Here is a 288,358-nt window from a genome sequence, read left to right on the forward strand (position 1 = left end):
AACAGGGGATATCGGTTCCTGTTTCACTTCTGTCTTCACTTCTGTCTTCACTTTCTTTTTCTCTTGTGATGAAGAAGGGGTGGTCATCATCTTTTTAATCCATCCAATTCTGGAGGTAGGTGGTGTTGTTAACTTGCGTACTTTTTCTGGTGGAGTTTGAAACCCTTCTTCTTCTTCTTCTTTTTTTTCTGTCTTGGTCACCGGTAGTGGTGGTGGTGGTACTGGTGATGGTGCTGGACTTTTCATCAAGGTCTTAAAATCTTTCAGAGTGGGTACAGCTGTTTCGTCTAAAGCTTTCTGGTGAAAGAGTTGTAGTCGTTGCAAGAGTTGACCGTACTTTTGCGATTTTTCTGTTTCGGACAAATCTTGGCGATCCATCAAGGACTGCAATTCGTGTTGTAACTGGGACATTTCGCTCAAATGGGAATTGGGAGGTAAATGCGGGGTGTGTTCTTGCCAACGATGGTATTCCATCCATCGTTTGTAAGGCACTAAAGCTAGTTTTCGTCCTTCCATGGGGTTGTCAAGGGTCGATTCCGAGATCTTGGGACTTCAGAGGGCCTTTTTATCTTGCTCCCACCAGTCCTCCCAACATGGTTCCCAAGACTCCTTTCAGCAAGGGGCCTAACAAAAGGGGTAAAATGCCTCCACGTTGGACCAACATCTTCTTCTTTTGACGAAGGGGGATTTTCTTTTGAACCATTTGGCGAAGAACGTGACGATGTTTGCCTAAGCATTGTTTTTGGTGTTTGGACAAAGGGATCGTACCTTTCAAGACGTTCAAACAACATTCGCACACGATATCGATGACCTCTTTGGAGGCTGTTTGAATGAGTTTTTTTCGTAGGGGCGGAGAAGCTTTGGACAGGACAGATAACATGTCCCCATGTTTGACTAAACGTGGAGGCAGTCCTTTCCTTTTCTTTCCTTGGGGTTGTTTAGAAGAGGGATGTTTTCTGGAGGGTGACATCTTCAGGAGCACCAAAAACACTGATACCCCTACTTGGTCACAGACCTTTTTTATACTGGAACGCGTCGCCACTGATTGTCTTTACGTCGTATTAGTTTGAGGACAGGCATGACACGTCGTGCAGGGGTACGCAACGGACTAAATCGAGCCAGTTCTTGCTTTGACAAATCCAGTAAACTTTGTAACATGCCCGATCTTTCATGGACTTTGATTTTGGGAGAAGGTACTTTGTGAGCAGCAGCCACTGCCACTAAATTGGAGGGTCCTGCCACTGGGGAAGTTCTTGGGGTCATCAACGGAGAAGTTCTTGGTGTGATCAACGTCTCCAAGTACTCTTCAGTTCTTGGTGTCATCAACGGAGAAGTGTTTGAACTTGAGGCTGCCGGAGACGTGGTCACCGCCGTGGCAGGTCGTGGTTTGCGAGTGTAAGGTTGCGTCCTGGTCGAAGTGCCTCTCTTGCGACTAGTTTTCTTCTGTGGACTTTTCTTTTTCTGGGGACTTTTTCTCTGTTTCTTTTTCTGGGGGCTTCTTTTCTTTTTCCGGGGTGGTGTCTGGTAAGAGGAGGGTCCCGCCACTGGAGAAGTTCTCCTTGGGGACCTGGTCTTTTTCTTCTTCTTGGAGCTTCGTTTCACTTTTTTCTTGGGGAGAACTTTGGGGGCATTAGGATCCCATCTTAAGAGAGAGCGAATGATGACCCCTCCTAGAGTACCGCTCCCTCCAGGTTTCAAAATGATTTGTTTCTGGTTTGAGTGTCGATGCGGGGATCGGCCAGTTGGGTCAAAGCGACTTTGTTTCGATCAAGAAAGCGTTTGGTTTGATGAGGAATCTGAATGATCCCTTGGAGTAATTGACGTGCAGTCACCGTGAACCGTCGTAAGACTTCTTTGAGACTAGCTTCTAAGACACGAGCTCGTGTTTGTGGATTTTTGTCTCGACTGATGCCATACAAGGCACGAATCAATTTGACGGGAAGATGCGACTGAAGGGACGTCATGTTCAAAATGTGTGTGAGACAGACGAAAAGGGTCTGAGGTTTTTATAGATTTTTTTGTGAATGAAGTTCAGTCGAGGACGGAGACGTGTACAGGACAGGCCCTCCGTCTTGGCACCAGTGGTGAAACAAGTGGGTACGAAATCGCAAATCATCGGGGCTCGTAGGTTTCAAATCGACGAGTAAATAGGCGTGTGGAGTTTGAGTGGCATCGTCGTACGCCTGAGTCAGCCTAGGTGTCCCTAACTGTTTGGCTAAGACTTGCACTTGCGATTTATCTCGAGGGCTTTTAAACAAGACCACGTAATGCGCATTGAGACTAATGGTGCGATGGGCTTTACTTTGTTGAAACAAATTTTGAGTGATGTAAACGACACTGGCATTACGATGATGCCCTTTGCGCGCGAACCACAGTTTAATTTCTTCTTCGTCTTCTCCTTAACATGTCGTCAAAAATGACCAAATGGGTTTGACGGGAGTCAGAGACGATGCCGTCGTCTTCTTTAGGAATGCCTTCCACAAACACGATGGAATCGCCTTGACTTTCTCGCAAGAGGCTGTACGCCGATTGCCACTCTTTGTAACACCACACGATGCGTTGAGGTGGACGATCGATCAAATGATGTTTATGTTTATAGGTCCAGCAATGAGCATGTTAAAGGGATGGCGAAGATACAAAGCCTCCCAACTGGCACGATCTAAGTGTTCGTCGATGACTTTGACAGTAGAGGAAGAGGGAGCAGAGACAGCAGAGGTAGCCATAGTGTGAGGAATGTCACTTGTGACACGAAAACAAACAAGACGAGAGTTTATATACTTTTTTCAGAACACGTTTATTGAATGTTTTAAACATGAATACGAAAGACAAAAATACATAAAAGCCAAAGGCTTAAGTACAACAATAAAAGGCACATGATAACCATCAACGTGGAATAAACACAAGTGTCTGTACAACATGTTTTGGGTAATGTTCTGACCAGTTCTATAGAGGGTAAGGTCGCACAAGTGTCCTCCCGAAAGGGTCTTTCAGGGATGTCCACGACAGTCCTGTCCTGGGTGACGGGTTCTCCTGGTACTGTCACTAACACAGGTTGAAAAGTCGCAAGGCTCACAATCGCATTCCACTTCAGAAGCCCCACACTTGAATTGTGCCTTTCTAAACTTGTTCTGTGTTTCTCTGAAAGTATTCATCTTGTTCACTTGGTCTTGGTAGTCACAATGAACTATCGATCTTGCCTAGGGTTCCTTTTTATATACAGACCAATACCGACGTGTCCATACGGTAAGGTGAAATGATTGGGAAGTCGCACTCGCTTCTGGTACACGATTTGATAGACTTTTTCCAATGGTCGACTGACGATGTGGTGAGTGGGTAAACGTACAATCTTGTTCGGTTGATAGGTGGTCACTTTAAAGTGTTCATCTTCTCCAGATTGCAAGGCTTCTTTCAATACCCCAAAGTTGACCACACGACTGGTACGATAATTCAGAGTCAATCCTTTCACTTTACACTTCGTGTGCACTTCTCCTTGTGGGTCCCGGTATTCGTAGCCGTGATTTTTTGGACCGCCACTGACGAAACTTAGAATCTGGTCGTCGGGATGCTCGTCTGTCCAGGCTCCTAAACGGTCTCCTTCGATGTCAGGGTGCTGTTGACTCGGGTGATGGATGTAAATGCAACTGTCCGTGTCAAAGTACAGGACGCGTTCCCCTAACAGTTCTAAAGCTTCGTACAATTTTAAGCGAGCATGAACTGTCACGTAAGCCGCAATGATGACATTTCCAAAAGGGTCGTCTTGTACAAAGTCCAGATCTTCTTCGTAATTGACCAAGATCAAATCCTCGCGAACGACGTCCACGTGTTTCATGAATTTGGTTTTGTCGTGAATCATCTGAAAGTAGCGGGAAGGTTCTGTCAAATACTCCGTCTTGGGTAAACACGGACGTTGTGCCATTTTACCCCACAAGCAATTTAACATCACTTTGGCACACGATCGCCTGCCGTCGTTTTTCTCGATGTGATCTAAAGTAATGCCTTCTTGTGCCCAGTATTTCTGTTTGAATGTCTTTTGGTCTTCGGAAGTGTGACACCAGGAAGCCACTGGCTTCTTGTTTCAGTTTCAAAAAGGCATCCACGTAGTCTGCGAAAATGCCTTTCTGCGTGGGGTCACCCTTGTGGTATTGTTGTGTGTTGGGAAAGTGACAAATTTCGTACACTTCTAACAGTTGATATCCCATGTCCAGAGCTTTGAATAATTCTACGCTGACCCAGGTTCTCGTCAAGGCGCGTTCTTCCTGGGTGTGCTGGCAAGGTTGATCTTGGTTGCACGTTTCGGCACAAGTACGGCACAAAGGAAACATCAGTTTGCCTTGACAATGGTGAGGTAACACGGGATGGTACAAGTCCGTGGGAGGCAAAACTTTGCACTTGATCAAGCCTTCGTATTGTCGAATGTTTTTCAGGTCGATGTGTTCCGTGAACAATTGTGGATGCCCTGCAGGAAAGCGACAATATTTGCACACGTAGGGATACAGCGAACACACGTCCAAGTATTTGATTTCTTCTCCTTTCTCTTCGTCGGCTTGGTACAGCAAACAGGTGGCATTGGTCCTTCCTCCGTACAAACTATCCCTCGGGTTCAGCGGGTCCATGAACTGATAACTTTCCACGAGGCGTTTAAATTCGGGATCGGTTTTCAAACGGCGATCGTACTCGTGTTCCCACATTTCCACCACTTGGTATCCTTCCTGCTCTAACTTTAGGCGTCGCTGATAAGTGGCCTGGTACAAGTCTTCCATGGTTCGTTGTAAAAACTGATTTTTAGTGCCACGGTCAGGGTAACAGACGGGACATCCGTGAAATAAGCAACCGTTAGACTCGTACACGACCTTGGGGTTTTCTAAGTCCCAGCCATCGACCGAATGCGTTCCGATGGTCTTTTCGCCTCCTCCGTTGCGGGCATGCTGAATCCATTTGTCTTCCTTGTCGCACAAGTAATGTAACCAGCGTAGGGCTTTGACTGAGTATTGACGTTTGACATAGTTGGTCGTTTGAGGACTGATGACAGCTACAGTGTTTCCAGGCATGAATCGTTGGCGGTACACTAAGGAACACGCTTTGGCAATGGTGCAAGCTTCTTTCAAAGGATCGACCCCTCCGTGTTCCATGAACAGTTCTCGAAATTTTCCACAGCAACGTCGTAAAATGTCCACGTCGGAACGACAATACTTTAACATTTCTTCCTGAAAGTCGAAAGGGTCCGAGGCGTGAGCCTGGTACCAAGCGTAGAAAGCTTCTCGTTGTTCGGTACGCATGTTGTCAGGGTCGTAATAGTGAGCCTCAGGTAAATGGCGTAGAACGGCGTGTTGATTGGCTTCCGTATTGAAAAAGTGTGGAAAGTACCCTTTAGCCATTTCTGTCATTCCAAACGTTTTAGGCATTCGGCTCAAAGGCATGGCCAAGTAACTCATCGAATCTTTAAACTGTACTTGTCCCACTTGCATGAAAATGATTTTGGCTCCGTTCAAAGTCACTTTAGGACGCTCGGTGCCTTGTTCCGTATAGTATCTCAAAAGAAACTGTCCATCGTATCCGGAGAAATTGTGAGCCATCACTGTGGCATGACGATGACAATCTCCGTAACGTTCGATGTCCTCTTGGCTCCACGTCTTGTCGATGGGGTCTAGGACCCATTGTGCAAAATCGGCTAACGTGTTCGGTCCTCGAAAGATTTTTTCTCGCCCTCCGGGAATCTTGCTGCAGTGATGGCAATGACTGAAGATAGGTTCCTGAATGCACTTCTCGCACGCTCGATGAGCCACGCAGAAATTAGGAATGTGAATACCGGTCTCTTGCATGCATTCGAAATCGAAAAAGATGAAATTGCCTTTCTTCTTGTGACCGTCCTCTTTCTCTGGTGGGGGTTGGTATTTTTGCACGTAGCATTGGTGTTCCAAGTCCACGATGTGGTGACAAATGTGACATTTTTTCTTTCCTGAACATACGTGTGCCTTGGCACTGTTGGTACATATGCCTTGTCCACACGTAGGGCACAATCTCAACAGTTGACAAGCGCATTTCTGCTGTGAACCTTGCGTCTTGAGATGTTGCTGGCAACAGGTAGGGCTGACAAACGTGCGCAGACAAGCTGGACAATGGACTGGTCCTTCGCTCAGATCGGGTGGAGAGGCCAAACATCCTGAGCATTTCGATCCGCAATGCTTGTGTTGCTCTCGATTGTTATAACCATAGTCACATTTCTCACAGTAATAACCGTATCCCAGGAATGCAGTGATACTGGTAATGGTATCGAAATGGTCATCGTGATAATAGACATGAATGTATTTTCCGTCCTTAAAGTCTTTCCCTCGAAACAACAGAGGTCCGCGCACTTCTTGAGGGTACACTTTCAAGGTATATCGTGGAGCTAGGACATCTTGCAATTTTTGCATTTCAGGAATGCCACAGGGTTTGTCTTTGGGCAAGTCGGCTTGTTGCAACAGGAGTTCTGCTTCACTTCGTTGTTTGGCTTGGTCCGATTTTTGAATAGTTTTCCAGGCTCTTTTCCATTCTACCGTGTCGTTCTTGTTGGCATAGGTTCGTCCCACCACGATAGCCCTGGCTAAACACATCTGGTGTTGAGGGTTGTGAATTCGGACGAGACTGGTTTCGGTGCTGCGAAGCTCGTCCACCAATAACATCTTTTTGCGTCCAGTCCCTTGAGGAGGAGAGACGTGGGTCATGTCCAGTGTGGCTTTTCCATCGGTGATGTCAAACTGGTCATTGGATTGTTGCACGTGTTGAATTTTGTCCATGACTTTGGAAGCGGTCAATTCTGCAGGGGTGCTAAACTCGATCCAAACAGGGGATTTCAAACCGTCGTGTTGTATGGAGAGTCTCAAGCGATCGTCTTCTTTGGGTTGACATTGTCGATTGAGTGTGGTAAGCAAAGAATCCCACACCCCAGTGATGAACCCTTCTGCTTTCTCTAACGGTACTTCAGCCTTGAAATCTTTAAACTTCACCGTGTATTTGTAAGCCGTGGTTCTAAATTTTCTAGAGGAGCGCTTTTCCGTCTCTCGAATGGAATAATACCTTTCAGGATTAACTAAGGGTGGTGAACTTTGTTTAGAGGGTTTGGATTCTGGTTCACTCATGTCCTCTTCAAAATCACTGGCATGAATTTGTGCCATGACTTCAGCTCTGGTACGAGGCGATAGATCACGTTTCTGCCTCTTACTTTCTTCTTCTTTCTTCTCAAATGAATTGGATCGTTTCATCAAATGACTCAAGTTTAAACACCATGGACTAATTTATAGTCATGGCAGACCAGCGTATATAAAAGGGTGTGTGTCTTGTCCTTTCACTATTCATTTCACTCTCAAACCGAGCACAAAGATGGAAGAGACTAGACAGATCGAACGTTTCATCAGAGCTTTGCGAGGGGTCATCCGAAAATGTTCTTCAGACAAGCCGACGGACTACTCTCCTTCCTTTCGAGATAAAAGTGAAGATACTTGCTATATCTGTCAGAAGAAAGGGCATTGGTCTTCAGAGTGTCCAGACCGTCAAAAAAGAAAAACAGGGGTTAAAAGAGACAAAAGTCAAGATACCTGTTATTATTGTCAAGAAAAAGGACATTGGTCTCCAGATTGCCCAAAAAAAGAAACAAGAGGAGTCAGAAGAAAAGAGGGATTCTTCAGAGGAAGAAGAGGAGGAAGATAGCAGACAGGTGAAGAAAAAGAAACAGGAGAAGAAACGAAGAAGGGAAGAAAGTGAGGAGGAAGAGGAGGAAAAGACTGTGACGGTGAAGAAATTTAAAAAACAGTGAGACTAAACAGTGAGACAGAAGAAGTGAATGTACTTTTTAAAGTGCTCTGTTGTGAATTGTGAATTGGATTGTAACTATTGATAAAAGAATACATTAATTATATAAGGTAAGTGTCTTTGAGTTTTGATTTTAAATAAGAAGTTACACTCACGCACTCATATACACATACAATAGGGGTAAAATGTTTTTTTTGTTGTTTTTTTTGAGTTATGGGCAATTGAAAGTCTATCTCTTTTCGAGAGAAGTGCGTGGCCCTGAAAAGGGCCTTTGGTTTTTGGTGTAGGGATGAGTTTAAGCAATCAACTTTAACTGCCTTAAGCCTTTGCCACGATCGAGGCCTACTTCTGATGATGATGATTGGGTTGAAATCACTAAGGGTGGTACGGTAGGCTTAGTCACAGGGTTGGCGTGTTTAGTTCGGGAATGTCGTATTCTCTTCGGTCGTGATAAAGAAGTCTGATACATTTGTTTCAGACTTCTTAACTCCGCTAAAATGTCTAACAGTACCGTGACCGTTTGATTTTCACCCTCTTGTTTCTTTGCTGCTGCTTGTTGTTGTTGTTGTTGTTTTTTTCTTACCTCTTCTTGCTGTTGTTGCTGTAAAAGAAAAGCTTGTTCCGCTTCCTTTTGTCGTTGTATAAATTTCTCCAATTCTTCTTTCTGTCTCTGTCTAAAATTCTCCACGTGTGGTAATGAAGGTGACGAAGGTTCCGAAACAAATTCTTGCGAGGTAAGAAAATCCACAAAATCCCAATGTACCTCTTCTGAAAGTAAGTCCGGGTTCCCTTTTGTAGTGTCCACTGCTGGTGCACCCCAATGGATCGTTTTCTGAGTTTCCGTCATGTTGAATCACTGTCTCGCATCGATTGACAGCACACAGGCGGTAGCGAATCTATATAGACCACGTGACGTCACAGACTGTTCTCTTCGGATCGGATGCGAGCTGACTGAATTTTGTAACGCGTGTTTGGATTGGTCAATGAACTCAATCCGTTTCAATCCTTCCTCTACCTATAAATAAGCGCATTTCACTGCATTGATTTACCTGTTCTCGTCGCCTCAGCATGTGGATTGACGTTGAATCATCCACCCTTGTGTCAACAATGATGTTCAGGACGGACATACCGATGTATGTCCGATCCGAATGGACAATTGTCCATAGGACCGCCAGCAACCTATGGATACGTAGGATTTACGTGGAGAGGCAAGGATGCCTCAAAAGAGTCCTGATTTACGGTCCTACAGTGAGACGAAGCCTAAGGACAAGAAGAAGTCACAGATGCCCTTCATGTTAAGGGCATATATAAACCCAAAGGCCCTTTTCAGGGCCACCCACATCTCTCGAAAAGAGATCGACTTTCAATTGTCTACCCTTTTTTTTATTTAATATGTGTGTGTGTGTGTGTGTGTGTGTGTGTGTGTGTGTGTTCTATCCCTCTCCCCTGTTCCCTTTCCATAGACCCCTCAGGTCGGGACCTTATTAAAATAGGGTCCCGACCCTGTTCCATTTTGTCGCTCAACAGACCCACAATCTATTCCCATGTTAAATTTACATTGTCCCCTGACTGTCCCATGATTTTTCCCATGTGAAATTTCCATTGTTCCCAGATTGTCCCATGATTTTTCCCCATGTTAAATTTCCATTGTCTCCAGATTGTCCCATGATTTTTCCCCATGTTTAATTTCCATTGTCTCCATATAGTCCCAAGGGGTCCTGTAATGGTAATTCCCATTGTCTCCAGGTTATCCCCATTCACTACTCATGCTTTATGTTAGACTGTGGAAACTCCAATGTACGTCTAAACATGACCTTCTGTTCTTTGAACGCTATATTCGTCGTTTTAATTTAACACGACCCTAATATGAAAATTATTTTAATCGGATAGATGAAATGAATACATCAATGAGCCATCTGTTATTTTATGTAAATTTATGTATCCAGGATGTTGAATTGTTATAGTAGTAATTAGAGGCGATTGGGTGACTAATAAGTGACTAATAAGCACATTTCTCTAACAGATGGCGATATGGCTGATCGATTTCTAGGTCAGTACCCAATATTTTTCAGCATCCGCATCAAGCTGAATTAAACTAGATGGAACATAAAAAAAATTCAAGCTTTTCTTCCTGTAGAAATAGTAATGTAATGTTTTGTAACCTCAACGGTTTTTCTGGGGTTTTTGTTTGTTTGTCAGTTTATTGCAAGGGATCACGTGTGTCAAGGATTGATTAAGATAAATGCAATAAACTGACAACGAACATTGCGAAACTAGTATGGGCCAGTGTTTCCCGATGATTGTACCTACTTTGGGGTTGTCTAGCTGGTAGGTCAGGATAAATGGTATCCTATCAGCCTTTTCCTTGTTCCTATATTTTAGTAGGTCATCGCGGTTTGTTTCTTTAGCCCTTTGGGTTACCTCCGTAATTAAGTCTTTGTCGTAGCCACGGTAAGTTAAACGTTTAGATACCTCTTTAGACCTTTTAAAGAATGTTTCATTGTCGGAGCAAATTCTGCGTATTCTCAGTGCCTGGCTATCTGGGATGTTCTTAATGCAGTATTTTGGATGACAGCTACTTGGGAGGAGATACTGGTGTTTGTCGGTTGGTTTGGAGAAGATGTCTGTATGGAGTTTGTTTTCTACCAGTCTGGTTGTTGTGTCCAGGAAGACGTGGTTTGAGTTGGAGACTTCTGCCGTGAATTTTACTGAGAGATGGAAATTGTTTGCCTTTGATATGAAATCATCCAGACTTTCTCTTCTATGTTGCCACTTCATTTCTATATAATCGATAAAGCATACCCACTGGTATGGTGCAAGTTTAACCGATGCTAAAAATTGACCCTCCAGATTTTCCATAAAAATATTAGCTTACGAAGGGGCCATTTTTGTACCCGGAGCGGTTCCATTTTTTGGAGGTAGTTTGCTTCATTAAATTTAAAGTTATTGAGTTTTAGGACAACTGTAGGAGTTGGACTAGGAAGTGTGTGGGTGGATTGTCTATAATTCTGGTTTCCCATGCTTCTCTACGCGCCTGTATCCCTTCATTGTGCGGTATGTTAGTATACAAAGATGTGACGTCTAAGGAAACAAGCAATGTAGCTGACAGTGGTTCGCTTGCTTTGCTTTTATGAGGTAATCTATCGTGTCCTGAAGATATGATGGTAATTTGTGGACATGTGGTCTCATAAAGTTATCCAAATATTCTGATATCTTTTCTGTGGGATGCCCGTTACCGGAGATTATAGGTCTGCCCGGGTTTCCTTGTTTGTGGATTTTAGGTAGATGATACAATGTACCTGCCCTCGGGTTTTCTGGGCTTAAGTAGTTTCTCGTTTGCTGGTCTATGTGCACCATTTGGTACGCCTCGTCAATATTATTAGTGATGATTTTTGCATATTCCAGTGTTGGATCATGGTCTAGTTTTTGTTAGAACCTACTGTCACTTAGTTGTCTACTTGCTTCACTGATGTAGTTTTCCCTTTTCATAACGACTACAGCGGAACCCTTATCTGCAGGCATAATTATGATATCTATTCTGCTTTTCAGTGAGTGTAGAGCATCTGTTTCTTCTTTTGTCAAAGTAGAGCATCTGTTAGTATGGTTAATGTGTCTGAAAGTGTCGTTTTCAACTGAGTAGATAAAGGCTTCTAGATTTGGAATTGAACTTTTTGGTCTAATTACTTTTCTTTCTGATTATGGGTTGGTCGCAGCTTATATTTTCCTCTGATTTACTTATTGGCTGCAAGGCAAAAGTGGCTTTGAGTCTTAATCGGCGGCAAAACTCTTCGGTGTCCTTTTTCAGCTTTCCTCTATCATATGTCTTTGGACGGGGACAGAAACTCGAACCCTTCGATTAAAGTTTCATTTCTGCCTCCATAAGTTCAAACTTAGAGATATTGACGACTGACTTAGTAATAGTTGAATTAGTTTTGCTACAGAGTACTAACTACAGTTTTACGGCGATTTTTCTTCTTACGTTTGTTTTGTTATTATTATTATTATTATTATTAAGACTTGTACGTTATGTTCTCAAAGCTTTTATATTGACATTATCTTTCGCAAGCTGCGGGATATCACAATGAGCAGAAAATTAAATGTTTGACAATACTGGTTTTGAAAACTTGTCCTGTACGTTCAGTCCTGCGCAACGTACACAAAAGGCAGAGGTACATGATCAACACCATCGTACATATTTATACACAAATTTGGTGGATAATTTAGATGATTTTCTGCAACATAATACTATAGAGGTTGTTTATTATCTTAATAGCTGGTGAAAAGGAAGATATTATTAGCAAAGCATTGTATAGAAAGCGATGTATGATTATCGGTTTAAAAAGTGTTTTTCAAATATTGCATTGTTGGTAAGTTTCTGCATTTTTTGGTATCATGTTTACATTTTTAATTGTTGAAAATAAACTAAAATTTCAAAAACAAATAAGACCCCACACGAGAAAGTTAACAAGACTTAAATCATCATCATCATCATCATCATCATCATCATCAATGGTTCCTTCTTTTTAAGAGGATTTATACTATTAGCTGTGACTGGATAGTTTTGATTCAAGTGAATGATATTTACCCTGGTGCGTACTTTCTGTCCTCCCTTATTCTTTCTTGTTGTCTATATTTCATTATGCACGTCTTACCCTTACTACAAGATCTACTTATAATATAACTGACAAATATGTAATGTAATTACACTGGTCAACAGTGAAATCATTACTGACTTGAAAAGGCCCTAATCTGTAGTATTTTGGTGTGCCGAACACGAATATAACCGTGAAAAATTTGTATTGGCTCTCGTTTTGAAGATATTCATATACCTCATTTTCTATGTTTCACTGTGTAAATTTCTCCAGTAGGACTGCAGCAACATCCGGAATAATGATGTAACATTGCATAATACCATCATGCTCACATCATCCACAGTTGATTGCATCATTTTCTGATGCAATGCAATACTAATGCCATGCGGCTGCTGAAGTAAGTTGACGTCAGCAGTGTACTATACATGTGTAGGCCTATTATACTAATGCCAGGCGGCTGCTGAAGCTGACGTAAGCAGTGTACTATATAAAGCCCAATCAGATAGGTTCAGCATTTAAAATATTTTAGACGTTGTGCGAGACAGTTCAAGCTACTGTTACATAAAACTTATTATTTTATCCATTTACGTACAATAAAGAACAGTAATGCCTCGAAAGTGTGTTAATACCGCGGACAATTTTTGCTATATTTGTGGGGAAGTGACATTTGCCAACCAGAAGAAAAGTATCAATTCTCAAGTGAAGAAGGCATATCATCTTTACTTCGGATGCAAGGTTGGTGACCAAGACAAGCCTTGGGCTCCGCATATATGCTGTGCTACATGTACAACACAGCTTTCACAGTGGTTGAATTGCAAAAGGTCATCAATGCCGTTTGCAGTCCCAATGGTGTGGAGAGAGCCAAGCAACCACCTAAATGACTGTTACTTCTGCTTGGTTCCTCCTCTTTCCGGCGGAATAACGAAGCGAAAGAAGTCGAGAATAGTCTACCCAAACATTCCGTCTGCATTGAGACCAGTTCCACATGGTGAGGGACTTCCTATTCCAGAACCTCCAGCAGAATATTCTCTTGATTCATCTGACGAAGACAAAGGTGAGTCGACCTGTTCTTCTCCTGGTCCATCAGCATGCAGTGATCCAGATTTTCACTGTGGTGCATCATCAACCCCACACAGAATAACACAGGAAGAACTAAATGACCTGATTCGTGATTTGGACTTATCAAAGAACAAGGCAGAATTGCTAGGATCAAGACTCCAACAATGGAATCTTCTAGAAGAAGATGTCACAATTACTGCATATCAAAAGCGCCACCAGCAATTGGAGCCTTTCTTCAGAAAGGAAAGTAATCTGATATTCTGTTCCGATATTGAGGGCCTCATGAATGCTTTAAAAATCACTCATGACCCACAAGAATGGAGACTATTTGTGGACTCTTCGAAACTGAGTCTCAAGGCTGTGCTTTTGCACAATGGAAACATTCTTCCATCTATTCCAGTAGCGTATGCTGTCCACATGAAAGAGACATACGATAACTTAAGGCAGCTACTGAATTCCATTGAGTATAACAAGTACAGCTGGCACCTCTGTGGTGATTTGAAGGTAGTTGCCCTTTTAATGGGACTGCAGCAAGGATATACAAAATACATGTGTTTCTTATGCGAGTGGGATAGCCGAGCAAGGGAAATGCACTACATGAGGAAGGAATGGACTCACAGGCAGAATGTAGCCATTGGAGAGAAGAATATCCAACACCCAGCTCTGGTTGAGGCTCAGAAAATCTTGCTACCACCCCTTCACATCAAACTAGGTTTGATGAAGAACTTCGTGAAAGCCATTGACCGGACTTTGCCAGCATTCCGATACCTGCATGAAAAATTCCCTCGACTCAGCGAAGCAAAGATTAAAGAGGGAGTTTTTGTGGGTCCTCAGATTCGAGAGCTTTTCAAAGATGACCGGTTCAACAACTTGCTGGAAGGTGACGCGAAACAAGCATGGAATGCTTTTCGCCTAGTTTCTACAAACTTCCTCGGAAATGTTAGGGCAGAAAACTATAAGGAACTAGTAGAAGACATGTTGATGAAGTATAAGAAACTTGGCTGCAATATGTCTCTAAAGATTCACTTCCTTCATTCCCATTTGGATTTCTTTCCTAGCAACTGTGGTATTGTTAGTGATGAACACGGCGAACGTTTTCATCAAGATATCGCAACAATGGAACAAAGATACCAGGGAAAATGGTCCACTACAATGCTGGCTGACTACTGCTGGACACTCCTCAGAGATGCTCCCGAACAGCTGTACAAGAGACAGGCGAAGAAATCTAAGATGTAGTCAATGACTTGATTTTTTATAGGTAGGCTATTACAGTTGACCTTTTACTATTGGAATGCATTTCGTTATGTAAACATTAATTTCTTGCAGATTACAAAAAAACTAGAGCCAATTTTGCAATTTGACTGTCATATTCGTGTTCAGCACATAAAAATTGATAAGAATTGACTAATTTTATTTCAGTAACATGACTTTTGTAAAAATTTGTTGTCCAGTGTTATTGTCTCTTAGGATAATTATTACATTCGTTAAAATCGTATATACATATATCTTATCAAAGTGTTGATATCATGCTTTATGAGTGATGCTGATAGTACTATGCTTTGATTTTATATACATTTACTTTTTTGCCATAATAATTTAATGGCAAGAATAATGTTATTGTTCTTTCAATAAAGAACAATGAACTCTTATTAAAGTTATGATTTGTAAACTCTTTTATATGGAAAATGGACTTCTTGGTGTGTGTATATGGATTAGAAAGTTGACTAGAAGTTTGTTCACTCAATGCATTATATTTTCAGGGTGGGGGGAGGTACATAAATGTTATAAAGCCTATTTGTAGTCTGTCGAAATATCTTTATAAAACTTATAATCGACCTGTTATTGAATAAACTGCATTTGGATATATTTTTTCAGAAATGAATGTCAGTCGAAAATATGCTGTATAATGGATATGTTTTGTTGTCATTTGTTCTTTAATGACACTTTACTAACATAATTGGCTATATCACGCCGAAGAAATGGGAACTAAGCACTATCGCTGTTATTGGGGCAGTTTAAATAGTGGCGACATTTGCATTCTTGATCTTATGAATATATTCCTACAGAAGCCGGTCATCATCAGGTGAAAATATTCGTTTGCGATTCACAATATGAGCGTGTACCTGGAATGTTCAAACTTGCAACAGTATCATCAGACAGGTAAAAATGTCATGTACATCAGGACAAACCAATATTCCATGTCTATATCATTCTCATTGTTAGGTAATCAAATCGTTTAAAAATAGATTAAATATCAGAGTACTAACAATACCTCATCGGTTGACTAATATATGACAAGGAAAATGTTTACATAACATTGATCATCTAAGACACACGCACAAAGACTATTTTGTACATGAATGCTATCAGACATAAAATATTTCCCTTCTTCACTAAACTTTATGTGAGCAGCAGAGAGGGTGAACAGACCACTTGCTGGAAGGTCCATTTTTAAAAAGAAAAAGACAAAAAAATAAGGTCAATAACGCGAAACCGAAGCCTCTAACTGACCGAGAGTTTCTCTAATTGGGTTAGTTTATTTTGTTACTCTATCTTTGTCGTTTGTGTTTTCTCAATTTGTATGTGTCTTGTGTACCCATCGTGACACTTTTTTGTGGTCGCACCCTCTCTGCTGCTATAAATGTATAAGTAATTAAATCATTATTATATCAGTAATGGAATCTTATACTGGTAGATTAGCTCGAGAAAGATTAGAAGCGATTAGAGGATATATTCCTGTTCGTGATGCTCTCAAACAAAAAACTGCAGGAACGACAAGAAGAACAAGTTGAATATGCAGGAGGTACAGACAAATTATTTAAACCTGTTACAAAGGTTGCTGAAAGAGTTGCAGAAGCTACTGAAGGTCTTCTTCCACCGTTAAAACAAACTGCTGAGCAAACTGAAAAGATAGCAAGAAGAACTAAACAAACAAAAAAGATTTTAAGAGATCTTCCAACTTAAATAACTGCTGCTCCACCTCCATCTGCTTCTCATCTTGAAGAAGAACTTGAAGGTAAAGAAGAACTTGAAGGAGCTGTTGTAAAAGAACCAGAACCAAAACAAGCAGGAATCAGAACTAAATATAATGATACATTTTCAGAGATGAATATTTCCTACATCAAAAATACTGAAGAGGTAAGATTACTTGCACTTGCCGTGCACAGTTATGATAATAGAAAAGTATTTCTGAAACCCGAGTACGCTAATAAATATGTAAGACGTAAAACCTGGTACAAGTGGATTTATAAAGAATACTATCGAACTGATAATGTCAAAAATGACTATCCAAAATATATTGAATTATTAATGAGATAAATAAACATCTTGAAAGCTTACAACGACTAAAAAATCGACAACAACCGCAACAAAAACAAAACCAACAATCAAAGCAACCAGTCCAAATAACAAGTGAGGAAGAACGAGAACCTACAGCAGTTGAAGTAATTGATGAAACTTATGATAAATATTTTGGTCCAAAACAGGAAGCGGCCTTATTGTCATGACAGTGTTCATGCCGATGTTGACCGACTAGAAATTCTGATCGGAGGAAAACGTGCAGGAAATAATTCTCCAGAAATTATTAATGAAATATCTGACATTTGACGAAGATTATTTACAGGAGGTGTTCTGGATTGTAATGTTTATCATTCTTTTATTAATGAAATTGTTGATGATTATTACAGCGACTGAAAACAATTTAATTAATCAACTTGTAATTTAAAAAATGATTATACACAATGCTCAACGTGGACCTGTAACTGTTAGGGTAGTAAATTCACGATTACCAACATACCAAGTGACTTACGGGGACGGACTTGGTGATATCGTTACTGGTTTATTTAGAATGATGGTTCCAAAAGCCGTGCCAATTGCAAAATAATTAGATATGAAAGATATTGATTTTGTTGGAAATAAAGCATTAGGTTCTGCTGGTAAAGCAGTTTCATTTATCAAAGAAAGATTAACTCGATTAGTAAAAACCCTCAACGCCACAGCCAATTACTCTTCCCAGTACTGAAGTTATGTTTAAAAATATCAGTAAAATAATAAATCAAGCTGCAAATAAAAAACTAACAGAGTTGGCTGTCAATGAAGTCGTTCCTGCAGAATTGACTAATAAAATTCTGTTTGTAGCTATACTAAAAGAAAAAGAAAAAAATATAACAGCAAGTTTAATAATAATAATAATAATAATAATGAGGACTTTGTACAGCGCCTAATCTTTAGAAGCTCTAAGCGCTTTACACCTTTAGACAACTACTATAACATAAAAATATATATATATATAATGATATGATTACAAAATAAACAAACACCATGAAATTAGAAAACATAAAAAACACGCTGAAAATATTTAAGGTAGGAAACATTATTAGGTCTTTAAGTTTGTTCTTTCAGTCGAAATAAGTGAGTTTTAAGAGCACTCTTGAATGGGATCACTGTGTCTTTGTGTCTAAGTTCAGTGGGCAATTCATTCCACGCTGCTAGGCCCTGGTATACAACAGAACGTTGTCCATATGACTTCGTTTTCATAGTGGGAATAATGAGTATACGATTGTCAGAAGAGGAGCGTAAGTATCTTGCTGGTGTGTACACATGGGTGAGGTCAGATAGGTATGTTGGACTGGAGTCCGTCAGTGAAACGTAGCACAGAGAACAAATTTTGTTTGATTCTTGATAGCCAGTGTAAGGTACAGAGCAGTGGGGAGGTGTGCTCTTATTGTGGTACTCTAAGTATGATCCGAACAGCTGTGTGAATCATGTCTCGAAAATGTTGATATTGCTACGACGATATTAGTTCTGGCAAGATACAGTGAAGATTACTCGAGGTCAGCTGGTCCGTCAATGATATTTGCAAAGGATACCACTGATCAACCCGAGAATAGCAACATTAGACTAAATACAGCTGGGGACTGTAAAAAAAGCTGGGGACTCGATGAACGAAAATTTCAACTTAGGATTTTCCGCACGTATATCAAGGTTAAATGGAGAAAAAAATTCATGTGTGATTCCATTTTCACATATCTTTGGATTTTGAAGAAATGTTAGAAAAGTTATATTTGGAACTAAACACATCGTGGTACTTGTAAGAAAAGCCACTGACAATGATGCAATCTGGCGACCCATCGCAGCTGATAATGGTAAAGTAATACTAACAAAACTGTCACTGTTTATGCCGGTAATGACTCCATCACTTGCTAAAGAAGAAAAACTACTTGCTTTTATGAATTCAGGTGGTAAATCATTGTTATCATGGTTGACAATGACTACAGACAGCGTTCAAAATAATGCGGCTGGTTTATTTACATGATAAATAGCAACCCAGCAAGGGGATTCTGCACCAAGACGTATATTTATTACTTTCAGGAAAATGCTAGAATATATTTACAGGAACGAAATCGAATGGTATTTGACACACTTGGAGTTTCTGAAGTTGATATGAGGATAAATGAACATCAAGAACCTTCTGAAGATGTTTTGTTAAATTTTGAACAAAATCATGTTGAACGTGCTTATCATCGGTTGATGACATTTATGGGGCGTGATCAAAGTGTTGACACTGGTTTACAAATATCTCAGCGGGATTTCACAACATTATATCCAGTGTATTACTTTTCGTTGGAACATTTAGGTTTTTTTTCAGGCAATCTGTCGTTGATATACATTTTCGAGCCCGTGTAGCTCGACTGCCTGGTGGTGGTTACAGAACAATCGCTGTTATACTCTCAGACAAAGCAATGCTACTTGAAGGTGTTGGCGGACGAATGAGAGTTATTGATGCTCGATTAGAAAACACGTAATTAAATCGATCACGATATTTATAATGTCATATCATTATGTTAGTGTCAGTCTGACTCCTGATCAGATTAAAAAGCTTCAATCAAATTCAGCAAAGAACTGTGGAATAAAAATATCACTAAAAAAGACCAGATTACAGGTGGTCAAAATAAACCATTTTTTGAGAACGTCAACTCAGACATTTCAATAGCGCCAAACAATCAATAACAGGCGTTAAGGTCAATCTTTCTGATAGTGCAGTTAAAGACTCAATTAAAACAGGCAGTATATTTCCACTTCTTGCAGCTATACCAGCGTTAGTAACCGCTGCAGCACCAGCTGTTGCAAAAGCAGTTGCACTTGATGTTGTTAGAACTGCTGCTGGGATGTCATTAAAGAAAGCAGCAGGACAAGGATTTTAAAAAATGGGAAGGGTCTAAGATTACAAGGAACTCCTTATCGATAGAGAAACGGCCTGAGACTTCCAGGAACACTTCGTTAATCTGTCCAAAGTCAAATTTTGATTTATCTGATGCTGTTAAAAATTAAATATTAAAATTTTTAGAGGTATTTTTATGCGTGATCAATTACCAACACAACCGAACAATATTGAAATAGGCATTATTAATCTCGATAATATTTCTGGTCCTGGTACTCATTGGGTGGCATATGCGATTGATCCACGTAGAATTATTTATTTTGATTCCTATGGGTTGGATTCACCAAACGAATTTTTAAATTATGTAAACACAATAAAAACTCCAGTCTGGTATTCAACATTACCAACACAAACAATAACCTATCCGCCAATCTTCGCTATATTTTCATCAACCATACCGCCTCATAAAGTCATGCACGAGCATGCAAGTAGCCGCTAATCGTTTTAAACAGATCTTAAAGTATAATGGTAGATATTTATGGAGGATCTTCTCTGAGTAAGACTAAAAGCAAACCTCAAGGCGACTTATCTAAATATGCAACCCATGACGAGGTCAAGGATGAACTCGTTAATCTTTTGATTCTTGTAAATGTAGACCAAAATGAAGCCGTTGTTTTTCAGGATTAGCAACTAAGATTAAAGACGAGTAATATCCCGTTGGCATATATTATTCTGCGGGTTCCAGATGCAACAGAAGATAACTTAGTGGTGTTTACTAAAAACGGTAAAATGAAAAAATCTGATAAATCAATTCTATCAATCATGGGAGAAATTGCTGGACGTATCAGAAGAATTGGAAATATTATGTACGGCGTAAAAAATACATTTATTAATGTGAGAGAACGAAAATCAGATGATCTGGTAACAAAAAGGTAGATAGACAGCAACAACAGCATGATCAGAACTGAGATCAATGATCGCCTATTAAACACAGGTGATACAATGACTGGCGTAGAAATATGACGATGATAGCAACATTCCGATGATAAACTCGTTAATGAAAATCAACGACGGAATGACAATATTTAGATCTGAATACTCTAATCATGTACAAGCGTTTACAGATTTTCAAAGAAACATAAATAGAGCCATTGACGAATTATTTTTTTCAAATCCACCAGACATTTACATTAAGCTCTCTGATATAAAAAACAATAACTGACCATGTAGTATATACGGTAACATCTGGATCAGCATTATGGTCACCACTCAATAAATCATTAAACATCGACCTGATGTTACTGGTATATATATATATATATATATATATATATATATATATATATATATATATTCAATACTCGGCACTACAACATATACAATATCTATTACTATCTATTACAATTTCACGGCGTTTTCCACTAAACTGGATGCATGTTAATGATGTTAGATCAAAACGACAAGGGAATATTCGTGGTGTAACCTGAAGAAAAGGTAACCCCTTGTTGTATTATTGGTGTCTTGAATTAGTTGCTTAATTACCACCTACTTAAAATATAATGAGCTCCCCAATCAACGTTTTAGATACAGTCAGGCACGTGAATGGCAAACAAAACTAAGATATATCGTTGACAAATATACAGCAAAAGTATTTAAAAAAAAATATCGCAGACGTGTAGGTGCTGTTGACTTAATTGTATATTCTGCGTCTGCTGTTATTGCTGGAACCGGCATATTCTTATCAACAATAACAAGGACATCACCAGCAGGTGTAACAATTTGTGTTTCAGCTGCAGTAACAACTTCTGGCCTCTTCAATATCATCGCAAAAAATATGCACGTGTACCAATGCAAAATTACATGATTATATAATAAAATTACATACAGCGACATTAGCACGCTTCAAATTATCCTCGTTATTATCAACAAGCCGGGGCCCCGAGTGGCCCAGTGGTCTAAAGCGCTCACCGTTCCGGATCACTGCCATCTCACCTCTGTCTGCGAGGGTTCGAGTCCAAGGCTCGGCTAGCGTGGGTACGTGGGAAAGCCTGCCAGTAGCTTCTCGTTGGTCGGTGGTTCTTCCCTGGGTTTTCCAGGGTTCTTCCTCCACCAGTTATACTGGCCACCATGTATAGCCTATCTTGTGCTGAAAAATGGCCTTAAACCCTAGAACAACAACAACATCAACAAGCCTTAGTGATGAAAAAATATCAGATTTTGAGTTCATGGAGATGATTAAAATCTACCCGGAAGTGATGACTTAAATAGAATCCACGCCAGATTTAGAAAATTAGGATTTAAATAAGAATGTCAACTCCGATCGATCTACTTCAGCTAATTGTCGTTAATACAACTCTGTCAAAAACTACGAAGATATCAGTGAGCTCATCTAATCTAGAATTTAGTGTTAACTTTCCAACTGCAAAATATCAGATCAAAGTCATTTGGTGGATTGCCAGCAAGTAATTCACTGGTATTTGCAAATAAAAATACAATAGACGGAACTCCCGATTGTCAAGTTTGTCGGAATTCCCACAGGTAATTATCAGATTGAACAAATCAATGATGAATTCCAGCGCAGAAGCAACTATATAACAGGAAAATAATAAAAAATAGTTATCACCGTTCACGAACCAACTTTATCAGCTGCGATAGAAATAAATTCAGAAGATTATGCTGTAGATATTTATCAGTCATCAATCAGATCAGTGTTAGGGTGGCCTGAAATTCCAATTGAAATTGAATATCAAGGACCGCCAGAATCTCAACGAGATGATTTCTCTATGAACGATTTTTTAAATAAATAAATCCTCCAGAATATCGAGAAGTATCTCCATTACGCCTCATTTTCAATATCTCTATTCTTCTTATAGTCAGAAGTGATGAAAATGATGTGTATGTTGTTCATGAAAGAATACTTAAATCATTATCTAGAAAATTAAAGATGAACATGCAATTATATCTGCAGCATTAGAACGGTTATTTAAAAATTATGTTCTTGAGTATCCTAATGATAATCTAAAAAACAAATTCGTTGAAACAATACAACGTTTAATTCATACTTTTAGTATATCAATCAAGCAACTGTTGATATTTTTGAAAGTAATCCAAGTATTTTATCACCAGAAAATTTATTTAATTATAAAGAAATATTTCTCAATTATTATAAAATAACCGAAGCAGATCTAGCAACATTTATAATACCAGGATTTAATGCGGCGAACTAAAAATATGGGTCAATGACATTATCAATGAACATTTTCTACAAATCGTTGATGCATGGAGAAAAATAATCCTATCATGAATTATTATAAAGATAACAATGATCCACACGGTGGCGGCAGACATATTTCACCAGTATATGTTGATATAACTACAACAATCGCGGTCAATCTTGTATGTGATGCAACTGATGGTAGCTGTCAAATTGATCTTGAAAATCTAGTCAGGCCCAGCAAGGATATATTTTATATACATTTACACCTGAAGTACCTCCTGGATATTTGATCGTATAAGAACCGATTAATCCGGTCTATTTGCGATGTCATAATCCGCTAATATCAAAGATACATTTCAAACTTACTGACGAATCCGGACGGTTACTTGATTTACGAAATGAAAATTAAAATATTAATCTCTACGTAAAATCTTAAAGATTTCATGGGTATATTCAAATTATCAAACAATTTCAATAAGATGGGATCAATCAAAATGATCTCATCGAAAAAATTTTATTATAATAATTTCATAAACAAACATATATTTGTAACATAATGTATTCTTTAAAATGATTTTTCGTTAATTTGATGGGGTAATAAGTACTAAAATAATGAAAATCAGTTACATTTTATAATTTTGATGGGATAAATAGTACTAAAATAATGAAATTCAGTTAGACTTTATAATTTTGGTGGGGTAAATAGTACTAAAATAACGAAAATCTCATATAAAAAAAGATTTTTTGTGCATAATAATAATGACGAGGTAGAATGAAAAAATCTGAATCCCTTAACAAAGTCAATAATAAATATTATAATCTGAATAAATATTGCAGAATAAATATTAACTTTCACTTTCACAATAACCAGCGACAGCAACCACACTTGCCATAACTTTCATTTTCATCAGTAACATTTTCACTACTTTCATTTTTAAACTCCCCTTAACTATTTTCATTAATAACTTTGTCACTGTTATCTGACATACACTTTTTCAACAGCCTCACGCGCGGGTTAATAAGTTGTTTTTCGTTTCACATTCCTGAGCTAATTCTGATCTAATTTTCTCAATCACGCTTGAGAGAGAGATACGAATTTTTTAAACTTCTGAATCTTTCAAGATTGGAACATGGCCTCCAGGATTTGCTTTATAAATCTATATTCCGCTGGTAGTGTATATCTATCTTCAAATTTACTTGTTTGCAATAATTCCAAATCACAGATATTTTTTTCTGGATCAGGCTGAATTTTTATGCGGTCTATTTCTATTGCAGAAATAATATCATTAATATTTTTGTAATTCAATATATATATATATATATATATATATATATATATATATATATATATATATATATATATATATATATATATATATATATATATATATATATATATATATATATATATATATAATTTTTAACAACAAATAAACCGTAACATGATGAGCGGGATCCCTTCATATTAGCCTTTGTGCATTTCCATAGGCTTTTCTTTTTTGGCTGAGATTCTTTCTGAATGTTTTTGTATTTTTGTGTGGTGTACCATTCAGTGAGATTTTGAGCTCACATCACGATACAATTTTTTTTGGAGGGCTCCAAACTGCAAAGCCCCCCCCCTCCCCAGCGAAACCCTAAACGAAAGCAAACTTTAAAAATTCAGAGGGTTCTGTAGGCTTTTCAAATTCATGCACACACCTCAGTATCAAACTACGGGGTGGTGGGGGTGGAAAACGCACATTGTGAGGAGTTGTATATGAATTTTATTTATTGAAAAATCGCGATTATCTCCACCGTCGACAGTATGTCCAGTCACGAGTTTCGAACGCCAACCCTCGAGTATGAGAATTAGTTACAGATATACGTTTCACAAATTATTATAAAGTTACCTATGCTGGATTTCCTACAGATTATTATTATTAGAAATAAATCTGAATGAGAATAAAATACCATTATACTGAGGAAACTACAGCGTGAATTTACTTTCATTTTCCAGAACACACTGAATTAAAATAATCGGCATGTATATTTGTGCCTTTGACTCTGCCAAGGTTAAGATAAATGTAGGTCTGTATACTGCTTACCTACAGATCTTAAAATAACCTGTATTATAATCATGCGTTAAATATTGATTTTCTACCTTGTCTTTGTCAAGGGAGATGACATTAAGATGTAGTTATCCTTTCACTAATTTGAACTATTACAAAATTATATTACTTCACTGATACTAATTATCACTCAACTGGTTAAACTATTGTGCAAGTTAGTAACAAGCGAGGTAACTACTTAATTACTCTACCGGAGAGAACTTAACTAGAGAGAGTTATATCCCTTCAACAATAATGAAAAATTATCTTTCGTTTTTATTTTATAGAGAAAGCAGATCTGGTAATATTTTCTGCAAAATATTTTACCGAACGCCCTGAAATACCAAAATATTTTCCAGCTGCGTTTATTGATTGTAATATTATATCTTCACCAGTTTCTGTATTTAAAGACTTAACAAGTTTTGCAATTTTTTGACGTTTGCCAGTACCACTAAATCTGTTGTTCTGGCTTTGTGTAATGGCTCGCAAATTATCTAAAGTGTTATCGAGTTTTTTGGACATTAATTTGATCGATCACAAGACCGTCCTCGAGTACCCCCACCCATTAAAAAAACACTAGTAGACAAACCTATGGCTGGAATAATGTTTATTCCCATTAGTATGGATCACGAGATAACCAGTATTAGTGAGATTACCAGCTTGTTTTTTTAGCAGAGAGTTCCTGATTACATCATGACGAGATACTTTTACAATTCTTGATGGTAGGATGTTTCACACATTCTTTTTGCTCCATTTATATATAAAATTATTTGTCTAAATGTCTAAATAATCATTTTGAAAATCTGGCTCAGTAATCTTCTGCGCTTTTTATAACTTTGTCATTATTATCAGTGTTGTCTTTTATCATTATATCTTTTCAGCTCTCAGTATTATTTGCCACAACAATGCACACATAACTGAGTTTTTCCTCTAACCCAACACCATATTTCGGTTTAGGTCCTATACTCCCTCTCAGTACACTTTGTAAAGAAAGTCCACATAATTCGTTTACACGACATTTGTTACAGGGAGCTTTAGAGAATATCATATGCCAATTGCATTTATTTTTTGTTTGAATCATTATATATATATATATATATATATATATATATATATATATATATATATATATATATATATATATATATATATATATATATATATATATATAATATTTCAATTTAAATATTTATTTGTATTAGTCATAATATGGCGAAGTTATCATCAGTGATTACAATTAAGCCTTCTTAATATAAATTTGATCTTGACAGAATAACCCTTCACCCACGAAGACGACCTCTGGTTGATCAGAAGAAAACTCTAAATGAAAGTATTCGTAATGCTAGAAAAGAATTTTGCAACGATAATATATCTCATGTTTGGTCAGCATTTAAAATCACACGCAATACCGCTTTTATCGATGCTACAATGAACGACAAACGAACGGCGAAGATTAATAATTATCTCGATAATCTAAGATTTTTTTTCAGAGTAAAGTTTATTAAGGAAGTATAGGATACTTGGATTATCAGTGACAAACTTGACCCTGTCCTTCATAATAAAGAAAAAAAAAATCGCCGTATTAAGTAAAAATTCCAAACCAGGAGTGTTGACTGGTATTCACAAACCGTATTATGAAAGAGCGTATCCTGTAGGTGCGGTTATTTATGAAATTTATCCGATAAATGATAAACCTAGCGCTCATGATCTGAAACCAATTAAATTTTCGTCATTGACTTTGTCAAGGCTAAATTGTGCAGCCGACCGAGTAACGGAACATTTTACAAACGCGATACGTGGAAATAGTTTAAAGGATCAGCGACGTGAAAAAATAAACAAATGGGTTGAATCATTCAAGGTTAAAGGAGCTAAAATAAATGATGTTGCTGAATTAGGAAAGAAAATAAAATTCTCAACGATAACTTGAGAGATTGTATAAAAATCAAAGTATAAATCGAAAGGAGCTTCGATTGAAATTATCGATCATAATGCGCATGCGTGGACTAATGCAGTATAATGGAAGCTATGATTAGTTTGTACGACCTAATGGAGACATTTATCGGACAGAATCTCTCCATGAAGAAAAATAAAGTCTTGCGTTGAAATATATCAATGACTATGCTGAACAATTACTGAGTAACTGTTTTACCGTTCCTTCAGTTGCTGCTCATTTTGCTTGAGAGAAAAATTCGTGGAAACCAAACGATTTGATTTTCTTGAAGAAATACAACGCAGTTGGGTCGAATATGGACACGATGGATTTTGGAATACGAAATACGATTATAGGGATGTTATTTCGGTTGATATGGTTGCATGTTATCCGGGAAGTTTTCTTGGTATGGGAGAGTGTTCTAAGTATTTTGAGCGATTTGGACGCCCAACACATGAGATGCCCATTGTATCGATAAACGGACCATTGCCAGATTTTGATTGGACTGGATTCGCTTGTATCGAGTCATTTAAGTTCGTCGAAAATCTTCATCCGATTTGTTATGTCTGGTTTTGCAAACACCTTTCAGAAAAAATGTGGGTACCAACAGTATTATTATAATATATGCTCGATGTAAAAATATTATTGTTCACAGTAAGTGAAGCAATGATATCATATCGTCCGCAGAAAGAAATTTGGTTTCCACAACAAAAGAAATATTCTGATGATGAAATCCCGGACATAACCGATTTTTAGAATAAAATAACAAAAGATCTTGTCAGAAAAATAACCGGTAAATTCATCCAAGGTATGATCATATGATCATAAACGACATTGTACAGATTGATTATAGTTGATGCTGAACTAGATTTTATAATTGCTGATACAACAAATAGAAATACGTTTTTAAGTGGAACATTACGTTAATTTATCAGACGGAACTAAATTAGGAACAATTGTGAGTAATTTTGATGGTGAGTCACCGCAGTTTACTCATTTAAGTTCTTCAATGCTTGCGCAAGTTTCGATAAATCTATTATCGATGATAATTAGAGCTTCTTAGTTTGCTGTCAGAGTTGCTACGGATTCTTTTTATATAAATAAATACAAAATTGCTTGAACAACTACATATCGGCACTTATGCATCATGGGGTGAATAGAGAATAAAAGAAGAAAATATACATAATTATTCTGAGTCTGCCGACGTTGAAATTCAGGATTTTTGTTACCCCAAAAATCGATTATCAAAATCGTCATCTGCGCCATCGGTATATGATCCTGTAACTAGACATAAATCAGTTTATCTCAATGGACCTGACGGTTCTGGTAAAACAACTCGTGTTATTAAATTATTCTTGAACAGTTGTTCAGAAATAGTTGTATTAACACGTACACACAGACTCGCATGAGAAATGAGAGAAAGAAATATTAAATCATGCACTTATCATAAATTCTTTCAATGGAAGGGAAATAAATGGACTCCTGAACGAATGGGAGAGAACTATATTACAAGTTTTTTTTTTTTTGTTTGGGATGAAATATGCACCGTTTCATTAGAAATGTTAAAAATATTTCTTGGTTGGTTATTGACAAAAAATACTGCTGTAACAATGTGTGGCGATCGTGGTCAACCACCACTGTTTTGTTGGATTGTCTCCACATAAATGGCTGCAATCACGTGTGTATTATTATGAAGGAATAACTGTTGATCATAGAGCATTTGATCCAGAATTAAGAGAGTTAAAAAAATTAATCAGAACACAACTGAATAAAATTCAATGTGAAATAATGTGTGGAATAATTTCAGAAACTTCTATTAACAATTTTTTGGAATTTATGAGACCAAAGGATTTGATAGTTGAAAGTAGGAAGATAGTTCGTGATACACTTCAACAACAATTATTTATGTTGCATAAATTTTATAAAAATTTTCCCGTACCATTGTGTTATCAATCAGCAGATACTCGACGACAGAATATCGACGTTGATATACCAGGATCGTCAGAGAAAGAAAATCTTGTATTAAATGATATTGTTTTAGTTTCTGTCAGTGTTGTTGAGAGCGTGTTAACTATGGACACATTTCCATGGACGCTGGGATACGCAATGGCAATTCATTCATCACAATGATTAACCATCCCTGATACAAATGTTTGGATCGTCGATGATCGTATCGAATGGTCAAACTTAGTTTATCTTGCAGTGTCTCGAGTCAGAAGAATATCTCAGCTACGGAGAATTGTCATTGACTTCACAGAAAATAGTGACCAAATTCAGGAAACCATTGCTGGCAATGGCGATTATATATAGTAAGAAAAAATAGTGTCCAAATAAAATAAAATAAGCGCGACTTTGATCTCGATGCTGAATGAATTTATTGAAACAACAACAGAGTAATCATTGTGCAAGCTGTAACACAGTAATGTTGTGGCAGTATTCAAATAATAATCCAAGACGATTTACCGTTGACAGAATTAATAGTAGTCTTGGTCATACACGCGAAAATGTGATGCTTACCTGTCTTGAATGTAATCGACGTCGAGGTGCTAGTTTACAAAAGTGAATGCGTTGGTAATTGTGTGTCTTCATGAATTGCTTGTAATTGTTCATGTACAAATCCACGTTGAGGAGCAATTGAATCTAGTCTGTAGATTGCATGTCTACCCGTAGATCTTGCCACGCTAGAAATTGTATGTGTCGTAATACTCCAAACAGAATGAGTCTCTCTTTATTTTACCACTGTTTGAAGAGAGTTCTCATCTACGGACCAGAAGCCAGACGAAGTTTGAGGAAGAGAAGAAGACCTGTGCGATGCCCTATATGTTAAAGGAATGATATTAAGATAGATCAAAAAAGGCCCTTTTCAGGGCTACACATATGCATCGAAAATATTTGCTTTCTTGCCTCAAAAATTATTTAGTTGTTTATGTTTGTATAATGTCTATTGTCTGTGTTATACCTGTCTCTGTTCCGCCAGTCCCCATCCCGCCAAGCGTTCTAGTCCCCCCACCTCGCCCCCGCTGTTTGGTGCGATTGAGGTCACCTCCTTGCTACATTGTTGTTCATTGTCAGTACCGTGACGTCACCTTCCCTGTTCCATTCCTATTGTCCCTATATTAATGGTAAGTCCCATTGTCGCTATACAGGCCCACGACCTTTTTGACTGGATTTTCCCTTGTCTCTAAACAAGCCCACGACCTATTTGACTGGAATTTCCTTTGTCGCTGAATCGCCCCACTTCACTACTTATGTGCTTGGATCATGTACCGTCTCCACAAGTACAATACACAGGTGCTCGACGCGAGTTTATTAGTTAAAGAGCAATAATGTGAAGGGAATTAAAATCATACTTAGCGACACAATTTCCTCAGATTAACCCGATGACCCATTCTGACAAAGGACCCTGTCTATCATACAATACCACTCGGTATGATTTTCTTTCCCCTTCAGTTTATTGCTTTTTAAGATTAAGCTTGCGTCGAGTACCTGTGGTCAGTGCCGGATTAAGGCCTTCCAGAGCCCTAAGCATTGAAAATATTATGGTACACTCCCCCCACCCCGGGCCGACAAGAGGGGGTGACAACCGGAGATGCATCCCAGGGGCCCAGGCTGAACAACACTTTTCAATTTTATAAAAGAAATTTTTTGTTTGAACAAGAACTAGGAGACTCTCAGGTGTTTCTTACCCCAGGGCCCGTGATCGCTCTCTACGGTCCGCTACTAAAAAATGTGACCCCCACCCCACCCCACAAAAACAATATTAAGACTGAAAATATTTTTATTATTTGAAATAATCTTTATATTAAATGCTTGATTTCAAATATATTCTTTCTCGACCAAAATGGTAATAGATAATTCATTCAGTTTTATCATCAACAATTCATTTGAATTTTTCTGGTGCCCCTTTTGGGCTGGTGCCTTAAGCACGTGCTTAGTGTGCTGAATGTGTAAATCCGGCACTGCCTGTGGTACAATATCAGCCATAGTACATGAAAGTAACATGGAAGCATACCAGAATTCTCTTCAGTTTGTTGCAGAAATAAACAACTTCACCTTACACCCGCCTCTCTCTCTCTTTCAGAAGTTCATAATATCTATAGAGCGCCCTCTTTGTCTGCATATTTTTCAATGTGAACGAAAGTAGTTCAGAAAATAGTTGTCGCTATAGTCGCCACGACTCCGAGGCTTCATTCACAACTTGACGGAAAAGCCCGAAGTTGTTCTGATTGAGTGTAACGAACCAGTGTACAGGCACTGAACAAAATGGTACGTCATGATCATGTGAGTTTGTTCAAGATGGCGGAGAGTTTGCGGCGTTTCGACAGATTTTGTCCAGTGTGTTGAAGCGTCGATAGAGAGCAATAAAAACAAGAGTATGTAGAACAAGAAGTATGCAAGAAACTGTTTTATTTACACCCAAAATACTGCATTTATTATAGTAGTTTAATGTTTATTATCAGTCGTCTGCTAACAGAAACCAGTACTGGTAATCTATGCTATAATACAGTACTGCGGAATAATGTGGCAAAGCACAAGTACGAATTAAGTAAGAGTAGAGAGATCCGACCACATCACTGCAGTGTTTCGATGCAGATTTCCTCGAATTTCGACCCAGGTGAGTATGTTAAGTATTGTGTAACATATGAATAATACCCCATCTGCGATTCTTAATTTGAACCAAACTTGTTTTCGTTTCTTTATTTTTTGTTCGCAATGGTTAATAGGTATCACTGTCAGTTGCCCATTCTCATTAATCAGCAAGCCAACTTAGGTAATGTGTATCACTGATTGGTGGAAAATACTTTTTTGTACTTGAAGAAAACGACGGGAAAATGTGATCCAAAAACACTTTAAAGGTTTGTCACTGAAAGTTCGTGTAGGCATTAAAAATATCGAATAAACAGTTTTTGCATAAAACTGAATATACAATATAATAAATAGAAACAAGGAAATGAAAGTGATGAATATAAACAATCATACCACATTTCAGTTTAGATAAATTTTTCTTGCCATATAAAATTAACTCGTATGGTTAAAATTGTATAAGTCATGATTGTGCTTTGTGCCAATTTTTGTAGTAATGGGTGTCATTTTTTAAAATTTGATTATAAATGCCTTCAAATGGCAATTATTGGCTTTATTTGGATCCCCCTAGATCTTTTTTCCTTTGAAAGGTCATTATTTGCATGCCATGACAAACATGTATGGCAAAACCCAATGTTAAAGTACATAGTCATTTTAGGATGAGGTTGACCTAAAGGTGCGATCCAGTACAAACTGGATTAAATGATAAAATGTCATGTTATCTGATGTCAAAATGAAATAATAACTTAATGTCAGAAATGAATGGACAGTGCTGTAGTCTGAAATTTGAGAAGTGCTATAAGGTTAAGGTCATTTCTTACATCACACTATGTGTGTGTGTGTGTGTGTGTTAATTTTTTCAAAAGAGAATGACAAGTATGACACATACACTGCTGTCGGGCATTTCTGTGCACCTAAGGTTTTCGTTTCCAATATTGAAGCAAAGCGCATACCGAATTCGAGTGATTGACAAAAATAAAATACAGCAATGCTTACCATTTGAAAAGATGCAATTGTCACAACGAATATTCTTTTCAAAATAATATTAACTTTGGACACAGAGGATACCCACAGTTGCCCATTCTCATTAATCAGCAAGCCAACTTAGGTAATGTGTATCAATGCTGTAATGTAAAATAATTATATTTTGAATTGATATAATGAAATAAAGGGATCATTTTAATTGAAGAAAATGAACCATATCTCTTTTGTATCATTAGAAACTTTAGAAAATATCTACCAGTACCACTCCTCTTTGATGACAGCTCCACATGACTTTTGTATCATTACAAAGTGCTTAAGAAATTTTGTCAGTACCATAGCAACTGATGTTTTTGCTATACTATATCTAATACTATTGTTTGAATCACCTATAATACACAGAAAATTAACCCACAGAGGTAGATGCACAATGGATACTTTTTGTGCATTTAGTGGTACTGTTGTATTACTTTTCTGTGACTCTTAAAGAGAGAAGTACAAAAAAGAACCATGTTTACTTTTCGTGTTAGTTGGTTCTTTTTATGTTGATGTCATTGTTTTAATTTTAAAATATTTATGTGTACAAAGCTTATTAAAGCATTTGTTATCTACACTGAAAAAAACAGTCTTAAATTAAGCAATAGAAAAGAGTGAAAACCAACAGGATTTGGAAAATTACACAAATAATTTATTGCCCTAGAATATAAAGTGAAAAGTTAAAGTGAACTTACACTGTTGTGAATTAAATCCTGAGTGGTCCTTAAAGTTCTATCACAAGTCCAAATGTATAAGGTTCCAGTGGTGTTTTGAATAAATTCCAATATTGGATGTGCTGATGTGCCAGTAGCCTTGAATGTGCTAATGTGCCAACAGTCTTGATGTATCACAATGATATAATCCAAAATGTCTTTGAATGAATTCACAATAACTCGAAAGTAATGATTTAGTCCAAGAAGTATCAATGAGCACTATGAAATTCCACTGAATAATTTAAAAAATAAATCTTGCCAAAGTAAAAACAAAACATAACAATAAGACTGATTCCACTTGGAATGTTAAGGCTAGTAATGAGTAATTCTGAAATAAACAACATCATTATAAAAACTAAGACACAATGGCAGAGCCAGGTTGCAGGTCAATTTCCCATGAATTAATCAACAGCATTCTTTTTAAACACTCTAAGTTGTCAACATGACCAGGAATTTCCATGTGAAAAACTAATGTTCTTAACTCAGATAAGAGTAAATATGTTTACCTCCATTAATAATGATTTATTTAATCTATAATCATAGGAAATATTAGTTATGTAGTATATCGTTTACAAAATAGATATCACTAGTCAGGTAGGCCCTTAATTCATTACTGACCAAGGTCATTCAGGCAATACAAGTATGCATAATATATAATCATGGAGGAAAGCCAACAAACAATACAGATTAAATATGCATAACGATATACATTATTTGAAATGTATCAACCATATTGTTACCATGGCAATCAACAAGTAACTACTGCTGCATTGCATTGCTGCCAAGTATATTATGCTGGTTTCTCCATAAGTCTGATATGTAAGCTTCATGAAGTTAGGACAAAACCAATGTGAAATATCATTTACTGATATCCACATAGCAGTTAGTTTTGTCAATTTGAGTGCCTCTGCTAAAAATCAGGAAATCAGGTGTATTGACCAGGATGACTGAAGAGGAAAGGGTTATGGGTAGTAAAAGGGAATATATAATAGCAACCAAAAGCTGCCCAGTATTCATTCATTTTCAAAGGAAAGATTCCATATTCTGACTTCAGATATTAAATAAGTCAGTATGTTCTTCATATCTGGCCAAATATGTTGAGTGAAAACTCTGCAAATGAGCTTCAAAACAGGGTGGGAAAAATAATGGATATGGGAACTTCATGAAGAAACAGTATGATGACATACAGCCAAAGAAAATCTTTATGGAGGAATGCAATTGATAAATTTTGACCATATTTTTTATAGAGATTTTTCAAGTTTTACCTATATTTTTTTATTTTATATATGAATCTACTATGGAAAATATTATCTTGACCTTTTAGCTTCTGTTATGTATATCTAAATTTTGTTGTAACTCTTGATGCATGGTTGTTTTGGTATTATGTGTAATTTGTGTTGATGACTGTAAACTGTAATGATCATATATAATCAAGATATTAGTTAATTTTTGTACACAGGTATGAAATTCTATTTTAAGATATTAGGAGTATATGATATACAATAGTTGTCGTCGTAGGTGTTACGATCATTACTAATAATATTAATAATAAAACCAGCTGACGACTTTGTGGTAATTTCTCATTGGCTGGTGAGGTCAGGTGGTTCTTAGATGAATTAAGTTATTACCCATTGGATGGATTAGGTCAGGTGGGTTCTTTTACAATGTGGGATATTTGCAAAGTGTCACATAGTGAGTAGTAGCAAAATGTGTTTTCACCTCTTATGCTTGTATATAAGTATGTGGAGCTGGACAATTTGGTCAGTCTATTTCTTGTGTTTAGATGTTGAGAAGAAACATTTATGTTTGGATTGAATTTATTGAAATTGAAATTATAAAGTGCTCATTGGACTAAAATATTATCTGGGACTGTTGTGAATTATTCAAAGGAGTTCTGTGTATTGCCGTTTTGATAAATCATGACTACTCTGATAATGAAATTATTTGTAAAGTTTTGCAGAACTTTTGCTTCTTTCTGTTACTTACATGTAGTTTATGACATTAGAGTAATACTGACATATTTAGGTTATTTTATTTTGAGGGCAATCGTTAGAGGTTTGTTTGCACCTTATAGCCAGTATCGTGCTGGCTTGCCATTAAACCCTACAAGTCCTACATAAAATGAAAAATTGTCAGCACTGATCAGTAGGTGGACATTCATAAGAGAGTAATTGACTTCCCAATGTAGTCTTTTGAACATCAGCATACACACAAATGATAGGAATTTCCTAATGTGTTTTTCCCATTGAAGTTTCTAAAATGATTGATATGTACATTACATTTATAAAAATAGCACCACATTGAATGGGATGCTGACAATATAAAACATGAAAAAGAAGAGAAATTGACTTAAATGTTGATAAAATAAAGTGAAATGTCTTGATTGTATATTGAGTTATTAAACTTTTGCCTCGATTTCTCACATAATCAGATAACTGTATTGTAAAATGTTCTATTTATTATTATAAACATCTTGAACATCTTGAATACTTTATGCATATATATATATGTGTGTGTGTGTGTGTGTGTGTGTGTGTGTGTGTGTGTTACACAGCATTTACTCACCACCTGGTTTAAAATTTAATTTTAAATCTTTGGATATGATCTGGATTATTTAATAGGACCAGAACAATCATAAGGTATCATAAGCTTTTAATTGGAAGAGGGGGAAAGAACAACTGGTAACCTATAAAATGGACTTAGAAATTAAATTACTGAGAAAAATCCACTGTACAATATCATTTCATGACACAAGATTTTATTTCTATCCATTTTGTTTACAATAATGTACTATCCTTCAAATACTTAATCCTCAAGTTAAACTTTTAATACATTCAAATACATGTCTTATTTGTTCCATCTATTAAGCATCTGTTGCCATGTATGACGTATGACCTCATGTTTATGAATACTGTATCTTGTTATTTTGTATGTCATATATTATAAATCTTGTATTGTTGTTCTACTTTCATTTTTTAGTTTGTTTCTGTGTAAACCAATAGAGATATAATGGTATACACAAAAGAGACTATTTCAAAATAGATACTATTAACAATCCAGCTATTGTCCATCATAGGATGGGAGTAATAAAAGACAGTTTCATGTTTTAAAAAAAGTACAAAAAAAACAAAAAAAGTTTGAAAATAAAAATACAAAAAAAAGTTATAAAAAATTAGAATCCTGCCATGGGTTTAGAACCTATGACCTCTTGTTTGGCAGATGCAACACAGAGTATTATAACAAATGTTAGTGTTTATATATAAGATTTTAAATTCTTGTCTTAGTTATGTTGGAATAATGCAACATGTTTTTGCAGAAATTTGGACCCACTGAAAAACATAATCTACAAATATATGATTTTTTGAATGAAAGATTATGTACCTTTGGTGAAACCATGGCCAGATTTTATGATAGTTATCATATCAATGCAGTTAAACCCATATAACAGTCGTAATGTTAAAATTTCCACTTACAAAGAATTATGTTTAGTTATTCATGATTATTCATAGTTTTTTCTGACTGGCAAGTAATTTCCTAAAGTAAATGACCAATACTGGAAGTCCATGAAACTCACTATTCTTTGAAAGATACTTCATATAAATGGAAAATATAAATGATGTTCAGATAAATTTGTGTTTTTGGAGATATCTTAGTTTTAACCTATGAAAATTCTGCAAGTCTGCTGTGCGTTGGTGCAGCCATGTTGCAGAATTAAAATGTATAAATGCTATGAAAGCATCTGAAGATCCCTGAATGGTTTGTTGTGTTGTTTAGTTGGTTTATACTTATTGCTGGGAGTATAGTTGACTACCCCAAGGAATGCTGTTAAAGTTGAATATTTTCATAAGAAAAAAATGTATATTTGTTTTTAATTTAACTTTGCCTTCTTTTACAAAGGAGTACTTAAATTTGTGATGATTTCTAACCAGAGTGTAAGTAAAAAGACAGTCTTGTGATTGCTTGAAATATCATTTGAAAATACTTGAATTATTCTTTATCTGGGTCAAAATTTACAAGTATTGGATTCTATTTTTACTTCAGCATTATGAATGTCTGAAATGTTAGTAAATATGTTTATTATGTTTAGCATGGACATGCTGTAATTATGAGTTTATTATGTTTAGCATGGACAGTCTGTAATTATGAGTTTATTATGTTTAGCATGGACAGTCTGTAATTATGAGTTTATTATGTTAGCATAGACAGTCTGTAATTATGAGTTTATTATGTTAGCATGGACATGCTGTATTTATGAGTTTATTATGTTTAACATGGACAGTCTGTAATTATGAGTTTATAATGTTTAGCATGGACATGGTGTAATTATGAGTTTATTGTGTTTAGCATGGACAGTCTGTAATTATGAGTTTATTATGTTTAGCATGGACAGTCTGGAATTATGAGTTTATTGTGTTTAACATGGACATGCTGTAATTATTAGTTTATTGTGTTTAACATGGACATGGTGTATTTATGAGTTTATTATGTTTTATGTTTAGCATGGACATGCTGTAATTATGAGTTTGTTATGTGTAGCATGGACAGTCTGTAATTATGAGTTTATTATGTTTAGCATGGACAGTCTGTAATTATGAGTTTATTATGTTAGCATGGACAGTTTGTAATTATGAGTTTATTATGTTAGCATGGACCTGCTGTATTTATGAGTTTATTATGTTTAACATGGACAGTCTGTAATTATGAGTTTATTATGTTTAGCATGGACATGGTGTAATTATGAGTTTATTGTGTTTAGCATGGACAGTCTGTAATTAAGAGTTTATTATGTTTAACATGGACATGCTGTAATTATTAGTTTATTATGTTTAACATGGACAGTCTGTAATTATGAGTTTATTATGTTTAGCATGGACAATCTGTAATTATGAGTTTATTGTGTTTAGCATTGACAGTCTGTAGTTATGAGTTTATTATGTTTAACATGGACATGCTGTAATTATTAGTTTATTATGTTTAACATGGACAGTCTGTAATTATGAGTTTATTATGTTTAGCATAGACAGTCTGTAATTATGAGTTTATTGTGTTTAGCATGGACAGTCTGTAATTATGAGTTTACTATGTTTAGCATGGACAGTCTGTAATTATGAGTTTATTATGTTAGCATGGACAGTCTGTAATTATGAGTTTATTGTGTTTAACATGGACATGCTGTAATTATGAATTTATTATGTTTAGCATGGATAGTCTGTAAGTATAAGTTTATTATGTTTAGCATGGACATGCTATAATTATGAGTTTATTATGTTTAGCATGGACATGCTGTATTTATGAGTTTATTATGTTTAACATGGACAGTCTGTAATATTGAGTTTATTATGATTAGCATTGGACATGGTGTATTTATGAGTTTATTATGTTTAACATGGACATGGTGTAATTATGAGTTTATTATGTTTAGCATGGACATGCTGTAATTATGAGTTTATTATGTTTAGCATGGACAGTCTGTAATTATGAGTTTATTATGTTTAGCATGGGCATGCTGTAATTATGAGTTTATTATGGTTACCATGGACATTCTGAAATTACGAGTTTATTATGTTAGCATCGACAGTCTGTAATTATGCGTTTATTATGTTTAGCATGTACATGCTGTATTTAATGAGTTTATTATGTTTAGCATGGACATGCTGTAATTATGAGTTTATTATGTTTAGCATGAACATGCTGTATTTATGAGTTTATTATGTTTAGCATGGACAGTCTGTAATTATGAGTTTATTATGTTTAACATGGACATTGTGTAATTATGAGTTTATTATGTTTAGCATCGACATTCTGTAATTATGCTGTGTATGCAGTGCTTGGAATTGATGCTAGCAAGATAGGATATTACTAGTTACAGTTCTGATATTGCTAGCCGAAACACAATAAACTTGAAGTGCCTTGTTAGTGATATTTGGAAGTGTGTTAGAATTTGTATTTCAAAATATCAAGTATGCTAGTTGATATTGAAAGTATCTGTATTGTTGCTTCTTGAAAGTATTAGCTTTTCCAAATGCTGCTAATAGCAAAAAAAGGTTAATTTTGAGCCCTGGTACTACATGTATTGATTGTAAACATAAACCAACTTTTTTATATCATGGGCAGTCTCTAATGGTGGCTAACATTGATATATGGTGCTTTTAAGCAATTTATTTTATGGAAAATGTTTTCCTTCGTGGTATGGAGATGATGTAAAATATGTCTCCTGTACACTGTATTTAATAAATGAAATGCACAATAAATTATACCTTCAAAAAGCCTAGGGTGGCCAAGTAGTCTAATGGACATGTCTCTGCAGATCATTCACACATCTTGCCTCTATCTGCATAAGTTCAAGTCTCGCCTCAACCAGTCTGGGTACGTGTGAAAGCATGTCAGTAACTTCCTATGGATAAGGTGGTTCTTCTTGGGCTATTCTCTCACCAGATATTCTGGCTGCCACATGTAGCCTATTTATGTGCAGAAAAAGGGCATTAACCCTTACAAAGCTTTCCATTTAAACATGATACCAGTTAGTAATTGATAGTAACAATAGCTGAGCTAAAGGAGCAGAGTTGATAGTCAATTTTCCTGCATACCAGCTGTTAAAGAAGATCCTGTGATTTCGTAAACTATGAATCTGTTTTGAATGATAACATGATTTTATATAAACTAAACACATTTCCTAAATTCTTGTTTTAAATTGCTTTCATTGTCTCTGTAGATATCCATCATGTCAGGATCAGACTCGAGTGAGCAACATTTGTCTCCAGACACAATTCTTCACTACCTGTGTAATGCTGAGGACCAGCTCTGGGTACAAGCACGGATAGGAGAGGCAGGAGATGGAGGGCCTATTCCATCAGCATCAGGAGATGTTGGAAGCCGTCTTTTGGGGTAAAATTTACAAGTCTCAAACAATGAAAGTTGATGTAGCCAGAGACTTTTGTGGTCCTGGACTCTCAGATTTTAAAACTGGGTCTTCAGTTTTCTTTGTAGTCTAAGTACAAGTGAGCTTTTTTAGTTTAAAACTGTGGACCTGAACTTCATGTTACAAAATCTTACATAGAAAAGCACAAGATGAACATAATGTTAGAACAATGGGATACTGTAAAGAACTAAAGAAAATCATACTTCACAGTCTGTGGACATAGTGCTTCAGCCAGAAATTCCAAAAGAGGGCAGTCGGAGAATTAAGGGCATTTTGTATCGAAGGACTCTTTTTTTTGTTTGTTTGAGAAAGTACCTTTTTAAAAGTTGTAAGATCCCAGTCAAAATTACATTGCATGTTTTATTCTCAAATTGTAATCTGTCAAGTTTTTTTTTTAAAGAACATAATCATATTAAAAAAGCAATTTACATTGTGTATAGTGGACTGATTACTTTGAACACATTGTCATTAAGGGATAAAATGTTAGTACAGTGTGACCCTGCTGTAACATGGTAGTTTAAGCCATAGAACCCAACCGTATTATAGACTGAGCTGTGTTATAAGCAACCATGTCAGTTAGCTGAAGAAAATGATGCATGTACCCAAAAAAAATCGTGTGGGTGTGTGTGATAAATGCAGGTGGTAAAATATGTGCTTAATTGGCACAGTTACCCTCTTAAACTGATGCATATTAAATGCGAAATACACCTGTAGTGAAAACAGAAGGCATATATAATAGTTTACTTTATTTAGACCACCATGGATTGGTAAATATATGTGTATACTGTTTATATATATACGTCTAATGTATAGCATGAACAGAGTATCAACACTGTGTACTCACCCGCGAATCTCATCACATACATTGAATCCACAATACAAGTAATTCCATCAAAAATATGCACACACAGATTTAAAGCATTCAGTAATTTTGTCACAGGTCATGTAGGTCTGAATTCAGTGGATAAACATAGCACAATCATGTAATGAATGATGCAACACATTTACTTTTCACTACGTCCCAAGTCGGTAAACATTATTTTGCGTTTTAAGCCACTGTTGGTAGCGTTCGTAAGCATAAACCTTTTCCATGCATAAAGGAAACTTTCACAGCACAGTAAACTTGTTCCAGTCATGTTGAAAAATGGAAAAAATCCATCAGATTCCATTGCTTTTATTTAAGTTTGGTACTGACTTTCTTTGAAGAAAAGTTCTTTGTTTTTATTGAAGATTGTAGTTGGCTTTCTTTGATGAAGGGTGCATGCGTTATTGAAGTCACCGCTAAAGGACAGCTATGGAGAACCAAACAAATGTCTGTTTCTTATTGTGGCAGCAACTTCAAATAATTGTATTGCATGATTCAAACTGATTTGTTTTCTGTTTGCTTAGTATGTTTTCATAACAATTGATGCTTCAAAGGTAATCTGTTTTCTTTGAAATTTCAGCAAACTATTTTATCTGGGTACATTTTTAAAGAGGAATTGGCCGTCATTTTGGTTGATTGTAGTTACTGTTCCTCCCTGCCTACTGAATAGACCAACAGATCAGATGTTTTTTCTGTTTGTTTTTGTGGGTTTTTTTTATACTTTTGTGGTAGCGGAGTGATGCTGCCTTCCATGCATGCGTCAGACATTTAACAAAGGGTCAACAGATAATAGAGATGCAGGTGTTCTGGTCTGATGACCGGGATTACTACAGAGAATGTGAGTATTCTGAAGGATTTAATTCCTAGTGAAACAAAGAGGAATTTTACTTACCATCCACATACAAAATGCCAGTCTAAGTAAATATATTAATTGCTAGCAAGCAGCCGAAAATCTGAGGAAAGATAGATTATGAGATAATGCCTCGGCTGGTTGATCTCTGCTGACAGATATATAAAAAAACGGATATCTCACAACATACGGTACTCCTGCTAGATGTCAACATAAGTGGATTATGATATAACAATGCATATATAAATTGCAATGCGTTTTATATCACGCTGCGGCTTCCTTTCATTGGGCCTCTGAATTTCTCCACTCAAAACAATGGTTGTGTATACAAGTTTAAACAGCCAACAATGTCGCCAATAAAAAAAATATATCGCCAGATGGTATATTTTGCCACCTATAAGGAAAAAAATTGCAGTTTGTGACATTGGCGAAACCCTACATGATCCCAGAATAAACTTTTTACACACTATATTTCATACTTTTAAGAAGAAAAAACTTTTTTCATGTACAAGAAAAATACATATTAAATTTAAGGAGCCACACCTGATTGTCTTGTATTTTTCATGCACGGTCTCCTCCCCAAAATGATAATAAACTTTTGATGTTTTTTTCTTCATTCTTTTAAGAAAGGATATTTTTTTTTGTGTATAAGAATGAGACATGTATATAACATTTTGGGAGCCACACCACGACCATGTTATATCAAATTTTTGTTATAGCGGAGCGTGCTATAGTGGGGTCATACTGTATTATACCTAAGTGTTGGATTCACATGTAAAAATAGCAAGAAAGTTTTGTTGTATTTCAAAATGTTACTGTAAGGCCAATAAAGGTTTCAAGTAAAATTATTTAATAGCAGAGATTCACATGACAGAAATTTTGGTAATTTATAATCAAAGGATTCCAAAAATTGGATACTCAAGTGAGAAGTAAAACTGTAAGCACTTCTAAGCATTTGTAAAATTTATACCTGTAATCAACAAAATCACAAATTATGCATTAGCAGTACACACATATATGTGCCTACAGCCAAGTTGAGACAGAACTGTTTAAAATGTTGAAAAGAATACAGTTAACACAGCTATGGTAAAGGAAGCAGGTAGCTTTATTATTTCTGTGCATTGCAACTTGAGTGGGTTCATGGGAAGTATCAGATCTAGACCAAATATGAAAACTGTTTTCTCCAAGATTATGTGAATCATTGTAAATTCAATGAATCCCCCCTTAAGAATGAGCAAGCATGTGAAAATTATGCATAGCTGAGTTTCCTTGAGCATGATGAAATTAATATTAGCAGAAAACAATGTAATCGTCTAAATGCTCAATTTCTTGATCAGCTGCCATAATCCAACATTTACTGAGTGACTTTTGATTAAAACATTTAGGCAGTTGTGGGTATGGTTGTACAATGCAGACAAATAGTTTTCTGTTTGTGGTTATGTCTTTTTCGTTAGATGCAAATCTATTGCATACAGTTTATTGTCATTGTCACAATACCAAAGCACATGCTTGTTGCTGTTGTGCCAATAAATGAAGATAGCAGGTTAGTTTTATTATTATTAATTAAAAGTTATTTATGACTCACACATTTGTTGAAACAAACTATGAGGGGGCTGTTGATAGTGTTCTTGTATAAAAAGTTTACCCCCCCCCCCCTTAAACAATGTAAAAAAAACCACACAAAAATGCCAGAATGGGAATTTCCCATCGGTGTGCAGATCCTGGAGAAATTGCAGTAGAAACCATCAGCACAATGACTATACAGGTCATTTCTTTTCATAGACTTCTGACCCCTGTTATCAAATGTTTATGATTACTTGAAATTTTGAACCATCTTTGTTAGAATAGTATATATTGGTCCATTATCTTTTCTTGGATTAAAATGACTGGCTTAAGAATTAAAAATCTGTAAACACTGTCGATTCAAACAAATCGGATATGTAATGATGCACTGTTGTTTGCCTAAAAAAGATGTTATGGAATGGTTGTGCTTTGCAATTTCTCTTTTCAGATTTTTCATCTACCAGTGTTTAATCTGATTGGTTGTACCATAGGTATAAATCCCTCAAACAACCATTCTGAAGAGGTTAGGTTCAATTTTGCATTTGTGCTGTTATAAGAATTTGTCTGTGCTTGAAATATTTTGGCTTTAATGGTTTTTTTTATTAGGCAAAGTCATTCTTGGGGTTTGTGAAGTTTAATGAGATGGACTTTTCCATGCTGGGCTGCATATGGTGGACATCCCACTTGGTGTTTAATCTGACTACAGTGTGGTTTGCAGTCAATTAAGCAAGTAATCTTAGTTGCATTTATTTTGTGGAGTCCAGTTTTCATGGTTCAGAAGGAAAAAAAATACATTTCATGGGTACTTAAGTTTGTAGTTTCGTCTGTCAAATTTTGCATGTTATTTAATTGCATGGGGTAACCTCACATATACTCCAAATAAAGAATACAAAAGAACTAAACCTAGAGAGCAACAAATGATGGTCACTTCAATGGTTAAAACAGTACTACCACCTGTATGAGCACAAATCAATCACCTGTCAAGATAAATCACTTAAACTCAACATCAGAGGGTGCCAATAGAGCCAACAACACATGATGTTGATTCAGTGGTTCTGTCTGAAAATAAATGAAGTGTGAGCATCAATCTTCTGTGTTAATTAGTGTATATTTGCAGTGTTTCATTAGTAATCTTACCTCAGGCAATAGTTTTGAGTATTTTAAAGTCATGTGGTCCATTGGGATTAGGCATGCATGGACGTAATGAGATGCTTTCATGAGGTTTTTAAATTTTTACAAGTTTCACTTGCATGAAGAATCAATTTGAGCAAGTATTACATCTAATTTTCATTTACAGGATCCTTTCTTATTCCTTTTCATTTATAGTAATAACTTTGTTTGAATAACTTACGCTCTTAATGCTTCTTTATATCATTACTTACCTCACAGCATATCAGTTAAAAGCACTGAGTGGAAATTGTGCCTGCCATATATGGTATAGATAAGTGTTCATTGAAACAGTATGAAATGCTGTAAAAAAAATTTAAAAGGGTGAAAATAAAGCAAATACACATAAAAGCTACAATATCTAAACTAGATTTTAGAAGTAACATTGATTTATCAAATAGCTTTATTGATCTTCAGGAAAGAAATACAGTAAAATAAGCGAGGAGTGGGGCTTTCTTTATCATTATGTGGCTAACTTTTTGTTGGGTCTTTAAATTTATGGTTCAGGGCAACATCTAAATCCAACAAAATTGGTACCCATGAAAATTAGTGATATGACAGTGTTAAAGTTTGTAAAAAAAATTAAAACAGCCTTTTTAACTAGCAAGGCTTTTAGAAAATGATGTAGTTTTTATAAATTTGTACATGTTTACAATTGAAGAAGGCAGAGGGGCACATTAGTAGGGCAGAGCAGAATGGCAGTGTGCCCCTTGCCCCTCTCTTTCTAACTGGAGCATTAGACATAATTAAAATATTTTGGAGTATCAAATTTCCTAAAAATTTTCTTGTTACATCATGATCACATAAGTTTTGCATCATTTTCATTACTTTTCTGAAGGAGGATTTAATTTATTTATTTTTTGTGGACCTATTGAAACAAAATGGAATACCCAGCTTTTGTGTGATGAATTTATGAGTGAATCTTGTTTATTTTCTTCTTTGTAATATTTTTCTCTTATAAGAAAAGAGATTGCCCATATAATTAAGAGCCATTCATTTTATTGGAAGCTGTGGATAAAGTTGTTGGGGTGCACTCCTTTCCAGGGATGTGCACTATTTAAAAGATTCATATAAAACTAACTCTAATTGCATTTGTCTTGTTTTATGTGATTAATTTTTAATTCTTCTTTTTTTGTCAGATATGGTGGAGTTGTTGGAAGGGTGCACAATTACTTTACTAATCTTGAGTAAGGTGACATTTGTAATTAACAGCCTCATTATTAGACGTGTTGAATATATCATTGCTTATTCAGGTTGAAAAATCGTATTTCACAAATTTGTCATAAGAAATGCTCTTGCTGCCTCATAATAATTGATAACTATTGCTGAAAATTTCATATTAATTAATGAAGTGATTTATGATTTTGACCAAGTAACAATTCTGTTCTGTATTGTTATGTATTTCTATCACATATAGATAAATATTGACTGAGTAAATATATTGGATTCGGTATTTTAATTATGATTCTAAAAATCATTTATGAAGTTTGTTTTCATTTTTAGCTTTACTGGTTATTTACCAGAAGAACTTACGGGATAGCTTGTTGTCTGTCATCAGCTGTACGTCATTTAACATCGGACACCAGTACATCTGTTAACACAAGTTGTTATTGCTTAACCTTGCTACTTTTCCTAAATGGAAAGTCATGTTGTTTTCACTTGAAGACTTGTTGGTCCTGAATGAAAATGATGCCAATCCGACATTCATCTTGAAAATCTTGTTATTGCTACTCCTCCAGAATTGATGGTCATATTGACATAGGGTTTTAAGCAAAAAGATTCTTATAATATCTAATTGGTCCTAAATGAAAGTGGTACCCCACAGACATCCAATGTGACCGTCACAATGAATTTTTTGAAAATCTTGTCACTAATTCTACTGAATGGATGGTAATATTGTCTAGGGGTTTTCATCAAAAGTCTTTTAATGTTGCCTTGTTTATCCTTAATGAAAATGGTGCTAATCTAGCATCCAATTTGGCTGTCACAGTGATTAATTGAAAATCTTACCACTTATGAATATCAGAGCTGGTTTTAAAACTTAGCAATTAAAAAGAAGAAATTGTCTTGAATTCATGGAAATTCATTTTGGGCAGTAGAGTGTCATTCCTTGTGAGGAACTCTTGTTGTTTGAATGTAGTTTGGTTGTCTAAAATAAATTAGAGGGAAATTGTTAAATCTCTAATACTATGCTAATCCCTATCAAATTTAGTTGATTTCATTTAGTATTTTAATTTCATGTATTTAAGAATATAAATAATTTGAATAATAATCAAAAACTTGCATGTTTAATTCATAAAAATGAATAATCGAAATGTGTATTTCAGATGCCAGACATATTTTGATAAGGTTACTAGTAAAGTAGTGTTACACATTTAAGGGATTTAAATTTTTTCAGACAAAGAAAATGCTGTCTACTTCTTGCAGCTTGTAAAACTACATTTAGCAATGTCAGAATAGTAAGTATAATGGCCTTTTACTGTATTGCCCCTCAGTATAATACAGCACCCATTAATATAGCTTTTTTATCATTGCTACTGAACTAATATGAGTTGATTGGTAGCTTAAAGCATTATTATATACGTTAGACTTTTTGGTAGAGTGGCAACATATCCCATTATGATGATTCCTTGCTTGTAATATATGTGTGCATTCCTATAAATTCACAACATACAATTAAAAACAGAAAAGGACAAATGGTTTCATCTTGTTTTATTTTATTAGAGAAAGAGAATGATTGAAGTGTGTCCTATTCGTTTCATTTACTGTTCATTCAGAAGTTTTTTCAATTCATTTTACCAGAAAGCAAATCATAAAAAGATTCTTTTTAATTTTGAAAAACAGTTTAGAAGCAGATTTAGGCAACTGTCCAGTGTATTCAGATATGCTGTTGGGTGGGGGATATAGAGAGAAATATTGAATTTAATTTTTCCTCTTTCATAGGGTAATTGAATTATAATTGAAAGGACATTTTAAAATTTTATTTTTGCTTTGCTGTTAAACAAGGGGGATTGAAAGCATAAGAACATGATGAATGATTAATTTAGCTATTGGTAGCATTTAGTAAGGTGTTTCCCCATGTCATTTAGTAAGGTATTTCCCCATGTCATTTAGTAAGGTATTTTCCCATGTCATTTAGAAAGGTATTTCCCCATGTCATTTAGTAAGGTATTTCCCCATGTCATTTAGTAAGGTGTTTCCCCATGTCATTTAGTAAGGTATTTCCCAGTGTCATTTAGTAAGGTGTTTCCCCATGTTATTTAGTAAGGTGTTTCCCCATGTCATTTAGTAAGGTATTTCCCAGTGTCATTTAGTAAGGTGTTTCTCCATGTCATTTAGTAAGGTATTTCCCCATGTCATTTACTAAGGTGTTTCCTCATGTCATTTAGTAAGGTATTTCCCCATGTCATTTAGTAAGATGTTTCCCCATGTCATTTGGTAAGGTATTTCCCCATGTCATTTAGTAAGGTGTTTCCCCATGTCATTTAGTAAGGTATTTTCCCATGTCATTTAGAAAGGTATTTCCTATTGTCATTTAGTAAGGTATTTCCCCATGTTATTTAGTAAGGTATTTTCCCATGTCATTTAGTAAGGTATTTCCCTATGTCATTTTTAAATAGATACAGTTTATCCTTAAAATAATATTTACTAAACGTGGGTATTTAAAATACATGTACAGTCTAACCTGTCCTAACTGTCACCATTACTCATGGACATTCTGATCTCTCCCAACAAATTTCTTATATATTATATGTTAGCACCATGTGTTTCCTAACCAAACAGTGTTTTCTCCTTGCCTTTAACAGTCACTTGAGCATATATCTTCATTGACTGTTAAGTCTATGCAAACTGAATGTTTGCTTCATGAAAAAAGTATTGTTTAGTTAAATGAATATCATGTTAGTCATACTGAAAACATTTTTTATCTGGCTTTAAGTCTAGTCATGCTGACAGTGTAACTCAGAGGTGTCAATATGTAAAATTCCAAACCAAAGCAGTTTTTATTATTATGGTTGAGGGTCAAAGCAATTTGTTTGCTGGATAGTGGGAAAAGTAGTTGTGTTTGACTGTACTTATATTCTCTTTGTGATGTGTATAATATTAAGATTGAAAAGTACGACTGGTTAATCTCATATAAAAGCAGAGATGCCACTATTTATAATTCATTCCACACAGCATTGCAAATTGTATCCTATCTGTAACTCAGAAAATTTTCAGGTCAGCATTATAAAATGTTGCTAAAAGTACCTAAATCATTTCATACCAAGTATTTACATTATAATTGGTCAATTCTTGTATTTTTCATCAATCATTGGCCACAAGTTTACTGCTCATTTCAAAGCCTATTTTCCAAGTTCTTTGTCCCTGGTCACATTAGTATTAATGGTAATGAAAGTGCACATAAAGCACCATAACTGCACTGCAGTCATGGAAATTTCATTTACAGACTTCAGATATTTAAAGTGGCATGTTCATCATACTTAGCAAAATATTTGCAATGAAAACTCCATAAACAAGCTTAGGGACATTATTAAAGAGATGCCTTCTGACATAGAATAAATTGCAAAGAAGAAGTGTTATTTTGCCAGTTGTGTATGGGACATGCATACCCGACTTGTGCATTCCTGCTGAACGGTGAACATTAGCCAAAGTGCATACCTTGCCAGTATCCACTGACAGAAGAACATGTTCTTATCAAGTGTATAAACTTCCACCCTACAAGAGAAGTTTCTGAACTCATTTGAAGATGTTATGATTATGTACCAGTAGACAAATCATGGACTTTGTGAGATAAAGCATTTTATATTTTTTTACTTTGTCTTTTTTTTTTATTAGAGTCAGACCCACTTATCTCAACCTCGGTTACCTTGAGAACCCATGGATATAGAGTGTTTTGGTCCAGTCTCGAAAAAATCCTTCATTGTTTTGCTAATTTTTCTCCAATTATTTAAACTCTGTTAAGTCAACAACCCCATTATGCTGGACATAAGTTTCAGTCTGATGTAACATGTGGACCCACTTAATTTGAGGAAGTGCAACTTTCAATGTCCATCTTGTAGAAATTTTACAAGAAATATAACGGTTCCACTACTACTGGTACCTCATAAAGTCTTGGATGGAAAAAGTTGGTACAAGACCAAATTTTACTGTTACAAATTGTCTCATCGATGAATGTATTATCACTTGCACAGAGTGGAGAAAATTATGTTATAAACAATACTTTGGAGTAAGAAAATGAAATGAATGTGTTTCTGACCTTTTCACTACCAACCCTTATGATTTTGCCATAAGTCTTATGAAAAATACCCATTGAATATGGAATTATGTGATAAAAGCCAAAACTATGTAAAAATGATTGAAATATGTTTGGTGTTGAAAACTCATGTTAATTGGTTCATCTGTGTTTGATTTGGGTCCAGATTTCACATTAGAATTAGTGGAATTAGTCACGGAACCAGACTAATTTTACAGCAGTATTTCAGAGGCTTTAAACTGACCATATTTTTTCATGCAAAGCGTCTGCATGATCAAACTGAAGATTATATAATTTTTTTAAAATGGTGTCCAGCAAGCAATTCATGTTGACTGGGCGCTTATCAGATATAAACTTCTGAGAAAGTGGTGGATGTAAGGTGAAGTTGTTTACCTTTGCAACATGCACATTGGAGAGAACGTTGGTATACCTCTATGTTAATTTCATGTACTGTGGCTGAAATTTCATTGGATATTGTACTTGTGGAAATTTTAAATGATCTAAGCACACATCTGACTAAAATGACTGCTCCCTTGTGCTAAAAAATCAGCCTGTATTAGTCTAAAGTACACTATCTTTAGCAGTTATTCAAATAGGGAAGATGAATTTTGCCAGACTAGACAATAACAGTTTCTGAAAGTGCATTGAATGAATTACCAAATATATAAAATGTAAAAAAAAGTTATCAGCTCTTTATTTTACTACTTACCTCTGAAGTCCAGGAAGTGAAAATGACCAAGTGGAGCTAGCAGTTTTTTAAGAGGTGCAAATTTGAAGTAAGGCCAAGTTGTATACTCTATAACACATATTACACCCATCAATCATATACCAAAATAAAGGGAATTAAAGGTTCTTTGAATTATACCTAAGATATACAAGGTCTTTTTTAAATAGCCAGTATAACCAGTGAGGACACCCAGGGAAATTTTTTTTGTTTAAAATTCTAACCCTATGCAAAATACAAAACTGGTGAACGCCACCTTAAAACAAATATGAAAATATTTGCATTTTTAAAAAAAAAATTCGTATCGTTATGTATGATGTTCTGAACAAAATAGTACATTAACATTGATTTTATGCATGAAAATAAGCTAATTATGCTTTGTTTGCTCTTGCTTACACAAAATGCCATGAGGTAATATTATGTGTGTAATGACATTAATTATGGGGAAATTAGAAGTCTTAGAGTACAGTAGTGAAGACAAATTAAATTTAAAACTGTTGCACTAAGTGAAATATATTGTATATCCTTTATAACAGTATAATTATATGTATGACTGTCTATTTTATTGTATTATTTTACTGCATTAAGTGAAAGAAATACATAGTTAAAATGTTTCTTATCAGTTATTTGTATTGAAATTAAGAAATAAATGTTGACAAAGCGAATTTGCTTTCTTCCATATTAAATAATAAGCAAATATTCTAACCTTTGACCTTTGACTTCCATCAACCTGCTCTGTTCCATCCCTTTTCAGATTGTAAATTTATTGGTGACATGTGAGGAACAATTATGACAAGTTTTTTGAGAGGTGCACATTTGAAGTTAGGCCAAGCTGTATACTCTATAACCCATATTACACCTATCAATCATATACCAAAATAAAGGGAATCAAATGTTCTTTGAATAATACCTAAGATATACAAGTTCCTTTGTAAATAGCCAGCATAACCAGTGAGGACAGCTGGGGAAATTCTCTTTTTTTAAATTTCTAACCCTTTGCAAAATACGAAACTGGTGAGCACCACCTGAAGACAAAATGTAAAATAGGCCTCTTAAAAAGTGTAAATAATCAGCATAGAAGAATAACAATAAATATTCATATTCTTGTGAATAAAAGCTGGAAGGGACACAGTTACGTTTATTGGACATCGCATGTCAATTTGAGTATGTCTTGTGGCAGGAGATATGATTGCCATCATCATGTGAAATGGAAAAAGAATTTCCAAGAATTATGTCAAGTTGAGAGATAGTAACAAGCCATTGAGCTGCATAGGGTTTGGAAGTGAAGTTTGTTCAAATGTACTAATGGTAAATAAGGTCTATGTGTACTTAACAAACTTTAAAGTTTGACATAATGTTTACCATCACTGCATGCTTTGAATATTGAACTTCTAAATACATTTTCCAGCTTTACAATAGCAGTTTATGATATTTTGTTACATCTTACTGAAAACTGGTGAAACATACAGAAACAAATCAACTGCCTTACTGAGACGGTTTCATCAGGGTTGGCAGGTCTGCTTTACAGGAGTTGCATTCATAATGGACAAAGTGTTTCCATTCTTTGTGAGTGAAAGCCTTAACTTCAGTATGACTAGATCACATAACTTACAGTCATCTATAAATATAAACCAGCAAAATTCCAAACCAAGCTGGCCCCCAGCAAATAAACATATGGTAATTAATTTGCATTGAACAAAAGTAAATAAAAATACTAATGATATTTTTTTAAAAATCCATAGTACCCAGTATTTTACAAAAATGAACTTGTTGATTTCTGGGCCGTGATTACAGATTCTTCATGCAAATGGAATGAATCAGAAAGTGACTACTAGGATTTTAACATCTGTGAAACAGAAAGAAGATTGCTTTCATTTGTATTGTTCTATCTTAAATCAAATATCAAAGCCTTGCAATCTATCAAAGTTATATGCTGACTTTCCTTCTGGTGTTGTGTTGTTGCTGACAATCACTGGTCAAAGTCAGAGTGGGATATGGGCAAATGTAGGTCACAGTTACATACTTTTTACATTCCAGTGATTACATTCAGTTTTTGAATTTAGGTAATTTTTTGGTACTGTTGTATGCAAGTTCATTGAACTTGATGGGTGTATTTATCATGAAGTGGTACCTAATGCTCACCATGTTCAATAGTAAGTCATAGTGGCTTACTTTTTTATGTTTTATGCTCCAGTGATTATATCAAGCTTCTACATACAGCTCTGTTCCTTTGACACTTTAAGAATTTTACCACAACACAGCAGGTGAAACATCATACAGTGGAATTCGTGTCTTTAATTTTTTTTAATGTCTTATAGGTTCGGAATGATGGAAGAGATTCTGGGTTGGAAGAAGGTATTTAAAATCTATATATTTTTCATGTGTGTAAACTTTGGATTAACCCAAGGATTTTTTGGTGTCTGGCAATCAATACTGAACGGATTAATTTTTATCTTGCTCACTAAGCACATATACATAACAAAATATCAGTTTTTTCATGTCATGTTTTTAATATTGTTTTTCAGAATGGCATTGTAGTTTATTTGATTAAACTCCATTTCTCTGAAAGTGTTGCATGTATATTGATGAACTTAGTCATTATGTGCAACCTGATAGGTACTATTACTGTTAGGTAATGCAAGGTCATAGTGATCTACTCTTAAAGTAAGTGTTGTGGTTGTGATTAGGTTTGGGAAACGTGTGGCAGTAGATTTTATAGATTGTTTTTGTTTTGTGTCCAGTTCATTTTTAATATATTATCCTACTCTTTTTAAAAATATGTTGTATCTCATTCCAGGGGCAATGATGAAGAGCTCTGTGGACAAAGCTTCTTTTGTATTCACTTTAGATGCCCAGGTAAATGATATTAACTGGTATTATTGATTTCAGTGCATCTTCTTTGAACATATTTCTTGTTTGCATACATGTATAAATCAGAGATCAGGATTCAGAACTGACTTGTACAATACCTGAAGTACTTATAATGTTTGATCTTTAGGGTCTTTTTAAATTGATTTACATTTTTTTATATATATACTTTCAAACATATGTTAGTTCATTCCACCAGGGCAGGAAAAATTTTAAAAATTTACCGCTTTCCTAGAATGGGTATTTTTGAAATTTTAACAAAAGATTCCTTAATGTTTAAAAATTATTTCATGTAAAATTTTGAGCAAGTAGCATATGACCCAACATAAAGAGCAAATTCATTTACTTTTCCTGGGCTGCCTGACAAAGGATTTTTCTAACTTTTTTTTAAAATGAAGGTCTTGCTAAATCCTTTTCACTCCAGTTATACGTTGCTGAATAAAAGAAAATCATCAAGTGCAGTTGATATCTTAAATATTTTAGGGATATTTGAGGAAGAAAGCATTTGTGCTTTAATATCATGTTTTATGTTAATTCATCCACATCACATGCAGAATCATAATATTTGCATAGTAAAGTCATGTCCGTTGGTAAGGCAATTCATATTGATTGGTAAATACATCAGGATGATTGCATAGTATAGACAAGTCTGTAGTTAAGGCAGTTAATGGCTGATAAATACATGTGGGTAATTGCATAGTATAGACAAGTCTGTAGTTAAGGCAGTTAATGGCTGATAAATACATGTGGGTAATTGCATAGTATAGACAAGTCTGTAGTTAAGGTAGTTAATGGCTGATAAATACATGTGGGTAATTGCATGGTATAGACAAGTCTGTAGTTAAGGCAGTTAATGGCTGATAAATACATGTGGGTAATTGCATAGTATAGACAAGTCTGTAGTTAAGGCAGTTAATGGCTGATAAATACATCAGGATGATTGCATAGTACAGACAAGTCTGTAGTTAAGGTAGTTAATGGCTGATAAATACATGTGGATAATTGCATAGTATAGACAAGTCTGTAGTTAAGGTAGTTAATGGCTGATAAATACATGTGGGTAATTGCATAGTATAGACAAGTCTGTAGTTAAGGCAGTTAATGGCTGATAAATACATCAGGATGATTGCATAGTATAGACAAGTCTGTAGTTAAGGTAGTTAATGGCTGATAAATGCATGTGGATAATTGCATAGTATAGACAAGTCTGTAGTTAAGGTAGTTAATGGCTGATAAATACATGTGGGTAATTGCATAGTATAGACAAGTCTGTAGTTAAGGTAGTTAATGGCTGATAAATACATGTGGGTAATTGCATAGTATAGACAAGTCTGTAGTTAAGGCAGTTAATGGCTGATAAATACATGTGGGTTATTGTATAGTATAGACTGATCTGTCATTAAAGTAATTAATATTGGTTGGTAAATATATGAGGATAATTTTACTGTGTAGACAGGTCCATAGTTAAGGTAATTAATAGTGGTTGGTAAATACATGGAGATAATTGCATAGTTTACACAAGTTGGTGGTTAAGGCAGTTAATAGTGTTTAGTAAATACATGGGGATAATTGCATTGTATTATAAGAGGTTATTTGCCACTGGCATATACATTGAGTTTATACCTGTTTGGTTGACATTTAGAGCATGGAATATTAACAGCATTACTTCATTTCAAATCATCTCTGCATATAACATTTTCATCTTATTTAAAATATTTGCATGAATATATTGGCAATCAGTGGCAATCAGCACGTATTTGATACAAATTTAATATTAGTACAAGCATTTTCTACTATTCCTATAGGAGTTTAGAGTTTTCCAGCAAGCATATGTGTGTGCAGCCTTTCCTGTGCTCGGAGCCCCTGAACCTCCACCTGATCCCTCCCCCTTTTCAACTCCAACAGATCAACAGCCACATAGGCAAGTGCTAGAGCATTTTTTTTTTGACCTGCTAAGACTATCTGTGTATACAATGTGCATGGTGCCATGTTATTACATCTATGAAATATATTTAGATCTTGTCACAGTTCCTGATATCATAGTGTGCACAAATGTTATTACAGCCATTTTTTCAGTTCAAGAATTTTTTTAATGAAATTTAAATTTTATTTCCTATTTTATGTTCAAGTTTGAATAAAGAATTTCCTTCACAAGTTTACTAACTGGTGTTCTCTGATGACATTCATTGTGATTATTAAATTTCAAACTTAGCAGGCTCTCGGTAGATTTCTGGTCAGATTTCCCTTGTGAAATGGTGTGTTCATATGTCTGGTGCTATCACATCTTCACCAGTATACCAAATTCAAATCCACTATGCTTGAAACATTCAATGCAAACTAATAAACTTTGCTACTCAACTGCACTGACATAGACTCTGATTTCCCAGCATTATTGAACTTGCTGATGGTGTAAAATTTTAGCATTGGAAGAAAGTACACAGTTCAACATGTTGATATGAATTGACCCAGCCCAAAAATTAAGAAATTCCTTATACAACATCTTGAAAAAAAAGAACAACAATTAAGCAAGACAAAAAAATAAATGCAGACAAAGGTCTGGATTCGCCAGTGTGTCGGTAAGATGTCAATAATTATATTTTTAACCATGTGCAGGGTCACTGATCAAGTGACTCCACTGTGTTGCTTATATAATTAGGAGAACTGGTTATTGTTCCGATGGGGAATCCAGTCATCATTCCCTCGAAGGATACCAGAGGCATTTGTTGGATACTTGTCATTCCTTCCTCCTATTTACATATTCTCCTAATGTAATGTGATTGGGTAACATATTTGAAGGAGAAAGCAAATTTTTTAGTAAATTTTGTTTCTCCCCGAATAATTATCCAATCACATTACTTAAAAGTCCTCACAACCACCCCACCATGCAAGTATCCTTGTAAGTATATCACTTAGCTAAAAACTAGTGACACCTGGTGGTGGCAAGGGAAGGTAATGGGCAAGAGTTATTGCCCTTTGTCTACATGAGATAGAAAAAGATGTTTTTAATCTTTTAGTAGGCTGGATTCTTGAGGTAGCAGGCTATTATTCATAACATCATGTGATTGGGTAAGCATTCTTGGAGTAACATAATTTACTCTAAAGATTGTTTTCTGCTGAAATAATATTTTGTTGGTCTCATTTAAATCTCACCTCTTTGAAAGGTTGGCAGATTTGTAATGAAAGACTTATAACACCTGAATAAATATCCTGCCTTTGGTCTTAAACTTTTCAAATTGCAATACTAAGGTAATCAATTTATAGCTTGTTGTGTACACATATCATCTGTTGTTTAACAGTTCTTAATCAGATTGTACTGGTTAATAAAATGTAAAACATTTTATAATATTTTTTTTTAATAGATATTTTAAACAATCTTTTAATTTTTAAAAGTGGTAGATTTCAGGTATAAAATTATGTGTGGAGTAGATGGCCTTCAAAGCAGTATTTCTGTCTGCTGATAATATTAAATGTATACACAGTGGCTCAGTGGTTATCATACTCATGACTGAAAACACAAAACCATACCATTGTGTCATTTCCTCATTTCCAAGAATTAGGACTGAGTTTTTATTGCATTGCAAATAAAGACAAAAGAGACCAGATATCCCAAGATAACTTAAGTCAGATGAGCTGTTATTTGAGCATTCTATTCAGGACATTTTTCAATGGTGGCTTGCCATGCTGTCCTTTCACTGCACCAGGTCTTTTTCTCTGCCATGCCATTTAGTTTACATAGTATCATGGCCTTATGTTTTACAACAGCTTATCCATTTTTGGTTGCAAAATGTCCCTTTTTGTTTGTCATGAGTCACTTACGTCCTCAACTTAATTTCAGTATTTGTTATGATCATAAGTGGCAGTATGCTTATGCCCAAAAGTTAGGCTTGCAGGTCATGACCGATTAACAATGGTGCTTAAAGATGGTTTTTGTTTATTGGAACTGAATTGCTTGGGGCAGTGTGTACATTCACTGGATAATATTTAGGGATTATGTTTTTCAACATGTATTGACTTTGCAACAATTGACTGGGTATGATCCATTTTATTTATTGTAAATGGTATGCTGATTATTCTCACTTATGCAAGATGTTAACAAAATTAATGTTGTATAGTAATGGATTAAATCTGAGCTTATTATAAAAAAACGTTTTTTTTCAAATAGTTTCTGGAAGGTTTGGATTTTTGTTGGTAATAATTTAACTACATTCATATTGTTTATTGTTCCAAATTAAAGCAAAAAATCAAATAGAAAATCTATTTGCAGTTAATGCAAGTAGAAAATTGAGTGGTGAGCTAAATGCTACTGACTGATTGTAGAATTCCCTTCAATAAATTAAATCATCGTTTGTCCAAGGAATATGTTACTCATCTGGAACAGGATATCACGCAAGGCAGGAACTGTTTGATACATTACTTGTTTCAGAAATATTTAGCATTGCTTATAAGATTCTGAAAAATAACTTTCCCAGAGATGTTCTAGTTTCTTGCCATCAGCTTTTGGCATGAGTCATTGAAGTAAATTGGAGGAGCATGTTTTTTTACCTGTCTGCTTTAATTATCTGCTTTACTTGCCAAAGGCCTTTGTTACCAAAATATCATAACAATATCTGTATAATTTTCTTGCAGATATGCATACTCTAATCTTCTATCCATGGGGCGACCGTTGACCCCTCCTTCTCTCCATGACAGTGGTGTTGAGGATCCAGAAGATACATCTGTGGTGCCTGCTGAAACATTGTTTGAACTTTTGCAGAGAGCTTTCCGTCTCACACCAGAGAAATTCGTGCTGTATAAGAAAAGCATAACTGCTCAGTATCATGGCAAATCAGTAGAAATGGCAAGTTTTAACTTCATTTGCATTACATAAGCCTATGCTACAGACTTCATCACCAGGAAGTTGTATTTTGATATGGGAAGGGTGTCAGAGGTCAAATATACAAAACTTGCAATGACATGGCATTTTTTAATATTTTATGACCAAACTTCGTACATGCATTCATAGGAGGAGGACCGATTATACAATATGTGGGTCATGGTCCTGATGTGATGTTGGGATAAGGGGAAAGCATAAAATATACCATGCAAATATACCATGGCAAGAAATGGAAATAGCTCTAGTTTAATTTTGTCTTATTTGTTTTCTCAAACAGACGTGTGCGTTAAATTTTACATTAGTGGATGTGACAGTGCCATAGATTTTATATTAAAGTTTTTAGCCATATCACATATATTATGTTTTTTTTTGTAGATGAGACATGGTAGTCTGTACAGTTATAGTTGTTAATGGCCCACTTTGTTAAAGACTTTTTATGGTTTCACTTTTTCAAAAAATGACACGAGACATAGTGTACATGATAACATCCTTAGTCACTTGTGTAGTCAAGTTTTTGTGCAAGCAATTATCAAATTTTTGTTCAAGCCCATAACCTTGAAAAGGGTGAGAAGGGACATTCCAAGACCAAAGGCAGTGGGTGTACTACAATAAAAATTAAAAATTACATGCAGGACAATTACAGCTGACTCTTATGACCAACTTGGTTGTAACCAATTATGATGCTATATCAAATTTGATGTTTCATTGATTAAAGGAATTTGGCATGGTTGAAAGCTTAAATGCAGTGTCATGTAATTGATTTATCACAACTTTCTTAGTAATTTATTTCGGCAGATATTCTCAAAACATCATACTAGGATATGACAGGTGTTAATTTTACTTTTTTTTCATTTTTGTAAAACAATGGATCTGAAAACCTCCAGCTAGCTTGTTATGCATGATTATGTTTTGACAGATTATCAGCACAAGCATCTGATGTGTGGGCGCAACATGATTGCAGCTTTTGTCTAAAATATATACTTTTCTTTTATGAATTTCATAAGAAGAGTCTATGATCTTCAATCTATGCAAATTTGATGATTTTTAAAAACTTATTCAGCAATTTTATTGGGTACTTTTTTCATACTCTTTGATGCAGTTACCTTTTTGGGGGGATAGGTATTGACCTAGGAGTAGCACAAAAACATGCATGCAATCCTGTATATTTTTAAGCTTTTTTCATTAACTCTGTAAAAATATAAACAAAAATTGAAAAGATAAATACTCTAACATTACTTCCCTAGCTATGTAAGATACAACATGGGAGAGTTATAAATAATGTATCTTTTTTATTCCATGAATTACTTATTCATCATGCTGATAAAGGACTGGTTCACTTTTGACTAATGGCAGCTGTATGTCAGATTTTTATGATATTTTTCAAAATATAACTGCTGTATGGGTACTTCATGAAACAGTTTTGTTTTCAGCATGGTATTTGTGTTTTCTGTGGTTTTAGTGCAAAATGAGAAGGATGTAATACACAAAAGAAATCTTCAAACGACATGCATCATCATCATTGTTCTGAGTGAAGCATTCAGTTTGTTTACTACAGTGTATATATAGATGTCACAGAGGAAGAAGTTCATGTTCTCTTTTCCGTTTACAATGCTGTTGTGCATTTCTGCACACTTAAGGTTTCAGTCTCCAGTATTGAAGCAAAATGCATACCGAATTCGACCGATTGATGAAAATAAAATAAAGCAAAGCTTACCATTTGAAAAGTGGCAATTGTCACCAGATTATTCTGTTCAAAATATTATTAATTTTGGACACATGGGATAACACCACCCCTGTTTTCCTGACTCGTGATATGTCGGCCCATTCTGCGCACAACTTTGAAAAGATGTAATGTTTATCCATCAGGCTATAGAAATGAATTGTATTACTTTGGACTATTAATGTCAGCAGTTCAGTCGAGTAATTAGGTTAGGTTTTTACAAAATTCAATGTAAAAATGCCTATAAATGGCAAGATATGTTAAGTAAACTAAACTGATCTTAGTAAAGTTCAACATTTTTTATAAAAAAATAAGCTATTACATGGAAGAGAAACAAAAATGAATAGAATGCAATGTGTTTACAATGTCTTGTTGATGGGGAAAAGTTCCTACAGAATTTAAAAATAGACTATACGCCGGTGAATTTCTTGAGAATTTATGTTCTAGCGGCAAGTTGACACGTTGCATAGCAGACGATTTTGTATGTGTGGGACAACTTCTTGCAAAATTGGAAACTTGGATTAAAATGCAGTATTGTGTTAAGGTATACATTTCCATCTTTTATATAATGTATTTATTTGTATGATTCTAAAATATGCATAGTAAATCAGATTTTTTGTGTTACAGGTTCAAGAAGGTCATAGAGTGGGTCTTCATGTTGACATTTAGAAATCACATTTTCATGTGTATTTTGAGTCGAAATCTAGGAATTTTTTTTTCACTTTATGAATGTCACTTTCCTTAATTAAAGTACGATTGTTCTTTCTTGATACAAAATGGATTTTTGAACAAAAATAACACATGATTCAGTGTTTACAGAAATGATGTATAGTTGTGCAGAATTACCCGACGTGCAGAATTAGCCATCATGGTGGTACAGTGGAACCCCGCTATAATGCGATAATTGGGGTAAAAAGATTGGATCGCGTTAATAAAGGGGTCATGATGTCTAATGTATATGATGAATAGGGTATCAACATCGTTTACTATTGTGTCGTCGTGGCATGCAGTTCATCTATAATGCATGTAATTCCATTGAAAAATTGCACACAGATTTACAATATTCAGTCATTTTTTTCCCCAGATCATTGTCTGAATTCAACGTCTGATATACAGAATGAACAGAGTATCAACACCGTTTACTTGCTGTCTAATATTGTACCATTGGGGCTTGCAATTAATCCATAATATATGTAATTCCATTGCAAAAATTGCATACCTATTTAAACTATTCAATAATTTTGTCACACATCATTATGTGTCTGAATTCAATGGGAAAAATTAACAGCAAAATTGGGTTAAGAAAGACAAAGCACATATACGGTTCATTATGTTCCAGGGTCTATGAATGGTCTGTACAAATTTCATACTGCTAAAATTTTCTCATATGCATTTCCGTGTACATTTATCCATTGTAAATTTCCAATAATTAACGCTTGTACGCCTATTCGTTTGAATGATTACAGCAAGAATAATTAACAATTTACACATACTTTCAGCTTGCATCTAACTTTTACTTCAGATTCTGTGAATATTGAAAGAAACATGCGAAAAATACTATACTGTTAATTGCACGAAGTGCAGAGAATGACTTGCGTTTGTTAACTTGCTTTTCCATAACAGTAAAATATTTTATAAAAAATAGGAAATTAATAACGAGTTCATAAACAAACACCATACCCATGTAAACCAGAGAGCTAAGTGCAGTTGACCTGCAATGGTCATGAGTCACTTTTATAAATTGTTTTAAGCTGAACGCATGTACAATTTCATACCCTTTCAATTTCCAGCTAATAAAGTGGACATTATTTACTGGTCAATTGATTGCATCTAATAACACCACCAAGCCTAGCAAACATTTTGTCGGCTTTCACTTTTTGATGTTTATTAAATTGTGAGAATCTTTTATCAACCACCACATTGTCTGCTGCTTGGTTATGTATGCAGTTAAAGAAGAAACACGTCAGCTATTATTTGAGCAACGATTGTATACAGAATTAATTGAAGACAATCACAAAGATGACTTACTGGCTTTACTGATGGACCAGTAATAAGTATCATTTCCGATAATGTTTTTTTTGGCATAACACTTCAAGACCCTGGTGATATTGTTAAATGTCAGAAGCTATGCCATAATCATATTATATTAAAATTCATATGCAAACTCTTCCCCAAAATGATAATAAATGTTTTCTCGTACTTAAAAAAAAAAATTTTCCGGTAAGAGAAAAATACATATACATGTATTTAAAATTTCAGGAAACATGCCACGAATTAAATTCAAATTCATACATGATCTCTTCCCTATATTGATAATACATTTGTTATACACCATTTCAAGTACTATAAAAAAAAACAAAAAAAATTTTTCATGTGTGAATGAATATACAAAATTTCGTGAACCATGTCATGATCGCATTATATCCAAATTTGTGTTATAGTGGGGGTTTCACTGTATATTTATGAAAAACTGAAATATTTCTTGTTAGGTATACTATTCTAAAGGTTTCTTCAATATGGCAAACATTTTCTCAGTCAGAGATAGATATTAGTCATGTTGTATTGTTATGCTATTTGAAAGTTAGTTAAAGATATTGAAATAGTAACCATGAGGTTTCTTTACCTTCATATCAGACCTGGTCACTTCAAAACACCCTAGTTCATCTTCATTTTTACTGCTGTTGTTAATTGTCTTTATTATTATTATACAATTACAGAATAGTAGTGTGAAGAGGCTGTAAGGTTAGAAGCGTCTTTGGCATCATTTATTTTTTATTACATCCCTTGCTGCTTTGGGAGTTACTGCCCCTTGCTGCAAGGCTAGGGTAGGATGATTAGAATGGGTATATATTTCATGTAAATAAATTATAGGAAATAAACATCAAAGCAGTAGCAATAAATTTCGTAAGAGCAATAAAACATTCTATTTAAGGCAGACACACACACTCTTTGTGGAGCAACTACATGCATTTGTTGTTTCATGAAGATAATATTAATGCACTAAAATAATTGTTTCCTTTGTCTCACCTGTGCTGTATTTCTTAAATCATGTTCATTATTGCTATCTGCCATTTTCTATTTGTGGTGAGCTTGAATGTTAAAGCCAATAGGAAGCAATCTGTGCACATTTAGAAAGTGTTTGAAGTTTTATTTTTTCAAGTGACATATTTAAAGAGCATACAGACAGTAATTTATGTAACTTTTCATACACAAAACAATAATTATTAATTTCAAAGTATGAAAATTATACATAAAATAAGTAATTATCATTTTATGGACAGTGTATGAAAAATAAAGGGATCATACCCAAACAAGGTCTGTGGAACATACAATACTTGACAACCTAACGTTACTAACATACAAAATAAATGTTCAAATTCTGTCTCATTCTGCTTTCAACTCAAGAATCCAATTACAATAAAAATAAAAATACTAAAATGACATTTGTTGTTATTAGTGAAAGAGAGAGATGGAGATGACTGAAACGATAATTTTACAGTGTGCAAGCTCATCTGCATTTTTAGCAAACTTTGTTGCTGTTATCCCTTTATCTCATAGAGTGTATGTCTTTTTAGCCTTTCGATACACATGTAGCAAAGTTACCCAGTACAGTGCATTGTAAATAGAACACCTGTTACCTGTTCGACTCCATACACATAGGCCTGATGTTAACTGTTAAGGAATGTAGTGTATGTTATGTTTAACAGCAATTTTAACCATTTTACATTTTTGGTACACATCTATTATATGTGGGAAAATTTAAGAGTAAAGTCCGATCATTATAGCTGTGTAATTGATTTTCATGGAAGAATTTTTTATGTGCTTTAAAATCTTGAGATAACTCATTCAGCATCAAGTCAGTCAAGCCACATGACCAACCGTAGCTGCCATTTCTCATACTCAAAATTTACAAGTTCTTGGTCTGCATCTACATCACTAAGTCATCTGAATTTGATAATTTATAAAAACTAATTGCTGCCTGCATCAATATCAGAGCCTTTACCTAAGTTATTGAAGCTTTCATAGTTGTGATTCTAATGGTGGAAAATCCTAAGTACTGAATGAAATCTGCAACCTCCATTTTGGAGAGTGGAGAATACAACCCAGTTACTTTAAATATCAGATTTTGACCAGAGCATAAACAGCGACCATGTGATCTGACGTAATGGTCATTCACAGCAATGAATGTAGTATCTAAGAGGGGGTTTTCCCCGAAGGTGGCACTGCGAAAAACTGCTCAAGATGGCTGATGTTTACAAAAAGCATCAAAAGGTGCTTGTATGCTAATTGGGTAGTAGTGTCCAAAGGGGCTTGTGTGCGAATCGAGTAGAGGCGTCCAAAGGCAGTTGTATTCGAATGGAGTAGAGGCATCCAAAGGCACTTGCATCAGGTAAAAGGTTATGGTGTGTTGTGTTGGCAAAATGGTTAAGATGGTCTTAACACATATTAGTTATGGATATTAGTTATCATTAAATTTGTATGCAATGATGTGAGCCCAGGTTGTCCAGAAATTAAGTGCGACTTGTAATCGTACAGGAACAGTGACCTCATTATCAAATTACAACAAGCATTAAAGGAACTAAAAAAATGTTTTTAGTTAATGAGTTTGTGTGTGTACGAGAGAGAAAGAGAGATATGAAACAGTGTTGTGTCAGTGTGGAAAACCATGTTTATTCAAGGTGGTTTGTATTTGTAGCTTTTGGAAAGAGAGAGGAAAGAGAGGTTACAGGTCAATTGTAATCTGTATTTTCAGTTACTTGATGATTGATATCTACCTCACGCACTAGGACACTTCTCATGTCTGTGCGTGATTCTGTCCATTTACCCTCTTGTTTCGACTGTCTGTCCATGTAGGGACCCATCTATTTACCGTATCACCCATCTCTGTAATTCTTTCCATCCTTTTATTCATCTGCAAGTTTTTCTGCCAATGTGTTTTGAAAAACACCTGAACTAATGAAATTTGGTGTCACTTTAAAAGATTTGAAAGTTGTGATTTGATCAGTGACCTACAAGGTCAATAGAACATGACCTCATATTGACCATGAGATCTCCACTCTCAGCATGGTGATCAGATTTTTATCTTATTGGAGGGAGTGACTAAGTCTGAGCCCATTTGTTTGTTTTAAAATAATGGAAACCTGATGATTCCCCAAAAATCATATTTTTTAAACTTTTTTTTTGAGGAACACATTTTGTCAGAAGGACAGTACCAATTTTCTGTTGATGTAATACTCCAACTTTCACTTTTGTGTATAATCCCCCCCCACATCTCATGTTTTAATGCTTATCTGTATTTACTTTAATACAATATATTATTTATCCCATGGTTTGCAAATGGCAAGAAGGTGGGGGAACAATTAATCATTAATTCTACACCTCCGTCACAAATATGGCGTTATTATATTATATTATATATACATGTTTGTTGAGCTGAGGCCTAAAAGAAAAAGTCATGTTTGTTTTCTAAGGTAAGTCTTTTTTGAATAATGACTTCAACTGAGATCGTACTCAGAGTTATTTACTAAAATTTGTAGTCCACTTTATTTAATAGTCATGTGTTCATTGCACTTCAGTCAAGTACATATGATTCATCACTCTTAATAGACTCCTTTAAGTCTGCTCTGTTTCACTGTCTTTAAATTCTCTGAAGGAATTTTGCAATTTATTTCCAACAAGTTGATAGCTGCACATCATTTTGTTAAGAAATATATATATTAAAAGGTGTTATTTGCATGCATATCTCACATCTTTGCACAAGTATACAATGACAACAGGTGCAGAAGACAAAGTTTATCTGATCCATTCTTGAATCCTTTCAAATAAATTAATTAAAATTAGTATTAAAAGTTTGATTTAAACTGTATAAATCTCTGCTGATTTAGTATATGAATGAAATAGTGCTTAAAGACCTAATTTAATAATTTTTCATGACCTAAGTAAGATTTAATACTCATATTTTTCTTTCAAGTATTATTTTTCTTTCAAGTTTGGTTTAGAAATTTAAAATTGTTGTTGTTTTTGTAATCCATGAATGATCTTCTAAACAGCAATGAAGAACAAATATCTTTATTTTCAATACTGAGTGCATTTATGACTCAACTTAGTTCTTTCAGATTATGTCTTGATTAGCCTCGACTGCCACTTAACAAAATATTGCAGTGATGATGCAAGCACTGTATGTTAATATTGTCCAGAAAGGTACATTTCTGGCTTAAATTGCATTCTTCAGCATTCCACTACCATTTTGTCACATGACATGATATTGGCACATGCTAATGACATATCAGAGGTACCAATTTGAACTCTTATTGACATTGTAACATTTCATCGTAGAGATAAGTCTATCCACGAAATTTATTATTTTTTTTATACCAGATTTTAGGGCCATTTAGAGGGTAAAGTGAACCTAGTCCTTTATCTTATCAATCATCTCAAAATATATTTGTGTCTTGTGTTTTTGCCCATTGTCACATTGTTGGTGCAAAGTTATAGATTTTGCTAACCTGGGACAATTGTGCTTTGAGAAAAAACGATGTGTTATTTTATCATTAATTGGTTTTCACATTCACCTAATCACATGACTGCTTTCAGATTTTAGCAGAGGTGCTTGTAACCCAGCTAATAGCCCTAGAAAAGAACAGTAATCCATTCTATTGCCCTAAGAACTTTCTGGTGAGTATTGCATATATTTTTATCATTTGACATCCATCATGGTACCTTATCTTTTGATATATTTAATAAGATAAACATCTGTTAGACCTTTTTTGTAAATTGGTCATTTACAATTTTTTATCATATAATTAGTATGCATGTTCCTGAAATCACAAGTATGTATGAATGTATGATTTGTGTATCAGTACAGTATTGCCAAGACAGATTATATGTAGTTTTTTGGTTTCAATCTCAAAGTGCATTTTTTGAATACTTATGTTTTAGCTTTCTTGTTTAAGCCTTAGCCGAGGATTTTCTAAACACGTTGAATATAACTGTTTTTTTTTTTACATTTAAATTTCGGGGTAATTTGTTTCTGACTTAAAACAGGAAAAGATATTTCTTAATAATTAAGACACATTGATTTTATAGTCAGACTGTGTGGTAAATTTTGCACACCTGAAATGAAGGTGTCCTGTTTCATATCAAACTTGTCAACGTGAGTTAAGAAGGAAAGAGTTAAACTGAGTCCAAAGCACTTATACATAGATACAAAGTAGCAGATATGTTAAATTTTATATTATGTTAATGGTATATATAATTCAGTGGAGTATTTAAATCTCCAGTGTGTAACAGTATGTTTCATCAGTTGTTGTTAGTAGGAATTAGATATCTTTCCAATCTTCGGACAATGAGGGAACCTTGTTGATCATCATTCAATTTATTCTGAGATGATGACTTCCTTTAATGGCCTTTAGAAGTAAATTATTTTAATCGTTAAAAGAATTATCATTGTTTTGTATAAAATCAATATATTTTTGGTAATGCCTTCTTAATTGTTTGTGAAATGTGCTGATGTCATCTATTCCTTTAGTAATTGTTCTTGTTGCTCCACAGACTTGAACAAAATGAACACTGAAATTATATCTTTGTTTGATATCACATTTGATTGAAGGATTGAAGTTTTTATCAGCCAAGTAATTTTTACAAAATACCATTGTTTATCCAATTCTGAAAGAAATTACAATATATGTTGATAGTGTTCAGCTAAATCGCTTGTGTTCATCATGGGCTGTGGGTTTAAATTGATCTGATTTTGCCTATTTTGATTCGGATAAGTGTGTTCTTGATGATTTAATTCATGCACTGTGTTCATGTGATCATGTGTTTCTCACAAATTTTCTTCCTATGTCCCCCAGATTTTGATTTCTGTACCCTCTAGTTGGGCTTTTTGTCAGGGAAAAATAGAAAATTCTGCTTGTCAGTTCATGTTTGTATTGACTTTAGCAATGGTCATAGTTAAAACTTTAAGATGGTAATTAATTGTCATTTTAAAACAACAGTTTTCGCAATCAGAACATTCACAGTTTTGTAGTAGTCTGTAGAACTGCAGTGTAATGTAATTTTGAGGTTGAATTAATGACATAAAAGAATATATTTCTTGGTGAAAAACTTATATAAATACACAAACTTTATAAATTATTACTTTGAAAAAAATGATAATACAGAATAAATTGGAATTATTGTACAAAATGCTGGTAGATGATGTGTATACACTAAAACTTTAATGAAAGCAAGATCCAGAACAGAAAATCCATTGGTGTAGCTCTTTTCAGGTGAACCATATATTAAAACATGTAAATGTTTTTATAGGTTACTTGAGCACTGGATAAAACATTTATAACAATGATATAAGTGAATCAGGAGAACATGATAGCACAGTGCAGATGACAAAATTAAGGTGGGAGATTGTCAAGCATGTAAGATTATCTCCATCTTTTTAACACTACCAGGGCACTGAGTACTGTCTAACATATTTCTTTGCCCCTTTTAAATGTTGTGTGCCCTCCATAGTTTGAGGACATTGGGACGTAGTGCACCCTACCTTTGGCATCCTTGAAGTAACACATTAGAATTTTAAAACAACAAGCAGAATTTGTTTCCTCCAGGACTCTCCAGTTCTTATTAAAATTAAATGTTAAATGTTTGTGGGTTTAGTAATATTTTTATCCAAAATGTTTTTGATGCAATAGTGAAAGTGTAGACATTTGGCATGTTCAAGTCACTTTTTTCAAAAGAATTAATACAGACTAATTTTTTATTTCATCTTTATTACCATTTCTTACAAATGCAAAACACATATAATGTTCCTAAGTATGTATTATGAGGGATCTGGGAGGACAGAGAATGCATGATTGAAAATGGGTCATGACAAGAATTTTATTACTGTTGTTTGTCATTTTTCAGCAACGAGTCATTTAGAAGTTTTTTCCACAGATTTTTTCTTTGTAATGAATTGAATTAACATCAGTGAAATTTTATGCTAAATCAAGAATTTTGAAATTATTAGAACAATTCCACTGCATTTTTGGGGTAATGTTTAGCCCCTTTTCACAGTCTCATTTTAGCACCAGTCCATATTGCCTGTGTTTTGTCATCATTGACTTTCAGTCCTGGACACTCTCCAAAAATGATCTAATAAATATAAAGTTGTGTTGGGTGAATCTTGTTTTGCCCTAATTGTTTGTGAGAGAGATATTATAGGCATGTTGACTTGTAATATATTCGGTTTTATTAGTATTTACTCACCTAATATTTGGATAGAATTTAACTGCTGTGCTTAAAAGATACAACAGAACAGCAAAAAGATATGGAGGTAGAGGATCACCATGTCTTATGCCACTTTGTAACATAAAAAATAAGAGAAGTGGCCATTATTCATTACTCATACCATTGTAAACTATTCTAAAAAAAACTATTATAAAAGGAACCCTGGAATATTATTTTTTCATTGAGATCATAGATAAGTTGGATAATATAATTTGTATGCCTGCCTTTTATGTAACCAATGTGCAGTTTACCAATTTGCTGTCGTAAATATGTCCTGATTTAGTTTGCTGTTTATCTGACTTGTTTTATTAATGATATATTATACACTGGAATGATTGATTTAATGATAGTCCTTTAAAATTGAAAGACTTTAACTATAATTGATCATATATTATATCATCAAGATCTGACATTCAGTAAGCATGTGCTGTTTGTGTTTCCATGGAGCATGACCAAACTAGAACTATTTAATTGTTTTAACTGACATTGACACATCATAATTGTTAGATGCATCAAGTTAGATTTATATTATTCACAATTTGTTTTGAAATCCATTCCCACATTATGACTAATAATACTTGGAAATCATAAATGGGGAGAATTAAAAAACTACATTTGTGATTTGTTGTGTGTCAGGGAAAGAACTCATTTGCTATGGCATGGATATATGTTGAGGCTCTCAGGCTGAGATGTATTCATATACCATTATCAGACAGTTTTTGTATCATTTTTATCTATCTGTAAACAGCATAGACTCAGATTTACTGTTGTCTAACACACAAACTGATCTGTGTCTAAACTGTTCCTTTTGTGATTTAAAGCAAATAGCGTAGACTCAAAACTGCCATTGTATAACACAGGTAAATCTATATCTACACTGTTCTATTTGTGATTCAAAGCATAAGTGTAGACTCAAATCTGCCATTCAGTATCAAGTCAACTATCTCTACACTGTTTTATTTATGATTTAATGGCCAGTTTGGGTATGTGAGAAATCTTGCCAGTATCTTTGCGTATGTTGGTGGTTCTTTCTGGGGTTTTCCGTGATTCTTCCTCCACCATTTATGCTGGCCATCATGTATAGCCTATCTTGTGCTGAAAAATGGCATTAAACCCAAGAACAACAGCATTTGTGATTTAAAGCAAATGACAACAAGTCATGTTTGTGATTCAAAGCAAATATATCAGCTCAAACCTGCCATTGTATAACACAGGTCAATCTGTGTTGGCATTGTTCTATTTGTGATTAAAAGCAAATAATTTGGACTGCAATCCGCCATTGTATAACACTAAGGCTTATCTGTGTCTACAGTGTTATACCTGTGATTTAAAGCAAATAGCATGAATTCAAACCTGCCATTGTATAACAGTTCAAGCTTTATCAACGCTGTTCTCCTTGTGATTTAAAGTGAACAGCTTAGATTCAAGCTGTCATTGTATAGTACAGGCTAGTCTGTGTCTGCAGTGTTATACCTGTGATTTTAAAGGAACAGAATAGATTCAAGCTGTCATTGTATAGTACAGGCTAGTCTGTGTCTGCAGTGTTATACCTGTGATTTTAAAGGAACAGAATAGATTCAAGCTGTCATTGTATAGTACAGGCTAGTCTGTGTCTGCAGTGTTATACCTGTGATTTTAAAGGAACAGAATAGATTCAAGCTGTCATTGTATAGTACAGGCTAGTCTGTGTCTACAGTGTTATACTTGTGATTTTAAAGGAACAGAATAGACTCAAATCTGCTGTTGTATAATATATAAAGACCTCTTTATGACTACACTGTTCTGTGTGAATTAAAGTGAACAACAGAGACTAAATCTGCCATGTATATTACACAAGCTGTTCTGTGTCTACACCTTCTACATGTCATTTTAAAAGATCGACATAGACTCTTCAAGTCTGCCATTTTATAATATACATGCCAGTCTGTCTAAACTGTTCTACTTATTATTTAAATTGAACATCATATGCTCAGATTTACCATTTTATATTGCACAGGTCAATGTGTCTACACTGCTCTGCTTGTGATTTAATATGAACAACCTAGACTCAAATCTGCCATTGTATAACACACAAGTCGATCTGTACCAGATCTGTTCTTCTTGTGATTTAATGAATAGCATTGACTTGAATCTTCCATTGCATTCACTTATGCCAATCTGTGTCTGCTCTGTTCTACTTGTGATTTAAAGTGAACAACACATATTAAAATCTGTCATTCATTAACACACATGTTCATCTGGGCTTTTACTGTTGTACTTTTGATTTACAGTAAATAGCATAGACTCTAATCTGCCAATGCATCATATGTAAGTTGATCTGTGTCTAAAATACTCTGATTGCAGTTTAAAAACACTTATGATTTAAAGTGAACATCAAAGACACAAATCTGCCATCATACAACTTACAGGGCAATCTGTCTCTGTACTAATCTACTTATGGTTCAAAGTGTCATTAGTTAACATACATAGTTGCATTTAAGCTGTGAGTGTGTATGTTACATAGTATAATATCAATTAATTTTTGTGTTTCTGTGGCTACTGTTTGCATGGCTGTTGTAAATGTTTGGAGAGCTGTGCCCATTTTCACAAAATTCACAGTTTGATGCTTCCGATGGTCAATATTATTGTCATGGTTAGAAAGAGGAAAGGATGTAAAATCACGTTTTGGTTTTAAAATTGGACACCTGGCAACCTTGTTATTCTTGAAAATAGACTGGAGGAATTCCTCAAATAATAGGAAATCCTAAAAAATTCCACAAGAATATAATTCTTTACGGAAATTCAAGACTTTATGATGGTATTTTAATGTCTGATGCCTGCTCAATATTCTTTGAAAAATTATTCTTACCAATTAAGCAATAAGAAAGATATGTAAAAAATTTCAAGTTAAGAAAGATGATAAGTTAAACTATGGCCAGATAATTAGAGAAGCGGCATGTAAAGTTACTTGAACTTGGTAGGTGTTTATTTGATTTTGGATAAAGCAATAAATAGATAATTAGGATACAGCAGCAAGAAATATCTTTTACAGTTTAAAGTTAGTGAAATTTGGAATCTTACTTAAAGAATATACATTCAGAAATATTCATAACATCAATGCTACATAATTTGTATCAGGAACAAACATTAACATAATTGCATTTCTTGTTATTTGTATACCAGAGTCGTCAGGGTTATGACCAGTGGCAACATTTAGAACGGCATCATATTACTGAACTGATTACCAAATTCTGGCAATTCTCCCTTCCCCAGCCTAGTGCAGAGCAACATGACCAGATATATACTCATGCCCATGAAGATTACAGATTACTAATGGAAAAACTAATAAGGTCTGTTTCTAAGGAAATATGTTTTTTTTATTTCATCAGAGTACATTGTATTGCTGGTATACCTTTTGTGTTGCTATATTTGTACTAATTTGTACTTATCTGGTTCTTCCATAACAAAATTAACATGTAAATAAGTTACTTCTGTTACTTTACCTTTTACTGAACAATTCATTTGTAAAATATAAACCCATACAAAATTTGATACTTTAAAAAAAAAATGCAGTTTCACAAACATTCCAGGAGTGAAAGTCACCCATTTACACAGTATCTTAAACTATGCTAATTTAATATCTACTTGAAATATGACCTTAAAAAAAACTGTTTACAAACAAAGAAGAAAATTTTGTAAAGAAGAAGCTTGCACAATATTTGAATTCATGGATTAATTAATTCATCTTCAATGTGATATAATAGTGTTTGTTTCTTCTTAGGTCATTTTATATTTTTAAAGTATTTAAATATCATATTTCATCAAATGTGTCTTCATTAAGATTGTTTTTTTTCAAGGGATTTTAATAATAATAATTTTTGATATTTTTAAAGAAATAAAGAATTCCAATAATAATTTTGTTAAACATCAATCCTGCTATTTATTGTATGCTAGTCCTTCACAGAGTGGATTTTCCAAGAGAAATAATTTTATTAATTCACTAGAGGGAATTATCAACATTTTTCACTTCTGTCAGTAGATATTGATAACATATTACCAAAGAATTTATCTGCAGTGAGGTCAATTGCTTGATCAGTTGGTAAGCATGGCAGTATGCCTGTTTTTCTGCAACTGGCATTTCCGCTTCAGGCATTTCTACGACATGCATTTCCTTGTCCAACATTTTTGTTAATTGTGATTTTAGTGACAGGAAGGCAGGTGATAAATAAAACTATCTATTGAAAATCGAAAGGTGAAATTAAATCTTAAGAAGGGTAATAAGAATTATGTAGTGGCAGTATTTTGGTCATTTGTACTGCTCACTTTTTCACAATCTAATTCATACCTCCTTCAGATATTTACAGTGATGACAGCTGTTATCTGGGTTACTTTGATGATAATTCTTGCACATTAAAAGCTTAGTTTAGTTTCCTCAGGTGCCAGAATCTTACTTAATGCAACAATGTTTTCTGCTTACTTGTGCTGCACTTATTTTTACCCCTATCTTCTTTTTTATGTTCAGATCCGATTTCTGTTATGATGACTTTAATAATAATTAATACACATTAAAAGACTTTTCTTACTTTGCTCAATTGCCAAAATCTCATTTTTATGTTTACTTAACCGATTAATTAGCAGTTTGTTTGTTTTGTGCTTGCGCATAGCACTCTTCAGTTCATACCAACAATTTCAGATAATTGCTGATGTGGTGGTCACTGACAAAAATCAATGCAGTCACTGAAGTGACCGGTGCAGAAATGCCTGTAACAGAAAAAACAGTCATGCAGGAATACTAGGTTCCAATCCCACAATGTGTGTCTTTGTTTTTTCTTTTTCTTTTCTTTTCATGTGCTTTTTTTAAAACTTAAAAATAAAATTAGGAAAGAGAATTATGTTATTCCTGGTATTCTTCATGCAGATATACACAAAACAGATATACAAAAAGCACAGCAAAACATAAACAGTAAACATCTGATATTATCTTATATTTTAGACTGGTATACACCTTAGCTAGTCAGTATGTTTGTGCATAAAATAAAAAAGAAAATTTGCTTGTTCTGAATCAGTAATGGATATATTTCATCTCGGCTTAGACACTCATGAAATACTGAACTTTCAACGCATGATGAATTGTATCGGTTATTTACTCGATAAAAGCATTTATCCTCTACAGAGTCAAGAAATGCATGTATATTTGTTAATGGCAAGGTATTGGATAGAGAAAAAAAAATACAACAATAAGACTGAAAAACTGGCACATATTCTTAAACTAAAAAACAGTTTTCTTTTACTCCTGCAGATATGAGTCTCTTTATAGAGAGGAGAGCGAACTTGTATCCACTGCTTCTACCTCACCACTGTCATCTGCTTCTGTGCGTCTGCTTCGGGAGTTTGGGCTCAGATATGGAGTGGTGAGTAAAGATTTCTTTCATGGCAACATGTTATTATCTCTTTCTAATTTGTACATTTTGGATCAAGATTTACTTTATTCCTTATGCTACAGCCCATTCAAGCTACATATGCCAACTTCATTCTATTCCTTATCATGTTACAGCCCATTCTCACTACTTGTCATTTTGTTCATTATTATGTCACAGCCCACTATCACTACATGTCATTTTGTTTATTATTATGTCACAGCCCACTATCACTGCACATAATTTTATTCCTTACCATGTTGCAGCCCATTCTCACTATACATATCATTTTGTTCCTAACTATCTCACAGCCCATTCTCACTACATATCATTTTGTTCCTAACTATCTCACAGCCCATTCTCACTGTACATATCATTTTGTTCCTATCTCACAGCCCATTCTCACTACATGTCATTTTGTTCCTAACTATCTCACAGCCCATTCTCACTGTACATATCATTTTGTTCCTATCTCACAGCCCATTCTCACTACATGTCATTTTGTTCCTAACTATCTCACAGCCCATTCTCACTACATGTCATTTTGTTCCTAACTATCTCACAGCCCATTCTCACTACATGTCATTTTGTTCCTATCTCACAGCCCATTTTCACTACATGTCATTTTGTTCCTAACTATCTCACAGCCCATTCTCACTACATGTCATTTTGTTCCTATCTCACAGCCCATTCTCATTACATGTCATTTTGTTCCTAACTATCTCACAGCCCATTCTCACTACATGTCATTTTGTTCCTAACTATTTCACAGCCCATTCTCACTACATATCATTTTGTTCCTAACTATCTCACAGCCCATTCTCACTATACATATCATTTTGTTCCTATCTCACAGCCCATTCTCACTACATATCATTTTGTTCCTAACTATCTCACAGCCCATTCTCACTACATGTCATTTTGTTCCTTATGAAGTCTTACTATAAGGTTGTATAATGTAACTCCAGTGGAAAGTATTATAATGAGGGAGTACTCTGTGTATAACACACTTCATTGCAAGTGAGTATCATTATAATGTGGTATGCTCCATGACTCCAGTGGACAACATTATAATGAATGGGTGTCTCTGTATAATACACTTTATTGTAACCAAGTGAGACTGTAAGGTGGTATGCTCCATGACTCCAGTGGAAACATTATTATTAATAAGTGCTCTATATATAATACACTTCATTGTAATTGAGTCTCACTGTAAGGTGGTATCCTCCATGGCTCCCACGGACAACATTATTATTAATAAGTGCTCTATATATAATACACTTCATTGTAAGTGAGTCTCACTGTAAGGTGGTATCCTCCATGGCTCCCATGGACAACATTATTATTAATAAGTGCTCTATATATAATACACTTCATTGTAAGTGAGTCTCACTGTAAGGTGGTATCCTTCATGGCTCCCACGGACAACATTATCATTAATAAGTGCTCTATATATAATACACTTCATTGTAAGTGAGTCTCACTGTTAGGTGGTATCCTCCATGGCTCCCACAGACAACAATTTAATGAGGCAGTGCTGTATGTATGATGTACTTTATGATAAGGCAGTAATATTCTACGGCTTAAGTAGACAACATTATAATGTGGGAGTGGCTTCAGTTTAATTTAGATGCATAGCAGTTAATAATAATGGTTACTGTAATTGTTTTGATTATGCACCTGTAGTGGGCAACATAAATTTGCTGCTAGTTTTCAATTGTTTTACCCAAAGGTTTTCTCAAAGGAAGACACAACCTTTACAAATCTGCTGTCTCTAGTGCATTGCAATGCCTTTCATTTGTAGGGATACAAATATCAGTAAATCATACAGAATTGAAGGTAGCTCTTTTGGCTACACTTTTCATTTTAAAAGATTTTTACATTTTCTAATGAAAATATGTAATTACAGTGGTACTCCTCTTATATGGCCACCTCTTCTGCACTAGGAAAGTGGCCTTATAAAATGGTTGGCCTTTCCAGAGGGGGATTATATTTGTGAGATGTGTATGTATATGTGTACATAGCAGGAAAGATACATATAACTTGAAGCAGTTAATATCTTCATTTAAAATCAGCATTAATTATTAAAATGTTCTTCTTGTCTTAAAAACAGAGTTATTTCAAGGTAACATAAATTAATAGTTCTTAATTCTCAGGCGTGGATTGTGATTTGGATATGTTTGGCATCCACGTTACAAAACCATTCAAAAACGTTATTAAATCTTGGTACATACATTGTTTCATATTTAAAATAATTCTCTTTCCATTTACTCAATTTTCCCACTGCTACAAAATATTCTTCTTAGCTTTTACAATCTTGTTTATTTGAATCTTGCCAACATAAAATCTTTTAGCATGTGAACTCTCTCCATTGTTGTCAAGTCGAATAACTTTTGTTTTTCCTTCTAAAGTATTATTTCTTCATTTATGTGATAACATGTTAAAGTTTTATAATGATTTATTCTTATGTTGCTAATTGTATAGTACTGCAATTTAATTTTCCAGATGAAACTTTTGTAAATGAAATGCCTTGTTGTAAAGGAAGTGATACATGTATTGTCACATGATTTCTTTTGTCTTTGTCTGGTACCCTGTTTTGTTCAAGGTTAATTGTTTCTCTGTGTGTGTGTGTTAATTCACAAAATCTGTTTTTTAGCCTATCTGATCATGTTATGATCTTGACATTTATGCCTGGTTGTAATTGGCAATTTAAAGAGAAATAAAACACTGTGTGAAGACCAAAGCTCAATCAAAACATTGCTGACCCCATTTCCTGCAAAGTAGGCATTAATGATATAATAATAACCTTAGTAGTACATGTACTTTAGTCAACACTTCTTTCAGTAACAAAAACCTGACATCCAAAAACAGACATCGGGAAAGATAATTGGATAACTTACCTTACTGTATTTAAATATTGGTTCTGGACACATCAGTTATAAATTGTGGCTGCATGTGACGGGTAAATTTTACATTTGTGTACTAATATGTTGACCGCTGATTGCATTAGAGGGTTAGCCTTTCCTGAGGGGTACTTTTGAACACAAACTCGTCAGTGCCAAGGGATTATGGCTGCAAAGTGTGGGTGGCCCCTGGTCAGGGGGGCCATTCATGAGGGGGACCACTGTATTGGAAATAATTTTTTATGGACCTTGTGTATAATATGTAGAGGATTTTTTCTTTTCATGTGTAAGTACCAGTTATATTTCATTTTGTGGTTTAAAAAAAACTGATCTATAATAATCTAATGAGTGGCAAAGCCATGAATTTAAATGTATTATCCTGTATTTACATGGAATAATTGACAGTAAAGAGCCTTCTGCAGTGAAAGTTTCTTGTATAATTTACCTTTGTTTTCAAGATACCCAAAATTGAAACTCGTTAACAATAAAAAGAGGTTTCAACAACCATCACATGTACGAGAAAAGAAAATTCCTGTTTTCCAAAAGCTAGGGACATTTATTTCATGAAACAATTGTCTATGCCAGATCTGGATTTTTTTGGTTCGGTTAGTAAACTATTGATGCCATGGTTTTGTTGTAAGTAATAGTGAAACTTCTCATTTTGTAAGGTGATCTCTTTCAGGAATTTTAAGTTCACCACAAACTCTGGTAATCTGTTTAATGAACGATATCTGTGAAACAGATTTTTATTTCACTTGGTTGCCTTGCTATCTTTGGTCACATTTGTGAATGAGTAAGCTACATGAAGATAGTTTGATTATGTTACTTACATAATAATATTTATAACAGTGTTCAACTGATCAATTGAAATGAGTTGACCTGACACTATCATGACTTCTTGATGTTATGCAGGTAGGATTTTCATGCCTTGTTAATTTTTCTGTTATTCCACCCCCTTTATTTGATTTGATACAAAGGACATAATTAACAATAATACAAAGCAGGTTTCCCTTTAATTGAGTGTAAAAATACAACAAATACTTCCACAAGTTGGAGATTAAAATATGATCAGCACTTAATTAAGTTCTCACAGAAAGGCTTTTGGACATAGCTGTGACTGTAGATTGACAAGGCATAGCTGTGACTGTAGATTGACAAGGCATAGCTGTGACTGTAGATTGACAAGACATAGCTGTGACTGTAGATTGACAAGGCATAGCTGTGACTGTAGATTGACAAGACATAGCTGTGACTGTAGATTGACAAGACATAGCTGTGACTGTAGATTGACAAGACATAGCTGTGACTGTAGATTGACAAGGCAAATTAAGGCAAATTAAAAGATAGAACTAAAATACAAATTTCACTTGACAAATCTTGTTCAGTTGATATTTATTTATTAAAGAATTGCCATTAGTAGGCATTAGTGACACTGTTGTTGGGACAAATTTCATGAAATGTTGTTATTTACAATGTACTGAAAATGTTTTTTGGAAAGAAAATTGAAAAAAATACATGTATATGACTTCTTTTTGAAAGCTGAGAATTGTATGATGTTGACTTGAGTTTCCATGTGCCAACCACTGTTTCAAGGATAAAACAAGTAATTGATTAAGGTTTCATTTGCCAAGTTTTGGGTCTGATTTTCTTCATGTTTAGCAAATAGCAGCCAATATTTTTGTATTTTCTAGGAAAACTAAAGTGGAATCTATCCTTCATCCTGCAGTATAAGTGGGTTCACAAGTTACCTAGCTGCAAGTTATCTAATTAGTGCTTTAATGTGTTCTGGTGATTGTTTTGGCTTTTGATTGGGTCTCTTTACTCTGATAGACACACTTTGGTTGGACACAAGTCATCTGATATCAGCAATCTTGGACAAAGAAAACACATGCTTAATAAATACTTTGCTTTGTAAAAATTTTGAGATAATTAAGATGGACTGTGTCCCTTTGCTTGGCCACACTGACTTTTTCTAGTTTTATTATGTGTACATGACAAGCAGCATCCTGGAAATCACCTAAGTCATTTCCACGTTATTGTGTCTCCCAGATGGCATGGGTTTCTTTTCAGATTGATCCTTTTTCCTTTCATAGGGTTTACCTTTTTTCTCCAGATTTTGCCATTATTCTTTATTTAGAGACCAACTGAATCATGAATTGCCATTATCTCCCATCACAATTTTTGCAGCTGTAAACAAAAACCAATTGAATTAGACTTTGAAATTTTGTTGGCATGTTTGTATGCATATGTATATTTTTTGGATTAGACATTTTTAGGTTTGCATTGGGGTGAAATGTTGAAACTGGAGGCAACATTTTTTATGATCACAGATATAGTTGAAAATGTTTCTTTTTAAACACTTTATTCCTTTTCAGTCCATTTGCATATAGTAACAATGTTTTACCCAGCCTTTGCAACAAGTATTTAGATTGGTTAAAATTGCATCGTGTGATGTAGAAAACTATAATTGGTTAAAATTGCTTCATGTGATGTAGAAAACTATAAATTATTTTTTAATAGTGCCAGAAAGGAACTACTTGCATATTCATGTTCCCTTTTTGTGTTCTTTGACAGTATTTGTAAACAACGGTTAAAATTTAGTTTGTATATATTTTTTGAGATTTTTATTATTTTTATAACCATTTGTATTGCAAAATCTTATGTAGTGTTTAATTGATTTATAAACCTCATGATTTTTTGAATCCTGTAAGGTATGAACATCAGTTATGAAAAAGTTTATTGAACAAAATGTAAAGCCTAATTCAAACTGACCTTTGCAGGGGGAACAGTACAGGAGAATTGTCTACCTGCATTACCAGGCCTTGAGCTTTGATCCCACAGTTTGGTTCATACAACATGTAACCTTCTGTCTCACTGCTCTTATGGACACCTTCCCCACCAAAAGGTCATTTCTGATCATGGTAAAACAAGAGGTAAGTACCATTATGTTTCTATTTAAACTTTACAGCCCTGGACAAGATCTTCAAGTGTCCATACAGAATTCTCATATGCTGCAATATTGGCTCAGAGTAGGTTTCTGATCAACTGAAGTTCAACTTATTACCGATCTTCACTAGCCAAGGGTCTGATATGTTAACCTGTCTACACCTTGTTGGATCAATCCGATATTTTAATGCTTTGCTGTAGCGATAGCTATTGAACTTCATGAGTTGCCCGTATTAGTATTAATGTCAACCAACCAATAGCATGTAATAGTTGTACATTTTACATACGCTGAAAATGGTGAAGGCCATTGACTTCACAAGGGTACTTTTGTAAGTTTAACATTGATAGTCTGACTACATACTAGAAAGAAACCATTACAGATGTATTTGAGGGAAAGCATGTATCTGTGCACATAGTCTGGCAGTGGAAATTCCAGTTGTATGGTCCCCTTGTCTCAGTCATGGAGGAATAGTGTTGCATCCATTGAAATTCACAGACCCAAAGCACTGAAATATTGGATGAATCAGCCAAGGTGGAGATAGGTTAACATATTGGAACCTTGTCTAGTGAAGATGCTTATTGCCCTAATAAATCTATTGACTCTTGTTAGATAACTGACTTATGTTCAGCACATTTGAAATTTAATGCATGGTGAGTAGCTTATCAATATGGTATCCAGGCATAATTAGATAAAGCCTGAAAAACAACTACATGTCAAGGTAATATGGATTTAACATGAAAAGTATTACTTTGATAAGTATACGATGACAGAATTGGTGTTATTAGTAAAATTTAGTACAGGTCTTGATTTAAAGTACGATAAAAATATATTTTTTGTAAAGTAACAAATGTTCTATTTTATATCTGATTTATCTGATTAGTCAAGGTTTGGAAAATTGATACAATGACTTAGAATTTAATGAGGATTGATAAAGAGATAACAAATTTTAAAGCTTCCCCTTACTATTCCTTGAACTTATAGGAGTCAAAGGTCAAAGTAAACAGTTTTAGTATCAACCGTGATTGTATGTGAGGCAATTGATTTGATGGAATTTGTTTATTCAGTCACGTCAGTTGATGTCTGTCTTATAATTTATTTAGTATTCATCATGTCAACAAAGCTAGAAGGTAGGCTTCACTTGTTTCTGTGTTCATCTCGTTTTACCTCCAGACTGTAAAGTGTTTTTACCATCTTTTGAGGGAGAAATTCACTTTTAACTCTTCTGCTCAATGTATAAGCAAAGGTATGCAGCATGGAAATGGGCAGCCTTACATTGTCTTGGTAAAATGTAAGATTAAAATAATCTCTTTCCAACTGGAGTCATGTTTAAATACATTATCAATCCTATTTTTGACATGCACAAAGGCCAAAGATTTGTTTTTTCTGCATTAACTTTGTGACAAATCATTCTGCTGAAGACTTTGATCTTTTCTAATTAATTGCATATTTTCAACAATCATATTCTTTCAGTTTTCATTGTTAGAAGAGACCTTGTCCACACTTGATGCCAGAGCATCTGATGCTCTTCAAAAGATGAAAAAGTTGTTTTCTGCCAGCATACTCAAGGAAGGTCTTGGTAAGAAGCCATTGAATATTATTTATATATCTTTCTGTTCTTTCTTTTTGCCTCCATTGATTGATCAACTTATTGATTTTCTTGCCTGTGAATGGCAAGACATAGGCATACATTATTGGTGATGACAGTACTGGTGATATCAACATTAGGATTCTGTCTTATTGTGCTTCAAGTCATATATGTTCTATATCATTTGCTATATTCAACTCTAGCTATGATGTAATATTTATAGATTACTGCATTTGTATGGGAAAATATGAATGAGTTTTCAGAACGAATACTGCACGAACTTGTGAGTGCAGTATATCGGACAAAACGAGTTCATATTTTCCCATACAAATGCAGTAACCTTTTTATTATATGTTCATTTTTTTTATTCTACCTAAGGTTTAATTATATAAACAAAATACACTATAAGAAACATTGTAAATGAATGAATGCCGTATTCCAAACTAAATACACAAGCGCAGTTTTGACATTACAAAATGACATCATTATTAATGCGCACATAGCTCCGCCCAGATAAATTTGAACTTAGTCGCGCAGTCGATATAACTTTCGAAAGAAAATGGCGTGTCTAGTTAAAATTGAAATTTGCAGTCATATTGTGAATGAATGCACATTGCAACGACTATTTTGGTATTTTGTTTCGATTCGACGAAGGTTTGTGATTTTGGACTGGATTCATCTGTGCAAATTATACATGAAATACATCAGATTGAAGTGGCGCGGGAGAAGCGTGTTTACGTCTGCAAATGTGTTTCTGTTTCTGTCGTTGAATGTTTGAAATCATCATGTGGGAAAATATGAAGTCTTTCAATTGCAATTTTCAAAAAGACGCTATGGAATTTAATGTGTATTTCATTTTGAGTGCAGTAAGGAGTATGCAATTGCACTTATCATCAAAATTACAACACACTTTCGAAATGTGTAATCCAGATTGAAAACCTATGACATGGCTCATGTAATTCGGATTTGCAGAATTAAGAAAAAACATTTTGAGGAAATTCAGGATGTAAAACTGTAAGTATATTTTATTTTGCCATTCTTATCACCAGATAAAGAATACAGTATATTCGTTGTCACTTGTATGTTGTTTGTAAGGACATAACCGTCCGTCTTTTATATAATGTAGCTAGCCTAAATCCGTAACATTGTATCAACGCGGAATGTGCCAAAACAGCTGGTTTTTTTTTTTTTTTGCAGTCCACGAAACATGTTTTAGTTCATTCAGAAACAAATTTAAATAACCACAATGTAAAGAGCCTCTTATGTGAGTGTATATGATTTGTTTACAAATCAAAAGTGCTGGTGTCTGCGTCATTGTTTGTTTACAATAGAAAGTAGTTCCATTATTCACGTGAATGCTATATGTGCATTGTCGCGCGCGTTCAGTGTCGGGGAATACTGAATGATTCCGACAATGTAAAGTTAACAGGGAAAAAAATGAGCATATAATAATATCATATACCTGATGTTGTGCATCTTGGTATGCTTTTATTTCTTCTCTCACATGCTTAAATTGCAAGTTTCCTCATGAATTTGGTATGCTAGGATTTCCTCTCTCACATGCTTAAATAGCAAGTTTCCTCATGAATATGGTATGATAGGATTTCGTCTCTCACATGCTTAAATTGCAAGTTTCCTCTTGAATTTGGTATGATAGGTTTTCTTCTATCACTTGTGTAAATAGCAAGTTGCATCATGAATAAGGTATGCTAGGGTTTCGTTTCTCACTTAATTAAATAGCAAGTTGCCTGATGAATATGGTATGCTAAGGATTCCTCTCATGCCTACTTAAATAGCAAGTTGTCTCATGATAATTTATGGTATGCTAGGGCTTCCTATGTCACTTGCTTAAATAGCAAGTTGACTCATGAATATGGTATGCTAGGGCTTCCTCTGTCACTTGCTTAAATAGCAAGTTGCCTCATGAATATGGTATGCTAAGGTTTCCTCTCATGCCTACTTAAATAGCAAGTAGCATCATGTATGCTAGGGTTTCATCTCACATGTTTAAATAGCAAGTTGCCTAATGCATATGGTATGCTAAGGTTTCCTCTCTCACATGCTTAAATAGCAAATTTCCTCATGAATATGGTATGCTAGGGTTTCCTGTGGCACTTGCTTAAATAGCAAGTTGCTACATGAATATGGAATGCTAGGGCTTCCTCTCTCATATACTTAAATAGCAAGTTGCATCATGTATGCTATGGTTACATGTTTAAATAACTAATTGCATCATAAATATGGTATGCTAGGGTTTCCTTTCTCACCGGCTTAAATAGCAAGTTGTATCAGCAGTATTGTGTGCTTGGGTCCTCATATCTGCTTAATGTTGTACCATGAATATGGTATGGTAGGGTTACCTATCTTGCCTGATTAAATAGCAAGTTGCATCATCATTAACTCCATTCACTGACAAACACTGCATTTCATGCAACCTTTATGATATTGTTTCCTGTCAGTCTTTCATGATCTTTGCAGGTAATTGCATACCTTAAACTTACTTTAACTAGAAATTACAACATTTGTCCTCCAATTAGAACCTAACAGTCCTGTGCCATCAATTTCACATGAGTCTAGCTTTTTTGGTCAATAGCCACAAAACATGGTGTGTACAAGGTTTTATTAAAATGTTTGATATTTTAATTCTTCCTAAAGGAAAGCTAAGGGCTGAGGCATGGAAAGATTTCCTTTATTATATAATTTAGGGGGATATATCTATCACTTTGTGCATTATCCATCTGTCAGTAAACATTTTAATTTCTGGAGCATAACTGGAGGCTGTGAAGACATTCAAACAAATTGAAACATTTCCTATTTGTCAACCATGTTGTGTAAGCAATGAAAACTTGCATTTACCATGTGCTAATAAGTAAGCTATTAAAGTGGGATATTTTTTGTATGTAATACAGTGAGATACAGACATTGCTATTTTCATCAGTCTGTCGGTCTATAAACATTTTTGTTTCTGGAGCATAACTCAAGATATTGTCAACTAAATTTGGTACACATGTCAAGCATGTTGCATAGAGGTGCCTTTTGATATTTAGAATTTCCATTATTTTTACTATAGAAACTAACTGGTATATAAGTATTATATGAATTTAGAGTCCTGCACCACAGATTTCTAGCATGACTAGTATTAACAAATAAACATTGCTGGACCATAATGTAACTTTAGTTGGAGTCTTTGCAAAAGGAGGGGTCTGGGAGGGATGTTTCATCTCTAAAATGCTCTTTTCTTTCTATTCCAATTCTGTTTATGATTGGGCTAAGAAACATAATGGCTGCATGTGTCTCTAGGAGTGCTACTCCTTTCTACCACAAGAAGGTCACTGGGATGTCTGAGACTGAACCAGTGTTTATTCATTCATTTGGTTTAGTTGGTGTTGCATGTGCCATTCATGAGTAGCAGCTGAAACTAGAGGAATAAATGCTTTTGTTTGGATACTTGTCCATTGCATGAAAAGTAGGTCAGTTATTTTTTAAAATGCTTTTTTTAGACACTGGAATATTAACTATTGATGGAGTTCTTGTACAATCACAGAATTTTGTAAAAAGTTACCTTTGAATGATTGAGCTGTACTTTCTTACAAGAGGCCAGTTGTCGATTTTACAGTCTTTCTTTTTCAGAAGCCTTAATTGATCTCCTGTCGGTGACCCTCCAGGCCAAGACCTACCTATTGATGCGTGCTGAGGAGCCCCTAAAAGTAAAGCTACAAAAAATTGTTCAAGTAAGCTCTGATACCATATCTCTGGAGGAATTATTAATTATTTGCTTCAGCAGTTGCATAGATATATAATTATGTTTCCGTTATTTCTTGACTTTTGTCTAAAATTTTGCCATCACATTTACAAGATAAGTGAAAAATAATATTGGATTTTAATTTATTGCAATATAAACATCAGTAGCATCATTTTGATCGATATTAGCCAATATTTGTTAAAGGCAAAATCACTAGATAGATCTGGCACATAAAAGTTGGTACCGTCCAACTTCTCTCTACTTTCCACTGAATTTCATACATGCAGAGCCATTTAAATCCAGAATATTTTCAGTGATTTGTAATGAAATATGAAGTGAACACAAGCAACTGCATATTGTGGTTCATTGGCTCTCACTTGCCAAGAAATTTTGTTGTTTTAGAAAGACCATGACAAACAATATGTTATATGGCTCTTGGATGCACCATGGTTGGCTACACTGATTTATCTTGCAGACATTGTTTCCAAGGTTAATGACATCAACCCGGGACTTCAGGTCTGTCTCTGACTCTGTTTACTGCTTATGATAAAGTTCAAGGATTCATGAGGAAACTCTCAGACTTTCTTGACTGAAACTGATATTACTTTACCCTCTGATTTCTTTGAACTGTGTTTTGGCCTACTGGACATCACTAAGGAAGCAATTTCAGTTATTTCCCTGAAATGAGTATATTTATGTCCATGATCTGTTTCTGTGTTTTGAGCCTGCCAAAAGTCTAATGCTAAAATCGAAGGAAAATTTGATGAAACTGTCATGTGATGGTAAAATTAAAATGCAATCCAGCAATGCAGATGTGATCCATTTTTCTATGCATTTGAGTGGTTTACAAGGATATGTTTGATGCAGCCTTAGACATCTTTTGCTTCATCTTATTCTTGTGAAAATGATTTGTCTTCACTCATTTCAATTAAAAACAAGTACCGAAACAAGATAGGCAAAGCTATCAAGCTGAATCTCACTAGCATTGAGGAACTTTATGTGGGATGACATGACCACCTGTCTCACTGATTGTAAGTAATAGGAAAAAAATCAGGTTTTTTAATTGTTTTGCTTTTTAATAACATTTCTTTCAAGAATGCCCAGGTTTTCTTAATTACACTGTTATACTGGTGCTTTCACATTTCTTTCAGATGTAGATATTTAAAAGATTATCAAGAAAATCAAGGTGAATTTTGTTTAGTATTCAGTAAAGTTAAACAATTTTTCAGGGGTTTATTCTTTAAAGGTTGGCCATGATAATTTTTAGTCCTCTTAGGTGAGTCTTGTGTGCAAAATCTTTAATGTAAACAACACCAACACATAAAATCTATGACAAGGTTTGCTTGATTGCATATTCAGGCTGAATTCAGTTCATTGTTTACGTCATGAAACCTGTATGGTTTCTAGGAAACAAATGTTATAAACACAGTGATGTCATGGCATGAACCATGGCTACAAATTTATATGCTGACATTAAAAGGTATGCAAAACTAGATCATTAAGATACACATGCCTCTATTGAAAATTGATGGTAGAACATATGTAAAAAGATAGAGACAAACAGTTTTATTTTCCTTTAAAATGTAGAATTGTTTAAATATTACTTATCAATAAATGAATTTTCATACATAACTTTTTACATAATTTTAGAATTTAAACCTTCTGGATAGACATATCCAAACTTTGAATCCAATATGTTTCTGTTAATAGATGTTCAACTTCAGAAGTAATAATGTCATTTGGTATAAATGAAAAATTCTTAACTTCTGCATGCTGTCATTAAAATGTGTGGCAACAATGAGACAGATAAGATGGATTGCTAAATTTATTTTTGCCAAATATGTTTGTTCATGTGTTTAAAAAAACAAAAATATACTTCTTATTAAAAGTTGATAATTTCATAATGTTGATTAAAATTTCCAGGTTCTATCTACCGTTTTCAATGATAAAATGAGCAGTACCGTATTTGCCAGCCTATAAGTGGATGCATAGTATAAGTTGAATCAGTAAATTTGGCAAATTTTCCATCCCTCATCCTTATACAAGTTTATGCTGAGTATAAGACAATGCCAGATCAACACCTCAGATTGTTTTTCACTTCGTTCCACACAGCATTGCACATTTTTTCCTACCTGCAACTCAGTAACCTTTCCAGTCAGGATCATTAAATGTAACTAAAAATACCTAATTTATTTCACAAGAAGTATTTTAAACATGTACTTTTAGCTACATACAATGATGCAGACCCAAAAATTTATTGAGTTACAGATAGGATAAAACTTGCAAAGCTGTGTGGAATTAAACTATAATAACTTCTGGTTTCATAAATATTAAAAATAACACTATACTATTTCAGATTACCAGCAATAGGGAAATTGCATCATAAATACTAAAATGCATTTTCGAGAGGTGGTGGGTGGGGGGAGGGGAAGAGAGATACTGAGAGAGGGATTTATATGTATTCCATTGCATTTTTCATTTTGCATCTCGTGATCAAAATCAAATATGGTCCGATATATGAGAGAGAGAGAGACAGAAAGAGAGAAAGTTCAGCTCTTCGTGGATATTTGTTCTTTTATTTACTAATTGCCCCCATGTTGCTGAAGCTTTTGCCAAAGAGAGAAAACATTATTAAATGAAACAGCAAATGTAAACTATGAAAATACATACCATACTCCTGCAATGTTTAAATATTCACAACAGTTATATCCATATAGTCTCCATTAGGTTAAATCCCAAGAATGACCATTTTGCCTGCTGTCTAATTTTCTTTGCAAGTATCACAACCTTTCCATTCCTAACAAATAAGATTTTGTTTAAAGTGCATATACTCTACCTGTACTTGGGCGGCAATTGTATTTGATCTTTGCTCATGCTAGATGTACTTTAAATTGCTGTTGGTTCCATCGGCAAGTTCAAAAATGTCATTGGCTGAGAAATTTACAATAGTAACCACCTGGCATATCCTTTAACTATATGGCATGGTATTCATAATACCCATGGGTAGCCTCATTTCCCTATTGGTAGCCTTGCTAATCTACTCTGGTCTGCAGAATCTTGACCTCAAACAGGTGTTATCTTGGAATGACTGAATACAGCCATAGCATATTTAATTAGCATGTAAATACCACTACAAAACCATGTGATTCTTTTAATAATATAAGTGGAAACAAAAACTAGAAGGAATTGCTTACCTAGTGGTATTAATTGATAATGGAATATGGTACTGCACTTGTACACAAGTAAAATCAGTTATCTGGTAAGTGAACAACACAGAATTACAGTCATGAATACATCTCTGTTTGTCTGTCTGTCTCTCAGTGGGGCATACATATTATTTGATCATTAGGTGCAAGAAGAAAATTGATGGAATATGTCTTTGTGATGGTTATTTATCTTCTAAATTGTAAATTCTAATGCACATATATGTAATCAAATTTAAACAACATATATTACAATGTACATTACTGGTGCATGCTGCTTTAGTGCAATTACATCTGATGAATGTTAATTTGTAATATTAATGATCATGTAATTGTCTAAAATACTCAGTGTGGGATCCTATATTATTCATCCACGATCTCTTCCCCAAAATGATATATTTTTTGCACATTATTTTTCGTACTCTTGAAGAATTATTTTCCATACGAAATATATGATAAAGCAATTTGGATGGCATAATCCATATATAAGTTGATTCAGAGTATAAGACGAAGCTAAGATTTTTTGGTTAAAAAGTATCGTCCTATAGGCGGGCAAATACGGTATATCAAAGTTTCAGTTACCAAATTTGATCATGATTTTCTTTAAATTTAACAAATAGGGATCAGTTTTGGGGAGGTGGGTTAAAAAAATGGGACCCATGCCTGACCCTGTGTTATAAGCGGGTTTGCTAGTTATCAGGGCTCAAGTTCTGGAGGGAGTGGTGTAATAACCAGTAAAATCACTTATCTATTAGCATTATGTAGTGTTATACAATTGTAATATGCCATTCTGTCACATAATAACCAGCAACATCACTTGGCAACTATTGTTCCAAGGCAAAGTTTTTGCAGCTATCTGTCCTGTGAATCCTAAATGGGTTTTTAATAACCTGCAGTACCCCTTCATTATAACACTGCATGGGAGCTATAAAAGTTACCAGTGTTATAAATTAGAGACCCTTATACTGAGGGATGTTCCAATAAAGATGTGTCATTAACACAGAGACAGAGAGATCATAATTGGTTTTGGAGATCTTAAATACAGTGAAATAAGTTAAATAGTAAAGATAAAATATAATTGCCAATTTAATGGAATCCATGGCCTTAACTTAGTATAAAAGAGACTACAGTTTACTGAGGGGATTTGTGGTTAGGGGCCACTGTGTACAGACTTTGACATTCATTGATTAGAGATAAATTCCACTCCCTGTGAGCAGCTTTATCTTTGTTCATAATTTCAATTTGAAATGGGTACAGTCTTGTAATATGTTAAATGTATCACATGCTTTTTCTTTTTCACTTAATATATACAAGGTTTCCTTTCCCTTTCAGTCAGTGTTCCCTGTTGTCTATGAGACTCACAAAACAGTAGCAATGGATGAGCTGAGACAGAGTCAGTGGGATATGGACCTCAGTCCTAGACTGGTATAACTGAACATAGCCATACATAGTACAATGTTGTTCTTCACACCATTGCTTTAATTAGGGACTATAGGTTTGATTTGGGAAATGAACTGATTTCAGAGGATGCAGTCTCTTGCATCATAAATGAGAATGATCTAACTGGGTATTTATTGGGGAATGGTTTCATTTCAGAAATTGTCTAAGAGAAGTTTTACTGCATATTAAAGACATGATCAGAGTTCTGTGTAGGATCTTTTGAACAAAAGAGACACAGTTCTCCAATAATGAGGAGTCTATTACTTTGATAATGTAAAACCATAGTCCTGAACAAATACAAAACAAAAAAGTGATAATGCTGGCAATGGGGAAACTCGTAGGAGAGCATTCAAGATCATGATAGGTTTGTTGTGTTGCCACAGAAAAACACTTTTTCTTATGCCTCTCTGCACCCATGAGGGCACAGGGCCTTGACTACATCTCACAAGTTCACCTGGTTCAACACTGTTGTCTTCAGTTCAGCTCACATTTTTCTGGCATACTTGATCTTCATTGGTCTTCCAACCTTTCTCTTACCTTGGAGGTTCCATGTTAGAGCCTACCCAGTGATTTATTTTGGTGGTCTTTCTCAGTGTTTATCCCAATTCACCCCCATTTCCTTCTGGAAATTTCTTAGTACATAGTCATCTGACTGGTGGATTCCCACAAGTTGGTGTTATGGATCCTCTCTGGCCACTAGATGTTGAGGAGGTGGTGGAGGCAGCTTTTCACAGAGGATGTCAGTTTATTGGAGGTCGTCACCCTTCAGGTCTCTTAACTATAGAGCAGGACAGGCTTTTTGTTTGTTGAACTATTAGATCTTGTTCCCTATAGAAAGGGATGATTAGCACCATGCCAATTTCAGGGTGTAAAATGATTGTATGGCTTTCCCATTTCTGTTTCTGATGTTGGCCCTTCCATTGGTCAAGACGCTCACAAGATAGGTGAACTGTTCAGCTTCCTCTAGGCCTACTCCATCATGTTGTATTTGCTGTATTATCATTCTTGATTTTCTTTTTTTTGTTTCATATAATGTACATATGGTTCTTTTGACAAGGTAGCTGGTCTTGGCCTTCAGGTGCTGGTGTTTGTGGTGGTGATCAGAATGGAGAATCTCATAGCACAGCATTCACTATCATCCTAAGTTTGTTGTGTTTGCCATAGCTTAATATTGGGTGTGTCTAAACATAGAAGTGAAGTCTTAGGTTTGAAACCTTTTGGTATGTTCTAATGAATGTTGTAATCCTGTCTAATTGTTATTGCTACCTAATACATCATAATATCAATAATATATGGCAAAATCTATATTTTGCCTATGATTATGTATGAGAGAAATGCAGCAATCCTTGGGGTTAGGATGCTGTTGATTCAGACTCGCTGAAGCATCAGCTGTGTTTGCCAAATATGAAATGTACAACTGTTGGCAACCTTTAGTATCCAATTTGAGGCTGATGAGGAAGAGAGCAAGATTCTTTAAAAATTCCACTGACTGATAATGACAATCAATCAGTGACCCATGTTCATGTTAAAATAACAAGAAATTCTGCACATATTCTTTGCCAGTTTGAAAATAAGAACAATTATGTATCCTGTACCTATGTTAATATAACAAGAATTTATACATGTATATCATGCCTACCTGTGAATTGGCAGTAGGTTTATTTCCAGAACAAGAGTAGCATGCTTGCAGTAGAAAATGCCAGCTTTTTCTTGTATGCTTACAACAGTTTTGCAGTAATACTGGAACAAACTTGCTTCACTTTCTCCAAACAGCATGATTGCAGTATGTTTCAGTTATAAAAATATGCCCCATTCATACTGTGATTATTTAATTTATGCCATTTTCATTCTGCAATCAGTCTGCAGACAAGTAACAGCATAGGTAACCAGTATATTGGTTGAGTGTCCTAGTCCTACACTGTTATGCTGTAACAATGCTGGACATCAGTGTTGCAAAGTAGCATAGGTCACCCACGTCATGGCAGAATGATTGGTCAAATCATATATTATGTTGGAACCATGATGCATACCTGCTGCATAAAAGCATAGATTACCAGAATGGTGGCAGCATGAGTTACCTAATCATACCCTATTTTGTTAGATTTGTTTGTGGTCAGCATTTTTGCAGCATGTTTCATTTGTATAAATTATGCTTCATTTATGCTGCAGTCACCTGTAGAAGACCAACAGTATTGGTAATCAGCATGGTGACAGCATGAGTGTCCAACTTGTACTCTGTTATGCTGTAGCCATGCTGGACATCAGTGCTGCAAATCAGCCTTGGTCACCAGTGTAATGTTGGAACCATGCTACATATCAGTATTTCAAAAAGCATAAATAACAGTATAGCAGCATTTTTAATGTTCTCCTCTTATGTCACATGGATGTATCAATGCTCCTGATACATTTAGAGTTTTCTGTAGATCTCAGGGACTTGCACATTAACAAAAAAAGTGGAGCCCAAGCTTATTTGTGAAGTTGTATAGGCTACCTGTCAAGTACCTAAGTACAATTAATTGTGTAAAGGTGACAAAGTGTGGCAGAAATTGTAAAGGCAGAACTTTGTTGAAATAGAAAGAGAGACAAGTTGGAAATATAGATGGAGTATACTTTCCTTGAGAAGTTGAAACTCCAGCAACTTGTATCAACATTGATTCTGGCATTTGCGAGATCTCTCTTGGTGACAGTGTGCTTCTCATAATGAACAGAAGTAGTAATTGGTATATTCATGGGTTTTGGCATCAGTCCCTTTCACAAGGATTTTTGTCTTGCTTGGATATTTTGACATTTTCTTACTACCATTATAGAATTTCCAAGACTTATGATTGTAATGTTTCTTATGTGAAGAAAGTCATGCAAGTTCCATCATATCCAGAAATCAGCACACTTGCAGATAAAAACAGTCTTGATAAATGATAAGAGATCCCTGTACTTGTTTCAGGCACTGATAGATACTATAGTATCACTAATTTCCTTGAGATTTCTTTGTTACCCTGAACCATAAAGTTAAAGACTGAGTGAAAATCTAGCCGAATATAATCAATAAGCCCCACCCCCATTTTCTTACTTTGTTTCATTCAAGAAACAAAGCTGTTTAATAAGTCAGCATTATTTCTATAATCTGGTGATAAAATATTGGCTTTTACTATGTCAAAGTATTATAATCATTTTTGTGGTACTGCTGTTGGGATAGAAATGGTTTGCAAATATAATTTTTCAAAAAGCTAATAATATATAATGAAGTACATTACACCCATTTTAGTGAAGAAAAGAAAAACTTTTGTATATAATATTTTGAAATTGCATCATCTTTTAGATTTTATATCAGAGTGAATACAGCATAGCTGCAGCATGTTGCAACATTTATTTATCTCACCGTCAGAAATGATTAAAGTTTTCACATCACAACTGCAGCATTTTCTGTTTGAGTCTAAGGTAAAACAGAACAAATTGCTAAATTTTTCCATGTACTAAGTAAATTCAGTGTGATTGCAGTGTGTATATTTAGCATTTTAGTAGTACGTGCTGGAACACAATATTGTTGTGAATTGTCAATATCTATTCAGCATGTCTGCAGCATGTACATTTTGTATGCTAGCAATTCATGTCGGAAAAAGCATTGTTTTGATATTTTCAAAGTTGGTTCAGCATGACTGAATCATACATATTCAGCATGATAACAAGTCCATGCTGGAAATCAGCATAGATGGGTGTTGATACTTGAAATACAATATTACAGCACAGATGCAGTATTTGATCAGCATAAGTAATGTATGTAATGCACTTGCAGTAAATGCTGCAATTCTGTAAAGGCTATGTTAAATAAAAGAATCTGCACATACACTTTTCCTGTATTAAAATAATGAGATTCTACATGTACACTCTTCCTATGTTAAAATAATGAGATTCTACATGTACACTCTTTCTTTATTAAAATAATGAGTTTCAGCATGTATGCCTATGTCTGTGTTATGATAATATGTTTCAGCAAATGTTCTGTGCCTATGTTAAATAATAAGAGATTCTGCACATACACAGTACCTATTTCCAAATAATGAGATTCTGGGAATATGCTGTGCCTATGTTAAAATAGCAAGATTCTGCAGATATACTGTGCCTATGTTAAAATAACAAGAGATTCTGCACGTATACTGTGCCTATGTTAAAATAGCAAGAGATTCTGCATGTATACTGTGCCTATGTTAAAATAGCAAGATTCTGCAGATACACTGTGCCATGTTAAAATAGCAAGATTATGCATGTATACTGTGCCTATGTTAAAATAGCAAGATTCTGCAGATATACTGTGCCATGTTAAAATAGCAAGATTATGCATGTATACTGTGCCATGTTAAAATAACAAGAGATTCTGCATATATACTGTGCCTATGTTAAAATAGCAAGATTATGCATGTATACTGTGCCTATGTTAAAATAGCAAGATTCTGCAGATATACTGTGCCTATGTTAAAATAGCAAGATTATGCATGTATACTGTGCCTATGTTAAAATAGCAAGATTCTGCATGTATACTGTGCCTATGTTAAAATTGCAAGATTCTGCAGATATACTGTGCCTATGTTAAAATAGCGAGATCCTGAATGTATACTGTGCCTATGTTAAAATAGCGAGATCCTGAATGTATACAGTGCCTATGTTAAAATAGCGAGATCCTGAATGTATACTGTGCCTATGTTAAAATAGCGAGATCCTGCATGTATACAGTGCCTATGCTAAAATAGCAAGATTCTGCATGTATACTGTGCCTATGTTGAAATAGCGAGATTCTCCATATACACTGTGCCAATGTTAATTTAAGGATTTGTATGTATATATACTGTGCCTATGGTTAAATAATGAGTTTCTGCATATATACTGTGCCTTTGTTAAAATAATGAGATTCTCCATATATACTGTGCCTATGTTAAAGTAATGAGATTCTCCATATACACTGTGCCTATGTTAAAATAATGAGATTCTCCATATACACTGTGCCTATGTTAAAATAATGAGATTCTCCATATACACTGTGCCTATGTTAAAATAATGAGATTCTCCATATACACTGTGCCTATGTTAAAATAATGAGATTTTCCATATACACTGTGCCTATGTTAAAATAATGAGATTCTCCATATACACTGTGCCTATGTTAAAATAATGAGATTCTCCATATACACTGTGCCTATGTTAAATTAGTGAGATTCTTCATACTGTACCCATGTTAAAATAGTGATAATGCATCATGGGAACACATTTTCATCATAGTATGATTTTGACTGAAATGTGCAGGAACCATACACAAGTTACCTTTCCAATCAGCCAGACAGCTATACATGAACTGTTCTTCATGAGTGAGGGGGTACCAAAATATTCTGTACTTGTATGTCTGTCAGTTTTTCCTTGCACAAACTTTTAAATATCTGCCTTCAAGCATGCCTAACAGATACAGTTTTGTTAAATGTACACTTTTATTTAGTTAAACATGACTTGTTTTTGTAACAGATATTTTCTTTTTTTGCAGCTGAATATGTTGATAGGAAAGATCAGAGATGAGGTGCAGGATTATAAACAAAACTATCAAGCCACATTTCTCAGGTAAGGCCACTGACAGTGTTAAGGGCTGTCCATTTAATACATATGCGTGGCGGGGGGAATGGGTGCATACACTTGCATATGGGGGGGGGTGTCTACTGGTAATGTACATACGCATAGGAAAAGGGGTGTGTGTGTGAAACTTCTATAATAATTTGTCTAATATGTAACCTGTTTGACTGGGTTCAGTAGGCGTTCGAATTTTAGCGGACACTAGACAAACTTTAAAGTTACGCAGCTTATTTCTTTGATGCAGCCAGACATTCAACATCGGTGGACTATATGTTTTATTTAACACGCTAATATTATTAATCCGTTATGGTTTCTGCATGGATTAAATATATGCCGTTCTATGGAATTTGGGGTGGGGGCATCAAGCGTATGTACGCAGGTGGGGTGGGTGAATAAAAAAATATGCATGTGTACAAGGGGAGGAAGGGTCAAGTTTTGCTTTATTTTTGCACATGTACTAAATGGATGGCCCCTTATAAAGAATATTTTTGATTCGTCTGTTTTAGTAGACATGCTTGATAAATATGACTTTAGTGGTGGCAACATCACTGACACAATTTTAATTTGTTCCAGGTTCTTTGATGTGGCGGAAGAGGCAGCTCAAATGTTGTACAGGTTACTGATGGCTGATGTTTGTAAACTTAAACTGAAGTCAGAGAAACAAATGGTAAGTCATCTTATACAGAAGTTCAAACAAAAATAAAAACAGTATTTTCTACAAATTTTTCAGACAGTAAAATTTATTACTTTTTCTGTCTGAAAACATAAAAGCATTTAATTCAGTGTCCAGAACGAAATGACTTAAAAATCCAAGTCAAAGCAATCAAACCCACATGACATTAGGCTATTCCTTCAGTCACACAGTAAACAGTATGTGATTAGGTGCAAGTGTTACTATTATCCACAATTAAACTTTGAACATGAAAGCTTTTGATTTGAACGGTTTCCTCTTTTAGTAATGGTGACATGTTTGTCTATTAGTAATGGTGACATGTTTGTCTATTAGTAATGGTGACATGTAATGGTGACATGTTTGTCTATTAGTAATGGTGACATGTTTGTCTGTTAGTAATGGTGACATGTTTGTCTATTAGTAATGGTGACATGTTTGTCTAATATTTCTGTGTTTAAGATCTTCACATGTAAATAGTTTTAAACAAAAGTTATTCATTATATCAGTGTCAGCAATCTAATGAATAATGAATAGAGAAACCTGTCACTCCAAGTTTTGACAATTTGAATCATACATGTAACTTGTTGAGGTTGTTTCCTGTCATAAGCAAGCCAATCCTTCACTTTCAGAAAGTGATATTAGTCTGTTTCTCTTGATTTATCAATTTGTAACCACAGTTGTATCCAGAAATATCATTGCATAAAAAGGTTGTTTTATAATAATGTCTGAAAATTACAGGGCAAGATAATTATAAAATTTTAGGTGTTCATGAGACTGACCTTTGTCCATTGACTTACAGAAAATGAGGTAGATATTTTTGGTTATTGTAATTGCAATGACATTTCCAAAGTATGACCTATCATTAGACTCTTAGAAAAGTTGCCTGAATTTGTGAGTCATCTGAGTTGAGATTTCAGAGGGAAATCACTAAACATGATTGCTACTGCGAAGAGATCTCATGGAGATATGTGGTTGCTTTGTGAGATGGATGCTTAAGGAAAAGTTCCCTTAGTTTTTCATTTCTTAAAAAACTCTGGTGTTGCTTGCTAACCATTATTTAAAATATAAATCATATCTATGGTTAAAGTTTAGCTGCTTGCTAAAACATAAGGGAAGATTTTGGATACAAAGGCAGAGTCTTAGATTTCATCTTATTTCTTGAGTGTTGAAAGAAATGTTCAGAGACATGCTGCAGATTTCTCAATATCTTTTTTACCATATTGACCATTATATCATTCAAGCCATTAGTGAGCAACATATACTCAGACCTTCCATTGCATGACACTTGGGCAGATTCGGGTTTTAGTATATGTTTTAGGTACTAGTTATAACAAACAGCATAGACCCAGATCTCCCATTGCCTGACACTGTGGCAGATCAGTGTCTAAACTATTTGCAAAACTTCATGCGTGTAACCAACAGCTATGACCCAGATCTCGCATTGCATGCCACTATGGCAAATTTGGGTCTAAACTATTTGCAAAAGGTCATAGGTGTAACAAACTGCATAGACCCAGATCTCCCATTGCCTGACACTATGGACAATTTGGGCTTAATTTATTTGAAAAAATTTCATAAGTGTAACAAACAGCATAGATCCAGATCTCCCATTGCCTGACACTGTGGCAGATTTGTGTATAAACTATTTGCAAAAGGTCATTTGTGTAACAAATATCATACACCCAGACCTTCCATCATATGATGCCCTGGCAGAATAGGCTCAAGGCCATAAGTGTAACAAACATCATTGATCTGGTCTGCTGGTGAATGGTCTGTGCTGTTCAAAGTTTATTACATACCCATTCAGTCTTGTATGGTCGATCTGACATTCGATATGGCTGTTCATTGCACATTTTCTTATTGCACACCATGACTGGAACTATTTAAATGTTTTCACAGATGTCTTTACTTGCTGTTAGTATTTAGAAATGGAGTGAACTAAACTTTTGCCTAAATAAATATATATCCTGATTTGTTTTGAATTCCATTCACAATGTAAAGCTAAATATATTTGAAAAGTATATTACAGGAGATATATAATAAATAATGAATACAAGACCACATTTTCATTTTGTTCAGAGTCAGTTAAAAAAATTCATATGGCATTGTTGTATCCATATGTAATATTAAAACAGTTTTTTTGAATGGAATCAGAACAAAGACATTATAGTTGCATATATTTGATGTGCATTATACTCCAGCAAAGAAGTTAAATTATTTGTGACTTCCTGTGTTGAAATACTTCTCCTTTAAATGCATTCCACAATTACACTGGCATTAGGGAAGTAAACTGCTTTAGAAAAAAAGGTCTTTTTATCTAGATACCATGTAGACAAAGAGATGAAACTCTTATCTATTACCTTCCCATACTACTGCTGGATGGCTACACATCAACAGATATTTACCATTTTTAAACTTTCGCAAGATACTATCAATACGGTACTGCAAGACCTCCCAAAATCCTTTTATATCTTCATTATTTCAACTCATTTACACAGAGTCGGGTTAAAAGTTTGTATTAATGTATATGTCACTTGTTGCTTTAATTTTTAGACTGATCAATATTTATGTGATTTTTTGTTGTCGCAGTTATAGACTTTGTTTATATTGACCTTGTTCTTCAAGATGGTATTGTTGTTGCATGTTGTTGGTTTTCTTTATTCATAATCACGGCATATTTTTATTGCTTGTGCTTAGCCATGTATGTTGTTATTGTGATTCTGTGAACACTTTAAGTTTTTTATTTTCTAAAATTTTGTTGTTCTTGTCATTTTAGTTAAACAGAGGCAACAAAAGGCAGTAAGTTTACCAAATTTAAATTTATTAAGACAAACATGAGATGTGTCTTGCTTGCATGAAGTGTTCATCATCCTCTACCTGCAGTGTTTGTGCATCATGGTCAGAAAGCATTTTGGCCATTGTATTGTGGAAAATCTTTAAGAGCAAGGAGAGACATGAAGTCTTGGATAGACTGCACAATTTTTTAGCCTTTGTCTGAAGATGACATTGATTGCTAATGTAACGGGGAATGACATGATGGTTCATTCCCATCCCCCAGCCCACCAAAAAAAGATCATGCACATGATGACAGCTTTGATGATTACAAATTGGAGAAAAAAAGGGTTGTGATAGAGTCAGAGATGTGTTACCTGATACACAGGTGATGACACAGTTCCTGGTCTCAGGGTATCTTTTTCTGTACATTCATTACCATCCTCCATAGATGGATTGGAATTAATATGGGAGTGCCCCCCCCCCCCCCCCAATCATGTAGGCAGCCCAGAGGGTACAAGTCCACTGCATGTCTAAGCATGGCCTTTGGGCCTGTAACTCTAGGCACATGGGGTATTTATCAGATCATGATGACATCTTCTACATGGATATGGAGGTTGTGCCAGATGAGGACGTCTTCTACATGGATATGGAGGTTGTGCCAGATGAGGACATCTTCTACATGGATATGGAGGTTGTGCCAGATGAGGACATCTTCTACATGGATATGGAGTTGTACCAGATGAGGACATTCCCTACAGTGATTGTGGGATAACCTCATACTCAGATCATACAATGGAATGGACAGAGTAGAGCTTTAAAGTGTCTGTCAAGGAAATGTATTGTGTGTTGCCAATTCCAAATGCTCACCAGCTGTGAGCCAGGCATATAAGATGATGGTTTCAGAAGACTGTGAAGATGAAGACAAACATTCCTCTTTCTGTCTGCTGCTGCAGTTGGTGCAGATAATGGAATATCAGACCACCTGTGATCCATGCAATTCTAAAGTACTTTTTCTGAAGCCAGTTACCAGCAATGTTTTTGTTGTGCTGGTATTGGACACATTTGGACACACTTACCACTGAGCTTATGGCATTAGTTTAAAAAAACGTATAAGAACATTTTCTATGCCACCTCTAAGCTCACACATAAACATTGTGACAACATTTTCCATGTTAGACCTAGCATACTATTAATTTGTTACTGGCCAGAATATCAGGTATTGTAGTGTATGGCCAGGATTACCAATGTCATCAGTAGGGCTCAGCACCACCCTGTGGCTAATGCCTTGACAGACAGATTCAACTAACTTAGACTTAGTGCGGCAGCCCTGAGTGGTTAAGTGGACTAAAGCACTTGCCTTTACAGATCACTGCCATCTCACCTCTGTCCACATGGGTTTGAGTCTTGGGCTAAGCCAACATGGATATGTGAGAAAGCTTGCCTGTGGCATCCCATGAAAATGGCGTTCAACCCATACATGCCAACCATTACGCTTTTCGCCTAATTGTTACGCTTTTTTTCCACTAAATTATGCCTGACGCATAAATGTATTTGGATTATGCATTTTCGGTATATCCCCCTCCAAAAAAATCAGTAATTTGTTTTCTCATTTTTATTAACATCCCATTAATCCCACATACCATATTCTAGAAAAGACTGCTTCTGTGTAACTACGACATAAGAGTATGCTTGTCCATAGACTTACATGCACTTTCCTAACAGTATTATGTTTTATTTATAGCAGTTGCCCTATTTCCAAGAAGTAGGCTGGTTCTACTTTCAAACTTTTGACCTCAGTTTCTATTTATAGCAGCTGTATGGCTTAGTTAGGAGAGAACAGACTGGTTTTTTAACTTGTAATCTTTGCTCACAGATTCTTTGTTCAAATTGATAACTGGTACAGAACCAGTCTGTAGGTATTTGGTGCTAAAAGTAAAGTCGGATTTATTCTAGTTGATGTATGTGTTAGAGCAAAAATGTTTTTCAAATAATTTCACAGATGGATTAGAAAAGATGAAAAATCGATTCAGAGATGAATACATGAACTACATATTACAGTGTTCCATTCTGCAGCAGCTTCACGCCCCTTGCAGGCTGTGTGGAAAGTATTTAAATATTGGTCATGTTGGTAAAACAAAGAAACCTTGAATTAGCTCGTTTTACTAACTCCAGTACTAAGGTAACTTCTTTTTTTACAGCAAAACTAAATTGTGGACACAAATTTTATAAATTCAGAGGCATTATATACCGAGTTCTTAAATGAACATGGACTACCCCTAACAGTAGAAGACTACATTGGTCCTTTGTTCAAACAGATGTTTCCTGATTCCAAAGTTGCAGAAAATATGCATGTGCAAGAACAAACATAATACATGTATTTTGATCCAAGACAATATAAGCTGTTGGCTCACATGCACAGTCAATCTTCTCCAAGATAAGAATTGAATCTGATAGGTCCAGTGGCTGTAGCCCAGTTGACCAGCAGGCCCAGTTGATGTCGGCACAACATCCTCACAAGCCTGGGTTTAACACTTTCCCTGGAGTTGCCAGGAATTTTTATCAGAAGAATTAATTATTTTCTGTGTGATCTGTCTATGGTCATTCCAGGTTACATGACAGTTGGTTGTTTTGCTGTCATGAAAAAAAATGTGTCATCATGATATCTCTTCATCCTACTTGGTGTGTCACTCAGCTTAAAACTGGCAAACATGTGGTTGATGGGTAGCTACCAAGCAGTGGTAAGGGGAGATAATGGGTAAGAGTTTCTTTCCTTTTTCTTGATGGTATTTAAATGGAAAAAACAACAGGGCTGCATTTAGATGGTAGCAAGTTTATTTTTCTTACATTATTATGATTGGGTATATATTCCCAGAGAAATATAATTTGCTAACGAATTTGATGTCTACAGGAGCTGTTGGAGATAGACCTCCTGATGCTGAGCCTGGCATATAGACTGAACCAGTTGGACCAAGACTGGAGTCAATACATTTACCCACAGTATGTATAACTCTTTGTATCTCTGTTACTATCATCATGACATCACTTCATATAAAGAGTATATTATTCTTTAGCATAGCACCTAGAATCATCAGATATCAACTCTAAGTAGTTCAAAGTCTTTGAAGTTACGGGATAAATAGACTTGAAAAGACTATTAGGCATTGAGTATTATAAATGTTTTTGAAACATACAACATTTTTCAGCTTGTTCCATAAATTATATGTCTCATATAAGATCTTTCATTTATCAGTTACACTTGAACTGTAGTGTTGCCAACCACCTGGCCCCAATTTCACTAACATTCTCAGAATTTCCCCTTTGGTTGTGGTTTTACATTATTTTCCTTTTGATACTTAAGTCAATATCAATATTTTTGTCACAGTTAGACATGGTAGAAATGTTGAAATCACTTTTTAGTTTTAAATTTGATACATGGAAACCTTTTTAGTCTTAAAAAGAATTGAAGAATTCCTCATATTTGAGGAAATCCTCAACATCTCCTTAATGATAAGGCAAGACTCCTATAAGGACAAGTCAAGAATTTATGACTGTATTTTAGTGATAAGGCAAGACTTCATTAAGGGCAAGTCAAGATTTTATGATTGTTTTAGTGATGAGACAAGGCTTCTTGAAGGACAAGGCTCCTTGAAGGTCAAGTCAAGATTTTATGACTGTATTTTAGTGATAAGGCAAGACACTTTTAAGAACAAATCATGATTTTATGACTGTATTTTAGTGATAAGGCAAGACACCTATAAGGACAAGTCAAGATTTCATGACTGTATTTTAGTAAGAAGGCAAGACTCCATTAAGGGCAAATCAAGATTTTATAACTGTTTTAGTGATGAGACAAGGCTCCTTGAAGGACAAGGTTCCTTGAAGGTCAAGGCAAGATTTTTGACTGCATTTTAGTGATAAGGGATGATTCCTATAAGGACAAGTCAAGATTTTGTGACTGTATTTTAATCCTCCCTAATGCTTGCTGAGTAGTCTTTGTGAAATAATCATTGTTACTGACTAAGCAGTAAGGAAGATATTTAGAAATTCAATTTGAGGAAGAAATTTCAGGATGCTTAGTGAAAGCGGGGCCTTCAGTACAGGAAAACTTGATTTGAGTGACCTCTGCTGTGAATGATCACCTCTCATTTACAAAAAAATTGTTTGTTACATGGATTTGTTTTACTATATAAAACCACTGGTGTAAGTAACCACATAACCAGCAGCTACAATGTTTTGCAGAGAAATGTTTCATCACTGCTATCAATTACTGTTTCACAAAAGCTGATGTAAACACTACATACCTTTATTTGATCCTTTGTAACTATGATTGATGAGTAGAATCTACAGGTATGGATTGTTCTAAACTGATCCCCACAAAATAATGAGGAAATAAGTTGGTGCTTGTTTGATTAAATTCATATGGTAGATTTGTGTGCTATATGATTTAATTTGACTCAAGTACATGACAAACTGCCATATTATTGCCATGGTCATCTAAGTCCCAATTACATTTAACCATTCCATCATGGATGCACATAGTCCATAGGTTCACATTGATTTTTGTTCTGTTGTGATGTCTAGCACTCGGGCATCATGCCACAGATATGTAGCATGATGTCCTACCCAGTCACATTATCCTGACATCAGGCTGACCGGTCCTAACACTAACCTCTTAATGCTGCGTGCCTAGCAAGGAAGCTGTTAGTATCATTTATGTAAGTCTTTGGTATGACTCGGCTGGGGTTCAAACCCATGACCTCCTGCATCCAGGACATGTACTCTAACCACTAGGCCACCAGAGCAGTCAGAAGGATGTTTTTGAAACAAAATACTTTGCTTAAGATTTCAAATAAAAACACAATCTTAATATTGTAGAATTTATTGTTTATCTCTCACAAAACATTTATGGTATTGTAAAATGTTGAAAAAGCCTTGAACCCACACAATAAAATAAATAAATTGATGCAATTTGGAAGTTAGTGTTTGACAAATCAAATTGTCCTCTTCATTTGCAAAACATATAACATGAAACAGACTATATTGTTTCTGATGGCATGAAGTTAGGTCTGATAATAAATTCCAAAACATTCATTATGTTAAACAATTTTATCACATAGAATGGATAGCAAAAAAGAATCAAGTTTTACATTTTCACATATGTCTACAGCTGAAGATTACTTCTATAAAGTGGACAGCTCTCTGATAAGGCTTCTGTATATTGTGATAATATCAAGATAACTAGCAAAGGATATAATATTGATAAAGTGACTATTTATTGCAGAAATGAATAAATCCCCAACCTTATGGTCTGTGATCATTATCAATTTCCCCTGTCATCAGCCATTCATACTGGGATTTAAATTTCTCATGCTTGAGCAACCATTGCCCGGTAGAATTTATTTTTGGACATTTGATTCTACATTTGTTCCTTCCTGTACACTATTTTGAAACTAAATGTAGCAGTGTGTTGGCTGAAGATTTCATCTTCTCATCTTCAGATTTTCTATCACTGATCATTGACCATGTGCTCTTGAATGATTCACTGATGTATCTATGCATTGATAGTTTTGTCATATGCATCGATAATAAGAGTGGAAAATCAAATAAGAATGACATTTACATAATAAAGGCTACTTTTAATTTTCAATGTCCATGACTATTAATATTTGCCTCTTTAGTCTTTATGTTTATTGATATGTATCATATCCTGGGTTGTGTATTGTTAAACATGGTATAAATCTGCGAATTATGATAAATGGTATAAGTGTATTGTTTCATCTCTAATCAAAATCGATACGACATTTCTTTTAATCAGTGAAACTGATTTTTGTGTGCTGCTTTGGCATTGAGTATACTATGTCCATCAATCATGGTGTGAACTCGATTCCGTCAAAGACTGGCTGTCTCAGTATGTTATCTTTATTTTCTTAAGTCTTTTTTATGTGCCTCATTGGTGCCATTACATAAATATTCCTGCCAGTGAAAATGGATCACTGGTTCCAGGGTGCAGCTTAAAATGAACCCTGATGATAAGTAGGTAACCGTTTTATCAGCCATGGTGACATGGCGCATACAGTGATGCCCTTCAAGACATTCAGAACATCTTTACCATCACATGCCTGAAAAAGACATCAGATGCAATTAGTGGCCATTTTGAACTGGCCCCATGTCTTTTGTAACTGTTACATTATAATAATTTATTGATATCATAATGACTCAGTGTGTCATCACCAATAGGAATTTAAGCAGTAGTTTAAAGCTTTGGAAGAGAAAGATTTCTTCAGGTTTTTACTTCAAAATTTACAAGAATAACATTGAAAATGAAAAGTGTGGATAATTCATTGATTGATGAAATGTTGTCATGTATTATTTTCAGTTCCTATCTTACATAGTGAGAATCTGTTCTTCACATGTCTAACTGGATATTAATGTTGTAAAAATTTGGGAACTATCACTATTATTACCTCCAAGTCTTTTTTAGAGAGTCAAAGTTATTTGACTTGCATTCAAAAGAGATGAGGATGCTCTGATTACTCTCAAGATTGAAGTCCCCTAGGACCATATTAAATTTTTTGATTGTGAATTGTTCTTTTGGGCATAATGAGTTTCTCTATTTTCACTTCTTATTATAGGTAAACACATTTTGATAAAACATCAAAAACCAGTCAATCTTTGAAACTGATATATACAAGAATTAGGATTTAATTGTATCTGCATGTGTATGTATATTGATCTTAATTTATGCATCATAGCTTTAGTTTGTAAAATGAGCATTGGTTGGCCACATGCTTTGAGTAAGTTTCATGTTTATGTGGTTCAGTTTAGTGTAAAATTGATTTTTCTGACTGAACTTTTCTTGAGTGTTCAGGGTACAGGGGTTTCACTTTATTGAAATTAAAGAAAGAAAAATTTGGTACCAGAAATATGATTTGGTTTTAAGTGAATTTTGGTTTACTGTGGTTTCAGTTGTAAGAGGCTTCGATGTATTTTGTTAAAATTTTTGCAGGCCAGATCCCATACATTATAGCACGTTTAATCGACCAGAAATTCAAACACTGCATTGCAGAACAAATAAAATGATAATTTCAGGATGCAGACATGGAGGGTGGCATTTCTACAAGAAGGATTCCATTGGTTGGTGGTGATGAAGGTTCACATGCAGGAGATGGTAACAGAGGCAGTAGCTGCTGACAAGGTAATATATTTTTTTGTCATATACCCATGTGTATCTGATTAAGGATAATAACTCTTTCATTATATTGCATCATATAACATCTAGATAGTATTTTGATTGGCACATTGCCATTTTGATTGGCACAATTATCTGCTATTATTATATCTTTGTAATTTATGCAGGTTTCTAATCTATCTGCATTTTAACCTCGATACCATGTTTACACAAAATTTTTAATTGTAAATCAAACACAATACCCTCCTTATAAATATGGAAACATTTTTTATGTACAGTCAAACCTGTCTCTTATGGGAAATGGCAAAACTGACCACTGCACACAAGTGAACACTGGTTCACTTTTTAAAATTGGTTTTTGAACAAATTCCATGCACCTAATGTCATTATCATCATTATATTATTATTATTATTATTATTATTATTATTATTATTCTTGTTGTTGTTGCATTATCAGGATTGTTTTATGTGTATTGTACAACAAAAATCATAATTACATGTATATGTTGCTTTCCACACAAGATCATTGTATGCTGCTTACTTTAATCCATCCAATAAATGAAATCTCCAATTAAAAATATATACTGACCTTATTTTGTTCATGCTATAAAAACAAGATCTGGATTAGTCAGTTGCCAAGTTCAAAAGCCAATCAGTTTATGTGAGAAGCATGTGACAAACAGAAAATAAAATGGTAGTATATGGTTATTTGTTATTACCCATGAACCAAAACTCCTCCTACCTTTACAGTCAGGTTTGAATATTGAATGACTCCTGACCCTAATGAAAAGGGATGTAACTTGTATCTCTTATCTAAGATAACTCTTTTCTTTTGATAGCTTTAATTTAATTTCTGCTGCAGTATAACACAACTACATTTCCTACCATCCAGCAGACAAATTGCATTGACCCTGTATCTAATGATAAAAACTGCAGTATAACACAACTACATTTCCTACCATCCAGCAGACAAATTGCATTGACCCTGTATCTAATGATAAAAACTGCAGTATAACACAACTACATTTCCTACCATCCAGCAGACAAATTGCATTGACCCTGTATCTAATGATAAAAACTGCTGTATAACACAACTACATTTCCTACCATCCAGCAGACAAATTGCATTGACCCTGTATCTGATGATAAAAACTGCAGTATAACACAACTACATTTCCTACCATCCAGCAGACAAATTGCATTAACCCTGTATCTAATGATAAAATCTGCAGTATAACACAACTACATTTCCTACCATCCAGCAGACAAATTGCATTGACCCTGTATCTAATGATAAAAACTGCTGTGCTTTCAAATTGTATATCTTGACACCTTTGAGTTAGATTGTTAGTATGACTGGAGTTATGAATACAAATGAGATCAGAAATGTTTGCACACTGATTCACCTGATATTCCTTTATCTATGCAATCTTGAATGAGCAATATAGATTCACTCTAGTGACCACTTAAGGCAGGGAGAAGCCATTGTTTGGTACTGCCAAATGCAGGTGAGCATTACATACAGGACATTTATATTGGAAATTTGCCATGGTAAAGTTTGAACAGGTGACTGCTGAGTAAAGGTGACTTTTATGATGGTTTTGATCATATATTTATTTTTTTAAATGTTTTACCAATAGCAGTTGAATGCCATTTTGTTCATAGCCTGTTCTTTGTGGCCAGGAATGTGAGAAAAATAATTCTTGTTGTTGGATATGAAAATTCTATCCTCATAATTATTGTTGGATAGAAAAATTCTATCTTCACAACTAGAATATAAGACACTCTGGAAACCCTGTCTGACTAATAATTCTGACCCACAATTAAAATTTTATAATTCTTACACTATTTATTAATCTTACAGTAGTATAAATTATCTTAGTATGTTAATTTTTTCATACCCTCAAAGTCTTTTATATAGATTATAATTGTAGGTTTAATGCACTAAAATTTTTCATACAGTTTTGTTCAGTTAACTTCAGAGTAAAATTACATTGATTAAAATTTCAAAAAGAGTTATGCACTTAATTTAAAGATGAAACTAATTATCACCTTGACACAGTAGTGTGACTTGAAAAAGGAATTGAAATTTTCTTGTTTCTTTGCATAAACATATCTCACTGCCTCTTGGTTTAGAGAAAGATAAGGAATGAAGCAAGAAGTAATGTTCCATGTGAAAATTTGGTGTATTATTTGAAAAAGAATTTGAACTTAATAATTCAGGGCTCTGCCAAACATGTAAAATTGAAAGGTTATCAATACCAAAAGTGAGAGCTAAATATAGAGTGTACTCGCATTAATATCTAGTTTGAATAGAGCAGTTGAACCCATTTTATCCTGTATATCAATTTCAAATGCAATGTATGATAAATGAGAAACAATTCTAACTACAGTGTGGTAAAACTGATCATAAAACAATAGCAGCAGAAATTATGATGACCTTCACCAAGTTTACTAAACATTTTGTACCATTGTTTTTGTTTTATTAAAGTATATAAAACTAATATCTTCAAAAAACTAATAAAATTTGCATCAGAATGGTGTATGTTTTGTTATCATTTATGAATCTTGATGCTCACAACTGCATTTTTGAAAAATGACTTGAAAGAAAAAAACATTGTTTAAACAACTTATCTTAATTTTTTATGGAATTTTTTGTGTCCATGACAATCAATGAAATTCTCCTAATATTATGTGAATAAAATCAAGACAATTCAGTTTCAAGTATTTTGGTCAGGATTTGAAAGTCTTAGTACAGTTAATTCAAAAGTTTTAATAATTTTACTAAAATTGGTCAACAAAACTTCTCAAACATTTTTTGCATCACATTCTAAAACATCTATCAATGCAGATTATTCCTGTAACCAAGCTCAAAAATCATCCCATCCCATTCCTCTGGAAAGCCTTTAAATTCTATTTGATTGTCACATTCACTGTTGAACAGTGCTCAAAGTCTTGCATCATTGTTTTGGTTAGCTTCACGCAGTTGTAATTTATTTTATTTGAATCATTATTTTCATCAGAATCTTCAGTTTCAATATCACTACCCTCACTATTAACTTCCAAGTTGTTGTCTATGTTTTTATTGATTGATTTTGATTTAGTAAAGTACTAATCCAAACAGATTTTGTAAAATTTCTCTGCAAGTATATGCTTTGGTCATTTCCTTATGTGATGATGAACACATCGTTTTTGGTGCATAACATGTGTCTATGAGACTACAAATACAAAGTAGATTACAACTGCAGTGTATTCAGGATATAATCAGATACTTGTTGTATTCAGGATAAAATGACATAATATGACCATAGTTGTATTCAGGATAAGGTGACATACCATGACCATAGTTGTATTCAGGATGAAATGACATACTATGACCATAGTTGTATTCAGGATAAAATGACATACTATAACCATAGTTGTATTCAGGATGAAATGACATAATATGACCATAGTTGTATTCAGGATAAAATGACATACTATGACCATAGTTGTATTCAGGATGAAATGACATAATATGACCATAGTTGTATTCAGGATGAAATGACATAATATGACCATAGTTGTATTCAGGATAAAATGACATACTATGACCATAGTTGTATTCAGGATGAAATGACATAATATGACCATAGTTGTATTCAGGATGAAATGACATAATATGACCATAGTTGTATTCAGGATAAAATGACATACTATAACCATAGTTGTATTCAGGATGAAATGACATACCATGACCATAGTTGTATTCAGGATGAAATGACATAATATGACCATAGTTGTATTCAGGATAAAATGACATACTATAACCATAGTTGTATTCAGGATGAAATGACATAATATGACCATAGTTGTATTCAGGATGAAATGACATAATATGACCATAGTTGTATTCAGGATAAAATGACATACTATGACCATAGTTGTATTCAGGATGAAATGACATAATATGACCATAGTTGTATTCAGGATGAAATGACATAATATGACCATAGTTGTATTCAGGATGAAATGACATACCATGACCATAGTTGTATTCAGGATGAAATGACATAATATGACCATAGTTGTATTCAGGATGAAATGACATAATATGACCATAGTTGTATTCAGGATAAAATGACATACTATGACCATAGTTGTATTCAGGATGAAATGACATAACATGACCATAGTTGTATTCAGGATGAAATGACATACCATGACCATAGTTGTATTCAGGATGAAATGACATACCATGACCATAGTTGTATTCAGGATGAAATGACATAATATGACCACAGTTGTATTCAGGGTGAAATGACATACTATAACCATAGTTGTATTCAGGATGAAATGACATAATATGACCATAGTTGTATTCAGGATGAAATGACATACCATGACCATAGTTGTATTCAGGATGAAATGACATACCATGACCATAGTTTTATTCAGGATGAAATGACATACCATGACCATAGTTGTATTCAGGATGAAATGACATACCATGACCATAGTTGTATTCAGGATGAAATGACATACCATGACCATAGTTGTATTCAGGATGAAATGACATAATATGACCATAGTTGTATTCAGGATGAAATGACATACCATGACCATAGTTTTATTCAGGATGAAATGACATACCATGACCATAGTTGTATTCAGGATGAAATGACATACCATGACCATAGTTGTATTCAGGATGAAATGACATACCATGACCATAGTTGTATTCAGGATGAAATGACATAATATGACCATAGTTGTATTCAGGATGAAATGACATACCATGACCATAGTTGTATTCAGGATGAAATGACATACTATAACCATAGTTGTATTCAGGATGAAATGACATAATATGACCATAGTTGTATTCAGGATGAAATGACATAATATGACCATAGTTGTATTCAGGATGAAATGACATAATATGACCATAGTTGTATTCAGGATGAAATGACATACTATGACCATAGTTGTATTCAGGATGAAATGACATACCATGACCATAGTTGTATTCAGGATGAAATGACATACCATGACCATAGTTGTATTCAGGATGAAATGACATACCATGACCATAGTTGTATTCAGGATGAAATGACATACCATGACCATAGTTGTATTCAGGATGAAATGACATACCATGACCATAGTTGTATTCAGGATGAAATGACATACCATGACCATAGTTGTATTCAGGATGAAATGACATACCATGACCATAGTTGTATTCAGGATGAAATGACATACCATGACCATAGTTGTATTCAGGATGAAATGACATACCATGACCATAGTTGTATTCAGGATGAAATGACATAATATGACCATAGTTGTATTCAGGATGAAATGACATACCGTGACCATAGTTGTATTCAGGATGAAATGACATACTGTGACCATAGTTGTATTCAGGATGAAATGACATACTGTGACCATAGTTGTATTCAGGATGAAATGACATAATATGACCATAGTTGTATTCAGGATGAAATGACATAATATGACCATAGTTGTATTCAGGATGAAATGACATAATATGACCATAGTTGTATTCAGGATAAAATGACATACTATGACCATAGTTGTATTCAGGATGAAATGACATAATATGACCATAGTCGTATTCAGGATGAAATGACATAATATGACCATAGTCGTATTCAGGATGAAATGACATACTATGACCATAGTTGTATTCAGGATGAAATGACATAATATGACCATAGTTGTATTCAGGATAAAATGACATACTATGACCATAGTTGTATTCAGGATGAAATGACATACTATGACCATAGTTGTATTTAGGATGAAATGACATACCATGACCATAGTTGTATTCAGGATGAAATGACATACCATGACCATAGTTGTATTCAGGATAAAATGACATACCATGACCATAGTTGTATTCAGGATGAAATGACATACCATGACCATAGTTGTATTCAGGATGAAATGACATACTATGACCATAGTTGTATTCAGGATGAAATGACATACCATGACCATAGTTGTATTCAGGATGAAATGACATAATATGACCATAGTTGTATTCAGGATGAAATGACATAATATGACCATAGTTGTATTCAGGATGAAATGACATACCATGACCATAGTTGTATTCAGGATGAAATGACATACCATGACCATAGTTGTATTCAGGATGAAATGACATAATATGACCATAGTTGTATTCAGGATGAAATGACATACCATGACCATAGTTGTATTCAGGATGAAATGACATACCATGACCATAGTTGTATTCAGGATGAAATGACATAATATGACCATAGTTGTATTCAGGATGAAATGACATACCATGACCATAGTTGTATTCAGGATGAAATGACATAATATGACCATAGTTGTATTCAGGATGAAATGACATACCATGACCATAGTTGTATTCAGGATGAAATGACATACCATGACCATAGTTGTATTCAGGATGAAATGACATAATATGACCATAGTTGTATTCAGGATGAAATGACATACCATGACCATAGTTCTATTCAGGATGAAATGACATAAGATGACCATAGTTGTATTCAGGATGAAATGACATAATATGACCATAGTTGTATTCAGGATGAAATGACATACCATGACCATAGTTGTATTCAGGATGAAATGACATAATATGACCATAGTTGTATTCAGGATGAAATGACATACTATGACCATAGTTGTATTCAGGATGAAATGACATACCATGACCATAGTTGTATTCAGGATGAAATGACATACCATGACCATAGTTGTATTCAGGATGAAATGACATAATATGACCATAGTTGTATTCAGGATGAAATGACATACCATGACCATAGTTGTATTCAGGATGAAATGACATAATATGACCATAGTTGTATTCAGGATGAAATGACATACCATGACCATAGTTGTATTCAGGATGAAATGACATAATATGACCATAGTTGTATTCAGGATGAAATGACATACTATGACCATAGTTGTATTCAGGATGAAATGACATACCATGACCATAGTTGTATTCAGGATAAAATGACATACTATGACCATAGTTGTATTCAGGATGAAATGACATAATATGACCATAGTCGTATTCAGGATGAAATGACATAATATGACCATAGTCGTATTCAGGATGAAATGACATACTATGACCATAGTTGTATTCAGGATGAAATGACATAATATGACCATAGTTGTATTCAGGATAAAATGACATACTATGACCATAGTTGTATTCAGGATGAAATGACATACTATGACCATAGTTGTATTTAGGATGAAATGACATACCATGACCATAGTTGTATTCAGGATGAAATGACATACCATGACCATAGTTGTATTCAGGATAAAATGACATACCATGACCATAGTTGTATTCAGGATGAAATGACATACCATGACCATAGTTGTATTCAGGATGAAATGACATACTATGACCATAGTTGTATTCAGGATGAAATGACATACCATGACCATAGTTGTATTCAGGATGAAATGACATACCATGACCATAGTTGTATTCAGGATGAAATGACATAATATGACCATAGTTGTATTCAGGATGAAATGACATAATATGACCATAGTTGTATTCAGGATGAAATGACATACCATGACCATAGTTGTATTCAGGATGAAATGACATAATATGACCATAGTTGTATTCAGGATGAAATGACATACCATGACCATAGTTGTATTCAGGATGAAATGACATACCATGACCATAGTTGTATTCAGGATGAAATGACATAATATGACCATAGTTGTATTCAGGATGAAATGACATACCATGACCATAGTTGTATTCAGGATGAAATGACATAATATGACCATAGTTGTATTCAGGATGAAATGACATAATATGACCATAGTTGTATTCAGGATGAAATGACATACCATGACCATAGTTGTATTCAGGATGAAATGACATACCATGACCATAGTTGTATTCAGGATGAAATGACATAATATGACCATAGTTGTATTCAGGATGAAATGACATACCATGACCATAGTTGTATTCAGGATGAAATGACATACCATGACCATAGTTGTATTCAGGATGAAATGACATAATATGACCATAGTTGTATTCAGGATGAAATGACATACCATGACCATAGTTGTATTCAGGATGAAATGACATAATATGACCATAGTTGTATTCAGGATGAAATGACATACCATGACCATAGTTGTATTCAGGATGAAATGACATACCATGACCATAGTTGTATTCAGGATGAAATGACATAATATGACCATAGTTGTATTCAGGATGAAATGACATACCATGACCATAGTTCTATTCAGGATGAAATGACATAAGATGACCATAGTTGTATTCAGGATGAAATGACATAATATGACCATAGTTGTATTCAGGATGAAATGACATACCATGACCATAGTTGTATTCAGGATGAAATGACATAATATGACCATAGTTGTATTCAGGATGAAATGACATACTATGACCATAGTTGTATTCAGGATGAAATGACATACCATGACCATAGTTGTATTCAGGATGAAATGACATACCATGACCATAGTTGTATTCAGGATGAAATGACATAATATGACCATAGTTGTATTCAGGATGAAATGACATACCATGACCATAGTTGTATTCAGGATGAAATGACATAATATGACCATAGTTGTATTCAGGATGAAATGACATACCATGACCATAGTTGTATTCAGGATGAAATGACATAATATGACCATAGTTGTATTCAGGATGAAATGACATACTATGACCATAGTTGTATTCAGGATGAAATGACATACCATGACCATAGTTGTATTCAGGATGAAATGACATACCATGACCATAGTTGTATTCAGGATGAAATGACATACCATGACCATAGTTGTATTCAGGATGAAATGACATAATATGACCATAGTTGTATTCAGGATAAAATGACATACCATGACCATAGTTGTATTCAGGATAAAATGACATACCATGACCATAGTTGTATTCAGGATGAAATGACATAATATGACCATAGTTGTATTCAGGATGAAATGACATAATATGACCATAGTTGTAGTCAGGATGAAATGACATAATATGACCATAGTTGTATTCAGGATGAAATGACATACCATGACCATAGTTGTATTCAGGATGAAATGACATACCATGACCATAGTTGTATTCAGGATGAAATGACATAATATGACCATAGTTGTATTCAGGATGAAATGACATAATATGACCATAGTTGTATTCAGGATAAAATGACATACCATGACCATAGTTGTATTCAGGATGAAATGACATAATATGACCATAGTTGTATTCAGGATGAAATGACATAATATGACCATAGTTGTATTCAGGATAAAATGACATACCATGACCATAGTTGTATTCAGGATGAAATGACATACCATGACCATAGTTGTATTCAGGATGAAATGACATAATATGACCATAGTTGTATTCAGGATGAAATGACATGCCATGACCATAGTTGTATTCAGGATAAGATGACATACTATGACCATAGTTGTATTCAGGATGAAATGACATGCCATGACCATAGTTGTATTCAGGATAAGATGACATACTATGACCATAGTTGTATTCAGGATGAAATGACATACCATGACCATAGTTGTATTCAGGATGAAATGACATACCATGACCATAGTTGTATTCAGGATAAAATGACATACCATGACCATAGTTGTATTCAGGATGAAATGACATACCATGACCATAGTTGTATTCAGGATAAAATGACATACCATGACCATAGTTGTATTCAGGATGAAATGACATGCTATGACCATAGTTGTATTCAGGATGAAATGACATACCATGACCATAGTTGTATTCAGGATGAAATGACATACTATGACCATAGTTGTATTCAGGATGAAATGACATACCATGACCATAGTTGTATTCAGGATGAAATGACATACCATGACCATAGTTGTGTTCAGGATGAAATGACATACCATGACCATAGTTGTATTCAGGATAAAATGACATACCATGACCATAGTTGCATTCAGGATGAAATGACATACCATGACCATAGTTGTATTCAGGATGAAATGACATACCATGACCATAGTTGTATTCAGGATGAAATGACATACCATGACCATAGTTGTATTCAGGATGAAATGACATACCATGACCATAGTTGTATTCAGGATGAAATGACATACCATGACCATAGTTGTATTCAGGATGAAATGACATACCATGACCATAGTTGTATTCAGGATGAAATGACATACCATGACCATAGTTGTATTCAGGATGAAATGACATACCATGACCATAGTTGTATTCAGGATAAGATGACATACTATGACCATAGTTGTATTCAGGATGAAATGACATACCATGACCATAGTTGTATTCAGGATGAAATGACATACCATGACCATAGTTGTATTCAGGATGAAATGACATACCATGACCATAGTTGTATTCAGGATGAAATGACATACCATGACCATAGTTGTATTCAGGATGAAATGACATACCATGACCATAGTTGTATTCAGGATAAGATGACATACTATGACCATAGTTGTATTCAGGATGAAATGACATACCATGACCATAGTTGTATTCAGGATGAAATGACATACCATGACCATAGTTGTATTCAGGATGAAATGACATAATATGACCATAGTTGTATTCAGGATGAAATGACATACCATGACCATAGTTGTATTCAGGATGAAATGACATACCATGACCATAGTTGTATTCAGGATGAAATGACATAATATGACCATAGTTGTATTCAGGATGAAATGACATAATATGACCATAGTTGTATTCAGGATGAAATGACATACCATGACCATAGTTGTATTCAGGATGAAATGACATAATATGACCATAGTTGTATTCAGGATGAAATGACATACCATGACCATAGTTGTATTCAGGATGAAATGACATACCATGACCATAGTTGTATTCAGGATGAAATGACATAATATGACCATAGTTGTATTCAGGATGAAATGACATACCATGACCATAGTTGTATTCAGGATGAAATGACATAATATGACCATAGTTGTATTCAGGATGAAATGACATAATATGACCATAGTTGTATTCAGGATGAAATGACATAATATGACCATAGTTTTATTCAGGATGAAATGACATACCATGACCATAGTTGTATTCAGGATGAAATGACATACCATGACCATAGTTGTATTCAGGATGAAATGACATAATATGACCATAGTTGTATTCAGGATGAAATGACATACCATGACCATAGTTGTATTCAGGATGAAATGACATAATATGACCATAGTTGTATTCAGGATGAAATGACATACCATGACCATAGTTGTATTCAGGATGAAATGACATAATATGACCATAGTTGTATTCAGGATGAAATGACATACTATGACCATAGTTGTATTCAGGATGAAATGACATAGCATGACCATAGTTGTATTCAGGATGAAATGACATACCATGACCATAGTTGTATTCAGGATGAAATGACATACTATGACCATAGTTGTATTCAGGATGAAATGACATAATATGACCATAGTTGTATTCAGTATAAAATGACATACCATGACCATAGTTGTATTCAGGATGAAATGACATAATATGACCATAGTTGTATTCAGGATGAAATGACATAATATGACCATAGTTGTATTCAGGATGAAATGACATAATATGACCATAGTTGTATTCAGGATGAAATGACATAATATGACCATAGTTGTATTCAGGATGAAATGACATACCATGACCATAGTTGTATTCAGGATGAAATGACATACTATGACCATAGTTGTATTCAGGATGAAATGACATACCATGACCATAGTTGTATTCAGGATGAAATGACATACCATGACCATAGTTGTATTCAGGATAAAATGACATACCATGACCATAGTTGTATTCAGGATGAAATGACATACCATGACCATAGTTGTATTCAGGATGAAATGACATACCATGACCATAGTTGTATTCAGGATGAAATGACATACCATGACCATAGTTGTATTCAGGATGAAATGACATAATATGACCATAGTTGTATTCAGGATGAAATGACATACTATGACCATAGTTGTATTCAGGATGAAATGACATACCATGACCATAGTTGTATTCAGGATGAAATGACATACCATGACCATAGTTGTATTCAGGATGAAATGACATAATATGACCATAGTTGTATTCAGGATGAAATGACATAATATGACCATAGTTGTATTCAGGATGAAATGACATACCATGACCATAGTTGTATTCAGGATGAAATGACATACCATGACCATAGTTGTATTCAGGATGAAATGACATACCATGACCATGGTTGTATTCAGGATGAAATGACATGCCATGACCATAGTTGTATTCAGGATGAAATGACATGCCATGACCATAGTTGTATTCAGGATGAAATGACATAATATGACCATAGTTGTATTCAGGATGAAATGACATAATATGACCATAGTTGTATTCAGGATGAAATGGCATACTATGACCATAGTTGTATTCAGGATGAAATGACATACCATGACCATAGTTGTATTCAGGATGAAATGACATACCATGACCATGGTTGTATTCAGGATGAAATGACATAATATGACCATAGTTGTATTCAGGATGAAATGACATACTATGACCATAGTTGTATTCAGGATAAAATGACATACCATGACCATAGTTGTATTCAGGATGAAATGACATACTATGACCATAGTTGTGTTCAGGATGAAATGACATAATATGACCATAGTTGTATTCAGGATGAAATGACATAATATGACCATAGTTGTATTCAGGATAAGATGACATACTATGACCATAGTTGTATTCAGGATGAAATGACATAATATCACCATAGTTGTATTCAGGATAAAATGACATACTATAACCATAGTTGTATTCAGGATAAAATGAGTTAAGTGGTTAATTAAAAAAATGGACCTAAAATTTGGAATTTTGCAATTTATGTTTTTAAAGTAAACACATGTGAGCTTTGGATATACATTTGCAAGCATGATCAGTTAAAAAATGGATATATAAAATACAGTTTGTTTGAAACACTAAGTCTTCAAAAGATATCTGCATTTCAGCATAATTGTTTGTATTTACAGTATACCCACTGTGAGGTGGAGATAATTGGTTCATCACAACCAAGTCAGGGCAGCTGCAGCAGTGTTGATGACCGTAGGCATTCTGTGTCCACAAAATCCTTGACTCCATCTGTACATAGCGCCTTTAGCTCTATCTCAGCCTCACAGTCTGCAGCAGGACACAGACTGGTAACTGACAAAATTACTACTTTAAGTCAACTTTTAGTTCCATCCCCACAGTCTACATCAGGAATCAGACTGGTATCTGCCATAATTACTACTTTCAGTCAACTTTTAGTTCCATCCCCACAGTCTACATCAGGAATCAGACTGGTATCTGCCATAATTACTACTTTCAGTCAACTTTTAGTTCCATCCCCACAGTCTACATCAGGAATTAGACTGGTATCTGCCATAATTACATCTTTAAATCAACGTTTAGTTCCATCCCCACATCCTACATCAGGAATCAGACTGGTATCTGCCATAATTACACCTTTAAGTCAACTTTTAGTTACATCCTCACAGTCTGCAGCAGGAATCAGACTGGTATCTGCAATAAATGTTAATTTAATCATTAAATTTTGGCCAATTCAGCAAAGTAAGTTTTAATAAAGTTTTATTTCAAAACATTTGTATGATTTTAATGCTGATGATTACAAGGATGGATGTCTTTTCTGCAATATTAGTAGCAACTGTTCATAAGTGATTTGTAATATTAAAGATGTAATACCACTGAGTGAACAGCTGTCCTTTTTGATGTTGCTTTAAAGAAATTATCTATGTGTGTGATTTGGATTTTTAACATAGCTTTTACAATATTTCAGTCATATCAGAGAAAGAAATGATCTAATTGGTAAGGTAAGATAAGATTTATTTAATGTTAGCATGATTTAAATGAACAATTTAGCATAATCTCTGATGAGCTTTGACCAACATGACATACAAAACAATAAAGACATTAAATCTAACATGAGTTGCAAGACATACAAATACATCATAATTCATAGATACAATTGGGCAAAACACAATCTACAGTTTGATATGTTCAAACAGCAACTTCCCTATGAAATATTAGCAATAGAAGACCAAACTTTGCATTGCAAATAAGACATTGAACTTATCCCAGCATCATCCATACAGAAAGTTATAGAAAATCTAAATAACAACAAAGCTGCTACTACCAAGGATTTAGAACACCTTAATCTAGGTGGATAAATGGTCAAAAGATGCATAAAAAAACTGCTGAATATCATTAACATGGGAGGACTCCCAGACATCCTAAAAGTTGGTATCCTTACTCCACTTCCAGAGAGGGGTAAAAACTAAAGGAAGTTACAGAGGTATTGCTGTATATACTCTGAGACATCTCAAGATGCATGAGGTAAGTTCTAAATGCATTTATTTAGGCAAAGTTTTATTGAAAAAAAGATACATGAATACTTATCTCGAGCTTGGCGCACATGATTATTAAAAAGAAATAGTATAAACTTGTTTGAAAAGTAATTTATTTAATTTTCTGTTTTCAGACAGAATTGAGTTACAATAGTTCAGTCTTGAAAGTACTAATGAACACACAAGTGTTTTAGTAGCATCAGCTGAAAGATATTTGCGAATGGAGCTGATGCGTCGCAGCTCAAGATATGCAGCCTTGCATATGTTCATGACATGTTGGTGCAATGTGAGAGTATTGTCCAGAGTAACACCTAGGTTTCGTACTGATTGTGTGAATTTAATGTTGGTGCTGCTGATATTGTTTGAGGTAAAAGATGTGAATGAGAAGGTCTTATTGTTGTGATCAGAATGGCCTCAGTTTTATCATCATTCTTCTGCGGCTTGTTACGTATCACCCATGATTTCACATCAGAAATGCACCTCTCTATGCCTTGGATGGTAGCATCAACTTCAGTTGGGTGGCTAGATTTGTATATTTGGGTGTTGTCAGCGTACAATTGGTAAGACACTGGATGATGATCTATGACACTTGAGAGCTACTGAGTGTATAGAATGAAGAGAACAGGTCCAAGAACAGACCCCTGTGGAACACCACAACATAGATCAACTGAGCTGGAGTGTATTCCATTTGCAGATACAATTTGTGTCCTGTTGACCAAGTAGGACTTGAACCACAGTAAGGCTGTATCATGAATGCCAAATACATGACTTGAATACGCAGATTGTACATTGCTTAAAAGACTGTTTGAATTCAGATGAGATACAAGCTGGGATAGAACAACCTTTTCTAAGACTTTTTATATGAATGGGAGATTAGAAACTGGGTGGTAGTTCTTTAAATCTTTATGATCGAGTGTTGGTTTCTTCAGCAGAGGCTTTACAATGGCAGTTTTGAAAAATGATGGGAATTCCCCAGATGAGAGAGAGAGTTATTAATAACATCAGTTAGTGAAGGCAATACTGGATCTAAGCACTCAAGCAGCAGTGATGTTGGAATTGGATCAAGTTCACGTGACTTTGGTGCACTTTTCATCAGGATTGTACGTACAAAATCCATAGAGATGGGTTCAAATGCTGCTAATGGTTGCCACTGTAATTCTGTATCCCATCTGTATGGTGATGACGAGTCAATTGAAATTGTGTTGTCAAGCTTATCTCTAATGGTTTGTACTTTGTCGCAGAAGAAATTTGCAAACAGGTCCAGAAGGTCGACTGGAGAGAAGATAGTTGGAAGTGGTGTACATTTGTTCCTTGACATTAGCTTGTTAGTAATTTCGAAGAGCTCTTTACAGCTGGAACTTTCCAGTATGTCTTCAATTTTCATTTCTTCTAAACAAGAAAGACCTACATGTTCTGTTGCATCACCTGTGATTTATTGTTGGGATGAAATAATTACTTTACCAGAAAGAATTCGCTTTTTCACTAAATAGAATGTTAAGTTTAAACATTATCCACATAAATTAATTTTTTTTTAAACTCTACAACAATACAAAAATAAAAAAATAAACCAGAACAAAAAAATAAAGAACAACAATAAAATCGTCCACAATTAATTTCAATCCCAAGAATGATCACTACAAATGCAGTAACTCCAAATGCCATAGCGCCATTCCCACAAAAGAAATTTACACGAGTGAACACCTGGCATTTGTATACCATATATACCAATGTTAATTACCACTGTTAAATTAAAAGAAGGAATGAAAATACATACCATGTAGCAAATGTATCCTCATAAAACTAATTCAGAATGCATGTTTTATAGCAAACAATACTAAATGCTTTACATGTTGACAATAAGGGAATAAGGTCGGATATACAACATGGGGAAAATACCATGAGACTGCCCATTCAGGTACCTTTAGTTCAGCAGAACTGGGAATCCTTTATTTGCCAGTCAATTGCTGGTGCTTGCATAACACACAATAGTGTAGAAAGTGGTTTCTTTGAATTATGATGAAGGGCCAGTCATTTTCACAAAATAGTTGCATCGATAAGGATTAACTTTTAATTAGTTTCATTGGCTTTTTTGCTTGTTTATTTAAGACTAATCTTTAGCTATTGTGCAGTTTGACCACAGCTGACCAGAATATGAAAATAAGGCATGTTCTTTGGGAAAATAAGGCGCGTCGCAGGGAGAAATGGGAGTCTTTATGTGAATTTCATGCATATTGGACCAGGAAGATCGATCAATATTTAGTGAAAACAAGGCTTTAAAAATGCGATGAAAACCTCCTGATTTTAGGTCCCAATCTCTATTATTTTATTCAGTCTCCCTACTTGGCTTTTGAAAAGTTCGTAGGTATGCCTTACACCCTGTTTTACAAAACTATGGTAATCGTGCTAATATTATGGAATAAAAGGCAGTTACACATCAATGTACTGGTATAGTTGCCGGTCAAAATTCCCTCTTAACACAAGTCAGTTTCAGAGTTTTAATGATTAACTGGCCTGTACTGCTGTCGCAAAACGAAAGACAAATTCGCAGACTATCAACATAAGAGACACCGAAACATCAAGCTTTACATTGTGTGGAAAGTTATGATGTTTATTCAGTCAGAACACAAAACTAAAATTGATTGATGTTGATCTTAGTTGATCTATATGAGAATTTTAGTCTTTATTATTACCACTCTTCATAAACATGTAAATTACGTGGTTATATGCCTTATACAATTAAACCTGCATACCTTTTAAAAATATTATCTCCATTTGTAGGATCACTTGCATCATTAAAAATGAGTAACTCATGAGTTCATGATTCAACGTAAATGAAACAGCCATTAAAGACTAGCTGAAATGTTATCTGGAAGAATGTGATTTGGTCAAAACAATGAATAAAGCAAAATCTGCATCTGATATGTTTGGGAATAAGTAAGGATTTAAGTGATGATATGCATGCTTTGCACTGTGTAAGTACTGTACATTATAGTTAAGCCTGGTCTCCTGGGTAAACTCAACTAACCCATGAATTATGAAGTCTGTATTTACCTTTATTTAATTCTGTGTTGGAGAAATCAGAAAATATGCACACGCAAATAACAAAATCAATCATAGTCCTTTATAACATTTTAATAATTGTTGGGTCCTGAAAGTTATCTTTTTTTACATGCCTGTGTCTTAGGACATGGAAAAAATTATTGTTTCGTGTCCAAAGATTTACAGACATTATAGTAGTCAACAAAAAGACCTAAAAACTGTCAAGTTTGGACATTGGCCCGCAGATAAGCCGACCCCCCTTCTTACAGGCCTTTATATTTTTATAAATTATTCGGCTTATACGTGAGTATATATGGTACCATCACTCCAATTACAAGCAAGGTGCTAGAAACAATCATGCAGAAATCAAATAAGGAGCCAAACTCTCACCAAACCTATATATATATATATATATATGAATATGAATATATATATATATATATATATATATATATATATATATATATATATATATATATATATATATATATATATATATATATATATATATGTTTCAGTAATAATTTACACAACATCTTAGAGAAGTATAATCTTGGAACTCAAATAGATACAACTTTCATTGGTGCAGCCACTGTTGGGTTTCTTCATATCCAGGAAAACCCATTTTGAAATCCACACCCATTATAGACATCAGTGTCAAATAATCCCAGAGAAATACCCAAGGCAAGGATCAAGGTGAAAGTCCTTTCAGGGACATATACCTTACAATAAAATCACCTCATATTCAACCAACACTGTATCTCTCACCTGTAACCTTTGCCAATCCCAAGCTGAAGATGGGAAACAGTTTCTTCTAAATTGCTCTGCCCCAGAAGCAACACACATAAAACACATGTCCAGCTTCATTAAGGCCCCCTTGGGCTGAATGTAGAGGAAAAGCAGCTAATGTGATTACAACAAATGAAGACCTGCTTTTATAATGTATACTATGGCAGCCCCAAAATTTGCAGCAGCTCAGTATACATGTTCCAGGGTCTGTGTTTCAATCAGGAGACCGTGCAATCATAACTCTTTCATAAATAATGGTGTGACCACCTACTTAAAACTGACCACCTGCATAATATACGTATATATCTTTATAGCTGTGTGTATGTGATGCAAGAAATCTGCTGCTTAGCTGTTTTAGTTTACTGTACCCAATATACTGCTTGCATTTTTATGTTGTGCACTGCAGATTCAAACATTCCTTCACCACCGTGTGTGTGTGTATGTATGTGTGTGTGTGTGTGTGTGTATATATATGTATATATATATATATATATATATATATAATATAGATAGATAGATAGATAGACACACACTCACACACACACACACACACACACACACACAGACATCTCCCTCAATAATAACCGTGCACAGCAAGGTCCAAAAACATTGACTGAACTATAAGCGAGGGTGGAAGTTATCAAGGGACCTCCATAACAATATGAAATGATGCCATCCTTGCTGGATGTAGAGAAAACTGTGATGGAGGGGGGAGTGAGCTGGTCTGTTTAATGGCAGAATACTCATTTTAAATTCGTGTTGGGAATAATTGTAAATAAAGGGCTTTTTCTAACCAAGTTATTTATTTTATTTCCAAGATGCACAACCACTGATTGATCATTAACAATATTTCAACTTGTTTCAAGAACCATCATGTGTATGCGAAAACATTGTGTATTACATCACTACTTTATATTGTTGTTGAGTAGTCTGGTTCCCTGATCTGTATGCTCCCTGCATTGCTCTCTACAATAGTGGAATGCAATTCAAAGACCAGACTAATCAGGGGACCAGACTACTTATTGATTCAAATTCACAGTCAAACAAGATTCCTTTTAAAAATCCTACAATAAAAACCCAGAACACTTGGTTCGTGAAACAGCCATCATCATTGAAAGTCATTTTTTTTATTGTTCTAGTAGTAAAATATTGATGCAGTGATTTCATTGCAAGTAATAGTGAAACTTCTCATCTGTGAGGAAATCTCCAAGAGCCAATTCAGTAATTACAAATTAACTACAAACTGGCTTGTCATTAATAAAATGTATCTGTGAAACAAAATTATATGTCATCAATTACTCATTTCATTTGGTTGCCTTGCTGTCTTTGATCACAGTTGTGAATGAGTATGCTAATTTAAGGTAGTTTAATTACTGGTATGTTAAAAAAAAATATTTTTAATGGTGTTCACTCGACTGGGGCCGCTAGCTCTTACGCAGGTTGAATTTGCATGTCTTTTAACTTTTCATTCATTCCACCCTTTATTTGATTAAAAGACTAATTAATGTGGTAATACAAGGCCAGCTTTTTATTCATTGCAACAATACAACAAATACCAATCTGATAGCAACAAATAAAACATCATTGGCACTTAGGTTCTCACAGAAATGCTCGCGGTCATAGCTGTTATGGTAGATTGACATATTTCTTGTTGCACATTGCATTTATGATCATTACACTTAAACCAAACTAAAAGAGATAACTAAAACTCGCATTTCACTTGATAAAAAAAATTATTTACACTTAAACCAAACTAAAAGAGATAACTAAAACTCGCATTTCACTTGATAAAAAAAATTATTTAATTGGTATTTATTTATTATAGTGCTGCCTGAAGTAGGCGTTAACGCCATTTTCATTGATCAAAATTTCGTTGCATATGGTTGTTTATGGTGTACCAAGAAGAATGTAGTTTGGCAAGAAATTTTAACAAAATACATGACTTCTTATTAAAAGTTGATAACTTCATAATGTTGATTCATATTTCCAGGTCATATCAACCATTCTCAATGAAAAGCGAGCAATATATCAAGGTTTTTTTTAAAGCAATTTTGATCATTATTTTCTTTATGTTCAACAATTATGGGTCAAATTAGTAGTACTATCTAGTAAAAAAAATTGAGATCCATGACTGACTCCGTGTTATAATCGGGTTCGCGAGTTATCGAGGGTATGTATGTGTATGTACATATATATATATATATATATATATATATATATATATATATATATATATATATATATATATATATATATATATATATATATATCGTCTGAAAATTTTAGAAGAATTTTTATAAATAGCATGCATGTATCCAGTGCTCTTGTATGCTTTGTAGTGAAAGCGGAGGGATATACTTAACAGTAACATGGTACAATAATCATTTTTTTTACTGGTAATACAGCTTACAATGAGTATCAATTTATGAGTACTGAGTGACTAACCCCAGATAGTATGAGTAATAATTAGAATAAGTATAGAGTGACCACTGCTCGTATAATAAAATTAATTTGAGAAATTGAACCAGTTAGTTTCTGTGGTTTATTTCCTTGTGCTACTTTTTTAGTGCACTAAATTCTTACTGTGCATGATAATGTTAATGGTGGTATATTTGGTACCTTCCCTCATATTTGTGATCCTGTTACAAACATGACGAAAACTACCATATATACTTGCGTATAAGCCAAAAAATTTAGGAAAAAAATAAGGCCTGAAAGAAGGGGGGTCGACTTATCTGCAGGCCAAGGTCCAAGGCTGAAATTTTTAACGCTTTTTTCCCTCGATTTCCAGTATTTATTGTTTCTGTCAATCGCCAAAGATGAGATCACATGCCTAATGATGCCACATGGCTCATAAGATTTGTGATGTAGTGAAGTGAAACAAATATTTTTTTTCTAACTTAAGTGGTAGGATAATGAATGAAAAACATGTTTTAACGTACTTGACGTCTATTTGACAGATGTCCATCCACTAGAAAATGCAGCCATACATATTATTTGAGCCATGGTGGTACGTGTATTTTCCAAAAGAACCGCCATATTAGTAAACTCCAGTCAAGTATTTAACCCTCAGCTAATCAGTAATCATTAAACTCTTTGGTGTCGTACAAATGCACGCTAGCTTATTTCAGTGTAAGTATGAAAAGAATCTATGTAAAAAAATAAAAGAATTACGATACTGAAGGTATATACAACAAACATTTTGATCGAGAGTAGAAATACATGTACGATATTCTTAAAGGAACAATAGCGAGAGGCTGCATAGGGGTTTGTTGCGCGCACGCTTAGGAAGGGTAAATAACGGGGCAATATACGAGTCAGCATGAATAATTGTAAAACAATATAATTTGTGGGATTTCTTTGACAGGTGTTTTAGAAGTAATCGGCAGCCACAGTTTATATACTACTGTTTAGTTGTTTGTAAAGCAAAGTGGTTTGTTAGTGGTAGAGTGTTGTACAATAGCTACCATATGCTTAATCTGTGGTAAATACCTCGGGGATAATAGGTTTGTTTTGTTGCACAATGCCAATGACTTTACTAATACATGCCGACTCTCAGATGTATTGTTTAATGAGATATGGTAGTGGACATGGTTTCTGCTCAAAGTTATAAACTGTCACAATACTTGAATAATGTCCACGCTGAAACCAATCATATTTTGATCAATTGAATCACACTACCGGTAGTTTAAAAAAAAACACACAAATAAACAACAATGATAAATAATTATCAAATACAAATTGATAACCAACCACACATGGAAATAATTACAGGATAAGGTATATAAATAGTATACTACCACTATAAGGGGCTGTGAAAATGACAAAAGACGGGAATTTAATGAGGCCGGACATCGATTTGGTCGCCAAGTGGGTAAAAGAAGTGTGGGACTCGGTTCCATCAGAAATGATTGCAAAATCATTCAGGAAGTGCTGTATCAGCAATGTCATGGATGGAACAGAGGATGATGCTATATTTCAATCCGACAATGATGAGGAGAGCGAGAAGGAGAACGACACACTATCGGATGACCATGATGACAATGACGACGTATATGATGAAAGCACGCCCGTAACAGAAGCCAAGTTTCATGAACTGTTTGGCGAGTCTGATACAGAGCCAGATTTTGAAGGATTCTAAAAGTGATTGAACTTTTATAATTCATGATTTTAGAAAAAGGATTAATTAAATTTCCATTAAGACTTAACACTTTAGAATTATTTTTATTTCAACATATAAATTAGCTTTCTTACTTTCATTTTATTTAATAATGTGATTTGCCTAAATAAACGTATTCAGAACTCACTTTGTGCATCTTGTGATGTACCGGTAGTCTAGAAATTATGGGTTGGCTTATACGCGGGTCATGCACTTTATAACAGTTTTACCAATTCAGTTTGGGGGGGGGGGGGTCGGCTTATATGCGAACGGGCTTATACGCGAGTATATACAGTAGTTGTGAGTAGGAGGCTTTTATTTGCAATAAATAAGAATCAATACAAAATGTGATGTTATAATACACTAGTTCATCATCATCACATCCTTAACCCAAGAGGTCATTGGGGCACCACAGTTGACTTTACAACCAATTCTCTCCAACTTTCCCTCTTCTTTACTGCCCTTTTTGAATCTCCAAATCCCATGCCTGTCCACTCCTCAGTGTTGTCTTTCCACCTATTTTTATGTCTGCTCTGCTTCTGCACCCATGTACTGTGCCTTGCAAGATTGTTTTTGCCAGTCCATTACACTGGTCAAGAGGTCTTCATAGGATCTGATGGCTCATTGAATCCTGTTGTGGACTTCTTCGTTGGTTGCATGGTTAGTGTGAGATGCCTTCAGCAGAGTCCACCAAGCTGTGCAGAAGAAACTGCGTGAGATGCAGGACACACAGCTGAGCCAAAAGGCTGATGATATTCAGTCCTTTGCCGACAGACATGACATGAAGAATTTCTATAGTACTCTTCGTGATGTTTATGGCCCTGTAACATCAAGCACAGCCCCACTCTTGAGCTCTGATGGCAGCACTCTCATAACACTGAGAAGGAGAAGATACTGGATTGCTGGGCGGAAGACTTTGACGATATCATCAACAGACTGTCTTCCATCAATGATGAAGCGATCAACTATCTACCCCAGGTGGAGATCAACGATAGATTGGCTGACCCTCCAACAGTGCTGGAAACTCATAAGACCATTGAGCTCCTGTCTAGTGGAAAAGCTCCAGGAGCAGACTCCATCCCAGCTGAGATCTACAAGTCTGGTGGGCCTAAGCTAGTGGAAGCACTAACATAGATGTTCTGTGGGATGTAGAAGATGAAACGCATATCCCAGGAATTCAAAGATGCATCCATCATCCACATTTACAAATGTAAAGGCAATCGCCAATCCTGCAACAACCATAGAAGAATATCTACTCTGCATCGTGGGCAAGGTCCCTGCCAGGCTACTGCTGAATAGACTCACTGAACACCTTCATCATGGCCTAATGTTAGAAAGTCAGTTTGGCTTCAGAAAGGAGAGAGGCACCATTGACATGATCTTTGCTGCCAGGCAGATGCAAGAAAAGCATCTTGAACAAGACGTCCAGCTGTACACCACCTTTGTGGACCTGACTAAGGCATTCAACACTGTCAGCTGGGAAGGCCTTTGGAAGATCATGGCCAAATATGGATGTCCAGAAGTCTTCATTGAATTGGTGAGGCAGTTTCATGATGGCATGCTTGCCAGAATCCAGGACCAGGGTAACTATTCCAAACCCTTTGCAGTTACGAATGGTGTGAAACAAGGATGCGTCTCAGCCCCCACTCTCTTCAGCCTCATGTTCTCAGCAATGTTGTTGGATGCTTTCAAGGACAGCGATGTTGGAGTAGGTCTCCGATACCATCTGGATGGGAAGTTGTTCAATCTGAGGAGGCTTCAAGCCAAAACCAAAGTCCAAGTTGAGAACATTCGTGACCTCCTGTTTGCAGATGACTGTGCCCTCAACTCCAGCATGGAGGCAGGCATGCAACAGAGCATGGACTTTTTTTCCACAGCGTGCACCAACTTCGGACTCACCATCTCTACCAGCAAGACTGAGATTCTGCATCAGAGAGCTACTGGATAAGGTTACCTTGAACCATCCATCACTGTCAATGGCCAAAAGCTAAAAAATGTAGACAGGTTCACATACCTCAGCAGCACCCTCTCTCAAGCAGTCCACATAGACGATGAGGTCAAAACCAGGGTTGCCAAAGCCAGTGTAGCATTTGGCAGACTACGCTCAAATGTCTGGGATAGGAGAGGCATCAAGATTGCCACCAAACTCAAAGTCTCGCAGGGATTGTTCTCCCCACCCTCCTCTATGCTTGCTAGACATGGACTGTTTATAGCCGCCATGTTAAAAAACAACCATTTCCGTGTGAGTTCCCTGAGAAAACTACTGAAAATCAGATGGCAGAACAAGGTACCGAACACAGAGGTGCTCATTAAGGCCAGCATGACAAGCATCCACACCATGCTGTGTAAGGCATAACTCCGATGGGCTGGCCATGTTGTTCGCATGCTGGTAGAATGCCTACCTAAGAAAGTCTTCTTTGGAGAGCTACACCAAGGCAAGAGATCTCACGGTGCTCAAAAAAAGAGGTACAAGGACACCCTCAAGGCTCCGCTGAAGATCCTAGCATTGATCCTGACAGCTGGGAGAGTGTCGCTGCTAATCGATCTGCTTGGAGCAGTCAAGTTAATGCAGGTGCGGCAGCCTTTGAGCAGAAAAGACTGGTGGACGCAGCTGAAAAATGTGATCTGCGCAAATCCAGGAACAGCAGTTCTGCAACTCCCAGTCAGCAACCTGTACATCCATGTCCCCACTGCAACAGACTCTTCCGGGCCCAGATCGGACTGATCAGCCATCTCCAGACCATCCCTCAGTGACACGATGACATTAAATGGTCTTCACTGACACTGATGGATGAACATCATCGTGATATACCCAAGATATTGTGGTAGCATGAGATTGTACAGTTTGAACATAAATATAATGCCCAGTAATTAATTTATTATATCATTTGTTGGTTTGTTCTTGTCAGACAGCTCCTTGCTATTCACTGATTCACTGTGGCGCTTCATTGTGCACACTGACATGACTAGACACTGCTGCAAAATGTTTCTCACTTTTCTTGTATAATTTTTGTACATCCCTTCCACCGACCCCAACAGGTGATTATTTAGGTGAGCCCTAAACCAGTAATCCATTGCTAAGTTTTTAATTTTATGGGGAAATTTTTAAGTAGTCTTACAGCACAATCATAATTATTTTTTATTCTGTTGGAATATATATTTACTTCAAATGGTTAAATCTAGTTTTCAGAATAAAAGCTTTCACTGTAATGTGCTTTCACTGTACAGTCAAATGTGTGTGTAACAAGCGATTTGGAGAACCGGTGTTGAGAAATTATTATGAACAGGTTGTCATCATAAACTGGTATGAATTGACTGATTATAAATGGAACCAATTTTGCTGATTATTACCGGTATACACAATTAGTCATTTTATCTGAGTGTTTGCTATAGCAGGTTTGGCTAACCATCAACATAGTTTGCCTTTGGCTGTATTTTTGAATATCATGAGTCGTTTATTATATGTAAAAATTATATTAGTTTTATCTGTAATTTACTGCTCCAGTCGCCTAGTGGTCAGAGCGTCTGCTTGGATGCAGGAGGTCACAGTTTCAAACCCCAGCCAAGTCATAACAAAGACTTATAAAAATGCTACTTACAGTTGCCTTGCAAGACACTCAGCATTAAGAGGTTAGTGTTATGACTGGTCAGCCTGGTGTCAGGATAATGTGACTGGGTGGGACATCATTCTACATGGTTGCAGCATGATTCCCCAATCCTAAACATCACTATACACTGCCACACTGCAGACATCATAGCGATATGACTGAAAAATTGTTAAAGCTATGTTAAAAATCCAAATCACACACACACACACACTAATCTGTAGTTTTGACCAATAACAATACATTTTTTCTTTTATTCACCTGCAGGCTTTTTCTCACCCAGTAGAGATCCAGAATTCCTCAATAATCCCGGAGACAAGTTTTGAAAATCTCCACACACCGATGCAGAATACAGCCACTGGTCACAAAATAGACAGAAACAACTCTAAAACTAGGCGGTCAAGCTCTGACCCTGTCACCACCTCAGAGGCATTTTCACTAAATGAGTCATATGAAGCAGAGGTTGCAAGGTCACTTGGTCACTATGACAGCACTGACTTCCTGTCATTTACTCATGTGAGACACAGTAGGTCTGTGCCAGATAAACTTTATAAGAGTTATGAACTACCAACAAAAATGATCAGGAACAAGAAAGTGAAGAGAGAGAAAACTTTGTATGAGGTTGAATTGAAGAAAGACTCACATTTTTTAAAAAATGGGCATCATGACAAATACACCAGAGATTTGTCACCAGAGGTGTCTGTGCTTACATCACAACCTGTCTGTATCCATGATGACTTGGCTGACTCAGATAGTGGTACACTTACAAATGGTAGCATTTCGTCACATGACATGGACTCAGCAGAAGAAGAGTTTAGTTTTCCTCCTCTTGAAGAGGTTAGTGTAACCCACCAGGATGCATCAGATTTATCCACAAAGTTATTAAAAGAATCATGCAAAAATGCTACCAACAAAGATATTGTTGTGACACCAGTAAAATTGGCAGGTCAGATTAACACATCAGTTGCATCCAGACCTCAGATGACAAGGCCTATCATTACTCAAAATACTGCAAAGGATTCAGTCAGTGGCAGACAGAGTCTGGGGAGTGATAGGGCCACAAATAACACTATTTCTGAAGGTCAGATCAGAGGTGAAATGTCAAGTACATCAGTTGTTAATACACCCAATGTGCCTCAACCCAGAGGTGGAAAGACTCTCCCAGTGTCTAGTTCAGTGATAGATGTAGTGGTAATTCTTCAAAGGCTGATGGGCATTGGATGCACCTTATGTAACACACTATCCACAGTTTCAGAAAGGGTTAGATACAGCTCGGATCCAAGTTCTGGCAGCATGGAGAGTGAGAACAATGTGTCAGTCAACTCAACATCCAGGTTGGAGATCTATGACAGCATTTTGACTGTAAGAAATTTTCTCAATTGTACACATGATCATAAGCTAGAGCAAAATGTGTTTCCCTCAGTTTTAGTTGAAGGTTTAAAAATTCCTTGAAAAGTATGAAAATTGAACTTTTTTCATATTAGTTTTGTCCATCTTTTATTCTGTTATTATAACCACTTTGCTCAGCAAAAAATGAAATTGTATTTATCTATCTAACTAAAGATATATATATGTACATACAAACATTTAACAGTTATTTTAAGGCCTGACTTCATTTTTTGGAAGTAAAGATGAGCAAAGCTGTTACTTAGAGATAATTTAAGATCTAACATAATGTTTTTATAAAAAGCCCAGCACATTTGTTGCTTGGAGGTATTTTAAGATCTGACTTAATTTCTGTGAAAGGATAGGAACAGTTGTGGTTTGGAGTTTTGCAAACTTTAGTGGAAGGAAGTATAAATACACTGAGTTCATGTGCACATGGTCAAATTTTCATTATCTCAGAATTGCTTTTACTTCACTGAAAACTTTTCATGCCTGTAAGTTTAAAAATTGTTTTTGTAGTTTGTCCTCTAGATAAAGCTACCCCTCAGATCCAGTAGTACAATACAGGTGAAGGGAAGAAACTCATTACAACTCTTGATCTTATCTCCCCTAGATGGCTGGTGGTTGTGGTTGTTGACTCAGTTTTAGCCTTTACTTGATATGACATACATCATATCCTGTACCGCTAAAAATCAAAGCATATCTTGTGAATATTGACTATCCATCAACACAGTGGGTATAATATTGAGTGTATTTACTACCTATTGCAATCATTTTGTGAAATTCATTGATATTTATGGTAATTTTCATTTTTTCTGACCTTGCTCTCCAACACAATATGTCTGATGTTTCTTTTCGGTTGTTTATTTATGTGCACTACATGTAATTTTGCTTGTTAATGTAAAAAGAATGATTATTGTTGAACAGCTTTGTTTTTTTTTTCTGACTTTCATTATTATTGTCATTTCAGTTAAACAGCGATGACAAAATGTTCTCATTGCAAGATTTTATGTTGACGAGGACACTCATGATACGTGTCTCTCTTTTTTACAAATTATTCTTTCACTGTTTTTATTGTTATGTGTGAAAAATAGTAATTTCTATATTTATTGTTCTATTGATTTTGGATTAACAGTGATGAGGTTATGTGGCAAAGTAAACAAAGATGCACACGATATGTCTTAAGCACCAAGTGGTCTTCTAATGCTGTTTTGTTATATGTGAACACCTTTGGGCTGTTATTTTTTATTTATTCTTGTCATTTTAGAAATGAGCAATGCCAGTGTTATGTGCCTGAGTAAACAATGCTATGGACGATACATGTCTCACTTAAACAAAGTTTTAATGGTAGTAGTAGATTACCCATAGCTGTTTTGTAGCATTATGCTTTTTTGTATCCAAAAACCAAGGTCCAATGATGTTAATACATCCTCCTCCAGAGTGGAAATTGTCAGTATGACACAATCAACAATGTACCTAGCCTAGGTAGTGAGTAGAAACATCATCTTATTATCCCAACTAATTGTTATGGGATGTGGTGCCTTCCAGCTCAGGGACATTGGTCTTGTATGGCCCAGTGTGCTACTGGACATTGGTCTTGTATGGCCCAGTGTGCTACTGGACATTGGTCTTGTATGGCCCAGTGTGCTACTGGACATTGGTCTTGTATGGCCCAGTGAGCTACTGGACATTGGTCTTGTATGGCCCAGTGAGCTACTGGACATTGGTCTTGTATGGCCCAGTGAGCTGCTGGACATTGGTCTTGTATGGCCCAGTGAGCTACTGGACATTGGTCTTGTATGGCCCAGTGTGCTACTGGACGCTGTCCTTACAGTAGAGGTAATGATGCAGCTCATGACCTACCATCACCTCTCCAGGTCACATCAAACTATAAGGATAGGATTGTCACATTGTCTAGTGCAGGCAGACAATCCCATCTCCCCCTTTCTAACCGCTCTGAATTACAGGATGTGGGACAGAGTGCGCTGATGCACTTTCTGATGCCCAACCAGTCCCCATTTTTGAGTATCTTAATCGATGATAATGTCCTATCTATCTTCATTGACTCAAGCAATTTTGAGGTAGAAGCAGTGCCATTGACATCTCCTACCAGGCTGATGCCTTCCTCTCCGCTGAACGATGAGGATGAAGTCTGATTGTTTGATAAAGCAGTAAATGAAGTCTACCACCTATTACCCTCAGACTTGCGCCCCAAACCATCGAGCACACATTCCAAGAAAATACTCTCCATTTGGGGAAAATATTGGGAATACAACCTCAAACAGACCTATTACTTCTTCCTTATTCATACATGATCAAGGAAATTTCTCAGAGGTTTGTGGCAGGCCAAAATGTCACTCAGTAATGTCGAGGCTGTCAGTTCCTTTTATAACACTGGGACAACTGAAGACATGGAACAGAAAGCCAGGTTACTTGTCACGATAGTATCAAATGCTGATATCTACTTAACTACATCATTTTGTAAGCTGAGAGAACCATTGCTGAATCCAGCTGTCTTGCAACACATGCTGGAAGTGGTGATCAAGATGTCTAGACATGTACTCTCTATTGCAATGGCAATATTGGTGAAATTTGTGCATATCCACAGTTACATCACTCTGGATTCTTCATGGTCAAGACCTTGTAAGGGCTGCTCCATATGAAGCCAAGACCCTCTTTAGGGGACTCATCCCTACGTTGGCTTCCCAAAACTTGCTGGACCATCAACATGGGTCCTTCTCAACCACTCCTGGTAAGTCACAATTGACCAGGAAACACAGAAATGCAAAATGCCCTCAAGGGCCATCCACCAAGTTGTTCAGATATATGCAGCCCCAATCCAACACAGAACCTCAAACTTGACCTCATCTGTCATGTTCAGTGCACTTGGGAAGATGCAGCAGACTGTCAAATAGGAAGGAAGGAATTGAAGGAAGGGAGGTAGACATCCCTTGGGACCCAAACACTTTCCTTCTATGCATCTCACTCCCAAACATCTCCATATCAGCTTATTTTCAGAGGCCTGATCAAGCATAACGAATGTTTGTTGGGTCCTTTCCATTGTAAGCAAGGGTTACCTACTCCAAACAACTATATTAAGGACCCACATGTATTTTCAGCAGTCCAGTCTGGTGAAATTGAGGGAGGAAGGGCATACCTTTTTGCAAAAAGGGGCATTAGAGAAGGTCATAAACATTCAGTTGCCCACTTTCTATTCTTGAATCCTCCTGATTACAAAAAGGGCAGAAAGTTTCATATAATTGATCTTTTCCCTTTAAACTAATTTGTTCTAGAGGAACCTTTCAAGATGGAGACCACTTCCTCAATCCAGAATGCTCTTCATCCATCAGATTGGGTGGTCACCTTCAATCTTCACAATGTCTGTTTGCACATCCAGATATTTTTCTCCACACACAGATACCTCCAGTTTTGCTTAGACCAGGAAGTTTTTCAATTCCAGGTTCTGCCATTTGTAATCTCTTACATACCCAGAGTGTTCAACTCGTGTTATGGAAGTAATAGTGGCATACCTTCGGTTACTCGGAACACCAGTTCTCCAGTATTTTGATGATTGGCTTCACACTGCATGTCAGGTTCAATACTTGACCAAGATCTGTTTCGTTGTAGGTCTTTGGTAACTCTGTTGGGTCTTCTGCCCAGCTGTGAGAAGTTGTAACTTCTTCATCTCAGGACATTGTTTATTTGTGGATGAACTTCCTAACATGCCAGAAATGAGTCCAGATTCCACTGGATCAGATAGATTGAATTCTGGTACTCTTAGAGGCACTACAAGCAGAAAATTCCTTACCTGTTTGTCTTTACTTATCCCTACCGGAGACCTTGAATGCCACTGCATTGAGAGAATAAGGGTTGATGTGTCATACTGACAGTTTCCATCCTGTGCAATGATATTATCACGTTTTAAGGTACTGGAGCACCTGATTCTCCAAAGAATTGGTCCTGACTTGGAGAATATCATAACTGTTGAGCAGGCAGGCTTCAGGCATGGCTTCAGCATTTGTGATGAAGTCCTTACCCTGACTTCATTTGTTGAAAATGGGTTTCAGAGGAACATTAAAACTATAGTTGTTTGCCTTGATCTAACAGCGGCATATGACACGGTCTGGCCATGCAGGGCTGCTTTTGAAAATTTCCAGAGTATTGCTGCACTGGATAATTGAGACTATTGAACTTAATGTGTTTTGTTGTGTTGAGCTGGACATCAGTTAACTTAGTGTGGGATGATCAAGCTTGGTATTGTGCTCCTGTCTGGGCTTGATCATCCCACACTAAGTTAACTGATGTCCAGCTCAACACAACAAAACACATTATCACTGGAACACTATGTCCTGCTCCTTTACCATGGCTGCCGGTACTCAGCAACATTCCTTCTCCACAGCTGCATCACCAGGAAGCAACCACAAAGTGTTGGCTAAGGTCTCTGCCAGTGAGAAACTTCAACTGTACATGGATATCACCTCACATTATGCGATCTGCTTGACTTTGAGATGCCCAATCTGGTTAGGTCCTTAACCAGAGGATATGAAAGCTATTTCAGAATGGAGTGTTGAGTGGTTTTCAACACATGTTGTAAACTGCTCCCTCATAGCTGATCCATCTGTCTGCTCTCCTGGCTTCAACCTTACATGTCTGTGGACCACACTGAACTGCTTTTGGACAGGACAGGGGCATTGTGCAGTCAACCTTGTCCGATGGGGCCAGGCCACTAACTCTTCCTGTTGCTATGGAGCTGTTCAGACCACGTCACACATTGTGAACAACTGTCCACTGACAAAGTTCCCCGGTGGACTGCAGGCTGTACACCTTGCTTATGATGATGTTAAATGTCTGAGCACGCACTGCACACAATAATAATAATAATAATAATAATAATAATAATCCTGTTGACTGGTTAACAAAGGTCTGTCACATCAGTTAGACGTGTTGCATACTGCTTGTCTGTTCTTTAGTATGCAGTTATATTGGGATCCTTGGAGTCAGTCCCTCCATTGTGCCTCACATTCTTCCTGGTGATTTTTGAATTGATCCAGATGACCAGCCAGCTGTACAGCACACTTTTCAGTCACCCTTCCTGTTTTCCATACCATCAAGATAGGCTATGTCATTTGCATGGCCACCAATTTAACAATTGGACCAGTTTATTCATGGCATATCTGTTATGTATTTAGCATGTCACACAAGGAATAGTGCCTGATAAGTTTAGCTCCTTCTGAATGTGCAGATAACCTCAGTCAGTTAGTGTTGTATTCCCACGCCACCATGGATTGTATAGAGTTTTGGCTTTAAAGTGACTATGGAAGAAAATTACTTTGAGTGATCAGCTCCACTGTCTCCAAGCCAAGCCTCTAAGATGACTTCTTCAGAGTTTGAACTTATGAAATGAGATTCCAGTCTCCACTTGTCTTCAGGGAAGCTGTATCATTCCATTGCTGTCCATTTTGCACACTTTGGTACACCATTGCTGTTTGACAGTAGAATCATTATATACAGAAGCAAGCAGCACAGTAACTGCTTCCCTAGTGTATGTTGCCACCTCCTTCAATGTTTTGGCTGATTAAGTCTGAACAGCAATGTAGAGTCAGTCATCGTCCAAAAAGAGAGATAAATGATTGCTGCTTAACAGCTATTTTGACCATAGTCTAATTGCAGGTGGAAACAGGCTCCTTAGTTCCTGAAGCAGTTCAATAATGGAGATAAGGGTTTTCCTTCCCCAAGCCTTCCAACAAAAATTATTGACTTTACACCCTGTCTGCAGATAGCCTGCCTATTGGTGCCAGACTCCTTCAATTTTGCCATGATTGGATCAACTGGGACATGATGGGGTGTCAGTATTGCCCCCCCCCCCAATGATGCAAAGAAATTGTGATGATTAAATGCAACAAATTGTAGGAACAGAGGGTTGTTGAGTTGATATCCCCACTTTTTCCCCAATGCTGATAGAGATGGAGCATTACTTGAAGCAAACAGAAAAGTCATGGGGCATGACATCATCTCTCTCCTCTGGAGAAAGCCAAAAAAGGAGGGTATAACTCCCCTATCAGCATCACCACAGTCTTCACATTCACGCATGATAGTTTGATCTGAGACATAATATTAGCTGTTGACTGGCATGCACAGTCAACTGTCTTGAGTTTTTATCTCAGTGTATCTCTTTCATCAAGCTTTACAGAGACAAGAATTTAATCCAGCCATTCTTCCCTCAAAGTGTGCCTGCATTTCTTCCTTTTATTACCTTTTCTAGCAATGTTAATTTGATTAGAAAATCTATTCAAAGAATGCAAATCCAATATAATTACTAAATTGGAACCCATTTAAGCAGCAAGCACCTTTGTTGAGTTACCACAAAAGCTAAAACTGAGTAAACAACTGTTGCCATCTAGTGGTAGTAAGGGGAGATAATGGGAGAGTTGGTAAGAGATTTCTTCCCTTAGACAGAAAACAATGGATTTGAGAGATTATAAAGCTTTTTTCTTGACATTAATATGATCAGGTAAATATTCTCAGAGAAACAATTTACAATTTGCTTCATGAAAATAAATTTATAATAATTTCACCATTAGTTAAATTGTTCTCATTATCAGTGGAAGCTCTTTAATGAGTTCAAATTCAAATTCAAAAGTTTATTCAAATAATGATGAACATTATTTTGTTGGTTTACAAACTTATTTTGTTTGTTCAATACAGATGGATATAGATATATATATATATATATATATATATATATATATATATATGATGCTTATTGGTATTAAAAGTCTCACATTGCATTTCTTTCAGTCCCTGTGTAGTGTTATTTGCCAGTATGCAGATAACATGCTATGTATGGACTTGTGTGGGACTCCACAGTCAGTGGCAAGGCGGTTGGCAGGACCTAGGGTAAAACTCTTGGTCATGCATGGAGGGAGAGATTTCAGAACATGGCGCTTTTATGTTGGTTATGATATTGACAGCTTATAGATTGTGTTTTTCTGTTTAAAATGTTTCTTAATTCATATATATCACAGAATCACCATGTGGTTTAAGAAACTTTATTTGCTTAATATGCTTAGAAATTTTCTTAACATCAGGAAATAAGCTCTTTGCACTTATATAAACTGTACTATGCGCAGTTGAGACATTTTTCAGCAGAACCCTTTGGGGTTTTTTTTCCTTAGATGCAACATAAAAGTTGATGTGGCCTTTCTATTATTTAACATTGATATTAGCATTTATGTCATTTATGACAAAGTTTGGTAAATTTAGTAGAATTATGGAAACTCTCTTTAAAAAAAAACATTTCTTGTTTACATTTTCATTATTTTAAAAATGTTTGGATAGACGACAGTTGATGTTCTTCCAGAGGTTTTTATGGTTGATAAGTTCTACATCAAATTCTTTTCATCATGATGTCAAAATTACAAGATTTTCACATGACAAATGGCTTGTCACAAGAGTCTAATGCAGAAGGGAACTCAAACTATTTCAACCAAACTTTAAAATTTAATTGCCAGGTATAAATATTTATAAAAAAATTAATATTGATAATAAATAATGCATTTTCTTCTGTTTAAAAGCAAACAGAGTACTAAAAAGTTTCTTAAAAATAAAAATCTCTGATTTTTGGAAATGCTTATCTTCATGCCACTTAGCTTTTTATATGATTATGTATCATTTCATTTCAGTTGGTTGAGTTTTTGCAGACACAGCAGATGAGTGGGCTGATATGGGGCTGCCGACATGATCTCATGGGGAACAGAGACTGCTTTGAATATGTGCACAAGAATACAGACTTACTGTGTGACAAGCATGAACCAGTCACACAGAGTGTAAGTACCCTTTCTTCTCCCCTGCCAAACAAAGTTGGAAGGGAATACAGAAACAGGTTCTCTTTCACACATTCATTTCCAGAGCATAACTCCCAAACCATTGAGGACATCTCAGAAACTTGACACACATATTAGACTAGCAATGCTTCACATTTCACTATTTGTCATGCTTCACATTTCACTATTTGTCATGCTTCACATTTCACTATTTGTCATTCTTCACATTTCACAATTTTGTGTGTTGTTGTCCATTTTTAGCTAGAAACTCCTATATATGTACACGCAAATTCTCTGGATGTTATTATGATATGCTAAATGATACTGACATTATTTTTATATGCTAAATGAGATACATACAACTCATGTAGTCTGGAATTCAGCATAAAGCAAATAAGTTTTTAATATCAAAGTGTGTGTGCTTCATATAACTAGTATTACATTGTTCAAATTTGAAAATTCACATTCTTTGAACAAATTTTTCCTGGGGACACTCGGCCTCTTTCCTAGCTCAGTGGTTCCTTGCGATTCCAGCAACTTCTGTTTGAAATACCGATATTTTCAAATATCACGGTACATCTTATTGATCTAGATTCCCAACGGTAACGACTCACTAGTTTGATGATTGATTCTCCTTGTCATGCCACCCAGCATCCATCTAGACATGTATTATGCCACTGCTGCCAACTATATTACTCAGTTGCCAGCTGTATTGCTTTGCTACTGACCATGTTGCTTAGTTGCCAACTGTTTTGCTTTGCTACTGACCATGTTGCTTAGTTGCCAGCTGTGTTGCTTTGCTACTGACCACGTTGCTTAGCTGCCAAGTGTGTTGCTTTGCTACTGATTGCTTAGTTGCCAACTGTGCTGCTTTGCTACTGACCATGTTGCTCAGTTGCCATTATATGTTGCCCAGCTGTGTGCTGTGTTGCCCATTTGCCAGCTAAAAATAGACCAAATTGGCTTGGGTGCTATATGGATAAACATCAAGACATAATTATTAAACTAACAACCAAATGTATACATCTGATCAATTAGAATAAAATATAATCGAAATACATCCTTATAATTTTTGCAAAATGACCTGTAAATGCATAGTACCCCATAATTTTCACCAGCTAGGTTCATTTGTAAAATTTATTAAAGTTACCTGTTTCAAAAACTACAAAAGCACTGTTGGAAGTACGTAAGGATTTTGGCAAACCATTTTTGAGAACGTATTGACCAGAGCTTAGGTTCTTCATTGCAGTTTAGAAGTTTTCCTCACTAGTTATCCTGGTTATTTGTAAAAAGATCTTTGATATGTTAGGTATTGTTAAAATAACTTTTAATTCCCTTAATTTGGAATATACTATGATTCTTGGGTGTAATTTGGGTTATAGAGCATACAGCTTGATCTTACTTCTAATGTGCACCTTTCAAAAGACTTTCCTGGACTTCTGAGCTGAATTGAAGAATTGAAGAAAAAAAAATGTTTTTAAATTTATTGTTTTCTTGTTGATATTTCATAATTGTTTTCTTGCACTTTATGAAGTTAGTTTTTCTACTCTGGAAAATTCATCTTCTTTATTTTATTAACTGTTAAAGTTAGTGTACTTTGGACTGCTTCATGTTCATCTCATGAGAACATTGGAGCAGCCATTTCAATTACCTGTACTGTACTGTACCTTGATAATTAAATAAATTTCAGTCATAGTAAATGAAAAGAGCATAAAGATAAGCCAACATTCTTTTCACTGTGCTTGTTACCAATGCAAACAAGTGTATCTTATACCAGTCCCAGTTTCAGAAGTACAAAATAACTGTAGAGCAGGACTTTTAACAAAAATTAAAAATTCTTACCAAAACTTTGTAACCGGCATTTAGATTGGTTACAATTGCATCATGTGACAAAACCAGAAGTTATTCATAACAATAGAAAGAAAGAGGTTCATTTGTCCTTGTGCATGTTGTCAGTATATGTAAACAATGGTGGAAATATAGTTCTGTTATTTATTTCTTGAGATTCATTATTATTTTTCTACCTTTTTTTGTTGTCAGGTTTAACGCCATTTTTCAGCACACGATAGGCTATACATGGTGGCCAGTATTAATGGTGGAGGAAGAATCCGGGAAATCCCCAGAAAGAACCACCAACACACGAGAAGCTACTGGCAAGCTTTCTCACATACCCACATTGGCTGAATCCGAGACTCAAACCCATGCAGACAGAGGTGAGATGGCAGTGATGCATAACTGATAGTGCTTTGACCACTTGGCCACTCGGGGCCCCTTCTACTTTTTGTAATTATAAGAATGCAACTTCACATTGTACAGGATTCATAAGATCATCAGCTTGAAAATTGATTACACATAAGTGGTCCTCACTTCACTTTATTTGTGCAGGATATAATCTTTTTTAAAGTCACATGACTTCAGGACTCCAGTAAAATATGAAGTTCAGTTTTTAAATAAGTATTAATGATCGCTGTTATTATTTGCTCATTTTCGTTTCTTTTAATTTTACATTGTCAGAATCATGCAGTATTTTACGATATTGAACACCTTCCTATTGCACGCCACATGTACCCAATAGTAGCATAGTGTATTAGAAACTACTTTGTAAACAAATCATGTACACTCATGTTGTAGATGCTTTAGGTTTTGGTTGATTAAATGGAAAAGTTGTTGCAATGTGCATTCATTCACAATATGACAATAAATTTAAATTTAAGTAAACAAAAATGCCATTTTCTATCAAAATTGATGTCAAGCATGTGACTAAATTAAAATTTTGCTGGGTGGAGTTTTGTGTGCATTAATATTGTTGTGTACTGATGAATCTGTGCCTGTTTATTTAGTTTGGAATACAGCATAAATTCAGTTGCTTTGTTTCTTGTAGTGTATTTTTGTTTATATAATTAAGTCTTAGTAGAACAAGAAAACGAGTATATAATGAAAAGGTTACTGCATTTATAGGGGAAAAAGGTTGTGCAGTATCCATCCAAAAAAACTCATTCATATTTTCCGATACAAATGCAGTAACCTATAATTACCAAGACCCTTGAAGTATATTGTATGCATCCTGATTATATTATTGGAAATTTTTTAATTAATAAGAATTAGATAGAATTGAGAATCTTGAGTTTGTTAAAGTTATAAGTGAGCCACACATGTTTCACTAAGAACCTTCACAAATTTAGAAGTGAGAGTTTGATAAAATTGTTTCATTTTTCCTTCTGGTTTTACTTAAATTGCTGGTTTGCAGTGAGAACTGAAGGAAGTTTATTATTCAGTAATAAACTCATATTTGCAGATGTGCACCAGGATCAACAATGTCAGCATGATGATTAGTACCCTTAATCACTGTCATCGTCGTCTTGGCCGATTGTTTGCTGTACATAGTGACTGGTCTGTCAGTCATAAAACAGGTGGTTTCCAAGGTTCTGCAGCTGGATCAGACATTGATAGCAGTGGTAAGCCTAGTTATAAACTAAATCTCCCCTCCCCACTGGGAGGGAGATGTAGAATAGGTCCATTGCACCCTCCCACTTTTCATAAGATGTGACGAATGGAGGCAACTGTTTTATTCTGGCATGAGTCCTCTGAATTTTTGGTTTCACAGAGTTTTAGACTTTTTATACCTTCTATGTGGGCATTATCCTGTTTGCACAGCTTGACTCAGTTTTCAATTTATTGTTATGGCACTTGGTAAAAACTATGTTTATCGCATAAAGATGTGCATGCTGACAACTTGCTTTTGTCCAACAATTTTTAGCTCTTTTGGCTGTAGACCAAAAGAGCTTATGGGCTGTCCTTTTGTCTGTTATCCATCATCAATACTTCTATGTCTACACGTTTGTTATTTCTACTCCACATAAACTACTTTGAATAGTTGAAGCTTTTACACTCACATTCATCCCACGATCTAGTTGGTCCTAGATGACATCTTATATGGTTGCCACAGCAGTCATCTTGAAAATCTTACCACTGCTCCTCCTGAATGGATTGATGGATTGACATAGGACTTTTATTACAAGGCTTCTTATGATGTCTGGATGGCCCTAAATGAAAATGGTGCCAATTTGACGTTCAGTATGGCCACCATGACAGCCATCTTGAAAATATTGTCATTGCTACTCCCTTTTGAACAGAAAATCATCTTGACATGGTGTTTTTGCCAGAAGACTTGTTATTATGTCTAGTTGATCCCAGATGAAAATGGTTTTGCTAGGATGTCCACTATTGCAGCCACAGTGGTTGTGTTGAAAATCTTATCACCATTTATCCTGAATGGATTGTCATACCAGCATGGGGATTTCACTTAAAGGATTCTTATCATGACCTAGTTGATCTTAAATGAAAAAAGTGTAGATCTAACATCCACTATGGTACCATGACAGGCACCTTGAAAATATTTTTATTGCTACTCCTCCTAAATAGAAATGTATATTGACATGGGGGTTTTCACCAAAAGACTAGTTACGATATCTAGTTGGTCCTCAATGAAAATGGTGCCAATCTGATCTGAAATACGTCCACCTTAGCAGCTATCTTGAAAATTTTGTCTCTACTCTTAAATGGAAAGCCATATTGATATGGGGTTTTAACCAGAAGACTTGTTGTGTTATCTGCCTGAATAAAATAGAAACATTATGGATCTGACATCCAATATGGCCACCATAGTAGTCATCTTGGAAATCTTGTTACAGCTACTCCTTGAGAATTTAAATTCATATCAGTATAGAGTTTTGGCCAAAAGGCTTTTTATAACCTCTAGTTCATGGGTCTTAAACACATGGCCTATGGGCCACATCCAGCCCACCAAGCTGTATCCTGTGTCCCGCAAAATGATTGTCATCACAAGGTATCATGAGAGATAACAAAGGTGGTGCAGCCCTTAAGTCATTAAAAATGCCCTCATGTGGCCCTCAGGGTGGTTTGAGTTTGAGACCCCTAATCTAGTTCAGCCTAAATAAAAATGTTGCTCTGCAGATATTCAATATGGTTGCTACAACGAACATACGGAAAATCTCATCACTAATTATCCTGAATGGATGGTCATATTGGCATGGGGTTTTCACCAAAAGTCTTCTAATGGTAGCTGGCTTGTCCTAAATGAAAATGGTGCTGACCTTAAATACTCTGAATATTGCTGATGATTTGAAACCAAGATCAATTATGTAGATATTTTCAAGAAAATTGAAAAGTCAGTATGTTAAATCATAAAAAAACTTGTATGTGCATCATAGACATAATTGTTTGTTGGCTGTTTCTTTTCAGAGTTTGTAATTGTTGATGGTTATAACTATGATCCTGATGTAGATAGACTTGAAGTACTGGAAACTGCATCACAGAGATTCACTGCATCCACAGAAACAGTGCAGTCCCATTCCAGTCAGACTAGTTCAGTGCTTGTCTCTGATCCTACAGAGACCTACAGGAGTCATCTGTTAGCCATTCTGCGTGCCCAGAGCAGGATAATGGCTTATAGGGTACAGCTATTTTTAATTCATTTACTACCAGTATCTTCTTTAAAATATATAAATAAGGAAGATCTTAAACAGCAATATTTCAGAGGAGATCATGATCCATTTTATACTATTCCTCATATTCAGCTTTTTATGAGTTAATCCTTTACCTCATGTAAGCGCCTTTGGATGCTTCTACTCCATTGTCATGGAAGCACCTTTGGACGCCTGTACACAATTCACATGACGGAAGTGCCTTTTGACTCATCTACATCATTCTCATGGAAGCGTCTTTCGATGCCTGCTGTGTATACAGTTTATCAGTCATTTTGAGCTGGTTTTCATTGCGCCACCTACGGGGAAAACCCTCTATTAGATTACATTAATTGGGGTGAATGACCATATTTTCTGAAAACAAATTCAAAGCTAAATTAAGAATCACAGCGGCTGATCTTATCAATAAGTGATCTCACTTGGCCATGTTATGAATATTAACAAAGATTGACCATATGAGTGCTTTATCTCACTTACCCAGATTAAGAATAACAAGAGCTGACCTTATCAGTAGGTGACCTCATGAAGAAATTGCAATATTGTTACAGGTAGAAATTGTAGCAGATGACATTTTTATCACTGATGAACAAAAGGCGCAGTTATCTGCCAGGATTATAAACAAGTCATACAAACATTGCTGTGCAGACAATGCACCAGAGTCATTATAGATATAATGGTGCAGACATGGTTTTCCATTGATGTTAGCATCATCTGCTAAATTTACTTTGAACAATATTTGAATTTCTTTACCTGGCCAAAAAACCCAAATTAACATATTTTTAACATGATTAATTATTATCATTTTTAATGCGCTGAAATATTTTTTCAGAAAATGTGGAAGGAGTACCTAATTCATCTCTTATGCTGCATACTGTAGATGGCTAATTCTTCGGAAAACATAAAAATATGGTATCAGGCTTTTATGGTACATGGTAGTTAACATGCAGGGGAGATTCTACTTTAGCAGCAATGCAGTCAAACAAAAGTATTTCCTTGCTGTTATTAGTTTCATCTACAAAGTGTGATATTCCTGTATATAGCAAATGCCAGCTGTGGTCCACTTTATTATAGTTAATATGTTATTATAGCAGAGAGGTTAAGGATTCAGATTTTTATGCTACACAGTGATGACAGAAGGGGTAATATTGTTTTGCTACTATCCATCTCTGTGTCTGCATGTCCATTCCTAATCTGTTTTAGTACAGTAGTACAAAAACTATTAAACTAAGCCATGAAATTATTAAGATTTTTATGGGTCATAAGTAGATGACTTGGGTAGAGTTTAAAACCATTTCAGTAAATTTTTAAAATTTAAATACAGTTTCCAGGAGGGTGGCTTTGACCTTTTACAGCCATTATAGCAATTGATCATTTTAAAAGAATTTTGAAAAAAAAAATTGGGGATATTTACCTTTTTGAGGGCTAAAAGTCTTTTTAGTGCAATTAAGTACACACTACTTAAGGTGGAAAAAATAACTTTTGTATTTAAATGTAGATGACCCGATAAGAGTTGAGGTTTCTTTTACTCAGATTTATTTTAGTGGTGAAATACTTTGAAATGCCGTTTGCTAAATATGTTTAATGTTTCTCTTAGCACATACAAATTAATTTTATTGCTTCAGATTTTTTTAATGAAAACTATCCAGTGTAAAAGCATACAAATTATGTATCTGTAGTATTCATTGTCTTTTTTGTTTTCCTGCCATTTTCTATAGACAAAATGTAGGGTTTTTATTAGGCCACATTCAGCAGATTTGTCTGTCTGTCTGTTCATTGACAATTTGGTTTCCACAAGGTAACTTTGTGGAGAATTTACCAAATTTTGATATGCAGCTATGTATTGATGTGACCTCAAAAAGTTTGATTTCAGCTGTTATGTCATAGGAGTAGTTATGGTTTATAATTGTGAATTTGCCTAATTTCATTTCTGCTTTGAATACATTCCCCAACCATATTATGTTAGGAATATTAGCCTGCTACCTCACGAATTCAGCCCTACTAAAAGATGACAGTCATCTTTTTATGTCCATTTCAATAAACAAAGGATAATAACTCTTGCCCATTACCTTCCCTTGGGACAACCAGCTGTCACTAGATTTAGCTTTGCTGCTGTACGGGTAACATTATACAGTTCATGCCCTTACAGTTCAGAGCCGTTTTTGTGTTCTAATTGGCCAATCCAGTGTTTCTTTTGGATCTTTTGTGCAGATTAATCAATATGCTGCAGGTTGTTTGCATTATTTTTAGTTTCTGACAAATTTGAGTGATTTTGTCAACTTTTGGGATTTCGCCTATTTAAGACCCCTCCCATCTTGCTATCATTAACCTTCTACTTGGTCAGTATGAGTTAGCGTGACTTTGACCTTTTTTGCTCACTCTGTTTATATTGGAGCTGATAGTGAATTCTAAGGTACTGTGTTGTTAATTTATGCTTGGTTTCTTTTTTGATGTTGTTTTGATGGACTTGTTAAAGTAAGCATTATGAATAAATTCCAGGCGTGGCTGTAAGTTTCTAATATGTCACTTTTTCACTTTTTAGTTACTTACAAAGTGTTTTAGTGGGTTGGTAATTTCAATGCATTACTAGTTTCCACTTTAATTTTATTTTCTTGTGTTGTTTTAGTGAAATGTCATCCAAGTGCTTCAAGTGCAAAAAATTTAAGGCAAGGGAGGATAACCACAACTCTTTAATGGTCTGTTGTAAATGTACGTTGTCTTTTCCATGCACCATATGTAGTATGTGGTTGGAAGACATTTGGACCATAGTGGTCCAAAAGGCAGCTAAGGGGAAGAACAATGGACTAAATTGGGAAGGAAAGCATTGATATCCTCTGCCTTTTGCAAGTCTTGCGGGGGATGCTGGGGTTCTCTCCATCCCTTCCCCCAAAAAGTTCATCAGGTGCAACCAATGTCCACAGTTACATCAGCAGCAGGGGAGGAAGATGATGTGGAAAGCATGCAACTATTTTTCAAACAGATGTGTTGTCTGGTACAGGAGACAACATGCAAATCCTGACATGGCAAATTTTACCCATTTTTCCTCTGCATGCTCCCTCACCGGTGGGGAAGCATTACTCCAATTTTAGGAAGCCCACATCCAGCCATCACCAGCCATCCTGATTTTACTAGCTGTCCAGCTGTCCCAGCATGTGGGCTTTTCACTGAAATGGTCCAGCCAAATAGATTTTTGGCGATCTTAGTGACATCTGTCCATCCAGCCACACCTACTGCATCATGTCACAATTATGTGGGAGATTTCAGTGACAGATCTCTCTGTCAGCCAGGCCTTGGGAGTAGGCAATACTGGTGATAGAAAGACCATCTTAAACTGCCAGCATCTGGGCCAGCCATATGCCATTCACACCAGCTGGCAGGACAGACAGAATCGGACTTCTGAATGTTAGTCCATTTCTTCTGGCTCTTTACAAAATTCTGGCTTCTGTCCACATTTTGGGTCAGTTGTACTACAAAGTATATAAGAATATGTTCTATGCCTCACTGACAATTCTTCTGGCTCACTGAACAATCCAACAATAGGTTTGCATGGTATGCAACAGCCAGAATCACTTGGCCCTTAACCAAGCAGCACACCCTACTATGGCCAGTACCTTGATAGCTTTGGACAACTTATACCTAATCAGACGGTATGCTGTCCATGCTCCTCAGACCACATCATATTCTTGCTTTACAGACATCAACATTTGGGTCTCCATTGTTTTTGGAAGACAAATCAGACTTATGAGGCAGGCAACTCAGGAACTTCCCATCAACTTGCCACTCCACTCACACAGACTTTTGGACCCATTCAGTCCCCACCAGTGCAAATGAATGTTCAGTGGCCCTGGGAAGGGAATATCTCAGAGGTGCACCAATTTTGGTCACAATCCAGTACCAGGAAAACACAGCCTAACCAAAATTGGAGGTGATTGTACAGAGGCAGGAAGAAACAGAGTTTGTCTGCCTTCAAGCCTCCAAACATTGACCTACCCCCTCCACCACCTGCAGACAGCCTACCTGTTGGTGGCCGGCTCTTGCATTTTTGTGCTCAGTGAATCTTCCTAGTCCCTCAGAACGGGTGGATCATCCAGGTCATTTTGGAGGGGCTCTGGGTTTTGTTCTTCCAACTCCTTCTCGCTATTCCTCTCCCTTCTTTACCTATTTACTATCAGTTCAGGAGAAGGATGCCTTCCTATAACAGGAGATATGGTCTCATAAAAAAAAAAACAGGCAGTAGAGATTGTGCAAAGACCACCATTCCCAGGGTGTTATTCAAGGCTGTTTCTAATTCAGAGTCATCTCAACTGATTCAGTACACTTCCAAAATTCAAGATGGAGATGGCGAGATCAATCTGCCTCTATGTCCAAAAGGGTGAGTATGACATGAGTCTTGATCTCATCAACACATACTTTCATGTAGCCATCTGCACCATGTCATGCTGATTTCTCTGTTTTGCTTACCATGACACCATTTATTAGTTCACAGTTCTTTTCTAGGCCTCAACATCACCCATTGGGTTTTTACCCAGATTATGGATTTCATCATCTCCCTGATCTGGTCAATGTCATTTACAATGATGGCAGTATACATGGATGACATCCTCCAGAAACACATACTCTAAAGCAGGAACAATCTCCTCTCTCATTTAGATCATCTAGGCTTTGTAGTGAACTGGGAAAAGTCAGACCTCTGTCTATCCCAGAATTTTGTCCATCTGGGTTTGGAATTTTAACCATCTGGAACCTGGTGCAGCTCCTTGTGTTTGCATTATCAGAATCATTAAAGTCATTTAGTCCATTTCCAACAGGACTTGGATTTCAGTAGTTCATAGTTCTTGCAACTCTTCGGTTTATTCATTGTGGCAGTTTCCTGCTCTGCTGTATTTCTGTGCGCCCCATACAAATGACATTGTTAGCACTGGTGTCACCCCTTTTCAAGTCCCCTCTATCAAACAGTCATGATCACACCTGAGATTTGAGCATTCATACATTAGTTATGTAACCCATGTTGGCTGACTTTGGAAATCTCGCTGGAGCAGCTCCAAGCAGAAATAATGGTATGTACCAATGCCACTGTGTACAGTTGGGGTGCCCACCTGTTGCCAGACTAAACTATAGTCAGCGGTATGTGGGAGGCAGGGGAGCAGTTTCTGCATACCAACATTCTAGAAGTGAAGGTTGTCGTCAATGTCTTTCATTTCTAGGATGGTCATCTCAAAGGCAAAATGGTTCTCATTATGTCCCACAACTCTGAGATGGTGACCTATCTCTTCAAACAGGGGCATCAAATATCCTGACCTGTGCATGCTGTTTTGGCAGTTTATGCTTTGGTGTGACAATCTCCATATCAGTGTACATGTCAGACACATTCCTGGCAGACTCATTGTCTTGGCCTACACTGTGTCCACAAGAGGTCAAGTCCTTCACACGGAAAGCTCTTTCCATTAATCGGTCTTCACTTGGATCTGTACACTTTGGGGGTGTCCAATGATTGACCTTTTTGCAATGAGGCAGAATCACAAGTTACCCACCTTTGTCTCTCCAGGCCCAGACCATAAAGTTTGGGCTGTGGATGCACTTTCAATCATTTAAGAGGGGTTGTGGGCATTTGTCTACCCTCCCATGGTCCTAATACCTAAAATAATCCAGAAGTTATGAGGTGAGAAATGAAAGATGATTCTGATAGCCCCTTAAAAGAAGGGGCAATTCTTGGGTCACCAGTCTACTTGATTTAGGGATAGATCTGCCCAGGAAGATTCTGGTCAACCTGAATCTTAAGCAACCATGGTCATGGGTGTTCCATCCCTGCCCAGATTGTCCTCTTCTGCACACTTCTATACACTTGGTTCTTATCAGGATGGCCTTGCAAGAGAAAACAGTTTAAACCTTTGATTGTGGAGAGAAAGTGAGAGCAAGATGGCTCTCCACTCTGAAGGCTTATGTGGAAAAGTGGAATGTTTTCAGGGACTGGTGACAGACCAATAACATTGTCCCACTGAGTGCCTTAATCACTCTAATGGCTGACTTTTTTTCTCTGGCTTGAGGAGAAACATTTGGTCCAAATCACTATCAAGGACTACCAGTCTGTGAAATTGGACACATTCCAGCATTTGGCAGATATGATATTGGGCATGATAAAGACCTTTCAGATCTTTTAGCCAGTTTTAGTCTCAATCCCTCACTGTTTCCAAAAAGAAACTTGCCTGGGTTTTAGAATGGTTCAGTTCAAATAAATTCAAGCCTCTAGCCAACACTTCACTAAAGTTACTATCATACAAGACACGTTTCCTGATAGCTTTAACTTCTGCATGCAGGGTAAGCAAGCTACATGCCCTTTCCATCAACCCAAACTATCTTCAGCTCAGATTGGATGTTTCAGTGATTCTCTTGACACAACCAGGCTTTGTAACCAAAGAGTCATCATTTTCTCTGTCTCTTTCATAGTCATGTTGAGAGCAGGCAGGCAAAATCCCATTTGCACTTGCAAGCACTACTTGAAACAGTAGACAAGTCATGGCACATGCAAACACCTCTTTCTGTTGGTGCAAGCCTGGAAACAGGACATCATCCCCTCAAGCCCGTGCTTCATGGCTGAAGTGGGTTATGCTCTCAGCATACTCTGAGGTCTCACAAGATCAGAGTTGCCTGATGAAGATTACCACTCATGAGATTGGTGCCATCTCTGCAAGCTCATGTTTGAACCTAATGTTTTGATACGAGGTATAATAGAAGTTGTAGAGGAGGAACATTAGGCCCCAGTCACTATCTATGGCTACCTCTCTTTGATATCGGACACATTCTGGCAACTTGGCAGATAGATAATGGGTATGATAAAGACCTTTCAGATCTTTTAGCGAATTTTGATCTCAGTTGACCAAATTCCCTCACTATGTTTCTAAAATGAAACCTCTCCTGGTTTTAACATGGCTCATTTTGATAAGTTCAAGCCTCTAGCCCATACTTCACTAAAGTTACTATCATAAAAGACATGTTTCCTGAAAGCTTTTGTGTCTGTGTGCAGGGAAAGCATGCTACATGCTCTATCCTTGTCTCATATTGGAGGTTTCAGTGGTCTTCTTGACACAACCAGGCTTTGTAGCCAAAAGCAGGTTACCATCTGTTGGTAACCAAAGAGTCATCATTTGCTCCCTCTCAGGAGATAACAGCATATCACCCCTCAAGCCTTCACTTCATGGCTTAAGTGGGTTATATTTTTGATGTACACTGAGGTCTCAAAAGATCAGACTCACCTCATGAGATTAAAGCCATCTCTGTTAGCATCATGTTTGAATGTAATGTTTTGATCTGAGACGTAACAGATGCTGTTTGCTCGCATGCAGTGTCTGCCTTTTTATCTCTGAGATTTCTCATTGCAGACATAAACCTTAAATCTTGTAGGTGTTGAGTCTGGTGGCAGCACAGACAGCCACCAGATCCAATTAAATCGTTCAACACAGCCTATAAGCTTTGCTGGATTCGCCAGTGAATTTTTTTTTAGATAAGATTTAATTCTTCATCTTCTTAACCATTGGTAAGGGTAAGGTCCACAGGTCTAGTGACCCTAAGCTGTTTTGCTTATGTAAACAGATGAACAGGTTACCTTTCGTATAATGAATCTATCCAGCTATTCTTTCCTAGAAGGATACCTGAGGTAGATATCGAAAGCTTAGCATCCCCTCCTCTTATTACTTATTCTCGTAATGTAACATGATTGGGGAACAAATTCAAAATAGAAAACAAACTTTTTTAGTAAATGTTTCTCCGAGAATATTTACGTAATCAAATAACTTAAAAACCCACCCACCCACCCAAGCATTCTTATTAGGTAAAAGAAAATAGCAACACCTGGCAGTGCCAAGGGGAGGTAATGGACAAGAGCTATTGCCCTTTGTTTATTTGAAATAGAAAAAGACAATTTTCATCTTTAAGTAAGGCTGGATTTGTGAGGTAGCAGGCTAATATTCCTACCATAATGTGATTGGGTAAGTATTCTCAGAGAAACACTTAAAAATTTGCTTTCTGTAAGATAACTTTACCAAGTTGTTTTGGATTTTAACCAAGTTGGTCATTCAGCATTATATTGATGAGGCATTAAATGGGTTTTATTTCCATCAATTTAAGCCATCATTTATACGAGTTATGCCCTGTGATTGCTCATTCTCCCATCTTTAGTTCCTGCCGCATAACTTTACCAGTGCTTTTTCAGTTTTAACAAACTTTGGCATGTGACTGAATATTGATTTTAGCTTGATGCTTTTAAGAATTTGCATTTCAGCCTTACATGACATCATTTGCAGGAGTAAAGTTCACTGATTGCCTGTCCTCCTGATTTGTTTATCTCAGCATAAGTTTTCTGTGGATTGTTAGATTTCTTTCAAAATTGGCATTCACTTTCATAGTAGTATGACCTTGAATTAGTCTAATTGGCATTCACTTTCATATTAATAAGACCTTGAATTAGTCTAATTGGCATTCACTTTCATATTAGTAAGACCTTGAATTAGTTTAATTGGCATTCATTTTCCTATTAATAAGACCTTGAATTAGTCTAATTGGCATTCACTTTCATATTAATAAGACTTTGAATTAGTCTAATTGGCATTCACTTTCATATTAATAAGACCTTGAATTAGTCTAATTGGCATTCACTTTCATATTAATAAGACATTGAATTGGTCTAATTGGCATTCAGTTTCATATTAAAAAGACCTTGAATTAGTCTAATTGGCATTTCACTTTCATATTAATAAGACCTTGAATTAGTCTAATTTAAAGTATTCTTTGACATTGTTTACAGTAGTAATGGTCCCTGATTTTATCCTTCCTTATAATGTTTGTTTCTGCAGCATCTCTTTATCAAGAATTGTTGAATTTCAACCATATTCAAGTATGCAGGCTTATATCAATGAGACCCTGAATAAGTTTATTTTCAAGTGTTCCACATTATCATTCTGCAGATGTATGGCCCCTGATTGCCCCTCCTAACTCTTGTTTTCCACATCATATTTCTACTTTGGAATGCTGGACTTCAACCCAGTGTATCAAGCACCTTTATAACAATGACACCTTGAATAAGTTGGATTTTGAGAATTCCAGATTATCATTTATGTCAGTTATGGCCCGTGAAGGCCCATTTTCTCCTACTCTGGTTTCCCATCACAGTTTCAGCTGTTTAAGTCTTTACTAGTATATCATAGTGAGCAGGACCCCTTGTGATTCACCCACTATTAATAGCTCTAGTTTATGTTAAATCATTACATTTGTCTTGTCTATTTTCAGCTGAACCTATTTGTTCAAGATTCCTTACCTGTGTTGTTAATCCTGAAGAACCCAAGGTTGTCCATTGAGACCTGTCTGAAACCCATCATGGACTTCCTGACTATCTACATACAGTTCCTCAGTAGTTGGCTCTATGCTGACAACTTCCGACGGATCCTGGAATGTCTCTGGATCTTTATTGTCCAGGTTAGTGTTGTGTATGTTTAATTTGCATTGTTTGTTAGTTATTTGTTTTTAAAATTTTTTGAAAATTTCATTATATGCTTTTGTAATATAACATTTATGTTGGATTTGATCGTGTCCAAAATCAAGTTCATTTTCTACCTGTCCAAATCATTGATTTTTTTATTCTGTCAACAACTAATACATTGTGAAAAGTTTTCTTTGAGATTGAGTTTAATATTGGGATCATTATTAATAGAAGGAAATATATTTATTTCAGTCTGGGTCTAGGTTATTGGAATACCCCTTTAAATATACCTGGCCTACCTGATCTATTTCACAGTCATTGTTATCATTTTACTAACAAACCTTCTAATTATAACTGAGATTTTATCTAGGAAACATTAGGATCCTTATAGATTGTTATTTTATTTTCCATTAGGTAATAGTTTTTTTTAAATAGAAAATGATATTTGTGACCTGAGGTCAAGTAGAGGACTAAAAAAGCTTGTTTCTGGAAAAATGACATATTCGTGCTTTAAGATCTTAGCAGAATCAATTGCATTTTTGTTGTGTCCAGAAATTCATTTGGGCTGGAATTTACTTATTCAGATTATTTATTTCAAGTGACTCTTCTCTGGAAATACAAAGTGCTCTTCAAAATAACTTAATTGGAAATAGACACTTGAAATTTATGTGGAAATTTCAAATAAGGATTTAATTTTTGGAGTGTATTAATGTGATGCAACAAAAGACTGTTGGCACATCAACATTATATGGACTACACCAGGCACATCAACACATTCATCATTTGATTTAATTTGGATTTCCAGTAAAGTTTATTCCGAACTTTAATTAATATGACTTGTATCTGTAATTCTATGATTATTTGGGATTAAATTTGCAATGCCATATGCTCTTTTTTTCTTCTTCATTTTCACTTTATATTCTAGGAAAATAAATTATTTGTTGAACTTTAGAAAGCTTGTTGCTTCTCTCTATTACATATTTAGACCATAGAATCATAATAGTAGAGTAATCTTATTAAATATCCTTGAAAATTGTTTGAATTATTTCATAATAATGGATTCAGACATGGCTGATTTTAATATACATTTTACAGCAGAAAAATGGAAAAGTCAAGGGTCTTAAGTTAGACATGCTACAAAAATAAAATAAGAATGCAGTTGCAGACTCTAAATTTTGCACAGTCAGTGATATTGTTTGTAATATTTTAAGATTTGATTACATTTTTTTGGTAAAGTAAACTTTGTTCCTTGTACGCATATGCTAAATTTTAATGAACTTAGATTTCATGGCAAAGTTTTCTTTGATTAGTACTTCTGTGTGCACATCTTCAAACAGAATTATGTTAAACATAAAACCATTATCACAATATTTCAATGAGTATGTAGCACACAAAAATATTTGTGGTCAAATACAAACATATACAGGGTTCCCATGCTACTGGGAAACTGGGAAAAGTCAGAAGATATAATAGGATTTTTTCCCAACTGGAAAAAGCCCTTTCATTTTGAAAATATTTATGAAGTTCAGGGAAAAACCACATGATGACATAACAAATAAGTGATTGAGTTGTAATTGAACTGATTGTGAGTTAAATGTATTGAATGCTTATCTTTGCTACTTACTTGTTTCCAGGCCAATTTGGTCCAGATGTGCACCTTGAGAATATCTGCAAATTTACTCTTGTCGATGTAGCACTGACTTTGCTTTTTATCCAGGCACCTGACACAAACTTGATCCTACATGGGTTCATATAATGAAAATATTATGTTCAGAGTGAAGAGAGTATGTTAAAAACCCAAAAGCAATATTAGTATAGTGAAAGTGTACTGTGTTGAGCTGATGACATGAATATTTACAGTACGAACTACATAATTAGATTTTAAACATGAGACAAATTTAGCCCTTCTTTTTATACAAAGGCATATCATTTTTAAGGGTTTCTTGTACAAATTTTAAACATTCCTATTGGAAATGGCTCCCTTCATACCAACATAATGCAGTAATTAATTTATTTTTATTGTGTAAATTAAAATGAGTTGCATCTGGATTGATATGAATTTCAATAGTTTCTGTACAATTTTTACTGTGATACATCCTGTGGTTTAGTATATGATCATACGTCTGATTCAGATGTTATGGGTGAACCTCAATATACAGACAGCTTTTGATTTATAAAAGGTGTTTTCTAAGCCAAAATGTTTGCTAATTACATTTATTAAGGGTTATAAGGGACCTTGAAATATCAATTTGATCCAGGAAAAGACTGGAACTTTTTTGTCTAAAACAGAGTGGGAACCCTGTACATACTACAGTGACTCATTTGAGTCATTTCTTAAGAGAGTTTTGCTTATTAAAGTGATGAAAAAGCAGTCTGAAGAGTATGTAAATCACATGACTTAATTGATTTAAGTAATTGTGCATTTACATCAAGACCAAAGAGTTGATTTCATGGATTGAGGTGAAAGTGTAACTTTGTATAAGCGATTAAGGATACATGATTTGCTTGTAAAATTGACAATTTTAGCAAGTTAATATTTTTTTTAGGAGTCTCATTACAGTTTGAAATCACCTATGTTTATAACATTAGGATGTGAGCATATAGTTGAATATTTTCACTTATTTCCCAAGGATTTTGAACTTGAGCTGGCAAACCTGGAGACCATGGAGAAAGACACAGACAAGAAAGCACACCTGCTGATACAGACCCTTTCAGTAAGAATCATCAACAGCTATTGTAATTAGAGTTGTTATTAAAGTTCTTAATCAAAATATATACTCAAACCTACATCAGGGTCACTGTTATTAATGATTCAGTTGTTATAAGAAGTACATTTCAAGCTCCATTACATCAGATAATTGTAGAAACCTCTAATAATCAACCACATGTATTTGAGACAATTCTTCTTACTCTCCAAATTTAGATGCTTAAGATATGTTTGACATTATTCAGTAAAACTTCTTTTATCAGCAATCCGTTTATCACAGTGTTTATAACTGACACTTTATGATGCCTTTTTCCTTCTATAATTCTTTGCAGTTATTTATTTACAAATAATGACTTGAAATCACCTTCAGTAGTTTAATAGCTTTTTTTCAGTGTTGCCATTTTAAATAATTCCTGAATGTTCAGGTGCATGGGGACTATATACATGGTTGCAAAACTGTAAATAAGTATATCTCTTTTGAAATAGGTAAAGTTTAAGTTTTAAATCTTTAAATTTCTCAAATCTAAGGTAAAAAAATAAATAAAATGAACATGTTTAAACCAATTTCACTCTGTTGACCCAGTACTGCAGCACATGAGTGTCACACTCAGCTATTGCATCACACTGAATGTTTCTGCTGATAACATACCACAAACATCTATTGTGAGTGGTAAATACATTTTTTTTTATATGCCCACGATAATTTAGAATAGATTAAGTTTTGATATCTGCCCATCAGTCTGTCCATTACCAATTTTGTTTCTGCTTATTAACTTGAATTGTTCACCAACAGCGCTCAACAAACTTTGTGGATGACTTTCACTTGGGGATAGGGAGAACCCTGCTAATTACAAGTGCAAAAAGCTCAAAGGTCAAGGTCATTGTCACTGAAGAAGAACAGATTGTTTCTGCACAATACCTTGAGTTCTCCACCAGCAGCAGTTATGAATCTTTGTATATAGCTTGAACTTGAGGGTAAGGAATAATCCTATTGATTTTGGATTCAGAAAGGTCACTGTGATGGAATGAAGAAAAGTGGACTCCACACAATAACATCAGTTCTACATCACATACCTTTACCAAACTATGTGGGTGGCTTGCACTTAAAGTAAGGAAGAAATGTTTTGATTTTCGAGCCAAAAGGTCAAAGATCAATATTATCTTGACCAAAGGAATATAGGTGATGCTCTACAGTTGCACATTTTGCATAGGGTTAGAATTTTAAAGAAAAAGAATTTCCCCAGGTCCCCTCAATGGTTATTCTGGCTTTTAAAAAAAAAAGACCTTCTAGTGAATGGAGACAAGATGGCCGCTATCGCTTAACTTGCTTGAAGCAGCTGTTCCGTTTTTTAGTGCCGTTTTCATGATATTTGTGCTTGTTGCCTGTTTTCATCTTCGTTATTGTGTTCATTATGTATTGGCTGTTAAATTTGTATGTGTTTCTTCATCTCCTTGTTTTGGAAACGAGAACAATTTGACTTTTTCTCAGCTGTCTTGCTCCACTGTTTTTGAACAAACCGCCATCACATGATACTCACCAGTCAACCCGTTTATGCAACGATGGACCCTCATTAATTGCTTTAAATGATCACTCCTTGGCTCTCCACACTACATTGTGCTCTAGACTAAATGAACTGGGACTACATTCATCATTACCTAAATGTAAACAGAAGCGAAAAAAGAAATGTTGTTTCAAAGCTGGCCAGCGTAGAACAGGAAGAAGAATCCCAGTTATCTCCCTTATTTCGGCACAACCATTTAAAAAAAATTCGACTGTTAATTTAGATAACCTAATTCAAATCCCTATTAATTCATCAACCTTTGTGTCAACTGTCCAAGAAATACCTCTGCGCATTGCATTATTCAATGCCCAGTCAGTAGGACCACCGGAAAAGCGCACAGAAATAGTTAATTTTATCAACGACCAGAATGTTAACATATTTTTCCTGACAGAAACATGGCTAAAAACATCAGGCGATGAGCCCAAGTGTGCAGATCTAACACCCACTGGTTACTCCATCAAGTCGTTCCCCCGTAATTCTCATGGATGTGGAATTGCTGTCATCACAAAGAACTCCATTGATAAAATGTCTTAACTACACCACAGAATTCAATTTCAGCCACACATCATTTGAACTAGTCCAAACCACACTCACACTGGAGCAAAGGTCAGTCCGTTTTTTCTGCCTATACCGCCCTCCTCCTAGTAGAAAAAACAAGTTTGCTGACTCTCTCTTTTTGGAGCAGTTTCCGAATCTCCTGGACTATGGAAATTCAATAGGTGGCAACCTGATTATTCTTGGAGATTTCAACTTTCACTTTGACTGTCCCGGAAACTCAGATACATCAAAACTCATAAATTTCATTAATGTTTTCAACCTCAAACAGTCAGTTAACCAACCCACCCATAAACATGGTCACAATTTAGACTGGATTCTTCATAGGCCTGGTGATAATATTCTACGTTCCTCCCTGGTATCCCACGAACTTGCATCAGATCACCTCTGCATTATATGCCATCTTGACATATCAGTCCCTAACCCTCCGCCTTTATCTGCTACTAAGAGAAACCTTCGTATAATAAATAGAACTAATGCACAACGTCCAAGCTAACCTAACAACTTGCTTACCTCCTACTGCAGAACAACTCGATAACTGTCTGCATTCATTGCTTGACAAACATGCCCCAGCTACCAAGTGCAGAGTATCAATTCAAAAGTGTTCTCCATGGTATGGCAGTGTTAGGGACCAGCTTTGCACTGCTAAAAGAGACCGCGTAAAGCTGAGATGCTGTGGCTTTCCACCAGACTCACTATTCATAAGCAAATCTATGAAGTCGCTAAGAAGAATGTCACAAATATAGTCCATGCAGCGAAATCAGCACACTACACTACTAAGATCATGGAAAGTTCCAGCTGCAAAGAGCTCTTCGAGATTACTAACAAGCTAATGTCAAGGAACAAATCAACACCACTTCCAACTACCTTCTCTCCAGTCAACCTTCTGGATATGTTTGCAGATTTCTTCCTTGACAAACTACAAACCATTAGAGATAAGCTTGACACCACAATTTCACTGACTCGTCGTCACCATACAGTTGGGATACAGAATTTGAGCGGCAACCATTAGCAGCATTTGAACCTGTCTCTATGGATTTTGTACATACAATCCTGATGAAGAGTGCACCAAAGTCATGTGAACTTGATCTAATTCCAACATCACTGCTGCTTGAGTGCTTAGATCCAGTATTGCCTTCACTAACTGATGTTATTAATACCTCTCTCATCTGGGGAATTTCCATCAATTTTCAAAACTGCCATTGTAAAGCCTCTGTTAAAGAAACCAACAGTAGACCATAACGATTTAAAGAACTACCGCCCAGTTTCTAATCTCCCATTCATATCAAAAATCTTAGAAAAGGTTGTTCTATCCCAGCTTGTATCTCATCTGAATTCAAACAGTCTTTTTAGCAATGTACAATCTGCATATCGCCCTTGCCACACTACTGAAACTACTCCTCTAAAAGTAGTTAATGACATTCTCTCTGCGTTGGATAGCGGAAAGATTACAGTCCTCACCCTCCTTGATTTGTCTGCAGCATTTGACACAATAGACCATGATATATTACTTCACCATCTCGAGCATGTATTTGGCATTCATGATACAGCCTTACTGTGGTTCAAGTCCTACTTGGTCAACAGGACACAAATTGTATCTGCAAATGGAATATACTCCAGACCAGTTGATCTATGTTGTGGTTTTCCACAGGGGTCTGTTCTTGGACCTGTTCTCTTCATTCTGTACACTCAGTCGCTCTCAAGTGTCATACATCATCATCCAGTGTCTCACCAGTTGTATGCTGATGACACCCAAATATACTAATCTAGCCACACAACTGAAGTTGATGCTACCATCCAAAGTGTAGAGAGGTGCATTTCTGATGTGAAATCATGGATGACATGTAACAAGCTACAGATGAATGATGATAAAACTGAGGCCATTCTGATCACAACACAAAGACTTTCTCATTCACATCCTTTACCTCAAACAATAAATATCAGCAGCGCCAACATTAAATTCACACAATCAGTATGAAACCTATGTGTTACTCTGGACAGTACTCTCACATTTCACCAGCATGTCATGAACATATGCAAGGCTGCATATCTTGAGCTGAGACACATCAGCTCAATTTGCAAATATCTTTCAGTTGATGCCGCTAAAACACTTGTGTGTTCATTAGTACTTTCAAGACGGGACTATTGTAACTCAGTTCTGTCTGGTTCATCTCAGTATCTACTCCAGAAACTTAAAAAAGTTCAAAACACAGCTGCTCGGATCATACTTAGAGTACCATGATCAGAGCACACCTCCCTGCTGCTCTGTACCCTACACTGGCTATCCATTTGATCCAGAATCAAACACAGAATTTGTTCTCTGTGCTATGTTTCACTGTTGGACTCTAGTCCAACATACATATCCGACCTTATCCGACCTCAGCCATGTGTACACACCAGCAAGATACTTACGCTCCTCTTCTGACAACTATATACTCATTATTCCCACTATGATAACAAAGTCATATGGACAGTGTTCTTTTGCATACCAGGGCCCAGCAACGTGGAATGAATTGCCCACTGAACTTAGACACAAAGACACAGTGATCACATTCAAGAGGGCTCTCAAAACTCACTTATTTCGGCTGCAAGAACAAACTTAAAGACATTATAATGTTTCCTACCTGAAATATTCTCAGCATGATTTTTTATTTTTTAATGTTTTTCTTATTTCATGGTGTTTGTTTTTGTAATAATATTATTATATTTATTTTATCGTATAGGTGTTGTCTAATGTAAAGCGCTTAGAGCTTCTAAAGATTGGGCGCTATACAAAGTCCTCATTATTATTATTATTATTATTACATCTCAGGTATTGTTCAAAGAACTTTTAAATCCCTTCATTTTGGTGTATAATTGATGGCTGTAATTTGGGTTATAGAGTGCACCGTTTGGCCTTGCTTCAGATCTGCACCTCTCAAAAACGGGTGCTTCCACTTGGTCATTTTTGCTTCCTGAACATCAAAAATAACTTGAAAGAAAAAGAGCCAGTAACTTTTTTACATTTTATTTAATTGGTAATTAATTCATTGCACTTTCTGAAGCTCGTATTGTATAGTCTGGCAAATTAATTTTCGCTATTTTGCTGACTGCTGAAGATAGTGTACTTTAGACTAATTTAGGCTGAATTTTTTAGCACAAGAGAGCAGTCATTTTAGTTAGCTGTGTTTTTAGATCATGCACAATTTCCGCAAGTACAGTATCCAAAGACATTTGAGCAACAGTACTTGAAAGTAACACAGAGGTATACCAACATTCTCTCCACTGTGCATTTTGCAAATGTAAATAACTTCACCTTACACCCATCACTATCTCAGAAGTTCCTAATATCTGTCAAGTGCCACCATAAATAGTTTCAGAGTAGTAATTTTATTTATCAACATAGAGAACAATTAAACATGGGATTAGCATATAATGTCTAATTCAGGATACACATGGTCTCATTCAGGATACACATGGTCTCATTGCATCGTAGAAGGAGACAAAACAGGTTAGAATAGTCCAGATTCCATGTTGATCTGTATGAATAGGGTGGGAAATAAAGTGCCCAGATTAAAAGTGGATAAGTCTTTATGTACACAACAATTCCATTGTTCATACAGTCATCTCTCTTGACATCAAGAATTGTCTTAACAACACTAGCTATAAGTTTGTTATACATGCTAAGGCATAGTAAATAATATTATTGTGATTATATCACTGCATGTAATTATAATAATATACAGCATTTCAAATTGCATTGGGACCAAACACCAGCAATGTAAATATCATTATATACAGCATTTAATATTGACTTGAGACCTAACACCAGCAATGTAAATATCATTATATACAACATTTAATATTGACTTGAGACCTAACACCAGTAATGTAAATATTATATACAGCATTTAATATTGACTTGGGACCTAACACCAGCAATGTAAATATTATTATATACAGCATTTAATATTAACTTGGGACCTAACACCAGCAATGTAAATATCATTATATACAACATTTAATATTGACTTGAGACCTAATACCAGTAATGTAAATATCATTATATACAGCATTTGATATTGTATTGAGACCTAACACAGCAATGTAAATATCATTATATACAACATTTAATACTGACTTGGGACCTAACACCAGTAATATATATCATTATAAACAGCATTTAATATTGACTTGGGACCTAACACCAGCATTGTAAATATCATCATATACAGCATTTAATATTGCATTGGGACCTAACACCAGCAATGTAAATATCATTATATACAGCATTTGATATTGACTTGGGACCTAACACCAGCAATGTAAATATCATTCATATACAGCATTTCAAATTGCATTGGGACCTAACACCAGCAATGTAAATATCATTATATACAGCATTTAATATTGACTTGGGACCTAACACCAGCAATGTAAATATCATCATATACAACATTTAATATTGCAATGGGACCTAACACCAGTAATGTAAATATCATCATATACAACATTTAATATTGACTTGGGACCTAACACCAGCAATGAAAATATCATCATATACAGCATTTAATATTGACTTGGGACCTAACACCAGTAATGTAAATATAGTCGTATACAACATTTAATATTGACTTGGGACCTAACACCAGTAATGTAAATATCATTATATACAGCGTTTAATATTGACTTGGGACCTCACTCCAGCAATGTAAATATTATATACAACATTTAATATTGCAATGGGACCTAACACCAGCAATGTAAATATCATCATATACAACATTTAATATTGACTTGGGACCTAACACCAGCAATGAAAATATCATCATATACAGCATTTAATATTGTACTGAGACCTAACACCAGCAATGTAAATATCATCATATACAACATTTAATATTGACTTGGGACCTAACACCAGTAATGTAAATATAGTCGTATACAACATTTAATATTGACTTGGGACCTAACACCAGCAATGTAAATATCATCATACACAACATTTAATATTGACTTGGGACCTAACACCAGCAATGTAAATATCATCATATACAACATTTAATATTGACTTGGGACCTAACACCAGTAATGTAAATATCATTATATACAGCATTTAATATTGACTTGGGACCTCACACCAGCAATGTAAATATTATATACAACATTTAATATTGCAATGGGACCTAACACCAGCAATGTAAATATCATCATATACAACATTTAATATTGACTTGGGACCTAACACCAGCAATGAAAATATCATCATATACAGCATTTAATATTGTACTGAGACCTAACACCAGCAATGTAAATATCATCATATACAACATTTAATATTGACTTGGGACCTAACACCAGTAATGTAAATATAGTCGTATACAACATTTAATATTGACTTGGGACCTAACACCAGCAATGTAAATATCATCATACACAACATTTAATATTGACTTGGGACCTAACACCAGCAATGTAAATATCATCATATACAACATTTAATATTGACTTGGGACCTAACACCAGCAATGTAAATATCATTCATATACAGCATTTCAAACTGCATTGGGACCTAACACCAGCAATGTAAATATCATTATATACAGCATTTAATATTGACTTGGGACCTAACACCAGCAATGTAAATATCATCATATACAACATTTAATATTGACTTGGGACCTAACACCAGTAATGTAAATATCATTATATACAACATTTAATATTGACTTGGGACCTCACACCAGCAATGTAAATATTATATACAACATTTAATATTGACTTGGGACCTAATACCAGCGATGTAAATATCATTATATACAGCATTTAATATTGACTTGGGACCTAACACCAGCAATGTAAATATCATTATATACAGCATTTAATATTGACTTGGGACCTAACACAAGCAATGGAAATATCATTATATACAGCATTTAATATTGACTTGGGACCTAACACCAGCGATGTAAATATCATTATATACAGCATTTAATATTGACTTGGGACCTAACACCAGCGATGTAAATATCATTATATACAGCATTTAAAATTGCATTGGGACCTAACACCAGCAATGTAAATATCATCATATACAACATTTAATATTGCATTGGGACCTAACACCAGTAATGTAAATATCATCATATACAGCATTTAATATTGTATTGAGACCTAACACCAGCAATGTAAATATCATCATATACAACATTTAATATTGACTTGGGACCTAACACCAGTAATGTAAATATAGTCGTATACAACATTTAATATTGACTTGGGACCTAACACCAGCAATGTAAATATCATCATACACAACATTTAATATTGACTTGGGACCTAACACCAGCAATGTAAATATCATCATACACAACATTTAATATTGACTTGGGACCTAACACCAGCAATGTAAATATCATCATATACAACATCTAATATTGACTTGGGACCTAACACCAGCAATGTAAATATCATCATATACAACATTTAATATTGACTTGGGACCTAACACCAGCAATGTAAATATCATTCATATACAGCATTTCAAACTGCATTGGGACCTAACACCAGCAATGTAAATATCATTATATACAGCATTTAATATTGACTTGGGACCTAACACCAGCAATGTAAATATCATCATATACAACATTTAATATTGACTTGGGACCTAACACCAGCAATGTAAATATCATCATACACAACATTTAATATTGACTTGGGACCTAACACCAGCAATGTAAATATCATCATATACAACATCTAATATTGACTTGGGACCTAACACCAGCAATGTAAATATCATCATATACAACATTTAATATTGACTTGGGACCTAACACCAGCAATGTAAATATCATTATATACAGCGTTTAATATTGACTTGGGACCTAACACCAGCAATGTAAATATCATCATATACAGCATTTAATATTGACTTGGGACCTAACACCAGCAATGTAAATATCATCATATACAACATTTAATATTGACTTGGGACCTAACACCAGCAATGTAAATATCATTCATATACAGCATTTCAAACTGCATTGGGACCTAACACCAGCAATGTAAATATCATTATATACAACATTTAATATTGACTTGGGACCTAACACCAGTAATGTAAATATCATTATATACAGCATTCAAAATTGACTTGGGACCTAACACCAGCAATGTAAATATCATCATATACAACATTTAATATTGCATTGGGACCTAACACCAGTAATGTAAATATCATTATATACAGCATTTAATATTGACTTGGGACCTAACACCAGTAATGTAAATATCATTATATACAGCATTTAATATTGACTTGGGACCTAACACCAGCAATATAAATATCATCATATACAGCATTTAATATTGACTTGGGACCAAACACCAGTAATGTAAATATCATTATGTACAGCATTCAAAATTGCATTGGGACCTAACACCAGCAATGTAAATATCATCATATACAACATTTTAAATTGACTTGGGACCAAACACCAGCAATGTAAATATCATTATATACAGCATTCAAAATTGCATTGGGACCTAACACCAGCAATGTAAATATCATTATATACAGCATTTAATATTGACTTGGGACCTAACACCAGTAATGTAAATATCATTATGTACAGCATTCAAAATTGCATTGGGACCTAACACCAGCAATGTAAATATCATCATATACAACATTTTAAATTGACTTGGGACCTAACACCAGCAATGTAAATATCATCATATACAACATTTTAAATTGACTTGGGACCAAACACCAGCAATGTAAATATCATTATATACAGTATTTAACATTGACTTGGGACCTAACACCAGCAATGTAAATATCATCATATACAACATTCAAAATTGACTTGGGACCTAACACCAATAATGTAAATATCATTATATACAGTATTTAATATGGACTTGGGACCTAACACCAGCAATGTAAATATCATCATATACAACATTTAATATTGACTTGGGATCTAACACCAGTAATGTAAATATCATTATATACAGCATTTAATATTGACTTGGGACCTAACACCAGCAATGTACATATCATCATGTACAGCATTTAATATTGACTTGGGACCTAACACCAGTAATGTAAATATCATTCATATACAGCATTCAAAATTGCATTGGGACCTAACACCAGCAATGTAAATATCATTATATACAACATTTAATACTGACTTGGGACCTAACACCAGTAATGTAAATATCATTCATATACAGCATTCAAAATTGCATTGGGACCTAACACCAGCAATGTAAATATCATTATATACAACATTTAATATTGCATTGGGACCTCACACCAGCAATGTAAATATCATCATATACAGCATTTAATATTGCATTGGGACCTAATACCAGCAATGTAAATATCATTCTATATAGCATTTAATATTGACTTGGGACCTAACACCATCAATGTAAATATCATTATATACAGCATTTAATATTGATTTGGGACCTAACACCAGCAATGTAAATATCATTATATATAGCATTTAATATTGACTTGGGATCTAACACCAGCAATGTAAATATCATCATATACAGCATTTAATATTGCATTGGGACCTAACACCAGCAATGTAAATATCATTATATATAGCATTTAATATTGACTTGGGACCTAACACCAGCAATGTAAATATCATCATATACAACATTTAATATTGACTTGAGACCTAACACCAGCAATGTAAATATCATTATATACAGCATTTGATATTGACATGGGACCTAACACCAGCAATGTAAATATCATTATATATAGCATTTAATATTGACTTAGGACCTAACACCAGCAATGTAAATATCATCATATACAACATTTAATATTGACTTAGGACCTAACACCAGTAATATATATCATCATATACAGCATTTAATATTGTATTGGGACCTAACACCAGCAATGTAAATATCATTATATATAGCATTTAATATTGACTTGGGGCCTAACATCAGAAATGTAAATATTATAACGTAGAGCATCTAAATTTGCTTTGAGGCCTAAAAACAGCAATGTAAATGTTATAAATACATCATTCAAAATTGACTTTGGGCCAAAAACCACCAACATAAATATAGTCAAATACAGCAGTTAAATTTGCCTTCGGGTCTAAAATCAGCATTGTAAATATGATAATATACAACATTTAAATTTGCCTTAGGGTTTAAAACCACAAATGTAATTATTATAATATACAGCAGTTAAATTTGCCCTGGGGCCTAAAACCACAAATGTAACCATTATAATATACAGCAGTTGAATTTGCCTTGGGGCCTAAAACCACAAATCTTATTATTACAATATACAAACAGTTAAATTTGCCTTGGGGCTTAAAACTAAAAATCTAATTATAATATACAGTAGTCAAATTTGCCTTGGGACCTAAAAAAAATATAATTATAAGATATACAACAGTTGAATTTGCCTTGGGGCCTAAAACCACAAATGTAATTATTATAATATACAGAAGTTGAATTTGCCTTGAGGCCTAAAACCACAAATGTAATTATTATAATTTACAGCAGTTAAATTTACCTTGGGACCTAAAACCAGTAGTGCAGATATGAAGACATTCAATATTTAAATATGCCATACACCTAAAACCTGCAATGTCAAAATGATAATATACAAAAGTTAAATTTGCATTATGGCCTAAAATCAGCAGTGTGAACATGATGATACACAGCATTGCAAATTGCCTTGTGGCATAAATCCATCAATATAACTATAATAATATACAGCATTAAAAATTGCCTTGTGGCATAAATCCATCAATATAACTATAATAATATACAGCATTAAAAATTGCCTTGTGGCATAAATCCATCAATATAACTATAATAATATACAGCATTGCAGATTGCATTGTGGCATAAATCCATCAATATAACTATAATAATATACAGCATTGCAAATTGCCTTGTGGCATAAATCCATCAATATAACTATAATAATATACAGCATTGCAGATTGCATTTTGGCATAAATCCATCAATATAACTATAATAATATACAGCATTGCAGATTGCATTGTGGCATAAATCCATCAATATAACTATAATAATATACAGCATTGCAAATTGCCTTGTGGCATAAATCCATCAATATAACTATAATAATATACAGCATTGCAGATTGCCTTGTGGCATAAATCCATCAATATAACTATAATAATATACAGCATTGCAGATTGCCTTGTGGCATAAATCCATCAATATAACTATAATAATATACAGCATTGCAGATTGCCTTGTGGCATAAATCCATCAATATAACTATAATAATATACAGCATTGCAGATTGCCTTGTGGCATAAATCCATCAATATAACTATAATAATATACAGCATTGCAAATTGCATTGTGGCATAAATCCATCAATATAACTATAATAATATACAGCATTGCAAATTGCCTTGTGGCATAAATCCATCAATATAACTATAATAATATACAGCATTGCAGATTGCATTGTGGCATAAATCCATCAATATAACTGTAATAATATACAGCATTGCAGATTGCCTTGTGGCATAAATCCATCAATATAACAATAATAATATGCAGCATTAAAAATTGCCTTGTGGCATAAATCCATCAATATAACTGTAATAATATACAGCATTGCAGATTGCATTGTGGCATAAATCCATCAATATAATTATAATAATATACAGCATTGCAGATTGCCTTGTGGCATAAATCCATCAATATAACTATAATAATATACAGCATTGCAGATTGCATTGTGGCATAAATCTATCAATATAACTATAATAATATACAGCATTGCAGATTGCCTTGTGGCATAAATCCATCAATATAACTATAATAATATACAGCATTGCAAATTGCCTTGTGGCATAAATCCATCAATATAACTATAATAATATATAACTATAATAATATACAGCATTAAAAATTGCATTGTGGCATAAATCCATCAATATAACTATAATAATATACAGCATTACAAATTGCCTTGTGGCATAAATCCATCAGTATAACTATAATAATATACAGCATTGCAAATTGCCTTGTGGCATAATCCATCAATATAACTATAATAATATACAGCATTGCAGATTGCCTTGTGGCATAAATCCATCAATATAACTGTAATAATATACAGCATTGCAGATTGCTTTGTGGCATAAATCCATCAATATAACTATAATAATATACAGCATTGCAGATTGCCTTTTGGCATAAATCCATCAATATAACTATAATAATATATAACTATAATAATATACAGCATTAAAAATTGCATTGTGGCATAAATCCATCAATATAACTATAATAATATACAGCATTGCAAATTGCCTTGTGGCATAAATCCATCAATATAACTATAATAATATACAGCATTGCAGATTGCCTTGTGGCATAAATCCATCAATATAACTATAATAATATACAGCATTGCAGATTGCCTTGTGGCATAAATCCATCAATATAACTATAATAATATACAGCATTAAAAATTGCCTTGTGGCATAAATCCATCAATATAACTACAATAATATACAGCATTGCAAATTGCCTTGTGGCATAAATCCATCAATATAACTATAATAATATACAGCATTGCAAATTGCATTGTGGCATAAATCCATCAATATAACTATAATAATATACAGCATTGCAAATTGCATTGTGGCATAAATCCATCAATATAGCTATAATAATATACAGCATTGCAAATTGCCTTGTGGCATAAATCCATCAATTTTCATCATAGACCTGTTACTTTTTCTCAAAAGGATTTTGCTTTTTGTTTCAATTGTTGCTGTCCTGAAGTCCAGCAGGTTCTAAAAGTTAATTTTGAACACTGGCAATATATTTTGGTTGTTTAAGTTGCTGTACACATGCATAATTATGTAGGTGTTCATTCATTGAGACATGCAAGACACTTAGCAGGCACTAGTAAGGTAATGAATTGGATGATATATGCTGTCAAGCTGAATGAAGAAAGGAACAGTGTCACAGAAGGTATAAAATTTAATAAATAAAAACAAATATGTTGGGAACAGTAGTGGACAATTTTATTGCAAAAAAATTTTTAATTATAAATTACAATATGTTCATTATAATGTAAATCTGGATATAATACCATAGAACTTTGGACTCTATGACCAAAATTTTACCCGTGAGCTTGAATTCACATTCAAATGCATGACAGCATGGGTTGAAAGTCTATTGAAATCTATGACAATCTGAGTTGAAAGTCTATCAGATGTATGACAATCTGGGTTCAAAGTCTATTGAAATCTATGACAATCTGAGTTGAAAGTCTATCAGATGTATGACAATCTGGGTTCAAAGTCTATCAAACATATGACAATCTGAGTTGAAAGTCTATCAAATGTATGACAATCTGAGTTAAAAGAAAACAACACGAAGCTAGTATTGCTCCCTTTTAAAAGCATTAAACAGTTGCATTTTATTGGACATGACTATATTAAGAGAGAGAGAGAGAGAGAGAACAATGGGGGAGTACCTAACATAGACTAAGGGATGTAACTTTTCCAGTATATATGTAAGGATCGGAACACTTTACATCATAAATGTGCACTTATTATGACCTTTAACCTCACTAAGTTTGCCCCAAAAATTAAGCGCACAGTGTAATTATATAATTCAAATGCAATAAAAATAGATAATTTTAAATCTTGCATGTAATGTAAAGTAGATTTACTGTCAACCAAGCAAATTTGATATTGAGTATGCACTCAAGTTTTGGGATTGATGAAGAAAAATAACTTTTAATTGCAATCTTTGTAGCACTTGCTGAAGTTCATGAACAGTCAGGATCAGAGCATGAAAAGGGAGCTTCTTTTATCACAGGCTGTAAGTGTTCACATCATTTATCCTATTTTTCTCTCGTCAGGTCTTACTTTTCTATTCTACAACACACTAGTAGGATCTTTTGCTTTTCTTATATCATGACTTATGAATATGTTGTTGAATGATATTTGACCCTGTCTTATTAATTAGCACACCAGCTTTTTCATGATTTTCATTGTTTGTTGCCTTTACGACATAATGAGATGGTCAACACATTATAAACAGCTGACTTTAAAGATATTAATATGTAATTGTAATATTTTGGAAATATTTCTGTTTTCATAATTCAGGGTATGACAGTTTATTTTAAGAAATACAAGCAACTCAAAATTCAGATTATCTTGATTTCATAAGACTCTAGCCATTGATGTATTCAGTGTTATGATGGATTTTTAGCTTAAACATTTTCATTCCTCTTACTACAGAACTTGTAACAGGTAATTTTACAAGTGAAATGAGAACCAAATGCAGAATGAATGCAAGCAAAATGTTGAGGAATGCAAATGAAATGATGATGTATTTTTAAGAAAACAGATCTCCAGTGCATCATGCAGAATGATGAATGATAAGTGAAAATGGGACAAAACTTGAATGCATTTCACGAATGGATTTGAAGATATACTATTTTGAAGCTGTTGCTAGATTTCCATGGGCAAAGGTCTTTTTGCTTGATAGTCTGAGATCAGGTTCTTTATATTGGCAGACAGTTTTCCATCTATACAAGCTATGACATTGTTCTTGTTGTGGCAGACATTACAAAATGACCACCACTGATGTGAAGGCATCATCATGGGTTGTTTCTATACGTTCTTTATATAAATGAAATGAAATAATGAAATTTGCTGACAAAAAACAGCACAACTATAGTTGTACACTTATTTCAGTTGTGGCTGTATTTTAAATTATAATACAAACAATTCTGTCTTTGCCTTTTATGCATTTGCTATTGCACAATTTGGGGTCCTTAGCAGCTGAGTGATTATCTTACTGAATTCACATCCAAAAAGGTGAGGGTTTGAATCATACAATCAGAAGAGCCTCATTCAGTTACTATGGTTGTCTTTTGGGCAAAGCAAATTGTCTTAGCACTAAATAATGTGCTTGTGTTCTGTGCCATAAAACAAAGACTTACTTATAATAAGAATATAGGAAAGATGGAAAAACTATAGTTCTATCACTTTAGTAATTTCAAAAATGGAAAACTCAACATAGGTAGATGGATCTCCATATTGTTCCAGGGCAGAAATGAAATGAAGTGATGAATGAAAGCAATTATCTGAATGCATATTTGAGTCGATCCACAAAACACAGCAAGATGATAGCTGAAATGCTAATATAAATGGACTGCAGATGGAATGCAGACCTAAATGGAATGAAATGCAGATGAAAAGCAAACATAATTAAAATACAAACTTGGTAAAATTACCCATTACAAGGTCTTTTGGCTGATTTTGACTTCTAGTTCAAACATTTCTGTCCAGATGTTGCAAATGTTATCATCAGAGAAAGCATTTGAGATAGCTGTATTTGGTTACTGTTGCGTTTTACCCATTGTTCATGTCCTAAAGATGTTTTAACTGAATGTCTTTTAATGTTCTTTTAGTTTTAAGGTATTTCGCTTTATATTTTTCAGGATGAAGTTTCATTCCGCCTGCAGCTGTTTACACTACCTACTCTGAAACTAATTTCAGTTTACAGAGCACTGCAACATTATGTGAGTTCATACATCAGAATGTTTTCACCTCACATTAAAATAACTTTACATTGAGTAAAATAACTTTACATTGAGTAAATACATCAGAATGCTTTTGCCATTCATTTATATAATTTTATCAGTAATTATATCTACACTTTACTTCAAATTTACCATATGGCCTGTACATACTTGCTTATAAGTTGAATCCAGCTGCAAACTGCACAGACCCAGATCTGCCATCACATAATATGCCTGCCTGTCTGGGTCTGTTTTTAGGAGTAATCATAAAAACGATCTTTAGACCTTGATCTGCTGGTGCATTATTTTACATGATATCAGGGTCTATGTTGTTTGCACTTGGACTATTGGTAGTTTTCCCATTCTGGTCCAGTTAAGCATACAACATGTTACTTGAGAATTTTAAAGCTTTACTGTGTATATTCATTCAGATAGTATCAGAAGTAGATTATTGAATGAGTCAGTATATGCTATTACCTACCCTACTAGAAATAACAGCAATGAATTTTTCCCCCTGACCTTTCTGACCTTTGTGACAGACGTGTTGAGTGACTGGATGACAATGGTTCTGTTTAAATGGCCATTAGAGTAAACCCTACCCAATCTACTTCTGAAAAGGGGGAGGGATAGGGACATTGAACTGCAAACTTGACCTTGAGGATTTAACCTTCACTATGATACAATAGATGATGTCAAATTGATACACTTTTGTGTACCACAGTTTAAGTTCTAAAACATAAAATAATCCTCTGAAAATGTTGGCATGTGACCTTGATGTTAAAGAAATGTCCCCCGATGTTGTACAGCATATCTTCTAATTACATTTTATTTAAGTCTCCCAAGTTTTATCCATTTTTATGAAATAACTCTAAGGAGCATAGAGCAGAAGGGAAAATGTGAATGAAACATAAAATATTGACCTTGAAAATGAGACCCCACCCCACACAACGCATCTAGTTATGATACCATATTTCATCCATGTGTATTAAACAGCTTTAATCAATATATATTAAACAGCTCTAACATTTTAGAACAAAAAGAAAAGTGTGAAAGAAAACTTTATGTAAAGTTATGTGTCAGGAATCAAGGCATGCCAAAGCATACCAAACAGGCAGATAGACAAATGGAAATACAACTGCTATTTCACCAGATTTTTTCCAAAATGGGTTAAGACAATAATAATAATAAAAACCTTTATCTAGTATGAAATGTAAATATTTGACAAGTAAAATATTATCTGTCATTTGCTGTTTTTAGTTTAACTGACCATAAGGTGAATTGAGTTTATGGTATGGCCCAATGACTGTCACCTGCTTGTCAACATTTGCTTGTTACCAGTCTAGAGGCCTTGATGGTTTTAATTGAGTTTTGATCAGACTTGGAATAAAAGTTAATCATTGTTGAAGATGAGTTGGATAATGAGTGAGATCCACAACCAGTTTGATGATGAGCAAGATTCAAGCATATTAATGAGGCAGCCTTGCATCTGATTGGTTAAGATTGTAACCACTATAGAGGTAATATTTCTGATTCAATTTTTATCAGACTTGGAATATTTCTTACATCATCAAAATGAGCAAGATCCAGGCACATTGATGAAGTATGCTAATCTTGTTACCATGTTGGAAGCCATTGTTTTGATGTTACTCTTACAAAATATAAACAAATAAATATTGGAAAGTTGCATGCATTTCAGCAGAACAGTATATAAAATTAGCAAAATAAAACACTAAGGTATCAAACAACTAACATTATAAGTTGATAAAATATTTTGGCTATAAAATGAGTTTAGTGAAATGGGCAACTGTCAAGTTACATAAGCAGGTGAGCTATATCAATCACACAAGTAACAGACCCAAGCAGGTGAGCTATATCAATCACACAAGTAACAGACCCAAGCAGGTGAGCTATATCAATCACACAAGTAACAGACCCAAGCAGGTGAGTTATATCAAGCACACAAGTAACAGACACAAGTAGCTGAGCTAGATCAAGCACACAAGTAACAGACACTAGTAGCTGACCTAGATCAAGCACACAAGTAACAGACCCAAGCAGGTGAGATATATCAATCACACAAGTAACAGACCCAAGCAGGTGAGCTAGATCAAGCACACAAGTAACACCCAAGCAGATGAGCTATATCAAGCACACAAGTAACAGACACAAGTAGCTGAGCTAGATCAAGCACACAAGTAACAGACCCAAGCAGATGAGCTAGATCAAGCACACAAGTAACACCCAAGCAGATGAGCTATATCAAGCACACAAGTAACAGACCCAAGCAGGTGAGCTAGATCAAGCACACAAGTAACACCCAAGCAGGTGAGCTATATCAAGCACACAAGTAACAGACCCAAACAGGTGAGCTAGATCAAGCACACAAGTAACACCCAAGCAGAAGAGCTATATCAAGCACACAAGTAACAGACCCAAGCAGGTGAGCTATATCAAGCACACAAGTAACACCCAAGCAGGTGAGCTATATCAAGCACACAAGTAACAGACCCAAACAGGTGAGCTAGATCAAGCACACAAGTAACACCCAAGCAGATGAGCTATATCAAGCACACAAGTAACACCCAAGCAGATGAGCTATATCAAGCACACAAGTAACAGACCCAAGCAGGTGAGCTATATCAAGCACACAAGTAACAGACACTAGTAGCTGAGCTAGATCAAGCACACAAGTAACAGACCGAAGCATTTGAGCTATATCAAGCACACAAGTAACAGACACTAGTAGCTGAGCTAGATCAAGCACACAAGTAACAGACCCAAGCAGATGAGCTATATCAAGCACACAAGGAACAGACCCAAACAGGTGAGCTAGATCAAGCACACAAGTAACACCCAAGCAGATGAGCTATATCAAGCACACAAGTAACAGACACAAGTAGCTGAGCTATATCAAGCACACAAGTAACAGACCCAAGTAGGTAAGCTATATCAAGCACACAAGTAACAGACACAAGTAGCTGAGCTATATCAAGCACACAAGTAACAGACCCAAGTAGGTAAGCTATATCAAGCACACAAGTAACAGACCCAAACTAAGGCAGAGTACTTTACTCAAAGGTGTTGAAACAGCCTGTTGATGCTGAGGTTTAAACTCACAATCCTATGGCAACAAGTTGGACGTACAAATAACTTTGATATTCCTTACCTCTGACTTCATATAATAGCAATTTAAGCATCAGTTGTAGTGGTTAATGGTATGATTGGATTTGGGACAATATACTTTTAAGCTGTTGTAATAGAAAATTGACTTGTTTCAGTGATGCAGGCTTTTATGCCTCCATAAGAATGTATTGCTGCTGATTTGTGTAGTGGAAGAGGGACTTGGCTTTAACCTTGAACACACTAATAAATTCTTATAACCTTCCACCCATTTCTTGTAATTTATATTACACACATCTAAATATACAATACCTTTCAGCAAAACCAGGTAGATGCCAGTAGTACCGGCACATTGGATCAAACAATACAAAGGTTACGAGATAAATTAAAGATGGATCTCCAAACATTCCGAAAATGTTTCAGTGGCACAGACTTGGTAACCTGGATCATCAGCAATCAAGAAATGTTCCAGGACTTTGGTATTACGCTTCTGTGTTTTTCTCACCTTTATCTCTGCATACTTGGCAATGAAAATCTGTATTAAATTTCATGTCCCATATTCTGATAAAGTATTTGAGCATGAAACTCAAAATTCAAGTTTATTTATGGTACTAAAGGTATATCTGTGTCATTATCGCCCTGACCAGATGTACAGAGGTTGGGCATTTAGTGATAATTATTTCTATCTGTCTATGTGTTCATCCATCCTTCTTGAGATGAAGAGGTTTCCACAGCATAACTTTGGTTTCTTGTGGGGGGTTTTCCCCACCAGCCTCATATGTGCCATACCCATGGGCAGGGACAGAAGCCTGTTGATCTAGGGCTGTTAGGTTCAAGATTACAGCCAATGGAGCTGAAATGCAAATTTCTTCTGCATGATAATTCAAGTTTCCTTTGCCTAAGCTTCATTTGACTTCATTGGTTGGAAAAATGTGGGCAGGAGCAACTCCATATTGACTCCGAGGATGAGATGTAAAAGGTCATGGTCACTGGAGCTGACATTACACTTTTATTTGCTTCTGTTTGATAAGTCAAGTTTCCTGGATCCTGTTTTCATCAGGCTTCATAGGTTGTCTACCACTGGGCAAAGGCACCTCACTATTGATTCTTTTGTCTAGAGGTTAAGGTCACCAGAGCTAAAACTGTTAATTTGGGTTCTACATGATAAGTCCACTTTTCTCATTTCCCACACTCATTTTATAGCAACTGCATTGCAGTCAAGAGCAGCTCTTTGTTGAGTCTGCAGGCAGTAGATCAGAAGTAAATTTAAACTTATCTTAACTTTAAATTTCTGTCAGGGGGATCAGCCAATCTTCCAATGGCTCTTTTTGAAATTAGTGTGCAAAGAGGAGAATAATGATTTGAAAACTGTAATAGCCTTACAATTACAGTTTCATTCAAAATGAAGTTACAAACCATCATAACTGTCTTATTTGGAGCTTTAGTTCTTGATTTGTGTTCCAGAACTGACACTATCAAAGTGTTAGTTTGTTATTTGTTTTCCAGAACTGACACTATCAGAGTGTTAGTTCCTTAATTGAATTCCAGGACTGACACTGTCAAAGTGTTAGTTCGTTAGTTTTGTTCCAGGACTGATGCTATCAAACTGTTAGTTCCTTAGTTGTGTTCCAGGACTGTCACTATGAAAGTGTTAGTTCGTTAGTTGTGTTCCAGGACTGAGACTATGAAAGTGTTAATTCCTTAGTTGTATTCCAGGACTGACACTATCAAAGTGTTAGTTCCTTAGTTGTGTTCCAGAACCGACACTGTCAGATTGTTAGTTCGTTAGTTATGTTCCAGAACTGACACTATGAAAGTGTTAGTTCGTTAGTTGTGTTCCAGAACTGACACTGTGTGAGTGTGTTTGTGATTGGACTTTTTAACGTAGCTTTAACAATTTTTCAGTAATATCGCTATGACGTCTGCAGTGTGGCAGTTTATAGTGATGTCTAGCACTGGGGCATCATGCCGCAGACATGTAGCATGATGTCCCACCCAGTCACATTATCCTGACACCAGGCCTACCAGTCCTAACACTAACCTCTTAATGCAGAGTGCCAAGCAAGGCAGCTGTTAATACCATTTTTGTAAGTCTTTGATATGACTCGACTGGGGATCGAAACCCATGACCTCCCGCATCCGAGGTGGACGCTCTAACCACTAGGCTACCGATGCAGTTCAGAACCGACACTATGAAAGTGTTAGTTTGTTAGCTGTGTTCCAAAACTGACACTATCAAAGTGTTAGTTCCTTAGTTGTGTTCCAAAACTGACACTATCAAAGTGTTAGTTTGTTGGTTGTGTTCCAGAACTGACACTATCAAAGTGTTAGTTCCTTAGTTGTGTTCCAGAACTGACACTCTGAAAGTGTTAGTTCATTAGTTGTGTTCCAAAATTGACACTCTGAAAGTGTTAGTTCATTAGTTGTGTTCCAAAACTGACACTATCAAAGTGTTAGTTCCTTTGTTGTGTTCCAAAACTGACACTATCAAAGTGTTAGTTTTTTAGTTGTGTTCCAAAACTGACACTATCAAAGTGTTAGTTTGTTGGTTGTGTTCCAGAACTGACAATATCAAAGTGTTAGTTCATTAGTTGTGTTCCAAAACCGACACTATCAAAGTGTTAGTTCCTTAGTTGTGTTTCATGACTGACACTATCGAAGTGTTAGTTCCTTAGTTGTGTTCCAAAACTGATACTATCAAAGTGTTGGTTCATTCATTAGAATCTTGGTTGGCTGATATAGGCACGATTTATTGTTTGTTTAAATTGCTTCAGAGTTGATAGATTATTGCTGATCATGCAAATCTTTGTTTAAGCCCATTAATGTATAAATACCTACAGTTTAATGCATTCATTAATAGAGAGCATCTGAAACAGGGAAACAATGACATAGTTTACATTTAGAATTAAAATCCTACCACTACTAATTGTTACCTCCCTTACACAACTGCCTCTTATATCCAGACAGTGTCAGATTTTAACAATTGTCATTTTTTACTCAAATATTACCTTCCTTAAACAGCCATCTCTAGTATGTAGACAGAATTCTTCCATCTTAAGGTTCCTGGTATTTTTGCACTGTAGTACAGTGAAACCTGCATCTGCTGACATGTCCATATATAGCAGACACCTGCCCATAATGGACATTTAGGAGATCCACATTGAACATTTCCTTATATATTTTTGTTCCTTAAATAACTGAAAATTTCGTTATATATTTATGTTCCTTCAATAGTGGACAACCATCATACATGACCATGGATACTATTTCCTGGACAAGAAAACCTCTATATATAAACATACTAAGAATTCACAGATTTGTCTCTGTTTACCTCACCAAAAACACTGTGTTTTTAAGTTCATTGTAGTCCAGCATGTTTTGACATATAGTTACTTGGCAGACAATGTTAGCTGCCTGCTAATTCCATATAGTGTAGTGTCATCTATGTGGATAATTTTATTTGGGAGCTCAATATACAATGGATTATAATTTTGTGCCCACATAGAGGCATACCTTGATTCATCAGGTTTGAGATATAATAACGTTTTATTCTATTACACCATTCCTAAATATAAAGGAGACCTGTCTATAATGGACAAATTTGTCTTTTCTGCTGAGAGTCATTTATAGATAGTTTTACCATATGAGTATACCTTCAGCATTTGCCTCGCAAGTTTTACTTCGAAATTGGTGGGGTATGTTTCTTTAGTACTGTTACATAGTTGCTTTAGCATTGGGGTATGCCTTCAGTACTGTAACATAATTAGTCTCATGAGGATTGGTATATGATATGTGCCTTTAGAACTGTTACCTAGTTGGTCTCATAAGTATTGGCACATGGTATATACCAGCAGTATTATTACCTAATTAGTTGTAAAGCTGTCAACAAGTGACCACCCTGGTAATAAAATGGAAAACCAGATATCCATTAAAAAATATTTTTTATAAAAATCTTTCCAAGTTTAGATCAAAGACATCAGGAGTGAGCAAGAAACAGAATAATGGTTACAGTTTGAGGCTTTTATTGTGTGACTATTGGCTGCTGCACATTTATCTATTATTTGACCTTTGTCTAATTTCCTTATTTTCTATATATAGGAACTGTCCATGAAACAGTTCCAAGAAAATGGAAGGGTTTCTTGAATGTGAAACCATGTGTCACAGATTCATTTTATTTTGATACACACCTGTAGTGAACCATTCTAAACTGAAAAATGGCACCAGATATTAAGAGAAACAGGCCTTATCAGTGTGACTCAGAATGTTAAATGACTGAAAAATGTTCGAGGAGAGGGACTTTATTAAACTTAAAAGCATGTCGCATCTGGAAAAGGACAAATCAATAGCACTTTAAAAATTTTGACAGGAATTCATCAGTGAATTAATAAAGCATTCATCAAAATTTTGTGGATTTCATGACCATTCAGTGAAAGTTAGACATGTAGACTAGTTAAAATGAGTGTTATGCCTAAATAATGTATCTGTTTGTTTTTTGTATATATTTTTGTACTAACTACTAATCAACATGGATTAAGCCAGTTTGTGACAAAAATTTAAACTGCAGGTCCAGGTAAGGAGCAAAAATAAATGTAAATTTTTCATAGTTTTCTGTAATTATGGCATGTAATTTATAGATTGCTCTTTTTATGCTCAGATTAAGCTTTTTTGCTACTTATATTAGTAATAATTATGCTTATATCTCACTTGGGGCTTGGCATGTATGAACATACAAAAAAGCATTTCAGGTTCACATTTAAAACAATTCTCTTTAATCAGGTACCCAGATAACTGATCCAGAAGAAGTTTCATAAAATTTTGACGGCTTTAGTTAATTGTCCTGAGTATTGTACATGGTTTATGTCTTCAGTAATGTTGCCTAGTTAATCTCATTAGTATTCATAAATGGTAAGGGCTATTACATTCATAAATCTCATGGCTATTGGTATAAGGTATATGCCTTCAGTACTGTTACCTATTTGGTCTCATGAGGATTGGTATGCCAATTTGCCTTCAGTACTCTTACCTATTTGGTCTCATGAGTATTGATACACAGTATATACCTTCAGTACTCTTACCTATTAGGTCTCGGGGTCCCGAGTGCTCACCGTTACAGATCACTGCCATCTCACCTTTGTCTGCATGGGTTTGAGTCTTGGGTTTGGACAATGCGGGTATGTGAGAAAGCTTGCCAGTAGCTTCTCGTGGGTTGGTGGTTCTCTCCGTGGTTTTCCTGGGTTGTTTTTCCATTTATACTGGCTGCCATATATAACCTACCTTGTGCTGAAAAATGTCGTTAAACCCTACAACAACAACAACAGCCTATTTGGTCTTGTGAGTATTGGTGCATAGTATATTCCTTCAGTACTGTTACCTATTTGGTCTCATGAGAATTGGTACACAATATATGCCTTCAGTACGCTGACCTATTGGTCTCATGAGGATTGGTACACAGTATATGCCTTCAGTACTGTTACCTGTTGGGTCCCATGAGGATTGGTATATGGTATTGGCTTTAATTAGTGATACATAATTAGTCTAATTAAGATTGGTACATGGTATTGGCTTTAATTAGTGATACATAATTAGTCTAATTAAGATTGGTACGTGGTATTGGCTTTAAGTAGTAATACATAATTAGTCTAATTAAGATTGGTACATGGTATGTACCTTCAGCATACATGTGACAAAACAGAGAAGTCAGCTTAGGCCAGATGAAGAGATTTGCAAAATTTGGTCAGTACAGTAAGACAGGTGGTCTCCCATAAGAGGTGTGTGAAAATGGACTGGTTTACAGGGTCAAGAGTTGCCATTGTTGAAGAAGAAAAAACACACATACTCACTGTACATGTATCATATCCTTTATTCATAAATCTTGTTAAATATTGCATGCATTCCTCTCAAAATAACTTTATATAATAGCATTGCTGTTAGTTTACAAGTTGGATTTAAGTGAGTGCAGAAATAATCTGACTCAAATATAGGATAACTTCATCAGTTGCACTAATCAAGAATTTTATTTTGGATTGTATAAGATGAAAAACATTTTAGTTCCTCACAGTTTCAGATAATAGTACTAAAGGCATATATCATATACCAATCCTCATGACACTAGATAACAGTACTGCAGGCATATATCATGAAGGTAATAGTACTGAAGGCATATATCATATAACAATCTGTCATGAGACTAACTAGGTAACACTACTGAAGGCATATATAACAATCCCTCATGAGACTAACTAGGTAATAGTACTGAAGGCATATATCATATAACAATCCCTCATGAGACTAACTTGGTAAAAGTACCGAAGGCATATATCACATATCAGTCCCTCATGAGACTAACCAGGTAACAATACTGAAGGCATATATCATATAACGATCCGTCATCAAAACTGTTGTTAAATGTTGTTAAATCGTACAACAACAACAACATGAGACTAAATAATCTGTCATGAGACTAACCAGGTAACAGTACCAAAGGCATATGTCATATATCAATCCCTCATGAGACTTAGACCAGGTAACAGTACTGAAGGCATATATCATATATCAGTCCCTCATGAGACTAACCAGGTAACAATACTGAAGGCATATCTCATATAACAATCCCTCATGAGACTAGCCAGGTAACAGTACCAAAGGCATATGTCATATATCAATCCCTCATGAGACTAACCAGGTAACAATACTGAAGGCATATATCATATAACAATCCCTCATGAGACTAACTTGGTAACATAACTAAAGGCATATGTAACAATCCCTCATGAGACTAACCAGGTAACAGTACTGAAGGCATATATCATAACAATCCCTCATGAGACTAACCAGGTAACAGTACTGAAGGCATATATCATAACAATCCCTCATGAGACTAACCAGGTAGCAGTACTGAAGGCGTATATCATAACAATCCCTCATGAAAAATGTTGTTAAATGTTGTTAAATCATACAACAACAACAACAACAAAATATTGTCTACAGTTTTAATAAAGAAAATTATATTTACAAAATTGAATATGTAAATCATTGCCAGTTTATAACCAGCGATACGTCTATTGTAATTTCAGATCCCTATTTTGAAGAGTCGGGGATTGTTTTTACCAGAGAAGTTGGTTACTACATAGCTCAGAGACTTGTGGACTTGGGGCTGGTTACAGATGTTGAAGGAGCAGGTTTAGATAGCAGTGCAGGTGTGTGTGAAAATTTAAGATATTTTCAAGACTTTTTAGTCATTTTAAAATTTTTCAAATCAATAACAAGATTTTTTTATATGGCTGGGCATATGGGTCAGTTTGTGTGCAGGTTATGCACTTTTTAAAGTTTTACTTATTCAGTGTGAGGGGTCAGCTTGTAAGTGAACAGGTTTTATATGCGAGTTTATACAGTAATCAATTCCTGCATATAACTTGCCATTATTCTGTCTTTATACTAAAATCTTTTAGTAACATTATTCTACAGGAAACTCTTCTCCATATTATAATTGCTTTTTGTGGTAGATAATAACTCTCGTTTATAGAAAAGACATTCTGTTCCAAATTATAGTTCCCATCTTCTGACACTTACTAACTTTGTTTTCTATAGCCATTGACAAGTTTTTCAAAATATGTTTTGGTTCTCTACATTCTGAAAATAGCTTGATGTACCATGTTTTAGACAAGTCAGACTTCTTTCTGACATTGTTTCCCTATTATGCAGTGTCAGCAATAAGCAGAAGCAAATGTTCAATAAAATGAGGAATGTCAATGCATATTGGAAAGGTGATCTTGCATCTGATAGGCACTCCGGTGACTTCATGACCAGAGCATATTAGTAAGGGGATCATGCATCTAATAGGCCAAGCCTGTCAACACTCTGGTGAATTCATGACCAGAGCATATTAGTAAGGTGATCTTGCATCTGATAGGCCAAGCCTGTCAGCACTCTGGTGACTTCATGACCAGAGCTTATTAGTAAGGTGATCTTGCATCTGATAGTCCAGGCCTGTCAACACTCTGGTGACTCTATGACCAGAGAATATTATTAAGGTGATCTTGCATGTGATAGGCCAAGCATGTCAACACTCTGGTGATTTCATGACCAGAGCATATTAGTAAGGTGATCTTGCATCTGATAGTCCAGGCCTGTCAACACTCTGGTAACTCCATGACCAGAGCATATTATTACAGTGATCTTGCATCTGATAGGCTAGGCCTCTCAGCACTCTGGTGACTTGATGACCAGGTTATAGTCAGAGTTGTTAAATATTCTTATATCATCAAGATGAGCTCAATTATGAGCAAGATCTACACATATTTATGAGGTAATCTTGAATCTGACAGACTGAGCTGGTTACAATTCTGGAGACTGAATTTACGTTGGACTTTGCTAAGACTTGGCAAAGAAGCTTTTATCATTATGGTTTTAGATGGGATTTATTATTATGTGAGATCTGCCCTTATTAATGATGTTATCTTGCATCTGATTTATGGAACTTGTTACTTCTGTAGAGACTATTTGCATCTGAGTTCCATAAAAATTGGTAAGTATCTTTATAACATCAAAATTATTGACAAGTTCAGTTATGTGCTTGGACTTTGCATATTAAATATGCCTTTATCTTTGGAAAGAATGTTTTTCAGACTGTGGTAAAATAGGTAAAATCTGTATATCAATGTTGGAGATAGCTTACATGGGGTTGAGTTCTTACAGTGCTCTAAATGTCTGTTTATTGAAATTGTCAGCCTTTTTGTAAGCCATTTGAGTGATATCAGGATGAAATGGACCTCTTGTTTTGCTTCAGCTTTAAAAAAGTCAGCACCAATCTTTCAGCCGATTTATTTGTAGTTATTTAGGTTCAAAATTCCAAGGAATTTCTTCTATATAAGTCCAGATTGGGGACTTGGTCCCACTATCTAACCCATATTATGTAACATCCTGAATTAAGTCATGCAACTTTTAAAATATAATAGGACAGTGCTGAAGGCCATAGATAATGGGATAAAGGGATACTAGATTTGGCTTATTGATATGGTAAACTACTAGTACTTTTTATTTGCAGGTAGGAGTCGCACAGCCAGTTTTATGTCCAGCTTGGAGTTTCCCCATCTAACCATCTTCAGCCAGCTGCAGCATGGGACCATGGACATAAGTGATGAAGAAAATACCCCCAGAGGTTCTCCCACTGCCACACACATGTTGCACAGGTCTTTATCTAGGGCAACCCCAGTCAGGCCTTTTCATCAATCAGGGAGGTCTTCCATGATGACCAAAACGCTAATCAATCCTCTGTCAAATGCACAAAGTTTGGCCTCAATCAACATTGGAAACACAAGTGCAAAACCTTCCAAGACAGTCCAGTCATCACCTTCATACAATGGTTGTGATAAAATATCAGCAACAGATACAAGTTCTCAGAAAATAGCCTCTGAGAAAGGGGTTGTGAGAACAGATTCAGATAAGATGTCCGAGAAGACAGATTCAGAACCAGGTTTTCAGAGAGCCATAGCTTCAGACATAGCTTCCCAGAACAACTCCAGATTAGATAAAGGTTCCCAGATATCAGAACCTGGTAATAATTTAGAAAAACCACCAGTTTCATGTAATTATTCTGAGAATATGTCAAGTTCAGACACAATGACTCCAAAAGTGTCTACCTCAGAATGTTGCTCACAGAAATCCATACCTTCAGAAAAGAATTCTCCACAAATAGTAACAAACCAATTGTCAGTCTGTAGTGTAAATAAAGTTCACACTAGCGACCTTAATATTGCATCTGTTGTTACATATGATTGCACAGATGGAGGGCCTAAGCTATCAGATCTCTGCGAGTCCAGTGTTTGTTTTCAACACTTACCTTCATCTGCATCAGACCTCTCCAAGCCTACCTCTGATATTGCTTTAACCACAGGAAGCGATGAGTCATTTTCCAAAACGACTGAGATGAGTGATAACAGAGCCTCAGAAGTATCAGCATCTAATTTTACTGAGATTTCTGCATTTCAAGCTGACCAAATTGCATCTTCCACTGAATGTATCATTATAGACCAATCTAACTTCTACAAGGATAATGAAAATAATAATGGAGCAAAAATTGATAGCCATGAAGATTTTGAAAGTTTGCCCCCTTGTCCTCTGGATTCACTAGCCAAACACTGTCTAGAAACACCATTTTCCACTGAAACTTGTGACAAACAGCCTGAGGGAAGTGCCCTTACCATCCATAGCATACCTCAAGAGCGAAATCAAAACAGTAATCTTGATCTAAATAAAGAGCAACAAGAAAATGAGGCACTGCTGAGGAACAATAACTCTTCTGTTACTAATGGCATTCATCAAAACTCAGTAACATCTGAAAATTCTGTAACTGATGAATCAGGGAACATATCATTTCAGGTCATGCCAGGTTTAGTTAGTAGTAGTAAAGATATTCAAGAAGAGGTAAAACAGGATTCAGACACTAGTACCTTTACAGTCACAAGTCAAGTTGATGAAGCTAAAAAACTTGTGGAAACCCAAAACAGTATCGATGATTCTGTTGGGTCCTTGGATGTTATTAGAACGGAGGTTATAGCAAATGCTGCTGAAGCACTTTCAGACACTCAAATGCCAAATAATTATGTGGAAAATGACCCATATCAAAGACAAACGCCTTTATCAATCAGGTCAGGTCTGTCTTCAGCATCAGTTCAGATGCTCTTTATTGACAGCAGTGAAAAGTTTTACTATGTCACCCCACTCACCAATGATCAAGCCATCATGGAATTTGGTTACCATATGAGCCAGGAACTATGGCAGCTAATTGAAAACTGCTTTAGTAGAAAGATTACTGAGGAATATATACTTAAGATTTTATATGGTCGCCAAAGGCAAGACATTTCAGCTCGAGATTTTATAAGGAGTCTACCTTCAGACCTTGTAGAGAGCATTATGCATCCAAAGGTAAATTCACCAAATTCATGTGTGAACAGCTAAATTATTGAATTTAATTGAATTATAATTGTAACTGTTTGCCATTAGAATCGTTTCAGTTAACAAAAAGGCAGCACAAAAGATAATGTGAAATCTAATGGGTTGCTTTATTACACCCAATACCACCCCTGTATGTAATGATGGTGATGGATATATAGCTATCACCATATCTGTCTGTGTAACTCTCAGACAAGGTATGTAACTAAACTTTGATACATGTGTATAGCATCAGTAGTTTATAAATAAGAGTCTGGACCATATTGTTGCCATTAGACTTTTCAGTATTTTTTCTTATCGCTGATTGACAAGATAGTTTTGCTGATAGAGAACAGTTCAAAAACGTGGCGTATATTGGTCATTGATGTAAAATCATATAAATAACGCCATAAATATGTAATATTTTAGCAATTACAGAATTTTTGTGAGAAGAACTCATTTTCTTTTTTAAATCAAAAAGATACTTTATGCAGATTAGATATAATTTGTATTACTCATTATAAAATCTGTTACAAGATTTTTTTCTTCCTATAAATAATATGAATATAATTTCAATTGTTTTAAATTTAGTATGTGATAAATAAATTGTACTTATATTTGTTTAGTTCTGTGTATAAATAGAAAAAACTCAATTCATTACTAGGTATGTTGTTTGGAACCAATCTGGTCATAAAGATTCACCTATTAGAAATCTAGGGTCTCTGCATTTTTAATAAAAGTTTACAAGTATTTACCATCTAATGAAGTTTTCCCATGCTAATAGGGAGGGATATAGCTATCAGTATCTCTCCATTGGTCTGTCCACAAACATGTTTGTTTCTGTAGCATAAACTCACACCATTCAAGGTATATCTTTAAAACTTGGTATACAAATTAGACTAGATGTCCAGATTGCTATTCTTTATTCTTCAGTTTCAATAGTTATTATGCTTTTGTCCAGTTTTCAACCAATCCATTTTTCCATTATCCATACTTTTGTGTCCCGGTCAAAACTAAAACGCCATTTTGATCTCTCTATGAAACTTGGTCCATATAAACAAGTAATATTTTGCTTTCACAGTTCTTTGGTTTGAATATTTTTAAACATTTTTATCTATTTATCCATCAAAACATCCACACATTCTTTTATGGAGCCTACCTCCAAAACTTTAAGGTGTGTATTTTCACAGTTCTTCAGTCCATCCATTTCCACTCTTTCATTTCTGGGACAAAACTATGAAACATTTAAGATATTTCTAAGAAATTGGCATACCTATTAGTACTTGTGGAATAGATGTGCCTTTTGCTATTTTCAGTTCTCGAGTTACATTACTTTTAATGTTTTCATCATTTTGTCCACCCATTCAGTATCCACACTTTAGTTTACAGGACAAAACTAAAAGAGCTAATTTAAGACATCTTTTAACAGATTAACCCCTCAAGGTTTTTGTTGTTTTTTGTCTGAAATTCAAGTAGGAAACACATTTTGAGAGCTATTTCTGAATACATCCGAAAACACCAACTTCCAGGTGATCATCCAATAACATACTGCCTAGTTGTGTTACAAACATCATTTTTCATTGGTTATTTGGCTCGCGCATGAGCAGAAGGGTAAACGTTGGATTTTTTTATTTTTTTTTAAATTTTCTAAACAGAGCCATTATTTTTGTTTCGAGCCCACTCTTTATTCCAAATGCCCATCTTATCCTACTTTTTGCAAAGGTTCATCTGTCTGTTTGTAGTTCATACCGGTTTGCCTTAGATCTGAGACCAAAAAGTCTAAAATCTGGACACAAAATCGGATTCCGACCACGAGCAAATTTTGGGTAGAAAAAAATCGGGTCCAAAAAATGAGGTTTTTCCCTCTGTATTTTGTAGTCCAACTTTAAATTCCAGATTATTTGGTATCATTGTAGAGCTACATCAGTCTACCTTTCTATAATACTACCCACTTTAGTGTATCTTACATGACCTCGATGCTACAGAGCTTGGCAGAAGGCTACTAATTCCTGCCACGTTAACTCGTCGCCAGGGGTTAATGTGTTAAATCTCATTGAACTCATTATGTAGATGTGAATTTGGTTATTCTCAGTTCTTGAGTTTCAGTATTTTCACCTATTTGACAGTTCATGCTACCTTCACACTTTGGTTTCCAGAGCACAAGTTCAAAACTAAATATGAATCTTTGTACACATATTAAACTAGTGGTCCAGATTTGATATTTGCTATTAATAATTCTTCAGTTTCAATAATTTTAATGTTTTTATTTGTTTGTCCATCCATATATCCATTACCCACACTTGGTTTCCAGGGCAAAACTGAGGAACCATTTCAGATAGCTCTGTAAAATTTAGTCAGATGTTAGGTTTTTACTGTACAGTTGTTAGGTTTTTACTGTACAGTTGTTAGGTTTTTACTGTATAGATGTTAGGTTTTTACTGTACAGTTGTTAAGTTTTTACTGTACAGATGTTAGGTTTTTACTGTACAGATGTTAGGTTTTTAGTGTACTAATGTTAAGTTTTTACTGTACAGATGTTAATGTTTTTAGTGTACAGATGTTAGGTTTTTACTGTATAGATGTTACGTTTTTACTGTACAGATGTCAGGTTTTTACTGTACAGATGTTAGGTTTTTACTGTACAGATCCAGATAATCTGTCATATAATGTGTTTGCAGATCTGGGTCATTTGGACTAATCAGTAAAACAAACAAGATAGACCTTGATATGCCAGCACATTATATGAAGGCAGATCAGGGTCTTTATTGTTTTTTTCTCAGTTGGACTTGACTTAAACATGAGTAGATATGGTAAATTGTAAAATTAGTAAAAATAATAAAACCTCAATGTATTACTGGGCATGTTGTTTGGGGTCAGTGTAATCATACAGAATTACCTTTCAAAAGTCAAGGCTCTCAGTTTGTGTAAATTAAATTAAAAATCGACTTTGTACTACTTAAATGTTTTCACATGCAGTTTGTGATATAATTCATAATTTTATGGGTTCTTTTATTCCTACATTTTACTCTGAGACTACTGTGATATCCTCCATTTCTCCATCCATCTGTCCACAACTCTTCCTAAACCACAGGGTGGAAATTTCACTAAACTTTATACATCATAAAGTGAATTGTACTTTTTGTGATACTCTAATGGGGTTCATAGGAGGGATTGAAAGGTCAGTAATATACAAATTGCACAGTTACATCTCTGAATAATCTTAGGAAACTTGAAACAATAGCACAAGAATACATAATATATGTAATTGGTCTTGGGTAATGACTGCCAGATTAAGGATGGGTGGTAGGTAATGGGTGGGTGGGAATATATAATAATAAAAAGTATGGGATTTCCTGCCACGGGGAGCCTTGAAAGTCACTAAAACTTTTTTGGTCCACTTACTTGGATAGGTCTGCATTGTACTATTGGTATTATGCAGCTCTTCATATAAATACAAATATTTTTCTGCTCATGTGTAATGTTTTTTGTACCAATTTTAGTACTTTAATCTGAAATTAGAAGAAGAATAAAATTATGGTTACACTGTGTGAAAACCATACTATTGTTGCTTATTATAATCACAGTTCTGTTTTAGTGAAACTGAAATCAGTGGCACACTGTTTGTTTGTTCTTTTTAAGAATTTTCGTACCTTTTCCTTATGCCTAAAATCAGAGAGAGAGACATTGTCATTCATGACCAAACTGTACCAGCCTAAATACTGGGTGAGTGTGTTTTAATTCAGAATGCTTATTTGACTATTTTTACTATTTCCTGTGCTAAAACAATAAAGTTTTATGGTTTTTTTTAGGTTAACGATCACATTTCCCTGAAGCATGTTACTATGCTTAGTCAGTAGTATTAAAACAAATTCACAGGTGCCAAATAATGAATTTTATTGGGGTATGTTTGCTTCGATTTTGTATTCATGTATATACATATTATGAATATGTTTGTTATTACAAGGTGCATAGTAGGGTAATTGAAAATTGTTATTGAACCTTTTCTATTTGTCATTTATTTGCTGTATAGAATTATCAATTTGACATTTTATATGGATGATGTAAAATTGTGAAAATGAAAATGTAAATAGATATTTTTGGGGGTGTTGTATACATTTTGTGTAAGTGCAAAAGGTGTGCAATACCTTTTAGTGCTTAGAAATGGATTTGATAACAGGGTATCTTGGTTCAGATTTTTTTATATATTTATGTACATGGTATGGGGGTAGTGTTTCAACAAGTTAAAATGCCATAAAGTTTGTAATTTTCAGAAAATGAGAATTTAACCAGTGATGCCCCTTTTTATTAAATTTGTCGTAATTTATTGCTTAATGTTTAAACCGTTCTTGACTCGTTTTGAAAGGTTCCACTCTCAATCATACAAAAATGTGCTTGTAATTGTTATATTTTTTAAAATCTTATGTTGGCATATCATTATTTGTTTTTATAAGTGTTTCATTTTGATGGTGTTACTGAATTTATGGTTTTTAATTTACAACATTTCCAATGTAGGAAACATTATTATTTATTCCATTTGAGAATACTGCACCAAACAAATTGTTGAAATTAATTCCCGGTGACCTTCAGTCTGTAACTGGATTATGAATATAACCTTACATATCAGTTTTGTTTACACAAATAAATTTATTGTTTTTATCAACGGTGTTTTCATGTGTAGAAATTAATATTTATTCCATTTGAGAAAAATTACACAGAAATTCTTTAAATGGATTATGAGTGTAATAGTACATATCATTTTTATTTACATAAATTTATAATACTTTCTGGCATATTTATTGTTAAATGAGATATATTTTTCATGTTTTCTGACTTATTTTGTTGTTTCATTAATAATGTTTTCTCATTATCATTTGGAACAGATACTGCTAAACAACACACTAGTTCCTCTTCACTTTCTAATTCACTTTTTTTAGACAGATAAAATAAAGTTTTTTTTATGGAACAATAACCACAGAAATTATGCAACACTCTAAAACCTGGATAATAAATACTCAAGTGAAATTAAGTACAGTATATATGAAAAAAAAGAACACAGTATTTTTGCATAAAAAATAGGTATATGTTACATATGTTCCATATTTAGCTGAAACATGATTAATGATAAGTCCACCCCCATGTTTACCAAATTTTAGATAAGGGGATGTTTGATAATAAGCTGACCCCTACATTTTGGAAGAATTCTTGTGATAAGCCCACTGCAATAGATACTGTAATAAAAACTTTGTCCAGGATGTATGACAGTTATTCTGATTCATCTGTTGAACTTTGTTGTATTTCTGATTACATCCTCATTCTTTCTTTCATCAGCAATCCGAGTTATACTATCTTATATGTTTGATAAGTTTAAATATCAAAACTTGACAGATCGTTGCATTATTATACCCTTTGTTATCAACAAGAGCATAAAAAAATACGAACATGTGACCTTTGTTCCTTTAAAAATGTGCACATTTTACACTGTGTTCTTTATAATTGTTGTTCCATGAATAAGTTTTTTTACAATTTTTTTTAATGGTTTGTTGCATATATTTTTTAAATACTTCTGATTTTAGCAATATGGTAATTAGTTGTAATAAAATGCTTTAATTTATGACAGTTTTGTATAGTTCATACAATCTTATTTGCCGCTGCTTTAAAGAATATAGCCATATGTAATCACTGAAAAATAATTTTGCTTTTCTGGAACAATTCTGATTCCATCTATATATGTAGTCTTAGCGTATTATTATCACTTTAGCAGTAAGACTGTTTTATTTGTTTAAATAACCAATTTTATGTCATGTATGCCATATTTGTCCTAAGGTTTGGTTCAGTGGGTTTATGTTTGATGTCACATAAGTGACTACAGTAAAAATTGTTTATTACATTCTTGGACATAACATTTCCTCAGTTCTAATGTTTAAGTTTAAATTTCCTGGCCAAATTCCTAAATAATATGCATGCCAAATGCTTTGTTATAGCATTTGATTTGTATGGTCCACCTAAGAAAATTAGCTCAATTTTAATCTTTACATCACCTGACACATTGGATTCAAATAAACAATGCCTGTCATTTAAACTACAAATGTGCCAGCTAACACAAGGGCAATAATCACACATAATTCATAATGTATAAATAACAAAGGCCTAACAAAGGCACCAGGTAACAAAGATACAGTAACCACACTTCTTTCATAATTGGCACTTTAGAATCATGGGTTGCCAATTCAGAGTAATTAAAGATTTAAAGTATGAAAATAAATTATTTTGTTTTGCGATTTTTTTAAATTATATAATTTAGAAATATCATTTAACTGTCATTCTCTGCCTTATATTGAGTAATTGAGTACAGCTCAGTGTATATCTTTCTTGTGTTCATTTTGAATTCTGGTTGTTGTGAAAATGGCTGAAAATTTACATCAGAAAAGAACAAAAGTCTCTTTAGACGGAAAGCTATATTAGCATTTACATGTCATTGAAAAACATTAACAAAAATGTCATATTAACAGATGGCTATTTAAACATCAGTTTCTTTCTAGCCAAACAAATAAAGGACTAATTTACTAGTTGTTAAGTTATTGAGCAAAGTAGTTTTCAAATAAAAGTGATTTTTATTATTCACTGGCTGATATTTGTACATGTTGAGACTTTCATCAAATGATAAAACTTACTGGTTCATCATTTCTTTCTTTCATGATAACATGTATTTATATCAGTGTATCTTGTTGAACATTTTATTACCAATACAGAGGAGTTCTGACAGTGAATATACCAGTTTAAATTGCTTACTACGTGTATGACCAAAATCATTGACATGGAGAAATACATAAACATTTTGAAAACTAAATAAACAAAATCTGATGAAATCCGACTTAGAACATGGGTTCAGTTTGTATTCACATATGCCTAAATAAAAACAGGCAAACTAGTTATTGAAAATTGACTGTTGTAGTTGAGGTATTGTTCATGGATGATTTCAAACTTTCAGACATTGATACAGTGAACCAGAGTCCACTTTTGTAATATGTTTGTCATTTATTAAAAAGATTTTTGTCAACTGGTAAAGAAATAATTTACTTGTGTGGAAACTCGTCTTCATTGTAGTGATTTCAGTTTGATTGCTTAATACATTTGAGCAACCAGATTATCCCATGGGCTTTTCAGTCAACATGGCCTGCAGCTAGCTGCCACTGAGCTGAACCTTTTGGGTTTTTTAAAAATACAGAATTAGGTAAAATTATGATAAATTTATCCAGAAGATGTATTTTCTAACCAGTTGATTTATCACTATATTGTACTGAACCTTTTTGTTTTTTTTAAATACAAAATTTTGTAAAATTATGATAAATTTGATTAAATACCGATTTCTTACCAATGACAGTTCTAAACATAGGAATTGGTCACAGTAACTTTGCATATGCTGCAGAACATTTGCACTGAATGAATGCAGTACCTTCATTGTGTATTTATAACACATCACACCGTGTCTTGTGTTTATTGAGTTAGAGCTTCAAGAAGCTAGTGGTCTTTGTTTATCATTTTTTTTTAAGTTACAGTAATATAATTTATTTTCATGGGTCTGTTTTGTTGGCTTTTTTTATATATAAAAAAGACACTTTAGTGGGAACCTGAACTGATGGTTTTGCCTCTTTTAAGTTTTCCTATTTTTTGAACAGTTAATTTCATGCTTTAACTTTAGCCAATACCCCAAATAAAGAATACAAAAGAACAATCATATGCTGACAAAGGGCTGTCATTTCAATCATTAAAACAATACTACCTCCTTTTTGAGCACAAATCAAACACCACAAAGGGAGCCTACACAGCCAATAACACTAATCTAGTTGGTTATTAAAGTGCATGTGTATGATCTCTTCCTTAAAACATCATCATTACCATCTCATGACTGCGGTCTTAACACGATGGTTTAAGAGTAGTAAAATTCAACATTGATCACTATTGATTCAGATAGTATCATTCCACATGTGAATTAAACACATGACCAGCTGCCTCTTGCTCAGTGCGTGCATCATCAGTGTCAGCATTTGATGTGTTCAGAACCCATCAATCTCAGAAGATGCTAACCAAATTGAAAAACAATGGAATACCCTTTTTTAAAACCTGCCTCATGTATGAACCAACTTTAAACACTAGACTTTAGTTAAAACTTTATCAGTCAAGCCGATTCATGCTGAATGGATAATTATGGCTCAAGTGAAAATATGAGAGAGATTTGGACTTAATTATCCATAGCTTTGACAATGCTGGACTTGTTTAATTAACAATTTCATGATTATTTACCTGCTGAACATTTGTGTCTACCAGTAGACTTGGTTGAAATGACGTTGATTCAGTGTGTTTTATCCAAAAATCAGTGAATTATGAACTTCATTTCTCTGCAGTAAGATATAGCTAGTGTTTCATTAGTAATTGTGCTTCAGGCAATAGTGCCATTAATTTAGTCATTTTGTTTTTGGGTTTAAGTATGCATGGATAAAACGAGGCATGCTTTCATGAAGATTTAATTTTTTTATATAAAGTTTCACTTGAATGAAGAACCAGTTTGAATAAGTATTAAATTTATCATTCATATACTAGTATCATTTATTATTCTATCATTTTATGTATACTAGTGTTTGAATACTGCAACAGGTTAACATAAAATCCTAATGAAAGCTATTTTGTTATTACCAGGTTACTGAAATTATGATTTATCTAACAGCCTTGTTGATCTCTAGGATCGAAACATAGTAAAAAAGAAATGGGAGAAGGGTGAAAGTTTCTTTGTCATGTTTGGCTAATTTTTCATTGGCTCTTTAAATTTGTGATTTGAGGCAATAATGAAATCCATAAAAACTGGTGATGCTATAGTATTTTAGCAAAGCATGAGTATCACTTTTCCAATGGCATTGTTCCTGTTGTCGCTATGATAATTCATATAGATATCAGTGTTAGGTTTTTCCAGTCAGCTCAGTAGAGTCACAGATTTTCATGGGTGTATTCTTGAAAAGAACTGCTTTTTGATTTCAGTGTTAGGTCAAATTGACCTACTTTTGATACTTAGGTATTACCTCAGTTATTGCTGTCAGCTCCATGTCTCTGACTATTGCATTACAGCCATGGAACTTGATGGATTTTGTTATCTTGAAGAGTGTTACTCACTGTCACCAAAAGCAGGTCAGAGTGACATACTTTGTCCACTCTATAGTATATAGTTAGTTTTTCATTCTGATTCATTTACAGTTATGAAAGTTGCAAGATGTATTTATCTTAAGGGCTACTACTTAATGACTACCAAATTAACCTGTTTGCCTGCTGCAGTGACATATTTAGCTCCATATTTCAAATACTGTTACATACAGTCAAGAAACTTGATGGGTGCAGTGATCTTGAGAACTATTCACAATTACGGGAAATATGTCACAGTGTCCTCTTTAATGTTGAGTTTTGTGCCCACCTGCCATGCTCTAAACCCTGGCACAATTTTAAAAAGGCCACCCTTCCCCCACCACAATGCCATTTCACTTTGTTGCAAGGACTGCACAGGATTCAGACCTGTGAGCAAGTGCTCCATTTGCTCTGCCTTTAATCTAGCCTTTTTCACCTGGTTATATAGTCAAGTGAGCTTAATGTAAGGCTATATGTCCATGATGCATTAGCCATCAACATTTGCTATTTTCACCTTCTCAAAAACCACTATACCAGTTTCACCAAACTTGGCAAAGAGCATCCTGGTAAGGAGGGCTTTGAAATGTATACACCATGATATCAGAAAATCTTTTAACAACTTCTGACCACTGAAGAAAATACTACCAAATTATACATAAAGCATCCTTACTTAGAGGTCTTTCAGATTTGCACAAATTAAGTGGGTCCACTATCAAATATGGCCAACATAAAATCCTTGAAAAAACATTTTCTTCCTCAAATCTTGCTAAATAGAATTTGACAGCATCCGGACATGATGGGCTTTCAAATTTGTAAAGATCATGTTGATTCACTATTAAATATGGCTAACATTACTAATTGGTAATCATTAAAATTTGAGTTCATGCACATAATATAAATTTTGAAGATATCAGCCAAAGGTGTTTTTTAATACATGATTAATCAAAGGTACATTCATATATTTTATTGTTTTTTATTATTGTCTAATCCGTTCATATAATCTGTTAGTAATTATTACTGTTCAATAAAAAAAAAGTAATTAAGCAGATGAGGGTGCTTCTGTCTTTGTAATTTCTTCTTACCTATGGAGTATCATGCAAGCTGATATTCTCCAGTTGCTTATGGAAAAATCTCCGGATTTCACTGGCACATTTTGAATGGTAATTCTTTAGTCGTAATTACAGTTAAAGATTCTTAAATTAGACACCAGTTATCAGGACTGTTTGCTCATATGGACTCCCAACTGTTCCCACCAAAATTTTACTTTTTACTTTTATAGTGAACATTATCTGTAAACTAAATTGCAGATAAAATGCTAAATGGATATAAGAACGTAAATTAGAAAGAAACACAACTGAAATGAATTTTAATTACAGTGGTATTATGAATAACTAAAATTATCCTTTTAAAGTACAAATACTGAAAATGTAATGAGAAAGAGTGAAATACAAAGAGAAAGCTGATCCTTACACAGAGTTGTCTCTAAGCAAGTGCTGCTATGACAGTGTAATTCACCATAAAGAAATTCTAAGCTAATTAAACATAATTAAAGACTCAAAATTATACATAGCATTCTGTTTGCCCAAGCCTTGGTACTTGATGTCAGTGGTGGCTTAATGGGTGATAAATGTTAACCACCTATTGGTATAGGCATGAATGGAATCCATGTTAGCTCTCTTTACCTTAATCAAACCCCTTTGGCACTTTTGTTCTAAAGACCACATATAAATTGCCTAGCCATGATATTTATATCTTTTCCTTCTTCAGTTCTACAGTTTGACCAAAATCTGGTTAACCATTTGACTGATTATCCAATGAAATCTGTCCCCCTCAATGAGTCACATTTTCTTGAACTTTAGACAAGCTGATTGGGATATAAATTATAGCTGTCATATGTTGCACATTATCTGAATTGGTTGGGTAGGTGACATTTAGTTACATTCCTAAGTTAAAGAAAGCTTTAAAATCATAATGATTTATTGATCACATGGTGCACGACTGTGGCTGGATAGTGCTGCAAAATATTTTTGTATATATATTTTGCTCGAACATTAAACAAGATGTGAGACAAATTAGATGATATAGCAATGAAGCATCTACGGGTTTTTGAGCTGGATTATTTAGATGCAAGTCTTTGGTATCTATCCTAGCATGGTCAGAAGATAGTGTCTGCAAATAGTTAGGACTGCCCACTGAAAATAAGAGGAGATGTAAGTACAGAAGACAGTCATGTGGCTGCAGTGCATATATTTACTGTTTGAGGAGGATAGTGTCATCTTAGACTAGTCAATGCAGTCAGTAGTGGAACACTGTTTGCATTTTATTTGAAATTAAAAAGAAAAATAGAGACCTTTTGATTAGATGTCTTTTGATTAGAAGTTTCCACAGTTCTGCTTCATGAAACTTTTAAAGGTATTAAGCTGTTAAAGGATGCACTCACCTACTTTAGTTCCCTAGATAACTTACTACCTGTCCAGATATATTCAGAATTAAGTATAAATACAGATGGACAAAGACACACACACACGCATATAAATACTTTCTCAATAAATAAGTACAGTAGAACCTGTATTGAAAGACGATCCTTTCTGCCAAAAAATTATGGTCTCTCAAGACAAGTGGTCTCTCGTAACAGGTCACAATGCTACATAATCGAAACATCTGTGCATTGAGAATGTGGTCTCTCAAGACAGTTGGTCTCACATAGGCTGGTCTTTCAAGACAGGTTTCACTGGATATATGTACATATGTTCGAAGGTACATCCTTCAATTAGTAGGTATGTACATACATACATACACATACATACATATATACAAACATACATACATACACTGGATGTGGGGAGATATGTCTTATATATGAATTTTAAAGCTTTCTTATTTATTTGTCTTGTATTGTTTAACAAATTGGTAACAAGTGAAACAAGATTCCCTTGAAGGGACAGATGTTCTGCTGGCTGAAAAGAATTTCCAGGAATTCAACGTAAGACCATTTCTTCCTGTTAACTATGGAGTGTTGAAACCATCTTTTGAGATTCTACTGTGATAATATTTTCAAATTATCTGCTGTGGTGGATATATTGGATGTCAACGTGGCATATTTTTTATTTAGATCCAACAATGCATCATAATAAATATTTTGGTGCAAACCATATGTTGATACGACTTTACATTTTGGAGGAGAAACTATAACATGATTTTCAAGATGGATACCATGGTAACTATACTGAAGATCAGATTGGCACCATTTAAAATCAGGACCATCCAGACATCAGATGTCTTTTGGTAAAAACCCCATACTGATATGACTATCCATCTAAAAGTAGTGATAACATTTTGAAGTTGACCATTGTGGCAGTCATACTCGAAGTCAGATTTTCATTTATGACCAAGTAGACATAAGATGTGAAAGCCCCAGTCAGTGTCTATAATTATGTACTTGAAAACTGATTATAACTCTGCGCCCCCAGACCCACTTACAGATGTTATACCATGAAGCTAAGGCGAGTCTCAGTCAAAAGCAACTTGCAAAAATAAAGAGCACAGTGACAAATGAGTGTAGGGTCACATTAAGGCTTTCTCAGGCAAATTTAACCAGAAACATCGCCATGTGTTTAACCCTAGTGTAAATTAATCAGCTCAATGCAGCCAGACCAAAGAACACCTCAGTGACATTAAAGATGTCAAAGTTGGCGGCGGTACAAATGTAAATGAGTTGTGGAATATTTCTATTTATCAGCACTTTTTGTGGATAAGGCTGCATCAGGGCCATTGGAACCACATCTGGGATGGTTCCAAGAAATGTGACTGGAAGTGGAGCCTCTCAAGTTTTACAAGAAAAGGAAAAGGTCTAAGATTATTCTGTAGTCAGAGCAGAAGAGGTCATCAGCTGTGGCCTCACCAATGATGACAAAGGAAGCACATCTGTTGACTAACCTTGTTTTAGTTGTGATGACAACATCTATCAAGATCTTCCAAGGCCTCTTTATAGGAGACAAACCTGCATTAATGATTCCCTGCAGGTGGGAAACCGGTATCGTAAGATTGGACTCATCAAAAGGACCTTGAACTCACTGTGTTGCCTACGTTGTGACTCCTCAACATCTCTTGTATTTTGACTCAAGCAGTCATGGAAATGAAGGTAAAACAGTGGTGATGAAATAAGAGATCATATTATGACCAAAATCAAATTTGATTGATTGTTGTTGTTGTAATTGTTGTAGGGTTTAACGCCATTTTTCAGCACACGATAGGCTATACATGGCGGCCAGTATTAATGGTGGAGGAAGAACCCAGGAAAACCCCAAAAAGAACCACCAACCCACGAGCAGCTACTGGCAAGATTTCTCACATACCCGCGTTGGCTGAATCCGAGACTTGAACCCACGCAGACAGAGGTGAGATGGCAGTGATCCGTAACGGACAGCGCTTTAAACCACTCTGCCACTCAGGGCCCCCTGATTGATTGTAAAACCAATCAATAATGCTGATGTTGTGACGAAACATTATGTGGATACTGCTGATTCTGCAATGATGCAAAATGTCAATGATGCCGATGCTGCAACAAAACAATGCATTGGCAATGCTGACACTGCTGTGAAACAACTTTATCATGAACAGAAACCGAGCCATTCGATGATAGTGATGCCACTACAAAACAATATGTCAGTGTAAGGTCTGCCAAGGTGCTATCAGCTCTACTCTCACCCACATATATTACCGCTCCAGTGGCCTAGTGGTTAGAGCGTCCGCCTCAGATGCGGGAGGTCGTGGGATCAATCCCCGGCCGAGTCATACCAGAGACTTAAAAAATGGTACTAACAGCTGCCTCGCTTGGCATTCAGCATTAAGAGGTTAGTGTTAGTACTGGTCGGCCTGGTGTCAGGATAATGTGACTGGGTGGGACATCATGCTACATGTCTGCGGCATGATGCCGTAGTGCTAGACATCACTATAAACTGCCACATTGCAGACATCGTAGTGATATGACTGAAAAATTGTTAAAGCTACGTTAAAAATCAAAATCACATCACACTCACCCATATATCAAAGGAATACTGACCAGCAAAGATGCGGAAAAGATAATCCCATAACAAGAATCAATGGATTACTTTGATAGACCTGAAACTCTCATCTTAAAGGTGTGCAAGTCTGGATCACATGTATTCTTCATGTTCAGATATAGAAGCAATATTTTGAATGATCAGTTATGTAGTACTACTGATGCAGTACATACCTTTAACAATGTGCAGTTTCAAGAATTGTTGATATATACACCATCATTACCATTAGCCACCAGAGATAATATTCATTTTGAAGTATTCAATATCTATCCATATGGGTACTTAACCATCTTCAGCATTTGTGTTTAAGATCTGACATTTATATATATGATGGAAGTGAGGATGTAGTGGAATTCACCAATGAAGATATATGTGTTTGATCAGCTGACAACAGATGCTACCATTCATCATAATTTTGTTCCACTTGTTGACCAATATCTGCAAAAGAATGGGGTTAACAGACCCTCATATCCATGTATGGTCAAAAAATAATCTACAGTAGGGCAAAATAGAAATCAACCAATGGGACCACCCTGAAGTACCACTACCAACCCAAAGTCAGCTTGGAATCATCAGGCAAAAACACCCAGCCACTGACTATGCTGTCGAATGTAAAATAATTCATTAATTGTTTCTACAACAATGAAGTGAAAATCACCAGCATATCCACCGCAATAAAATTCTCCATCAATTTTGTTGAACCACCAACAATAACCTGACACACAAAAAAAGATCGTGCCTAATATTTGTCGAAGAGGCAGTTGTTCACATAACAGGTTTGGGCAAAATTGATCATTGCCTGTAACAAGCATGAGTGTAATCAGTTTAATTTTAGGTAAATGTTGTGACATGACCCTGAAGCGCACAATTAGTGTAAACAAATATGTTCTACATTTTGTATGGCAGTTTATTTAGAGACGGTAACTCAATTAGTTACAGAACTAATCTACCTTGAGGCCATCTATCTGTTATGTACAATAAATACAGTATATACAACATGATGTGCAGAATCTGGCTTGACATTAAATAACTAATTATTTTTAAAATTCAAATTATCAAGCCTGGAACACATGCACAGGCATCTGTGAAAACATAAATGTATATAGAACGTAAAATATCATCCTGCATTGCAAACTTCAGCTATGAAAATTATCCAAACTTACAGAAAACCAGGTGGTATTTTTTGTACTATCATTAATGAAATCTGTGGACCCACCTGCCACAAAAGCTGTTGGCCTTGGTGTGACAGGAATTGTGACTGCAGTGAGGCTCCAAGACATGCCAATAGGATTTCACACATGAGCCATATCAATAGTAATCAGTGGCAGTGATGGCAGAACAATTTAGTTGCAGTTGCACACAAAAAATATGTATCTAATAGGAAATTCTTGCTGCTTCCAAAAGCAATCTCAATACAATTACTAAGCTGTATTAGCCAATAAAGGTAAAATAATAACCATGGCAGATTTGAGACAGTACTGGTCAAAGTGGAAAATATGAAGCAGGGATGCTAATGAAGAGGCAAGCTAAAAGAGATAATTGATTTCCATGGAGTGAAAATCAAGTAAGCAACTGGTTTTCTCAAGGCAAGTCACTCATGGACCCATGTTTTCTACAAGCCATGAATGCACTTAAGTTTGCTGCGGGGTGGTGGTGGAGTCATGGGGGTGGCAGAATGAACCTGGATAAGTAACAAAAATCTGAAAGACCCACTTATATACTACTACAGCCACTGTCATTTCCTTCCTAAATAGATGTTACAAATATTGGGATAGATGAGAGCAAACTTAGTCACATACATAGCACGTTTTTAGTGAAGTACATACCCTTCCTTATACCCCAGACTGTCATTCAAATATTTAGAAAAGATGACAAAATATAAAACTGGTTTAGGTGAACATTATTGTTATCTATTTTCTTTAGCATTGACAAGAAAAAGACTAGTGATGATGGTCTCCATCTCTCTGACACCCACTCATGTAGCAAGTCAGATTGTTCAAGCACTTGCACAGATCATGAATAATAATAATAATAATAATAATAATTATTATTATTATTATTATTATTATCTCTATTTTGCAAGACACACATACAAACACACATGCATTCCTTTGATGGTTTTCAACATTGGAAAACCAACACTATCTTCAACACATAACAATTTGCCAAAGCAATGTGCATAGTTAAAAAAATACAAATCTATAATTGTCACAAGTATACTGACTTTAGGAGTAAAAAAATAGTCAATTACTGTATTTACCAATCTACCATAGTTATTAAAGACATTTGACTAACTTTATATTTATTTGGATAAATGAAACTTTGGCCTAACAGTAAGCAACCAGAATAGTGAACAAATTTAGAGTGCTGACAAACTCGCATTTTCTCCATAAAAAGAAACAAGTAAAAAGAGTTTAAAAAATTAAATAGACACAGGTGAATGAGATTGTAGTTTTGTTTAAAGTAGGGACATTATAGATGGGAATCCATATTTTTACATTATTTATAAGAGGTATTGTTAGGGTTAGTGGTTAGTTTCATTTAGAAGGGATTTACATGGTCGGTATTCTATCAAGGTTTATGCCACAGGGTTTAGTGGAGATAGTGAAAGTAGTTTTGTTGTAAAAAACTAGGAGGGAAGACTAGGTATATGATAAAGGGAGGTAATTAAGGGATTTATAGAAGATAATAGATGTTTATTTGGCTAATTTATAAGAGGGAACATATAATATTATGATTTTTTAGTTTTATTTAGAAGGAATAGATAACTGGTTGAGGAATAGTAGATAACTGGTTGAGGAATAGTAGATAACTGGATGATGGATAGTAGATAACTGATTAATGGATGGTAGAAAATGGGGTGTTGTTAGCAGATGAATGGTTGGTGGACAGTAGGAAAAAATGGGTCATGGATATTAGATAACTGGTTGTTAGTAGATAAGTTATTTGTGCTGATAGTAAATAATTGGGTGTTGATAAGTATCTGAGCGCTAATAGTATTATCTCTGGGCTTGTCGTAGATCACTGGGTGCTTGTAGTAGATCACTGGAGTAGATCACTGGGTGCTTGTAGTAGATCACTGGGTGCTTGTAGTAGATCACTGGGTGTTTTGTAGTAGATCACTGGGTGCTTGTAGTAGATGACTGGGTGCTAATAGTAGATCACTGAGTGTTTTGTAGTAGATCACTGGGTGCTTGTAGTAGATCACTGGGTGCTAGTAGTAGATCACTGAGTGTTTTGTAGTAGATAACTAGGTGCTTGTAGTAGATCACTGGGTGCTTGTAGTAGATCACTGGGTGCTTGCATCACTGGGTGCTAATAGTAGATCAATGGGTGCTTGTAGTAGATCACTGGGTGTTTTGTAGTAGATAACTGGGTGATAATAGCAGATCAATGGGTGCTTATAGTAGATCACTGGGTACTTGTAGATCACTGGGTGCTTGTAGTAGATCAATGGGTGCTTGTAGTAGATAACTGACTGGTGGCTAGTTTATAACTGGATAGTGGATAGTAAATAATTGGTTTGTGGATGGTAGGTAAATGGGATAAAGGAAGTAACTAAGGGGCCTTATAGAAGGGGTTCAGTGCTTTTTAATTAATTTATAATAAGGTTCATAGAGGGGAATGGGGGATATGATGTTAATTTTATTGATTAGAGATTTGAATTCTATTTTATACACTTTTTTTTACATTCTTCTCTGTGTGATTAGGATGGTAGTTGTGTTTAAAATAGAAATGTTGGGACATTATAGAAGTGACCAATATTTTAACTCTGTTTACAAGCGGCATCATGAGGTACCTGGATAGTAGATGACTGGGTGCTGGAGAGTAGATATTTTGATGTTGGTATCAGATAACTGGTTGGTGTATATTAAACTATTTACTGGATAGTAGATAATTGGTTTATGGATAGTAGGTAATTAGGTGCTGGATAGTATATTATCAACATGGTGTTGATAGTAGATACTTGGCTGGTGAACAGTAGATAGATGGGCTAGTGGACAGCAGATAGATGGGCTCTGGAGTATTAGATCTCTAGGTGATGATAGTAGATAATTGTTGGATAGTAGATAACTGTTGGATAGTAGATACTTGGCTGGTAGACAGTAGATAGATGGGCTGGTGGATAGTAGATACTTGGTGGATAGTAGATACTTGGCTGGTGGACAGTAGATAGATGGGCTGGTGGACAGTAGATACTTGGCTGGTGGACAGTAGATAGACGGGCTGGTGGACAGTAGATACTTGGCTGGTGAACAGTAGATAGATTGGCTGGTGAACAGTAGATAGATGGGCTGGCGGACAGTAGATAGATGGGCTGGTGGACAGTAGATACTTGGCTGGTGGACAGTAGATAGATGGGCTCTGGTGTGTTAGATCTTTAGGTGATGATAGTAGTTAATGGGGGTGCTGAATAGTAAATAACTGGTTATGAAGTAAAACAAAATAAGTTATTTACTTTATTATCCGAGTTGACAAGCTTCAACCCATTACATTTCCCTCCAAAACAGAACCAACATGTCACAGACAGACAGACTCATCTTGTGAAATGTATGTCATAATATGGCCTCTGACTTAGAGGTATTAAGATCACACACATTGATAAACAAATTCCTCATCTTGATTGACATAACTTCATAAGATATTGAGTCCATTCAAGTGCTGACCATCAGCTCATGCAAAACTGTTACAAAACATACATTTTGTAATGTTATTTGTTATTTAAGAATAACTCCAGAAGCGATCTATACCAATTATTAATTACAAACATTAGTATAGTTCTCAAGAGGGGACAAGACTGCCCTGAGAGTATTTTCCCATAGAACTTAAATCCTAGTGAAGGTTTAAGATAGACCAGCTGTAAGATAGACCAGCTGTTGGTGTATATATACAATATCTAGTCCATTGTGGCATATCTGATTACTTCTGCTGTCAAGAACAGCTGAGTGATATTTAAAGCTAATTAGATTAGGGCTAACAATAACCTTTCAATAATAATAATAATAATATTTGAATTGATATTTTTATGTACTGGAAACATAAGATTCCAACATTACCTCCAGATGTATAAAAAAAATTGTATGTTGCACTTATAAGACAAACCTACTCTGTATGAATCAAATTTTCCATTGAAAAGATCGACTTATAAGCGAGTATATATGGTACTAGAATTGACACTTGATGTCCAATAAATGCAATTTTCACCTTTCCTGCATTTTTTTTCAAGCGCAACAAAGATCTAAATAGTTTCTTTATATTTCTGTGCTGATTGTAACGAGCTTTCAAAAGGCTAACTTCTTGCCTTCAAGGTGTTTTTCTCTGCTGGATATTTCCAGACAGTTCAAAACCATAAATGCAAAAGGTTGTCCATGTGAGCATTTTGCAAGAACATAGGGAGATTAATGTATCTGCACTATCACCTGTATATTAGTCCAGTTCCTTGATTAAATCAATCAGGCATAATCTAATTATCAACATATGCAGACCAAGCTAATGATCCAAATTTTACACCAATAATAGGTCTTTTTTGTTATTTGCTACTGTTCTGTAAGTTTGTAATTTAATTTTTTTTAAAAATAAGCCTTATGGTGAAATCATAAAGGTAGACAGGTCTGTTTCTGCAGCATAACATGACCCAGGATTGCAAGATTTCAAACAAATGTGGTATGCAGCTTTATATTTATTTCATCATCAGACATCTATTTCTCACAGATTAATTGTAAGGTTACAGAATCATTCATTAGTTGTACGAGGCTACATTTTTTAACTATGGTTTTGGCACTGGCCATCCAATATTACAAACATATATTACATCCAGCTTTAAAATTTTAACTGTTGTATGAGTTTTATATTATCACTGTACATCATCATTTTGTGCAGTTATGATCATTTTGTTTCTACAAAACAAATTTAGCTAGTGGGGTACTTTGCAATGCATGCATCATTTACAGGTCAAGTTCGGATGCCTATTGTATTGTGTCTTTCATATGTGTTTAGGAATGAAAACAGTAAAAGAAAGTAATGCACTGCAAATAATCTGCTTTATTCAGTCACTCTCCCCCCCCTTGCCAAACAACCATTTCCCACACATTTGTTTATATCAGTAAGAAATTGAACACTTCCAACTGTAAAGTATTTTGTAAAAAATAAAGGACACTGATGCAGTTGTCCAGTGTTGCATGAAACATATATGGTGTATAAAGCAATGCATACAGTTAAGACAAGTCTATACAGTGTATAAAATATTGCATATAATCCAGACAAGTCTGCCTACTGCTTCTCTCACACTACTTGAGTATTGAATCCAAGTCCATTGGAAGGATAGTACTTGAGTCATATTTTGGTGGGAGAATACCAAATTTCTCCAGAAATTCTTTCTTTAACTGAAAAAAGATAAGTGAAACAAAAGATTGTAGAATGAGTACTGAGTTTATCTGTACACCATATTAAATAGTGCCTTATGAGATATACAAATAGAGTTTCTCAGTCAGTAATCTCTTATCTCAAGAACAGAATTAATGCCAATATGACATCTTTGATAATATTTATTTTAAGGTATCAAAAACTCATAAAGCATATTTCTAATGTTCATATTAAAAAACAAGTCTAAATTCTGGTATCCACTTAGCACACCACTCCCTCAATAACTCACGCCTTGATAACTCATGAACCTGCTTATTTAATTTTAAAAAATTGCCTATTTATCATTTATTTCTTACAGTAATACATTTCTTTTCAATATAAATCATCTATTCTTCCATGTATTTTGTCATTTAAATCGAATGAATAAAAATAGATTATATGCAAATATTTTTACTACACTAAGCATACTGAAAGTCGGTGTATATATGCTACCAATTTTTTAGTCCATGCCTGATGATAAGACCATGTCCCATTTTTAAGAAACTTTTGCAAATATTTACCACAGATGTCTTTGCCTGATAATAAGTCCACCTCTTCTTACTGAGAAATTGATTAGGCTGGCTCCCTGGTTTATCATGGGAGAAATACTTAAAGTGATAGGTACCATTCTGACTGCAAAATTCTTTGAAACCATTCATAATAAAATTATCTTCAATCTTAAATGTGCATGTTCTAAGTATATATTAATTATCTCATTACTGTGGCTTTCATGCAAAACTTAAAAAGGGTCTTGAGATGAATTCAGATTGTGTTCAAGGAATGGTTATGCTTATACAGGAGAATATTCATTTTTTAATCATGTAACTAGCATCTATTATCTCAACATACCTCGTACATTCTGTCCTTTTCTTCCATCAGTCTTCTCCGCTTGTGTGCCTGAAAACAATAATTAAGGAAATAAATAATTTCTGAACAGCAGGACTGATGGAATTACCTAATTAACTAATGTTTTAAATTAATTCAAGATGACTCTCCGCAGTGCAAGCCATTTAACATACAGTATTATCATGATGTAATTTATCTTTAGTATGACATGCAAGAATGGCATCAGGTCATATGGATAGCATATACATCTAAATGACTTTTGAATTATTTGCTACAGATAATATAAAATAACTGATATTGTGTTCTGTCTCAAATCTAAATACTTCTGCAGCCCTCTTTCCAGTCCCAACGGTCTAGAAATGAATTAGACAAAACTATTAAATGCCTTAGATTACTTCCTTATTTTCCTTTAATACTTACAGGTTACTGCATTTGTATTGGAAAATATGAACGAGTTTTTCTGAAAAAATACTGCATGGCCTTGCAGAGTGCAGTATTTAAAAAAAAGTTCATATTTTCCCATACAAATGCAGTAACCTTTTTATTATATGTTCATTTTGTTCATCTACCTAAGGCTTAATAATAAAAGACATTACGACGAGAAAAAAAGTAATTGAACATATGCTTTAATTCAAAATAAATTCACAACCATAAATTCATCAATACATAATAACATCATTCATGCGCACATAGCTCTACCAAACAACCTTTTAACTTAGTCGCATGCTCTACATCAGTTTAAAAAAAAAATTGTAATTTTGGTCTACATAAAATTGAAATTTAGAGTCATACTGTGAATGAATGGCATGGATTTTGTTTCTACGTTGATCCAACTCAGTTCTACTTTAATGATTATGAGTGACTGGATTATTGGTCAATTCAGTGCAGTAAGTTGAATGAATTTCAGCTGGAAACATAGGCTACTCAAAATTCCAGAACAGGTTCTGTGTGTACCAGGTTTTGCTGGACATGTCGGTTGGATTTGAAGAACTAACTAAGAAAGTACAATGTGAGGAAATTCAAGATGCATAAATGTAAGCATAGTTATTACCATTCTTATTACCAGCTAAAGAAAACATGCTTATGCCTGTCACTTGCATCTCACTGTTGCAGGGACCCAAGCTATGACCTGTAGCATACATTGTGTCTTCTGTTGCTAGCCTATCATAGTATCAAAATAGTTACACTGGGAAAATTTAAAAGCAGCTGTTGTGTGACACTCATTTAGGCAGCGGAAATAAAACTTTTTGGTTGCTTGGATTACTGGCAGAGGCTCTTAGTTTCCTGCCAAAATCTTCCTTTGAACTGTTTTCTCGAATCTAGTTTTTGAACAGACTGGTACAATGGTAAATCTCTGACAGATATGCAATAACCTTTGGCCTCTATATGCTTTCCTATGCTATAATTTTTTAGACCCTACAGAGCACTCATCATAGTCTGAACCACTCTGTTTGCAAAAAGATATGAATATTCTCCTAAATAACTGTTTCAATATCAGAATGGTATTTTCAATTACTGTGTCCATCACATTTGCTGTTGACATTGTGAATATCACATTCATTCATTTGCTTGTTTGAAAGTTTCATTTCTGACTCGGTGAACTCATCCACATTGTTAACTTTATCATCTATATTTTCAAATGGACGAAACAGGTGTTTTAGTTCATTCACAAATTTAATCATCCAAAACCTAAAGCATCTACCACATGAGTGTACATGGTTTGTTTACAAAGAAATTCCCAATATACTACACTATCTTTAGGCACGTGTTGTGCACATGCATGCAATATGAATGTGTTCAATATTGTAAAATACTGCATGATTCTGACAATGTAAAGTTAATGGAGACAAAAATGAGCATATAATAATTACGTTTTTTTGTACAGGTAGACAACATCATCTGTCAGTTGACTCATTATGGGACATAACAAAGATTAAGATTCACTTCTGAATCAGTAGAATGAGGAATGTGTGTCATAACATCACTGAAGGATATGGGTCATGCCGTAGGTATAGAATGAGGAATGTGTGTCATAACATCACTGAAGGATACAGGTCATGCCGTAGGTATAATCAAGTAGAATGAGGAATGTGTGACATCATAACATCACTGAAGGATAAGGGTCATGCCGTAGGTATAATCAACTTACCATACTAATGCTGTGAAACCAGCCTCAAAGAGTCTTAGCTTATATCAAAAGAACACAAATTATGAATGGAATATTCAGGGAACAACCTTACAACCATTTAAGTTGACAAAGTGCAAACAACCGTGACTGATGCAGTCACATTATCAAAGAACAGGCTGGCAATTAACATCTATTTACAAGGCATTCACACAGTGCTGGGCCAATATCTTGTCTTAACCATAGTCTTTGAACACCTGCTGAATAAACTGAATAGCATGCTTAAGCTTTAATATTATGACTGTGCAAGGCATACAATATTTGGCACCATTTTAACTTTGGTATTATGCCCGTACGAAATAATTAGGCAGATTCCACCTGGAACTTAAGCAGACTCAAGGCGGAATCTGCCTAAAATGATAAAAATCTGGTTAATACAAAGGCGGACATGGAAAATTTGAAAAGTCAAAGATGAATCCATCTAAGAGTCCGTCTAACTCTAAGATGGACTTTTGTCAAATTCCTGCTATAAATACATCTTTAGGCATAATTTTGGACTTGGTTGATTTTCCACCCACCATCTAGGTGGAATTAGGAACTTAGTCACTGGCATCTATTATATAAAAGGAGGAATCTGGACTTAGTTTATTTTCTAACCAACATCTAGGCGGAATGAAAAACTTAGTCATTTACATCAGTTAAAGACGGCATAATTAGGACTTGGCTTTTGTGTGTCTGTAAAGTTAAATGACCGAAAATATAGTGATATTTTGTGAATGTAATATCACTGACAGTTCAATAAAAATATCAATAAGATATAATAAAATTTATTGTTTCTGGGACAATTTGAATGATTTTCAGCAGCATTTATATTTCCTGTTTCTGATAGCTGTAAATTTTTATTGTTTATTTTGGGCACAATTTATAACTTCTTTCCACAGCTTTCCTTGTTAAATTTCTTTTTCAAATTTGTTGTTGTTGTTGTATATTTTTTTAACTTCAATTGGATTTAACTGCCCTTGAACAAGTTTTCATCTTGTTTTCCGTTTTAAAACATAATTTCGCTTTTCTCCTGACCTGAATTTCCTCGATATGGACCCATTTTTTAATATCGTCTCCAAAACTCTTTTTTAAATAATGCTCTATCCGGTCCCATTCCACAACGAGCTTTCAAATAAGTATTTGTTCCGTTTATTGTTTAACAGAGGATCGTTGTATAAAGCTTTCTGATTAGTCAAAATTTTGTAACTGCCCAATGAATCGTCTGGTAACAGAAACTGATCGGAAAGAGCATGTTTACTATACATGGCGATTCGAATTTTCGAGTGGGACGAGAGATTGAATAACCATTTGAAAAATGTACGGCAATGAGAATACCCTGAATGCAAATTTGATGGGAACATAACTGGTCAATCTGTATGAAAACTGAATGCCAGGACAAATTTTGCTTTTTGTGCCACAAAGAGCTTTACAGTAGCGGCTAACGTGCTAAATAGGACAAGGAATTGAATCGGGATGATTTCGAAGTAATATACAACAACAAACTGATTAACTTCAGAATTTAAGGAGGGACAACGTGTAGATCACTGGTGGGAATTGTTGCCAGATATCCATGTCTATCAAAGATAGTCATATCTTTGCGGAATTTTCTTGGCCGAAAAGTAGAATCTACTTTCAATATCGTGAGGCATTATTGTGTATATTATCAAAATATTCTTGGTGTGTTGGAATTCAGTGTAAAATAAGAGTTATTATATCATGATAAACGTTTGTCGTGGCTGCTTTTGGAACAAGGACTAATTCGAGAGACCACAACAGCATCATAGTTTGTGGAATCAAAAATCCAGTCTACAGTACAAGTGACGTAAGGCAGGCTCCTAGCTTTTCTTCTTCTCATAATCAAATTGTCTCAAATGGATGCTTTTCTGTAATTTTGCATTATTTTCACGGCTGAAATTTTCTATGCAGATTAATATTTTATATATGTTAAATGTGTTCACAGATGCCTGTGCATATGTCCCAGGCTTGATACTTTGATTTTTAAAACCACTTAATTATTTGGTGTCAGATACTTCATATGTTGTATATACTGTATATGTTGTACATCACAGAAGGCCTCAAGGTAGATTAGTTATGCAACTAATTGAATTACATTCTCTAAATAAAGGCATTATTATTATTATTGTTTTTATTAGTATTAACTCCCATTTCTCTTGCCTTGGATGTCATATAATTACAACATCAGTACAATTGTGTTCATGCACACTTAAATATCACCTTGGTTAATAAAGTTGTTTAATTCATATCCATTATTTCTTTGAAACCTGCTGAAATGTCTGAAACACTAAAAAAAAACTTCAGTAAAATATAATGATCAAAATTTTAGTGAAATCTTACAAAAGTTTTAGTCAATTTTTTTGTGAACCTCACAAATATTTCAAAGAAATTTGAGTGAGACCTCAACATAATTTCTTGAAAGTTTTGGTCAAATATGTGTGAAATCTCACCAAACTTTAAAGTGAAATGAAAAATACTAAGTGATGCCATGTTGGATTAGATTTTGGCATTGCCCCATTGGACAAGTAAAACCTATATCTTATTTGATAATGTCTGTCAAAATAAAATGTATGATCCATTTTAAATATTACTGTGATTATTTATCATTGATTCCCAATAATATCTAAAAATCATTAGGCAGTTTAATACATAAAAGAAATCTCAAGTATATTTTTTATGGTTTAGGCAGAAAATGCTTAAAAAACCCGTCTGAAATCTGCCTTGACATTTTCATTATTGGATGGGGTTTCTGCAGGTATTTCCATGTAATTAGGCAGAAAAAAAGATTCCACCTAGTAACAGTAATTTCAAGCAATATTCCACCCTGAATCTGCCTAAAAGTGATAATAAGGGGAATCTAGGCTAAATAAGCGGAATAAACAGAATCCGCCTAGTAGACGGAATAAACAAATTCCACCTAGTAGGCGGAATAAACTAATTCTGCCTAGTAGGTGGAATAAAAAAGAATTCCACCTAGTAATAGACGGACTAATTTGCACATTTCGGGCTGTATTCCACCCTGAATCCGCCCTGAACCCACGTAAAATTTATAATAAGTGGAATCTAGGCTTTAAGTGAAATCCGCTTTAAAATTCCACCTGGAATCTGGTTAAAGTCAGGGCGGAAGTTTTCATACAGGTGGTCTCACTGGACAGTTTATCTTGTGAATTTTCATTCGACAATGACTTATTACAGAAAAAATGAGAATAATATTACACTGAAGATACAAATAAAAACTGAAACATTTTGTAGAAAGCATGCCTGTCAGATTTTGACTCTAGAAATCGGGTTAATTCCTTATACAACTGGTGGCTTTTATACTTAATCAACACTGCCACCAACCCCTCTTTTTATATTCACTTTTGACAGCAAAGAGCTATTTTGAATATTTTCCTGTGACAAGGCAGCTAAAAGAATCAGTATGTGCCTTATGCATGAATAAAGTTCACTAGTACTATAACAAATTAGCATACTTTTCATCTTTCGTCAACCATCTCGATTTTAAGATATTTACCTCTGTAGCAGACATACGTAAATACGTAAGCCAAGTCGGTTGTTCATTTGCAGCCCAAGTTACGCATTTGATCTCCAATGCTAGTCTAACTCAGTGACAGGCAGTCAACAAACAAGCCAACCCATTGTCAAGCTACATGCAAAGTAAATCTAAACCACATTACAGATTTAGCTTCTGTGTGAATTTATAAATGCTAGGCTTATGATAATTAGGTTATCACCTTCTACCTTAAAAATTAGGAAGGCGTCAAAATATGAAACTATCCAGTGAGACATATATTTGTTCTTTTGATTAAGGGACTACCTAGCATAGACAAAGGAAATTCATGTCTAAAATATCCAAATAAAGTTCTGCTGCAGTCACAGAGGACAATGAACGCTTTACAAAATGTTTATTGGACAATTTCTTAGAGTATATTCTTTATTGTGTGCTGTTCATTTATTTTCATAAGTATATCCTGTACTCAATCCAAATGAACAAACTAATGATACAGCTTTCTACTTACTGTTCTCTGAATGTAGACAACAAACACAACATGGAATACTACAAGAATGAAAGCTAGAGCAGCCATGGACCAGCGATCATAAAACTCCACATCTGATTTCTTGATGAAATGAGATACAGCATTCATACAGGCATTCTGTGCTACCTGCATCCCTGAGAAAACTAATGCTGCTACTACATACACATCCTGAAAGGGATAACAGTGATGATGATGATGACGATGATGATGATGATGATGATGACGACGATATTATCTTTAACTGAATTTGTGTTTTTAGATCATGTACAGAATTATACAAACCCAAAAGTGTTTAGTCAAAAAATTGTATACGGTCTAATAATGATATCAAGGTGTAGTGTGATCATCTACAAATGTATACAATGATGCATAACAAATTTCTTTCTTTAACACCAAGCCCGATCAGGCTAATGGTAGCAATGTTTTTTTTAACACAAAAGTCAAAGTCCAAGAGATTCAAGAGATGCAGGTATTACTACATTTTAGTCTCGCTACTGGTATCTTGGGAAAATAATGACTTTTAAAAAGGCAGCAGTTCAAAAATAACATTCTTGGAAATAGACTTGAATTGACGGTGAAATTCAAATAAGGATCTATTTTTGGATTGTATTATTGTGATTAAACAAGTGGCAAGTTGGCAAGTCACTATGACACAGGCCATCATAGTCACATCAACACTTCGTGTTGGATTTATTCTGGAATATCACAAAAGTTTATTTAGAACTTTAAATATTAGGACTTATGTTAAAAATCGTAGGATTATTTGGGATTTAATTCACAATACCATAAGTTCTTTTTACATTTTTCACTTTGTATTCTGGGGAAATAAATTATTTGCTGAATTTTACAAAGATTGTTGGTTCTCAATCTTTTCTATTACCTATTTTAAGACCATAGATTTGTAATATATATCTGATCTAATCTCATGAAACACAAATATTTGTTAACTACAGGTAAGTATTTAACTGAGGTTCAAAGAGGAGAGACTAGAAATATATTTTTTTCAGCTAATACTGCAGAAATATTTTTTATTGCAATGTTACACCTCTTGCTACTTGTTGTTGCCATTGTCATTTTTGTCAATATTAATGTTACCATGCGTGGATATAAACTTTTAACCTCATTCATGCTTACACAATGTCTTTTTAGTTCAGGCTACAACTTTTTAAAATTTATGTTGACTACAGGTAAATGTTAACTTAAATTTAACAAAAATAATCACCATTTATAATCCAGTATAAAGGCAAGGGTAAATGTTTTCTTTAGTCAGAATCTACCCGTATTCTTTTAATATCTTCATCGATGAGAACCAAGAATGTGTGATGTGTATAACCACATGTCATTACAATATCTACTCCTATTCATTAACATTAGGACCATGGTTGATACAACTCACAGACATAATCCTAAAACAATACCATTAACAAGTACCCATAACTAAATCACTATTAGAAAGTATTAAAGTTGTAAAACAATTTTTGAATCCATCTGGCATTTCTAATCAAATAAACATTATCTATCACCACATGCCAAAGAGAAGACCAGAGACAAATGGTCAAGTAGTCATATTGTTTAATTTCAGCAAACAAATTTTAAAAAATGCTGAAAGAGATTGATAGAATGAATCAATCTGATTTCTGGATAAATATTTCTTTTATAGCTAGTACTGGTTTAGCATATTTTGAAGTATATTTTGATTATACAATTTTTATACCAGATGCAATCTGGCTTTTACTGACAGATGGCTCACATCAAGGACATGTCTATGTTACTGAAATTTTCAAACTCAAGCCAAAAGGAAAGACTTTTGTTCCACAGCTAACTAGATAGCACAAGTTCAATATCATACTCTGATCACAATCATTTTGTTTTGATAATGTGTGTATACATATTCTGTGCTGATAATGTCCATATAAATAGATTTTTTTTACATTGGCATTTCTTATTGAATGCATTTACATTTCACATTTATTAAAAACTGCAAACATCATTTTTCAATTAACAGCTGTTAATATTCTCATTTCACTTATTACAGCCACATTGCCTGAGGACAGCCTAACTAATTTAATCTAAACTGTGGGCTTCTTGCACTCATTCTGGTTTGGAGATCTCTTTGGAAATAGGACAGTCATTTATGTTCTCATATTATTAGTAGATGGAACAAATTACTCATTAAATGTGCCATTTAATTTCATTCTTAAAGATGCAAAGCGCAGTTAATTGTGTAGATGTATCTGTATACTTGTATGTATGATATATATGTTCTGTTATGTTTACAATGTTTATACTTTATATCTATATTTTAATTTAGATGTATGGACTATGTAGTCTGAATTAAATAATTCTTATCTTCTTATCTTGTCTTATCTTATCTCATTTCACTTATTACAGCCTCATTGCCTGAGGACAGCCTAACTAATTTAATCTAAACTGTGGGCTTCTTGCACTCATTCTGGTTTGGACTAGCGTTACTTGGGCAGTAAATCTGGTTTCAGCTAAGCCTCAAAGTATATATAATTAGCATGTAATTACTGCCAACCTATGTATGTTTTTTTTTAATGATGTGACAGTGGGTCTCATAATTACATTAGGAATTAACTGTTACTCAGAGGTGTTATGAAAAATGGAATATAACATATCGCTATAATATACTGTAGCAGTAAACGTCTACATAAAGAAGATTGCTATCATATGTAACCTGAAAAAGAGAAGATTAAACTCACCATATAGTGCCTATTCTCCACTGCCAACACATGATTGTAACTACAGGAAAATACACATGATCACAGACACAATGTTATTACTTCACACACACACACACACACACACACACAAACACAAACACAGACACACACACTTTCTCTCAAAACAATAAAACACATTTAGCATCCAAAAATAACAACAATTTCATTTTTAAAGATGCAGTTTTTCGAACTCTAAAAAAATATCAATTTTGTGTACAAAAAAGATTAATAATGGTCCTGACATTGACATTACTGTTTTTGGTCTTACTGTCTACTGTGTATCTTACTATTTTTTTCTTCTTACTATCCACTGTGTGACTTATTACCCTAACATGCTGACAGTGATATAGACATAGTTGGTTCTCACTATCCACTGTGTATCATATTAATGTTTTTTATTCTTACTGTCAACTGTGCATCTTATTACTCTTACATCCTGGTCAGCTGTACTGACGTATTCCTTGGAAATGCACTTATCTTCCATTTCTCAAGCACCCGATTTAGCCAATAATGTATTAAAAGTGCAGTTAAGTCAACAAATTTAACCCCAACTGCTTTTTCTATGAGCATCAAAAAATTTTTTATTCCTTTCTTAAGGTTCATAATTTTAGTTTTCTCTCTTTAAGACACAACTTAATTGGTCTAAAAACTACTAAAGTGGTGCCATCTTGTAATGTTAAATATCTAATTAGCCAAGCTATTACTTCAACTTTGGGTACCCATAGTCCTCTATCTGTTCCGCATCCATCACCAATCTTCAGCTTTGCCACTGATAAAAAATGTCACTGTCTCAATTAATACTGCCATTTATCCATAGTGTGAACTTGGTTCATCTATTTCTTAGATTTGCTTTGGGCCTGGATGTAATTATCATAAATCTTTATCAATTACTTTCACAAAGACTTCTTCCCTCAACTAGATAAGTTCACATTAATATACACCAAACATGCTAAGGTGTTAACAAATGATCCTGTCACAGACATATGCATACAAAAATGTCTACTAAATGTCATGTGTCTACCTTAGAAGGGTCTTGCTACTAAGTTTCATGTGTCTACCTCAGAAGGGTCTTGCTCGTAAGTTTCATGTGTCTACCTTAGTAGGGTCTTGCTACTAAATTTCATGTGTCTACCTCAGAAGGGTCTTGCTACTAAATTTCATGTTGTCTACCTTAGATTGGGTCTTGCTACTAAGTTTCATGTGTCTACCTTAGTAGGGTCTTGCTACTAAATTTCATGTGTCTACCTTAGTAGGGTCTTGCTACTAAATTTCATGTGTCTACCTTGGTAGGGGCTTGCTACTAAATTTCATGTCTACCTTAGAAGGGTCTTGCTACTAAGTTTCATGTGTCTACCTTAGAAGGGTCTTGCCACTAAATTTCATGTTGTCTACCTTAGAAGGGTCTTGCTACTAAGTTTCATGTGTCTACCTTAGTAGGGTCTTGCTACTAAATTTCATGTGTCTAACTTAGAAGGGGCTTGCTACTAAATTTAATGTGTCTACCTTCGCAGGGTCTTGCTCAATCCTGCTAACAAGGTTTTGGGTGAAAAAGTCCAAGCCCTAACAGTTACAAAATGTATTAGAAATACCCTGAAAAATTAACGACAATCTCTGGAAATCTAATTAGGGCATAACAATTGACATCAGGATAATGCATGTATTTATTAATTACCAATTAGCTAAAATTACATATACTGCAACAGCTGTGTTGAATATAATTTCCAATTTCTCTCTTTTTCCTTTCTAAACAGAGATGTCATTCAATTCATATGCAAATATCAGATATAACATGATATTTTAATGAGTGGCAAAGCTGGTATAATTTTGGTATGTACAAACAATTAAACATTGCATGACATGATGAGAAATCTTATAATTTCTCATATGAAAATATTACAATGTATTTTTCACATGTTAAAATGAAAAAATAAAAATTATTTAATCAACAAATTTCTGTATTTCACACTTGAGTATAAAACAAATTCATTTATTTGTCTGTAACAGCATCTATCTTTTGGTATAATGTCATATGAATAAACAGATGGTTTATTTTAAGTACTGCAAAGCAGGTGCCAAGTTCATTATTTTCAAAGTACATGTAATTGCAACAGTTTTAAGCAGAAAATCACTTCAAATTATTTACTGGATATCTGGCAAAACAGTGCAGTGGTAACATACACACTTTCAACAACTGTATTTCTGAGTTTGATTCCTGTACAAGACTGATGCAAAGGTACATATTTGTCTTGGTGGGTTTCTAAAGACCCCTCATTCATAAAACTTTACTCGATTCTAAATCTGGTTTGACAATATTCTGACCAATCAAAAGGCTGTATCTGTACATTCTGAGTCAGATTTCCCAATGAGAAGTAACATTAATTGCTTTAAATGCTTAACAGAATTTTATGAGGAAGAGACCAGGTTCTGTTTTGTTTTTTCAACTGAAGGACCATGAAGACAATATTTGACCTATTATGAAAGTGTCTTATTAAGCTGTGAGAGCTTGTTGAATGAATGGTACCAAACGAATAAAGCATACTTTTAAAATTAAACAATGAAGTTAATTCATTCAAGGGTTACCAATTTTACTGCATTTCATGACTACTTCAACACATGAATTTAAAAACGTAATAGATCAACCTGTGAATACAACAAGACCTGTCTTTGATTTTCAATCAATTTAAAGTTTCATCAAAATTAAATGGATAAAGTCCAAATATGTAAACCCATTAATGGGTCAATTCTGGGACATGTTATTGTACGAATCCCAGGTATTTTTAAAAAGCTAATCTGAACAAATCAACTGAATGTGTATATATTGTTCTTAACATTTTCAAGCCCTACATTTATTTATTCTTTTAATCCTCCTTTATTCAAAAAGGTCCAAAGCTTTTTGCAAATAGAACAGGGGTTTCTCCTAAGGTACTTGTCTTGAATAAATCCTGCCATGAAAGTAGATGGCTGTTATAGCAAATTTAAAGCTGTGATCAATATGACATTCAACTATGATAACAACTTACCAAGTACGTAAGGTAAGAGATGGTGGGTAAACTCTGTTTTACTACAAGTTTGAATGCGACAGCCGTTAGAAACAGTGTTATGTTCACCGCAAGTCTGTCGGAGGAACTGGAATCTATTGTGAAGGCTGAGAATGTCAGGCATACGATCAGCAACTGAAAGGAAAAATAACATAATTAACACAGTCCCTGCCAACATCATGCAACAAAAATGAAATGATTTCAACATACTTTAGGTTATTTCTAGCTGTGGCGTAATGAGAGCTGACGTTAGCTAACACATACAATACTTTGTGCAACCAAGACCTGAAAATTCTACATGTCTGAGCAAGGACTCAAACTCAGGTCCAATGTCTAAACTGAAACTGAATGACTAAATGAATTAACTTTTATTCCTTGTCAAATAAATTTAGAAACAATGATGCTTTACTCCTTGAGATAAAAGATATTTAGAGTACAAAATGTTACTGTGTTAAAGCTGATGGTCAGTATTTCCATAAATGTCTGGCCAGGCTTGGAGTATATAGCCATGGAGTATATAGCCATAAATTTATGTCCAGACTTTGAGTATATAGCCACGGAGTATATAGCCATGGAGTATATAGCCATAAATTTATGTCCAGACTTGGAGTATATAGCCATGGAGTATATAGCCATAAATTTCTGGCCAGGTTTGGAGTATATAGCCATGGAGTATATAGCCATGGAGTATATAACCATAAATTTCTGGCCAGGGTTGGAGTATATAGCCATGTTAAGTAGCAAAGGAAATACAAGGGATTAGTCTAGGTCATAACATTCATCAAGTGCTTTGTCACATTTTCTCAGGCCAGTTCATAAGTCATGTCTAAACTAAGGTATTATTATTACAAGCCATGTTTGATGTCTGAACATGCCACAGGCTAGAGTTAACCTCCTTCGCAAGGTTACCGTGACCAGAGAGAAGATCCAACACTTGGATCAGCACTGGGTTTAGATTGAGCAACTTCCCACCTATGTGTTACAAAGATCAGAGGAACCGTGAGGGACTGGGGCATGATCTAAATCCATCCCCACATGGACAGACAGTGAGAAGGACACTGTCTGCTAGTTTGATTGGATTGAATCAAAGAGACATTTGATTGGAATTGAGATGGAGGGTGTGATAACAATTTCAATCTGAATTATAACTTCTGACTAGCAATTTAGTTCTCCTGGGAAGATTGCTGAGCAAATAGGATTACTCAGAGAAAGCCACTTGTAATTTGGCGGAAAAACTTAGGAGATTCTAAGGAAAGACAAAGGTTCGTATAGGTCACTAAGTTATTTGCTCAATTTTTGCAGAATATTATGGCATTATAATTGTAATTAAGTGGACTATGTATATGTATTTACTAGGTAGATTTCATAATAACCAGTCAGATAGGGTAAATTATAGATACAGAAGAAAAGTAATGTTTCTAGAGCAATGAGGCATGGAAAAGAGGTCAATCTGACCCTATCATGAAGTACAAAACAGTTGTGGGATATATATATATATATATATATATATATATACATACACACACGAGTATAAACCAATTAGGTGTGATATCTAAAACTGTCAAACAATGCAGTACTTCCATTTGACAGTTTATGTAAATTTTTGTTAGTTGATTCAACACTTTTTTATGTTTCTATTTTATTGGATCTGACAAAAAGATTTGGTGAGAATTCAAAGTGCTTAGGCTAGTTAAAAACTAATTTTGCACTTTTCATTGTCATTTTTGTTTGTTTGCATTTATATAAATTAATGGTATTCATACAAACAGGAAAAACATGCTGTAATGTAGTATGGATTATAGTGTACCTATGTAACTAGTTTTCTGCAAAGTACTGAAAATAGGTGTCTGTGAGATCCTGTAAACCTTAATGTCTAGAGTTGTAAAATATACTGGTATTTAAATCTGTACAGCTATTTACTCAAGATTAGAAGGCCGGTAATATGACTCACTGATCAGATGCACTGTAAAGTCAGTAGCATTGATCTTGAAATTTATGCCTGTATATGCAACTGCCTATATACAAATTTCCTTTCAAGATGTTTATACCTTTTAAAAAAAACCCTTAACCTTGTAACATGGCATCATGAATCTATGTGTGAGTGTGTATATATGTATTTTTGTGACTATAGTCATAAACAAAGTAACAGAAAGAAGCAAAAGCAACAAGTTCTGTAAAACTTTACAAATAATTTAATTGTATAAGTTGTAAAGTATATATACCCCATGTGACAGATCTTATTATTCAATCTAACTCATCCAATGCGAATTAATTATTGTTAAGATACCACCTGACTGATCTGTCCAATTGGAAAAAAGCCAAATCTCATAAACATATTTACTTATAAGTTTATTATAAGTAACTCTCAATACATAAAAAGCAATTTTATGTCTTAAAATAGGACCAATGCACACATGGAATCCAGCTATAGACAGTAAGTGCAATTTACAGCCATGAATAAAAATTACAAAAATTGTAGATAAAATCATGTACCAATGGTATCATAAAGAGTACCTCATGCATCTATCTATAAATTTGTTATGGTCTTTTCTGTATGCTTTTGGACAGCAAACAAATAATTACTTACTCTTTGGTCTTACTGTTGAAAAATGCACTTAAATATTGTATTCTTTGACTGAAAACAAACAAAACAAACATCTCAAACCTAAGCAAGCAATTCTACTAACATGAAGTTATCCCTTAATCACACTCACATATTAGACTATCCCTTAATCACACTTTAGGCTATCCCTTAATTACACTCATGTATTAGACTATCCCTTAATCACACTCACATATTAGGCTATCCCTTAATCACACAGCAAAAATAGTCACACTTTATGTGTCCATTAATCAATATAAAGAAAACAGACATTATCTGTTTAAACTTTGTCTTAAAAAAGTATGTTAAAGTCCACAAAAAAATGCAAACAACTTTACACATAAAGCAAATGAATCCACCATGTTTTTATCTGCCACCCATGAAGATAGGTTACAGATTTGGCAATAAATAAAAATAAAAGGAGAATAGATATGATTGGATGAATATTTATATTAAATTTCATTATAGTTAAGATGGTAGTGCATCTTGGTAGCACATGCAGATAATTAGGTTAGTCCTAAATATTACTAATGGAACCACTGAACAGATTTCAATTTGTGAGATCTAGAACTAAAACTTATACAAGAATAAATGGGAAACTAGATTATATTCTAAAAGCTAATAAAATCGTAACAATATATAAAACCACAAAACAGGAATCTGTTTTGTGCAAGGTTATATTTTGTAAGGTCGTAATTACTCAGTGAAACCTATTCCTATAAACGTGACCAGGTGAAGGTTTAGTATTATCCATAATGGAAGTGTTTAACAAAATTTGTAAGATAAAGACATGCTGCTAGGATTTTTTGTAAAGGGAGAAGCTCCCCTTATATCACAAAAACAAAGGGGGTGGGGGTGGGGGTGGCCGAAGTTCAATATTTACCTAATGCTTAAATATCCATCTTTCTTCCTATTCCACTGTTACAGGTAGGGTATTAGGGTTTAAGTCCATCAATACCATAGTCTGCTTGTTTACACAGGTATTTTTATCAAATAAATATCCTTACTTTTTAATTTCTTTTTAGATTCTTATTTATTCCGTTTATCTTTAACCATCTGAGTGCTATATAGTTTTGTAGCATACATCTTCAGGACTGAATACCTGGGTAGTTTGAGAAAAAAAAGAAAATTGCACTCTACTTTTAAACTGCCCATGTTTTAATTAGACCTGCCATTCTGCCTTTTCCACATTTAATTTTGAAATACCACTTAACAAGAGGTTTACCAACACTTGTCTGTTTTAATCCATCCAACATTTACATCATACTCATATTCAACTTCATGTTCAAGTTTAAAATCACTCTCTGGCATTTCCAGTAACACTTTCCCAGCTCTAAAAATGAATATACTTCAGAACTATAAAAGCATTGTCATCATCATCGCTATCATCAGCCAGTATTCGCCTAACGAAATAGTCATCTGAGGATGAACCATGCTGGGGGTCAGCAATCTAGGGTTTTCTACATAGCCCGCATTTAAAAATGCATTTGTGAAATTTCCTAGGTGAATGCAAGGTTCCAACTATGACAAAATGCTTGTTCCTGTGCCTACTGTGCCAATCAAGTTTAATTTAACAACCATACATGCCAAGCCAAAGGACCCAGATATGTAAACAGTTGCCTACCTGACAAAATTACACATGCTGAAACAAGTGCTAGGTAACCTCTACTTTATGGTTAACAGTTATACTGCAAAGAGTACATTATTAAATGTGTGACTTAAAACTAATTTACGTGATTAGCGTAACCTGGCTGCAGCTCTGATGAAGACTTTTGACTTTAATGGTTTTCTCTTGTAATAAAGGGTGATATATTCTTCTATAGTACAAGTCACATGGGTCACGTAAACACATTTACTAATATTCATTTTTCTAAATAAATTTTAAAAAAAATTAATCATAAAATACTTATAACAAAGTTTATTAAATCAAGATTTTTGAGTGATCTACACACTGTCATAAATAAATTTCCAGATGAAAATTATCGAATACTGCAGAATTTTACAATGGAAATTCGGCATTAGGCTGGGTTAAAAAAAAGTTGATATTGGACTGAACTATTACTAGTGCAGGGAAAAAAAGGTATGATCACGTGAACAAGAAGTCGTGCATATCTTCATTCATCTCCTGTGTGGATGTTCAACTATGAATGGGATAGTGGAGTAACATACAATAAGTTTTATTCTTAACTTGTACAGATGAATTTCTTCAAAATGATAATTTAGCATGATGTAAAATTTAACAAAATAAAATCTGAATTGACAGCCTTGTTTCTAATCTTTGACATACATGAAGGCACATATCTGTATGGGAAAAATAGGTATTATGTACGAATCAAAACAAAATACATGACATACCATACAGAAGATATATTCAAAGTTACATAATTGCCCCCAATGTATTGGACTTTTATGCCAATATTTTTTTCCTGCTGGTGTTTTCCCAGGCTTTATTTGTGAATCACAACATTGTCGCATCTCTGTTTATTTTTGTATTACAACTTCTTCCCAATCACAGGCACACTCCCTCTTACATCATAGCATGTGACAAAACCAGCTTAAACAAGATCACCATGCATGCTTGACACTGCCTAAAATGCTGAAGTACATTATCACTGAATTTGCCATTAAGGATTTTTCTAGGAATTTATACAATAATCTTCAATGGAATTTTGATGGACAAAGTGCGAAATAAAGTAAATACCATTTAAAGGTATCTGTAATCAAATTCTCCAGAATGACACATGTAGCTGCAGTAAGTGACTTAGAGCACATAACTGAGCTATGTGAGTTGTACTGTAATGTTTCCACGATTGAATTTTTTGTTCTCTACCTGTTGATAACAATGTTTTAAAAAAAATGTTATTCATTTATACCAGTGTAAGTGATCTAATAGATAGTGAAATATGGTTCCCCTAATTGTCAACAATTTGATACATCCATGTAACTTGTGAAGGTAATTTCTGATGATAACCAAGCCATTCCTTTAGTTTCCACAAGGGTATTACTCTCTGTCTCTTGTTATAGAACTACAGTTGTGTCCAAAAACATCAGTATATAATAAAAATTCTCTTAAAACTATGTCCAAACTTCTTTTCAATAGTTTGTCTTGAACATTTGTTTAATAGCAGAGAGTCGTCTTTCCTCCTGTATGATCTTTTAGTTATTACTACATAACAAGTTAGGATACAGATGACAGTAGCATGTGATTATTAACACATTAACCCCTGGAGCTTTTTGTCATTTCTGCCTAAAAATCGAGTAGGAAACACATTTTGAAAGCTATTTCTGAATAGACTCAAAAACACCAAATCCCCAGTCATCTTTCAATAACATACTGCCTAGGGGTGTTAGAAACATTGATTTTCGTTGGCTATTTGACTCGCGTATGAGCAGAAGGGTAAAAGTTGGATTTTTTCTTTTTTGCTAAACGGAGCCATTATTTTTGTATGGAGACCACTCTTTTTTCCAAATGCCCATCTTATCTTACTTTTTGCAAAGGTTCATCTGTCTGTTTGCAGTTCATGCCGGTTTGCCTTAGATCTGAGACCAAAAAGTCTAAAATCCGGACACAAAATCAGATTTCGACCACGGGCAAATTTTGGGTAAAAAACAGTTGGGTCCAAAAAATGAGGCTTTTCTATCTGCATTTTGTAGTGCAACTGGATATTCCAGATTATTTGGTATCATTGTAGAGCTACATCTGTCTACCTTTCTATAATACCACCCACTTTAGTGTATCATGCATGACCATGACGCTACAGAGCTTGGCAGTAGGCTACTACCTCCTGCCCCATAAAGTCGTCGCTAGGGGTTAATGTGTTAAAGAGATCACCCATTCAGTATTACACCAACTTCTGGCCACTCTTTCAGCGGCAACTATTTACATTATGAAAACCATAACTTTCAAGGGCTAATGGAATCCAGAGTGTCCATATTAATGGGAAAAATAAAATTTATCAAAGTTCATGCAAACAGAGATTTCATATCCATATCGGGATGTTTGCAAAAATACATTTCTAAACACAGCACTAGTCACTATTCATGATGTCATTCAGAAACAATTATAAAACATAATTCACATGAATTATAATATTTCTGTTAGTATTTAAGACATGTTGCAATCTCAATAAAATTCCACCTTTTCAAATTTTCTATCGCACTCTGTTTCAAGCACTTCTTTGCATCATGCATCAGAATGACCAAAGTTTTTGTGAAATTCTTTACCTTTATCTGACCGCTCCGGTGGCCTAGTGGTTAGAGCTCTGCCTCAGATGTGGTAGGTCATGGGTTCGATCCCCGGCTGAGTCATACCAAAGACTTACAAAAATGGTACTAACAGCTGCCTCGCTTGGTGCTCAGCATTAAGAGGTTAGTGCTAGGACTGGTCGGCCTGGTGTCAGGATAATGTGATTGGGTGGGACATCATGCTACATGTCTGCAGCATGATGCCCCAGTGCTAGACATCACTATAAACTGTCACACTGCAGACATCGTAACGATATGACTGAAAAATTGTTAAAGCTAAGTTAAAAATACAGATCACACACACACACACAAACATTATCTGCAGCTAAGGAATAAACTCCAAATTCAAAACAAAATACATGGGACAACAGCAGAAGAAAATAAAAAGGATAGGGTATCATTTGTATGGTAATATTCTATTATTCATCCCTGTAATTTACAATAATGTCAATTAATTGAGATTTTACTGAAAAGATACTTAACAAATACATGCAGAATTAGAAGAAAATGGTCAGTCTAATGAGAAAAAATCCACAATTCTTGATTATCTGTCAATATTTTTGCAACTATGACAAGAAATGAAATATCGAAAAACATGTAAAAGTGGTCAGCCTTTATGCATGGTTATCCCTCCATGAACTCTTCCAGAGTTTTATTATCTATTTCATTATCCCAATGCAAATATAAGGAGAATGTGACAGCTGACCTGCCCCTGAAGTCTTTTTAGATTCTACTATAAATAGAAGAATCATTGTAAGACTCAATTAATGGCATCTAAAAAGAGTCTTACAGATTCATAGAGCATGATCAAAACTGCTGTGTTCTTGGTTTCAGCAATACTGGCAAATGATTTTGTTTGTCAACGGTAAGATTTTTCAAGGATAAAATTGTGCACTCTATAGCAAGTCTGTTGGCCATATAATGCATATGTATATGCTTTTGCAGAAAGGCTGCAAATAAGCATCAATCCAAAACCTTTCCTAAAAATAAATATATCCATATACAGTGAGAAAAAACATCTCTAGCTTCAGAGAACTTGCAAGTCAATGAAGGTTGTGATGGGAAATCAACATCGCATTTCACAAGTGAATATTTTTCTTTTGCATTTATCTTAATTGCTATCGCCAGCACATGAAAACCTGATGATTAGTGGGCATAGCTGTGTGCCAGAAAGGGAGAAATCCAAACTCACCATGGTAAAAACAATATTCCATATAAAGTATCCTGTTTTCCTGGCAACACGACACTGGATATGGAGTATGGGATGTATGGTAGAACTGCAATACTCTACAGTGGTGTGATCCCTATAAGTCTCAATGTGTCTGTACAGTGTCCACTCCTGGGCATCCATGAAAGCTTTGGTGCTGATTGAACTGAGAGCATGTTGGTCCTCAATTAGTTCAATCTCTCTGCCGGACCTCTCTGTGGAGATGGAAATTGTCAAGTCCTGCAATAGTGATGATGAGAATGATGACAGCATGAATGATAGAGGACTCAAATGAGACAATATAAATACAATTACAAAAAGGAGTTTAAAATATTCAAACAACATTTGTTACTTGGCTATATGAGGTGATTAAATATCTGAAGTTGATGTAATTATTGGATTGACCTAAGAAAAGCCTGTTATTTGTTGCATACCTTTCTAAATATACATAATTTCTAAACATGAGTTCTTTGGGTAAATGCATTAAATGAATCACAGATTATAAAGCTAATTTCTGGTGTTGTAGTGATCCCAACTCTGCGCCTAATTACCTGTATATCTACAGGGAAGTGTTCCAGTTCCAGACTTTCATGGAAAAATCCCTTGAATCTCCATAGTTGTCGGACAACAGGATATTGATAGCCTGGCTCATAAAGCTGTACCTCATGAGTCTTCCTGCTCAAAGTCATGGTACCATTGACATTCATAATCATCAGTCTAGGGTCCCAGGGAATCAGTTCAGCTAAGTCCTCTACATCCTGCCATACATTTTGGAAAGTAGGGATGAAAAGGTGATGGAGTACATGCTTAAAAAATTTCACAATTAAACAAGACTTACCAAAGAGGCAGTTTGATTGGGATTTTATGAACCTGTATGTGCCTGAGGGATCACATGAGATGGAATTGGTCATGTGATGAGTCAGTCTTTAGAACATGATCAGTTTTGTGGCCTTAAATGTTTTTCACTCAAATCCTTAAATTTACCCTGTGCTATTTGGGTCCTGAATCCTGTATTCACAAATTGGCCAAGCTCTCCTGAATGGTGGCCCACAACATTCATGAACTTCATAAAAGTCAGAAGGTTCTCTCAGGATGTCATCTCCTTCATTTTCTGAGGGTAAATTTGGTGGTGATGTTACTAAGTTTTGAAGGCCATGCTCAAAGTTATCGACATCTTCCTCACTTTCCGCATCAGTGTTAGAAAGATCACTTCCCTCATGAAGGTAAGCTGTTTCTGTCCGTACATGTTTCTGTGCCATTTCATCAAATCCCGGCATATCAGTCATGGTTTTTTTGCCAAGACTGTCAACTTGTGACTTCAACGTTGCTACCGTAGCTGACAAATTTGTCAATAATTCAAACTGACGGTCCCACATCACTTGATTGTGTGTCGCTTGCCATTCAATAAGACTGTCATCTGGGCACCGCCACTGTTGCACTGATGTTACGTTTTCTGTCACCGACTCTCTCAAGATTTCACAGTCACATGATGAACTCACTGTTGGTAATGGCGTAGTCCCCTTATCTGTACATGTAGGATTTCTCCTTGATTTTGACACCACTACAGGACTATCATTTAGCATAGTTGTTCCCCCTTGGGAATCATTGCGTTTGTTGCAGCCATGATGGAGACATCTTTGGCCTTATCAGCTAAACGCTGCTTGGGTCTATTTTGCAATATTTCTTGTAATACTCCATGCCTCATATTGACAGGATACCTTTGGCTTAGTCCCGATTCCACCAGTGTGCAAAGCTGTGCAAGAGATGACACTCAAAAACGATGAAACAATGAGGTACGGTACAGTTATGACTGTATACGGCCTTTAAAATGGTAGAGGAAGTTTCTGTCCTGCGCTAATTTCAAATTTGCATGAAAGTTCAGCTGTAAATTATCATGAAATTTTAAAACTCGAAAAAACAACAAGGCACTGACTCCTTGACACTGGACCATTCATTGACTCATCACGTGACCAATTCCATCTCATGGGATCCCGAGGCACTTACAGGGGAAATAAAACTGAATATCAGCTTAACTGTTTTTCTAGGCATGAAGGAAGATTTAAAACTCCATGGTAATAATATTAATAATAATAATAATAATAAAAACATCTCTATGCAGTCATCAGACAATGAATTGAAAATGCTGAATGTAAGAAGCTTTTGGATCTATATACTGTCAGCAACTTAACTTGGGATTATCACGTAAACTAAATTTGTAAACAGATTGTCTACTAAAATTGCATTACTAAATTAAATTAAAAGACATCTGCCATAAAGGAGTTATCTTGGATTATAATGAGCAGCAGAGAGGTTAAACAGACTTTTTTCTAGAACGTCATATTTGAAAAATAAAGCTTCCTATGAAAACAAAAACAAATAAGGTCACTAATGCCAAACCGAAGACTCTAACTAAAACCAAGAGTTTCTCTGAGTTATTTTTTTGTTACTTTATCTTTGTTGTTTACATTTTTCTAAATTTGTATGTGTGTTCTGTTTACCCACTGGATGTTTCATTGAGGTCGCACCCTCTCTGCTGCTGTAATTAAATCATTATTATATCAATAATGACACTGGGTACGGAGTCTTACATAGCTAGATTAGTTAGAGAAAGATTAGAAGCAATCCAAAAGGTTTTGCCTGTTCATGATTCTCTTAAACGTCAAGAAGCAGTTGAATAGGTAGAATTATTTATTACTCTATCTTTGTTGTTTATGTTTTCTCAAGTTGTATGTGTCTTTTGTTTACCCATCGTGACACTTTTTTGTGGTCGCACCCTCTCTGCTGCTATAAATGTGTGAGTAATTAAATCATTATTATATCGATAACGGAATCTTACACTAGTAGACTAGCTAGGGAAAGATTAGAAGCGATTAGAAGATATATTCCTGTTCGTGATGCTCTCAAACAAAAACTGCAGGAACGACAAGAAGCACAAGTTGAATATGCAGAAGGTACAGACAAATTATTTAAACCTATCACAAAGGTTACTGAAAGAGTTGCAGAAGCTACTGAAACTCTTATTCCAAAAGTAAGACAAACTGCTGAGCAAATTGAAAAGATAGCAAGAACATCTAACAAACAAAACAGAATTTAAGACATCTTCCAACTGAAATAGCTGCTGCTCAACCTGCCCCCATTGAGGAACAAATACTTGAAGGTGTTGGCAAAGTTTGTACTGAAATAGTCGATGTAAAAAAAGATCTTGCACCTAAACCTAAAGTAAGAAAAAAAAATGCTGAATTAATTAAAAAATTTAAAGAAGGTGTTATTGAAGAACTTAAAGAAAAAATTAAAGAGAAAGATTTTTCTCGTGTTGCATTTGATATTTATTTTTGAAGGGCTGAAATGTTAAAACCTAAGTATGCTAATATAAATACTGATAGTTATTTTAAATGGTTATATCGTGTGTATTATAACAAACCCCAGGCTAGAAGTAATGATGAAGTATATAATAAACACATTGATGACATAATTTTTTTTTATTTGGAGTCACAACTTCAACAACAACCACAATCTCCCCAGCAAGAACCTTCCTATAAATTTCCTCCACTGCAGCAACAAATAGAACTACAAAAACAACTATGACTTCCTCAACAACAATTACCAGAACTAAAATAATGTTAGAAATAAATTTTTGATTAGAGGTATTAACCTTATCACAAATTTGCCACGTGAAAAAGTAGTACATATTGCTGCATATGGATTTCGTCAAGTAGGAAAATACGTAAAATCTGAGTATCTTCTTGGTTGGAATAATGATGATGATTGGAATCAGGATGTATATTCCATATATAGTAATAGACCTGCTGATGATGATGACCCGCATTTTTGTGATTTTAAACGTGATGTAGAACTAGAAAAGAGACAAGAAGAATTTCATGACTTCAGCCCAGGCGCTACTGGAAGTGGTTACTCGACCACAACAGGAGGAAGTGGTCTAGGAACTTGTCCTGACAGTGTTCTTGCCAATGTTGACCAACTTGAAATTCTGATCGGAGAAAAATGTGCAGGAAATAATTCTCCAGAAATTATTAATGAAATATCACAGCGACTGAAAACAATTAATTAATCAGCATGTAATTTAAAAATAATTATACACACTGCTCAACGTGGGCCTGTAATAGTTAGGGTAGTAAATTCATGATTGCCAACTTACAAAGCGATTTAAGGAGACGGACTTGGTGATGTCGTTATGGGTTTATTCAGAAGGATGGCTCCAAAAGCACTACCAATTGCAAAACAGTTAGGGATGAAAGCTATTGAAACTATTCACAATAAAGGTATTGGTGCTGTTGGTGATATTGCTGGTAAAGCATTTTCAGCAATCAAAGAAAGATTAGTTCAATTAGTATGAAGAAAACCAGAGGAGTAAAATTACCCAGCACTGATGTTATGCCTGCACATATCAGCAAAATAAGAAATCAAGCTGTAAATCAAAAACTAACAGAGTTGGCTAATACACCCCAGTCAGAAAAAAAAATATAGCAGGAAGTGGTCTTCGTGTTAGACGATAACAATTATAATAAAATATTCAAGCGTATGTCAGATCCAGCATTTGATATGGATACGCCAGTTCTCAAAGATGAATCGATACGTGATTATCAATATTATTCTTAAGACGCACTTGTACCAAATCAGTGTGGTTGAATCGAATTACAAGTTCAAGACACAAGCAGATGTTTCTTACCTGCTGAAGCATTTATCGAAGAAGAAGGTAGACTTTTAAAAGCAGATGATACAGCATATGGATTTTTAGATCAACCTGGTTTTGTTCATAATGGTGTCATGGCATTATTTGAAAGTGCTATATACATGATTGACAGAAAAACTATTGAATCATGTCTCGAAAATGTTGATATTGCTACGATGATATTGGGTCTGGCAAGATACAGCGATGATTACTTGAGGTCAGCTGGTCCGTCATTGATGTTTGCAAAGGATACCACTGATCAGCCTGAGGGTAATAACGTAACACTAAATGTAGCTGGAACTGAAGTTGTGTTGATGAACAAACATTTCAACTTAGGATTTGCCGCACGTACATCAATGTTAAAAGACCAAGAAAATTTCTAGCATGATTCCATTATCACATATCTCTGGATTTTGTAGAAATGTTACAAAAGTTATATTTGGAGCTAAACATACTGTGGTACTTGCAAGAAAAGCCACCAACAACAATGCAATCTGGCGACCTAATGCAATTGATGCTGGTAAAGTAATATTAACAAAACTGTCACTGTGGATGCCAGTAATGACTCCATCGCTTGCTGAAGAAGAGAAACTACATGCTTTTATGAATTCAGGTGGTAAATAAATTTGTTATCATGGTTGACAATGGCTACAGATAGCGTTCAAAGTAATGCAGCTGGGTTATTCACATGGCAGATAGCATCACAGCAAGGAGTTTCTGCACCACGAGATATATTCATTGCATTTCAGGAAAATGTTAGAATGGATTCACAGGAACGAAATCCAATGGTATTTGACACACTTTGAGTTTCTGAAGTTGCTTTAAGGATAAACGGACATCAAGAACCTTCTGAAGAAGCTTTGGTAAATTTTGAACTTAATCATGTAACACATGCTTATCATCAGTTGATGACATTTATGGGGTGTGATCAAAATGTTGACACTGGTTTGCAGATATCTCAGCAAGATTTCACAACTCTATATCCAATTTATTACTTTTTGTTGGAACATTTAGATTTAGGCAATCTGTTATTGATATACATTACTGAGTCTGTGTGAATCAATCACAACTATTAGAAATGAAATTGCAAAAGACATTGCTAGTTGTCTGCGATCTACCGGTGATATAATGACAGGTGAACTCAGCATGAATAGAAATAAAATAGTTGTTTTAAGAGATCCAACATCTGATGAAAGCGCTGCAACAAAAAAATATGTATACAATAACTATAATACAGTAGATACTGAATTAACCACGCTGCGAGCTGAGTATGATGCTCATGTAAATATGTTTACAAATCTTTGTAGAAATTTTAGAAAAATTAATGAAATCACAGGAATTATTTGGAAGTCCCATATCATTGTGTTATCGACCAGTTGATACACGATGGCAGAATATCAACGTTGATATACCAGGATCATCAGAAAAATACAATCTTGTATTTAAATGATATTATCTTAATTCCTGTCAGTGTTGTTGAGAGCGCATTAACCATGGTAAAAATTCCATGGACGTTAGGATACACAATGACAATTCATTCATCACAAGGATTAACCATCTCTGATACAAATGTTTGGATTGTCGATGAGCATATCGAATGGTCAAACTTAGTTTATCTCACAGTGTCTCAAGTCAGAAGAATATCTCAGCTGTGGAGAATTGTCATAGACTTCACAGACACTACTGGTAATAGTAATGTTATTGATATAGATATACATGTAGGAATTTTTTTTAGTTATAAACAGTGACAAAAAAAAAATAAGCACGGATTTGATCTCGATGCTGAATTTATGATGACATTGAAACAACAGCAAATCAGTTATTGTGCAAGCTGTAACAGAGTAATGTTGTAGCAGTATTCAAATAATAATCCAAGACAATTTACTGCAGACAGAATTAATAGTTATTTTGGTCACATGTGAAAATGTATTGCTGACCTGTCTTGAATGTAACTGACGTCGAGGTGCTAGTTCACAAAAGTGAACGCAGTGATAATTGTGTGTCTTCAGGAATCATTTGTAATTGCTCACGTACAAACCCACATTAAGGAGTAGTTGAATTTAATCTGTAGATTGCAGGTCTACCCATGGATCTTAGCACACTAGAAATTTTATGTGTCATAATACTCCAAATAGGATCACTTTTTTTTACCATCTTCAAGTTCACCAGGTTCATATAAATACCTGACAGTAACATTACCTAATACTGGTTGTTTTGAAAATTCATGTCGTTGTATTGGTATGTGCTTTTTGTAATCTCATTGATGGGTTTCATGGCAGTTGTTCAAGTAATTTCATTATTTAATGCAGCTATCACACTTGATAATCTTGCAACCCATTCACGAGATCTCATATCTTTCTGAATTATTTTCTTTGCATATTGATATCCAAATAACTGCTCAGCAAGTGTTCGATTAAACTGTTAAAAAAATACATAGTTATTATATGATGTCATAACTGTAAGTCATCCGCCATTTTGTGGGTCAATGATTCTGTTTTGCGTGGCTGTTCATCACTGAATAGAATTTGCAGTCACACAATGGTTAATACATGCTGGGTTAAAGGTTGTACAAACCGTGCAGACGATTCCGTGAAGCGTAGTTTTTACACTATACACAAAAAGCACAGTCCAATACCTTTGACTCCTCTATCTTTCAGCATATCATTTTACTTTTGGAGCTGAACCAAAACTAAGAGGACGTATGAAGTGAAATTGATAATAATAGCAGGCAAATATTACAAACTGTAAATTACTTTTACACCAAAAAAAGCTATTTTAACAGCAGTAATACATTAACTGCAATTATATTTTGCTGACTTTTCCACCTGAGAGAGAAGCTAATGATAAGCTGTTTGAAAGAACATATCAGTTTCCAGCAAAATGATCTACTGCTGATTCGCGGATGTCTTGTTGACAATTTGCTGGGCTGACACAACGGAGCCTAATGCAAAGCTGTCTGGTGTGACACTGAATGACGGTAGAATTGAGGTTAAGTCGTGTTGTCAAATGGCAACTTTTACGATATCCTCCAGAGGAAAATGATTAAGAAATGCCCAAGAAGAGTAGTACCACTTCACCTCATGGACTTTTATTCTCATGACAGGTAAGGTTTCTCTCAGTGAGATCAATTAGCTTTTTTGATAGCTAGACTGTGATTGCCAAAATGGACATGGCCAGGCGCACTTGCTGGGAGGAAACCACGGGATCACTCAGTATTACACGCTATAGCCACAAATTATGGAGCTTGATCCGAAGACTTGACACCGCTCAGCAACCACCAGTTCAAGCTCACCCTGTTGTCAAACAAATGCTGTAGCTAGCCACTTATTGTAAGTGGCAAAAGCACCACTGGAGAAACAGCACCATGTCAAGTACGAGATAAGTGACAACAATACTGCCGTCGGAAATCAGATGGACTAGATCAAAATAATCCAGAGGTATTTACAACAACAGAACTTGAAACAGTGCTATGCAGTATCAAATCAGGCAAAGCATCAGGATATGATAACATACTGCCTGAGTTCTTGAAGCATCTTGGCCCGAAGGCAAAGGAATGGCTCACCGCTTTTTACACCCGGGATATTAGGGAAAATTTCTAGAGTATTGCTGTGCTGAATAGTTGAGTCTATCAAGCTATTCCTTCATGACAGGTGCTTCAGAGCGCTCATCAGAGAGAGCTGCAGCTTGTGGAAGCATCTCGCTACTGGACTCCCTCAAGGGTCTATTCTCTCTCCAAGTTTGTTCAATGTCAATATTAATGACTTACCTGTAACACAGTCGCACCAGTTTATGCATGCAGATGACATTGCTCTTGGCACCCACAGTTGCTCATTTACTGAGCTTGGGGAGGTACTGATCAAGAACCTGGAGGATATGACAGACTTCTTTAAGAAATGGCATCTACAGCCAAGCACAATAAAGACAGTCTGCAGCGTCTTCCACCTTAACAAAGCAAATGCGAATCATGAGCTTTGCATCTTCTTCAGTGGGCAGCAAATAAAACACGACCCAGCACCACCATACCTTGGTGTGACTATGGACAGATCACTGACATTCTACAACCACCTGGAGAAAACTGCAGCAAAACTTAGCACTCAAAACAACCTACTTCACAAACTAGCTGGCTCAACCTGGAGTACTATTGCTCAAACACCCAAGACATCAGGACTGGCCCTCTGTTACTTGAGAGCCAAGTATTGCACTTCTGTCTGGGCTTGATCATCTCATGCTATGTTAACTGATGTCCAGCTCAACACAAAAGTACACATAATCTCTGGAACACTACGTCCTACTCCTTTACCATGGCTGCTGGTACTCAGTGACATTCCTCCTCCACATCTGTGACTCCAGGAAGCAACCACAAAAGTGTTGGCTAAGGTCTAGGCCAGTGAGAAACTTCCACCGTACATGGACATCAGCTCACATCCAGCAGTCCGCTTGACTTCAAGATGTCCAATCTTGTTAATTTTATTGCCAGAGGATATGACAGCTATTTCAGCATGGAGTGTCAAGTTGGACTTCAAAAGATGTAGTAAACCACTCCCTTGTAGCTGAGCCATCTGTCTGCCCTCCTGGCTTAAACCTTCCATGTCATCTGTGGACTACGCTGAACTGCTTTTGGACAGAACAGGGTCGTTGTGCAGTTAACCTTGTCCGATGGGACTAGGCCGCTGACTCTTCCTGTTGTTTTGTAGCTCTACAGACCATGTCACACATTGTGAATGACTGTCCACAAAGTTCCCAAGTGGACTGCAGGATCTGCACCTTGGTGATGATGATGCTGTTAAATGGCTGAGCACACAATGCACATGATAAATAACAATAATTGCCAAAATATCAGAGGTACATCTACAAGGGAGAAAAGAGGCTTTTCTGACCATTTCTTTTCTCTTTCAATGTGGCCAAAGAGAAACATATGGCTCTAACTCAAGAAAGATTAGTCTATTTTGATCATTCCAAGCACACAAAGGACTGAGTCAGGCATTTCAGTTGGTTCAGGATCTACTGAATGTAAACAATTCTTGGCCAGTAAGCGAGGCTGACACAGAAGGGTGACTGAATTGTATTTTTCAATGAAACATAGGTAAACCACTTTTCACTTATAAGGCATGAATTTCACTCCTTCTCCTAGCTGATGCTAAAGAAGGAGGGAAGACCAACTTTAAGGTAAGGTTCTCAAAAGAAGCCTCACTCAGTTTTATAAGGTAGTTTAGTCCAAAAACACAAGAAAGATTACACCTAGGCATTAATGAGTAAGAAACTGGTTACTGAAGCTCAAAGTACAGAATAAATTCTGAAAGATGATGGTCTGACCCTAAGGTGGAGCTCATAGCAAACTTTAGGGTATTAGAGAGTGCTGCTCAACAGCCCTAAATGTGTAAACTGAGAAATCTTTTTCTTCTTAAGAAAGAGAAGAAAATACACAATTGTAGTAAATGAGGGGCAGATCAGATAAATGCACTGCTTAGCTGTTCTACCAATTATGGATACACAAGCCATGGAAGTCAACTGTCTTCTAACACAAGTAATGCAGTCTGCTACTACCTGCCACTCTCTCTCAAGTTACTGATATTTACCTGATCAGCCCATAAATGTGAGCTTAAGTTACTAAATGGTAGTTCAGGGGTAACTGTGCTGTAGAGCTGAAGTTACTAAATGGTACTTCATGTGTAACCGTGCTGTAGAGCTGAAGTTACTAAATGGTAGTTCAGGTGTAACTGTGCTGTAGAGCTGAAGTTACTAAATGGTAGTTCAGGTGTAACTGTGCTGTAGAGCTGAAGTTACTAAATGGTAGTTCAGGTGTAACTGTGCTGTACAGCTGAAGTTACTAAATGGTAGTTAAGGGGTAAATGTGCTGTGGAGCTGAAGTTACTAAATGGTAGTTCATGTGTAACTGTGCTGTAGAGCTGAAGTTACTAAATGGTAGTTCAGGTGTAACTGTGCTGTAGAGCTGAAGTTACTAAATGGTAGTTCAGGTGTAACTGTGCTGCAGAGCAAGTTTAATTTTCTGAGCCTTGATCTGCAGTAAGTTTAGTATGTAATAAAAAGAAAATGGTTCTTTTCCTGCATAAATATTGGATTAGTACTTACTATCAAAATAATGAGCAAACTGAATATAATCAGTAATGAGACATTACTTTTACAGATCTGCTACTGACAAGTCCTAAACAAAGACAAAACTTACTCTTTTGGAATGGAAAGCACACCCAAAACAAAATGTAAATCAAAAAAGGACTTGTTTAGTACTGTAAAATCTTATCTGCAAGCAACAACAAAATTCTTGAAGGGAAGATGGTCTTTGGTCTCAAATGACAGGTGGTCTCCAAAACCATCTCTCAGGATGAAATAGAATTAATGTTCTTGACATAATTGTTTCAAGTTCAACAGTATAAATTTGTGCATCAAATACCTATAAGTATTCATGCTTCTCACCAAAATAAGGTCTAACCAAGGTCTACAAGCCCCAGTTAAAGCCAATATAACACTCTATTTCAGTTTTCTCATGTATAAGCTTTTTTATTACAACATAAACTAACCTTTTTCTTTGGGTCTTTCAGGACACTCTGAAGTGCTGGCTCCTCCCATTTTGCCCGGACAAATATTTCTGCCTCAAACTGTTGTGCAATTGTGTCAATGTTACTGATTTTCAGAAATGTGCACTTCACCTCAACAGTCACCTGAAATGGAGAATGAATAACTCCCCATATTAGCCCTTCTGTAACACAGTTTCCTTAGCAGACTGGTTATTTTTGGATACAATATTAATACTCAACCAACCCAATACATAATCATCTCAGTAACACGCATGGATATTGTTTGTAAATGTATTTATCCATGATCAAAACTAATACTCCAATACAAGATCGCCTCAGGATTATTCATGGACATACACTTGTAACAGTACACATCACTGATCTTGATAAGCCTATTTATCATGTTTGATCCAAATATTTACAAAGGTATCAATATTAATAAGAAAGTACAAGATTCAAGATCAACTGATCAGATGTGAGACTGCCTAATTAACATGTATAGGTGTCACTTTAGTCATAATGAAATTAAGTCATCCGAGTCATCTCAATGACGTTTTTACAAAGTTTTATCAAAACTGTTTCTCAAGTGGTACGGGGCTCAGACAATCGGATGCAAGATCACCTCATTACCACTTATACCCATAACTCTCAAGCATAATGGACAGTCTGATTATCAGATGCCAGAGGTGCAACAAGCTCAATAAATCTGATGCAAGATTGCCTAATTAATATGAGTGGATCTCGGTAATTTTCACACTCATCAAAACCCTTGATGATGTTCCAAGTTATCAATAGCTATGCTAAATTGAATCTTAAGTAAATAAATAAGGGTGTGCCATGGAGAGCTACTTTAGGATCCTTATTTATCTAGTTTATGGATGACTCTTCACATTAAGAATTCAATAACTGAAGCTAACAAAAATCTATACACGACTAAAGTCAAAAATCTATACAACAAGACCATAGGCAAGAATACAACAAGTATCTATTGACATGGATCTGCTTGGAATAGACTCTGGAATAGATCTAACTGCATATCTTCCCAAAGTGATTTGATAATGAAATCCACAGCTTTACTGAAATATTTACAATAATTACCCATACCTTGTTATCACCATAGAATAGTCACAGTATTACCAAATCTGAATAAGAGGGTTGTTTTAAAAGAAACACGTCATGAAGATACTCTGGACATTTTTGTAATGATTGTGCAGGTTTCTATTTGCAAACTTTCTCACTCTCCTGAAGGGATCATAGATTTGATTTGAGCAAGAGTTCTTACGTAGGAGCTAGAATAATCAACAGGCTCTCTTGAATTTTCTCAATTTTCTTTTTACTGAACTAGCTCAACACAAAATTGCCAAATTAATCAAGACAAGTTTAAGTTAGTTTGATAAAGGAATAGTACATACCAGCAGCAGCTGTAGTTTTCCAATCTGCTGAAGTGTTCACTTATGCTTTGTACAATGTCAAGTCACCTGGATGCAGTTTTGCACTTTTCTAATATGTAAATATTGGTAATCTATTGTTACACATACAATTTTTACCTCTGTCTCACATCTGATTCATTTAGCATTCAAAAATTAAAAGAAATATCTAAATCATTTGTTTTAAATCTGTGACAAGGAGCACCTCTGTCTCACATCTGATTCATTTACCATTCAAATTAAAAGAAATATCTAAATCATTTGTTTTAAATCTGTGACAAAGAGCTTGGAATTTGTTTGGACTGGTCTTCTCAATACTCTAAACCTTTCCAGAAAAAAAACATCCTTTTCCAGACTTTTGATTACATTATTATCGATGTGTGAAAGAAGTTATCATCTGCATGATTATGTGATTTGCTATCAGAAGCAAAATAAAATATGATAAAGCATTAAACAGAAGTAAGCCTAAGGTGGATTCTTCTGGTAGTCCTTTGGAAATATGTTGAAAGTACTAATACTAGAACCTGGCTTCACATCTCATTTTCTATTGCTGAGGTAGTTTCCTACAAGTCTCAGAACCTTGTCTGTGAGCTGCTAACTTAATTTTTAGCAGTTTCAAGCCACAGGGCAAACATTCAAAAGTATAGGACAGATTCATGAGAACAGCAGCAATGTATTTATTTTTCAAGGATTTGATGCCATTTTTCAATAATTCTTGGTAACGTTTGTTAACCATAACCGGTTTTAAATGTTGATAATAACAGATGTAAATGTTATTGAGTAAAGTTTATCAATCAATGACAAATTGCTTTTTCAAACATCTTTTAACAGATTCCTGGCCGTATACGGACTGATTTATAAGTTCCTCTTATCAATGGCAACGTTTCCTCTAAGCTGCGCGCACGCATGGCCGCACAGCTGCTCAGACATACCCGCGCAACTGAACTGTTCTCCGCGCAGCAGATCAAAATTACCAAATATTCTATCCAACATTAATGCTCAAGTCACCATAATGCTTGCACAATGCAGTGCGCATCGCACGCACATCTACCATTCACTTAGAGGGAACGTTGATCAATGGTACTATTTTTTTAATGTACGGATGCAACCTGTACTTAGTTTAAGATTATCTGGAAACATAATCACTAAAGACTTGTTTATGTATGGATGCAACCTGTGCTTAGTTTAAGATCATCTGGAAACATAATCACTAAAGACTTGTTTATGTATGGATGCAACCTGTGCTAGTTGAAGATTATCTGGAAAAACAGTCACTAAAGCCTTGTTTACGTATGGATGCAGCCTGTAGTAATTTAAGATTATCTGGAAACAGTCACTAAAGACTTGTTTATGTATGGATGCAACCTGTGCTAGTTTAAGATTATCTAGAAACATAGTCACTAAAGACTTGTTTATGTATGGATGAAGCCGGTGGTAGTTTATGATTATCTGGAAACACAGTCACTAAAGACTTGTTTATGTATGGATGCAGCCTGTGGTAGTTTAAGATTATCTGAAAACACAGCCACTAAAGACTAGTTTATGTACGAATGCAACCTGTGCTAGTTCAAGATTATCTGGAAAAAAAGTCATTAAAGACTTGCTTAGAAGTAAAGCCATAGGTATAACAATGGCAGGCTTCAGTAGTTTGAATAAGTTTTGAAGAAATCGTGACAATTCCTGTAGTTGTTCTGACACCTAACTTATTGATCTGTTTGGTTAATAATCATCATCTATTGGGTCATCTGAACTTTGTAGTATAAACCTAATAAAAACAAGACCAATATTGAGTGAAACTAAATTTTTTTTTAAACATGGTCAAGTAGATACATGTATATCATACCAGTTTTCAAATTTGTTTTGATTACCAAATTAAAAATCATTACAAACCTTGCCAACACAATAGCTCAGTTATTTTGAGCAAGTAAATGAATTTTGATTTCAGTCATTAGAATGATTTGTAAAATATAAACAGGAGTGGAAATTCCAGTAAAAAACTGACCATATCTGATTTGATTGTAGGTAATTTTCTGCAAAATATTGTGGTTAACACTAGTTCATTGTAACAGTTTTGACAGTTCAAATGCTGTTTTTAATGAACATCTGCACAAACAATAACCTAAAACCAGTCATGCCCATAATACTTTGCTGAAATTCAACCACAAGAACTTGTAAAGATGGCAATGATTTGTGCTAGAATTTCCACTGTGTAGTCCACTGCCTACTGCTAAAAAAGCCCCATGTGTGTGTGCGTGTGTGTGTGTGTGTGTGTGAAACAGAACAACAACCTGTCCCCCCTAAGCCTAAACTAGGTAAGTAAATGAGGTGTACAGTGCATCCTAGGAGAATTTCCTGTGACCACATCTAACCACACTTTGCTGTGGCATTGTTCCTTTAAAAGAAACATTTTAATCACACAAAAATTCTATGCAACTGAAAGTAATACATGGAATGCATGGACAATTATGATAATTTCAGGAAGATTAGTTAATTTACCTGGGCGCTGTCCTTGTTATTTTAATTGCAAAAAAAAAAAGGAAACAATTCTAAGTTCAGTAAAAATAATAAAAGATAAATTCCATTATGCTTAACAAAAGCAAGGGACTAACAAATTAGCACACAAAAACAGTACAACTGCTAATAAAACTGATAAAAATTAACAGCCTTTCAGATAAATTTGAATAAGAACCTGTGTTCGACAACCAAGCACAGAATATGAACATAAAAACTATGGTGCAACCTGTTTAATTAGCATAAAATGTAGCCAAATGCATATATAGAAAACATGCATTACAATGATTTACAATGAATCAAGGAGGGTCCTTAAAATGCAATTATGCAGGGATAGAGAAAACTCACAACATATCTACCCTAGCTAGAAAGTTTTTTCACTTCTCACTAATGTCCTGAGAGGGTGAAAAAAGGATAAAAGGCAAAGCCATACAAGACATGTCCAGATTTTACAATTGTTAATGATTTTTGAGAGAGCTTAAGTTAACTGATACAAAATTTGATCAGTGGTATAATCCAAATATCTTATAAAAATATGCAAACAACTGATATAGAAAACTTGCTCAACAATCCCCAAAGTGATGGCAGATCTAGCATGTCAACAGGGCAGATATTATGGCCATATGACCAAGTAAAGAATGAACGAAGTACACATAACCATCTAAAGCACAGGTTTCCCAAGGGTGCTCCAGTGCTCTAGAATCTTCTGGTTCACCTTATGGGAGGATGAATTTTCATTATAAAGTCAGGATATTTTCGACCTTGAAAAGTACCAGCTTTATCATTCCATTTTTAATAAGAGACAACAGTGACAATCACATCATTTTACATCCATTCTTTTCCAGATTTCATTATGCTAGTTTACCTATTTCATAATAATGTCATTATAATTAAATGTCATGTCAAACTTTTACAAAAGCAGACAGCCTTAAATTCTCTCCATCTGCCTTGGTGGTGCAATAATTTTCCCCATAATTATGAATTAATAGATTTTTCTTATTCTCATGTGGTCAGCCTGAACTTCAACATACACTTTTATGTACATACAAATACTAGTAACTATACAAGTAGGTATCACTGTAACCTTGTCTTTCCTCTTTGAATTTACATAATTATCATCCTCTTCAGCAGAAGTCATTTTGGAAATGTTCTTTGACAAATTGTCTATTGCTACTGTTGCATCCTGCAGGACTTGAGCATTTGTTTCCAGGGTCTTTTCAAGCCTTTCAAGGACATTTACAAGGTGAACATCTATATTTCCGTGGTTTTCATTCAGACTGAGATTCTTGTTTTCAAAATGCTGTAAAGATTCTCGCTGAGGTCTGCGATAATTTCCAAATCGGATATCTTGTTCCATCTTTATTCAGTGAGGTTCTGAAATTCAAACGACACTGAATTGTATAATCATTCCATTTATCTACTATCTTTGGATGTAAATGACACTTAACTGAATACTCATTCTATTTATTTACTGTCTTTGGTTGAATATGACACTGAATTGTATGTTCATTCCATTTATCTACTATCTTTGGATGAAAATGACACTGAATTGTATGTTCATTCCATTTATCTACTATCTTTTGATGAAAATGGCATTGAAATGTATACTCATTCCATTTATCTATTATCTTTGGATGAAAATGGCACTGAATTGTATACTCATTCCATTTATCTATTATCTTTGGATGAAAATGACACTGAATTGTATGTTCATTCCATTTATCTATTATCTTTGGATGTAAATGACACTGAATTGTATACTCATTCCATTTATCTACTATCTTTGGATGTAAATGACACTGAATTGTATACTCATTCCATTTATCTACTATCTTTGGATGTAAATGACACTGAATTGTATACTCATTCCATTTATCTACTATCTTTGGATGTAAATGACACTGAATTGTATCCTCATTCCATTTATCTACTATCTTTGGATGTAAATGACACTGAATTGTATGTTCATTCCATTTATGTACTATCTTTGGATGTAAATGACACTGAATTGTATACTCATTCCATTTATCTACTATCTTTGGATGTAAATGACACTGAATTGTATACTCATTCCATTTATGTACTATCTTTGGATGTAAATGACACTGAATTGTATACTCATTCCATTTATCTACTATCTTTGGATGTAAATGACACTGAATTGTATACTCATTCCATTTATCTACTATCTTTGGATGTAAATGACACTGAATTGTATACTCATTCCATTTATCTACTATCTTTGGATGTAAATGACACTGAATTGTATACTCATTCCATTTATCTACTATCTTTGGATGTAAATGACACTGAATTGTATATTCATTCCATTTATCTACTATCTTTGGATGTAAATGACACTGAATTGTATACTCAATCCATTTATCTACTATCTTTGGATGTAAATGACACTGAATTGTATACTCATTCCATTTATCTACTATCTTTGGATGTAAATGACACTGAATTGTATACTCATTCCATTTATCTACTATCTTTGGATGTAAATGACACTGAATTGTATACTCATTCCATTTATCTACTATCTTTGGATGTAAATGACACTGAATTGTATACTCATTCCATTTATCTACTATCTTTGGATGTAAATGACACTGAATTGTATACTCATTCCATTTATCTATTATCTTTGGATGTAAATGACACTGAATTGTATACTCATTCCATTTATCTATTATCTTTGGATGAATATGACACTGAATTGTATGTTCATTCCATTTATGTACTATCTTTGGATGTAAATGACACTGAATTGTATACTCATTCCATTTATCTGCTATCTTTGGATGAAAATGGCATAATGAAGATATATACTTAAAATTTTTCTAAAAATCCCTGAAAACATAAATCAACTTTAATTTTCATGTAAACATCCTTAATCTTGAAATTTATCCTTGTCAAGAGAAAGGTATTGGAGAATTTCCTTTTGATCAGTAAAATTGAAGCCTTGTGTCACAGAATTCTTTCTTTCCATAATTCTTGGTACTGTAGCAACTAGTTTCTCTCAGATTTTTCACCAGATAAATATTAAACCTCACCAAGTTGCAAATATGCTAATTAGTACATGGTGTGTGCACTGCCTGCTTGGTCACAACATACAAATATGCTAATTAGTACATGGTGTGTGCACTGCCTGCTTGGTCACAACATACAAATATGCTAATTAGTACATGGTGCGTGCACTGCCTGCTTGGTCACAACATACAAATATGCTAATTAGTACATGGTGTGTCCACTGCCTGCTTGGTCACAATATACAAATATGCTAATTAGTACATGGTGTGTCCACTGCCTGCTTGGTCACAACATACAAATATGCTAATTAGTACATGGTGTGTCCACTGCCTGCTTGGTCACAACATACAAATATGCTAATTAGTACATGGTGTGTGCACTGCCTGCTTGGTCACAATATACAAATATGCTAATTAGTACATGGTGTGTCCACTGCCTGCTTGGTCACAATATACAAATATGCTAATTAGTACATGGTGTGTCCACTGCCTGCTTGGTCACAATATATAGTATATCATGACACTTGAGTGATGACCACAACAGAATAAACTCTATAAAGACTGCAGGAAGAAGTAAGTGTTTTCAAGAGCTTACAAAATTTTCTATAATCTGCATTTTTATTGGGTGGCACACACTGATGGGATGCCTTTAAAGTAAAAAGAAACTTGAGAGATTTCAATTCCTAAAGTATAATTTTGTCTGGCTTTAGGGGTGCAAGTCTTAGCTTGGATTAAACTATTTAATCCAACAGAACAGATGGATAATCTCAAAACAACTTTGCTGAAGAAAAAAAAAGCTTAGGAGAAAGTCACTACAATGCCAATGTTTGCCTTTTTGATTAAAAAACGGTCTAAAAAAATGTGTGCAATTTTCAGGCAGGTGTGGTGTTAAAAGGGATATTCAGAATTAACCTGCATATCCTTTTCACTTTGGATTTAATGACTTTAGTGTTAGTTCAAGTTTTATAAAGAGCTGTACTATCTGTAAGTAAATTGGTTTCACAATTTTATTCCTCTATATACATTGGCTGGTCATTGATTATTGTCAAATGACTGTCGCTCTATAATCAAACAAAAAAATGAACAATACAAAAGTGGTCTTGCTAATCCAGGAATGTTTATGCTAAAATTCCGTCCCATTAACTTTAATGTCATTTCCTTCATTTTTAAGTGGTCTTATGTATATTTAGTTTATATTTGATTTAATTGTTTGTTTGTTGGGTTAAAAAAATTTTGTTTACCTCAATTACATGTCATTGTAATGTAATTTTATTTACTGGATTTGACATTTACCTTCTGGTTCAGTTTGACCCCACTGTTTTTCACAAACACTAACAATAGAAACACTATCTAATGCTGACCTAGTTCCTGAACTTGATTCAGAATCAGTAAGAGTTGAAGTAAACAGCTTTTTAAAAAACAATTTAAAATTCTTTCTCACAGTATAATTCTAAAAGTGAAATTGAGGCCATACTTGGAGTAGGTGACAAATAACATGTAGCAATTGTTTTTTCCAGTGGACTGACCCACATCCAGACATCTGTTTTGCACTGTAGCTAGATTTATTATTGATGTATTGAGAAAGAATAGTCATTCTTGCCATAACACTTGAGAAGTCAAAGTGTTTTATGTTGTGACCATTTTTTGGGAGCTAATTATTTTGTTTTCTTCAGATCATTTGGATTCTAAGAGAGTTTTGTACCCTGGAAATACTTGTGCTCTAAATTAATTCTTTGACAAGGACAGTTATCAAAATTTACACAGAATTCAAAGACTGGAATATTATTTTCTGTTATTTAACAAAGAACAAAGAACTGTTGACACATCAGTATGACACTGACCACAGCATATGTCATTGCCTTCCATTTCGGATTTCATTTCTGATTCGAAGTCAGTTTCATTAGGACTTTTTATTACTAGGACTTCTATTCTTTTATTCTTGGATTATGTTTGGATGTGATGTGTAAAACCATATGTTCTTTTTTTTAATTTTACCTTGTTTTTCTATGAAATAAATTATTTGTTAAATTGTACGAAGCTTGCTGTCTTCACTTTTTTCTCGTTACTGTTTTAAAGAGCCTAAAACATAACAGTGGGCCTCCCATTCTCCTTCATTAGACACTTTTAAGTGAACATCCCATTCTCCTTTAGTAGACAGTTTTAAGTGGGCATCCCATTCTCATTTAGCAGACAGTTTTAAGTGGGCATCCCATTCTCCTTTAGTAGACAGTTTTAAGTGGGCATCCCATTCTCATTTAGCAGACAGTTTTAAGTGGGCATCCCATTCTCATTTAGTAGACAGTTTTAAGTGGGCATCCCATTCTCATTTAGCAGACAGTTTTAAGTGGGCATCCCATTCTCCTTTAGTAGACAGTTTTAAGTGGGCATCCCATTCTCCTTCATTAGACACTTTTAAGTGAACATCCCATTCTCCTTTAGTAGACAGTTTTAAGTGGGCATCCCATTCTCCTTTAGTAGACAGTTTTAAGTGGGCATCCCATTCTCCTTTAGTAGACAGTTTTAAGTGGGCATCCCATTCTCCTTTAGTAGACAGTTTTAAGTGGGCATCCCATTCTCCTTCATTAGACACTTTTAAGTGAACATCCCATTCTCCTTTAGTAGACAGTTTTAAGTGGGCATCCCATTCTCCTTCATTAGACACTTTTAAGTGAACATCCCATTCTCCTTTAGTAGACAGTTTTAAGTGGGCATCCCATTCTCATTTAGTAGACAGTTTTAAGTGGGCATCCCATTCTCATTTAGTAGACAGTTTTAAGTGGGCATCCCATTCTCCTTCATTAGACACTTTTAAGTGAACATCCCATTCTCCTTTAGTAGACAGTTTTAAGTGGGCATCCCATTCTCATTTAGTAGACAGTTTTAAGTGGGCATCCCATTCTCCTGAGATCACCTCAAAATACAATGAATGATTTGGTCTTTTCTGTTTGACTGGCTCAACTTAAAAAAAAAAATTAAACTCATTAACTGTATATAATTCCATACAAGTTTTAAATCATATTTTCAAAAACATTTGTTGAGCACTGTAATTCAAAGTAAGATCTTACACTTCATGATTTCATGAAGAATACAGAGTTTTCACCTTAGACGAAATGGGAGATCACTTCAAAATACTGAGATGTAAAAACTGCCATATGGGAGGTTTCAACGATTATGATTATACAAAAGATCACTTTCGCCTTCATTAGTGTAAACATACTGGTGGTTAAAAAGTCTTTTGAAACACTTACTGAATCATCTTATTGAGTTCATATAAATAAATCAAATACAGGTAATATAACTCTATGATTTACTTTATGTGTTGCTTCATGAAAATAAATCACATAAATCAATAAATAATAAGCAATAATAACCTCTGCTGACACTTGACATGCACACAGTGCAATTATCTCTTTGTTATCTCATTAGCACCACACATACACAAATACACACATCCAGTCCAATTCACTCTTTATTATCTCAAACACATAAGAGTTAAACAAATATTACATTTTTTTTACTCTCATCTCAAATCAAATGTAAAGTTGGACATGTACAAATGTCAAATTGGTACATGATTTTGGTAAGAAAACAAAGAAATGCATACTTAACGGATCCCATCAATAAGAATTACAAACAGTTACTACTATACAGAGTGAAAGAAGGATGTGTAATGTGAATAATGCTGATATTATCTCAATGTAACATCTTAAATTTAGTAATAAGTGAGAAACGTAATAGACTCTTGCAACAATATCACGGAAATATTAAATATTATTTTATGCTAGGCAATGGACAACTGAATTTTCTGAGGGAAATAATCTTGATAATTCACTGATGTGAAATAATACATTTTCACATTGATAACATTATGATCAAGAAATCTGAAGTTATCTTTAGACACTTGTAAGTACAGAAGCATGGCAGCTTCCCGCTGAAGATGAACCAGTTCAAATCCAACAAGGTGTAAAATTCTAAAAGTCCACTGCCAGTCACAAGAGCTCAAATCATTGCTTATAATTTTTTTAAAACTACAAATCATACATATACTATATAATAATGTGTTAATCATTTAATGATATGATTATATAGTACATGTATGATTTTTAGGTAAATTGTAAAGCTCCTGTGCTGTGGGTAAATTTTCGTAAATTGACTCCTCCAGCAGCAATCATGACCGAATAAAACTATGCTGACATTTCTTAACTATTTTGCGAGCTAAATTTGAAGATAAAAAAGGCGTCTCCGTATTGTCCTTTTACCATTTCTATACCTTAGTCAAGTCTCAAAGTTATATACATTAATCTATTGCGAAAGCTGCAGACGATGACAGTACCACAAAAGTTTCGAAAGTTTTCCGGAAGGTAACTCTATTCGCCGATAATGACCTAAATTGCAAGCCAATACCATAGGCCGGAAACTAGTGTCTCACGATTAGTTAGCCAGTGACGTCATTAGTACAGTATTGACGTCATTCCTATAACGTAAACATCACACCTGAATTAATTGATTGGGAACTGCACATGGGATGGCGAATAATGGATACAAATGATGGTTAAATACTATGGGTCTGGTATTTGTTTTAACAGGTAATTGTACTGTGTACGAGGTAATACTTGTTTTAAACCAACACAGACGAGACAAATGCCGAGTCTGGAGATAACGGGTTATTATGTTACAAAGCACACTTCTTTGTCTGTGCAACACATATCATCAATGCTATTTAACCGGTTAAATTCCCACAGTTTAGGTCGAATTTGGCAGCATTTTTCAAATTTAATTCAGGTTTGAAAGCAGAATTGATTTATGAGTACCCCATCACCCTGTACGAAAACAAGAATGTTCCGTTTTTTTAAAAAGTGCAATGAACTACTTATGTTTTTTTAAATAGTTAATGTACATTCAGTCTTGTAGGAACATTTAATCGACTGAAATTAAATACGAATTATTGTTAGTTTAACCAAAACATATTCAGTCCTGATTAATGACTGGTCTGCACCGTAAATTTCATCAAGAACCTTCCAGACAAAAATGTTTGATTGCTTGGACTTTAGCAACAGTGACCAAGTATTAAACTGGGCCAAGAAAGAACACGTCGGGTCTAATCAGCACATTATAGAATAATACGAAAGTCTTATGTTGTTGCTGCTGTTTTACGGTGTGTTTCTTTTTTCTCTTTTCTTTTCTTATCTCACCATGCTTCGTTTTCAGCGTGACATACAGCGCGCGACATTCAATTCGGTTTGTACTGGATCACACTCTGATATTGATCTCTTCCGAAAATGTCCACGTTCTTTAACATCCAGTTTTGCCGTCAGAGCGTATAAATAATGACCTTCCAAAGGAATGTGTGTGTAGGAGGATACAATTCAATTCAATCCAAAAAGTAAAATATAATCTAACACTACACATAAAGTGAATAATCGCCAATTAAAGGTTTGTGAAATCAAATTATAACACAAAGTTAATTACCTGCTCAAAGACAGGAATAAAAAGAGTCCAACAAAATATATTAAAAAAACAGGGATGAGCGAGTTCAAAGGAATGTTTGAACATAAAAAGTATTTTAAAAATCGGGATGCCGCCACCTCTTGTTTTGTAGCCTTGAGACACAGAAAGACAATAGTGGGTGTTTTTGTATTAAGAGAGTCGGTATGGAACACACACATGTACGACTTCAACTATATAAAAGCCGTTTGCGTTTTAGTATATTGATGTTGCAGCACTGTACACACATTATTTTGACTGAGTGAAAATAAACGGAGAAAAACGGAAAAGAGCACATTTTTAGAGATTTCATTAAGAATATTATCTGTGAGATCAAGATTCATCAGTTTAGTCGAATGATATGAAAACAATTTGAAACGTCTACCAGTAAATTCTACACTGGATGGATAGAAACATGTAGATTTAGAAAAAGTGGACGTTCTATTAGTAAATGTTAAATTCCCATTGTCGCCAGATCGTCCCACTTAACTACTGACGTTCTACTGAGTATGGATTTCATTTAATGTACAAATGATTTGGTATATATAAACTACTCTTTATGCTCGAAACTTTAAACTTTGTCATGTAAAAGAGAATTAGTCATCAAACAGATACCTAATAAATCGAGTGAGCAATGAAACTATTTTTCTTTAACAGTTTTGTTACAACTATACTTTATTATCTTTCAGCAGATTTTCTATTGGTAAATTGTTATGTACATCTATATTATGTGTGTTAATTTTCAGAATAATAAGTTGCAAGGGTCATTTAGTAAATAAGTTCAATACTAATTTTACTTACAGTTGTGGGGTTTGTACATTAAGATGATGTAATACATAATTTCGAGATAGTGGGTTTATACTTTAGAATGAGGTAATATTGTTCGAATAAACATGTTATTGTGGCCTTTGAAATATTTTTGACGAGATGGATTGATTATCTGCGAAATGTCCTGGTCTTGTTGATACATAGGATATTCTGGAGTGTTTATTTAAACCTCGTTTTGGTTCTGAAACAGCGTCATAATGTTTCATAAGTAGTAAATGGGGCCACCCTAGGGACAATGGGACTTAGCATTAAAAACGCCCCTGGGCCACTCTAGGGACAATGGAAATTTAACATGGAGAAAAACGCTGGGCCACTCTAGGGACAATGGGAATTTAACATAGAGTTTGGACTTGTCTAGGGACAAGGGGAATTGAACATGGGAATAGAGTTTGGGTTTGTCTAGGGACAAGGGGAATTGAATATGAGATTATTTTTTTAAAAAAAAATTTTTTTTAATTTAAATTTAAATTTAAATTTAAAAAAGGGTAGGCAATGGAAAGGCTATCTCTTTTCGAGAAATATAGCTGGCCCTGAAAAGGGCCTTTGGGTTTTCTTCTTCTTCTGCTTCTAATTTCTTCTTTTTCTCCACCAACTTCTTATTTTATCTCCAACACTCTTTCTCTTCTTTTCTTTCTTTTTTTTCTCCTCCTCTTCTTTCTTCTTCTCTTCCTCCTCTTCTTTCTTCCTCTTTTCATTTTCTTCTTCTTTTTCAATTTTTTCATTCCATGCTCTCATCCTTATCCTTTCCTCTTCATCCTCCTCCTCCTCCTTTATCTCTTTCATTACACCACTTATCTTGTCCTTTACCTTTCTCAAGTTATTAATTTCTATCTTTACACGATGGGGACTATAGGAATAATGGTCTTCAACGAGTCTTATTAACATCTGTTCCATCATTCCTAAGTTGTCTAAAACGACTTGCAATGTTTGTATTTTGTCCATTTGGTTAGAAGCCATCTTCTTTGTAGAATGGTTTGAACGACGAATACTGTGGGTTCTTATAGTGAAAGCGCGGACGTGAAGGAAAACATCCCCCTACTTTTCTCATTTCATATAATAAAACCCAAACTATACTCTCCACATACGCTAAGAAACAATAAACAAAATCCATAATCTACTATCCACACAATCGTACGTGATCTGTTACAAAACCCAAACTATACTCTCGACATACGCTAAGAAACAATAAACAAAATCCATAATCTACTATCCACACAATCGTACGTGATCGGTTACAAAACCCAAACTATACTCTCCACATACGCTAAGAAACAATAAACAAAATCCATAATCTACTATCCACACAATCGTACGTGAGCGGTTACAAAACCCAAACTATACTCTCCACATACGCTAAGAAACAATAAACAAAATCCATAATCTACTATCCACACAATCGTACGTGAGCAGTTACAAACACAAACACACAAACACATACCCTCGCACTATGAAAAAAGAGTTAGTGTTTATAATCACACTACTCTACCTACACACACACACACACACACACACACACACACACACACACACACATTGGCAAATCGATAGTTATTTCTTTTCTAGAGTATTGGGTAGCCCTTAAAAGGGCTGTTTTTTTTTGAACTCCAGATGCACCTATCTAATGGTTGCACCTTCCTGGCCTGGCGCCACACACGCATCTTCTTCCCCAGTCTCCTTTCACCTTTCTTCTGGGGAGCGCAGAGGGAGGATGATTCGCTTCAACACCCCAATCCTCTGTCTCGGGAATATTGTACGACATCCTCTCTTCTAGTTTCTTTTCCTCCTCTTCCCTCTGTCTTCTCTCCTCCTCTTCGTTCTTCATTCTTTCCTCTTCTACTATAGCCTCCGCGGCCAGTTCATTTAACAGGCGCCTGACATATTCCAGATGTATCTGGAGTTCAAGAAGTTTGCTTATTCTGCTATTCATTCTTGTGTTGATCAATCAACAAGGGTAGCTAGACTGCCCAGCGAGTTTCAATTTATAGTGAAAGCGCGGACGTGATGGAAAACATCCCCTAAAACATAAAATTGATCTTACCTAGATCATAACCAAAAAACAACAACGCGCGGACCTAAAAGAAACACTCACTCACTTTTTTATGCTACCCATCACTATTTTAAATTTTTTTTATAAATCACTTCAATAGACTATCCACATACGCAAAGCAATCCAATCTAACCCCAAATTTACACCTCAAACACCAAAAAAAGACATCATTTTAATCTACTATCCATACCAACTTACTTAACCACTTACAAACACAAACACATACCCTCACATTTTTTAAAAAAAGAGTTAGTGTTTATTTTCACACTACTCTACCTACACACATTGGCAAATGGATTGTTATTTCTTTTCTAGAGTATTGGGTAGCCCTGAAAAGGGCTGTTTTTTTTTGTTTGCTATGGCATTCTTTTTTAGTTTCTAAGAATGCGATGTCCTCTGAGGATAGACTTTCTGGCGATAGGTCTGCTTCTTCGAAAAGAGAAGAAGAACTCTTTGGTGTCGATACGACAATCGACAAAGCCTCTGTCAGCTTCAGGTTGCTGCTGCTGTTGTTGTTGTTGCTGCTGTTGCTGCTGTCTCTGAAGTCTGTACTTCTCTGTCCATTCTTCTTTTTCCCTGTTCATTTCTTCTCTGAAGAGCTCTTCTATCAGGTCTTCAGTGATTTTTAACATTCTCACATTCTCTATTTCTTCTGGCTTCGGTATCAAGCTGTGTCTGACCCTATGCAAATTCACGTAGGCTTCGTTGAGCTTAGCTAGTTTGGAGCACATCTTCGTAGGAGGATGAGTCGACAATGGATGGTTAGACTGGAAACAACCCCGGTTCTTAAAGTCAAAGCGCGGACGTGAAGGAAAACATTCCCCACACGGTTTTTGAGTCGCAACGTTTAGTGAGTGTCATGAGAGGGATAGTAAGAAATGAAAGAGCATCAATCCAACATTCTTATAGCTAAACAAACCACAAAGGCATTTTTTTCAAAACACAACATTTTTTATTCAAAAATCACTAAACACTAAACAACAACTCTAACATTTTTAACAATAATCCAACAATATAACATCAAACAATTTTTTCAAAACACAACATTTTTTATTCAAAAATCACTTAACACTAAACAACAACAACTCTAACATTTTTTAACAATAATCCAACACTAAAAGTTTCTCCACTAGGTAAAGAGGGATAACAGTCTTCCATGGTTTCTAGTAATCTAGGATGACTTCTCTCAAACTGTTGATTTCTATGGTATTATCGAATTCTGCATACAGGATGACGTTCACCGTTTCATCAGGGTCTCGGTCTTTAAACTGAATTTCCACACGAATCTGGCCGGATTTTATAGGGTGGAAATGTCCCTCGTCGCTGCCTTGGTCTGGAGTGAAATCGAAAGCCCACAAAGCGTAGCCTCCTGCATAATCCTCGTACGTAATACCGTGACTGGTATTGGTTCCTAACTGTCCGGTGGCTTCGTACAGGGACAAGTACGATCTCAAGTAATTCTTCTTGGTAAAGTCAGGTTCGAAAGGTCGGGTACACAAGGTCTTGCCATCGCGACTGACTTCGATTTTGGACACGCCAAAGTGTTGAAAGTAGAAAGGATTTTTTTCGGCAGCTCCGTTGAAGGCTGTATTCTCGACGATACCAACGATCAAACGTTTGCGTAACTGTCCTTGGAACAGATGATCTTCGATCATGGATCGCTGTCCCTTGGGAATGGTGAAGGTTTTCACTTCCACGCGTCGTATGGGATACTTGGCAGTCGTTCTGCTCAACGTCTGACTGATGTCGTTTCCCACTTTAGGTAACACTTCCACACGGCGTACGTAGAGTCTGGCTTCTAGGATTTTGGTTTTGTAACCGTCACTATCAGCCATCAAATGGAAAGCGGCACTGCTACGATTCAGTCTCAGGCGGACATCCACCCCGTTCAGCAAATACTTTTCTTGCAACCACATGTCCAAATGCAAACGATCCATCAGTTCTAAACTTGTGTCGGCTCCCGTGATTCTCTTTCTTCGTTCTAGAAATCCATCATTGTTGTCTTTCTTTTCATCAGTTTCCAATATTTCAAACTTGGTAGGTTCGTCAGCTTCCCATACCACACAGGCATTGAGATGAGTGTTCTTGGCATCTATTCCGTACGTCAAGAGATTTTCCAGGTAGGCACGATAAGGGTAAGTATCCATGCTGCTACTGACCAGTTTGTTATTCAAGTACAAGTCCACTCCACTGAACAAGGAATGCATGAAATTGTTGACGGGAGCTACTGCTTCATCGTCTATAGCACCTCCAGTCTTATCTAGAATTTTGACTTTCAGGTACAAGTAACTGCTATTCAGATCGATGTAATCTTCGGGCTGTCCTTTGATTTCAAACTCGATGGGAGCGGAATCGGTCAGTGAGGAGACGGGGTGAAATTCCACCCACTGGGATTCTTGCATCGTCATCATCGTGGGGGGCATGGCAAACAGATCCAATTCCGTCTTGGAACAAGCGCAAGATTCTCGGTGCATCATTTTTTTGTCTCTTTTCTCAATAATCGAAAACGTCTAAGTCTCGAACGGTTCTTCTTTTCTTGGCCTTTATAGCTTGAAGTCTGGTGAAAGGGTGTTTTCTTCGTCGTCTCTTTCTGCCTTGTCCTTGCTGAATGCCTGACTCGGTAGCGTGCAGGGCATTTATAGGTGTTTCTCGGTGACCCAAAATGTCTTTGCCCGTTTGCAGCAAGACATTTTTGCCTGCCCTCATGAAGGCTTCTTTAGGGTTTTGTTTGTCGATGATGACATTTTGGAGAAATTCTTTGCCTTGCGTCAGTGCCGCATCTTTCAAGGCGTGCAATCCGCGTGTCACCATCGGTTTCAACACCGGGGCCACCGAACGAAAGGCCGATTTTAACGTATCTCCTAAACCGTGTCCTCGCTGTCGAGCAACCCCTCGGTACACTGGATACATGACTTACGAATCGTGAGAAAACCGTTTTCGAAAATGGAGTTTCACCGTGACTTTTCCTTTGGTGAATGGAATATTTTGTCCCAAATCTCCTTTTATAGTAATGTTGACCGTGTCCAAATACGACTTACTGACAGGCAAATAGTGAGGATGTACAAATTCGCGGTGGACGTGGTAAGTGTTTCCACCTTCCTCGTCAGTGTTCGTGGCAGAATCCACTTTGAAAGGAATGACACGCAGTAACGGTACGGAGGTGTGTCCCACCACGTTATACTCCACCACATCGGAGTACACAAACAGCAAATTCAGTCCTTGGTTCAGTTCTACCGGGGCACGAAATAACTTGCTAAAAGACTCGTTGTCGTAAACGATGGGTAATTCGCTTTTCTTCATCATGCTCATTCTCAGGTTCATGTCTCCGCCCAACATGTCATACAATTCAGGACAAAATAAATTTTACTCCGTTCAAATTTCATCAAGAAGCGACGAGCTGTTTTGTGGTACTCCATGGTGACACTTTTGTTAACATACTCCAAAGCTTTCAGAAACACGGCATTAAACCTGGAGGCTATGGTGCTGACCAAATGTTGACCACTAAAATAATAGCTTGGGGGAATGAACAAGTGATAGGTGGTGTACTTTTGTGTACGGGTTTTCTTGTCATATTTGACATTGCTATCCATCCACTGTTGCAATTGTTCGTCATGAACTTCCACATCAAAAAAATTTTGATTGGGAAGGACATTGAGGACTTGGGTCGGGTGAATCATTTCTACTAAAGCCACTTCCCAATGGGCTTCGTGATCTAAGGGGATGGCTTGAGGTAATTTGGCCGTGTAACAGCACAACGTGTTCTTGGGAAACACCTCCATGGAACTGTCACTGGGTAAGGTTAAGTAAAATTGGTTTTGGTGACTCATAATTCCAGAGTTCTGTGGCTGTCCGAGGGGTTAGTGGACGTCAGAGGCGTGTCTCCGCCCAAAATGGGGTTCTGGTTGTGATTGGAGTGGTGACTGGCACTGGCACTGGACACAAGGTTCCCGTGGTTCCCGTTCGAGGTGAATTTCAGGGAGGGATTAGGAAGCAGGTAACCGATGCAACTGCTCAATAAAATGGTCCACAATTGTTTGTCTCCTTGTTGCAAACTCAGATTGGCGATGGCTGCCCCGATGACACAATACACCACGAAGATTTGGCAGAAAAAGACGATTTGCGTTTTAGGCACACGTTCTCCACACCACACCCACAAGGGTTGTTTTTCTAAATCTTGCACAGAAGAACTGGGTGAAGGAGGAGTGGTCGACGTAGCTGCGTCTGTGTGAAAGGGCATGATGGTCACTTCTTTTTATAGTCGATGACTTGCGAAGCGTCGATCCAAGAATCAAAACTGGGTGGATATCCTTTCCAACGTACTTTGACTTCTTTGACACGTCGTTTGCCCACTTTACGGGTTCTGCGTTCGAGAATGCTTTCGATGTCGTACACGTCGTCTTCTTTTTTGGTGACACGTTGTAACTCGGGCAAATAAAACGTTCCTTTGAGCACTTCTCCGTTCATGTCTTCCAATTTATAGACGGTAGGATGACGGCCATGCACGCGTCCAGTGACGCGAAACAATTCGGTCGTCCAGTTAGGTAAGTAACCTTTGTCGAAAGTGCGTTTGGTTTTGCCAATGCGCACCCAATCTCCTACGACCAACATTCCACTTTTCTCGGGGACAGCCCTCGTCGGGGACGTACCAAACAGACGCTCAAACACCAACACTTCGTTGTCGGGAGTCACGTCTTGCGGGGCACGTCCGATGCTTCGATGGTAAGATTGGTTGTACGCTTGCACCAGGTGTGGTAAGACGTCGATGTACTTCAGAGTGTGGTAATGCGTAAAATATTTCCACATTAGTTCTTTCAAAGTGCGTTGAAAACGTTCCACGATGCTGGCTTTGGTTTCGGGATTCTCGGTGGTAAAAAAATGAATGTCACGTTTCTTTAATTCTTTTTGGAAAGCTTAGTTCAGAAATTCGGCGCCTTTGTCCGTTTGCCATCGAAGAGGGTGACGACCGCTTTGTTTCAACACCCGTTGCAGGGCTCGCACTAACTCGCTGCTCGATTTGGAAGTCAAGGGCACGACCCAGGCAAATTTGGAAAAGACGTCGATGACACAAAACAAATATTTGTAGCCACGATTGTAGCTGGCCAAATGAGAGACATCGGCTAAATCGGCTTGCCATTGATGATCGATGCCTTCCACTCGGGTGCGACTTCTGGCAAACTTGCGTCGAATGGGTTTGTGTAAAGTGTAGGTAGCTTGTTCTTGTAACCATCGTTGCACTTGAGGTAAACGGAGACTTTTCATTGGAGCTTTGGCAGCACGATACAATTTTTGAACTCCTGCGTAACCTGCAGGATGGGAGGGATCGTAGTAAATGCTGGCTAAGACTTTTTCCATTTTTATTTTTTGTGTTAATAAGACACCCACTCTTGGAGGATGCTACTCTTTTTCTCTTGGGGTACTTTCTTGGATTGCAATGCTTTGCGTGTGCGGCCGGCAATAGGTGTCGAAGAGAAGGATGTCTGAGCGGGGGATATCGGTTCTTGTTTCACTTCTGTCTTCACTTCTGTCTTCACTTTCTTTTTCTCTTGTGATGTAGAAGGGGTGGCCATCATCTTTTTAATCCATCCAATTCTGGAGGTAGGTGGTGTTGTTAACTTGCGTACTTTTTCTGGTGGAGTTTGAAACCCTTCCTCTTCTTCTTCTCCTTTTTCTGTCTTGGTCACTGGTACTGGTGGTACTGGTACTGGTGATGGTGCTGGACTTTTCATCAAGGTCTTAAAATCTTTCAGAGTGGGTAGAGCTGTTTCGTCTAAAGCTTTCTGGTGAAAGAGTTGCAGTCGTTGCAAGAGTTGACCGTACTTTTGCGATTTTTCTGTTTCGGACAAATCTTGGCGATCCATCAAGGACTGCAATTCGTGTTGTAACTGGGACATCTCGCTCAAATTGGGATTGGGAGGTAAATGCGGGGTGCGTTGTTCTTGCCACCGATGGTATTCCATCCATCGTTTGTAAGGCACTAAAGCTAGTTTTTGTCCTTCCATGGGGTTGTCAGGGGTCGATTCTGAGATCTTGGGACTTCCGAGGCCTTTTTCTCTTGCTCCCACCAGTCCTCCCAACATGGTTCCCAAGACTCCTTTCAGTATGGGACCTAACAAGAGAGGCAAAATGCCTCCACGTTGGACCAACATCTTTTTTTGACGAATGGGAATTTTCTTTCGAACCATTTGGCGAAGAACGTGACGATGCTTGCTTAAGCATTGTTTCTGGTGTTTGGACAAAGGGATCGTGCCTTTCAAAACGTTCAAACAACATTCGCACACGGTATCGATGATCTCTTTGGAGGCTGTTTGAATGAGTTTTTTTCGTAGGGGTGGAGAAGCTTTGGACAGGACAGATAACATGTCCCCATGTTTGTCTAAACGTGGTGGCAGTCCTTTCCTTTTCTTTCCTTGGGGTTTTCTGGAGGGTGACATCTTTGAGTCTTCAGCACCAAAAAACACTGATACCCTACTCGGTCACAGGTCTTTTTTATACTGGAACGCGTCGCCACTGATTGTCTTTACGTCGTATCAACTTCAGGACAGGCATGACACGTCGTGCATGGCTGCGCAACGGACTAAATCGAGCCAGTTCTTGCTTGGACAAATCAAGTAAACTTTGTAACATGCCCGATCTTTCATGGACTTTGATTTTGGGAGAAGGTACTTTGTGAGCAGCAGCCACTGCCACTAAATTGGAGGGTCCTGCCACTGGGGAAGTTCTTTTGGGGGTCATTAACGGAGAAGTTCTTGGTGTGATCAACGTCTCCAAGTACTCTTCAGTTCCTGGTGTCATCAACGGAGAAGTGGATAAACGTGAGGATGCCGGAGACGCAGTCACTGCCGTGGCAGATCGTGGTTTGCGAGTGTAAGGTTGCGTCTTGGCCGAAGTGCCTCTCTTGCGACTAGTTTTCTTCTGTGGACTTTTCTTTTTCTGGGGACTTTTTCTCTGTTTCTTTTTCTGGGGGCTTCTTTTCTTTTTCCGGGGTGGTGGTGTCTGGTCAGAGGAGGGTCCTGCCACTGGAGAAGTTCTCCTTGGGGACCTGGTCTTTTTCTTCTTGGGGCTTCGTTGGACTGTTGTCTTGGGTATAACTTTGGGGGCATTAGGATCCCATCTTAAGAGTGAGCGAATGATGACCCCTCCTAGAGTACCGCTCCCTCCAGGTTTCAAAATGATTTGTTTTTTGGTTTGAGTGTCGATGCGGGGATCGGCCAGTTGGACCAAAGCGACTTTGTTTCGATCGAAAAAGCGTTGGGTTTGATGAGGAATCTGAATGATTCCTTGGAGTAATTGACGTGCCGTCACCGTGAACCATCGTAAGACTTCTTTGAGACTAGCTTCTAAGACACGAGCTCGTGTTTGTGGATCTTTTTCTCGACTGATGCCATACAAGGCACGAATCAATTTGACGGGAAGATGCGACTGAAGGGACGTCATGTTCACACTGTGTGAGAGAGACGAAAAGGGTCTGAGGTTTTTTATAGATTTTTTTATGGGGAGTGAAATGAAGTCGAGGACGGAGACGTGTACAGGACAGGCCCTCCGTCTTGGCACCAGTGGTGAAACAAGTGGGTACGAAATTGCAAATCCTCGGGAGTCGTAGGTTTCAAATCGACGAGTAAATAGGCGTGTGGCGTTTGAGTGGCATCGTCGTACGCCTGAGTCAGCCAAGGCGTTCCTAACTGTTTGGCTAAGACTTGCACTTGCGATTTATCTCGAGGGCTTTTAAACAAGACCACGTAATGCGCATTGAGACTGATGGTGCGATGGGCTTTACTTTGTTGAAACAAATTTTGGGTGATGTAAACGACACTGGCATTACGGTGATGCCCTTTGCGCGTAAACCACAGTTTAATTTCTTCTTCGTCTTCTCCTAACATGTCGTCGAAAATGACCAAATGGGTTTGACGGGAGTCAGAGACGATACCGTCGTCTTCTTTAGGAATGCCTTCCACAAACACGATGGAATCGCCTTGACTTTCTCGCAAGAGGCTGTACGCCGATTGCCACTCTTTGTAACACCACACGATCCGTTGAGGTGGCCGATCGATCAAATGATGTTTATGTTCGATCAAACGTTTGACAAATTCGGTTTTGCCTGAACCGCTAGGTCCAGCAATGAGCATGTTAAAGGGATGGCGAAGATACAAAGCCTCCCAACTGGCACGATCTAAGTGTTCGTCGATGACTTTGACAGTAGAGGAAGAGGGAGCAGAGACAGCAGAGGTAGCCATGGTGTGAGAAATGTCACTTGTGACACGAAAACAAACAAGACAAGAGTTTATATACTTTTTCAGAACACGTTTATTGAATGTTTCAAACATGAATACGAAAGACAAAAATACATAAAAGCCAAAGGCTTAAGTACAAGAATAAACGGCACATGATAACCATGAACGTGGAATAAAAACAAGTGTCTGTACAACAACCACATGTTTTGGGTAAAGTTCTAACCAGTTCTATAGTAGGGGGTAAGGTCACACAAGTGTCCTCCCAAAAGGGTCTTTCAGGCCTGTCCACGACAGTCCTGTCCTGGGTGACGGGTTCTTCTGGCACCGTCACTAACACAGGTTGAAAAGTAACTTTTTTCCTTGAATAACTCTCGTGCATACTGGGCCACCTCTTGTGTCCAAGCCTCAAAACCCTGGTCTCGGTGATGTCCAACATTTGACTCCTAACCAATCTGGTTTCTTCTTCGTCAACGACATGGTAAGTTACTTCAATGAACAATGAACTATCGATCTTGCCTAGGGTTCCTTTTTATATACAGACCAATACCGACGTGTCCATACGGTAAGGTGAAATGAGTGGGAAGTCGCACTCGCTTCTGGTACACGATTTGATAGACTTTTTCCAAGGGTCGACTGACGATGTGGTGAGTGGGTAAACGTACAATCTTGTTCGGTTGATAGGTGGTCACTTTAAAGTTTGCATCCTCTCCAGACTGCAAGGCTTCTTTCAATACCCCAAAGTTCACCACACGACTGGTACGATAATTCAGAGTCAATCCTTTCACTTTACACGTCGTGTGCAATTCTCCTTGTTTGTCCCGGTATTCGTAGCCGTAATTTTTGGGGCCGCCACTGACGAAACTTAGAATCTTGTCGTCGGGATGCTCGTCTGTCCAGGCTCCTAAACGGTCTCCTTCGATGTCAGGGTGCTGTTGAATCGGGTGATGGATGTAAATGCAACTGTCCGTGTCAAAGTACAGGACGCGTTCTTCTAACAGTTCTAAAGCTTCGTACAATTTTAAGCGAGCATGAGCTGTCACGTAAGCCGCAATGATGACATTTCCAAAGGGGTCGTCTTGTACAAAGTCCAGATCTTCTTCGTAATTGACCAAGATCAAATCCTCTCGAACGACGTCCACGTGTTTCATGTATTTGGTTTTGTCGTGAATCATCTGGAAGTAGCGGGAAGGTTCTGTCAAATATTCCGTCTTGGGTAAACACGGTCGTTGTGCCATTTTACCCCACAAGCAATTTAACATCACTTTGGCAAACGATCGCCTGCCTTCGTTCTTTTCGATGTGGTCTAAAGAGATGCCTTCTTGTTCGTAGTATTTCTCTTTGAATTGTATTTGGTCTTCGGGAGTGTGACACCAGGAAGGATAGCCGCTGGCTTCTTGTTTCAGTTTCAAAAAGGCATCCACGTAGTCGGCGAAAATGCCTTTCTGAGTAGGGTCACACTTGTGGTACTGTTGTGTCTTGGGAAAGTGGCAAATTTCGTACACTTCTAACAGTTGGTATCCCATGTCCAGAGCTTTGAACAATTCCACGCTGACCCAGGTTCCCGTCAAGGCACGTTCTTCCTGGCTGTGATGGCAAGGTTGGTCCTGGTTGCACGTTTCGGCACAAGTACGGCACAAGGGAAACATCAGTTTGCCTTGACAATGGTGAGGTAAGACGGGATGGTATAGGTTCGTGGGAGGCAAAACTTTGCACTTGATCAAGCCTTCGTATTGTCGAATGTTTTTCAGGTCGATGTGTTCCGTCAGCAATCGCGGGTGCCCTACAGGAAAGCGACAATATTTGCACACGTAGGGATACAGCGAACACACATCCAAGTATTTGATTTCTTCTCCTTTCTCTTCGTCGGCTTGGTACAGCAAACAGGTGGCATTGGTCCTTCCTCCGTACAAACTATCCCTCGGGTTCAACGGGTCCATGAACTGGTAACTTTCCACGAGGCGTTTAAACTCGGGATCGGTTTTCATACGGTGATCGTACTCGTGTTCCCACATTTCCACCACTTGGTATCCTTGCTGTTCTAACTTTAGGCGCCGCTGACAAGTGTCCTGGTACAAGTCTTCCATGGTTCGTCGTAAAAACTGATTTTTAGTGCTACGGTCAGGGTAACAGACGGGACATCCGTGAAATAAGCAGCCGTTAAACTCGTACACGATCTTGGGGTTTTCTAAGTCCCAGCCATCGACCGAATACGTTCCGATGGTCTTTTCACCCCCTCCGTTGCGGGCATGCTGAATCCATTTGTCTTCCTTGTCGCACAAGTAATGTAACCAGCGTAGGGCTTTGACCGAGTATTGACGCTTGACATAGTGGGTCGTTTGAGGGCTGATGACAGCTACGGTGTTTTCAGGCATGAATCGTTGTCGATACACTAAGGAACACGCTTTGGCAATGGTGCAAGCTTCTTTCAAAGGATCGACCCCTCCGTGTTCCATGAACAGTTCTCGAAATTTTCCACAGCAACGTCGTAAAATGTCCACGTTGGAACGACAATACTTTAGCATTTCTTCCTGAAAGTCGAAAGGGTCCGAGGCGTGAGCCTGGTACCAAGCGTAGAAAGCTTCTCGTTGTTCGGTACGCATGTTGTCGGGGTCGTAATAGTGAGCCTCAGGCAAATGGGGTAGAACGGCGTGTTGATTGGCTTCCGTATTGAAAAAGTGTGGAAAGTACCCTTTAGCCATTTCTGTCATTCCAAACGTTTTAGGCTTTCGGCTGAAAGGCATGGCCAAGTAGCTCATCGAATCTTTAAACTGTACTTGTCCCACTTGCATGAAAATGATTTTGGCCCCGTTCAAAGTCACTTTAGGACGCTCGGTGCCTTGTTCCGTATAGTATCTCAAAAGAAACTGTCCATCGTATCCGGAGAAATTGTGAGCCATCACTGTGGCATGACGATGACAATCTCCATAACGTTCGATGTCCTCTTGGCTCCACGTCTTGTCGATGGGGTCTAAGACCCATTGGGCAAAATCGGCTAAAGTGTTCGGTCCCCGAAAGATTTTTTTACGTCCTCCAGGAATCTTGCTGCAGTGAGGGCAATGACTGAAGATAGGTTCTTGAATGCACTTCTCGCACGCTCGATGAGCCACGCAGAAATTAGGAATGTGAATGCCGGTCTCTTGCATGCATTCAAAATCGAAAAAAATGAAATTGCCTTTCTTCTTGTGACCGTCCTCTTTCTCTGGTGGGGGTTGGTATTTTTGCACGTAGCATTCGTGTTCGAAGTCCACGATGTGGTGACAAATGTGACATTTTTTCTTTCCTCGACATACGTGTGCCTTGGTACTGTTGGTACGTATGCCTTGTCTACACGTAGGGCACAATCTCAGGAGTTGACAAGCACATTTCTTCTGTGAACCTTGTGTTTTCAAATGTTGTTGGTAACAGGTAGGGCTGACAAACGTGCGCAGACAAGTCGAACAAGGCACTGGTTCTTCGCTCAGACAGGGTGGAGAGGCCAAACATCCTGGGCATTTCCATCCACAATGCTTGTGTTGCTCTCGATTATTATAACCATAGTCACATTTCTCACAGTAATATCTGTATCCCAGGAATCCGGTGATACTGGTAATGGTATCGAAATGGTCATCGTGATGATAAACATGAATGTATTTTCCGTCCTTAAAGTCTTGGCCTCGAAACAACAGAGGTCCGCGCATTTCTTGAGGGTGCACTTTCAAGGTGTAGCGTGGAGCTAGGGCATCTTGCAATTTTTGCATCTCAGGAATGCCACAGGGTGTGTCTTTGGACAGGCCAGCTTGTTGCAACAGGAGTTCTGCTTCGTTTCGTTGTTTGGTTCGGTTCTATTTTCGAATGTTCTCCCAGGTTCTTTTCCATTCTACCGTGTCGTTCTTGTTGGCATAGGTTCGTCCCACCACGATGGCACGGGCTAAGCACATCTGGTCTTGAGGGTTGTTAATTCGGACGAGACTTGTTTTGGTGTTGCGAAGGTCGTCCACCAATAACATCTTTTTGCGTCCTGTCCCTTGAGGAAGAGAGACGTGAGCCATTTTCAGTGTGGCTTTACCATCGGTGATGTCAAACTGGTCATTAGATTGTTGTACGTGTTGAATCTTGTCCATGACTTTGGAAGGGGTTAGTTCTGCGGGTCTGCTAAACTCGATCCAAACAGGGGATTTCAAACCGTCGTGATCTATGGATAGTGTCAAGCGATCGTCTTCTTTGGGTTGACATTGTCGCTTGAGTGAGGTGAGCAAAGAATCCCACATCTCGGTGATAAACCCTTCTGCTTTCTCCAAGGGTACGTCGGCCTTGAAATCTTTAAACTTCACCGTGTAGGTGTAAGCCGTGGTTCTAAATTTTCTAGAGGAGCGCTTTTCCGTCTCTCGAATGGAATAGTACTTTTCAGGGTTGACTAAGGGTGGTGAACTTGGTTTAGAGGGTTCGGATTCTGGTTCACTCATGTCCTCTTCAAAATCACTGGCATGAATTTGTGCCAAGATTTCAGCCCTGGTACGAGGCGATAGATCACGTTTCTGCCTCTTACTTTCTTCTTCTTCTTCTTTCTTCTCGAATGAATAGGATCGTTTCATCTTGAGTGCAAAACGTCAAATGACTCAAGTTTAAACACCATAGACTAATTTATAGTCATGACAAACCAGCGTATATAAAAGGGTGTGTGTCTTGTCCTTTCACTATTCATTTCACTCTCAAACCGAGCACAACGATGGAAGAGACTACCCAGATGGAACGTTTCGTCAGAGCTTTGCGAGGGGTCATTAGAAAATTCTCTTCAGACCAGCCTACGGACTACTCTCCTTCCTTTCGAGATAAAAGTCAGGATACTTGCTATATCTGTCAGAAGAAAGGGCATTGGTCTTCAGAGTGTCCAGACCGTCAAAAAAGAAAAAAAAACAGGGGCTAAAAAAGACAAAAGTCAAAATACCTGTTATTATTGTAAAGAAAAAGGACATTGGTCTCCAGATTGCCCAAAAAAGAAACAAGAGGAGTCAGAAGAAAAGAAGGATTCTTCAGAAGAAGAGAGGGATTCTTCGGAAGAAGAGAGGGATTCTTCGAAAGAAGAGAGGGATTCTTCAGAGGAAGAAGAGGAAGAAAGAAGACAATTCTATTTAAAAGAGGCAAAGAAACAGGAGAAGAAAAGAAGAAGGGAAGAAAATGAGGAAAAAACGGTGAAGATTTTCAAAAAACAGAGAGACTAAATAATGAGAAAGAAGAAGTGTACGAACTTTTTAAAGTGTTCTGTGGTGAATTGTGAATTGGATTGTAAAAAATGGATAAAAGAATACATGAATGATATAAGGTAAGTGTCCTTGAGTTTTGATTTTAAAATAAGATGCTACACTCACGCACTCATACACAGACACGTACTATAAGGGTAAAATGGGTGGTTTTTTTTTTGTTTTTTTTTCTTTTTTTTTTTTTTGAGTTATTGGCAAATTGAAATTGTATTTCTTTTCGAGAAATGTGGGTGGCCCTGAAAAGGGCCTTTTTTCTTTATGGTGTAGGAGTGAGTTTAACCAATCAACTTTAACTGCCTTAAGCCTTTGCCACGGCCAAGGCCTACTTCTGATGATTGGGTTGAAATCACTAAGGGTGGTACGACAGGCTTAGTCACAGGGTTGGCGTGTTTAGCTCGGGAAGGTCGTATTCTCTTCGGTCGTGATAAAGAAGTCTGATACATTTGTTTCAGACTTCTTAACTCCGCTAAAATGTCCAACAGTACCGTAGCCGTTTGATTTTCACCCTCTTGTTTCTTTGCTGCTACTTCTTCTTGCTGTTGTTTTTTTCTTACCTCTTCTTGTTGCTGTTGCTGTTGCTGTAGGAGAAAAGCTTGTTCCGCTTCCTTTTGTCGTTGCATAAATTTCTCCAATTCTTCTTTCTGTCTCTGTCTAAAATTCTCCACTTGCGGTAATGACGAAGGTTCCGGAACAAATTCTTGCGAGGTAAGAAAATCCACAAAATACCAATGTACCTCTTCTGAAAGTAAGTCCGGGTTCCCTTGGGCGGTCTCCCCTGCTGGTGCACCCCAATGGATCGTTTTCTGAATTTCCGTCATGTTGAATCACTGTCGCATAGATTGACTGCACACAAGCGCTAGCGAATCTATATAGACCAACTGACGTCACAGACTAATCTCTTCGGATTGGATGCGGGCTGACTGAATTTTGTAACGCGTGTTTGGATTGGAGAATGAACTCAATCCGTTTCAATCCTACCTCTACCTATAAATAAGCGCAGTTCAGTGCATTGATTCACCTGTTCTCGTCGCTTCAAGATGTGGACCGATGTGCAATCTTCTACGCTTGTGTCTTCCATGATGTTCCGGACGGACATACCCATGTATGTCCGATCCAAGTGGACCGTTGTCCACAGGACAAACACCAGTCTGTGGATACGTAGGATCTACGTAGAAAGACAAGGATGCCTGAAAAGAGTCCTGATTTACGGTCCTACAGTGAAACGTAGCCTAAGGACAAGAAGAAGACCAATGCGGTACCCTTTATGTTAATGGATAAATTAACATAAACCCAAAGGCCCTTTTCAGGGCCAGCTATATTTCTCGAAAAGAGATAGCCTTTCCATTGCCTACCCTTTTTAAATTTAAATTTAAATTTAAATTTAAATTTAAAAAAACTTTTTAAAAAAAAAAAAATCCCATATTCAATTCCCCTTGTCCCTAGACAAACCCAAACTCTATTCCCATGTTCAATTCCCCTTGTCCCTAGACAAGCCCAAACTCTATGTTAAATTCCCATTGTCCTTAGAGTGGCCCAGCGTTTTTCTCCATGTTAAATTTCCATTGTCCCTAGAGTGGCCCAGGGGTGTTTTTAATGCTAAGTCCCATTGTCCCTAGGGTGGCCCCATTTACTACTTTCATATAATGGACGTTTATCTGTGTGATTAGCATTTTTGACGTAGCTTTAAGAAATTTTCAGTCATATCCCAACGATGTCAGTTTATAGTGATGTTTATCACTGGGGCATCATGCCGCAGACATGTAGCATGATGTCCCACCCAGTCACATTATCCTGACACCAGGCCGAAACTACATTGATGACCCTTTCAGAATTTTCAAATAAGGGACAGACATATTTACAGGATATTATTTTCATCTAATAAGAGACAACATGAACCCTCCACACACATTCCATTCCCTCCTGTGCCGTCACTCCTGCGAAACCTCGCGAGATTTGATAAGTGCGTGCTATCTCGTTGCAAACTTGCCGTATCAATAGAGAGTTTCAAGCCTCTACTCATTAATAATAAAAAAAACTCTGGTTGGAGGTTAAAGTTACTTTGCTGTCTGTACCGGACAACCCAGACACCTGGAGCGTAGCTACAGCTGTACCGGACAACCCCAGGCACCGAGGGCGTAGCTACAGGACACACGGTTCTAAAGGTATGGAAAAATGGGAACCAGTCTGGAAATGGGTGAAAATAGAGTATTTATGGGTTTAGCTGACTAGGATTGGTTGATACTGTAAGTTATGTTGTAGGAAAAAGAATCTTTTGAGAGCTTATCCTAGTTGTAAGCGGAAAAAAAAATTGGCATTGTTTTATTGATGGAATTTCAGTCTTTTAACAGTCTTGAGTTTGGAACACTCATTACTAAAATTAGCAACTGACTCTTTGGTGCGGAATTGAAAGCACATGTTTCAAACACATTCAGGTCCAGAAAATGCCGCGGCTCATAATTTCCTCTACACAGAAGCTGACATCCAGGTTTCATCTATACTGATAAATATAGGCTTGATCACGAGCACTCAAAAATATTAAGTTATTGAATTTTTAATATGGTGTTGGCATAGGTTTATTATGGGAACTGAATTAGTACCGCGAGTCCTACAGCTGTACCGGATAATCCATACACTTAGAGCGTAGCTGCAGCTGTACCGGATAACCCAGGCACCTAGAGCGTAGCTGCAGCTTCACAACAAGAACATCTTGATCCAGACTATGAGTACTTTACGTACGCATAGGAATTCCATATCGTCCACACATTTTGGGATTACGGCAGTATATTTAATTATCTGCACCAACTCCTTGTTTTCTTATTATTTTTTTCTGCGGGGTGTTTTCGGGGTGTGGCTCATTAAATTTGCACATAGGATTAGTCCGGTATATCAGTCCCAAACCCGTTTTGGTATGTTGGTGGTTTGTTTTCTGATCTGACCTATTTACAAATACATTGAGAATTTCTATCAGTCAGACGTTCTAGGACTCACGGTACTTGTTAAGTTCCCATTGTAAACCTATGCAAACACCATAACGAAAATTCAAGAACGTAAAAGTTCTGAATGCTCATGATCAAATCTATATTTATCGGTATAGACTATAGATGAAGCCTGGATGTCAGCTTCTTTGTAGAGGAAAGGATATGAGCCGCGGCATTTTCTGGACCTGCATGTGTTTGAAACATGTGCTTTCATTTGTACACCAAATAGTCAGGTGCTAATTTTAGTACTGAGTGTTCCAAACTCAGAACTGTTAAGGTACTGAAATTCTATTAAAAAAACTATCTCTATTTTCTTTTCCACTTAAAACTAGAATAAGCTCTCAAAAGATTTTCCTAAAACATAACTTACATTATTAACCAATCCTGGTCAGCCAAGCCATATATATACTCTATTTTAGGTCCACCCATTTCCAGGCTGGTTTCCATTTTTCCATATAGTTAGTACCGTGTGTCCTCTATGAAACTGCCTAATACTTAAAGCAAAACTCAGGAAACAACTCCGGAACAGGGTAGACGAAGAAACAATTATTTCCGCTTCGACAAAAGTATTACACGGCTACTGTGTTGTTGGGTTTTTTAAAGTGAAAATACCCCTATCATAATTTTTCGTAGTTGAGAACGCCTTAACGCCGATCTTTGACTTTTGTTATTTGGACGTTCAGTGTAATCGTTAAAGGCCACGGGTAATGAATTTCCATATCGCTCAGATCTGGAGACTTGTTAAAATCACACTCACCATAAGAAACTTCGCAGCAATGTTCTTCGACCATTTATTTGGACATGTGAAGGTGCGGTGACCGACGATTCCGAATAAATTTCTTGTGGCAAGTCGCTCTTGCATAAAGTCCAATTTTCACATTGTAAATACTATTTAATGTGTCAAAAATAACCCAGCTTTTTACAAATGTGAAAAAGAATTGTACATGTGTGAAGTAAACAACAACATTTTGTTGCCAAATTGTTCTGAATTACTTTGTTTATGTTATTTATGCTTTATTTCACATATTTGATCCTTTTCTTTTTTTGCGTAAGTTAAGAATATTTTCACATTTGTAAAACGAAACAAGTGCAAAAATAGTGTTTCTATACATATGTGAACTTCTTTTTAACATATGTGAAAATCGTTTTATGGATGTGAAATAAATGATATATTTGATGTATACGAAATGGTTGCTTTTTTTGCATATTTGAAATTGCTTTTCAAATACGCAACAGTTTCTTGCACAGTAAATTTTGCATAGGTAGAGGGGTGGGGGGTCTTCTCACGCGGGAAAAGGGTTTTATGAAAAAGAATTTTCACTTAGGCGAAAAAGTTTCATAGATTCGAAAAAAAAATTCTTGTATGTCAAAGAATAAGGCAAGAAAATAACTTGGTAATCCTAAGAACACTTTGTTTCTTAGACGGATACAGTGTTACCTAGGCTAGTTAATATTTTTTGTTCTTTTTTATGACGGGGGAAATACATGCATCTCGCCGTAGGTCGCTCGCGGCGAGATAACCATATAACACGATTTGCAAGGGTATTTTGCCCCTGGTCGTGTATATGTTTCTTTTGTATTTATAGGAGACATATTGTCTTGTCTTATGCGACACAGTGATCGCTTGGATCTTGTCAAGTAGTGTCAATACACTTATGTCTTTCTACAGCCATTGGGCTGGGTGGCTGGACGGATGGGCTGGAAGAGCCAAAATGGCGAGTCCGATACATATAGTGTGGCAGCGAAGCCATTTCAACTGACAGTGTATTTCTTACAAGACGGGAATTGTTGAATAGGAATTTTGGGTTGTAGAGAAGGCCAAGGAATAACGAAATGAATTCCGAACGCTGAATAATGGCAGTGTTGACAAGGACATATGGTTGTGTGAATCGATCTTATTTTCCTTTGTATCATGTGATTGCGTGTGTGTGAATCATACGTATTTTTCTTTGTATCGTGTGGTTGTGTGAACCATACGAATTTTTCTCTGCATCATGTTTGTGAACCATACTTATTTTTTTGTATCCTATGATTCATTACATATATTGGGAATATATGAACCATATTCATACTTTTTATATATGAATCTATTTTCATAACATGTTCGGTATGGTAGTCTTCTATTATATGTATTTGGGGGGGGGGGGGTTGTGAGTCTACTTGCGTATGGGTTTTCGTGAACATTTATTTTTCGTTATTAAACTTTCGTTCACTCACATTGTTGTTATCACTCATTCCGGAGATCCAATTGTTTTCAATCCAGTATTACGTTGTACACGTGTATAATTCTTTTCCACACATGTAAAGCTCTTTTTCTGCATAGATATTTTTAATAAGTGATTTATTTCACAGGTGAAAACCATTTTGCCATATCTATATTGTTTTCACGTATCGGAAATAAAGTCGAAGTGTTTATATACGCTAAATTTCTTGCACAAAAGTGATTTTTTTTGTTGCTAAAATAGCTTGTCAAATTGTTTGTCATTTCGCAACGTTATTATACAGTTTTGTAAAATAGAACCTATTTTTCGCCACGTGACAATATCTTTCATTTGTGCACAATTCAAATAAAATTTATGAAGATCTTTGAACGAATTTAACTCATTTCAGAAATTTCGTTTTTAAAAATGAACACTCTTGTAAGATCCTGTTTATATAGTTTTTTCATTATTTTTGTTGCACTTGTGTTGTAATATCCAGACCTATAATATTAGCATCACAAGCAAGTTGTAAAATCTCCTGTCCAAAAACTGATGAAACTAAATTTAAAAATATTTTTTGCTTCTTCCGACTTGTTGACCTCTTGTTCTAATAAGCAGAATCCATATTTGTATTTTTAAATCAACATTCTTCAAACATAACTGAAGACCATTTTATAATGAAAGTGCAGATGTACCAAACCCAATAAGTTTCATTTCGGAAAAAGAATAACATTAGCAACTGATATTAATATAACAAAATGGATACCATTTACTTACCTAAAATATAATGAATCTGACAGCGCGTGTTGTATTTCGAATGCACTAACTGTTCCTTCGTAAAGCCTTCTCGTCGTACATCTGGACTCCTCACGTGGGAAAAGTAATGAACACCGATACAGATGTAATTAATCATGCAAAGTATCCTCCAGTGTTGAATAATATTTCGGCAACATTTTCCAGTCATTCCATAGGTCTGAACGCGGGACATATCAATCTCTAAGCTGGACATGGCGATCAGTCGCTATGCAAATTGATGAGGATCTATGCTATTTCCTTGAGGAAACCTTTAAAGAAGGACCTGAACACATTATATAATGATAAAGTATATGCAATGAAGCTTTGTCTATGATATTCTCAAAAAGCTTGTTATGTGTGGATAAATCTGGTAAGCGTCCACATCTGTTAAATGCACAAGCTCAATCGTATCTGAAAAGGGAAGATTGGAGGGATAGATACAATTTTATGAACATGCTGGACAGGACAAACGTAACCTTGCATCCTGGCACATGGCCCAATGCAATCCACTTCCAAGGTAATTAATTGCGACAGATTGATGGAAGGATAGATTATCATGCAATATGGTACACAGGCTCCAATTCTTTGACGTAGCATTCTCGCAATTTTAGGAGTAGAAATGAGTGACGATTAGGGGATGAAGAAAATGTAATATTACAATTGTCTGTAGGACTTGCATTACGAGACCATGACGGGGCGAAACAGGATAAAACCATGTTGGATTGTATCTAGCGAGGACACTGAACCCAATTTCTTGAACGAGATGTTTATTTATAATCTCAATGAACGATTGTGAATCTGACACCATACTCATGCGTATCAAGTTCAACAAAGGATATATGTTAATATTGTTCCGAAATGGAACTAATCAGATTATGTATAGAATTTATACACAACTATGAACAAAGTATGGTTAATCAACAAGTAAGCTATATGTATAGCTGATGTTAACTCTGCCATACTGAATTATATTTTCACCCATAAGGTAAAGGTTATCGGTGTATGTATTTTTCAGCACATGCTCAATACCTGGTTAGGTTGCACAGAACCTTCTGTAAGATGTTACCTTAGAGAAGTTTTGTTTGTTCAGGAAGGCGTCCATAAAACTTGTATTGTGATAATGCAGTCAGAATTTACTCTAGAAGTACACTGGCTGTGGTCGAAATCGCGTCAAGGAACTTGGGGTAGTTGGGTTTCTCACTGCAGGCATTTTGTGCGTGCAGCAGTACGTAAACAAACTCAGAATTTGGAAATAACCGCGGCTAAAAATAAACCAGACTCTGGCAACGTTGTACGTGACAACGAAACCCGAGTACTGTTCGTTCATATATAATGCACTGACATTGAATATACACTTCCGTGGCAGGGGTGAACATGAAATATAATGTTATAATTGTGCATAGGATCGACATAATAGCACTGTATGAGGAAAAATAAAATGTAATATTCAAAACGTACATATTTATATTAAGGGACCATATGGTGGAGGAAAGTAGGAAATGATATGTAAAAAGCAATAGGGTAACAGTATGGGCTTGTACCAGTAGAAATGTAACGGTAAAACCGGAAATAGGATTAACATGAAGGGACTGAGAGGTGTGCAGATAACTTTACGCCATAATCTTTTAGAGTATGGATGAGTGGGGGATACACAATAACAGAATTGTAACCGAGTGGGTTTAGGATTAAATGAATAACGCAAACACAATGGGATGGACGATGGAAATTTATAAAATGAATTAATAAAAATGTATATATATACATACAATGATTTTCTCACGCTCTCGACATACGATTGATCCAATCACTCTACACAAACATTCACAAATTGAAAAACGAAACTGACTCATGTAATCTTGCGTATGGAAAGTGAGAATCAAATACTCTCAAGGAATTCAAATACGTTTCAAATAATATAATGCACTTAAGTGAGATTCACATCTCACGTATGGAATACAATTAAGATTCAAATAATCTTAAGGAATTCAAATACTATTCTGCGCTGTAAGTGAGATTCACATAATCTTCTATATTATGCAATGTAAGCGAGATTTCACATTGTCTCATATAATACAAATAAGGTTCAAAATAATCTCATGCAATTGAAAATGTACTCAATTGGAACAAACATGCCTCTTGACACTTGTACAGTCGTATGATTCATAAACTGATGAACCACACATTTTCACAGAGTACTTGGGTTGGCCTACACTTTTATCGGCCGCTCACGGATCCACCACATGTACAAACATACGTATACACATACGTACAATAGCATACAGCACTCTTGTATTGGCTACGTCTACATTCGTGGTTCCACCACGTGTACAGACGCACGTATACGTATAGACAGCACGCAGCACTAAACAGCTACAGTCAGCCCTACACAGCTACCGCCAGCCCTAAACAACTTCAAACAGCTCTACACAGCCCTGAACAGCTACAATAAAACCAAACTGGTCATAATGGGTTCTGAAAAATCTTTAGATATATGCTAATAAATTAAACTATTAGCAACTTGTAATTCAAAGTTCACAACGTTTAAAATCTTGCGTAGTAGTAAATGCATCATTACACGGTATGACATTAAAACCTGAATAAGCTTCAAATATCAAATAAAATATGAATTTAACACTTACCCTTATTGCTGGAGAACAAAATGGAGAACGTTTACTCCGTGACAAGATCCAAAACGACCAGTGTCGGTTAGAAATGGTATCTACCTTAAATCCATAGGAAAGTGAGTAATAGTCAGGGTAAAATACCCGTGCATATCGTGGTTTTAATGTCTCTCGTCGAAAGTAATTTTCGGCGAGATACATGCTGGTACAGTCGCTTACCTCGAAAAACAATTATTCACCCTAGGTAACGTTGTATGCATGTACAATGAAAGATGGTCAAATCGTTCTAAGGCAAAACCAAGTTATTTCTTGCCTTATTCTATGAATACACCACTTGTATAAAAACAAGCTGAATCATCCTATTCCCTAAAACGTTCCTGTCAATCCCTTGTAAACAAAACTAGCAACAATCCCCATACCACTCTTATTACCCTTATAACCGTAGAAGTGTAGTTTAAGGAGAGAATAGTGTTGGAATATACACCCTATAAAAACCAAACTTGCTGATATTATTATATATGGAGTTAAAGAGGAGAAAAGAGCATGAGTGCTCATACTACACACAAGCATTCAGGATAATAGCAGTAATGTTCACACACTATATGCATACAACTATACCATCAGAAACAAGAAACTAGTAATGTTACACAAAGGCACACACATCCATGAAAATAGCATTAATGTTCACACACTATATACACACAACAATACCATCAGGCACAATAAACTAGTAATGTTTACACATAGACACAAACATCCATGACAATAACAGTAATATTCACACACTATATACACACGACAATACCACCATACACAAGAAACTAGCAATGTTATACAGAGCACATAGACACAAACATCCATGAAAATAGCTGTAATGTTCACTCATTATATAAACACGACTATACCATCAGACACAAGAAACTAGTAATGTTTACACATAGACACACACATCCATGAAAATAGCAGTAATATTCACACACTATATACACAAGACAATACCATCAGACATAAAAAAACTAGTAATGTTACACATAGACACATACAGTCATGAAAGCAGCAGCAATGTTAACACACGATATACATACGACTATACCATCAGACACAAGAAAATAGTAATGTTTACACATAGACACAAGCATCCATGACAATAGCAGTAATGTTCACACACTATATACACACGACACTACCACCATACACAAGAAACTAGTAATGTTACACACAGAACATAGACACAAACATCCATGAAAATAGCATTAATGTTAACACACTATATAAACACGACTATACCATCAGACACAAGAAACTAGTAATGTTTACACATAGACACTCACATCCATGAAAATAGCAGTAATATTCACACACTATTGTCACGGAATTGTATCAATGTTTCTATTTATTAAATACATCTACTCGGGTTTCGTTTTTCGTGTACAATGATATCCGAGGGTGATTTATGTATATTGTGTTGTATTTCGAAATAGTGAGTTCGGTTCATCCAATGCTGCACGTGCGAAGTGCTTTCGATGGGAAGAACCGAATGCCTTCAGTGCACAGACAATATCTGTGTATAAATACCTCACCGTGGGTAAATATCTTTACGGATAGTCTTGTCAATCAGCGGTCTGCTATAAGGACTTGCACATCTTCAGCTGTAGAAATGAGGAGAAATGATACACTAGTTAGAAAGGTGTAGAAACCCTAGATCAAAATCTTTCAAAATGAAATTCCTAAAATAAATAAAACAAACATACACACTATGGAGGGAAAACAAATAAACTTTAACTATTAACTTTCGGAACTAGGCGGTCCGTCAAATGATGTTAATTCTGAGACGGACCACATCAATAAACCTTCAGCTGTAGAGGTATGTAAGTTTATTAATTTATTGTATGATTGTACTACCACGTTTATTTTTGTATGTTTGCTATGTAGCTTTGGTTTACGCAGTATAATGCCCATATTTCTATTCTTGTTTGCGACTTAGCAAGGGATTTATATTAGTAATATAAAGCTACGTTTTTATGAAATGTTTAGCACAGTAGGATTCTTATCGAGCAGGGTTAGGTTTACTTCTGAACCCGTTGTGTAATTAATATACCGGTAATGTAATACGTATAAATTACCGTGTATCACGTCATTACGTTATTATGCCCGTGTTATGTATAGTTCATGGTATTGGATATATTTTCAGGTGTTCGGAGTGTGTAGAGCTGTCCATAGTGTCTAGAGTGACCAGAGTGACCCGAGCGTTTAAAGTTATCAGAGTGATCGGGGTCGACGTGGTGCAAGCTGTAAAGCCAACCACAGGAATTAACCGTAGCAGCCATGAAGCTGAACTGTAGCAGCCGTGGAGCTGAAATAAAGTGTGCTGATGACGGAGTGCATCTCCTTACAATTAGCCGTTGGCTAATTATGGGGTTAGTAAAACCCATTGTATCTTTCGGGACTGTTAAGATAAGTTGTATCTGTCCCTTTTTATCACCATAATTTCACTTCCTGAGTGAGTTCATTTTACTACATGAATAAAATTCTACATTGTTTACTAGCTGAGTAAACTATATCCATCTTTTCATTGTCAAATCGTTGTGAACCATTCACCCCTTGTCTTTGCATTTTGTAAAGTAATTTATTCGTATTTTTCATTATTAAGTCTGTGCGTTCTTATGTTAATTAAATCCAATATTTGGATTATAGACACACGCACATATTCATAATTAATTGCTCATTCAAATCATTCATTATTAAACATTGTATTTATATCATCGCCAAAAGTGTTCTGTTGTGAATCCAGAAATTCCACCCGGTTATCTTGTTACAACTATGTACACACGACAATACCATCAGACACAAGACACTAGTAATGTTACACATAGACACAAACATCCATGAAAAGAGCAGGAATGTTCACACACTATATACACACGAAAATACCACCAGACACAAGAAACTGGAATAGTTACACATAGACACATACATCATGAAAAGATCAGTAATATTAACACACTATATAATAATAATAAGAATGAGGACTTTGTATAGCGCCTAATCTTTAGAAGCTCTAAGCGCTTTACAACATTAGACAACACCTATAAGATAAGAAACATAATAATATTATTACAAAAACAAACAACACGAAATTAGAAAAACATTAAAAAATAATAAAACATGCTGAGAATAGTTCAGGTAGGAAACATTATTAGATCTTTAAGTTTGTTCTTGCAGTCGAAATAAGTGAGTTTTGAGAGCCCTCTTGAATGTGAGCACTGTGTCTTTGTGTCTAAGTTCAGTGGGCAATTCATTCCACGTTGCTTGCTGGGCCCTGGTATGCAAAAGAACGCTGTCCATATGACTTTGTTTCCATAGTGGGAATAATGAGTATACGATTGTCAGAAGAGGAACGTAAGTATCTTGCTGGTGTGTAAACATGGGTGAAGTCAGATAGGTATGTTGGACTAGAGTCCGACAGTGAAATGTAGCACAGAGAACAAATTTTGTGTGACAATACCATCAAACACAAGAAACTAGTAATGTTTACCCATAGACACAAACATCCATGCGGGTTTCGGTTTGAAATATAGACAAAGACATACACACATAAACAGATTTGTTTACATAAACGTTGAGGTATCTATTTCTGAGAGTTAGGTGACACACCGAAGGACTTCTGCTTGTTGATGTTATCGATATCAAGAACACCTGCACTGCCCGTGAGGCGCTATGCAACACTGATCGTTGTTTCCCTATTTTTAATAGGAGACATATTCCAAAACTGAGAACCTCTGCTTGCTTCACCAAATCTTCGATTTATTGTATATGGGATTGTTCTAGTTTTTAATATTGCTGCTCCTTTTGATGTTTCTAGAGTTCTTCGGTTTCGTATTCTCTCTGAAAAAAAAGCGTTTGTTGGACAGTTCTGGTTGTTGACGTTGCTACTGTTACTGTTACGACCACAAGAGCTCTTCGGTTTCGTATTACCTCTGACAAAGCATTGGTTGACAATTTCACATCTTTCACTGAGGCGTTGCTGCTCCATCTCCCACGTCTCTCGGCCCCTCTTCCGCTTTACCTCCACCGCTTGTTCTTGGCCGTCGATTCTTGTATTACGTCTCGAACAAATTCTTTTCCAGTTAGAAGGCAAATTTCCCTCCGTAGATGTCTAGTGTTTGGGTAGTACCCCTGTATGCGAGGATCTCCATCTTTTCTAACAATACTTCAGCTGTGCTCAGTTTTCACGCACTGCAATGTTCTGTCATTCTTGTCGAGTAACGATCGATGAGAAGACTGACTAACAGATAGCTTTATAAATTTTAAGCATGTACGTGAAGCAAACCATTCCTCGAAGTGAAGACGCGGATGTGAACGAAAACATCTCTAGGTGTAGTACACAGAGAAGCTAGAATACTTGTCGGAAGGAATAATGCGACCTAATATAAACAATCCTCCTTAGACAAGAAACGATATAAAGAGAAAGTGAAAAAGTATATGGAAGAGTATTTTGGTTAAAAGGTCTACCTTCACCATTTTATTATACATCAGGATTTTTAATAAGCCCCGTTTAATGAATAGCGAATCACGAAATTGAAAACAGAATTAGGGCCAACCCATCCCTCTTCATGTACAACCGACGAATAAGAACGAGCTTGCATTTATAAGGTTTGTTCCTACTCTATGGTCTTAAACTAGGCAACAGAGGAGAGAAGCCAAAAAGTTTATTAAAATTAACAAATAATTTATATATCTAACTTATAAGGTGAAAATTTAAGAGGAACTTACAGTATTTTAAATTAAATATCAAATTATCATAAATGTTCTATCAGAAGTCCGAAATAGTGTTCCTGATGAATTCGATATTGAATGTGCTGAGGTACCAATTGTCTCGATTATGTTAATGTACCAACAGTCTCGATGCATCATAATGTCTTTGAATGAATTCACAACAATCCCAAAATGGTAGTTTATTCTAAAACGTCTATGAGAACATTGCGATTCTAATGAATAACTTAAATACATGATTCCTGGCTAAATTATACCTGAACACAATAGTAAATTCTTTCATAGACCACTGAACTTAAAATAGGATATAATGTTTCTTTACACAATTATTATATACCAATTTTCCTTGACCTAAACCATAATAAAATGCTCAAGATGTGTCGTAAGTACGCTTCCAGAACATTCTAAGTTTGCAAATAAAGCTAGACATTGAACTCTAGTAACAGTAAACAAATTATTTATAACTTACAATCATGACAAAAATCAGGTGCACACACACACACACACACACACACACTCCATCCCCAATAATGGAAAAAGTCAAGCACACAATTCAGATTAAATATACATAACAGGTTGACAACTTTGCGAAGTAAGACTGGACTTCGAAAGATATAGAATATTGCCATTTGCCTTTGATGGGTACTAAAGTTCTGAGTCAGCGAAAACACAGTAACCCTTAAACCATTTTTGCTTTTTTTATATCTTTTATAGAGAAGTCAATTTGAAAACAAGCCAGTAGATGGTCTCATGGGAAGCCAAGACTATATTGCTGAGAAAGTACACATAATAGAAAACAAGCTAGTAGATGATCTCATGGGAAGCCAAGACTATGATGCTGAGAAAGTACATATAATAGAAAATAAGCTAGTAGATGATCTCATGGGAAGCCAATACTATGTTGCTGAGAAAGTATACATACTACCACTAAATACTGAATTTATTTCTAGTTTTTTAAAAGATGCTTTCGCTCAGAAAGATCATAATGCCTGGCAAGCTAAAGCATGTCGTTCCTCATCATGGACTCTAACACTCACATGGTAGGAACTATAGTTTACTATAATTGATGGCACTGTGAATGATTGGTGGCTCACTAAAGATTTCTGAAATGTGTGAGAATAAAATCTTTACTAGGGACAATGAATACTCAAAAAAAAATTCAATTTTAATTTTAAAGAAAACTTGTAACATCTCAAATGTTTTAAAGAAATTCAGATTCCAGAAGAACACCTAATGTCTCTCACGACTCTGTGGTCTTAAACTATATAAAAGAAACAAACTAGTGTAGTAAAACTCAACAAACAACTTATTTCAAAATAATACAAGTGAAAATTCAAGAGACTTACTGTATTGTGAATTAAATTCCAAATAATCATAAATGGCATATCGCTAGTCTAAAGAACCGAATGCTCCGAACGAATTCCAATAATTTTGAATTACCTGATTTACCTATAGCCTTGGCTGTCCTGATGTACCAGTAGTCTTGAACGTCCTGACGGACAAATACTATAATCTAGAATGTCTTTGAATGAAATCTCAATAATTCAAAAGTAGTGTTTTAGTCCAAAATATCGAAGAATATTTTGCATTCCAGTGAAACATGGAAATGAATTATTATTCTTAAATTATATCTGAACTCAACTGCAGACTCTGGTCATAGATTCCCAAAAACTGAGATGATACAGGATTGAAGAATGATTGTTTACCAAACATCTATATATGCAAATATCCACTTGACTTACGACGTAATATATTTCCAACAGAAATACCCACTAACTTATAATAAGAGTTCAGGACTTGAACTCAGATGCAAATAAACATTTTATTTACTATTTGCAATCATGAAAAAGTCAGTTAGTTAAAAACTCTAACCCTCAATGAAAGACATAAATTAAACACACAGTATAGATATACATAGTGTTACGTCCTAGGGACGTGTGTGTGTGTGTGTGTGTGTGTGTGTGTGTGTGTGACTTGGATTTTTAACGTAGCTTTAACAATTTTTCAGTCCTATGTCTGCAGTGTGGCAGTTTATAGTGATGTCTAGCACTGGGTCATCATGCCGCAGACATGTGGTATGATGTCCCACCCAGTCACAATATCATGACACCAGGGCGACCAGTCCTAACACTAACCTCTTAATGTTGAGCGCCAGGCTAGGAAGCTGTTAGTACCATTTTTGGTAAGTCTCTGGTGTGACTCGGCCTGGGATCAAACCCACGACCTCCCGCATCCGAGGCGGACGCTCTAACCACTAGGCCACCGCAGCGGTTGTCTTAGAGATGTAACCATTAAAAAAAGAAAGGTAAAACCCAACAAGCGTTCAGTTTTCCCAAATATATTTTTTTCCCTAAAATATAATGTCAAAGAAAGTAAAAGAACTAAAAATAACTTACAGTATGGTATTAATTCATATATTTTCTAAATGTACCATCAATTTCGCAGTGATACAAAACGATCGGAATGTAATCAGAAAGAATGTTCTAATGTGCTTATGTGCTAGCACCTCAGAGAATTTTTTCCTAATTTTTCTTAAAGCTTTTCGTCTTGGTTAATCGGATGAAAGTTGGATGTTATAAGTGTCTTTGAATGATTCACAATAATCCAGCAATGTACTGTCTGTTTTGAATAAATGGTTTTCCTTTCTGCAAGTTTCAACGTTCAATAAATAAATAAATCTGAATCCTTCGTAACTCCTACAAAACTGAACTATACCTGAAGAATGAAACGCTGCGTATTTAATTCATGTGTATAGCCATTCTAAGATTCAAATCAACACTTCTCACTAGTAAAGTTTCCAAATAAGTAGTATACTTCTCAAACATTTATATTGTTCTGTATTACGAAATTTTCTTAAGACTCTGTATTTTACTTTTTTTCTTTAAATTTGTATTAATTTGAGCTATACGGCAGCTAGGACAGGCATTACATCTTTACAGAACAAATGTACTTGCCACAGAACGTAATGTTAACTTGGCCTGCATTCAACA

At 35.5% G+C, this 288,358-nt stretch overlaps 3 protein-coding genes across 4 annotated transcripts in view; 1 reads left to right on the forward strand and 2 right to left on the reverse strand.

Moving 5' to 3' along the window:
• The first annotated feature begins 31,131 nt into the window (after positions 1-31,131).
• Positions 31,132-190,930, forward strand: LOC149794746 (uncharacterized). The gene is made up of 32 exons (XM_089966230.1): positions 31,132-31,448; positions 39,860-40,032; positions 45,651-45,698; positions 46,910-46,970; positions 52,808-52,844; positions 53,287-53,345; positions 55,163-55,278; positions 57,984-58,218; positions 66,545-66,625; positions 72,377-72,543; positions 74,493-74,604; positions 80,294-80,446; positions 81,931-82,036; positions 85,676-85,776; positions 90,323-90,415; positions 95,955-96,028; positions 96,611-96,704; positions 102,394-102,482; positions 106,575-106,680; positions 119,851-120,018; positions 133,084-134,178; positions 141,001-141,099; positions 141,885-142,028; positions 145,321-145,480; positions 147,288-147,499; positions 156,806-156,991; positions 159,626-159,709; positions 174,621-174,686; positions 176,317-176,397; positions 179,837-179,996; positions 186,591-186,713; positions 188,561-190,930. Exons 2-32 carry the CDS (start codon positions 39,869-39,871, stop codon positions 190,471-190,473), a joined length of 6,387 nt encoding a protein of 2,128 aa, XP_089822356.1. The 5' UTR covers positions 31,132-31,448; positions 39,860-39,868; the 3' UTR covers positions 190,474-190,930.
• Positions 190,931-210,339: 19,409 nt separating this feature from the next.
• On the reverse strand, positions 210,340-278,095 carry LOC149794747 (uncharacterized). 2 transcript variants are annotated; one of them, XM_089964375.1, is made up of 9 exons: positions 277,957-278,095; positions 248,226-248,515; positions 243,207-243,347; positions 232,532-232,738; positions 231,966-232,220; positions 223,909-224,061; positions 218,127-218,312; positions 211,929-211,976; positions 210,340-211,060 (listed from the first exon to the last, which is right to left on the reverse strand). In XM_089964375.1, exons 2-9 carry the CDS (start codon positions 248,496-248,498, stop codon positions 210,965-210,967), a joined length of 1,359 nt encoding a protein of 452 aa, XP_089820501.1. In that variant the 5' UTR covers positions 248,499-248,515; positions 277,957-278,095; the 3' UTR covers positions 210,340-210,964. The 2 variants fall into 2 exon arrangements, with proteins under 2 accessions (XP_089820501.1, XP_089820502.1); XM_089964376.1 differs by lacking the exon at positions 277,957-278,095 and adding an exon at positions 254,447-255,641.
• An 864-nt stretch (positions 278,096-278,959) lies between these two features.
• The window catches only part of LOC149794748 (tyrosine-protein kinase receptor torso-like), a 204,494-nt gene continuing 195,095 nt past the window's right edge, over positions 278,960-288,358 (reverse strand). Inside the window, exon 23 of the mRNA XM_089964374.1 lies at positions 278,960-282,244. Coding sequence (XP_089820500.1) covers positions 282,210-282,244 — 35 coding nt within the window. The 3' untranslated portion in view covers positions 278,960-282,209. The remainder of the gene's footprint in view (positions 282,245-288,358) is intronic.

Source organism: Sinohyriopsis cumingii, chromosome 7, assembly GCF_028554795.1.
Source record: "Sinohyriopsis cumingii isolate HCF-2022 chromosome 7, ASM2855479v2, whole genome shotgun sequence".
NCBI classification, from domain to species: Eukaryota; Metazoa; Mollusca; class Bivalvia; order Unionida; family Unionidae; genus Sinohyriopsis; species Sinohyriopsis cumingii.

What these genes read in the sequence shown, in the direction of transcription:
- LOC149794747 (XM_089964375.1), bottom strand. Translation starts at nt 248,498, where the DNA reads ATGGAACAAGATATCCGATTTGGAAATTATCGCAGACCTCAGCGAGAA. An exon ending in ACTTCCCTGTAGATATACAG is followed by an intron (nt 232,221 to 232,531) that starts GTAATTAGGCGC and finishes TCACTATTGCAG; the next exon opens with GACTTGACAATTTCCATCTC. An exon ending in GGAATATTGTTTTTACCATG is followed by an intron (nt 224,062 to 231,965) that starts GTGAGTTTGGAT and finishes TTTTCCTTTCAG; the next exon opens with TTGCTGATCGTATGCCTGAC.
- LOC149794746 (XM_089966230.1), top strand. Translation starts at nt 39,869, where the DNA reads ATGTCAGGATCAGACTCGAGTGAGCAACATTTGTCTCCAGACACAATT. An exon ending in TATTCACTTTAGATGCCCAG is followed by an intron (nt 53,346 to 55,162) that starts GTAAATGATATT and finishes CTATTCCTATAG; the next exon opens with GAGTTTAGAGTTTTCCAGCA. An exon ending in TGCTGATACAGACCCTTTCA is followed by an intron (nt 159,710 to 174,620) that starts GTAAGAATCATC and finishes CAATCTTTGTAG; the next exon opens with CACTTGCTGAAGTTCATGAA.